At 43.9% G+C, this 288,358-nt stretch overlaps 5 protein-coding genes across 5 annotated transcripts; 2 read left to right on the forward strand and 3 right to left on the reverse strand.

Annotated features, from left to right (window-relative positions):
• Positions 1 to 13,584: 13,584 nt before the first annotated feature.
• LOC139326276 (vomeronasal type-2 receptor 26-like) lies at positions 13,585 to 167,751 on the reverse strand. Its single transcript, XM_070956432.1, has 6 exons — positions 167,603 to 167,751; positions 166,786 to 167,074; positions 97,336 to 97,788; positions 19,820 to 20,164; positions 15,528 to 15,654; positions 13,585 to 14,495 (listed from the first exon to the last, which is right to left on the reverse strand). The coding sequence occupies exons 1-6, from the start codon at positions 167,749 to 167,751 to the stop codon at positions 13,585 to 13,587; spliced, it is 2,274 nt and encodes a 757-aa protein (XP_070812533.1).
• Positions 68,318 to 71,311, forward strand: LOC139326278 (vomeronasal type-2 receptor 26-like). Its single transcript, XM_070956434.1, has 4 exons — positions 68,318 to 68,338; positions 69,599 to 69,725; positions 70,035 to 70,927; positions 71,210 to 71,311. The coding sequence occupies exons 1-4, from the start codon at positions 68,318 to 68,320 to the stop codon at positions 71,309 to 71,311; spliced, it is 1,143 nt and encodes a 380-aa protein (XP_070812535.1).
• LOC139326269 (vomeronasal type-2 receptor 26-like) lies at positions 88,820 to 97,000 on the reverse strand (the record flags this gene model as incomplete). Its single annotated transcript, XM_070956425.1, has 2 exons — positions 96,994 to 97,000; positions 88,820 to 89,685 (listed from the first exon to the last, which is right to left on the reverse strand). Coding segments are annotated over exons 1-2 (873 nt in total), but the record flags the coding sequence as incomplete, so codon positions are not given.
• A 32,019-nt stretch (positions 167,752 to 199,770) lies between the features above and the next one.
• LOC139326273 (vomeronasal type-2 receptor 26-like) lies at positions 199,771 to 215,560 on the forward strand. Its single transcript, XM_070956429.1, has 7 exons — positions 199,771 to 199,831; positions 201,185 to 201,365; positions 201,791 to 202,079; positions 205,831 to 206,625; positions 212,926 to 213,138; positions 213,722 to 213,848; positions 214,650 to 215,560. Exons 1-7 carry the CDS (start codon positions 199,771 to 199,773, stop codon positions 215,558 to 215,560), a joined length of 2,577 nt encoding a protein of 858 aa, XP_070812530.1.
• Positions 215,561 to 220,981: 5,421 nt separating this feature from the next.
• On the reverse strand, positions 220,982 to 226,676 carry LOC139326274 (vomeronasal type-2 receptor 26-like; the record flags this gene model as incomplete). Its single annotated transcript, XM_070956430.1, has 5 exons — positions 220,982 to 221,182; positions 222,610 to 222,666; positions 224,359 to 224,478; positions 224,627 to 225,525; positions 226,556 to 226,676. Coding segments are annotated over 5 exons (1,398 nt in total), but the record flags the coding sequence as incomplete, so codon positions are not given.
• Between the last annotated feature and the right edge of the window lie 61,682 nt (positions 226,677 to 288,358).

Raw genomic sequence — 288,358 nt, forward strand, 5'->3', positions numbered from 1 at the left:
ATAATTATAACCCTATGACAATAATTAAGTGTTGTGATATGGTAGAACCTAGAATTTTGAAGGTCTCTACTGTTGATTTTGTGTTGTCTAGTATTGTGAGAGGTGGAAGTATGGGAGGGTTTCTCCTAAAGTCCACCACCATTTCTACGGTTTTGAGTGTGTTCAGTTCCAGATTGTTCCGGTTGCACCACGAGGCTAGTTGTTCAACCTCCCGTCTGTATGCGGATTCATCATTGTCTCGAATGAGTCCTATCAATCACTCTTGTGTCATCTGCAAACTTCAGTAGTTTAACAGATGGATTGGTAGAGATGCAGTCATTGGTATACGGAGAGAAGTGGGGAGAACACACAGCCTTGGGGGGGGGGGCTGTGCTAATTGCAGATGCTTTGAAAAACTTTTGCTCCTTTAGGGTACCAGATTGCCTTCCTTGCTTTATTGATGCTTGTCAGGGCATTGATTAATCCCATGTTTGGCTCTGGGACAATCACCCTGATTTAATTAGAGGATGGGTCGTGGCTTCTCCAAGTTGCAATATTCTGAAAAGAAAAACCCGAAGAAAAGTTTTCTAATAAAACTCATTTATTTGTTATAAAGAAAATAAAACACCTCACTAACTAAGAAAGATAATTGCTACATTTTGAAATAGTTCGTGCCGGCTATTTCTCAGCCAGACCTTTCTGGCAAGAGAACAAAGGAAAGAATGTGTGAAGGGATGTGGGTGGATACGGAAACACGTAGCTTACTGATAAGAAGTTGGCAAGCTACGGAAAGTCAGACAGTTCAGAAATGATGAGCTCAGCTGGTAAATAAAAAAACGCAGTGGCATTCCCCTTCTTTGCCAGTTGAGCGAACATCAGGTACATCATCAAATAAGGCACATCTTCTTACGCAGATACTCGTGTTGAGCTGCTGGGAGTGGTTTGTTGAGCATATCAGCAATTTCATCATGTGTAGATACATATTGCATTTTGACAAAACCTTTTTTCACTAAATGCTTTATGTTTTGATAATGAATGTCAATGTGTCTGGACCTAGAACCTGTGAAATGAGATTCAGAAATATAAACCACCAATTCATTGTCTTCCATCACGGTGATCGGTCGGATCGGGTGTGTCCAGATATCTGTGACTAAAGCATCAAACCAAGTTAGAGAATTACATGCATCTGAAACACAAGCATATTCAGCTTCAGTAGATGAACAAGAAACAAAATTCTGTTTACGTACTTGCCAATAAACAGGACATCCATTTAAGAACATCATATAACCTGAAGTACTTTTACGTGATTTCTTATCACTTGCCCAATCAGAATCTGCATAACAACTTAATTCTGCATAATCAGTATGTGTTGGTTCTAACAATAACTTCATGTGTTTAGTGTATTTTAGGTATCTCAATAATTTCTTTTTTTTTAATTGAAAAAGTTTTCAAATACAAATTTTTCCCCCTTTTTCTCCCCCCCTCCTCCCTAACCCCCCCTCACCACCCATCCCCCCTGTGACTTCTTCAAAATAAAAACCTAATTCATAACAGATTATATAATATTTTACCATCCCCTTACTCCCTCCTCCAAATACTGACCCTTACTTTCTAATAATATTATTAATATTATTACTTCCCCCCTTTACCATACATTTCAAAATAACATTCTACTATAACATTGTATAATAACTTCTGATTTAGCACAGTAATATTTTTATGACTCCCAATTTAGTAATAATCTGCCCTTTTTCCTCCCTCATACATATATCTACATATTAATATAACATTTCAAAACAACCTTCCACTTTAAAACTATATAATAAATCCTAATTTAACATTTACTCTTTTGTAGCATTTACTCTTTTGTATATATTAATATAACATTCCAAAGCTGCCTTCCCCTATAAGACTATATAATAAATCCTAATTTAACATTTATTCAACTCTGTCCATTTCCTCCACTCCCGTAAATATATCTCTTAAACATCCCTGTTCTGTGGGAATGCAGTGGCCATAGTACATGTATAGACCAGTTTAACTGGTTGGACACTTGTATGGAGCTTAGCATCGAAATAATCAGACTATGAAAAGCGGGTTCATATGGATACTCTCTGAAGGGCCCTATTCATTCTCTCTTTGTTTATAACATAGGATGTGCCTGCAAAAGCAAAGATATCTCCTTGTATAAACATTCTTGAGGAACAAAGCAGACACATCTCTTATCTCTTTGTAAACACATTCCTGAGAATCAGATAACAGAGATGGGCCTCTCGCCTGGTAGTATCTGGTACCAAGCAGCCAGAGTTAGGTTTTGCTTTGTATCTTTACCATTGTTTTCCTATCTCTCGTATGTAATATGAGATGTGTAGCCATAATAACGCCTTCTGATGACGCTGTATTTGGGTAACTAATAAAAGAGATTGTAGCTCTTTGTTTGCTGCTCTCTCATCCCGAGAAAACGCTTGTCCTGTGTTTTCCTAATCTGGACTAATCATGAGAAGCCCGCCAGAATGAATTCAACATCTGGTGACCCCGACGTGATAACCCTGCTTGTAGCTATATGTCTCTTGGTAATTTCATACTCATTTGGCTGGAAGAAGCCTCTGCAAACCAGGGCCGGTCGTCTGCGGACGAAGCACCCTCCCATAAATCGTGAGTATGGAGGCAGAATTGCCAGGTACCCCGACATGATAGCCCTTGAGGCTATACGTCTCTTGGAACCCCTGTTCTCACCGCCTGGAAGAGGCTGTGCACCACGATTTAGCCTGAAACACGGCGACAATCTTTCGTGAGTATGGGGGGGAGGTCTTTCCAAGCAGCAGACGCAGTATCTGAGGAGCTTGGTGAGATATCCAAGACTAATATTATTGTTTTTAAAAAGATAATGGGAAAGTCCTGCCCATGAAAAGAATTTGATTTACCTTCTAAAAAACTTTTGGCAATAAAAGGGCTCTTTAAAAGTGAATATGTGGAAGCAGATGGGAACATGCCTCCACAAACCTCCCCAGCCCTGAAAAATTTTTTGCACTCTGGAGATTAGTTATAGAGTGTTAAATGATACAAAAAAAAAAAAAAAAGCCTTCAGGACACTGTTAATAGTTCCTTTTCAGACTTTGTTGAGAGATTGCTCTCACGTTAAATCACCCACACAGACGCACGGCATGAAATTAAACATCAGCTCATTCTGAAGGAGTCAGTTACACCCCCACTAAGCAGAATTTAAAGAAACAGTTAGACAAAAAAAGGGAGATGGATAGAATAAATTGCTGAAATGCTTTCAGTGTGTCTGCCGGCTGCAATTTTGCAAGCTTCTTCTGAATGTGCTTAACAAGCCTTCAGAAAAATGCTTGTTTCTGGCAAGCGTCAACAAGCCTTCTCTAACATAAAGAAAGAAAGCTAAAAAACAACACCACTTAAAAGCTATTGTTGGGCTGGGAAAAAATCTTAATTTGGCAGATATGATTAAAGTGTGTCAGGATCATCATATAGATGACATTTTAATTGGAGCACAAAAAATACAACCTAATTGGCTTTTTGAAAATACAAAATGATTTATGTGTAAATGAATTGCACATTGCCCCAGAGAAAATACAGCTCCTTATCTGTATGTGCAATCTCTTTCTGCTCCGGCTTTTAAAGTTACCCAAAGTTAAATTTGCAACAATTACTGGGTACTATTAATTGGGACTGCTCATATTTCTCTTTACCTATGCATTTACTTAGTCCATTATTTGAGTTATTGACTGAAAGAAAAAAGCCAAGAGATTTAATTCTGTTTTAGAACAGCAAAAAGTACATTGCTTTATTTATCTCATTACCATCTAAAAATGTTTTACCCTTTATTTAAGCTATTGCTGAAATTATAACCTTGGGACGTAATCCAGACTGTCGAAGAAATGGAACTGATCTAATAAATATTATTCTTTCTATCTCAAACTCTGACTTTTACTTTTGTCTTCGGAATGATTCATCTCTTCAGTGTGCTCTAACTGACTATGTAAGCTGTATTTCATATCATTTGCCTAAAGATCCTAGGTTTATTTGCTTAATGACTTTCTCCAGAGGAGCCACTGCTTACAAGGACATCTGGAAAGAATCTTACACTAATTGTCTGCGACTATCTTAGCTTTCACACTTTTTCTCAACAAGCTTTTAATCTGATCTATGACTCTCAGTATGTTTGACAAGCTGAAACAACTTGATTTCTGTTAAAAATATTTTGTTGATGTGCATCTATAATGATAGTGTGTGGAATTGATATGCTTGGCTGGCCAGCAAAAATTAACTGGGTTTGAACTTGAAACTGTGGAAAACCGGGCAATGGTTATGGGCCCATATCACTTTTTGTGATTATGACTGTTGCCTGAATTTTTTCACTGTTTTGGGAATAAACTAGTTCATTGAAATAATTTGAATGACTGATTCGCATGAAGGATGTATTATACAAAAGGTCTGATTGCAGTACAGATGTGAATGGGTGTGTATTGGATTGCATGAAATGTAATTTTGTGTATAAGCACTTTTTTTCTTTTCTCTCCCTGCCCTCCGAGGAGAAGGGAGGCTTGGTCTGTTTTAAAAATTTTTTCCTTTCCCTCACCCCCTCCTTTTTTTCCCTGGGAGATGAGAGGCACGAAAGAGGGGGGGGCTACTTTGTACTTTTAACCATTTTTTTTTCTCTCAGAGAACCAGCCAGAGAAAGGCGGGAGTGAAAGGGTGATATCTGATACCTGCCTTTGCAGAGCACTGAATGGCTCAGAATGCAATACCTTCTTTTTCCTTCTGGAAATTTTTGACGTTTCAAATACTTTCATACCCAATTCTATTTCAGAGTATTGACTCAAAATACTCCTTAATGTTTTTATGTCTACGTGCATTTTACATACTTAACAGATGGCATGTTTGTTCTTTGTTTGTCTGTTGTTTGTTTGTTTGTTTATTTGTTTCTTTATCAGCAGCATAAACTGCTGCCATTTTTAGGAATTATCACAGAGATGAGTTAGAAATTACAATATGTAGACAGAGAGATAAAATACTTAGGACATTTAATTAATGAAAGAAGTAACACCTGAAGAGTTGAGGAAATTTTTAGGATTGACTGGATATTGTAGGCTGTGAATAGATAATTGTGCTATTTTGAATAAAGACTGGTATGCAAAGAACCCAGTGTTACAGAGAATGTAAGAGAGAGTTAGTGAAGGAAAGCAGAAAGTTGACTTTTGGAAGTATGCTAGTTTACAAGGAGATTTAGAAGGACGATCAGATATTGGTGCAGAAAAGGAGTTGAATTGTTTAAGAGAAAGTTGGCTTGCACAGATTTGGGCTGACTTGGAAATCAGAATGGCAGTGGGAGAAGGACTTGAATGTTTAGTGTTATAAGGAGATTTGTTTATTGGAAGGTTATAGATGTTGTGGGTAGCGGAGACAGAGATTGGAAGAGGGAAATGACAAAGCTGCAACTGCGCTCATGGTTATATCTTCCATCACACCATGGGACAGTCATGCCTATTTTCATCAAAATAAAAAAGCATTAGCGAAACAATTTGGTCTCACGGCAGCTGAAGCGACTGCCATCATACAACAATGTCCTACCTGTAGTCAACAAGCTCATTCTATCCCTATGGGTGTAAAACCCTAGAGGACTTAAAGCTTGTGAAATCTGGCAAATGGATGTAACTCAGTATCCATCCTTTGCCCCATGGAAATATTTGCATGTTTCCTTGGATACTTATTCAGGACTTATTATTGGCATTCCCAAAAAGGGGAGAAGCAACCAAACATGTAATAAATCATTGTATTCGGATTTCTGCATCGATGGGACGCCCAATTGAACTTAAAACTGACAATGGATCTGCTACACCAGTACTGCCTTTGCAGACTTTTGTAACAAGTGGTCCATCACACACAAATTTGGCTTATAAAATTGAAAGAGGAAAAATGCCTCGGCCTCCCAGCCATGCAAAACAAACTCAATCTTTGCTTATGTACTTTGAACTTCCTTAACCTGACTGGACAGCCTCCCACATCGGCTGCGACCCGTCATTTTTCTGCTTATCCATCAGCTGCCCTAAAACCAAAGGTCTATTTCCACCAACAACCTGATCCTGCATGGAGAGGACCTGCTGACCTTATTACCTGGGGCCATGGATATGCTGCTGTCCAGGACAATGATCGCATCATTTGGATTCCCAAAAAGACACGTAAGACCATTTCATTTACAACAAAAAGAAGGAGAAACCCCTGGTGCTGACATTTAAGAGAAAAAACATCTTGCTGAGTCCTCCCGGCAACAGACTCTTAACGCAAGGTGGTGACCATCAGCTTTGCAGGACTACACCGGAAGTTGGTCCCCTGAGCACAGCGGAAGATTCATTCAGGAGGAAACTACCTTCACATTGTACATATACATTTTAACACTTTCTTACACATACTAATGTTAGTAGAATTGTTTTTCTAATTTTGCTAGTAATTTTGTTTCACACGTATAAGTGACTATGATTTGTTTATGGCCTTGGACATTGTTAGCTTTGGGACTCTCAAGTGACCATGTAAGAACGCTCCTGCCACAAACGCATTGTCTATGTACAAGGTCCTTACTTTCTACCTAAATCTACTCCACCACCTAAGGTTCCCATATTGACGTTTCCAATTAAAGGGGGAGTGGATAAGGACAATGGGCCTCTGTAACAATTGCATAAAGGAGACTATATATCATGGATTCTGGAATTAAGTCACGATCTTGCATCTATTGCCCCTACATCTCATGATCCTTCATGTCAGCAGCCTCTACATTCAATCATGATGGGACAGTAAAAGACATTCAAATAGCTGCTAATCGGACAAACTCCACTACTCCTATTTCCTAAATCACACCCATCACTGACACTGGGTGGCTCATTAAAAACTCAGATATCCAGAGGCATCTTGCCCAATCTTGGGTGGCAATGAACTATTGGGATCTTCATTTATTAAATAACTGGACAGTATATATGTTCAACGAGACTATCAAGGTGCTGAAGCTGATGAATAAAGAACTGGCTGAAATCAGAGAGGTAGTCTTACAAAACCGATATGCCTTAGCTAAAGGAGGCGATTGTGCCCTTATACATTCACATTGTTGTACCTATGTATCTGATTATCAGTATAACATCACACACCATAGAACATATGGAAAACTTGATCAAAAAAACAATCCCTTATCATCCAATGGATCTGGCGCCATTGACATCTGGGCTGCTCTTTGGTCATGGCTCCTGGATGGTTCTTGGTTGAAATCAATTATGCCAACTATTGTATCTATAATTGTACTGCTTGTTTTGCTTTGTTGCTGTATCCTATGTCTCCCCTCCCTTCTGCAAATGTGCAAAGGTTTTATTCCCTCCAATAGGAAGGACGTCCTGAAAAGTGAAACCAAAGCCCTTCTGGAACTGGAGGAAGAAATCAGGTGTGGTCAGAGGAGGTGCTCGGGACTTACAAGATAGGGCTTCCAAGATAACTCAGAGGTTACAAACTCCTGACATGTGGTTTTCTTGGGTGCCTTAAACCGGATGGATTTACAATCTGTGTGAGCGATTTGTGGAAATGTATAACTGGAATACACCTCAGAAACTTGATGGCCTACCTCGCTTGACATCTCCTGGCCACTTTTCCACTAACTTTGTTCACCGTAATAAAAGGATGGGTGAGCTAAAAACATTTGCAGAAAACAGATGGCTGAAGAACATATTGTCTACTGTACTCATGATTATTGCTTTGCTTATTTCTGTATGTTGTAGTATTCAATATATTCCTGCTTTGTTTGCTATGATGATAGACATGTTTCCCAGGCATAAAGAGAACATCATAATAACAACACAGCTGAACCCTGTTGCAAAAAACAAAAACAGAGGAAATGTGGGAATGCAGTGGCCATAGTACATGTATAGACCAGTTTAACTGGTTGGACACTTGTATGGACTTAGCATCGAAATAATTAAACTATGAAAAGCGGGTTCATATGGATACTCTCTGAAGGGCCCTATTCATTCTCTCTTTGTTTATAACATAGGCTGTGCCTGCAAAAGCAAAGATATCTCCTTGTATAAACATTCCTGAGAAGCAAAGCAGACATATCTCCTATCTCTTTGTAAACACATTCCTGAGAATCAGATAACGGAGATGGGCCTCTCGCCTGGTAGTATCTGGTACCAAGCAGCCAGAGTTAGGTTTTGCTTTGCATCTTTACCATTGCTTTCCTATCTCTTGAATGTAATATGAGATGTGTAGCCATAATAACGCCTTCTGATGACGCTGTATTTGGGTAACTAATAAAAGAGATTGTAGCCTTTTGTTTGCTGCTCTCTCATCCCGAGAAAACGCTTGTCCTGTGTTTTCCTAATCTGGACTAATCATGAGAAGCCCACCAGTATGAATTCAACACAAAATACTTTGAAGAGCTGAAGAAAATAACGTGGAAATATGTGTGGCAAGGAAAGAGAGCAAAAATTAACATAAAAATGCTACAAGATGCAAGAACTAGAGGTTGTTTGGCTTGGTGGGCGTGGCAGAGGAAGGTTACTGCAAAATCCCCATTTCCTCCCAATCAGCTGGGATTCTGGAGGGAGAGAATAGTTGGGGGTGGTGCCAGTCAGAGGTGCAATTTACCAGTTCCCCAAACTTCTCAAAATTTCCGCTATCGGTTCTCCAGAACTGGTCAAAACCTGCTGAAACCCACCTCTGTTCCAGTCCTGCCTTAGTCCTTTTTGATTGGGGGAGTGAAACTTGGAAAAATGTTCTGAGATTGATGTGGGATATCAGAATTGGGGATTCCTAGAGTGTGAGATGGTCCAATATTGTGTGGTTTGATGGAGGAAAGTGAAATTGTGGGAAAAGACAAGTTCCATGTTGGGCAAAGCCACAAGTCTTTCTGCCTTCTGCTTGTGGGAGAACCAGAGGAATTTGTGTGGTCACTGGAATCTTAGACTGATCTTGGTCGGATCCATCAGAGCTTTTCTTATCTCCTTAGAATGGAATTTGCAAAGGGATCCTGTTTGCAATTAGGAGCCATTATAAGACATAAACATTGATTCCCGATTGATCAACAAACTGTGTGGTTGGAGAGCAGAACAGCTTCCATGGGTGCCTCTTCCTAGAAACCTGAAAGTGCCCCCCCCCCTCTATTCACCCCCTTCTTGGACCTGGATGAATATTATGCAGCATTGAAGGTTTGTGACCTGGTCAGCGATGCGGCTGCCTTTAGACGGGATCCCCTCAACCTCCTCCTGGGGAGAGTCTCCAGGTCCCCTTTCTCTGGGCATCTTCTCCAGCCCTTCACAGATAAACCAGACATGGAAGAGGAGCAGAGAAAATGCTTTAGGCAGAAATCGTAGAGAGGAAAATTAAAGGGCCTGTAAACTGCTATTTTAATTCTCTGGTTGAGGAAAGAAAAAAACACAGTGGAAAATTCTTTACACTTTTCATTTTTTACTTTACTTTGTTTATTTATTTATTTTGGTGTGAAGTACACACCAAAAAAGAAACAATCCTAAACTGAAATCCCAGACAGCTGTTCTGCTGAATTCTTTCTGCAACTGAGGTTTTTATGAGGAAATCAACAAAGAATTATATAGGAGAGATGAAGATTAATGATCCTTTGGGATAATTGTTGAACAGCCGGGGCAAATTATGGTAAGCAAATAAATCATATTCCTGTCCTAAAGGAGCTAGAGGGACAGTCACAATAGTGAAAACTGTGATGGGTCAATTAAAATTCAAACAATAAAGCCTATTGCTAGTCCCAGCCTTTTTCCTGAAACTTTGATCAGAAGAGACATCCATGTAGAGCTGAGGTCTCCTTAGTCTTCTTCCTCCATCCTACCATTGATCTGCCTTTAAGAAGGGGATTGGGGACCAGAGATTGACATGCATCCATCAAGGTCTCTGCCAGCCGATTTGGATGTAAAAACTAAATACCGAAAGCAAAGATGCAGTCAAGAGTTTGGGTGCTGCAAAGCAGAGTGCCAGTCTTCATGAAAGGGGATTTCCATGAAGGTTTCTATGGCCTACAGAAGCTTTTTTAGAAAATCCGTGGTGGGTGAGGGCATCTCAGGGCTTTCTCTAGGCTTTCTGCTGCCCTCCGTCCTCTTCCCTCTCTCCATAAAAAAGGCAAAAGGCCAAAGGTGGAGGAGAAGACATTCTGGGCAAGGAAGGATGGACTGGGATCTCTCCTGATCTTAACTTTAATTTTAAAAGTGAGGTGTATGTAACTTGGTAGCGCAGCAGACTAAAGTGCTGTTAATTAGCACCAGCTCCCTGCAATTACTGCAAGTTCGAATCTCACCAGGCTCAAGGTTGACTCAGCCTCCCATCCTTTCGAGGTAGATAAAATGAGGACCCGGATTGTGGGGCAATAAGCTGACTTTGTATAAAAAAGAACACCGCTTGGGGGGGCTGAAAGCCCTACTAAGCAGGTATATACAAAAGTATGAAGGCTATTGCTTAACGCATTGTAAGTCACCCTGAGTCTCTGTAGAAGGGTGGCATATAAATTGAACCAATAAATAAACAATAAATAAATAAATAAATAAATAAGTATGTAGATGACTTGTGACCCTTCAGATCAGTTTCCTTACAGGGACCCTCCTCAGCTCCTCCAACAAGGAGGGGGCTCCCAATGCGAGGCCTTCCTTCCCTTGAAGGGCTGGGCAGACCCCCAGAGGGAGCCCCCTTGAAGCAGCACCAGACAAAGTCAGCCCAGGAAAGGTTTCCTGGCATTTTGTGATATGCTCTAATCATTGATCCAGCGGTGGGGAGATGCTGGGGGTGCCCCCTCAGAGACCCCTCAGCAACTGGGGACCTTTGAAGAGAAGCTAAAAGGGAGATTCTGAGAGGCCTCAGGCAAAGTCTCTGGTGCAAAAGAAGGGGGGAAATGGGGGTGGAAAATGGAGGGAAGGACCTCCAAGGTTCCCAGGAGAGATCAGCACACAGAAGGTCTTTAACCTGCTAACTGTCTTAAGGAGGGGGAAGGGAAGAGAGAGGGAGGGGGAGAGAGAGAGAAGGAGGAGGAGGGAGGGAGAGGAGGGAGAGGAGAGGTGAAAGAGAAAACGAAGGGAAGAGATGCTTTAGTGGCTTCCTATCCTTCAACTGTGAAGACTGCAGGAGTTTCTTGCAGGCACCTTTGAATCACTCTCTGTCCAAGGTTAATGGGATCAAGTGGATCACTCAGCTCCCCCTCAGTCCATCATCTCCCCTCCTGCTGCTTTCTGTCCTGGATCCTCTGGCCCACTCCTTTCATAACACTGACTGGCTTTCCTTCATTTCCTGGGAGATTTCTCTTGGGAGGTGGGACATGGGAGGCAGACGGGGCAGCTGGGAAGAAGAGAGGCTGTCCGGTACATGATGTGTGAAAAGATCGGATTCCAAAGGCAGAAAATCTCTTTCCCCCCAAATTGTCCAACTGATGGGGAGAAGGAAGGAAGGAAGGTGGAAAGAAGGCCAGGGGGGCCCCCCATTTCTTGGGGGGGGCTCTGTGGCCCCTGCAGAGTTCCCCATTCCCTCCAACAGACCCCAACACCCTCTGTGGCCCTTTGGAACTTCCTCCCCCCAGAATCCCGATTGGCCCCTGAAGTAACAATTGTGCAAGTCTCCGGGCAGAGCCTCCCCCCACCCACTTTCTCCGCTTCTCTCTCTCCGCAGCTTCTGGAGACGGAGCCCCGATGTGGCCCAGGAGGAAGAGGCGCAGGAAGCCCACCCCCTCCATCCCCACAGCCGAGCTGGGAGGAACCCATTGAGTCACTCGTGAGTCTGGTGAGGCTCCTGGCCAGCGTGGAGGAGGCTTCTGTGGAGACAAGGCGGCGGGAGGGGAGGGCTTCAGGCAGACCGCCTGCGGAGGGTGGCCCTGCCTGACCTGGGTGAGATGGAGTGGGGCAGGGTGCTTGAGTGACAGCTGTCTGTTCGAGTGAGGGGGGAAGGGAGAAGGGAGGCGCAGCTGCAGGAGAAGCCTTTGGTGTTGGTGGGGGGGGGCAAGGACTGCCTGGGGAGGGTGCGGGAACCAAAGCCAGTCGAGGGACTTTGCTCCACTCACTAAACTTTTAAAACCAGCTTTAAAATAAAAGCCAAATGGGTGACTTTGAGACAATCATTAGGAGATTGTGAGTTCTAGTCCTGCCTTAGGCATGAAAGCCAGCTGGGTGAGTTTGAGCCAAGGTCTAGGAGGCTCTGAGTTCTAATCCTCCCTTAGGCATGAAAACTTTCTGGGGAACTTTCAGTCAATCACCAGGAGACCTTTGAGTTCCAGTCCCACTTTAGTCCTTTTTGATTGGGTGTGTGAATCTTGGAAATATTTTCTCAGATACCAGAATTGGGGATTCCTAGAGTTTGAGATGGCCGAGTGTCCAATATTGTGTAGTGTGATGGAGGAAAGTGAAATTGTGGGAAAATGTCTGTTCCATGTTGGGCAAAGCCAGAAGTCTCTCTGCCTTCTGCTTGTGGGAGAACCAGAGGGATTTGTGTGGTCACTGTGAATCTTAGACTGATCTTGGTCTGATCCATCAGAGCTTTTCTGATTATCTTTAAAATGGAATTTTCAGAGGGATCCTATTTGCAATTAGGAGCCATTCTGAGACCTAAACATTGATTCCCAATTGATCAGCAATCTGTGTGGTTGGAGAGCAGAACAGCTTCCATGGGTGCCTCTTCCTAGAAACCAGGAAGTCCCCCCCCCTCTATTCACCCCCCTTCTTGGACATGGATGAATATTATGCAGCATTGAAGGTTTGTGACCTGGTCAGTGATGCGGCTGCCTTTAGACAGGATCCCCTCAACCTCCTCCTGGGGAGAGTCTCCAGGTCCTCTTTCTCTGGACGTCTTCTCCAGCCCTTCACAGACAAGACAAGCTTGGAAGAGGAGCAGAGAAAATGCTTTAGGTAGAAATTGTAGAGTGGAAAATTAAAGGCTCTGAAAACTGCTATTTTATTTATGTGGTTGATGAAAGAAAAAAAATACAGTGGAAATTTCTTTATACACTTTATTTTTTATTTACTTCATTTATTTATTATTATTTTGGTGTGAAATACATACCAAAATAAAAACAATCCCAAACTGAAATCCCAGACAGCTGTTCTGCTGATCACTTTCTGCAAAGGAGTTTTATCAGGAAATCAAGAAAGAACTATATAAGAGTGATGAAGATTTGCTTCCCCAGCTGAGAGCCAGTCAAACATGGCATTTCACGTCATTCCGGCATTTTCACGGAGGTGATCAGGCAACCAGGCTGGTGCTTGGTTCCCACAGCTTCTTCCTGATCTCTTTTCCTCTTCACTCTCTCTCACACACACTTTTAGCTGCTGTCAGTACGAACAAGTGCTCACATTTTTTGTAAGGTGTCATATTTAGTAGCTGTTGCTGAACAGCAAATTCCTTTGAATGACTTTCACAGAGTTCTCTTTAGTAAAATTTATTGAGCTGAGAAGAAAGGGAGCTACAAGAATTCCAATCGTTCAACAGTTTCCCATTTTGAAACAGATATTTTTTCTTTTCCTATATACTATCTAAATGGAAAGAATTAATATCTCCTTTCAAATAAAAGAAACCTTAACCATTTTTCCAATATCACAATGGTGTTATATCTCATGTTTTCACATTGATTCTGGCTGTGAGCTGCTCCTTTGTGTTGAGGTCTGGCCTCAGAAGGATAATGTAGCACTTGGGGATGAAGATGCAGCCCAGCAGACCAGCACTGGAGGCCAGGATGGAGAAGACCTGCACAGCCACCATGTATTTCCCTTTGGTGCTCAAGTAGGTGGGCACAAAAGTCACCCAGACACTGCAGAAGACCAGCATGCTGAAGGTGATCAGCTTGGCTTCGTTGAAGGCCCCAGGCAGGTTCCTGGCCAGGAAAGCCACCGTGAAGCAGATGGCAGCCAGGAAGCCCATGTAGCTGAGGGTGACGTAGAACATGACAACGGCCCCTTCGTTGCATTGCAGGATGATCTCTCCAGGCTGGGAGTGGAGGTCAGAGTCAGGGAAGGGGGGAGAAACTCCCAGCCAGATGGAGCAGATGAGAATTTGGAGAGCAGAAGAAGAAAGGATGATGGAGTTGGCCAAGCTCTTCCCCAACCATCTCTTCACTCGGTTTCCTGGTTTTGTGGCCAGGAAGGCCAGCACCACCGTGATGGTTTTGGCCAAGAGAGAAGAAACGGCAACTGAGAAGATGATGCTAAAAACTGTTTGTCGGAGAAGGCAGGTGGCTTTCCTTGGTTGACCAATGAAGAGAGAAGGAGACAAGAAGCAAAGCAGGAGGGAGACCAGGAGGATGTAGGAGAGGTCCCGGTTGTTGGCTTTGACAAGGGGAGTTTCTCGGTATTTCATGAAGATGATTAAAACAAGGCCTGTGGTTAGGAAGAAGAGTAGAGCAAAAGAGACCAGAATGATGCCCAGATGTTCTTCATAAGACAGGAAGATTATGACTTTGGGGATACATTGGATTCTGGATTCATTTGGGTATTTATCATCTGGACACTTGGTGCATTTTTCCGTATCTGAGATAGCATAAAAGCAATATTTCTTTAATATTCTGTCCTTTTCTCGTGCAAGAAAAACCTTCTTTGGATAACAGCTGATACCACATACATTTTCCAAGAAGAATTTCTTTACTATTTCATTAAAAAGAGCATAAAAAGGATTTTTTTTTTCTTTAAAAATGTAGCTAGTTATATGAAGTTGAGGGAAGTCCTAGGATGTTAATTATTTGTGTAATGTGTAGAATCTTCATAGGAACCTACATTATTAGAGGTAAATGATGAATCATATAATCTTTTTAGGCAAACATCCTGAGTCCTGCCACATGGCAGTTAATATCTTGGACTTGGTGGACATCTACAGCATATTGTAACATCTGGAAGCGACCTTGAATTAAAGAGAAACTTCCTATCAGTGAGAGCAATTAACCAGTGGAACAGCTGGCCTCCAGAAGTTGTGGGTGCTTCAACATTAAGAAGAGACTGGGCAGTCACTTGTCTGAAATGGTATAAGTTCTCCTGCTTGAACAGGAGGTAGGATTAAAAGACCTCCAAAGTTCCTTCTACTCTATTCTGATTGATTGATTGATTGATATACATGACTGGCAGACTATTTGTGTAATGAGTTCCCCCCATAACTATCCACAGCACCAGATTATGGACCAGTGACACCTTCTCAGTGATCCTCAAGGGGAGGATCCAATATACAGTGAATTGCAAGGTCTTTCAGAAGGTGGACCTAAAACAATTCATCAAATTTCAAAGATCTCAGATGTTCCTAGAAAGGTGAACTTAGCAGCACATATCCAAGCAGGAGAGATGTTTCCTCTGCTGTTAGTAAAGCTTGCCCAGTCTGCCACCCCCTCCTCCCATCTCTTCCCAGCCCCTCCTTCCAAGTCTTTTTGATTTACTTCCGTTTAGATAAGAAATTGTGCAGATTAAAAAAAACAATGAGAGGTGAGCTTCGATCTGTCTTTTAACTTGCACTTTCATAAAAAGGTTCTGGATGGATCCAGTTCCACAAAGCCTCCCATTTTCCTCACTGTGACCCACCTTCCTGAGTGGAGAAGGTCCCCTCTGGACAAGGAACGCAGTCGTAGCAGCAAACTGGCTCTCCTTCTCGAGCCCTCTTGACAAATCCAGGATGGCAACTTTCCACACATTTGGACTGAGGCAGGGACTGAGCAGAAGAAAAGGAATGCCAAAGAAAAGGTGTTAGGACACTCCGTCCATGGAAAATGGAGGCAGAAATGGATGGAGACAAGTAGCCTCTGGTCTTCCCTGAGGTAAATGTGAAATCTCTGACTACTTCTAAATAGATGCAGGAGATAAAATAACTGGCAGATTCTTCCTTTATTTCCTCCCTTTTTCTTTTGGAATTAAACATTACAATGAAGTACTTTTCTACTTAATAAAGTCTAGAGGGATGGAATTGAAAAAAGATTTAAATATGATATATTCTTATTAAAACTGAGAACAAAGTTTACTGTAAAAGATTGAGGAAACTTTTATTCCATTAGATTTTTTAATGTAGAATAAAACTATGATGAAGAAAGAAACCTCTGACCAGTAAGATCTTGAAAGGTTTCGATAAAACATGACAAAGCCATTTCATTTAAGTCCCGTCTGTTGAAGAACTTCCATTAGATGACATCACCTGGCATGGGAGGCCAACCACCCTGGAGACTCTGGGCTTTGCTCACTGGAAATGGGACCTCAGGCTTTGGAAAACAGAGAAGAGACACCAAAATTTCTCTCACCTTATTGAGCAACTTTAGTCGTGAAAGAGCACTTCCTCTGATAGTAAGTCTCTGTCTTTGAAAATATGCAAGAGTCTCTTCTATGGGATACCCCTTGGGGAGAACCAAGGAAGCCTGAATGGCCAGATCTGCTTTTATCTCTCCATTTTGGTCCAAGTACAGTTTAATGCTGGAAATATTCCAAAATTCATTCTTCTCCAGAAAGGGATGAAACTAGAATGGGAACATCCAGGAATTTGAAAAACAGAATTTGTTTCTTATCCCACATTGAATCTTTCTTCTACAATTGTGTAATCTCCAAATATGGTTAATTAGGATACAAATACTGCCATTATCTTCAAAAGTGAATGAAAAAGATTGAGAAAAATTTGTCAATGATATACTGACAAAATATAGAGAAAATATAATTGACACAATTGGTCAATTATAGGGAACATTCTAGAGCAGATGACAATTAAAATGAACAGAGAAAGAAAAAAGATGATTCATAAACTCTTTGAAAACAAGAGGTTGATTCCCAGAAACATGGGATTATCCAGAAGAAAGTTGTCAGGCTAATCTTCTCCCTGGTCATCCCAATGGAAAACACCTCCAGATGTGCTAATTCTACTTGATTGTAATGCGACATTAACAACATTTTGCAGATCTGAAAAAACAAGTCTCCCACCAACTCTTTTCTCAGCCTGAAAAGTTAGCCAGGATCCTTTCTGAGTTTCTTTCTCTCCCATTATGCAGCTGCAGGATTCTCCCCTCTTCTCTGATCCTTCCCTAGGCAGCCTCTCTTCCCCTCATCCCAAAAGTCATTCTCACACATCATTACACTTCCTAAATAGATTATGGGAAGACTGGTGACATAACTGGATTTTAGTAAAGGACTCTGTAAGGTCCGCCCTCTCCTCCTCATTCAGGAAAATACAGACTCTTGAAACTTGGCCTTTCAAAAGGAAGCTTTTATTGGGAAGGAGTGGTGGAAGGACGGAATCAAAGCAGGCTCTGAGGGCCCTCAGGCAATACAGTTAGAATAAAGGAAAGTAGGAACCCTCCCAACAGTCCAGTGGGGATTCAGCCAATCCGCAGGTGTGAAGATGTTATTGTACCAGATGCTCTGAGAAAGTGATAAGGGAACTTTCCCAGGGTCCTCTTCCGACACATGGCCCTCCCTCCCCTTATACTCCCCAAAAGGTGAGAAAATGCCAGGCCGCTTAGGCGCCAGGCTAAAGGTTATAAATCAATGGGCTGCAGGATACAAGATACATGGGGGGAGGAAAGGGGTAGAAAGTAAAGTATAAATGTAATCCGGGGTCCCCTCCTTCCCCCAAAGAAAGGCAGATTCACAGATCTGACAGACTCACAAACAATTGTGTGATGTGATTAGAAACCTGAGGGGCGGATAGTATAACTAAGTGGATAAAAACTGTCTTCAAAATGATACACAAATAATTTTTAGCCCTTTTAAATCTTTCCTATGAAACCTGAAGGTGATGGATAACAATTTGCCATTGCTCATCAATTTTTCTATGTTGTCCTTAATACAGTAATTAATACGATCTTAGAATAAGCTAATTTGATGTGATTTAAAGAATATAAAGTCTTTCAACTTACAAGCCTTATTTGAAACGTCATTTAAAAAGTTTGATGAAATAACAATGGTCTTAAATCAATTTAAAGATGATAATCAGAAGCAAGCAACAATTGTTGAATTGGATGGATTGGATGGATGGACTGGAACTTAATATCCTGCTGGCATCCCTGAAGGAGGAGTTTGGTTTGAAGGCAGGCTGCTTGGAGATGGCTGGAGAGGCCATGGAGGCTGAAGACTCAAAGTGGACAGAACAGATGACTGAAGAAATGGATTCTTTCAAGAAGATTGAGGGAGATTGGGGAATGGACTTGTCATACTTAACTGGAAAACAAGTCTTAAGAGTTGTTGTGTTTCAATTTACAGGAGGTCCTGTGACTTTGGGGAATGGAAAGCAGTTGTTGGGAAAGATTCTAATTAAAATTTTAAGGAAATGCATTATTATTAAGAAACAAACAAAGATGTTTAACCCTGGACAGATTCTGGATGGATCAGAGGTAATGATTGTGGTGATCTGTGGTAGATAAGAATCCCCTGCAAATTTTCTGTGAGTTAAATAAGAAAGCAGATAACAGATAATTTTAAAATTTTGAAATTTAACTTTATTGTTGGATTGCCTGTTAACTACATTTTTTATATACAGCAGATAGATGACAGGGCAAGTAGTTGCAAATAGATGTATAGTTTATAATTGTGGGCCTCTTTTGCAAGGGGGAGGAACTATTACTGCTGTATTGTATTTAACTGGGGGGATGATATGCATGTTTTTGTCTGTTTTTAATGCACAATTTTTTTAAAAAATGTTTTGTGTAGTTTTGTTTAGTCTTTGTAATTGCTTTATTTTCCAAAACTTGTATTTTACCTTTTTGAATAAAATAAAATTTAATGGGAGGAATATCAAGTTTCCAGAAAAAATATTTATGATTAGGACACAGAGAAGGGTACATGAGTAAAAAGCAATAGAAAAAACCTGATTTTTAGGAACTAGGACTTGACTAACAATAGTCTCTCCTATAAGAACACAAATGATGGACTGGAAGAAAGATGAGGGATACCAAACTTGATAGGCGTGTTTGTGGAAATGCTCACTATTATTCCAGAGTGTCAAACACGGAAAAATGAATTCAGTTACAAGAGAGGAGATTTTAGCTGAAGGAGAGAAAAAATATGATAAAAGGATGAGCTGTTTTAGAGCTGAGCCAGTGAAGCAGAGAAGTTCAGTCTCCTCTTTATGGATTATCTGAGTGCAAAGATTGAGCAGCCATCAGTCAGAGAAGCTTTAACTGGGATTCCTGCAGAGAGGAGGGGTTGGGCTAGATGGTCTCAGGGTCTCCTCCAAATTTATAAATTGTGTCATGCCACAACAGGTAACTATTGTGCTGTTGTTGCTCTAGCCCCACCTAGTGGCTGGGGGTAGATAAGCCTAACTGTATGGTCTGAAGCCAGACTCCCTTTTCTCTCAGCCTTTGGAGGAGACCGAAGCAGCCGGTTTGACCGCGACACATGGTCATCCGGAGGCCTCCGTCCCTCACACGGAGCATCGCTGGAGAGGTTCCAGCTGCTTCTTTGTTGGCTGATAGTTAATGCTGCCTATCTCCTATTTATATTTGATTCTCACTCTTTGCATTTCCTCAGTTTCTCCGTGCCCTTTTCTCCCAATGAAACACCCAGATCCACCCCAGGCTCCCTTTCACTGGAGGAGAAGAGGGGGGTTTAGCTGCCTGTTGAGCTGCACACAGACCCACCTGCAGTGGGGACGGAACAAAGGGGAAATTCCACCATCCTAATCACAAACCCACAAATACAGGAATTCATTTAAAAAAGAATACAGCATTTACAAATGAGCAGAGTTTAATATCAAAATTCCATGGTATCTACTGTTTGGAACCATTATTCTCTGAGTAATTGAATTTGCCAGATCTGTTGAGTTGGTTCCCCTCTTTCTCCTCTGGATTCCTCCTCCAAAGGATCTAAGATTAGATGAATCCATATTGGGACCCCCATACCTGCCATGGCTGCAGCCTTGGAGACCCCAAGATCTTTTCTCCCTCCTTCCTTCTCTTCCTCCTCAATCTGGAGGAATAAGCGGCATTCAAGGCCTGGGCCAGAGTCTTCATGATACTGTAACATTGATAGTCATTTGGAATCCAGATCCTGTTCCTTTTCTCCTGGGTCTCCAGTGGGGCTTCCTGGGTGCATCTTCTGCGGCCTTTGACAGAAAAGACGTTCTTTGAAAGAGAACAGCGGAAATAAAGATCTTGAAACTTTCTTTCCACAAAGAAATGGGGTTCAAAGGCAGAATCTTTTGGCCTTTTTTTTGCCAGATAACCAAAGTTCCAAGTACTATGGATGTATTTGAGAAGTCTGCGTTTGTTCATTGGATACCCTGCAAAATTTGTGAGGATCCAGATTTTCCCTTCAATGGGTCCTGGCAGACGTATAAATGTTAAATGGAAAGGAAGAATTCTCTCCAAAATGGAAATAAATTCTATGAAGTAAACAAAGACGTTGACTGGTCTCCACTTAGAGAGGGAATTTCTGAGAGCTGTTGTGTATCCAGTTGCTGAGAACAGTTGTGATATAACCACACAAATTCCACTCCTGACAAGCATAGGAGGAAAAATCCTCATGAAATTCTCTCCATTTTCTGTGTCTGAAGCAAAGAGGCCAATCAGGGTCCATCTGAAATGGAGGAGCAGCTGAACAATTGCTGGGTACTGGAATCCTTCTTTGGGGAGCATCCGGTAGAAAAAGGGGAATTTACTTTTATCACTCAGAGCCTCTGAAGCAGTTTCAACTTTGATCTGAAAAAGCAATGAAGAATGCTGTGTTACATTTAGGATTAGATCAAGTCCAAAATATTAGATTTTAATAAATCCACCTGGTTCTCCTGAATGTATTAGAATAGTTTCTTAATCAGATATTGTCTAAAATATTAAAGACAGACTATTAGCAAGATTGTATCATAATAATGGAAAATAATAAGCAAATTAAAAAACAATAAAATTGTAAATCATATTACTGTATCACCCCTACAATTTATCACAATTAGATTAACATGTGAAAATGCCAACTGGAGTATTCTATTCCAATAAAGGGCCTATTATAATTTTTGAGGATTGCTGCATCTTTTTTTGCTTCTCTATCCCAGATTCTTTCTGGAGGAAATTTTTTTAACTTCTTTCTCCAGTTATACAAGAAACAGGCAGACCTCAAAATCTAATAAGATTTGTCAGATGCATAATCCAAGTTTGGTCTTTAATTGAAGTTTTGTCTGTTCCAACAGCCACAATTTTCAGAGTCTGTCACTTTCCATAGATTAAATTTTATGCCAATGACCATATTTTCTGAATTCAGACAAAGCAGAAATGGTGTAAATTCCCAAATCAGCTCTGAGGGCAGCAGCTGGAGTCCTTTTACCCACCCCAAGATCCTCCTCAGAGGCTGAGGTTGGGTTGGTTCTGCTGGTGGTTTCTCTCTGAAGCCCCAAACATCAGATTGATGGAAGAACATGGGGGAAAACTGGGCCTCAGATACTTTAATAATTGGGGCTGAGGAAGCTGGAGAGCTGTGAGGTTTTCCTTTAAGCACCACTTTCACTCCTGCCCTTTCTCTAACTGAGCTCCTTGGATGATGAGGGAGCCAAGATTCAGGCTCAGAGAAAACAACCCCATGTAAGGAAAGGTGTTAATTGCTCTAATGGCTGACCATCTATGGCTATGATGTCATTTCCCAAAGACCATAACTTTTGAACTTGCTTTATAAATTATCACATAATTATTAAGACAAAACAATCCTAGTCTATACAATCCAATGTGTAAATAGGATAATATCACATTATCTGTATAAATCAGTCTATTCCAATAGGAATTTAGCAAGCTAAACATGTGTACCTATAACAGAACTTATAACAAAATAAAAGGGTTGGAAGGGACCTTGGAGGTCCTCTAGTCCACCCCCTGTTCAAGCAGTAAACCAGGCTTAATAGCAGTAACTGTGAGAGGGATCCTGGAGTCTTCGTGGACAACCAATTAAATATTAGTCAAGAGTGTGCAGCGGCAGTCAAAAAAGCCAATGCGATCCTAAATTGCATTAACAGAGGGATACAATCAAGATCAAGAGAGGTACTAATACCACCCTATAAAGCCTTAGTAAGACCACACCTAGATTCCGGCATCCAGTTTTGGTCACCACACTATAAAAAAGATGTTGAGACTCTAGAAAAAGTGCAGAGAAGAGCAACCAAGAGGATTAGGGGACTGGAGGCTAAAACATACAATGAACGGTTGCAGGAACTGGGCTTGGCTGGTCTAGTGGAGAGAAGGACCAGGGGAGACATGATAGCAGTCTTCCAATATTTGAGGGGCTGCCACAGAGAGGAGGGGGTCTAGCTATTTTCCAAAGCACCCAAACGCCGGACAAAGGCTGGACAAGGAATAATGGATGGAAACTGAACAAGGAGAGATTCAACCTGGAAATAAAGAGATAAAGTTGCCTTCAGAAGTTGTGGGAGCTTCATCACTGGAAGCTTTCAAGAAGAGACTGGACCGTCATCTGTCAGAAATGGTGTAGGGTCTGCTTGGACTAGATGACCTACAAGGTCCCTTCCAACTCTGTTAATCTGTATCTATCTATACTATTCCAGACAAGTGGCTGTCCAGTCTCTTCTTAAAAGCCTCCAGTGATGGACCACCCACAATTTCTGAAGGGGAGACGTTCCATTCCTCACAGTTAGGAAATTTCTCCTTAGTTCTAGGTTGTTTCTCTCCTTGATTAGCTTCCATCCATTGTTTCTTGTCTTGCCTTCTAGTACTTTGGAAAATAGGTGGACCTCCTCTTCTCTGTGGCAGCCCCCCAAATATTCGTACATTGCTATGATGTCACCCCTCGTCCTTTTCACTAGACTAGACATACTGAATTCCTGCAACTGTTCCTCATATGTTTTAGTCTCCAGACCCTTAATCATCTTTTCTGCACTCTTTCCAGAGTCTCTACATCTTTTTTATAATATGGAGACTAAAACTGGATGCACTATTCCAAGTGTTGTCTTGACAAGGCATCATAAAGTGGTACCAATACTTCATATGATCTTGATTTTATTCATCTGGTAATGCAGCCTAGGACTGAATTAGCTTTTTTGGGTGCTGCCACAGATTACTGACTCATATTTAAGTGATTGTCCACTAGGACTCCAAGATCCGTTTCATAGTTATTGCTATTGAGCCAGGTTTCACCACATCCGTAAATGGACATTTGGTTTTTCTAGCCTAAGTATAAAATCTTACTTTTCTCTACAATGAATTACAGTTTGTTAGATAGGCCCAGGGCTCAAATTTATCTAGATCCATCTGGATCTTCAGCCTCTCTTCTGGGGTGTTGGCTATTCCTGCCACTTTAGTGTTGTCTTCAAATTTGATGATTTCCCCATTTCTCCTCTCATCCAAATCATTCATGAAGATGTTGAAGAACTGGGCCTAAAATGGAACCTTGGGGTCCCCCACTGCTTGTTTCCCTCCATGCAGACGTAGTTCCATTGAGGACCACAGGCTGACTCCATCTGGGGGTGATGCTGTCTATCCCACATATTTTCAGCTTCCTGAGAAATAGGTTGTGGTTTACTTTGTAAAAGCCTTTCTGAAATGTACGTACCGTATACTACATGCACTGCATTTCATTAATCCACTAATTTAGTCATTGTTTTTCAAAAAATGAAATAACATTTATTAATGATCTGGGGTTTTGTTTTGTTTTTATCCTTCATTACTGCTAGTAAGTCATTCATATTTACACTGAATAAGAAGAAATATTTAGACAAGGATTCAAATATGCATCTTCCCTTCCCCCTTGGTAAGCATAGATCCTTCTTCTCATGGCTCCATTGAAACCAAACCTCCCTCTCAAACAAGGGCTTGGATCAGGGCCAATAGGCTGAGCTCCATTTTGAGGGCAACACATTTTCTCCATCATATTTCTCTGTTTATTGAGTCAAATGCTGCACTAACATCTAGAAAGCAGCAAACCTTGTTTTACCTCACTGATATAGTTTAGATATTTCAGGACAAATTTGTTGCCAATATTAGATTATTAATTTATGCCTTATTTCTTATAAAATATATATAGCTTTTAACTCTACCTAAAACCTTCTGGTTCTTCTGCAAAGAATGCATTTTTCTCAAGTTTAACTAAGAGGATCATGGCATAAATTTTAGCCACAATATCTGCTAGTCTAATTGACCTATAATTGCTAGTGGAATGTGTGGGAGTAGGAGTAGGAATCTGAGTGGATAGGGCAGGCATTATTTATCTGTGAAAATGAAGATGCCAATAGAGGCTCCAACAACCAGGGATATATTTTGATCAGTTAAATAGTTGTTAGAATATCTTCTCCAGGGAATTTATTGCTTGCATTTTAGGCCTTTTATGATTAATCTCAACATGAACATAATGGGGTAAAATATTGAGAATAGGGAGAAAAGTAACTCTTGAATTCCATGGAGAAGACATGATTGCATCTATTGCTCACCCACCACCACCCACCACTCACTTTACCAGAGGGAGAAAAACACATACAAACCTGTGGGACTTTGTAGGTGCCTCCTAATGTTGACATCTGGATGGAGATCTCCCTGTCAGCTGCATCAAGAAGAACCAGGAGGTTCTCCTTCCTTCCACAGCTGTAGTTGGGGACATTGGCTTCTCCAGTGGAGAGAATGTCCAGCAAGGCATCTGAAGTGTGGAAAGTGCTCAAATAGTTGTTATGGATGTTGTAGCCCAGTGTGAAATTGTGCAGGAGCTGGGAATTCTTGTTGAACGTTTGAATGTTGAAAATGAACCGTATGCCATATGGAAAACCATAAACATTCCTATTGTTAAAACATGTTATTATAATCAAAAGCAACAATAAATACTGTTTTTAATATATAATCCTGCAGAAGCCTACTGAGCCTTAAGCCAACATTGATCCAAAAGCAATGATCAGTTACACAAATATGGAAATGGGTGAGGTATAGCAACTACAGCTGATTCCACCATTACTTTAAATTCATTATTCAAATGATAAATTAAGGACTGAACTGAGAGAGGAAAATAATCTGCAGCCCTTTCAGCTTTTTTTCAGACCCTTTTTTGGATTTGAGTCTCTTTAACAAAATCAGAGAAAAGAGAGAAGCCATGGGAATCAAAATCATTCAGGAAATTAGACATATTCCTTAATATAGGAATAAATGAAAAATATAAAACAGAAAAGAAGGAGAGGGTTAAAATGGAGGGAGTGCAACTCCATCACCCTGAATGACTTACAGATCCTGGAAAACAAATTGAAGAGAAGGAGCCACGTTGAAAAGCAACTTTGTATGCAAGATTTCATTTCCAGTGATGACTATACCAATGAGATGGTCTCCTGGGCTGTAAAAGCTCTGTGGTTGTTTTCCATCCTGGTTCTCCAAACTCAGCGGGCATTTCATTCTCAGCTTCCCAGAGACTGAATGGGACAAAAGCAGCATCAGAGGCAGAAGCCGGAGGTTCATAATTCATGGCGTGAATCAATGATTCCCTTTCCTGTTTCTAAAGAAGAAGGTGAAGAATTCAGAAACTCCAGTTGCTTTCCTTCTTTAAACACAGAGAAACACTCAGCTTCACCTGGAAAGGAGAGAGACGTACATTAAAGAGCACAGATTCTGCCTGTCCCAAAACTCCATATTTCTCTGCCCAAAGTCTCCCCTGGAGCATTCAGCCAAAGAGCAGAGCTGAAACTTTTACCATAATTTTCCCTCTCAGGAGGGATCCCTGGATAATTCAAGTAGTTCTTGGACTTGGAGATTGTTGGGAAATTCTTTGGAGGGAAATGAAAGGGAAATAATCCTCATGTGATTCATAATAACAGGGGCAGAGATCGGTCATCTAGAATTGAGAGCTTTGGGAGCTCCATGCTTGAAAGTGGCCCCGGAGGGAATACACGGCACCTGTGGCTGAAGAAATAAATAAATCTGATGTTTTTTTGCATAGCGATGTGTGGGAATGCAGTGGCCATAGTACATGTATAGACCAGTTTAACTGGTTGGACACTTGTATGGAGCTTAGCATCGAAATAATCAAACTAAGAAAAGCGGGTTCATATGGATACTCTCTGAAGGGCCCTATTCATTCTCTCATTGTTTTTAACATAGGACGTGCCTGCAAAAGTAAAGATATCTCCTTGTATAAACATCCTGGGATACAAAGTAAAGATATCTCCTTGTATAAACATCCTGGGATACAAAGTAAAAATATCTCTTATCTCTTTGTAAACACATTCCTGAGAATCAGATAACAGAGATGGGCCTCTCGCCTGGTAGTATCTGATACCAAGCAGCCAGAGTTAGGTTTTGCTTTGTATCTTTACCATTGTTTCCCTATCTCTTGTGTGTAATATGAGATGTGTGGCCATAATAACGCCTTCTGATGACGCTGTATTTGGGTAACTAATAAAAGAGATTGTAGCTCTTTGTTTGCTGCTCTCTCATCCCGAGAAAACACTTGTCCTGTGTTTTTCCTAAACTGAAACTCACATGAGAAGCCCACCAGAATGAAATCAACATCTGGTGTCCCCGACGTGATTCATGGATCGAGCACGTCTCTTGGCACCCTCATACTCATTCGGCTGGAAGAGCCTCTGCAAACCAGGGCCGGTCGTCTGCGAACGAAGCACCCTCCCATAAATCGTGAGTATGGGGGCAGAATTCTCTAGTTCTCCCAGGTTACGTACCTCCACAAACTTAGAGAATTGGCCAAGTCCTCAATTATTGTTTTTAAAAAAGATAACGGGAAAGTCCTGCCCATGAAAAGAATTTGATTTACCTTCTAAAAAACTTTTGGCAATAAAAGGGCTCTTTAAAAGTGAATCTGTGGAAGCAGATGGGAACATGCCTCCACAAACCTCCCCAGCCCTGAAAAATTTTTTGCACTCTGGAGATTAGTTATAGAGTGTTTTATGATACATTAAAAAATAAATAAATAAAAGCCTTCAGGACACTGTTAATAGTTCCTTTTCAGACTTTGTTGAGAGATTGCTCTCACGTTAAATCACCCACGCAGACGCACGGCATGAAATTAAACATCAGCTCATTCTGAAGGAGTCAGTTACACCCCCACTAAGCAGAATTTAAAGAAACAGTTAGACAAAAAAAGGGGGATGGATAGAATAAATTGCTGAAATGCTTTCAGTGTGTCTGCCGGCTGCAATTTTGCAAGCTTCTTCTGAATGTGCTTAACAAGCCTTCAGAAAAATGCTTGTTTCTGGCAAGCGTCAACAAGCCTTCTCTAACATAAAGAAAGAAAGCTAAAAAACAACACCACTTAAAAGCTATTCTTGGGCTGGGAAAAAATCTTAATTTGGCAGATATGATTAAAGTGTGTCAGGATCATCGTATAGATGACATTTTAATTGGAGCACAAAAAATACAACCTAATTGGCTTTTTGAAAATACAAAATGATTTATGTGTAAATGAATTGCACATTGCCCCAGAAAAAATACAGCTGTACGCTTCTTATCTGTATAGGGCATAAACTATGTGCAATCTATTTCTGCTCCGGCTTTTAAAGTTACCCAAAGTTAAATTTGCAACAATTACTGGGTACTATTAATTGGGACTGCTCATATTTCTCTTTACCCATGCATTTACTTAGCCCATTATTTGAGTTATTGACTAAAAGAAAAAAGCCAGGAGATTTAATTCTGTTTTAGAACAGCAAAAGGTACATTGCTTTATTTGTCTCATTACCATCTAAAAATGTTTTACCCTTTATTTAAGCTATTGCTGAAATTATAACCTTGGGACGTGATCCAGACTGTCGAAGAAATGGAACTGATCTAATAAATATTATTCTTTCTATCTCAAAATCTGACTTTTACTTTTGTCTTCGGAATGGTTCATCTCTTCAGTGTGCTCTAACTGACTATGTAAGCTGTATTTCATATCATTTGCCTAAAGATCCTAGGTTTACTTGCTTAATGATTTTCTCCAGAGGAGCCATTGCTTACAAGGATACTCATGACGACGTCTGGAAAGAATCTTACACTAATTGTCTGCGACTATCTTAGCTTTCACACTTTTTCTCAACAAGCTTTTAATTTGATCTCTGACTCTCAGTATGTTTCTCAGGCTGAAAAAATAAATAAATAAATTGTTTATTGTTCTTCCCACCCGGGGTTTAGCAGGAAATAAAATTAGAGCCTGTCTAAATGGGAAGACTCAGATAATTTGAACTAATCAACTTGAAGTGATTTCTGTTTAAAAATATTTTGTTGATGTACATCTATAATGATAGTGTGTGGAATTGATATGCTTGGCTGGCCAGCAAAAAATTGACTGGGTTTGAACTTGAAACTGTGGAAAACCGGGCAATGGTTATGGGCCCATATCACCTTTTGTGATTATGACTGTTGCCTGAATTTTTTCACTGTTTTGGGAATAAACTAGTTCATTGAAATAATTTGAATGACTGATTCGCATGAAGGATGTATTATACAAAAGGTCTGATTGCAGTACAGATGTGAATGGGTGTGTATTGGATTGCATGAAATGTAATTTTGTGTATAAGCACTTTTTTTCTTTTCTCTCCCTGCCCTCCGAGGAGAAGGGAGGCTTGGTCTGTTTTAAAAAATTTTTCCTTTCCCTCACCCCCTCCTTTTTTTCCCTGGGAGATGAGAGGCACGAAAGAGGGGGGGGGGGCTACTTTGTACTTTTAACCATTTTTTTTTCTCTCAGAGAACCAGCCAGAGAAAGGCGGGAGTGAAAGGGTGATATCTGATACCTGCCTTTGCAGAGCACTGAACGGCTCAGAATGCAATTTTGATTTTTTCCTTCTGAATATTTTTGACGTTTTAAATACTTTCATACCCAATTCTATTTCAGAGTATTGACTCAAAATACTCCTTAATGTTTTTATGTCTACATGCATTTTGCATACTTAACAAATGGCATGTTTGTTCTTTGTTTGTCTGTTGTTTATTTGTTTTTTTTTTGTTTGTCAGCAGCAAAAACTGCTGCCATTTTTAGGAATTATCACAGAGATGAGTTAGAAATTACAATATGTAGACAGAGAGATAAAATACTTAGGACATTTAATTAATGAAAGAAGTAACACCTGAAGAGTTGAGGAAATTTTTAGGATTGACTGGATATTGTAGGCTGTGAATAGATAATTGTGCTATTTTGAATAAAGACTGGTATGCAAAGAATCCAGTGTTACAGGGAATGTAAGAGAGAGTTAGTGAAGGAAAGCAGAAAGTTGACTTTTGGAAGTATGCTAGTTTACAAGGAGATTTAGAAGGACAATCAGATATTGGTGCAGAAAAGGAGTTGAATTGTTTAAGAGAAAGTTGGTTTGCACAGACTTGGGCTGGCTTGGAAGTCAGAATGGCAGTGAGAGAAGGACTTGAATGTTTAGTGTTATAAGGAGATTTGTTTATTGGAAGGTTATAGATGTTGTGGGTAGCGGAGACAGAGATTGGAAGAGGGAAATGACAAAGCTGCAACTACGCTCATGGTTATATCTTCCATCACACCATGGGACAGTCATGCCTATTTTCATCAAAATAAAAAGCATTAGCGAAACAATTTGGTTTCATGGCAGCTGAAGTGACTGCCATCATACAACAATGTCCTACCTATAGTCAACAAGCTCATTCTATCCCTATGGGTGTAAAACCTAGAGGACTCAAAGCTTGTGAAAATTGGCAAATGTATGTGACTCAATACCTTTCCTTTGCCCCATGGAAATATTTGCATGTTTCCTTGGATACTTATTCAGGATTTATTATTGGCATTCCCAAAAAAGGGGGGAAGCAACCAAACATGTAATAAATCATTGTATTCGGATTTCTGCATCGATGGGACGCCCAATTGAACTTAAAACTGACAATGGATCTACTACACCAGTACTGCCTTTGCAGACTTTTGTAACAAGTGGTCCATCACACACAAATTTGGCTTATAAAATTGAAAGAGGAAAAATGCCTCGGCCTCCCAGCCATGCAAAACAAACTCAATCTTTGTTTATATACTTTGAACTTTCTTAACCTGACTGGACAGCCTCCCACATCGGCTGCGACCCGTCATTTTTCTGCTTATCCATCAGCTGCCCTAAAACCAAAGGTCTATTTCCACCAACAACCTGATCCTGCATGGAGAGGACCCGCTGACCTTATTACCTGGGGCCGTGGATACGCTGCTGTCCAGCATAACGATCGCATCATTTGGGTCCCCGGAAGACACGTAAGACCATTTCATTTACAACAAAAAGAAGGAGAAACCCCTGGTGCTGAGATTTAAGAGAAAAAACATCTTGCTAAGTCCTCCCGGCAACAGACTCTTAACGCAAGGTGGTGACCATCAGCTTTGCAGAACTACACCGGAAGTTGGTCCCCTGCGCACAGCAAATATTCATCAGGAGGAAACTACCTTCATATTGTACATATACATTTTAACACTTTCTTATACATATTAATATTAGTAGAATTGTTTTTCTAATTTTGCTAGTAATTTTGTTTCACACGTATAAGTGACTATGATTTGTTTATGGCCTTGGACATTGTTAGCTTTGGGACTCTCAAGTGACCATGTAAGAATGCTCCTGCCACAAACGCATTGTCTATGCACAAGGTCCTTACTTTCTACCTAAGTCTACTCCACCACCTAAGGTTCCCATATTGACATTTCCAGCTGAGGGGGGAGTGAATAAAGACAATGAGCCTCTGTAACAATTGCATAGAGGAGATTATATATCATGGATTCTGGAATTAAGTCACGATCTTGCATCTATTGCCCCTACATCTCATGATCCTTCATGTCAGCAGTCTCTACATTCAATCATGATGGGACAGTAATAAAAGACATTCAAATAGCTGCTAATTGGATAAACTCCACTACTCCTATTTCCTAAACCACACCCACCACTGACACCAGGTGGCTCATTAAAAACTCAGATATTAAGAAACATCTTGCCCAATCTCAGGTGGCAATGAACTATTGGGATCTTCATTTATTAAATAACTGGACAGTATATATGTTCAACAAGACTATCAAGGTGCTGAAGCTGATGAATAAAGAACTGGCTGAAATCAGAGAGGTAGTCCTACAAAACCGATATGCCTTAGCTAAAGGAGGCGATTGTGCCCTTATACATTCACGTTGTTGTACCTATGTATCTGATTATCAGTACAACATCACTCACACCATAGAACATATGGAAAACATGATCAAAAAACAATCCCTTATCATCCAATGGATCTGGCGCCATTGACATCTGGGCTGCTCTTTGGTCATGGCTCCCGGATGGTTCTTGGTTGAAATCAATTATGCCAAATATTGTATCTATAATTGTACTGCTTGTTTTGCTTTGTTGCTGTATCCTATGTCTCCCCTCCCTTCTGCAAATATGCAAAGGTTTTATTCCCTCCAATAGGAAGGACGTCCTGATAAGTGAAACCAAAGCCCTTCTGGAACTGGAGGAACAAATCAGGTGTGGTCAGAGAAGGTGCTCGGGACTTACAAGATAGGGCTTCCAAGATAACTCATAGGTTACAAACTCCTGACATGTGGTTTTCTTGGGTGTCTGGATTCGGATGGATTTACAATTTGTGTGAGTGATTTGTGGAAATGTACAACTCAGAAACTTGATGGCCTACCTCGCTTGACATCTCCTGGCCACTTTTCCACTAACTTTGTTCACCATAATAAAAGGATGGGTGAGCTAAAAACATTTGCAGAAACCAGATGGCTGAAGAACATATTGTCTACTGTACTCATGATCATTGCTTTGCTTATTTCTGTATGTTGTAGTATTCAATGTATTACTGCTTTGTTTACTATGATGATAGACATGTTTCCCAGGCATAAAGAGAACATCATAATAACAACACAGCTGAACCCTGTTGCAAAAAACAAAAACAGAGGAAATGTGGGAATGCAGTGGCCATAGTACATGTATAGACCAGTTTAACTGGTTGGACACTTGTATGGAGCTTAGCATCGAAATAATCAAACTAAGAAAAGCGGGTTCATATGGATACTCTCTGAAGGGCCCTATTCATTCTCTCATTGTTTTTAACATAGGACGTGCCTGCAAAAGTAAAGATATCTCCTTGTATAAACATCCTGGGATACAAAGTAAAGATATCTCCTTGTATAAACATCCTGGGATACAAAGTAAAAATATCTCTTATCTCTTTGTAAACACATTCCTGAGAATCAGATAACAGAGATGGGCCTCTCGCCTGGTAGTATCTGATACCAAGCAGCCAGAGTTAGGTTTTGCTTTGTATCTTTACCATTGTTTCCCTATCTCTTGTGTGTAATATGAGATGTGTGGCCATAATAACGCCTTCTGATGACGCTGTATTTGGGTAACTAATAAAAGAGATTGTAGCTCTTTGTTTGCTGCTCTCTCATCCCGAGAAAACACTTGTCCTGTGTTTTTCCTAAACTGAAACTCACATGAGAAGCCCACCAGAATGAAATCAACAGCGATGAAAGACAAAACTCCGGGGGCCAGTTAATGCTGGAGCATGTCACAGATATGAAATAACTGCCAGCTGAGTTGAAACCAAAATTTACTTTATTTTGAAAGCTAATGCTCAAGGGCATCGCACAAAAGGGCTGATGCAATAGTGTGACTAGACTCCTAGAACAAAATCAATTTTAATGAAAAAAAAAAACCCAACTAGAAAAAATAAATAAATGAAAAGAATGAAGAGATTAAACATTAATGAAAAAGTAGTTATCAGAATATTGAATAGTTGAAAAAACACACAGAGAGACAGAAACACAGAGAGGTTAGGAAAAAAACAAGTGAAAAGAGATGGAGAAATCAAGGCTGCCTCTCACCCCATGTGGGGAGGGGAAGGAGGGAAGAAAGGAGGGAAGGGGAGCTCAGGACCCTCATGTTGCAGATGGAAAGCTGATCTGCAAAATCCAACTTCCATCTTCTGAGTCCTGGGAAGGGGGGGAAACCATATCCCATGTTGCTCAGCCACCTCTTTACATGCATGGGGCACTCAGGGGGGAAAGGAAAGCCCAGACCCATAGAGAAAGCCCAGGATGGCCAGGGAGGAGGAGGGGATCTGGGGCATTCCTGGGAAGAGATTAACCTGGTTTATGGGTCCCCCAGGTTTATGTTGGGGGGACGCAGCCCCCGGGGTTTCTCCAGCCTCGCTTGGGCTCCATGTCTTTCCAGGAGATGCTCCTGTGGTGGAAAAGCCATGCAGGGCTGGGTCTTCTGAGGGGGATCCGGGGTTGCCCGGGAGGAAAAGGCAGCCGGCCTGACCCTGGACGGTACCCTCCGTGACTCTGAGGAAGGTGGGGGTCCTCTGTGGCCCCTCCAGACCCCCCAGCTGAGGAGACCCTCTTCATTGCAGCCTTTTCTGGGGAAGGGTCTTAAGCCCCCCTCCCTCTGCAATTCTGGGAGCTTTTGCCTCTTTCTCATCCCCCCCAAAGTTCTGAACTTTGCTCTTTATTTGACCCCCCCTCCCCCTTTGGCTTGGCTTCTTCAGCCTCTTCTCTATCTGGCTGAGGGCAGGGAAGTTCCCAGGCAATTGTCTCTTCCCTCTCTTTGATTGGCTACAGGGTTGTCATGACGAAGGGGGCAGGAATAGAAGCAGCCAATAGAGAGAAAGAGAGGTGGGACTTTTGTCTTTCCTAAGAACTGGAGGATTTGGATGCGAAATCTGCTTTCTTTTACAAAACCATTTATGGAAAAATAAAAAGTTGAGATTCGATTTTAAGGCTTTATTTTACTGCAACAGAGAGAGTCTGAAGTCAGCACTTATTTTGTGGAAGTCGCTGGAATCCAAAGATGGGATGTAATAAAAACCGTAACAACTCCAGATTTTTTTTCCTCTCTCCATCCAAACTTGAGTTCATCACTTGAATGCTAACTTTTGCTTAAAGTAGTGATTAAAACGGTTGTAATGGCCCCTGCCCAGCCCAGTCCCATATTTTTATAACTGCTGATTGATTCACAATTCCTGATCCTTATAGAAACAAATGAGGGGTTTTTTGAATTAGTAAATGTTTCTCACATTAAAAAAATCTTCTTCTTTTTATAATAGTTCTGTTTTAATGATTGAATTATTTTGAATCTCCTTTAGCGACCAGAGAAAAATTAGTCCTTCTACAAATAATGGTTTGTTTGTGACTCTTAACTCTGGTGGAGAACTATCTCCATCCCACCTTCTCAACACTCATTCAATGTCAAGGTGATGGGTAACTACCATTTGCCTCTGGTTTTGGATCAGGGTTGGCTTGAGACTCAGTCAGCTGGTGGAGACAAAGAGGATTAAATTGAAAAAAAAAAGGATGTTCTTGTTTCTATTCATGATGATATAATAATATAAGCATTTTTTGCAAAGGAGCTTCTCTATTAGTGATTTTAATATACTATGATGTATTTTTGCCATTCAATTGGTGGGTAAGGATTCCAGCTCCTGCACAATCTCACACTTGGCCACAACCTCCCTGACAACTAAGAGAATCCACTTGGCCCTTCAGAGGCCTTGCTGGACGTGCTCTCTACTGGAGGAGCCCCTGTTCCCAGTGACGGTTGTGGGAGGAAGGACCACTCCCTTTGGCTCCTCTGGATGCAGCTGACAGGATGGACATCTCCATCCAGATGTCCACATTAGTGGGACCCTACAAAGCCCCACAGGTCCCTGTGTGTGTTTCTTTCTTTGGCAGACGGAGTGGGGAGTGATAGATCCAACCGTATCTTCTCCATGGAATCCAAGAGCTGCTTTTCACTGGTGTAGATGTCCTGGCTGGGGAGGGGATCAAGAGTGGGGAGGGGGGAAGGGTCAAAACAGACCTGTCCTTCCATGACAACAATCCCATTGCTTTGGGGTCTTTCTTCTGCTGCAGACTTGTCAAGTGGTCAGACGAGAGTGCAGACAGGAACCACTGTTGGACAGTCTGGTCATTCAAGACTTTCCAGGACTAATGAAGGATCCTGAAGGAATCAGGTCCAAAGAGCCATTCAATTCAATTCAATTCAATTCAATTCAATTCAATTCAATTCAATTCAATTCAATTCAATTCAATTCAATTCAACTCAACATTTATTACGGTCACATGCCAAAAGCATTAAAGAGAACAAGAAAAATTAAAATACTGACAGTTTATGCCCCCAAGAATTAACAACTAAAAAACCCTCAAATCTCTTAGAATTAAAATCAACACCGAGGCACATTAAAAAGCAGGAACCAATAGCAGAATTGAAGGAATTAAAAAAAGATCTTGAGGGGTATTCCAAATCCAGATCTCTATTTACATTACAAAATAAATTTCAAAGGATCAAATTGACTTTACAAAAGCATTTCCTCTTCAGTCCTTCAGTTCTTTCTTCTTTGAACCTTCTTACAAGTTATCCAGCAGCAGAAAAATGAGGGAGGGTCTCTTAGGGCCTACAATTAAACCCTCTGGAAGTTGGGTCCATGATCCTGTACAGAACCTCCAAAAGTCATGGAAAAAAATGGGGTGCACTTTTTGCCTGGTTCTCAGAGGCTTTTCAGTGTTGCCAGGATGTGGTGGAGACAGAGAATGGGTCCCCTTTGCTGATGAGGAGGGGAGGAGGAGGGAAGTGAGGAGGAGGAGAAGGAAATGGGAGGAGGAGAAGGACGGAGGGGGAAGAGAGGGACAGGGAGGGGGAGGAGGAATGGAGGGAGGGGGAGGAAAGGAAGGGGGAGGAGGGGGAGGAAAGGAAGGGGAGGAGTGGGAGGACATGGGGATGGGGAGGAGGAAGGGAGGAAGGGGGAGGAGGAGGAGGGGAAGGGGAGGGGAAGGGAAGGGAGGGAGGACAGGGAGGGGAAAGGAGAGGATGAGGGAGGGAGAGGGGGAGGGGAGAGGGAAGAAAGGGAAGAGGGATAGGGAATAGGGGATGGGGAGAAGGGGAGAAGGGGGGATGGGGAGGGCAGGAGGGACAGGGGAGAGGGAAGGAGGAAGAAGAGGGGAGGGGGAGGAGAAGGAAGAAAAGGGGAAGGAGAGGGAAGGGAGGAGGGGCAGTAGAGGAGAGGAGGTAGGGGTGAAAAGGGAGAGAAAGGGGAGGGGAGATGAAAAAGAATAGAGGTAGGGGAAATGGAGGATTGGGAGTAGAAGGAGAGGGGGAGGGGAAGAAGACTGAGAGGAGAAAGGAGTGGAGGAGGGGGAAGAAAGACAGGAGGAGAGGAAGGGGGGAAGGGGGAAGAAGTGAGGCAAGAGAAGAGGGAGGAAAAGGGGGAAGAGGAGTGAAAGGAGAGGAGGGGAGGGGATAGAGGGGGAGGAGGGGGAGGAAGAAGGTTAGGGTTAGGGTATTTAAAGGAAGAGAAGGAGGGGATGAGGAAGGGGGAGAATAGGGAAGGGAAGAGAGAAAGAAGGAGGAGGGAGATGGAAAGAGAAGGAAGAGTAGGAGTTGAGAAGAAGGGGAAGAGGAAGAGGAGAAGGGGAAGAGGAAGAGAAGGGAAAGGAGGGAGGCAGATAAGGAGGAGTCAGATTGAGGGAGGGGGAGGATGGGAAGGAAGAGAAGAGGGAAGGAGAGGAGGAGGGAAAGGGGGAGAAGGAGGAGGGGTGGAGGGGAAGGAAGTGGGAGGGGAGGAGGACTGAGAGGAGAAAGGAGAGAAGGAGGGGGAAGAGGCAGGAGGGCAAGGAAGAGGAAGAGGGGGAAGAGTTGGGAGAAGAGGAAGGAAGTGGAGGGGAGGGAAAGGGAAGAGGGGTGAGGTGGAGGAAGAGGGGTATGAAGAGGGGGGAGGGGAAAGGGGGAGGACGGGGAGAGGGAGGAGGAAGGAACAGGAGGAGGGAAGGAGGAGGAAGGGGAGGAAGGGGGAGGAGGGGGAGGGGAGGGGAAAGGGAGAAGGAACGGGAGGAAGGAAGGAGGAGGAAGGGGAAAAAGAGAGGGGAGGGGAGGAGATGCCCATTTGGGGGGGCATAGGGGAAACCGGTGGGGGGGCTTTGCCAGAAAGCTTCTGCTGGGGCCAGGAGGGTCTCGCCCATCGCTGCAGCCCCAATCCCGCCATGGGAGACTGCTCCACAGGGAACGAGGGCCGGCGGAACTCCCTGCAGGGACCCGCAGAGCCAAGACTGAGGCTTCCCAAAGGGCCTGGGGCAAGTAGGATGTGAAGAGGATCCAGTGGATCTCCATCTTCCGTGGTGTCGGGCCCATGATTTTCAGCTGGAAGCTCTGTCTTGGCCTCCATACGCCTTGGATCTGTTCCCGAGTCCTCCAGAGACCCGGATTCTTGGGAGGATTCAAGAGGAACCGTCATCTGGAAAGTCCCAAACTTCTCTGTGGCCTCACTTTGTGCTTTAGGGGAAGTGGAGTAAATGCGTTTCTCTTTCGTTCCGGGGTTTTCTCCTGCAGAAGAACATTTGCCTTTTCCAAGAGCTTTTCCGCTTCGTCCTTTGGATTTTCAGATATCTTTCTCAAGTGGGTTTCTGATGGCTAATTTTTTTTTTTTTTAACTTTGGCTACCAAAAATGCTCCCAGCAGAGGTTCTGCTTTGTTGTTTAGGAGAGACCGGCCCATCTTTTTGCTCTCCAATTTGGGACCAGCTAGACTTGCTTTTAGATTTGTGCAATTTCCTTTCCACGTTTTTCTCTGCCCAACATCTGTTTTTTCTTTTGCTGAAACCTGCGAGTCACCTGGTCGCTGATCGTGAGGCAGGAGGTAAAAAGACCCCCCAAATGATGGATAAATATATTAAGAGATGGACCAAAGGCTACAGTCCTTGTGTGTTGCAAGCTTTAGGGAAAATACAGAAAACTTGCTGAATATAACCAAACGCTTAATAGCCTATGTATTACATTATTGTGTAACCAAAGGGTTGGGAAAAGGTGGGCATCGAAAGTAACAGATGGTGTAAGATATACCCTAAATGGAAAAGTAGGGCAAGATGACTTCTCCTGTTTACAAACTGATGCAGCTAGATCTATGTATGCTGTTTTATGCTGACATAGCGAGATAAGTGTAAGAAAGTGCAAGGCATAACTGTAGAAAGGACAGAGCCTGGGAGTAGCCTGGGGTTCAGAATTTGTCATGCGAATGCTCTGAACCTTTGCACAAATAAATCTCTGTTTTCCAACCTTCATGGTCTTGTCTCCTGAATCGGTAAGAAGAGTCTTCTACTACAATAGAGTAGTTCTACTTCATCCTCATAACTTCATCCGATGTGAAGGTCTTTGGAAAGTTCTCTTGGGTTACACAGAGTTTTATTTTCACTTTGTGTAGAAGCTTTTTCAACATTGGAATCTTCTCCCACCTCATGTTCATCCTCAACTCTTGATGGTCAATGACTTTGCTTTGACTGAAGCAACTTTTGCCTAAGGAGGGGAGGAGGGGAAGGAAGAGGAAGAGGGGAGGAGAAGGGAGGAGGAAAGGTAGGGGAGGAGGAGGGATAGGGGGAGGGGAGGAGGTGGGAGGAGAGGGAGGAATAGGGGCAGGGGGCAGGAGGGAGAGCAGGAGGGAGAGGGGGAGGGGAGAAGGGGTGGAGGGAAGAAGGAGGGGGAGAAGGGGAGGAAGAGGGGGAGGGAAGGAGGAGGGGGAGGAGGGGAAGGAAGGGGAGGAAGGGAGGGAGAGGGCAGGGGAGGAGGGAGAGGAGGTGAAGGAAGAGGGGGAGGGGAGGAGGAGCAGGAGGAGCTACTTGAAGGTCTTCGAGCTCCTTGGAGGCTGCCTCAGATCTCTTTTGATCCTGCGAGATCTCCTCCTGGGTCTTACTGGGATTCCCGCCGTTCTCTCTCTCCCAGGAAATGCTCCCTCCATTGTTTCTCTCTGGAAGAAGGAGACGTGGAGAGGTCAATGCGGAGAAGCAGCCAAAGATTCTTACTTACTAGCTTAGCCACAACAACAACTGCTTGCAGGGAAGGTTGTATTTTTGGGGAAACACGGTATTTCTTACCTCTCCAGTTGTTCCCGCAGCTCTTCGTTCTCCCTGAGGAGCTCCTGGCTCTTCCCAGCATCCTTCAGGACCCTGCAGTGGAAATGGAGGTTTCGGAGTTCCAACATCTGGATTCTGTAAAATAGGAAGACAAGAGGGAAATGAGCCCCCTCAGGTCTTCACCCGAATCATCAAACCCTTTTAAAATGAAAACTAATTAAAACGCCTGGCACTTCCTTTGTTTTACCCAGCCTTACTTTTTAATTACTTGAGTTTTGCCATAAAGGAATCTTCAGATCTTAAAACCTTTTTTTCCCCCTTTTTTGGCTTTCATACCAGAAAATTCAAAACAATTTCCAAACTTTCTAATGGGGACAGAAGGGGGAGAAGACTGAACTGGTGAGAACCGAGGGGGAGCCGAGAACTGAGGTCAGTGAGCAGCAGAGGAGGAGATCAAAGCAGGGACCTCCTAAATTCAGAGGATTTGGCCAGGAAAAGTCCCAGGCAAGAGATTCATGATGTCTCCTACCCATCCAGGCAGCGTAATTCAACGCAGAACGTTGTGTAATGTGTGTCCAGGGTAGGGAGCTAAGGAGAATTGAATAGGAAATCCTGGAAGAGAAAGTCAGGGTTTCTCACCTCCGCAGTTTCTCCTCCATCTCCCTGCAGAGTTCTGCGTTCTTCTCCGAAAGCTGGGCATTTTGACGCAGGAGCTCCTCATTCAGGGAGAACGACTTCTGTTTTCGGTTGCTGTAAATAGGAAAACCAGAGAGAAATTACACCCTTAAGTTTTTTACTTGACTCATCAAACATTTTCTTCCATTGAAAAATATTAAAAATACCTTTATGTTTGTGTTGCTGTATAAATTCAGTCTTGCTATTTCTACCAACAATCCTTTCACCATTTATTGGGTCTTTTAGAAAGGCTCCGTAAAAATGGCCAATGGGTACAGTTTGAGGGACTTTAGATACACCTCCAGGGTAGTCTTAAGGGATTTGATTAGTGACTTAAATATTAAGGTTTAATGTGTTGATAAGAGTTGTTTATAAGAATTGTATTATTTAAGTTTTTACTTCCGTATTTAGCAAAGAAAGTCTACACACCCCTATTAAAATGCCAGGTTTTGGAAATGTAAAAGAAAAAAATCAGACCAAGATAAATCCCTTCAGAGTACTTCCTCCTTTAACTTAACATATAAGATGTACAATTCAAGTCAAAAAACAAACTGAAGTTGTGAGAGAAAACTTCTCTCATGGTTTCCTGTGCCTATTGATTGGCTTTGATTTGTTTCTGGTTTGAAGGTTTGAATGAGCCAATCAGAGCGCAGCTGTTGACTGTGAGTTTCCCGGGCTTTGTAACTGACACTCACTCGGTCTATAAGGAGCTGCTCTGGCTGCTGAGAGCACACATTGCACATTGCACATTGCTTTCTTACTACTCTCCCGGGTCCCACACAAGAGCTGCAGTCACTTAGCCTCCTTCTCAGGAAGGAAGATCCTGGGCTCCAACCGCATGGAGCAACTGCAAAGAGAGCTGAATGGACATGGCTGAGAGGGAGATGGCTGCTGATGTTCTTTGTAGATTTTGTTTTCTTTGCTTTTATTAAACTAGTTTGTTTTAAACTCTTCTGGCTCGCCTGTTTGGTGCATTTGTAAGCGGATAAGTCTGCGGTCTATAAAACCTCCACAACAGAAATCTTTGAAGGGAAAAAACTGATGTTAAATAGTAGTCATTAAATATGTGAAAAATCCATTAAGGGGACTCTGCTCAAGCCCCCATGGAGTTCAGCTGTTGAGTAGGGGGTTTCTGACATTTCTTCAGTTGCCTCTTACAGCAACAGCCTTGGTCTCCACATCTTCTAAGCCACCAAAGTCACCAGGCTCACAGGGAAGCATTGGGGGAGGGGGGGGCAGCATCCTGCTCTGGGGCTGCTTTTCTTCCGCTGGAACTGGGGCTCCAGCCAAGGAGAGGGAATTATGAACAGTTCCAAGTATCAGTCAATTTCGGCACAAAACCTTCCGGCTTCTGCTAAAATGCTGAAGATGAAGAGGAATTTCCCCCTTTCGATGCCACAGGGACCCAAACCAGGCCTCCAAGTCAACACAACAATGGCTTCCCTACAAGGAGATCGAAGTTTCGGAATGGCCCTGGCAGAGCCCTGGACCCGAATCCAAGTGGAAACCTAGGGAGGGGACCGGAAGAGGGCTGGGCACAGGAGAATCTGACAATTTTGGAGCCCTTTTGCAAGGAAGAGTGGGCAAAGATTTCAAAGGCAAGATGTGCCATGCAGATCGGCTCTAAGGCCGAAAGACTGGATGATCTCGTAAAATCCAAAGGAGTTTCAACAAAGGATTCTTTTAAAGGAGGCCTCTTTGTGCAGCCACGTTCCTGTAAGTTTTGTATTCTCATTTTTCCTCCTAAAAGATTTCCATTTTTCAATTGAATTGTATAGCTTACGTGTTATATTAAAGGTGGGGAGAAAACGAAGAGATTTATCTTGGGGTGATTTGTTTTACTTGTCAAAATCTGGGCATTTTGTCAGAGGTGTGTAGACATTCCATATACGCTTGAGGGAAGTCAACCCTCCTAGAAGAATGAAATCTTTTGAGAAATATTTAAAAAGTCAGAATATTATATTTCTTTAAAGGAGAAACATGTTTCTAAAGACAGAAACTAGTTCCCTCTCCCCAGCAGATGTTTGGTGCCCATGAAGAAAGACTGGGCCATCCTATCTACAAGCCAAAAGACCTTCAGCTCCAGGGTGAGGGGATTAAGACGTGACCCTCCAGGACATAATAGGATTATCCAGTAGCAGACCTCCCTGCATTGGAAAATCTCCTACGGACATTGCATCACCCAGCAAACTTCAACCAAACTTATCTCAGACAAACATGACCCCACATGGCCCCACTGGAGTCTGGCAACAGCCAATAGAATACATGTTCCTGCACAGGAACAGGAAGCTCAAGTTCAAAGCCCAAGAGAAGGTATCAATATCCCTGACTCCCCACTCTACGTGGTCAGCTGCCCAGAATCACAAACCACCACATGGTTCTCCTTCATCAATAAATGGACCCTCTTTCTGATCAGCTTCCAGCCTCCATTTTGTCTCCAGGGCCTTCCTCCCGGCTTGGAACTGAGCCAGATGGATATTTCTTCCAACAATTTGGCTCCCCAAGACGGGATTCCAAGCTAACCTGACCAACGGACCTTCCCCGGGTAATCCTCCCTTGCTGGACGGACTCATTGAGTCTCTGGGTGGATTTTTCCTGGAGCTTGGCCCTTTGGAACAGGGTAGTAAAGGAAGGTTTGAGTTTTGAGCTGAGTACCTCTAAATTTTAACATTAGAGCCCAGAAAAGTGAGGGAAATGTGTATCTGTCCATGCCTGTGTGCAGTGGTGGGATTCAAAATTCTGTGGGCGTGGCTTGATTGGTGGGTGTGGCTGGTTGGGCACGTGACTGAGTGGGCGTGGCTAACCTGATGTCACTCACGTCAAGGGTTAGGGTTAGGCTGCCTGGCTTCTCTTCCCTGTCTATTTATTTCCTACTACTGAACATCCAAAATATACTACGTAATCCTATGTACCTATGCCATATGTGTACACACATATTACATAGTATAGAGTGTGTATAGGCACACAAAAAGATACATTATCTACTATATAGACTGTATGTATATGTACACACACAGACACACAGCTCTTCTAAAACGATACACATTCAGCCTCACTTACTGCATTTGGGGAAACACACCCAGAGTCCACTTTCTGCCACCCATTTAACTGTAACTTCTGTACATTAGAACATGACAGACGCCTTCAGATCTTCTTCCCTAGCCTGACTGTTAGAGCCAGGTGATGTCATGGAGGGAGTAAAATGGGGTGAAACTCACTTAAAAACGCTCTTGCTTAGCAACCAAATTTTGGGCTCAATTGTAGTCGTACATCAAGGACTATCTCTGCCTTCCTCTGCATGGCAGCCTTGTCCTAGTAAACTCCTTCTCCTTTCTGGCACTTTTCCTCTCTGTTAGAGGCACCCAAATAATCCAGACGATATAAGGTTTCCTGCTGCAGCAGGAGGTTGGACTAGATGGCCTCTAAGGTCCCTTCCAGCCCTAGATTGCTGTCCTGTTTCAATGCATCTTCTGAAGCCACTTCTAGTGCCACGGTTTGTGGTCTTTCCTTCCTCTTCTCTCTCTCTATCTCTCCCTTCCTTCCTCTTTCTTTCTCTTTTTCCTTTTTTTCTTTCTTTCACATTCTTTCTTTCTCTCTTTCTCTTTCTTTCTTTCTTTCTCTTTCTTTCTCTCTTTTTCTTTCTTTCTTTCTCTTTCTTTCTTCTCTCTCTCTCTCTTTCTTCTCTCTCTCTCTCTCTCTCTCTCTCTCTCTCTCTCTCTCTCCCCTCCCTCCCCTCCCTCCTTCCTCCTTCAAAGGCTAGGAAAGAGAGACCCACCCGAGACATGCGAGGTGGGAGGCCCGAGAGAAAGCGCCTGGTCTGGGCACACAACCCTCCATGATGAAGCCCTTCCCAGGGAGCAAAGCAAGAACTTACCGATCCTGATGGTGAGCTCCAGCCACGGCAGCGGTGGCGGAAGGAGAGCTCCAAAGCGGTGTCAGTGGTGCTCCGGGAGGGCAGCCCTCAGGGCCCCAGGAAAGCGCACAGCCAGGAGTTGCCCCTTTGGGTCCTCCCAGTCCAGAAAACGCTGCAGGCAGCAGAGCTCTCCTGTTGGGAGTGAAGTCGGACCCAAAGCTAAATTTCGCTGTGCTGCGAAAGACTCTTTCCCATCCCCAGCAAGAGCAGCAGGGGAAAGAAGCAGCCGCTGACCCAGAAAACACGCCCACAAAATAAGCCACGCCCACAGAACCCGTAGGGAAGATGTTTAGATTTTGCCCCTGTTCTCCTCCCTTTCAGCCCTGCACAGATAACTCTGCAACCTGTGGAAGCAGATCACACTGATCCAGAATTTTATATTTTATATTTTTGAGATGCAATGTAGACTTACGTGGCATTCTTCTCCCTCGCACTCCTCAGCGGTTCCCCCCCGGATGTTGTAGGAGCCTGGAAAAGTTAAAATAAATAACAGGTGTGGAATATACTTATAAATCAGCTCACTCATCCTCCGCTATCCCCAACCCTCACATCTTATTATGACAGGAACAATTTTTCAGGTATAACCTCTCCTGGTTAAAGAAAAATGGGGTTTTCACAAGGTTATTTGCTATGTGAGAGAATTGATCTCTCAGCCCAGGGGTGAAATCTAACAGGTTCTGGAGAACCGGTAGCAGAAATTTTGAGCAGTTCAGAGAACCAGCAAATATCATCTCTGGCTGGCCCCAGGAGTGAGGAGGGAATGGGGATTTTGCAGTATCCTTCCCCTGGAGTGTGGAGGGAATGGGGATTTTGCAGTATCCAACCCCTGCCACGCCCACCAAGCCATACCCACAGAACTTGTAGTAAAAAAAATTGGATTTCACCACTGTCTCAGCTTGATTCGTTCACATAATAAAATGATCATATGAAAATTTGCCATCCTTAGTAATGGACACTTAGACCATTCCCCAGAAGATTTACACTGCTTACCTGAGGGGGGCGGGGGGGGTGATGGACCGCTGAGGAGGAGGCCCTTGTTGGTTGGGGGGCAGCTGGCCGGCACCTGAAGCCTTCTGCTGAAAAGCCATGGAGGTCATGAGGACGTTGGGCCTGGACACGAGGGAGACCCTCAAGCCCAGTTAACACAGGCACCCTCGGTCCTATAGATGGGTTGGAACTATATATTACATACCTCCGTGTGCCTCCATAAACCCAAATCCAGTGTCTCTTCTGGTACCACTGGGGAAAAAAATAGACTTCTTTAAAAACACAAACTTATTGGCTGCGATTAAAGACATTCATTTTTTCAGCCACAGTTTGATCTGGGTTCTTTATTCCCCAATATTAGGTGCCAGCTGATACTTCTGGCATCTAAACTCTTCACCCTTCCTGCTCAAGTTAAGTAGAGAATGCTGTTTTTTAATTGTATTCTACCTCTATTTGTAGACTTTCCCTTCCTTTTCATTACAGGGTTGAGTAATTACTATTCTAACTGCTAAAGTCAAGTGTTATAATAAGTCTCTCTTTAATTTCATCCTACCTCTATTTGAGAACTTCCTCTTCATTCTCATCCGTTGTAGGAAATTGCCTGCCATTCTCATAAAGGAAATGCTCTTTCCTTCAGCATTCAACCCCTTGGGTGACCCAGAGCAGCCCAGGAGACCTTCTATGACACGGGCTACGATGTCACAATCTTTGGTCCAGCTGTGGAGAGAGGCCAGGGGTGCCCCTTGGGCAGCTCTGGGCCTTCCAGGAGGAAGGGGTTGCAAGCCCAGATAGAGATCCTGGGAGGTCTCAGGCAAAGTCTGTGGAATAAAAAAAGAAATTTTTTTCTTTCTAGAATATTCTATTCTTATTCTATTCTATTCTATTCTATTCTATTCTATTCTATTCTATTCTATTCTATTCTATTCTATTCTATTCTATTCTATTCTATTCTAATTCTATTCTATTTCTAAGGATCAGGAATTGTGTATCAATCAGCAGTTATAAAAATATGGGACTGGGCTGGGCAGGGGCCATTACAACTAATGTAATGAAGCGGGCTCTGATGGATGACCACTGGATAACTTTCTATTCACTCTATTCTAAAAAGCAATGCATCCGGTTGGAAAAAGTACAAACTCAGCCAAAATCCTTTTTGGTTCCTCTAGGAGGCCTCTAAGTTGTCAGAAGAAAGGAACGTTCTAATGACATACAGCTTAAAGGTTGGTTAGGTCAAGGGGATCCACATGAATTAAAAGTTGTCTATCGTCAAAAGATGATTTGAATCTATGCTTCAGTAATCTACAAAAAGAATTATAACTGTTTGGCAAAGAAACTCTGTAATTAGGAAATGTCAATTAAAAATGATAAATGTATATGACCATATGAATTGCTGAGTTAACAGAATCCTTTGTCTAGAAGGGTATAAAACCATTGTACCTAATTTCTGTCTTTGTTCAACGCTTCATGTACAGAGTCTTGAACCTATTGCGCAATATATAAATTTGTCTCTGATTAACCCAAAGGTTGTCTTTGTCTTATTAAATCCACAACATTTATGGCACCCTGCAGATGGGACTACAAGGCAGAGAACTTTTGTTCTACCAGACAGCCTGCCTCAGCGGGAATCGACGCCTCCCCAAGGAAAATCCACTGGCCGGCCATTAGGACTCCTTTGAAGTCCATGGAGATTCAGTGAGGAGGTGCCGTAAACCCGCTGACGAAGACAGGCCAGTCAAGAATCCTTGAAGGTTAATCAAACACAAAGACTCAACATAAATACATAAGAAAGAAAGAAAGAAAGAAAGAAAGAAAGAAAGAAAGAAAGAAAGAAAGAAAGAAAGAAAGAAAGAAAGAAAGAAAGAAAGAAAACAGGTAAGTATAAATCAGAGAGTTAAAGTCTCTCTGTTTAGAGGTGCCTACTCTTTAAAGGGGTGGAAGAGTGGGGTTTGATCAACCCCCTGGGGGACCAGGTGGCGTCCTGAAGTCTCTGGAATTAAGTATTTAAGTATTGGAATTAAGGAACTAAGTATTGTGTGTAATCTTATGTGTGGTAAGAGAAGAACTAATTGCAGTGTTATAAATTTTCTGATAAACTGACATTCTTAAACAGCCAGAGAACTGTTGTTTACTGTTCTTCCCTCCCGGGGTTTAGCAGGCAGTAAAAAGGTTAAAGCCTGTCTAAATGGGAAAACAGATAATATGATTTGATCAATTTGGTGTGATTTCTGTTAAATATATACGTATATATATAATGATAGTGTGTAAATTTGAATGGAATTGAATTGATTGTGGCTGCCAGCAAAGTTGATTTGTGCTTGAGGCTGTGGGAGATATTTGAGATGATTGTAATGGTGGGATTTTTTGTATGTGAAATTGGTTTAAACAAGGTCTGATTGCAGTACAAATATGAAAAGCCTGTGTATTGATAAAGTGAGAAATTAGAGAAATACTAATGTTAGTATAGTAATAATACTGTGTTGCTTTGTTGTAAGAATGATGAATGGAAGAGAGAAGCGAGGCTTGGTTGCGTGCTGTAAAACATTTTTTTTCCTCTTCCCCCCCCTTTTTTTCCTTTGTAGGAGAAAAACAGTTCCTTTTAACTTTTTTCCTTTCTCTCACCCCCTCCTTTTTTCCTGGGAGGTGAGAGGCACAAGAGGGGGGGCTATGAGTCTTTGTTCTTTTAACAATTTTTTTCTCTCTCAGAGAACCAGCTAGAGAAAGGAGGGGGAAGTGGGTGATCGGCTAATGCTGTTTGCTGCTGGTCTCTTTAATTTGCATATGAAAGCTTTTCTGCTCTGAATACAATTTTGATTTTATCTTTTCTGGAAATTTTTGGAGGTTTAAAAACACTTCATTAAACCTGTACTCAGAATCCTGTTGTTTCGCCAGGCTGGGTTAGCAACATAATTTTAAATCGGATGTTTTAAATTTCTGGGGTTTTAAATTGAGCCGAATCCATTTAATATTTTTAATTATTTTATATTTCAGAGCATTGATCTAAAGTACCTCATTTAGATTGTTTGTTTTATTTTAATGTCCTTATGTCTGTGCATTTTGAATGCTTAGGTGCTCCATCATATAGCATTGTTGTTTATTTGTTTGTTTGTCAGCAGCATAAGCTGCTGCCTTTTTGGGAATTGTCACAGAGATGAGTTGGAAATTGCAATGTGTGGTGGGAGAGATTCAGTGGCATTTTTGTCTAGGGTGTTGGATTCTGCCTCGAGAGTATGCTTGTTTTTGTTCACTTCAGTTTGCGGGGAGATTAGATAATTGGTGCTGAGGAGCTAATTTGTTTATAGAAGGATATATGGTAGTTGAAGGAAGAGAGGAAGTTTTAAGGGAAGTCAGAAAGTTGCCTTTAAGTTTGTCTACACAGACTTGTGCTGACAGCAGTAGGAGAATTGTATAAGAAGAAGTTAGAGAAAGTAGAATTGATGGAAAGGAGAAGGTATGTGATTTGTTTTTGGAAGGTTATGGATGTTGTATAACCTTTGGACGGGGAAGGAAGAAAGGAATGTGAGAGTGGAACCAAGTGATAATGGGAAGAAGTGGTGATATGGGCAGGGAAGACAGCGTTAAAGATTGCCCGATCCAAAGAAGAGAAGTGGTGTTTTTCGTTGACAGGGATCAGATTAAGTGAACAAAGCATTTGAATACACTTAATCAGTGAAGGGAGTGTTGGAAGATTTGAGAAGCTCAATATTAAAAGCACAAGAAAATTCCCCTAAAGAAAATAAGCAGAAACTCAGGCAGAGTTCAGCCCCCACCTTTACCAATGGGCCATTAAGAAACTGAGACGCCACCTTATTTTCCACAACAAAAGGAAGAATAAAAGATGTGTTTGTTTCTTGCTTGCCTTACTAGGAACAATAAAACTGATTCCAGGAATTTTGAATTCAGGAAGGGAAAGCTCTGCCTTTCAGCAATCTTTAAAGGGAAAGACCCCCCCCCCAGAAAATAAAATAAAATAAAATAAAATCACTCCTGATAGAAAGGAAGGGTGGCGTCTCCGCCTCCATCTATAAACAAGCAAGAATTAAGATAATTCTATGCAAAATTAATTGAATCTGGACCTTGGAGTTTGAAATGGGAGGGACATGAAAGAGGAAGCCTTGAAAATTTGAAACAGGTTTTAACCAGGGCTCCTGTATTGGGTTTGCCAAATTTGGAAAAGCCATTTGGTCTCTTTGTAGGCACACACACACACACACACACACACACAAATTGAATTGCACGAGGGGTGTTGGCTCAGAAAGTAGAAAATTGACCTTTGGGGAGCCCTCATTGTAAGCACCCCACATCAAGTCAGAACTATCCTTCAGTGGTGGTTATCTGATTCAAGATTCTAAACAAAAATGAAACAATTTTAATGCAGCAGACAGATTTGATTTTAAACTACAGATCTCAATTTGAATCAAGCACAGTTCTTAACCAACACCAGATCAATGGATCACCTTGGATGAGAACATTATGGTGTTGAAATAATTGGCTTACATACAAAAACAAGACCTGATTTGGAAGGACACCCCCTGGAGACAAATTGCCTCGAAATTGGTCTGCTCAAACCTTTGAATTGTATTCATTAAATTAAGCTCTATGGACAGGGAGCCTGGATAGCTCAGTGGATAAATGCATTGTAATTTAACACCAGCTGTCTGCAATTACTGTAAATTCGAATCTCACCAGGCTCAAGGTTGACTCAGCCTTCCATCCTTTCTAAGGTAGGTGAATTGAGGACCCAGTTTGTGGGGGGCAATAAGCTGACTTTATGACGGCTATTGCTTAATGCATTGTAACCCTTAGTCTCTGGATATTATTTGGCAAAATATGGGTGGAGTCATTGGGGACTTCAAGCTATTGTAGATGAACTTTTAAACTAAGCTTTGGTTGTATTGGGATATATCCTTTAGTAACATCAATTATAAACAAATGTTTGGTTTGTAAAAAGGTGAATGAACATGCTGTCAGTAAACAACAGATGGGTAAGAGCTTTTACCAGCTTTAAGACCATTTCAATGCATTCATGTGGATTTTACAGAATTACCAAAAGTGGGGAGTGTAAAATATTTATTAGTCATAGTGAACCACCTCATAGGGTGGGTTGCAGCTTTTATCTGCAGTAATGCTACAGCAACAGTGGTGTCAAGAGTTTTACCCAACCTAGACAGATTATCATCATATGAACTGTTGTTTGGAGTAGTTTTCACTACAGGAAGCATATGCATTACTTCCTTGGAAACCAGAGACAAAGTATTGAAACAATATGTGTATAACCTGTCCAGATATTTTGAAGTTTTTAGGAAACAAGGACTATTAGCCCAAACACCACCTTTGAAGTTTCCAGTCCACAAATTCCACCACGATGATTGGATGTTAATCCAAACTGGACGGAAGTTAGACCCCAAGTGAACGGGCCCAATCTCATCAAGAAGGTCCAGTGAAGTTGATGATCCAAAGGATCCAGCCACCAGTGGGAATAGCGTTCTTCATCATCTGGACTATTTTTGTATTTTTTCTTTCTTAGGATTCAGTGGTTGCCTATGCTGTGTTAAAAGCTGGACCTAGCCCAATAACTCAAAGACAGACTCCAATTCTTTTCTGTAGCTTTATTATTGATCTGTTGGTACTGGAGGTCACTGACCTTGTACCTTTCTCTTTCAGGTATACATCTGGAATCATCTGTGGACCATGTGGTCGGACCTTTTGTACCCAGGAGGAGGGGCTAAGAGGTAAGGAGTGGTTACAGGAATTATGGGATATGTGGTTAGTTAACCCTTGAAGGTCCGGGTGATCAGGGAGATATAGTAGTTAGGCATTTATCATGACAAAACCCCCTCTAAATGCCTAACTGGGTACTTGGGGCGGTGTTTACATACATACAGAGAATACACAGGTACAGGCATGAATTACAAGCAAACGCGCATTTTTGACATGAGGTAAGCATGTTGTTTATGTGGTAGGGGTTTAGTGAGAATATCTGCTGTTTGCTCCTCTGTGTCACAGTGTACTGCCCTAATGAAACCTATCTCTGAAAACTGCCTGACGTGTTTGTATTTAATGTCAATGTGCCTAGAACGCTGACCTATGGCATCGGCCCTAGAGATCTCTATCGCTGCCTTGTTGTCTTCATGGATAACTATTGGATATGAGGGTTCAGCCCAGATGTCGCAGAGCAGGTCATCGAACCATACTAAATTGTTTGCGGCCTTTGATAGGCAAACAAATTCTGCTTCCGTAGTTGATGTAGCCACCAGTTTTTGCTTTCCAGTGTACCAATGGATGGGGCAATTGTTGAGTAGTAGCACGTAGCCTGAGGTGCTTTTTCTGCATTCTATGTCCCCAGCCCAGTCAGCGTCAGCATAGCAGGTTAGCTTTGGTTTCTCGGATGTTTCTGGTTCTAGGCAGAGTAGGGCATCCGCACTGAATTTTAAGTATCTAAGTAGTCTTTTGATGGCGTTCCAGTGTGTTACCGTGGGTTTGCTTACATGCCTGGACAGCAGATTGACGGCTAAGGCGATGTCGGGCCTGGTCCAGTTGGATATGTACAGCAGTGACCCTATCGTTGATCTATACAATTTGTTGTCTGTGAAAGGTTCAGATTCCTCATACATGGTCTTCAGGAACTCAGGTTGCATGGGGGTCTCGCTGGGTTTTGCTTCGGACATGTTGCATTTGGACAGCAGCTCGATGATCTTTTCTCTCTGGGAGAGGCGGAAACCCTTGTTGGTTTTTATCACTTGGACCCCTAGGTATCTGTCAATCTTTCCAAGTGACTTTAAGGAGAAGTGGCTACCCAGGTCAGTGGTGAACTTGTCACATCTGTCCTTGTGTTTGCTGATGTACAAGATGTCGTCCACGTAAACGAGCACACCTTCGAATGTGTTGTTTTCTCTCCTCGTAAAGAAGCATTTGTCGGCTGAGGTGGCCTCGAAGCCCATGGATCTGAGGGCCTTGGCCAGGCAGTCATACCACCTTTTGCCTGACTGCTTGAGCCCGTACAGGCTTTTGTTCAGCAGCCAGGTTTGGTTCTCGCCTTTGTTGTACCCAGGCGGCGCTTTGACGTATATTTCTTTATCCAGCTCGGTGTGCAAGTACGCTGTTTGTACGTCGAATTGGAAGACCTCCAAGCCCAGGATGGTGGCCACCACCAGGGCGCTTTTGACGCTCTCCGCCCTGACGGTTGGCGAGTAGGTGTCTGTATAGTCTTCGGGGTATCTTTGGGCGAAACCCTGCGCGACTAGTCTTGCCTTGTATAGGACCTTGTTGTCCTCTAATGTCTTAACCCTGAACACCCATTTGGTTGCTATTGGTTTTTTGTCCTCTGGAACTTGGGCAGGTGAGTATACCTGGAGGTTCCTTAGGCTTTCCATCTCCTTCTCCATGGCAGACATCCATTTTTCTTTCTCTTCCTGGGGGAGCCCGAGGATGTCTTCATATGAGCTGGGCGTGAAATGGGTGTTATGGATGGTCATAACGTAGTCCTCTAACTTCTTTGGTAGCTTGTTTCTGGTTTCTCTGATTGGCCTGCTGGGGGTTGGCTCGGTTTCCTGCATGTTGTCTGCCTCTTTGTCCGTCAGGTCATCTATCTTCAGTGAAGGGTGCCCTTCTTTCCAACCTTTGACGCTCGCCTTGCGATGGTTGGCTTTGTGCCCTGTGACCTCTCTGACCTCCCTTTCCCCTTGGTCATGCTCGAACGTGACCCTATTGGTTGGGATGTCATTGGAGTGTACCCTCGACCAGTTTGCGTTTTCATGGAAACTGGCTGATCTGGAAACCACAAAACGGTTATTGTTGTCGACAAATCTGTAGCCCTTTGTGCCCGGTTTGTAACCCACGAACCTCAACCTTTTTGATAATTTCTCCCCTTTTCTTCTTAGCTGTCTGGGAATGTGGACATCAGCTGGGGCACCGAATATGTGTAAGTGTGCGATGTTGGGCTTTCTGTTGTATAGCATCTCGTATGGTGTCTTATTGATAGAGCTTGACCACAGTCTATTCAGGGTGTAATTAGCGTAGTGTAATGCCTCTGACCAGAAATGCTGCCCCATCCCAGCATCCTCCAGGGCGCATCTCATCATGGTTTGCAACACCCCGTTTTTTCTCTCTGAGACTCCATTTTGAAAGGGGGAGAAAGGTGAAGAGGTGTAATGCGCTATGCCCTGCTCCCTCAGCCACCTTGTGAATTCTTTGGCCATGAACTCTGAGCCCCTATCAGTCATTATCTGCCTTATTCTCATGTTGTGTTGCATATCTACTCTTCTGTGGAATTCCTTAAACCTTTGGAACACTTCGTTTTTGTGTCTGAGGGAGTAGACATACCCGTATCTGGTGTAGTCATCCACAATCGTGAGGAAGAATCGCTTCCTATGTCCTACAGAGGGTTTCATTGGCCCTACCAAGTCCATATGCACCAATTGGAAGGGGTATTCCGTGGTTCGTTTCGATCCCCTGGGGATGGCCTTAACCTTGATCTTAGAACGCTTACAAACTGAACACTCCAAGTAGTTTTCGCAGTTCTTTACTTTGAGACCCTCGGTACATTCCGTCATTTTCTTTACAATGGGGAAGCTTATGTGTCCCAGTCTCCTGTGGAGGAGGTGGGCGCAGTTATCATGCAATGGCTTGCCGATAGATACAGGCTTGTTTGTCTTCTCATGGCTACATCCTGCCTCCTGCTGCACCCCCTCTGTTTCTGGATACTTATCTACCTTGTGGTTTGTGCTGGTATCAATGCCTTCTTCCTCCCTTGCGTTGGGTGTGAAGTAGGGAAGTCCCTCGTGTATGGTTACCTTTCCTATCTCTTTCCCTTGCTTGATCAAGTGTGCCTTTCCATCTTTAAATTTTATTTCTATATTTGTGTCTCGTGTCAGCTTTGTGATGGCTAGCACGTTGTGGGGAATCTCTGGTACGTACAGTACTCCTTTTAAGTCCCCTACCTGTGTGATGTGTACGTTTCCTTTCCCCACTACTTTGACCTTGCTTTGGTTTGCCACCTTTATTTCTGAGTCTATTTCTGTGAGTGAGTCTAGCATCTCTGGGTTACAGGTAGTGTGACTTGTGGCCCCTGAATCTAGAAGCCATGAGTTTCTCTCTATCTTGTGTTTGTCATTTGGGTCATCGTGCCTGATCCCGTACATGGAGCCTGTTACTGTCCCTGGAGTGGTCTCTGCGCTCGTGGTGTTTCCTGGGGTTGGGTGACCACCCTCGCCCTCTTTCCTTTGGGAACCTGCGTTCAGGTGACCTTCCCCCTCTACTGTCGTGCTGTCCCCTATCCCTATGGTTCCTGGGGCAATCCTTCTTTAAGTGGTTCCTTGATCCACAAGAATAACATTCTGAGGTATCCCTGGCCCTATCCTGGAAATCCACCCTCTTTGTGGGTCTAGGGTCACCTTTGGCTAGTTGGCGTTCCCTCCTCAGAGTGTCCTCTGCAACGAGCTGACTGGTCAGTGCGCCTAGTGTGAGGTATTGCAAGCTGAGGCTATTTAGTTGGGTCATGAAGCTGTCCCAGCTGCTATCAAGAGAGTTTATGATTATGCTTATCATGCTCTCTTCAGTGATGATTTCCCCCCTCTGCATGAGTTCTGCCCTTGCAGCATTCATCTTTAAGATGTGCTCACTCATGGGACCCCTGCCTTATGCTTGGTGGAGTGGAACTCCCTAGATAGTCTAGTGGTAGTGGCTCTGCTTTGGCTATAAAACAGGTTACATAGTTTTTGCATAATATCATAAACAGTTAGATTGTCCTCAATAGATGGATACATAGCAGATGGAATGGAGGTTAACATGATGCAAAATGCCCTGTGATGAATGCAGTCAATTTCCAGTGACCAGGGCTTTTGGGGAGGTCTGTTAGCTAGGAACAGTGCATTCTCTCTCATGAGAGCAACTCTTAATTGTTGGCTCCATTCTATAATATTACCCCCATCTAACTGCAATTTTGGCAAATTGGTATAATTTGCCCCAGAAATATTAGTAAGGTTACTTACTGGGGGGAGCTGTCCATGGTCCAAAATGTGATTAAACTCACAATAAGGCTTTGGGATGTCTGTGGCCATTCTGTACTTGCTTGGATCTATGTAACTTGCTTCTCTTGTTACAGGCAGGTACTGGGCATGCGCGAAGCTCATTCCGCGCTGGAGTCCATCAGGTGAGGTTCCTGTTGCTGGAGCTCCCAGGCCTAGGCCTAGGCCTGTCGGTGGGAGGCTGGACCCGCCCCCAGTGGGTCCGAAGATTCCTCCTGAAGGTGGACACCACTGCTGGATGGCCGGATCCCCGACGAAGAAGGGCAGAAGGTGAGGAGGCGACGCGGTCGCAAGTCGAGGACTTTCGCGGGTCGGCGGCGCGGCAGCAGCGGAGGTCGTAGGTTGAGGATTCCCTGCACCCAGCGGCTCGGCGGTAATGGCGGCGGCGGCGGCAGATCCTCCCTCGTGGTCGCTGGTCCCTGGTCGCGTGGACTGGCCTGATGGATGTCGTGGCGTTGGTGAGTAGCCGGTTCTTCTCTTCTCCCTCGGGCCTCGCGTTGTCGGTGTAGCGGGTGGTGAGTTCGAGTTCTGCGGTTGATTCTTCCTGCAGGTGGGCGGTCTTTTGTGCCGGTTGTTGGTGTGTGCGGTGTTTTTAGTTGGCTGTGACTCGGTTGCCTGGTCTTTGTTGGTTGTCCTGGCCTTCTTGTGCTTTCCAGGATTTTTCTTTGATTTATTGAATGCCGCAGGAGGCTCGAAAGCAGAGCCTAGGGCAGCGGTGATGGTCTCGATTGCCTTTTGCAATTCGAGATCGGTAGGCGTTTTTCTTTTTGTTATTGTGATCTCTTCGTGGTCGCTTTCAGAGTCGGGCTCTTCGTAGTCGCTTTCTGAGTCCCCCTTGTCTGTTTCGGGGTTCGGGCATTTTTGCGCCAAGGGATTCAAATCCTGGCTTCCCATTGGCTGGTGCTCGTCCCAAGATGGCCGCCGGGAAGGGGGCGCGGAAATGGATTCTGCCGGCTCAGGATCATCGGGTTGGGGTGGCTTACCCTTTTTTGCTGGCTTTTCTTTTTCGGTGGTCTTTGGGGCCTCAATCGCTGCTTCTTGTTGCTCAAAGAGGCTTTGAAGGTCCGCGATGAGGTTTTCTTTGTCGCTGCTTCCCTCCATCAGTTTCAGGATGGAGAGTTTGAATTTATTCATTTTCTGTGCTGTTTCTTCTTCGGGGGCGGTGATTTCCTTGGATGGCCCCTCTTCATCTGATTGTGAGTCCAGGCTGGAGTCCTGCTCGCTTCCAGCTTCTGTCTCCTCCATGGCTGTGGCTTTGGTTGCAAGCTTCTCAGCCATCTTCTTGGTAAGAGCTCTGGTCTGTGCTCTGTTTGCTTCTTCAGGGTAGGTGTTGGGTTCAGTCATTGTCTGGAGTTATGGGCAACCGACCTCTGCTACCATTTTGTTAAAAGCTGGACCTAGCCCAATAACTCAAAGACAGACTCCAATTCTTTTCTGTAGCTTTATTATTGATCTGTTGGTACTGGAGGTTACTGACCTTGTACCTTTCTCTTTCAGGTATACATCTGGAATCATCTGTGGACCATGTGGTCGGACCTTTTGTACCCAGGAGGAGGGGCTAAGAGGTAAGGAGTGGTTACAGGGATTATGGGATATGTGGTTAGTTAACCCTTGAAGGTCCGGGTGATCAGGGAGATATAGTAGTTAGGCATTTATCATGACATGCTGTTTCCCAACTGAAAAGGACTACAACTGCTCAGATTCCTTTGCGCACTCCCCCAGATGTATTGGTTTTGTAATTGTGTTTTTAAGATCTTAGGAGGACGATCCTGGATCCACTGGATGAGACTGATACCAGGTAACAAAAAACTGACAGGCCATTGACGCGGAAGTTTAAGAAGAACACGCCCTGCTGAGTCCTACCGGCAACGGGCTCTCAACGCACGGTGGTGATCATCAGCCCTGCTGAATCACTCCGGAAGCTGATTCTCATTGCACGGCGGAAGATTTGTAAAGAGGACAACTGCCTTCACATTGTACATATACATATTATTAGCTTTAATATAACACTTTCTTACACATGCTAATGTCATTAGAAGTTTGGGAGTACGTTTTGTGGGTACTTGTTTTTCTAATCTTGCTAGTAATTTTGTTTTACATATATATAAGGAACGGTTTTGTGGTAGACCTAGGATTTTTATTGCTACTCCTGTTTCCCAAACCACATGCACCACTAACCCTTTCCCTGACGTAGTGAGCTTCACACCATAGTTGATTATGATTTGTTTATGGCTTTGGACATTATTCGCACTAGGACTCTCAAGTGAACATAAGATGAACATTGATTCCCCAAGTAGAGACACTTTAGGTCAAGTTCGCTACCGCCAAAAACGCATTGTCTATGCACGGGGTTCTTACTTTAGACCTAAGTCAACTCAACCACCTAAGGTTGCACTATTGACATTCCCAACTGAGGGGGGAATAGATAAGGAAAATGGGCCTATACAACAATTGCATAGAGGAGACTATATATCACGGATTTTGGAATAAAGTCAAGATCTTGTTAAACAGTATGACCCTACCCTAGGTCAGAAATGCTGCTTATGTTTTATCTGCTAGCCCTGCATCTTATCATGCTGTTCCTGTCAAACCACAACTCTGGGTTAGAACAAAGGCTACCAGAAATAAACTTTAAGAAGGGAAAGTGGGGTGGATGGAATCTGTCCAAGACCATTTCAACCTTCAGAATTTCCGCTCTGGTTCAACTTAAAGTCCAAATCAGATTTGTGTATCCTTTTTCCATCTGGAAATACTACCTCTCGATATGTTTTTTGAAGGACCAATTCTCAGAGATAAACAGAAGGACCCCTCACTGGAAGTCCCATTGCAACCACTGGCAGGAATGTTTGTGGCAGGGACTTAGGGGTCTGGACTAATGCAAGGAACTACTGAGTGCATGCCTTTTCCATAAATCTTCTTATGTGGAAAGGATGCATATTTGTGTTTACCAACACACTGGACAGGAACATGTAACAAATCAGGTGTGGTCAGAGAAATTGCCAAGGAATTGAAGGATAGGGCTTCCAAGATAGGTCAGAGGTTATAAACAACTGACATGTGGTTTTCTTGGTTGCCTGGATCCGGGTGAATTAATATGGCTGTGGCAGGCATAGCTTTTATTCCTTGTGCAATCCCTATGCTGAAACATCTATAAATAAGAACAGTAAAGGAGATTCAAGTTGAAAAGGAACTAGCTTTGATAGAACATTTTCTTAATCAACTTGGTCCATATCCTGTGGAAGAACATAAAGATTCTGAGGCAGACCCATATGAGGAAATGGAACCTGTAGAAAAAGGTAGAGAATCTCCCCAAGAATCAAGAGAGTAGAAAAACAATCAAGAACTACCTATCCTTTACTTTTATTAATTATCTTTTGTTAGACCCTATATATGGTAGATTTGTTTATTGGAATCTTGTATACTCAGAAGTTAAACTTATATGAGAATAGTGAAAGTTTCTGCATTGAAAAACTTTCAGAGGGGGGAATAATGTAATGAAGCGGGCTCTGATGGATGACCACTGGATAACTTTCTATTCACTCTATTCTAAAAAGCAATGCATCCGGCTGGAAAGAGTACAAACTCAGCCAAGGTCCTTTTGGTTCCTCTAGGAGGCCTCTAAGTTGTCAGAAGAAAGGAACATTCTAATGACATACATCTTAAAGGTTGGTTAGGTCAAGGGGATCCACATGAGTTAAAAGTTGTCCATCATTAAAAGATAAAAGAGATGCTTCAGTAATCTACAAAAAGAATTATGACTGTTTTGCAAAGAAACTCTGTAATGTCAATTAAAATTGATAAATGTATAGGACCATATGAACTGCTAACTTCAAAGAAATCCTTTGTCTAGAAGGGTATAAAACCATTGTACCTAATTCCTGTCTTTGTTCAACGCTTCATGTACAGAGCCTTGAACCTATTGCGCAATATATATATAAAATCTGTCTCTGATCAACCCAAAAGTTGTGTTTGTCTTATTAAATCCACAACAGATCGGCCCAGGAAGCTCTTTGGGGGCCCCGAAGCCTCTGGATCCAGGGGGGGAGGAAGGTGGGAGCCTGGATGGAGACCATGGGAGAGAAGCCGGAGAGGCTCTTCCTCCTGCGAGGCTCCTCTTCAGCCGAGACTCACCTCCGCCCAGTGTGGGGAAAGGTCCCCCCGGCCTCCCTGAGAGGAAAGCAGCCCCAGCCGCCCCTGCCCCCCTCCCCTGGGCCTCTCCTGGGCTCCCGTCTCTCTCTGGCCCCCTCCCCTCTGGGCCCCACCAGGCTCCAGGGAGACATGGCAGAGACCCTCCAGGAGGAGAGGAGCCCCTTCCCAGGCCTCCGCCTGGCCTTCTACCCAGAGCCTGAGAGGAGAACCTGGGATGGGGACCCTCCTCTCCCTTCAGATCAGCCCCCTCCCCAATTCTCCCTTCTGGGCAAAGGGGGACGTCTCCACCTTCCTCATCCAGAGAAGAGACACAATCCGTGAACAATGGATCCCAATGAACCAGGGACTCAGGTGCCCCAAGAGCAGCTTCAAAGCACTCAGAGGCTTTTTAGGGAAGGGGGCTTCACCCCACAGCCTCAGAGATGGGAACGTCATAGGGGTCCCACTTTTCAAAATCAGCTCCAATTTATGAAGTTCTGATATAAAAGAAAAGCCCAAACAGGCCCCACTCTTCACCTTAAGCAGAATCCAAGGGGACTGAATCCTTCCTTGGCATTAAGAAAAAAGGCAGCACAAGAGTTAAGGGTCATCAACCTAGAGTGGCACCAAACTCCAAACTTCTGGCTGACCTTCTCCAGCAGACTCTGGAGACAAGAGACCCGGTTGAAGGACAGCAGAGGCCAATTCCCTTGTTATTGGACTATCTTTCTCAAGCATCACTTTCCTAAAACATCCTGACAGGAAGGACCACAACCACGACAGGAATTGACCCCAGGAGTGTAGTTGTGGCTTTTCACAAACAACTTTTTCTCCATCCTCTCCTCTGCACATGGAGCCCAGAAGAAGCTCAGGATCCCAAGAGGAGAAGTTGCTTCTCCCTGTAATTAATAATGATTATCTGGGCCTTGGAGATCTCCATACCTGTGATAGAGAGAGCAGATTGAAGCCATATGCAAAGGATCTTGTATCAGAAAAGGATAAATTTGTCAAGCTCTGTGGGAACAAGTTTTGGGACAGGCAGGATCTGTGCTCTTGATTGTACCTTTTTCTCCTTTCCAGGTGAAGCTGAGTGTTTCTCTGTTTATGTCAGGAAAGTTGCTGGCATTTCCATTTTCTGAAAGTGCTTTGAATTCTCCCAACTGTTCCTGCTGTGGGTGTTAGAAACAAGAAGAGGATTAATAAAGCTCCATGAATTATGGACCTCCTGCTTCTGCTTCTGATGCTGCTTTTGTCCCATCCAGTCTCTGGGAAGCTAAGAAGGAAATGCCGTCTGAGTTTGGAGCACCAGGATGGAAAACAACCATGGAACTTTTACAGACCAGGAGACCATCTCATTGGTATGGTCTCAACTGAAACACTAACATCACCTATAATGTTGCCTTTCCACAGGGCTCCTTCTATACCTTCTCATGCGTAAGTCATTCAGGGTGATGGAGTTGCATCCCCTCCATTTGCATTCTAACACTCTCCTTCTTTTTTGTCTTATTTCACTTACTTTTATATTATAGGACTTGTCTAATTTCCTGAATGATTTTGATTTCTATAATTTGCCTCCTTTTTTAATTTGTAGAAAAGACTCAAATCCAAAGATGGGGTTAAAAAATCTGAAGGCAATCCAGATTATTTTCCTCTTCCTGTTCACTCCTGAGTTCATCACTTGAATTCATTTTGTTTAAAGGAGGGACTGAAACAGTTGTAGTTGCCTCTGCCCAGCCCATTCCCAGATTTCTATAACCAATTATTGGTTTTGATCAATATCGGCTTAGGAGTAGGCTTGTGGAGGCAAAAAGAAATAAATTCTTTTAAAAAGTTTGTTGTTACTGTTGATAATAACTTGAACATTTTTCTACAGTATGGCTTCTTACCGTTTTATATACACCCTACCGTTCATTTTCAACATTCAAGGGGTCAACAAGAACTCCCAGCTCCTGCACAACCTCACACTGGGCTACAACCTCCATGACAACTATTTGAACACTTTACGCACTTCAGATGCCTTGCTGGATATGCTCTCCACTGGAGAAGCCAATGTCCCCAACTACAGCTGTGGAAGGAAGGAGAACCTCCTGGCTCTTCTTGATGCAGCTAACAGGGAAATCTCCATCCAGGCATCCACATTAGCAGCACGTTACAAAGTCCCACAGGTTTGTGTGTGTTTTTTCTCTCTCTGGTAAAGTGAGTGGTGGGTGAGCAATAGATGCAACCATGTCTTCTCCATGGAATTCAAGAGCTGCTTTTCTTCATATTAGCAAACATGTCAGTTATGTTTTTTTCTCTTACGTTCTTGTTCAAATTTCTCATACAAAGCCTGAAAAGCAATAAGGTCATTGAAGAGGATTTTCTCCCAGCTATTCAAAAAATATCCTATTTGTGGATAAACTATTGGCATGCTTTTTCACATAGATATAACACCTGCCATATTCATTGTATTCAAGCTGGCAATAGTAGCATCTCTCTATCTATATTTAAAAATGGAATAAAAAGGAATCTAGCAATTACAAGCCAGTTAGACTAATAGATATTGTGGCTGAAATATATTGCTTGTTCCTCTTGAGTAAATTTGAGATTGGGTGGAACAAAAGTAAATTCCTTGCAGAAGAACAAAAAGGTTTAAGTAGAGTAAAGAGTTTCATAAAGTTGTATAATAATCAATCAATTAATAATCTAATATTGTCAACATTAGTTTTGAAGTATCTAATTACACAGTATGTCAGTCGGGTAAACCAGTTTTCTAGCTTTTATAGATGTTAGTGCAGCAATATTTTGGGTACAATAAATTATAGGTGGAAATGTGGAAATTTTTTTAAAGTGAATTATTTTGAAATGTTTTTAAGAGAGGAGTAAAATATTTTATGTTGGTTATTAGATGTGATTTAAAAGAAACATTGATTTGATTTGGGTCTTTGAGGTAAGGAAAATATATGAAATACTGATTGTTAAAATGATAAGTGAATATTATAAAGACCTGTTTAGATTTGGAGTTTTAGGGTGATTACATAGTAGAATGTCAAATGTTAGAATAAGATGCTAGATGGAATGATAAAAATTGGGTTTAGATTTGTTCTTTTTTTTCCCTTTTTTTTTCTTTAAGATGTTAATGGATGAAATATGGAATTTATACTTATGTTTTTTTAATTTTTTTTAATTTTATCAAGTTACATAATATTACAATTCTACTAGCATCGGTTAAGCAGTGTTTGTACATATATACAGGATATATACATGGTGTCTCTTAAATTACTTATTCCTTTTAGTGATCACACCATCCCTTAGTCCTTCCTTTATTTTATCATCCATCCATTTATACTACCCTTCCCATACCGTATAGTAATCCGAATTTTCATCCTCATTTATCTCATAAGTTAGTTTACTCATCTTTGTGCATTCAAATACTTTTCTAATTATATGCTCTTCTGGTGGTAATCCCTTTTCTTTCCAATATTGTGCATATATCAGTCTGGCAGCTGTAGTAATGTGTATTATTAGATACCTCTTTTTTTTGCCGTAGGCCCTTTTTAATATTCCCAGGAGAAATGTTTCCGGTGCCAAATCAATGTCTTCTCCAACTATTTCTTGTATCCATTTCCGAATCTTTTTCCAGTATTTCATCGCTTCGGGGCATGTCCACCACATATGGAAGAAGGTACCCTGTCGGTGGCCACACTTCCAACAATTTGAATTTGTATTTGGGTAAATTCTGGCTAATCTTGCAGGGGCTAAATCTCACCTGTATAGCATTTTATATTGATTCTCTTTATACGTTACTGCTCTAGTCAATTTAAAGTTCTTATTCCAGATAGTTTCCCAATCATTCAAATTTATACTATGCCCAATGTTCTTTGCCCATGCAGTCATTTGATTTTTAACCACCTCCTCCACCCTATCGTATTCTAATAAATAATTGTATAATTTGGCCAACATTTTTTTTCCCGTTCCCATCAAAACCTTATCAAATCCATTTGATCCTATTTCTATACCGAATTCCTCCTTATTTTTTTGATATCTAGACCACCAGTCACTTACTGGTGTAAGTATGGCCACCAGTCAATATGAATACCTTGTTCTCTCAAAGAATCCTTGGATTTGAGATTTCCTCCGCCATCCAGAATGTCCTTATATCTACACATTTTCTCCATTCCCAGCATATTGGGATGTAGCAAGGCCTCCATTATAGAGAGCCACTTCAGGACTTTCATATATTGCCGTTGCCTAATCTCAGTCCAAGTTTGTATTAGCGTGTCCCTAATTTTGTGCCTATGAAAGTATGTTTCCCCCCCCCCTATCTTTATCCCATAGGTAAGCGTGCCACCCTCTCTGCAAATTGTGGCCTTCCAGAGTTAGGATTCTTTTGTTTTCTAAGATGACCCATTCCCTTATCCACACTAAATTAGCTGCCTTATAATATATTTCCCAATCAGGGAGTCCGAAACCCCCCCTGCTCCTTTTTTCCTGTAAAATTCTAAGTGAGATTCTAGGTTTCCCCCCCACGCAGATGAATTTCCTAATATATTTATTCAATTCTGGAAAAAAAAAATGTCCAAATTTACCGGTATGGTTTGGAACATATAACTTATGTTATACCGGATCAAACCCTTGCTCTAAAAAGATGTGTTTTATGTTTTATGCTTAAAAATAAATAAAAGATTTTTTTTTAAAAAAAAGGTTTAAATAGAGTAAAGAGTTTCATAAAGTTGTATAGTAATCAGTCAATTAATAATCTAATATTGTCAACAGATTAGTTTTGAAGTATCTAATTACACAATAGGTCAGTCGGGTAAACCACAGTTTTCTAGCTTTTATAGATGTTAGTGCAGCATTTGACACAAAGAGCAGATCAATATTATGGAGGAAATTGATTGCCTGGAAAATGTAACTAGCCTGTTGGCCCTGATCCAAGCCCTTGTTTGAGAGGGAGGTTGGGGCTCAATGGAGCCACGAGAAAAAGGATCGATACTTACCAAGGGGTAACACAGAAGAATGAATATTTGAACCCTTGTTTTTCAGTCTGGATATTAATGACTTACCAGGACTAAGGAAGGATTCTCATGTATATGGCTAAATTGCTAAAATATTTACTTATTTAGCATAGGGTAAAAGTATAATTAGCCAGGAGTCTACAATGTTAGTATATAGTATTTGTTTCGCTGCCAAAGAGTGCGAGTCCATTCAGTTTGTGCCCATGAACTTCTCCAGGGTTCACCACAGGGGGTGAACCAGGCCAAGCCTGATTTTTGGGGTGGGCGTAAATATGCACCCTCCCCAAAAATAAGCCCTAGTGATAGGATGGGCATGGCCAGCACAGGAGACAGCCCTTCCCTTCCGCCGATCACCTCAGGGCTTCTCGGCGAGTTCGAAAAGTTTGATTGAACTCGCAAGGTTTTATTTTAACCCTACAAAATGTTTGCCTGCAGACAAGAGACACACGACAGAGCTGCAAGGCAGGTAAGACGCGCATCTTGTGTCTCCCCAGTCCCTGGTGAGGGGGGGAGAAGAGACAGAAAGAGGAGCAAGCCATGTCTCGCTCCACGTGTGTTGCTTCTCCCCCGCCCCAGCATTTAACATCCAGCTGCCTGCAATTACTGCGAATTCAATTCTCACCAGGCTCAAGGTCGACTCAGCCTTCCATCCTTTCTAAGGTGGGTAAAATGAGGACCCAGTTGTGGGGGCAATAAGCTGACTTTGTATAAATATACAAAAGGATGAAGGCTATTGCTGAGCACATTGTAAGCCGCCCTGAGTCTTCGGAGAAGGGCGGCATATAAATCAAATTTTAAAAAAAAGAAAACCCGGGGAGATTCCCACCTGGATTCCCACTCTTCAGAGCTGAAGAACCTGGACGACTGAGAATCTCCATAGACATGTGGGTCTGATGACAATAAGTTGTGATACAGAAATATGTCTTTTTATTCTTATTCTTTTTTATTTAATTTGTTTCTTGGGCTCCGTTTTTATATACAGTGTTGTTAACACTGTGCTTAATATTCTGTTTCTTGATATGGCATAATTGCTAATCAACAATAACATATTTAATTTGTTCATCAATACCAAGTTTAATTTATTAAAAAATGAAGTTTTGGACTTTATCTGACCCCCAGTATAACACAAATTTCTTCATTGCTTTTTCAGATCAGTCATACAATTGTTTCAGAGGCTCTGAGTGATAAAAGTCATTTCCCCTTTTTCCACCAAATGCTCCCCAAAGAAGGATTCCACTACCCAGCAATTGTCCCACTGCTCCTCCATTTCAGATGGACCCTGATTGGCCTCTTTGCTTCAGACACAGAGAAGGGAGAGAATTTCATGAGGATTTTTCCTCCTGTGCTTGTCAGGAATGGAATTTGTGTGGTTCTATCACAACTGTTCTCAACAACTGGATATACAGCATCCCTCAGGGATTCCCTCTCTAAGTGGAGACAAGTCGAGGTCTTTGTTCACTTCATAGAAAATGTTTCCATTTGGGAGAGAATTCTTCCTTTCCATTTAGCACTTATGCGTCTGCCAGGACCCATTGAAGGGAAAGTCTGGATCTATACAGTTGTGGGAAGATTAAGATTGGAAAAGCACAGACTTTTCAAATACGTCCATAGCATTTGGACCTTTTCTTTTGTGGTAAAAGAAAGGCCAAGAGATTCTGCCTTTGAACCCCATTTCTTTGTGGAAAGAAAGTTTCAAGATCTTTATTTTCTCTGTTCTCTTTCAAAGAACGTCTTTTCTGTCAAAGGCCGCAGACGATGCACCCAGAAAGCCCCACTGGAGATCCAGGACAAAAAGAACAGAAAAAGGATCGCAAATCGTTACCTTTTCTACAGTCTCATTCAGACTCTGGTCCAGGCCTTGAACGCTGCCTATTCCTCCAGATGGAGGAGGGGAAGGAAGGAGGGCGAAGGGAGGTTGGGGGCTCCAAGGCTGCAGCCGTGGCAGGTATGGGGGTCCTGATATTGTGGGATGTGAAGAGTTGCTTCTAAAATAATGTTTCATTACAGCTTCCGCTTCTGCGTAATACATAAAGAAAATAAGGAACTAGAATATTAAGGAATTTTTTGAAAAACTAGTTAAAATGGTATTGTTCTTAGAGTGAACAAAGTGGTTCAGAAAAGTCTAGAAAGAAAAGGGGGGGAGGGATTTCTGAGCAAGAGCTTAATGGACACATTTCAAAATATAACCAATTTATGCAAAAGAACAATGGAAAGTTACTGATGCAGAATCACACCAGGCCATGGAGACAGGGGGTTGCTGGGGAAAATAAGGCCAGGAGTTGAACAGGAGCTCCGGATAGGCCGAGAGCTTGCTAGTCCTTCAGCCAATAGAGAAGCAGGACAGGGTTGAGTGACGGGAGGAAGGGCATAAAACCTCTTGCATGCTTTGATCCGGGTCTACCTGGTGGATTTGAATTGAAAAGAATTTTTTATTGGCCAAGTGTGATTGGACACACAAGGAATTTGTCTTGGTGCATAGGCTCTCAGTGTACATAAAAGGAAAAGATACGTTCATCAAGAATCATAAGGTCGAACACTTAATGACTATGATTATAACCCTATGACTATCATTAAGTGTTGTGATATGGTAGAACCTAGAATTTTGAAGGTCTCTACTGTGGATACTGTGTTGTCTAGTATTGTGAGAGGTGGAAGTATGGGAGGGTTTCTCCTAAAGTCTACCACCATTTCTACGGTTTTGAGTGTGTTCAGTTCCAGATTGTTCCGGTCGCACCACGAGGCTAGTTGTTCAACCTCCCGTCTGTATGTGGATTCATCATTGTCTCGAATGAGGCCAATCACTGTTGTGTCACCTGCGAACTTCAGTAGTTTAACAGATGGATCCTTAGAGATGCAGTCATTGGTATACGGAGAGAAGAGAAGTGGGGAGAGCACACAGCCTTGGGGTGGTTGGGGGGCTGTGCTAATTGCAGATGCTTTGATAAACTTTTGCTCCTTTTGGGTACCAGATTGCCTCCCTTGCTTTATTGCTGGTTTCCTATTTCTAACAATATGGATCCATCAAACTTAGATCCTTCAGAGAAGGAACCCAAAGGAGAAGGAGGGGAACCTTCTCAACCACATTGGGCTTCAGAAAGTCAACAGTTGGGCCAATCTGATTGCTGGAGACATCATCTTCTTTTGGTTCTAAACACAGTTAATTTTAAAAGGATGCATGCATTTTTAAATACACTCATGTCTTTATGGGTTTGTGATTCGCATAGTTGAATTTTACCTTTATAACTTTGAAGGACACTTTGAGACCATCTAGCCCAACCCCTCCTCTCTGCAGGAGTCCCAGTCAAAGCTTCTCTGACTGACGGCTGCTCAGTCTTTGCCTCCTCAGTGAAGGGGAGGCTGAACTTCTCTGCTTTGAGGGCTCAGCTCTGAAATGGCTCCTCTTTTCAGGGTCTTTTTCCTCTCCTTCAGCCAGAATCTCCTCCCTTCTGCCTGAGCTCATTTCCCCATTTCCCCCACCTCCCTCTGGAACAACATGGAGGAGATCTGGAGTTTCTGGGCAACTTCTTCCAGTTATTGGAAGAGGCAGAATGGGATTTACGACCACAGTTGAGCTCACCATTTCTGTTGCTAAGCAAGATGATTGTTAAGTGGGTTTTGCTCTATTTTATGACTTTCTTGCCTTTTCTTCTTAAGTGAATCATCGCAGTTGTTAACATGGTTGTTAAGTGAATCTGGCTTCCCTGTTGATTTTGCTTGTCAGAAGTCGCAAAAGGAGATCAGGCGACCCTAAAACGCTGCAACCATCATAAGTGGATGCCAAGAATTCAGATGTTGATCACCTGGAGACCCTGGGGATGCTGCCATGATCCTGGGAAAATGATCAGTGCCGTTGTAACTTTGAAATGGTCACTAAATGAACCATTTTTCATAATCAACCTGATGTTTTCCAGGCGTTTATGAATAATCTTTTTTTGCTATGATTCATTTTATTTATCATCTTCTCTAGAATGTCCCCTATAATTTACCAATTGCATCAATTATATTTTGTTAATATATATTTTGCCAATATAATGGTTGAGCAATTTGCTGAACTTTTGTTTTATTTATGAAGGTAGTAACGCCTATTTTTCTAAATGTATATTTTGATGTTAGACAGCTGTAGAAAAAAGATTCAAATGTGTAAAGGCTAAATGGGATTTTTTAAAAAAGCTTTCAGATGTTAAACTTCCTGGATGTTCCCCTTCTAGTTCCATCCTTTCCTGCAGAAGAATCAGTTTTGCAATATTTCTGAGAGGGAACTCTACTTGGATCAAAATGGAGATGTAGCAGCAGATCTGGCAATTGTGAGCTGTTTGATTCTCCCCAAGAGGGATCCCATCAAACTTCGAATGGGGACTTTGAAAAGACAGAGACCTAATATCCACCAAGGAGCTCTTTCACAGCTAAAGTTGCTCAACAAGGTGGGAGAAATTTTGGGGTCTTTCCTCTTTTTTCTAAAGATTTGGGACCCATTTCATGTGGACTAAGCCCAGTTTCCAGGGTCCATGACCTTCACTGGGAATTGAACATGGGGCGTAGAAACCTTATAGTTTTCTTTCTATAGACCACTTGGGAGCCTTCAGTACTTTAGACCAAGCTGTTCTTCAGCTGCTGTAATACTGAAGACTCTTTGTAGCTGGTTCAACCATGTCCAACCTGGGATGAGAAACCCTCAAGTGCTGGAGGTTGTGTTGTTAAGAGCCTCAGGTTCGCTTGTTCCTTGTCCTGAACGAGCAAAGCAGAAGGGGATTCTGTTGAAGAGTCCCTGAATTGAGGTTTGGACTGAATGAGATGAAATTGGATCATGGCTGGATGGAGCTTCTGGGGATCGAATTGGGAGAGAAGCTTCCTCTTGTCCTGCTTAGGGAAAGGCCATTGGGAAATGGTTCCCTGAAAGGGAAGGTCCATGGTCTGTGATGTGTTTACTGTAAGTAGTCCAGACCTGGTCAAAGGTAGCCATATCTGTCTTTGGGGGGAGCAATTGGCCTTCTGCCCCTAGGAAGGAGGTCCAAGGCTTTCAGTTCACGTAAAATGACAGTGACCAGTGAGAGAATCCCTTGACCAGAAACCTGAAACACAACTTTAGTTCAAAGAAAAGGTCTTCCTGATATCAGAAGTAAGAAGACAGATTGTGACAGAAAATGCTACTTAGATTTGGCCTTTGCTAATTAAGAGGGTTCTTCATCTGAAAATGAATGGCCTTGTTTATCTTGAGTGTTAGCTATCTTCAGTCCCTCTGCATGAAAAGGAGTCTCCAAATTCAACTACTATTAAATGTGGGTCAGTCTTTCCATGCCAGCTGAAGTCTCCTAATTGGAGTTCTTCAACACAAAGGACTTTTTCTTGGATAACTGGATGGGCCTCAGAAATATCCCCGTCTGACCCAGGACTCACACTCATGTCCCCTCTGTTGCAGCCAAAGGTTTGCAATTTAATCTTTTTCAGGGACACCTTCTCATCATCTCCCCTCAATCTCACTACAGTTCTAGAAACTATGCAAAAACCTTCAGTCATAATAAAGGAGAATATTGGTAGCTCAGGACTGACATGAGGGCTCCTTGGTGCTCTCTGAGCTTGCTTGTTTTCTTCCAGGCGTTTCATTACCCAACTAGGTAATATCATCAGCTATAATTTATGAGGAATTTTTGCTTTGTCTCTTAACAGGGAGACTGTTTTGAAATAGTGAACTAGTCCAGAAGAAACCTTTCTAGACCCTACTGGTCAGAAGTTTCCTTTTTAATAACATTTTACTCTACTTAAATAAATCTTTATTAAATAAAATAATTTAATAAATCTTTGACAATGACTGTATTTAAAAATTTACTATGATCATCATCACCATGGATAGATAGATGAAGAGTGGAGGAATGCCTTTTAATACAGTCATGAGGGGGAACCTTTACGTTTGTCACAATGCTTAAATCTTTTCTCAATTCCATCCTTCCAGAATTTATTAAATAGAAAAGTCCTTTATTATTCCAACGTGTTGTGCCAGAAGCAAAAGGGAGGAACTAAAGGAAGAACCTGCCAGGGTCACCTCTCCTACACCTGTTTGGAAGGAGTCAGAAATTTCAAATTTACCTCAGTGAAGACCAGAGGCTACTTGGCTAATATCCATTTCTCCCCCCATTTTCCATGGATGGAGAATCCTCACATTTTCTTTGGCATTCCTTGTTTTTCTGCCTAGTCCCTGCCTCAGTCCAAATGTGTGGAAAGTTGTCATCCTGGATTTGTCAAGAGGGCTCGAGAAGGAGAGCCAGTTTGCTGCTATGACTGCATTCCTTGTCCGGAGGGAACCTTCTCCACTCAGGAAGGTGGGTGACATCAGAGGAAAGGAAGGCCTGGTGGAAATGGATTTATCCGCAGCATTTTGATGAAAGTGCAAATTAAACATGTATTGAAGCTCAACTCTTTTCTTCCTTTTTTAAAAATGCACTAGAAATCCTCGAATTTCATATAATTAGCTACAAATGTATTAGAAAATTATATTATCATTATTTTCTGTGGAATGGTTAAAGAACACATCTTGAAAAATATGGCTGGAATCAGTCCAAAAAAAAAGAGGACTTCTTGAAATGTAAAGGACAGAATATTGAGGAAATATTGCTTTTTCCTTTTCTCAGATACAGAAAAATGCACCAGGTGCCCAGATGATAAATACCCAAATGAGGCCAGAGTCCAATGTATCCCCAAAGTTGTAACCTTCCTGTCTTATGAAGAACTTCTGGGCATCATCCTGGTCTCTTCTGCCCTACTCTTCTTTCTAACAACAAGCCTTGTTTTAATCATCTTCATTAAATACCGAGAAACTCCCATTGTCAAAGCCAACAACCGGGCCCTCTCCTACATCCTCCTGGTCTCCCTCCTGCTTTGCTTCTTGTCTTCTCCTCTCTTCATTGGTCAACCAAGGAAAGCCACCTGCCTTCTCCGACAAATGGTTTTCAGCCTCATCTTCTCAGTTGCCGTTTCTTCTCTCTTGGCCAAAACCATCACGGTGGTGCTGGCCTTCCTGGCCACAAAACCAGGAAACCGAGTGAAGAGATGGTTAGGGAAGAGCTTGGCCAACTCCATCATCCTTTCTTCTTCTGCTGCCCAAATTATCATCTGCTCCATCTGGCTGGGAGTTTCTCCCCCCTTCCCTGACTCTGACCTCCACTCCCAGCCTGGAGAGATCATCCTGCAATGCAATGAAGGGGCCGTTGCCATGTTCTACGTCACCCTCAGCTACATGGGCTTCCTGGCTGCCATCTGCTTCACGGTGGCTTTCCTGGCCAGGAACCTGCCTGGGGCCTTCAACGAAGCCAAGCTGATCACCTTCAGCATGCTGGTCTTCTGCAGTGTCTGGGTGACTTTTGTGCCCACCTACCTGAGCACCAAAGGGAAATCCATGGTGGCTGTGCAGGTCTTCTCCATCCTGGCCTCCAGTGCTGGTCTGCTGGGCTGCATCTTCATCCCCAAGTGCTACATTATCCTTCTGAGGCCAGACCTCAACACAAAGGAGCAGCTCACAGCCAGAGTAAATATAAAAACCTGAGACATAACACCCTAATATTTAAAGGGATTGTAAAATGTTCTTTCATTTGAAAGTACACATTAATTATTTCCTCTTAAATAGTATTCAGGAGTCAAAAAAAAATCTACATGTTTCCAAATGAGAAATGACTGTAATACTTGTATCTTCTTAGCTCAATAAATTTTGCTAAAGAGAAGTAGAAGTCATTCAGAGAAATTTGCTCTTCAGCAACAGGTACTGAATGTGACACCTTATAAAAAATAATTTGGGCACTTTTTCCTACAGCTAAAAGTGTGCGTGAGAGAGAGTGAGGAGGAAAAGAGGCCAGGAGGAAGCTGTGGGAACCAGCCTGGTTGCCTGATCCTCTCCCCGAGAATGCCAGAATGATGTGAAATGCCATGTTTGACTGGCTCTCAGCTGAAGAGGGAAATCTTCATCTCTCTTATATAATTCTTTTTTGATTTCCTCATAAAAACCTCCTTTGCAGAAAGAATTCAGCAGAACAGCTGTCTGTGATTTCATTTTGGGGTTGTTTTTATTTGTTGTTTGGTATTTTACACCAAAATAAAAAAATAAAGTAAATAAAAAGCTAAAGTGTGTAAAGAAATTTCTGCTGTATATTTTTTCTTTCATCAACCAGAGAAATAAAATATCAGTTTTCAGGCTGTTTAATTTTCCACTTTACAATTTGTACGTAAAGCATTTCTTGTCTGGGAAGGGCTGGAGAAGATGCCCAGAGAAAGGGGACCTTGAGACTCTCCCCAGGAGAAGGTTGAGGGGATCCTGTCTAAAGGCAGCCGCATCACTGACCAGGTCACAAACCTTCAATGCTGCATAATATTCATCCAGGTCCGAGAAGGGGGTGAAGTGGGGGGGGGACTTCCTGGTTTCTAGGGAGAGGCACCCATGGAAGCTGTTCTGCTCTCCAACCACACAGATTGCTCTTCAATTGGGAATCAATGTTTAGCTTTCAGAATGGCTCCTAATTGTGAATAATTTGCAAATTCCATTTTAAGGAGCTAAGAAAAGCTCTGATGGATCAGACCAAGATCAGTCTAAGATTCACAGTGACCACACAGATCCCTCTGGTTCTCCCACAAGCAGAAGGCAGAGAGACTTATGGCTTTGCCCAACATGGGACTGGTCTTTTCCCACAATTTCACTTTTCTCCTCCAAACCACACAATATTGGACACTCGGCCATCTCACAGTCTAGGAATCCCCAATTCTGGCATCCCACATTAATCTGAGAAAATATTTTCCATGTTTCACACCTGCAATCAAAAAGCACTAAGGCGGGACTAAAATTCAAGAGTCTCCTGGGTCATGCAGAATGTTTTGAAGAAAAAAATTCAATTCTCTCCACAATTTTTCTTATTGGGTATAGTTAAGGGTTTTACATTGGGTGAAACAAAATTGATATTGTATATGATAACAGCAGCAAGATTGTTGATAGGTAAATATTGGAAAAACGAAGCTTTGCCCACTATTGAGGAATGGACTTTGAAGATGGCCAGTTTTGCAGAGATGGCGAAGATTTCAGCATACTTAAAAGATTGTTCACAAGAGACTTATGAATGGGAATGGAAAAGGTGGATAGAATATGTTCAGAACAAATATCAAACTAGGAAGTATCAAATAGCTTTTATTTGAAAATAATGTATTACAAATATTTTAATGTAATGAAGATAAAAAGAAAAATTATAAGGGGGAGGGAGGGGTTCAAGTTTTATACAAGTTTTATACTAAGGGGGGTTTTCTACCTGATACGAGTATGCTGTGTGGAAGTCTGGGGGGAGGGGAGGGTTAGGGAGGGTTAGGGAGGTTGGGATGTTTGGGGTGGGTGGTGGGGGGGAAAAATGGGGTGAAAATGTAACTGTAAAACTTTTGAAATAAAAAAAAAAAGAGTCTCCTGGGGATTGGCCCAAAGTCACTCGGGAAGATTTCATGCCTGTGGGAAGATTAGAACTCAGAGCCTCCTGGACCTTGGCCCAAACTCCCCCAACTGGCTTTCCTGCCTAAGGCAGAGCTAGAACTCCCAATCTCCCAGTGATTGTCTCAAAGGCGCCCATTTGGATTCTATTCTTGTTGCAATATTTTCAGGATCAGACTCAATAAGATTAGTGAGAGTTAGAGGTTTGAATATATTTTCTTTTATTTACAATAGGCATTCTATATTCACTGAATGTTCACAGATAGAAGCAAGGAAAAGGATGCAGACAGCTCCTTATATATACAATGGGAGGAGCTAGATGTGGGAGTGGTGAATTATGAATACATTAAGGAGTGAAGAATAAATTAACCCCTGATACCCCGTTCATATACTATTTACACATTAGAGAATAAGGCATTTACATCTGACAATTCTAAAGCTGCTTTGAAAACTGTAGTGAGGGGAGCAAAGTCCCTCGGCTGCCTTTGCTTCTCTGCACCCTCCCCGGGCGCTCCTGGCCCCCCTTCTCCCCCCCCCCAGCACCCACGGCTCCTCCTGCCCCTGCGCCTCCCTTCTCCCCTCCCCCCCTCCCCCCAACAGACAGCTGTCACTCAAGCGTCCTGTCCCGCTCCCTCGCGCCCAGGTCGGGCAGGGCCACCCCCAGCAGGGGGTCTGCCTGAGGCCCTCCCTCCCCTCCCCTCCCGCCGCCTCTTCCCCACGGGAGCCTCTTCGGGGCTGGCCGGGAGCCTCGCCAGGGAGCCGGTCGGAGAGCAGCGGGCGAGCGAACGCCTGGAGCGGCTTCTTCCCAACCGGGCTGCGGGGGTGGCTGGCGGGGCTCCCGGCGCCTCTTCCCTCCCGGGCCACGTCGGGGCTCCGGCTCCAGAGGCTGCGGCGGCCCCACCGAGGAGAGCGGCCGGAGGACCCTGGGGAGGCGAGCGTGGCTGGGAGCGGGAGAAGCGGGGGGGAGGGGCAGGCGGGCGGCCTCTGGGGCTCTGAGGGACCCCCGGGGGCTGCAGGGGGGGCCTCTCTCCCTCTCCCCACAGACGCTGCAGGGCGGGCGGGCGAGGCGGGCGCTGCGGAGGGGGCGGCGGCGGGGAAGCCGCGCTTGGGAGGAGCGGATCGGTCCCCACGGGGCTCCCTGGAAGGTTTCGCCCCCTCCGAGGTGGCGGCCGTCGGGCGGGGAGGGACGGAGGGCGCCCGGCTCCACGCAGAGGCCGGAGGGGCGAAGTCGGAGGCTCCTGGAAGGAGGAAGCGGCTCTTTGCGTGACTGTGTCAGAATCGCCCCTTTGATCTGCATCCAGATAAGGGGCTTCCCTTCTCCCTCCCGCCCCCCTCAGTCGCTCCTCCGCTCTTCCTCCGACCCGGCCCTCCTCCCGCCTGGCAGCTGCTGCCCAGAAGCCCCGGAGGTCCCTCCCCCCCCCAGGACTGAGAAGCCCCCTTCCTGCCTCCGCCAAGGCCCCTCCCAGACCCCCCCCCCAATGCCCGCATCCTCTGTTCTGGGGAAGCTGCGGGGGCGATGGGGAAGCTCAGCCCGTCTCCGCCCCCCAACCTCCAGGCGGCAACACCTGGGCCAGGCGAGGAGAGAGGAGAGGCGGGGCCCTCCAGGTGCAGAACCTCCCCCGTTACTCAGAGACGGAGGCGCTGAGCGGAGGAGGTGGGGGGGGATGAGGCCATTCAAGGGAAGCCTGGGGGGGGGAGAAAATGGGGGGGGGAGTCGGTTGATTGGCGGCTCAGTGTGATGCGTCCTCCGCGGGTGGGAGGCTGGAGGGGCGACCGCAGGCGACGGCTCCTCTCCAGAGAGCGGGGAGGGGGTCGGGGAGCGCGGCGCAAAGGCTTCAAAGGCAGCGGAGGGGCTGGGGGGCTGCTGGGCCTCAACCTACTCAACCTAGTAGACAGACGGATGGATGGATGGACAGCAAAGCGCCTCCTCACCCCCCCCCCCTCTTGCCTTGCCCAAAGACAGAGCCGTGGCGGCCGCCCCTTGCGTGTCCCCCTCCCTTTGCACCCGGGGAAAGTTGGGACAAGGACACCAGCCCCCCACATGAAAGTCCTCTCCTTGTAGGGTATGTATGGTTCCTTCTCTGCCGATGTCTTTAAACCTTTCTACCCCAAGCAGGCTGGGCAGGTCCTTATCCAGGATTGTTAGTGGCCCCTGAACGTCTTGAACTTCACAGGGGAAAATCCTCTTCCCAGGACTGGGATGCTCTTTCCTTGATCATGGGGCTGCCTTCTTTATAGTTGCCCAGGAGACTATGGAGATGTAGGATCCACCATCTATCTCCACACTACACGGCTCTTCCCCAATCTGTACTGTGATGTGCATTTTTTTTTCTCTCTAGGCATCAGAATGCCCTATTATTCTGTGCTCAAAGGCTCTCTTCGGGAGGAAATTTGTACAGGCCATTGAAACTATCTATTCTAAGCAAACGGCAAAAGTAATGATAAATGGAGGATTGACGGATGCGATTGAAATAGAAAAAGGCACGAAACAAGGATGTCCTTTATCCCCACTGTGGTTTATATTGACATTAGAAGTTTTAAATAGGCGTGTCAGAGGAGAAAAAGAGATAAAGGGCATGAAGATTCGAAAGGAAGAAGACAAGCTCCAAGCTTTTGCAGATGATTTGGTTTTTATTATTGAAGAACCATTAACAACAATAAGTAAATTAATAGAAATTATTGGAGATTTTGGAAAAGTAGCTGGTTTGACTTTAAACCAGAGATATTTTTATTAGGGATCTTACCAGAAATATATAACAAAGAACTGCAGTATTTAATTGTGAATCTCCTAACAGCAGCTAGAATTGTATTTGCTAAAAATTGGAAAGAAGAAATGATACCTTCGGATGAAGAAATTATTAGGAAAATGTTGGACTGTGCCGAAATGAGTAAACTGACATTTGAAATAAGAGAGCAGGAAGAAAAACAATATTATTTGATATGGGATTTATTTTACCACTGGGTAGATAATAAAAAATGGTGATATGTAAGCAAATGTCGAAATACTTAAATGATGATACAACTGATATATTTTATGTAAGATTAAATTTTGGATATGTAGCACTATTGTGAAGAGAGGAGGGGGCACTAGGGATGCAAACCGACCGATGTACTGTCTGTACTTGATTGAATGAATTATGTTTGTATGTTTTCTTTTTCTTTTTTTGTTTTAAAATAAAAAATGATTTGGGGAAAAAAAAAGGCTCTCTCTCTTGCGGTTCTGTCTCCTTCCCGCCTGTAGTTTGAGTTTGGTGCCCTCTGGAATCCCCTTTGTTGGGAGGCTGCCTGTGGTTGGGATATGCAGGCAGGCTCGCTCTGCACACTTCTGCAATGTGCCCCCTCTTTTCACACCATTGGCATATGGTATCCTTAAACCTACACGCCGACCTGGGGTGATTCCCTTTGCATCCTGCACACCACGGGGTTTTGTAAGTTACAAATAGCTGAAGAAGAATCAGCCTGACCTGCTCAAAACTTCCGAGATCAAAGCAATCCGAAGGCCGCCCTCTTCAGAAGGGACCCCGTGCAGCTGTTTAGGCTTCTGGCATTTGTAGATTTCTCTCCCTCCCTCCCCCACCCCTCCCCCACCCTCTCCCCCTCCCTCCCCCACCCTCTCCCCCTCCCTCCCGTCTTTTCAGTCCACGGACCTTTCCTCCCTCCTCACCTGCCACCAGGTGTCCGCAGCATATTTGTGACCTTCCCTTACGCAGCAGAGCAAACCCCACCCAGCCAGGCTACCTCAAAACCAGCCCAAAATACCCAGGAGCTGTCAATCATCCCCGGCCAGATCGATGTCCCTGCCGCAGTTGAAGAGGAAGGGATCCAGCAGGACGGCCAGTCTGAGAAGTTTGACCGAGGAAGGGAGGGTCTCCTGGGACTGAAGGGGCCTCTGCAGATCCCCAGAGCCAGAAGGTCTGGCGGGGAGGACCCTGGTCCGTATCAACTAGAGCAGAAGCTGGGTTTGCCCCCCTGAATCTGGGCCGCTGCATCTTTCCTCTCCTCCCCCAAGGCAGAGGAAGCCCCGCCTTCTCCAGATGTTGCTCTCTACAGTTGTGGGACTGAAGAAGGGCCCAGTTGTCCCAATCACCCCTCCCCCACCTGCAACTTCCCAATAAACCCCACCCCGAGATCGGGCTGGGGGGGGTTGGGAGCCCCCAGGAGTAAGCCCAGCTGCCGTTGACAAAGGCAGAGGGGGAATGGGGGGGAAAGGGCACAGTTCCCCTCACCCCTCCCTCCATTCGCTTCTCAGCCAGCAGCTGTGGGGCAGAAAGAGCACAGTGGGCGAGAGAAGGGGGGGTGCCCTCCCAGGCCGGCTGCAGGATGGGGGGTGGGAAGGGAGGTCCCCCAACCCAAAAACCCCTCAGCCTCAGTGGGCAGAGCAGAGCAAGGAAGAGGGTGGCGGGTCCGGAGGCTGAACCAGGGGATGACGGATGAAGGGACGGGGAAAGTCCGGTCTAAGGAAGAGAAGGGCTGCAGGGGATCAGAGAGCATCGCCCTATACTTGGGTGGCTCTCATGGAGAAGAGGGATCCATTCATCCTCCGGAGCCCCTGAAGGCAGGAAGAGAAGCAACGGGTGGAAGCCCAGCAAAGAGAAATGCAACCTAGAAGTCAGGAGAGATTTCCTGACAGGGAGAACTAATAATCGGGGGAAGAGTTTGCATCCCGGAAGTTGTGGCTGCTCCATTGAGGGAGGTTTTCAAGAAGAGATTGGACAAGCCTTTCTCTGGAATCCTTTGGCATCTCCGGCTTGAAAAGGAGGTTGAAACCTCCCACCTCAAAATCCATCTCAAAGGGAAATTGAGGGAAGCCGGTCGGTTCTATAAAAGAAAAGAAATGGGCTAGAACTAGAGGACCCAAGATAGAGAAGAGAGGGAGGGGAGATGGTGGGTTGTGAGGGAGCTGAGTGATCCACTTGATCCCTTTGACCTTGGACAGAGAGATCCAAAGATTATCTCCAGTGCCTGCAAGAAACTCCTGCAGTCTTCCCAGTTCAAGTACATAAAGGCAGTTAAGCCTCCCTTCCCTGTATTTTCTCTTCCCTCCTTCCTCCTCTCTCTCTCTTTCTCCCTCCCTCCCTCCCTCCCTCCCTCTCTTCCCCCCCTCCCCAAGTCATTCAGCTCCTTTTTCCAAGGTTTTTCACTCCCAGTTTTTCCTTTTCCCTCCACAGACTTTTCCTGGGACTCTCCGGATGTCTCTTCCAGCTTCTGACTCTCCATCTCGAAAGACCCACAGTTCCTGGGGGGTCTCTGAGGGGACACCCCCCCATCTCTCCACAGCTGGATGCAAGATTGTGACGTCACACAAAAGGTCCTGAAACCTCTCCTGGGCTGATTGTGGACTGGGCTACATGGGGTCATCCATCAGGGCTCCCTCTGAGGGTCTGCCCAGCGTTTGAGGGGAAGCAACACAGGAGGAGCCCCCCCCCAACCTCATTGAAGGAGCTGAGGGAGATCCTGGGAAGGAAGCAGATCTGAAAAGGGGATCCAGCAGGTCACTGGTCACCTACTAGACATTTAAAATTAAATTTAACAACCACAGAGATCCCAGTCCATCTTTCCTTGCCCACAATGACTTCTCCTCCACCTTTGGCCCTTTGCCTTTTTCAGCAGGAAGCCTCACTTCTGGAGAAAGCCCTGAGATGCCCTCACCCAGCCTGTGTTTTCTAAAAATTCTCCGGTAGCCCCAGAAGCCTTCGTGGAAATAAGCTTTGGCAGAGACTGGCACTCTGCTTTTAAGCACCCCAAGTCTGGGTTACATTTTGACTTTCCCTCTTTGCAACCACATCAGGTGGCAGAGACCTTGGGGGACGCCCGTCAAACTCTGGTTGCCCATCCCCATCTGAAAGGCAGAGGAATTGGAGGACGGAAGCAGGTAACACTAAGGAGACCTCAGCTGTTCCTTGACTCTCTTCTGACCAAACTTTGGGGGAAAAGCTGGGAATAGCTACACATTTTATTCTTTGGATTTTAATTGACCGATTGCATTTTCCATTATTGTCACTATTCCTCCATTCCTTTAAATTATAATTTGCCCTCCCTGTTCAACAATTGTCCTAAAGGATCACTGAGATTATAAGAACTGGAAGACAAACACATGTACAATATTATGTCCTGTTCTGGAATATACAGTAGATTCTCTCGAAACCTATATTCCTGCGTGCTGCATTGGAGGATGGAGGCAGAAAGCAGGTCAGGCTGGGAGAAATCCTCTCAATTCTGGAAACCTGCAGAGACCCGGCTGACTCCTTGCACACGGACTGGGCCGCCCCAAACCCCACGTCCTCAGGACGGTCTGGTAGACAGGAGAGAGGTGGGGTCCTCCCCCTCCCCCTCTGTTGAGAGGGGGCTGTTCCGTTTTAACGTAGATGGCCTCTTTGACCCTCTTTCCAACCAGGGATCTCCTCTGTCCAGAGGGTGGACTTTGCTCTCTCCGAAGACAGCAACACGGTCCTTTCCCCAGTTCCAAGGAGGTTCCCCCCCCATTTGTCCTCCGATTCAGGGGACCCTGAGGGTGCAGATAAACCCCCAGGTGGCCTCAAGGCCTCTCAGAGAGCTCATGGCTGACCTTCACAATGCTAACCACCAAACGGCTGCAAGGAGGAGAAATCCTTCCATTCCCCACCATTCAGTCAGAACCGAAGAAGCTTCTTGGATGAGAAGCAAAACGTTTTCAAGGGGAAAAAACCCAAGAAATTCCAGCTCTCTTTTGAAAAGCACCTTTGGGATGTGCGCTGAAGATGCCCCAAAGAGGGATGGTGCTTTTGGAGTCCGTTCCGTCGCTGAACAAGGAGAAGGGATGAGCCTTTCTTTTAGGCTGCACCTCAGGTCTTGTGCTTGAGGATCCCTTTGCAAAGAGCAGGTGAGCCTGTCAGGCCTGCTTGGGAGGAAGGAAGTTTCCACCATGGGTGAAGGGTGTTATTTGATGGCCGTGTCATTGGGCACAGGTGGGGTGGAACCAAGGTTTGGATGGTTGCTTCTCGGAAAGCCCCACAGAAAATAACAGTTGGAAGGGACCTTGAGGTCTTCTAGTCCAACCCCCTGCTTAGGCAGGAGCCCCTGGATTCCCCACTGCTGAGGGCCACTAAACTGTTCACCTTCCCTCCTAAGCTTAAAGGGGGGGGATTCCAAGGGAGGGAGGGGTCAAGGGTTGAGTAGAGGGAGAAGTGTTGTTTGACCTCTAGGTTACCTGGATACCTGGATTCTGTTGGGATTCTTTTCCGTTGATGGGTGGGGCCATGCAGGCTAAAGAAGATTCAGTGGATCAAAGACTCACTCGAAAGAGAGCCAGAGCCAGAGAGAGAGCAAGAGAGACAGAGAGAGTGATAGAAAGAGAGAGAGAGCAAGAAAGAAAGAGAAAGAGAAAGATAGAGACTGAGACTGAGACTGAGACTGAGACTGAGACTGAGACTGAGACTGAGACTGAGACCAAGAGGTGAGCAGGACTTGGTTTCTGGTCTGAGGTGGGGTTTTTTCCCTTGCTTGGGAGTTTGACCTTGGGATGGTTAGTCTTGGAGGGGAACCACCAACCCTTAAAACCAGAGATTGACTCTTCTTCCTCCATCCCTTTTCTCTTCCAGAAATGGACCCAAATGAGCTGCTGCGGCCATCCCTTGACAGGCCCCAGAACATCCTTGGAGGCCCCTGGAAAGTGACCTTGTTTGGTCCTTGGGGTCTATGCATTGGTTGGCCTCTGCGTTTTCTTCCACCAGTGCAGGTAAGTTGCTCCTGATCAGGGGAGTGGCCTCACCACAACCTGGGGAGCCCTGGGACACTGAAAGCCTCCCAAAATGTTGGTGGGACTAACAGGAGAAAGGATAGAGACCCTCCGGGCTGGAAGGGGCCTTGGAGGTCTTCTAGTCCAACCCCCAAGCTTTCCTTGAAAATCTCCACTAATGGGGCCCCATTAAGAATAGGTTTATTATCCTTGTTAAGAAGAGAATGTACCAGTCAGTTATATTTTATTCTTTTTTTCTTCTTCAATCTCCAGGAAAAGGTGTCTGCAAGTGTCACCAGAGGAACGAAGTGAAGATGTGGAGGCCGCCATCATCATGGTGGAACTGGACATACCGGAACCCATCAACCCCAACCTCACCATCATTGATGAACGGAGGATGTCAGATGTTCTACCTTGCTCAACAATGTGATGGTTGGTAAGTGTTTATTTTTTTATTTTATTATTATTATTCATATTTCTATGCTGCCCACTCTCCAAGGACTCTGGGCGGCTTACACCATAGACAGTATACCAAATAGCATATTGCCCCCAATAATCTGGGTCCTCATTTTACCCACCTCGGAAGGATGGAAGGCTGAGTCAACCTTGATTTGATCCGCTGATCTGCTGAACTAGCAGTCAGCTGAAGTAGCTGCAGTCCTGCACTCTAACCACTGCTCCACCTCGGCTCAATTAGTTTGAACTCATTTGGTTTTCAGTTTTTCTTTATTTTTCTATATGAAAGATATTCTGTTATTATTGTTGTTGTTATTTAATGCCTTTTGTTTTGCATTTCTTCCTTTGGGGTTTTGGGTGGGAGTTTTTGGACTATGGAAGCCAACAGGAAAGAAAACGAGGAGCCTTTAATCTTAATTTGGTGGCTCAGTTTTTTGAATTGTTTTGTTTCTTCCTTTCTATTTCATTATTATTAAAATATTCAGTCTGTGCTTCTTTTGCCCCAGGACAAGGAGCGGTCACGGCTGAGATGCCAACCATCCCATTGTTGACCAGGGCTGAACGTCTGGCATCATCTTTCATCAATGATGGTGATGTGGGAAGTGATGGATTCCGGTATGGAGGTTCCACAGTGATGGAGGCCGCCTCCTCATCTTCAGCTGCTGCTTCTGGTGACACTTGCAACCCCTTCAACGCAGAGGCCAAGCCAAGCATGGACCCCCAAGAGGAACAAGGTCACTTTCCAGGGTCTCCAAGGGACTTTGGGGGTTTCTGTCTGGATGGCCGCAGCAGTTCTGTATTTGTAAATATGTATTATACGTGTAATATATATAACTATGTAATATACCTTTTCTTCTGTTTGTGTATTTGAGGCTGCAATAAATTAATTTTAAGTTCAAGATTGCTCTCTAAATATTTCTTCTTTCAGATCTTCTTTCTTTCAGGTTTATTTTGGTCTGATTTTTATTTTATTTGCGCCTCAGAAACCTCAGAAACCTCTCAGTATTTTGATGGGGTCTGTAGACTTTCTGTGTCCACCGTGCAGGTGAGCCTTGACTTGCGACCACAATGGAGCCCAAATTCTCTTTTGCTAAGCGAGACAGTTGTTAAGTGAATTTTTTCTCACTGTACGACCTTTTTGGCACCGTTGTTAAGTGAATCACTGCGGTTGTTAAGTTAGTCACACGGGATGTGAAGTGAACCTGGTTTCCTCATTGACTTTACTGGATCACGTGATCCCCAGACACTGTGACCGTCATAAATGTGAGTCAGCCACAAAGCCTCTGTGTCAGCATTTCAATGCTGCCATAAAGAGGAGACAACGAGGCTTGACTTTTCACCTACTTATTTTCTCTGTAGATAATATCCCCTGGGAGATGGGATGGGAGGGGGACATTCCTGGGGTTGAAGGCAGGAGCTGGGGAGACTGACTTGGAAGATGGCAAATGAGAAGATGAGAATTGGGGAACAGAAAGGGAAGGGTTTGGGGGTCAGAGGGTTAGTATCGGCTACGATGAGTCGGGGCCAGATCTGTCGTACTCAATAAATGGAATATCTCAGCAAAGATTAATTGTTTGGGAGTGCAATTTATTTGAGATGACATTTAAATCTGACTGTTTGTTATCTGAATGTTAATCAGGTGACCCTGGGGATGCTGCAAGGGTCATAAGTGTGAAAAAACGGCCATAAATTGCTTTTTCGGTACTGTTGAAACTTCAAACAGTCTCTAAATGAACCATCATAAATTGAGGACTGTCTGTATTTATATCCCCAAGGCATCTCTAGATGGAAAGATCCTTTTCTCATATATCCCACAAAAGGCACCAACCCTTTCAAAACGGTTCCCAGAAGGGAAGGGGAGGGGAAGGGAAGGGAGGGGAGGAGAGGAGAGGAGAGGAGAGGAGGGGAGGGGAGAAGAGAGGGAAGGAAAGGAAAGGAAAGGAAAGGAAAGGAAAGGAAAGGAAAGGAAAGGAAAGGAAAGGAAAGGGAAAGGGAAAGGAAAGGAACGGAAAGGGAAAGGAAAGGAAAGGAAAGGAAAGGAAAAGAAAGGAAAGGAAAGGAAAGGAAAGGAAAGGAAAGGAAAGGAAAGGAAAGGAAAGGAAAGGAAAGGAAAGGAAAGGGAAAGGCAGATAGAAGAAGGACAGAAAGGAAAGGAAAGGAAAGGAAAGGAAAGGAAAGGAAAGGAAAGGAAAGGAAAGGAAAGGAAAGGAAAGGAAGAGAGAAAAAGGAAAGGAAAGGAAAGGAAAGGAAGAGAGAAAAAAAAAAGAGAAAAGGAAAGGAAAGGAAAGAAAGAAAGGAAAGGAAAGGAAAGGAAAGAAAGAAAGGAAAGGAAAGGAAAGGAAAGGAAAGAAAGGAACGGAAAAGGAAAGGAAAGGAAAGGAAAGGAAAGCGGAAAGGCAGATAGAAGGACAGAAAGGAAAGGAAAGGAAAGGAAAAGAGAAAAAGAGAGAAAGGAAAAAAGGAAAGGAAAGGAAAGGAAAGGAAAGGAAAGGAAAGGAAGAGAGAAGAAGGAAGAAAGGAAAAGGAAAGGAAAGGAAAGGAAGGAAAGGAAAGGAAAGGAAAGGAAAGGAAAGGAAGAGGAAGAGAGAAGAAGGAAAGAAAGGAAAAGGAAAGGAAAGGAAAGGAAGGAAAGAAAAGGAAGGAAAGGAAAGGAAAGGAAAGGAAAGGAAAGGAAGAGAGAAGAAGGAAAGAAAGGGAAAGGAAAGGAAAGGAAAGGAAAGGAAACGAAAGGAAAGGAAAGGAAAGGAAAGGAAAGGAAAGGAAGGGAAGGGAAGGGAAGGAAAGGAGATAGAAGAAGGAGCCCCACAGGCGGAATCGGAGGGAGGGGGTGAAGAAAGGGGGAGGGGTTCAGGTGAAGCCAGAAAGGACTCTGCTCGGAGACCGATGACGCTCAAGCAGGGAGAATTCTCATTGGTGCAGCCGCTGGTTCTGGCCCTTCCCACCTCCAAAGTCCGAGATCGACGCTTCCTCCCCCCCAGTTCAGACCCCCGATCCCTCCTCTGGGGCTGGAAGCATCTGGCCAGGACACGCACACACACACACATACACACGTACACGTTTCATTTCACAGATGAAGATTTCTGCCTAGGACGTGCCTAGAAAAGCGTAAGGACCAATGGGAATGCTCCCTTCTGCAGCGTCATCGGTCTCCGGGCAGAGTCTCCCTTGACTTCACCTGATGACAAAGAGTTGGGCGCAGAGAGAGGAGCGGAGAAAGGGGGGGAGGGGTGAAGAAAGGGGGGAGGGGAGGGGTGAAGAAAGGGGGGAGGGGTGAAGAAAGGGGGGGTTCATGACACACAAATTTCATCATTGGGAGTGCCCCTCCCCCAACCCCTGGGGGTCCCTGCCCTCCCTGCCCCTCCCGGAAGCTCCTGCCTTTTCCTCCCTTCCTGGGAAAGGCGCTGCCGGAGGGTCTGTGGGGGGTTTCGGACCCACCGCAAATAAGAGCTCGGTTTTGGGTTCAAGAACCGCTGTTGGGGATGTCAATGGGGGGGGGGAGATAAGAAGGGGGGAAGCGGGAATCCCTGGCTGAGACTCCTGAAGGGAGCAAAGAAAGTGGAGGGTCCCGTCTAGGGCTGCCATGAACCCCCTTAAGCTGCTTCCCCCCCCCCAAATACCGAACAGATCCCCCCCCATTTCTCCGCTTCTCTCTCTGCTATGAACTCCCTCCTCCTTCAGGTGAAGCCACAAAGGACTCTGCCCGGAGACCGATGACGCTCAAGCAGGGAGAATTCCCATTGGTTCTCCCTCTGATTCTTGTCCTTCCCACCTCCAAAGTCCGAAATCAAAGCTTCCTCCCCCAATTTAGAACCGCCGATTCCTCCTCTGGGGCCGGAAGCGCACACACATTCTGCCCTGGGAAGAGGTCGGGGTGAGGGTGGGGCTGGATGAGAAGAGGGGAGCCGCCCCCCATAGCCAGGGAAGACTTGGGGGTCCTTTTCTTGGGTTGTTGTATATTTTATTCTTCTGCACTGACCCACCCAGGGATGTTGTGCATGAGAGGGGAGTCCAGTCAGTCTCATCCATCAATGAAGAGAAGGTGTCACTTCTGGGTGGCCTCCTGTCCAGGCGATCCCAATGAAGGAGGAATTTGCATTCCATCTGGGTCGCTGCCTGGAAAGAGGAGGGGGAGAGGAGAGAAACCCCTTCCCCTTCCTTTCCCTTTGGGGGAGTCTGGAACTGCAAAGGACTGAAGAGGAATCAGCCTGACCTGCTCAAAGCTTCAGAGGTCAAACCAGGGAGAAGGTTTCCCTCTTCAGAAGGGACCCCAAGTCTTCTGGCCATTCCTTGGTCTCTCTCTCTCTGCCCCCCCCTTTCCCACTCCCTCCGGTCTTTTCCTTACCTGCCGTTTTCCTCCCCCATCACCTGCCACTAGCTGTCCTCAGCATATTTGTGAAGTTCCCTTACACAACTCTTACACAGCAGAGCAAACCCCACCCAGCCAGTGGACCTCAAAACCAATCCTAAATACCCTGGAGCTGTCAATCATCCCTGGCCAGATCAAGGTCCCTGCCACAGTTGAAGAGGAAGGGATCCAATGGGACGGCCAGTCTGAGAGGTTTGATGGAGGAAGGGAGGGTGAAGGGGCCTCTGCAAATCCCCAGAGCCGGAAGATCTGGAGCTGGGATGGTGGGAGAGGAACAGAAACCAGGCTTTGTGGATGGATGGAGGGATGGATGGATGGATGGATGGATGGATGGATGGATGGATGGAGGTCAGGGATTCCCCACAATCTCTGGACAAAACTTGATGGAGATTTTCAGAGATCTCTCCGTGTCTCTTCAGAGGATCCACCAGTGACTTTGATTCTCCTCGTCCCACTTGGAGCCCCAGAAATGGTTTTGGGTGCTGGTTTCCAGTATTCCCAGTGAGGCCATGGCTCAGGATACTGGGGCTGCTGTTTTATGTACTGGGAATACTGGGGGTATTATATACTGGGGGTCTCACTGCCTCTCAAAGAATTAATGATATTCTGGGGAGTCCCACAACCTGATTTCTCCTTTTAGAAGGACATAGTACAGGAAGTCCTTGACTTTCAACCACAGTTGGGACAGAGAAACTCGTCATAAAGTGAGACCTCCCCTGACCGTGGCTTGCAACGTTCCCCACTGGCTTCCCGTTGACTTTGCCTGTTGGAAGCCATGAGAAGATGGCAAATGGCCACCACGTAACCCTGGGACCCTGCAACTATCGTCCATGTGAGCCAGTTGCCAAACGCCTGGATTGTGATCACGTGACTGCAGGGACACTGTAACCATCTGCTTCTAAGTCGTGATTCTCAGCTTTGTCGTAACTTTCAACCATTGCTAAATGAATGGTCATAAGTATTGCAGACATTCAGAGAATCCCAGCATGGAAGCTGTGAGAGGAGACCTTCATGGCCATCTAGTCCAACCTTCTCCCCCGTGCAGGAACCCAATGCCACGAATACACAATCGACATAGACGGATCTCTCATTCTTGTATTTTAATGGGATTTTCTTTATTTTTATCAGGGAGTTGATGAGAATTATTCAGGGCCAGATCTGATGTCCTTGCAAGGAACTGGACATGGCCTGGAAGGAGAGTCGTATCCAGCTCCATTGGGGCCTCAAAGGCCTGAGGAGAAGCAGCCAAACAGCCAAGAGGAGGAGCTATTTCAGTGCTCGGTGGGTGGAAAACATGGCTAATTTTTCATAATTATTCAAAAATCCCTCCGTGTGTGTGTGTGTGTGTGTGTGTGTGTTTGTGAGCAGGGAGGGATGTGGGCTCTTAAGAAATGTGAAAAATAGAAAAAATCCCCTCCCCCCCCATTCTCCTCCACTCCCTCTGGAACCCCTCATCTGCTCCTTCACAGCCGAATGCGGCTCCTTCTCCAAAGGGGTCTTCGCCCGTCCTCCTTTTACGGCCAGAAGGCCTCTCACTGCCCCCTCCCCCACTCTCCTCTGGATCCCTCCAGGAGGCCCAAAGACTGGCCACCCCCATCTCCCTGGAAGCAGATCAAGGGGAGGATTGGAGGGCAGAGGGGATTTCTAACGTCTCCATTTGCACCCAGACTGACCCCACCAATCTCAAGCCGAAAGGAGCCCCCCGTGACCCCCACCCTGCTGTCTTTGTCCATTTCCCTGGGCACAGGATGACCGCTGAGTCTGACTCTGTCCACTGCTTCAGACATTCAGCCAGACACGGAGCTCCCCACCGGTGTCCCCAAAACCATCAGGAGCCCCTGTGGGTCCCACTGAGAGACCCCCAGAGTGGAGAAATCTCCCACTTCCTTTTCTCCCAGAGATTCTGACGTTTCCCCTTCAGATCATGATCTGTCTGATCTCGGTCCATGTCTGGAATTGGAGGCTGTTCCTGTCCAGCCTCCCCTTTTCCTTCCCTGCGCTGATTATTGGGGTCCTTGGATTCACATCTGGGGCTGTTTCTCTTCCCACCTGGGAGGAAAAGTTTTTTTTTATGATCCCTTCCAATTTCACAGCCTCCCTTTCGTCTGAGGCCTATGGAAACACCATTGGGGGCAGCGGACCCCCTCCCAGCCCTGGGACACAGCATGTTTCCCTGTTTCTTTGGGAAAGATTCCTTCCCCAATCAGAGTCTGCCTGAGCCCCATCATCCACTTCCCTCCCTGCCTAGGATCAGCTGAACTCCTCCATTCAGACAACAGGAAAAAGGGAGTTTGCACAGAACCTCTGGGTCAGTCTCCATTCTTCCACACAGAGGGTCCCACTCACTCTGCAAAGCCAAATTCCCCCTCAGTTCCTGGATACCTCCAGACATCACTCGGCTGAGCTCACAGCAGGGCCAGGGCGGCTGAGAAATTGGGACGGAAGGGACCACAAACCTTTCCAGCCACAAGAGACACTTGGACACAGACTGTGGTCTCACACACGCTCCTAAATGGTACCTTTATGTGGGAGTGGGAAGGGTTATGGGCTCAATCTCACAACACTCACCCTATAGGGCTGCCCCATCTGTTGTCCCTGGTGGCAGATGGAAGATTGTGACTCCCACTCCTGACACCAGTTTCTGTGGAATCAAACACGGGAGCCAAAAAACCCAATAATCCAGGCTCACTGCAGTTTTTATTTATTCAGTGTCCACTGGAGGAATTTGCCCCCATAAAATAGTGGGAGGAAATCTTACAGACCAAAGGATGCACTCATATTTATACATTCCAGGAAAGGAGGAGAAAATGATAATCGTACATATGCATATTTCATTTAATAGATGATGTGAGCATGAATATTCAGAATTAGCAAGACTCAAGTTACCTCCCAGCCTCGTATTGTTGCTACCCTCAAGAAAGAGTTATTGTGTAAACAAAAAGAAACGTCTCAGTTGCGTTGCCACAGCATTTTAGATGAAATGTACTGAGAAATGAGGGCATCAACGTTGCTCCATACATTCCTTCTATATTTCTGTCTTGCTAACATGCTCCCATTTCTCCAAGAAATTCGTCTCCTCACAATCTTCCACACACCCTTTATTTATTTCAAGAAAAATAGTTGGCCCACTCATGCATGGAGAAGAGCTTGGACCATTTTCTATGTGTGGAAAATGTTAAAAGTTGAAATTCCTCTGTCTCACATTTACACATTTTTTCTGGCTGTAAACTGCTCCTTTGTGAACAATTCAATAATTTCCAAATTTGAAAAATATACATATGATTTTCTTTGACTCCTGCATACCATCTAAATGGAAAGAATATCTCCTTTCAAATAAAAGAAACTTTTAACAATTCTTCCAATATCATAATGGTGTTATATCTCATGTTTTCACATTTGTTCTGGCTGTGAGCTGCTCCTTTGTGTTGAGGTCTGGCCTCAGAAGGATAATGTAGCACTTGGGGATGAAGATGCAGCCCAGCAGACCAGCACTGGAGGCCAGGATGGAGAAGACCTGCACAGCCACCATGGATTTCCCTTTGGTGCTCAGGTAGGTGGGCACAAAAGTCACCCAGACACTGCAGAAGACCAGCATGCTGAAGGTGATCAGCTTGGCTTCGTTGAAGGCCCCAGGCAGGTTCCTGGCCAGGAAAGCCACCGTGAAGCAGATGGCAGCCAGGAAGCCCATGTAGCTGAGGGTGACGTAGAACATGACAACGGCCCCTTCGTTGCATTGCAGGATGATCTCTCCAGGCTGGGAGTGGAGGTCAGAGTCAGGGAAGGGGGGAGAAACTCCCAGCCAGGTGGAGCAGATGATAATTTGGACAGCAGAAGAAGAAAGGATGATGGAGTTGGCCAAGCTCTTCCCCAACCATCTCTTCACTCGGTTTCCTGGTTTTGTGGCCAGGAAGGCCAGCACCACCGTGATGGTTTTGGCCAAGAGAGAAGAAACGGCAACTGAGAAGATGAGGCTGAAAACCGTTTGTCGGAGAAGGCAGGTGGCTTTCCTTGGTTGACCAATGAAGAGAGAAGGAGACAAGAAACAAAGCAGGAGGGAGACCAGGAGGATGTAGGAGAGGTCCTGGTTGTTGGCTTTGACAAGGGGAGTTTCTCGGTATTTAATAAAGATGATTAGAACAAGGCCTGTGGTTAGGAAGAAGAATAGAGCAAAAGAGACCAGGATGATGCCCAGAAGTTCTTCATAAGACAGGAAGGTTATGACTTTGGGGATACATTGGACTCTGTCCACATTTGGATATTTATCATCTGGACACTTGGTGCATTTTTGTGTATCTGAGAAAGCCAAAAAGCAATATTTCTTTAATATACTGGTTTTTTAACATGTCAAGTAATACCTTTTTTGGATGACAGCTGCTACCATGGGCATTTTCCAAGAAGTATTTCTTAGCTATTTCATTAAAAAGAGCATAAGAAGGATATTTTTTTAAAAATGTAGCTAGGTATATGAAGGTGAGCGAAGACGTATGATGTTAATTATTTCCTGTGTAATGCGTAGAACCTATATCATTAGAGGTTAATAATGAATCATATAATCTTTTTAGGCAAACATCCTGAGTCCTGCCACATGGCAGTTAATATCCTGGACTTGGAGGATACCTACAGTATCTTGTAACATCTGGAAGCATCCTGGAATTAAGGAGAAACTTCCTATCAGTGAGAACAATTAACCAGTGGAACAGCTGGCCTCCAGAAGTTGTGGGTGCTTCAAAATTGGAGGTTTTTGAGAAGAGACTTGTCTGAAATGGTATAGGGTCTCCTGCTTCAACAGGGGGCTGGACTAGAAGACCTCCAAAGTTCCTTCTACTCTATCCTGATTGATTGATTGATTGATCTACATGACTGGCAGACTATTTGTGTAATGAGTTCCCCCCATAACTATCCACAGCACCACATTATGGCCCAGTGACACCTTCTCAGTGATTCTCAAGGGAGGCCAATAAACTATGAATTGCAAGGTCTTTCAGAAGGTGGACTTAAAACAATTCATCTAGTTTCAAAGATCTCAGATGTTCCTAGAAAGGTGAACTTAGCAGCACATATCCAAATAAAAAGCAGAACAGATATTTCCTCTGCTGTTAGTAAAGCTTGCCCAGTCTGCCACCCCCTCCTCCCATCTCTTTCCCAGACCCTCCTTCCAAGTCTTTTTGATTTACTTCCTTTTAGATGAGAAATTGTGCAGGTTAAAAATAAAAAACCCAGGTGAGCTTCAATCCGTCTTTTAACTTGCACTTTCATGAAAATGTTCTGGATGGATCCAGTTCCACAAAGCCTCCCATTTTCCTCAGTGTAACCCACCTTCCTGAGTGGAGAAGGTCCCCTCCGGACAAGGAACGCAATCATAGCAGCAAACTGGCTCTCCTTCTCGAGCCCTCTTGACAAATCCAGGATGACAACTTTTCACACATTTGGACTGAGGTAGGGACTGAGCAGAAAAACAAGGAATGCCAAAGAAAATATGTTAGGACTCTCTGTCTATGGAAAACGGAGGTAGAGGACTTCCGGTTGGCTCCGCGAGCTTCGCTGACGCTCCTTTGTGGGCACCCGATCCCCGGCACCGTAAAAGCCACCAGAACAGCCGAAAAACAGCTGTCTGGCGGCGTGAAAACCCTCTCCCCGGACAAAGGGGAGAGAGAAGAGCCGACAGGCAGAGGTAGAGCCCCCGAAGTGCCCTAGGAGAAATCCTGGGGCGCGAAGGGCGAGAGCTCCCTAGAAGCCTGTCAATCTGCTCTGGACCTGGGACGACTCCGCTAATTAGCGGAGCTAGAAGCCGTGACCAATTCTGCTGATAACAAGTGAGGGGATTTTTAACTTCTTTACTTTGGCTGCAGGCAGAGCAAATCAGGAGAACAAAGAAAAAAAATGCAAGTAATACTTTAACTCCGTTTTAAAATGCAGAAAATGGCGCCTGAGGGCATGAAGAGGAAGCTATTAGTGAAAGTGCTTGTTAACGCTTGTAACATTGATACAGCTACTGGATTACACCTTAAGAAAAAGATTTAAAGTGGAAGCGGCATGGAAAAGAATTTGGTATTGACCTCAATTAATTTACACCTTTATACTGTGTGGAAAATAGTTGGATCTGTTGACCTGATAGCTGGATAAATATAAAGTGACTGAAACATGGCTGACATCAGGGCTGGAGGATCACTGTTTGTTGAATCAGCAAATTTTCAAGCTGTGACTGTAAAGAACTTTCAAGAACTTTTAGACTCTTTTAACTTTGCTCTTTTGGAAACAATTGAAAGAGCTTTTCAAAAATATAGCTTGGAAAATCATAATAATTTGTTGGTTGGAAAACAGGAGGAAATTATTCAGAGGATTTTGTCTTTGGAGGACAGGATTGAAATGGAGGTTGGCACAAATGAAACAGAGGTCCCGGCAGACGCTTCCACTCAATTGATAGAAAAGCAACAAATAGACTCTTTATTGCAAGCTGACAAACTTTATGGCAACAATTCTTGGTTTTATAGACAAAGGAATGAACTGACTGATTATACAAGCAAGAAGAGTCAAAATGGGGATTTTAAACTAGAAAAAGTGATTCCAAGAAGAGAGCGAGCTTTCCAGATACATCAACCTCAAATCAACATTCAAAAATTTTCGAAAATAAAATTAGGGGGAGGAGCAATGCTGAAAGAATTAATGAAGAAGAAGGACTGGAAAAATACAGAAAGAAGGGAAGAATAGAAGATTAATTTTTTGGGGGGGGAGGAAGATTTTAGTAATAAATTGAAAATCTTAATTAAATTGGTATTGTTAAAGGTTACTCTAAGACAAAATGATATAATATAATTAGTTTTGGATATTAAAACGGCTGCTTTTTAAAAGTTATGGAGGTATTAAAATGGTTAATTAAAAATTTGAAAGATATCTTCCTGTAGATTTTGAAATTTATATTTTGTGAAATATACTAAGAATGTTTTACTGGTATTAAGAGATTTTTAAAATGTTTAACATAAGATTATAGTATTTTAAAAGGTATACGAGATAAAATGTTTAAGGTTTCAAAATGCCCAATTTTATGAAGGAAAGAGGATTAATGTTAAATTTAGAACCCTATTAGGGAGTAATGCTGAAAAAGAATGATGTTTGAGGGTGTGGAAATGAAACTTATCCATGATTTTTAATGTTTGTAATATTGTTAAGATTTTTGAAAAAGATTTTTATACTTAGGAAGAATGAATTTAACTCAATTGGATTTGAGAATTTATAAAAGGGAGGTTGATGAATTGGAGTAAGGGGAGTTAAAGAATGTGTGGGAGTTTTGAACTTTGTAGTTAGTTAGTGTATTTTAGCTTATGTTTGTTAAATGCTATAGCCTGTTTTTGCTCTGGGAAGTCGGGGGGGTGGGGAGGGTGGGACAAAGGTTGGGGTGGGATAAAAGTGTTGAATAGAGAAATGTTTTAACAGAAAAGTAAATGTGGGGAAATGTAATAATAAATGAAATGATAATATTAAGATATGATAGTTATTGGAGGAGCAAGATGGAAAAAATATGTATTCAGATGATATATTGACTGATTGATTATATATTGTATGTTTGTTTGTTTATAAAATAAAAACTTGAAAACGGAGGTAGAAATGGATGGAGACAAGTAGCCTCTGAGCTTCACTGTGGTAAATATGAAGTCTCTGACTCCTTCCAAAGATGTGTAGGAGATGTGACCCTGGTAGGTTTTTTTTTTAGTTCCTTCCTTTTGCTTCTGGCATTTAACACTGCAATAAAGGACTTTTCTATTTAATGTAGTCTAGAGGGATGGGATTGAAAAAAGATTTAAATATGATGACATATTCTTATTAAAACTGATAATAAAGTTGACTGTAAATGATTTAGGAAATTTTATTCTATTAGTTTTTTCAATATGAAATTAAACTGTGATGTAGAAAGAAACCTCTGACCAGTAAGATCTTCAAAGATTTTCCTAAAACATGGCAAAGCCACTCCACTTAGGTCCCGTCTGTTGAAGAACTTCAATTAGATGACACCATCTGGCATGGGAGGCCAACCACCCTAGAGACTCTAGGTTTTGCCCACTGGAAATGGGACCTCAGGCTTTGGAAAACAAAGAAAAGACACCAAAATTTCTCTCACCTTATTGAGCAATTTTAGCTGTGAAAGAGCATCTTGTTTGATAGAAAGTCTCTGTCTTTCAAAATACGCCAGTCTGTCTTCCATGACATTCCCCTTGGGGAGAACCAAGAAGTTGTCAATTCTCAGATCTGCTGTTATCTCTCCATTTTGGTCCAAGTACAGTTTTCTTCGAGAAATATTCCAAAACTCATTCTTCTCCAGAAAGGGATGAAACTAGAATGGGAACGTCCAGGAATTTGAAAAACAGAGAACTTTGTTCCTTATCCCACATTGAATCTTTCTTCTACAGTTGTCTGATCTACAAATATGCTTAATTAGGATACAAATACTGCTATCATTTTCATAAGTGAACAAGAACGTTTGAGAAAAATTTGTCCATCATATACTGACAAAATATAGAAAAAGTATAATTGATACAATTAGTCAAATATAGGGAACATTCTAGAGCAGATGAAAATAAAATTAACAGAGAAAAAAAAGATGATTCATAAATTCTTTGAAAACAAGAGGTTGATTCCCAGAAAGCATGGGTTGATCAAGAAGAAAGTTGTCAGGCTAATCTTCTCCCTGGTCATCCTGATGGAAAATACATCCAGATGTGCTAATTCTAATTAATTGTAAAGCAACATTAACAAAATGTTGCAGATCTGAAAGAACAAATCTCCCACCAACTCTTTTCTCAGCCTGAAAAGTTAGCCAGGATCCTTTCTGAGTTTCTTTCTCTCCCATTATGCAGCTGCAGGATTCTCCCCTCTTCTCTGATCCTTCCCTAGGCAGCCTCTCTTTCCCTCATCCCAAAAGTCATTCTCACCCTTCATTGCACTTCCTAAATAGATTATGGGAACTCTGGTGATATCACTGGATTTCAGTAAAGGACTCACAAACAATTGTGTGATGTGATTAGAAACCTGAGGGGCAGATGGTATGATAACTAAGTGGATAAAAACTGTCTTCAAAATGATACACAAATAATTTTTAACCCTTTTTAATCTTTCCTAGGAAACCTGAAGGTGATGGATAACAATTTGCCATTGCTCATCAATTTTTTAATGTTGTCATTAATACAGTAATTAACATGATCTTAGAGTATGCTAATTTGATGTGATTTAAAGAATATAAAGTCTTTCAACTTCCAAGCCTTATTTGAAACTTCATTTTAAAAAATTGATAAAATAACAATGGGTTTAAATCAACTTAAAGGCGATAATCAGAAGCAAGCAACAATTGTTGAATCGGATGGATTGAATGGATGGATGGACTGGAGCTGAATCTGCTGCTGGCATCCCTGAAGGAGGAGTCTGGTTTGAAGGCAGGCTGCTTGGAGATGGCTGGAGAGGCCATGGACCCTGAAGACTCCAAGTGGGCAGAACGGATGATTGAAGAAATGGATTCTTTCAAGAAGATTGAGGGAATGGACTTGTCATACTTAACTGGAAAACAAGTCTTAAGAGTCATTGAGTTTCAATTTACAGGAGGTCCTGTGACTTTGGGGAATGGAAAGCAGTTCTTGGAAAAGATCCTAATTAAATTTTTTAAGGAAATGTATTATTATTAAGAATCAAACAAAGGTGTTTAACCCTGGACAGATTCTGGATGGATCAGAGGTAATAATTATGGTCTGTGGTAGATAAGAAGCTCCTGTAAGTTTTCTGTGAGTTAAATACAATAGCAGATAACAGATAATTTTGAAGTTTTGAAATTTAACTTTATTGTTGGATTGCCTGTTAACTATGTTTTTTATATACAGCAGATAGATGACAAGTCAAGTAGTTGCAAATTGATGTGTAGTTTATAATTTTGGGCCTATTTAACAAGGGGGGGAAACTATTATTGCTGTATTGTATTCAACTGGGGGGACAATATGCAAGTTTTTGTCTGTTTTTAATGCACAATTTTAAAAACATATTTTGTCTAGTTTTGTTTTGTCTTTGTAATAGTTTTATTTTTTGAAGCTTATATTTTACCTTTTTGAATAAAATAAAATTTAATAAGAGGAATATCAAGTTTTCAGAAACAATATTTATCATTAGCACACAGAGAAGGGTGTATGAATAAAAAACAGGAGAAAAAAACCTGATTTTCAGCAACTAGGACTTGACTAACAATAGAGTCTCATATAAGAACATTAATGGCGGATTGGAAGAAAGATGTGAGATACCAAACTTGATATGCATGTTTGTGAAAATGATCTCAAAATTGTAGTTAACTGGAAACAGTCTATGAGTCAGCAGGGAGATGTTCATGGAAAGAAGGCAAATGGAGCCATAGGAATCTCAGGAAGTGAATGTTCTGGTTTGGGGAGACCCCAACTCAAGGACCAGGTCCCCTTGCAGGCACCAAACTTGGAGGAGAATTTGCACAAAATCTACGTGTGAACTTCAGGGAAGGAGAAATAAGCCACGGAAGAGATCAAAGGAGCTGCTCTTAGCCTTGAGGAAAGAGAACAAGGAGAAGAACTGAAGATCAGGAGGAGTCTGGGAGCCCCTTTTCCAACTGACACAATCTCTCGGTTGGAGAAAGGAGGATGCAGCCCTCATCCAATCACTGACACACGTTACACACGAGTGTAAGATCTGCTCACTATTATTCCAGAGTGTCAGATGTGGAAAAATGAATTCAGTTACAAGAGAGGAGATTCTAGCTGAAGGAGAGAAAAAAATATGATAAAAGGATGAGCTGTTTTAGAGCTCTGTCTGTAAAGCAGAGAAGTTCAGTCTCCTCTTCATGGATTGTCTGAATGCAAAGACTGAGCAGCCATCAGTCAGAGAAGCTTTAACTGGGATTCCTGCAGAGAGGAGGGGTTGGGCTAGATGGTCTCAGGGTCTCCTCCAAATTTATAAAGGTTGTCATGCCACAACATGTATCTATTGTGCTGTAGTTGCTCTAGCCCCACCTAGTGGCCGGGGGCAGATAAGCCTAACTATATGGTCTGAAGCCAGACTCCCTTTTCTCTCAGCCTTTGGAGAAGACGGAAGCAGCCGGTTTGACCGAGACACATGGTCATCCAGAGGCCTCCGTCCCTCACACGGAGCATCCCTGGAGAGGTTCCAGCTGCTTCTTTGTTGGCTGTTAGTTAATGCTGCCTATCTCCTATTTATATTTGATTCTCACTCTTTGCACTTCCTCAGTTTCTCCATGCCCTTTTCTCCCAATGAAACACCCAGATCCACCCCAGGCTCCCTTTCACTGGAGGAGAAGAGGTGGGTTTAGCTGCCTGCTGAGCTGCACACAGACCCACCTGCAGTGGGGACAGAACAAAGGGGAAATTCCACCATGCTCATCACAAACCCACAAATACAGGAATTCATGTAAAAAAAGAATAAAGCATTTTCAAATGAGCAGAGTTTAATATTAAAATGCCATGGTATCTACTCTTTGCAACCATTATTCCCTGAGTAATCGAATTGTTGAGATGGTTCCCCTCCTTCTCCTCTGGATTCCTCCTAAAAATATCTAAGATCAATGGATCCATATCGGGACCCCCATACCTGCCATGGCTGCAGCCTTGGAGACCCCAAACTATTTTCTCCCTCCTTCCTTCTCCTCCTCGATTTGGAGGAATAAGCGGCATTCAAGGCCTGGGCCAGAGTCTTCATGATAGTGTAATCTTGGTAGTAATTTGTGGCTGGGATCCTGTTCGATTTCCATTGGGTCTCCAGTGGGGCTTTCTGAGTGCATCTTCTGCGGCCTTTGACAGAAAAGACGTTCTTTGAAAGAGAACAGCGGAAATAAAAATCTCGAAACATTCCTTCCAGAAATAAATAGGGTTCAAAGGCAGAATCCCTTGGCCTTTTTTTTAGCATATAACCAAAGTTCAAAATACTATGGATGTATTTGAGAAGTCTACGCTTGTTCAGTGTATACCCTATAAAATTTGTGAGGATCCAGACTTTCCCTTCAATGGTTCCTGGCAGACGCATAAACGTTAAATGGAAAGGAAGAATTCTCTCCCAAATGAAATCAATTTCCATGAAGTGAACAAAGACGTTGACTTGTCTCCACTTAGAGAGGGAATCCCTGAGGGCTGTTGTGTATCCAGTTGTTGAGAACAGTTGTGATATAACCACACAAATTCCACTCCTGACAAGCATAGGAGTAAAAATCTTCATGAAATTCTCTCCCTTCTCTGTGTCTGAAGCAAAGAGGCCAATCAGGGTCCATCTGAAATGGAGGAGCAGGTGGACAATTGCTGGGTACTGGATCCCTTCTTTGGGGACTATCTGGTGGAAAAAGGGGAATTTCCTTTTATCACTCAGAGCCTCTGAAGCAGTTTTATGACTGATCTAAAAAAGCCATGAAGAAAGCTGTGTTACATTTGGGATCCGATCAAGTCCAAAATATTAGATTTTAATAAATCCAACCTGGTTCTCCTGAATATATTAGAATATTTTCTTAATCAGACATAAAGACAGAATATTAGCAAGATTGTATCATAATAATGGAAAATAATAAGCAAATTGAAAAACAATAAAAATGTCAATCATATTACTGTATCACCCCTACAATTGATCACAATTAGATTAACACGTGCAAATGCCAACTGGAGTATTCTATTCCAATAAAGGGCCTATTATAATTTTCGAGGATTGCTGCATCTTTTTTTGCTTCTGTATCCCAGATTCTTTCTGGAGGAAATTTTTTAACTTCTTTCTCCAGTTATACAAGAAACAGGCAGACCTCAAAGCCTAATAAGATTTGTCAGTTGCATAATCCAAGTTTGGTCTTTCATTGAAGTTTTGTCTGTTCCAACAGCCACAATTTTCAGAGTCTCTCAGTTTCCATAGATTAAATTTTATGCCAATGCCCATATTTTCTGAATTTAGACAAAGCAGAAATTGGGTAAATTCCCAAATCAGCTCTGAGGGCAGCAGCTGGAGTCCTTTTACCCACCCCAAGATCCTCCTCAGAGGCTGAGATTGGGTTGGTTCTGCTGGTGGTTTCTCTCTGAAGCCCCAAACATCAGATTGATGTAAGAACATGGGGGAAAACTGGGGTGGGGGGTAAGGAAGGGAGGGGGGAGGGGGAAATACTTGTAAAATATTTTTTCTTTTTTTTTCTTTTTGTAAAACTTTTTAATAATTAAAAAAAAGTAAAAAAAAAAGCCTCTGATGATTGTGCGGCTCAGCTGGGCATGGGGGGGGCAGGGATTTTTGCTACCAGTTCTCCAAACCACCCGCCTCCATCACTACCGGATCGGGCAATCCGGTCCGAACCGGGAGCATTTCACCTCTAGTTGGAAGGGACCTTGGAGATCCTCCAGTCCAACTCCCTGTTCAAGCAGTAAACCAGGCATAATAGCAGTAACTGTGAGAGGGATCCTGGAGTCTTAGTGGACAACCAATTAAATATGAGTGAAGAGTGTGCAGCGGCAGCCAAAAAAGCCAATGCAATCCTAAATTGCATTAACAGAGGGATACAATCAAGATCAAGGGAGGTACTAATACCACCCTATAAAGCCTTAGTAAGACCACACCTAGAATCCTGCATCCAGTTTTGGTCACCACACTATAAAAAAGATGTTGAGACTCTAGAAAAAGTGCAGAGAAGAGCAACCAGGATGATGAGGGGACTGGAGGCTAAAACATACAATGAACGGTTGCAGGAACTGGGCATGGCTGGTCTAGTGAAGAGAAGGACCAGGGGAGACATGATAGCAGTCTTCCAATATTTGAGGGGCTGCCACAGAGAGGAGGGGGTCAAGCTATTTTCCAAAGCACCCAAAGGCCGGACAAGGAATAATGGATGGAAACTGAAGAAGGAGAGATTCAACCTGGAAATAAAGAGATAAAGTTGCCTTCAGAAGTTGTGGGAGCTTCATCACTGGAAGCTTTCAAGAAGAGACTGGACCGTCATCTGTCAGAAATGGTGTAGGGTCTGCTTGGACTAGATGACCTACAAGGTCCCTTCCAACTCTGTTAATCTGTATCTATCTATACTATTCCAGACAAGTGGCTCTCCAGTCTCTTCTTAAAAGCCTCCAGTGATGGACCACCCAGAATTTCTGAAGGGGAGACGTTCCATTCCTCACCATTAAGAAATTTCTCCTTAGTTCTAGGTTGTTTCTCTCCTTGATTAGTTTCCATCCATTGTTTCTTGTCTTGCCTTCTAGTACTTTGGAAAATAGGTGGACCTCCTCTTCTCTGTGACAGCCCCCCCCCCCCAATATTGGTACATTGCTATAATGTCACCCTTAGTCCTTTTCACTAGACTAGACATACAGAATTCCTGCAACTGTTCCTCATATATTTTAGTCTCCAGGCCCTTAATCATCTTTTCTGCACTTTTTCCAGAGTCTCTGCATCTTTTTTATAATATGGAGACTAAAACTGGATGCACTATTCCAAGTATGGTCTTGCGAAGACATTATAAAGTGGTATCAATACTTCATGTGATCTTGATTTTATCTCTCTGTTAATGTAACCTAGGACTGAATTAGCTTTTTTAGCTGCTTCTGGCTCATATTTAAGTAATTGTCCACTCGGACTCCAAGATCTCTCTCATAGTTAAACTTATTGAGCCAGGTTTCACCTCATCTGTAAGTGGACATTTGGTTTTTCTAGCCTAAGTATAAAACCTTACTTTTCTCTACATTAAATTTCATTTTGTTAGATAGGCCCAGTGTTCATGTCTACCTAGATCCATTTGGATCTTGAGCCTATCTTCTGGGGTGTTGGCTATTCCTGCCACTTTATTGTTGTCTTCAAATTTGATGATTTCTCCATTTCTCCCCTCATCCAAATCATTCATGAAGATGTTGAAGAGAACTGGGCCTAAAATGGAACCTTGGGGTCCCCCACTGCTTGTTTCCCTCCATGCAGACGTAGTTCCATTGAGGACCACAGGCTGACTCCATCTGGGGGTGATGCTGTCTATCCCACATATTTTCAGCTTCCCGAGAAATAGGTTGTGGTTTACTTTGTTAAAGCCTTTCTGAAATCCAAGTACTGTATACTACGTGCACTGCATTTCATTGGTCCACTAATTTAGTCATTTTTGTCAACGAATAAAATAACATTTATTTATGATCTGTTTTTTGACCCTGAATTAGTCCTAGTAAGTCATTAATATCTAGACTGAAGAACAAGGGTTCAAATATGCATCTTTCCCTTCCCCCTTGGTAAGCATAGATCCTTCTTCTTATGGCTCCATTGAGCCCAAACCTCCCTCTCAAACAAGGGCTTGGATCAGGGCCAATAGTCTGAGCTCCATTTTGAGGGCAAAACATTTTCTCCATCATATTTCTCTGTTTATTGAGTCAAATGCTGCACTAACATCTAGAAAGCAGCAAACCTTGTTTTACCTCACTGATATAGATTAGATATTTCAAGACAAACTTGTTGCCAATATTAGAATATTAACTCATCCATTATTTCTTATAAAATCTATATGACTTTTCACTCTACCTAAAACCTTCTGCAAGGAATGCATTTTTCTCACATTTAACTAAGAGGATCATGGCATAAATTTTAGCCACAATATCTGTTAGTCTAATTGGCCTATAATTGCTGGAGTAATTTTTATTCCACATTTTAGATGGATAAAATGCTACTATTGCCAACTTCAATTTGACTGGATAGGGCAGGCCTTATTTATCTGTGAAAATGAAGATGCCAATAGAGGCCCCAACAACCAGGGATATTTTCTGATCAGTTAAATAGTTGGTAGAATGTCTTCTCCAGGGAATGTATTGCTTGCATTTCAGGCCTTTTATGATTAATCTCAACATGAACATAATGGGGTAAAATATTGAGAATATGAAGAAAAGCAGCTCTTGAATTCAATGGAGAAGACATGATTGCATCTATTGCTCACCCACCACCACCCACCACTCACTTTACCAGAGAGAGAAAAACATACACAAACCTGTGGGACTTTGTAGGTACCTCCTAATGTTGACATCTGGATGGAGATGGCTCTGTCAGCTGCATCAAGAAGAACCAGGAGGTTCTCCTTCCTTCCACAGCTATAGTTGGGGACATTGGCTTCTCCAGTGGAGAGAATGTCCAGCAAGGCATCTGAAGTGTGGAAAGTGTTCGAATAGCTGTTATGGATGTTGTAGCCCAGTGTGAGATTGTGCAGGAGCTGGGAATTCTTGTTGACCAGTTGAATGTTGAAAATGAATAGTAAGCAATAAGAAAAATCATAAAAAGTCCTATTGAAAAAAAAGTTATTTATTTATTTATTTATTTATTTATTTATTTATTAAATTTTTATACCGCCCTTCTCCTGAAGGACTAAGGGCAGTGTACAGCCATATTAAAACAACATATACCCACAAAATTTAAAAACAGTTTAAAATATATTAAAAATTTGGCCCTTATATTAAAAACTACAAACACCCGAATTAAAATTCATTTTCTAAGCCAGCCTGGCCTGTTGGAACAAAAGAGTCAACAGCCACAACAAATATTTTTGTTATATATAATATATATAATCCTCCAGAAGCCTACTGAGCCTTAAACCAACATTGATCCAGAAGCAATGATCAGTCACACAAATATGGAAATGGACTGAGGTACGGCAACTACAACTGATTCCACACTACTTTAAATAAAATTAAGAGACAGCGCCAAAACTATTAGAACAAATAGAGGAATATGGGAAAGTATCAGGTCTGAAAATCAATAAAGATAAGACAAAAATATTAGTCAAAAATATGAGAGAAAAGCAAAAGAAGGAGATGATGGAGAAACTGGACATTCAAATTGTGAAGAAAGCGAAATATTTGGGCATCTATCTGACATCAAGACGTGCAATGCTCAAGGAAGACAATTATCACAAACTGAAAAAACAAATTGAAATAGACCTGGAGAAATGGAGAAACTTGCAGTTATCACTAATGGGAAGAATAGCATTAATAAAAATGAATGTATTACCAAAAATATTATTTTTATTTCAAACTATACCAATAAAACTGGACTTCCGGTTTGTCTGTTTCCGACGAAAGACGGTCCTTGCCTTGGACCGCCAGCCCCGCCGCCTGTAGAGCCGCTTCAATTTGAAGAAGCGGCTTGAAAACTTCCAAATCCTTAGGATCTGAGAAGGAGAGTGGGCAAGGAGCAGGTTGAGCCCCTGCGAGCCCCCAGAAACTTGCTACTGGGGGGGAAACAGGTGTGGCTCCCTTTCAACTTGCTGAGACTCCGGACGGCGTGGGACGACTCTGCCTAGCACAGAGCAAGTCGGCTGCAGCAACCTTGAATTCAAATGAAATTAACTTCAATAATCATCGGAAGATAATAACTTGAACTTCTAAACTGCAAGTATTATTATTTCTGTGACTTTCTGACTCAAAGTGCAAGTGTGATTGAGCGGAAGCGGCTTCAAAAATGGCGCTCAGCTTCAGCGTTACAGGCAGAAACTGAGAGTGAATTCCTAATGTTATTTTAACCAGCTACAAAGTTGCGCTGTCTGTAACAAGGAGGAAAAAGAAAAGAGAAATTTTTTTTTAAAAGTAAGCCTGAGATTGCTTCAATTTAAGTTCTATTTCCCTGATTAATCCTGAGGGATTTTTTTAGAGGACTTTGTGGTGGTGGAAAAGGAAAAAGGATATCCTTTTTCAGAAAAACTAGTCTACGTGGCAGGATGGCTTCCAAGCCTAAACAGGAAGGAAAGGCAGCAGGGGGGGGATCCCCCATGCGTAAACCTGAGCAGCAGCCTCCGCCCAGTCAGCAGAGTCAAAAAAAAGATTTTGACGTTGAAAGTTTAAAAGATTTTATTACTCAGGCTTTGGATGATAAATTTCAAAAATCACAACAGGAAATTAAGCAGGAAATTAATGAAATTAAAAAGGTGGTGCAAGAGAAATATGACAAGGTGACTAATAAATTAGTGAATGTGGTCTCTGGCCTGTCAGAACTTATTATTAGAACGGGTTCTAAGTTGGAAGAATTCAAATCAGAAGTGAATGTTAAAATAAAGGATACTGATTACAAAATCTCTGATGTTGATAACAAAATGCAGAGAGTTGAAAACGAAATTACGATGATGCAATTCAGGTCCATGGAATTCGCCATAAGGCTTAGAGGTATTAAAGAGAATGATCGACAAGACCTGAGACAGATTTGTGCTGATGCTTTGGCTGTGTTGTTAAAAATTAATCCTGAAGAGATTTTTTACAAAATAGACAAAATTTACAGAGTGAATTCATGGGTGGCCAGACAAAGACAATTTCCTAGAGATGTGGTGATATATTTTACAGACAGAAGAATGAGAAATGACATTCTGCAAAAGTCTTTTCTCTCTGCTGTGCAAGTGGAGGGAGCTCAAATTGGAATTTATAAAGAACTACCACCTAAGATGTTAAAAGATAGAAAAGATTTTGGCCTTTTTGTGAATGAATTAAAAAAAAAAACAAATACCATTTCGGTGGGATGCCCTAACTGGCATAATTTTGAAGTACAATGGAGAAAGATATCGATTAAATGCTGTTGAGAAGGCGGAACATTTCTACTCTACTGTTTTTAAAGAGAGATCACCATCCCCATGTACATCCACTGTGTTGGAGATAAAGGAGAGTGATAAGGAGAAGCAACCTCAGCAAGAGATGGAAGAGCAGCTTAAGCAGTTGGAATCAGAGGCGGAGATACAGGGTGCTATAGGAGGTTTTCTGGAGGAGCCCCTGATAGAGCCTTCTCCCATTCTGACTACAAGAGATGTGGCTCTGGACTTAGCCCGGATGGCTGAAGCCAAAGACCAACGTGTAACACGAGCAATTTCTAAGCAACTCAAAGAAAAGCAACAACAGGAAAGATCTAAGGCACAACAATACAAAAAGGGAGTCAAGAGTACTACACAAGAAAGTGAAGCCATGGGGGGAGCAAAGCTGAAGACTTCGGAAGATATTCGGCAATTCTGCTCGTCGCTTCAAAAAAGTCTACATGTCGATTAAGTTTCTATCCTGGAATGTGAATAGATTGAATTCACCACAGAAAAGGAAGAAGTTATTCACATATTTGAGACAATTTAATAATGATATAATTTGCTTACAAGAAACTCATGTTAGAACACAAGATCAAAAATACCTGATAAATTCAAAATTAGGAACACATTTCATAGCTTCAAATTTGGAAAAAAGAATGGTGTGGTCATTTATATAAATAAAAGACTGTCAGCTAAAATTATAGAAGCAGATGAAGGCGGCAGGTTTATTGCAATTGAATTGTATACCATAAATGGCCAAATTCTTGTGATTGGAATTTATGCTCCTAACCAACAACAGGATCATTTTTACAAAACCTTGCACACCAAAATATTGCAATGGGATTATAGATCTATTTTAATCATGGGAGATTGGAATGGAGTAATTGATCCCAAATTAGATAAAAAGAGCTTGGCGAAGTCAAGGATTAGATTACCACAGACTTTTTTTGACATGAAAGAAGATTTGGAATTAAAAGATATTTGGAGAATACATAATCCAAAGGAATTGGACTTTACTTTTTTTTCTGATAGACATAGATCTTTTTCCAGGATTGATTTTATTTTATTATCAGATGATTTACTTGTCAAGACAAAAAGAACAAAGATTTTTCCAAGAACTTTAACAGACCATAGCCCAGTATGGATAGAAATTGAGACTGGAAAGATTGAGAGAAGATCATGGAGATTAAATGAAAATTTGTTTAGATATGAAAAAAATATAATAGAACTTAAAAAGCAGCTGAAAGAATTTTTTGAAATAAACTTGAATAAGGGTACCCCAATTGAAATTGTGTGGGATGCGAGTAAAGCGTACATGAGAGGGGTACTCATTCATATGAATTCTAAACACAAACTGAATCGACAAAAGAAAAGATCTGAAATGGAAGCAGAAATAAAGAATAAAGAACAGTTACTTATTAAAAACCCAACAGATGAAAGAATACGTGGTGTTATAAAACTTTTGAAAGATCAATTTCAAATGCTTATGGTGGAACAAGCTGCAACAAATTTACAATATGTGAAGCATAATACATTTTGTAATGCTAATAAACCGGGCAGATGGCTGGCTTACACACTAACAAAGAAGCAGAGTATACGGACTATTGATAGCATTGATATTGGAGGGAAGGAAATCTTTCAACAAAAATTAATTAAAGAAGTCTTTGTAGATTATTACACTAAATTATATGCTAAAGATGATACGCAGAATGGACTTATAGAAAAATATTTAGAAAATAAAAGAGTCACAAAAATTACCAACCAACAAAAGGAAAGAATGAATCATCCTATAACAGTTGAGGAGATAATTGCAGCAATTAAACAACTGAAAACAGCTAAAGCTCCTGGAACGGACGGCTTGACTGCAGTGTATTATAAAACTTTGCAAGCAGAAATGGTGGAACAACTTAGAGACTTATTTTGTAACATACAACAAGGGGGTAAAACACCCCCATCATGGAAAACAGCTTACATTTCTTTGATACCAAAAGAGCAAGCAGGTCCTAAAAAACCTGAGAATTACAGACCAATATCTCTTCTGAATAATGATTATAAAATTTACGCAAAAGTACTAGCCAACAGGTTGATGCCAGTTATTCAAGAGGTGATTCATGATGACCAAGCGGGATTTATAGAGGGCAGATACATGAAGGACAATGTAAGGCAAGTTATAGACTTATTGGAATATCTTGAGAAGAATAAACAGATCCCTGCAGTGCTGGTTTTCTTGGATGCGGAAAAGGCCTTTGATAGAGTGGATTGGAATTTTCTACTAAAGACTTTAAAAAAGATGGACTTTGGGGATCAATTTATACAGGCGGTTTCAGCAATTTATCAAGAGCAAAAGGCACAGATTATCATTAATGGAAGTTTGACAACAGACTTTAATATTGAAAAAGGAACAAGACAAGGTTGTCCGTTATCCCCATTGTTATTTATTCTAACACTAGAAGTCTTGTTGAATACAATACGGGACTCGAATATCTTGAAAGATATAGTGATAAGGCAAGAGGATTACAGAATAAGGGCATTTGCAGATGATCTGGTTGTTACCCTAACACAGCCGGTGGAATCAATAATCCAGATGAAAGACATTATAAAAAACTATGGCATAGTATCAGGATTTAGGCTGAACCAGAAAAAAACTAAGATGATAGTTAAAAATATGACACAAGATCGAAAATACGAACTTGAAAGGAGGGCAGGTTTTGAGATTGTATCAAAGGTTAAATATCTAGGAGTTCAGGTTGCAGAATCAAATATGAAATTGTTTCAAAACAATTATGAGGTGTTGTGGCGAGATATACAGAAAGATATGGAGACCTGGAAAAAACTGCAGCTGTCTTTACTTGGAAGAATAGCAGCAGTTAAGATGAACATTTTGCCAAGATTTCTCTTCTTGTTTCAAATGATTCCGGTGCTTAAAAGTGATAAACAATTGAAAGAATGGCAAAGTGGACTGAATAAGTTTGTCTGGAACGAGAAAAAACCGAGAGTGAAATTGAAAATTATGCAAGATGTTCCAGAAAGGGGAGGCCTTAAACTTCCAAACCTACAGTTATATTATGAAGCAGCAGCTTTGACTCAAGCAAGTGATTGGTTTGGAAGGAAAAAGACTGGAATATTGAATATAGAAAGCTTTGATCTTGAATTTGGTTGGCATGCTTACTTATTTTATGAAAACAAAGTGGATAAAGTATTTAAAAGCCATATACTTAGAGACTCTTTGATGAGAGTTTGGAAGAAGCACCGATTCAAATGGGATTACAAAATACCGCTATGGCTGGATCTTGGTCATATTATGTGGAATACAAATATAATGTCACTCGGGGGGGGGGTTATATAAAGAAGTTCTTTTTGCAGATGCGGGCAGATGGCAACTCAAGACACTAGAGACACTGTTGGATGAAGGGATTGATCTAACTTGGTTACAGCATAATCAATTGCAACTGAGATGGAGAGAGGACCAAAAAACTGGTATTATGTTGCATGAGGAAGAATTGGTCAGACATATAAAAGAGAAAGGTCCAATGCATATTAAAAGGCTTTACAATGTTTTGTTAGAAAGAGATTCAGAAACTGAATTGGTTAAAGATTGTATGATTAAGTGGGCACAAAATTTTGCAGAGCCAGTGATGCTGGAAACATGGGAAAAAATCTGGGTTCAGAATGTTAAATTTACATAGTCGCAGAGTTTGAGGGAAAATTTTTATAAAATGTTTTATAGATGGCATTTAGATCCTAAGAAATTGTCGTGTATGTACCCTAATGTTCAGCCAAAATGTTGGAGATGTGACTGTTTAGATGCTACATATTATCATGTTTGGTGGACTTGTAAGAAAGTTAAGGCTTTTTGGATAAAAATTTGGTGGGTCATGCAGAATGTTTTGAAGAAAAAAATTCAATTTTCTCCACAATTGTTTTTATTGGGTATAGTTAAGGGTTTTACATTGGGTGAAACTAAGTTGATATTGTATATGATAACAGCAGCGAGATTATTGATAGGTAAATACTGGAAAAATGAAGCTTTGCCCACTATCGAGGAATGGACTTTGAAGATGGCCAGTTTTACAGAGATGGCGAAGATTTCAGCATATTCAAAAGATCGCTCACAAGAGACTTATGAATGGGAGTGGAAAAAGTGGATAGATTATATGCAGAACAAATATCAAACGAGGAAGTATCAAATAGCTTTTCACTGAAAGTATTATATAAAGATAGAAATATTTGAACTTTGTGAAGATGAAAAATTATATGGGGGATGGAAGGGTTCAAGTTTTATAAAAAGGGGGTTTTGATTGGATTATATTCTGTGGAAGTCCGGGGGGGAGGGGTGGTTTAGAGGGGGTTGGGGAGAGCTAGGGTGGGTTGGGGAGGGTTAGGGTGGTTGGGGAGGTAGGGGAGGGTTGGGGGGGGGAAATGGGGTGAAAATGTAATTGTAAAACTTTTGCAATAAAAAAAAACTGGAGAAAAAATATTTTGAAGAATTGAAGAAAATAACGTGGAAATATGTGTGGCAAGGAAAGAGAGCAAGGATCAACATAAAAATGCTACAAGATGCAAGAACTAGAGGTGGGTTTGGCCTTCCGAATTGGGAATTGTATTATCAAGCGGTAGCGTTAACATGGATTAAAGAATGGATTTTATTAAGGAATACAAGACTATTGACATTGGAGGATCATGATTTACAACTGGGTTGGCATGCCTTTTTATGGTACGGGAAACAAAGGATACATGGATATTTCCAAAAACATTATGTAAGAAATGGTTTGCTATCAGTGTGGGAGAGAGTGAAAGAAAAATATTATTTGAATATTCCAATGTGGCTTTCTACAATAGAAGCAGTGACATACCCAAATATTGTGAACATGGGGAATATTGTTAGATATAAAGACATTTTGACAGATCGGGGAGAGCTGAAACAAAAACAAGAACTAAAGAGTCAAGGGATTGAGATAGAGTGGTATACAAGACTGCAAATACAATCAAGATATGAAGCAGATCGTAGGCAATATGGCTTTAACTTGGGGAAATCAGAACTGGATGAAATATTGACAGGAACAGATGAGGAAATGATTAAGAAATTATATAATTATTTATTGCGTATTGACTAGAAGATGAAGAAGTAAAAGAAACAATAATAGCATGGACAAAGAATTTTGCATACACCATAGAATTGGACAAATGGACAACTTTGGGAAAGAAATTATAAATTAACAATGGCAGCAGCCTATAAAGAAAACCTGTATAAGATGTTTTATAGATGGCCTATGCCACCAGAAATATTAGCTAAGATGTTTAAAGATAAATCAGCTAAGTGTTGGAAATGTCATCAGTTGCCGGGATCATACTATCATATGTGGTGGTTGTGTAAAGAAGCAAAACAATATTGGGTGAAAATACAAACATGGTTAGAGGGAATGTTGCAGCAACATATAGAGTTAAAACCAGATATATTGTTATTGGGAATTTTACCAGAGAATTATAGCAAAGAAGATACATGTTTGGTTATTCATATAATAACAGCGGCTAGAATTGTATTTGCACAAAACTGGAAAGCAGATAAAATTCCGTTGGAAGGAGAAATTATAAAGAAAATTTTAGAATGTGCAGAAATGAATAGATTAACACTGAGAATAAAAGATAAAGAGGAATCGATGTATTTCAAGACAAGGGATAAATTTTATGAATGGTTAAAAAAGAAACCAGAATAAGGACATAGAGATAAAATAGATAGAGAATAGATGGGTGAAAATAATTAGTAAAATAGATACTGAGATGATGCCAAGTAAAAGGAGAAAGGGGGGCGGGTAAAAGGGAAAAAAGTGAGATATTATAAAAATGTACGCAAATGATGAAATAAAAATAAATAATAATTGAATAAGAAATTGAAATGAGAATAAAGATAATTAGGAAATCAGAACTGCTCGAATACCACTTTAGATTGAACTGAAAAGGGAAACAACAGGAGAGAGGGGAAGGAGTAGAAAGAGAGGAAGGGAAAAGAGAGGAGAGGAGAGGAGAGGAGAGGAGAGGAGAGGAGAGGAGAGGAGAGGAGAGGAGAGGAGAGGAGAAAGAAGAAAGGGAAAAGAGGGAGGGGAAAGAGGAGTAAAGGAGAAGGTTAGAAGGGGGAAGAAGAGAGGAGTGGGGGAAGAGAAGGGGAAGTAAGAAAGAGAAGGAGAGGAAGAACAAAGGAAGTAGGGGGAGAAACAGGAAGGAAGAGAAGGGAAGGAGAAGATCAAAGTAAAGGTAAAGGGTAAAAGAGCAGCCCCAAAAAAGTAAAAATGAAAAATGAAAGTTAAAAGAAAAGATGAATGAAAAATGATGGAAATGATTGTACATGTAAATGTGTTTATGAAAAATAAAAATAAAAACTTTATAAAAAAATAAAAATAATAATTATTCAAGTGATAAATTAAGGATTGAACTGAGGGAGGAAAATAATCTTCAGGCCTTTTCAGCTTTTTTTCAGACCCCTTTTTGAGTCTCTTTCACAAAATCAGACCAAAGAGAGAAGCCATGGAAATCAAAATCATTCAGGAAATTAGACATATTCCCCAATATAGGAATAAATGAAAAATAAAAAACAGAAAAGAAGGAGAGTGTTAGAATGGAGGGAGTGCAACTCCATCACCCTGAATGACTTACGAATCATGGAAATCAAACTGAAGAGAAGGAGCCACGTTGAAAAGCAACTTTGTATGCAATCTTTCCATTCCACTGGTGACTATACTGATTAGATGGTCTCCTGGTCTATAGTAGCTCCATGGTTTCCCATCCTGGTTCTCCAAACTCAGCGGGCATTTCATTCTCAGCTTCCCAGAGACTGGATGGGACAAAAGCAGCATCAGAAGCAGAAGCAGGAGGTCCATAATTCATGGCGTGAATCAGTGAATCCCTTACCTGTTTCTAAAGAAGAATTAGAAGAATCAAAGGACTCTCACAAGGTGGAATATCCAGATGCTTTCCTGATTCAAACACAAAGAGACACTCAGCTTCACCTGGAAAGGAGAGAAACGTAGATTCAAGAACACAGACTTTGCCTGTCCCAAAACTCCATATTTCTCTGCCCAAAGTCTCCCCTGGAGGGTTCAACCAAACAGCAGAACTGAAACTTTTATCATAATTCTCCCTCTCAGGAGGGATCCCTGGATAATTCAACTAGTTCTTGGACTTGGAGATTGTTGGGAAATTCTCTGGAGGGAAATGAAAGGGAAATAATGCCCATGTGATTCATAATAACAGGGGCAGAGATGGAATTAAATTGTTCATCTAGAATTGAGAGGTTTGGGAGCTCCATGTTTCAAACTGGCCCCGGAGGGAATACACGGCACCTGTGGCTGAAGAAACAAATAAATCTGATATTTGTTTGCATAGTGATGAAAGACAAAACTCGGGGGGCCAGTTAATGCCGGAGAATGTCACAGATCTGAAATAGCTGCCAGCTGAGTTGGAACCAAAATGTCAGATGTAAATGCCTTATTCCCTAATGTGTAAATAGTATATGAATGGGATATCAGGGGTTAACTTATTCTTCAATTTTTAATGTATTCATAATTCACCACTCCCACTCATGGCTCCACCCATTGTATATATAAGGAGCCACCTTATCCATTTTCCTTGCTTCTATCTGTGAATATTCAGTGAATATAGAATGCCTATTATAAATAAAAGGAAGTATATTTAAACCTTTAACTCTTACTATTATTATTGAGTCTGATCCTGAAAATATTGCAACAAGCTGGTAGCAGAGGATGATTAATTGACTCAATAAATACTTAAAAATGTCTAAGAAAGATAGGCCCAACACCAGGGCCTACAGCAAAGAAATAGAAACTGAACAAGAAATAATCAACGAATCCACAAACGCGATTTCGAGAGAATCCGAAGAATACACCACTGAAGACGAAGAATTAATAGATGAAAATGATGACCAGGAGGAAATCGAAATAGAGAATAACGAACTCAGGTCAGAGATATTAAAACTATTAAAAAGCCAGAAGAATGATGAAAGCCTCATCGCGAACCTCCAAGAAATGCTGAAGAACAGCGGAGCAGCGAGAGAGAAAAACATCACTAACGAGAAACCTAAAGACCAAAAAATTGTGAGTGATATGACTACAGAGAAAGTCATTATGAAAAAGAAAAAATGTGATCCCGCGCGAAATTTTGAATGGCAGCCATCTTGGTTTCAACAGGCCTCCAAGGTGAGCGAAGCAGAGCCAATCAAAATGCTCAGTTCAAAATTTCTGGCGCGAAAAACGTTATCAGACAACGAAAATGAAAAGGAGGATTCGAACTCCTCGGAAGAGCCAGATTCAGAAAGTGAAGATGACTCAACGAAATCCCAAGTAAAGTCAGCAATGAAGACGCTTTTTGCTGCATTTGGGCCAAAATTAAAAATTACCAAAGCGCCAACGAAGAAGCAAGCGAACAAGCCGATATCTCAAGACCTGCGCGCTCCCATCCTGACTTCGAGAGCGACGACGCCAGAACTCAGAGAGCCATGTCGATTCCGCCCTACACCACAGACCGAAGCAAGTGCCAACGCACCCAAAAGAAAAAGAAGAGCAGTCGCCGTCATCAGAACTCCCAAGACCGAACCAGAGACCGACTCGTCTGAAGAAGAGCAGAGCGAGCGAGCTGCAATGGAGAGAACCTTCCACGACGACGCCAAGGAAGAAATGAACAACGCGCATGTGCGAAACTACGTAGATGGTCCGGAAAGACATGAACTGGCCAGAGAACCACGCAGACTCGTTGCGAGCATCCCCATGCCGTTTTGCAATTTCCTACACTTGCGAGACCACGGACTACCTCAGGTTGTAAGTAATGGACAAAATAATGTGGGAAACTTACCCAGTGACTTCCCAAAACTAAGGGTTGATGGCATTAATTTGCAAGAATGGTATCAACAGCTCCAGGTTGTCTTTATGAAGGAAAATTTACTATTTTTTATCACTAGTCCCCCAAGAAGACCTTGGACTTTAAAAATAGATTGTTTACACCATAGAGCATTTTTCCTAATAATATCTAGTGTGTCTCCTGCAATGTATCATAGCATCAAACCAAATCTGACTGTTTCAGAAATAATTCAATGCATGTTTAATTTGTTTCACAGCGACAGTGTAGCTACCACCACAAGAATGTCTAAGGATTTCTTTTCTTCTAGAGTAAAACCAGGGGTTTCCATAAGTGAGCATTTAATATCTTTAAACAAAATAAGAGCTGAACTGCATTTGAGGGGGGAAGTGATTTCAGACCAAACAATGAAAAGTGTTATTATCAATTCACTTGATTCATCATGGGATAGTTTTATGTCACATTTAGACACTATCAATCTAGGATATTTATCCATAGAAAGTCTATCTAACAAATTGATAGCAGAAGACAATTCAAGAAAAAATCGTTCTAGCAATCACACAGAACACAAACATTTTAGGAAAGTAGCTTTCCAAGAAAAATATAATGAAACGTTTAAATGCCACAATTGTGGGTCCAGGGAACACAATAGAAGAGATTGTCCCAGAATTTCAAAGGAAAGACATAGGTCAGAATATAGGAATAAATACAATTATAGACAGTCTTCCATAGATAGACATAGATATAGAAGCCCACCAAATTACAGAGAAAATAGAGGGGGCAGAGAAAATTCAAAAGAGAGAAAATCTGGTTCACTGAATGGACTAAATAAACAAGACAGCACTAAAACACAACAAAATGAGAACAATAATTGGCTTATTGATTCTGGAGCAACTAATCACACCACTAATAACAAAAATATATTGTCTTCATTTACAGAAGATAAATTTGTAATAAAGGTAGCTAACCAAGAAAAGGTTCAAGTATTAGGCAGAGGGAATGTGACCTTGCCTGGTCTAGGAAAAATAGAGGGGGTATTGTTAATACCAGAAATACCTCATAACATACTAAGTGCCATAAAACTAAGTAGAGATTCTGACATTAATATAGTTTTCTCAAAGGGAAAAGCAACTTTAGAGAAGAATAAAATAAATGTAGGCACTGTGATGATTAAAGGAGGCCTACCCTATCTGATAACAAAAGAAAAATGGTTGCATAACATTGATTCAAATATGGAAGATTGTATTGAAGCAGATGATGAAAATATTAGTAACAGTGACAATGATGAATGTAAAATATCTCATGATCACGCAGATACACACAATGAAAAGAAACCAAAAATAGGTAAACCAATTCATGATGAGTGTGCCCACATCTTACATAGGAAGTTAGGACATGCAAGTTTTCCTGTAGTACAAAAAATGACTGAACACGCAGAAGGTGTCAAAATAAAAAATTGTGAAAACTATTTGGAATGTTCAGTATGTAAATCTACAAAGCTAAAAACTAGTCCCAGGCCAAGAAAATCCACCAGATCAACTAACAAAATTTTTGACTTAGTACACATGGACCTAGTTGGCCCATTAACTCCATCAATCACTTATAGAAAACGTTACTTCCTGACAATAGTAGACGATTACAGTCGCTATGGGTTTGTTTACACATTAAAACACAAGGATGAAACCTTTCAAAAATTTAAGGAATTTTACAAACGCATAGAAACACAACACAATATCAGAATAAAACAAATTATGACAGATAGGGGATGTGAATTCATGTCTAAAGAATTCTCCCAATGGTTAAAGGATAGAGGAATGCTACATTACACGTCTAGTCCATTTTCTGCGTTCCAGAACGGGATTGTAGAGAGGAAAAATTCCACATTACAAACCATGATTAGGTGCACATTAGAGGATGCTGGCTTAAGCAAACAATTTTGGTCAGAAGCCTTACATTATTCAAATTACACACAAAATAGAACCTGGTCCAGTATTGTAAATAAGACACCATATGAAGTAATGTATAATAGGAAACCAAAATTAGCACACATGCACATATTTGGAGTCACTGCAGACGTACACATACCTAAACAGTTGAGAAGAAAGGGAGAAAATGTATCCAGAAGACTCAGATTTATGGGATATGAAACTGGCACCAAAGGGTACAGATTCATTGATAATAGTAACAAATTTATAGTTTCCAGAACAGCTGTGTTCCATGAACAGGCCAACTGGTCTAAATTACATCTTAATGAAATATTTCCAAATAAATGCAAAGATACAAAATCTCGTGAGGAAGGGACCATAGAAAAACAAAATATCAACAAATATAAAAGCAAAACCAAAACTTGGACAAATAGTCAACACAAAATAAAGACAGACACACTAACAAAAAAGGAAGCAAGATATTTGCATGACAACAATAGCAAACCTGAAAGAGCCGTTAGGAACAACAGAAATCAAATACCAAATAAATACAGAGATTACATAATGCATATGGATGGTGAACAAATAACGCCTAATACATATGAGGAAGTATTAAAACTCCCTCGTGAAGAAAAAGAAAAATGGGAACTAGCTATGAAAAAAGAGATGGAAAGTTTGCAAGGATTAAATGTATTTACACCTGCAATTGCACCTAAAGATAAAACAATTATTGGTACCAGGTGGATATATAAAATTAAGAATCTAGAAGGAGGCAATACTCTATACAAAGCTAGATTAGTTGCACAAGGTTATGCACAAAAATATCCGGAGGACTATACTGACACGTACTCCCCCACAGTAAGAACAGAGAGTGTCAAAACAGCTCTAGTAGTAGCATCTGCACTCAATCTTGATGTATTTCAATATGACATACAGACTGCGTATCTACACGCAAAACTAGATAAGGAAATATATGTAAGAGCACCTCACAGTCAATACACTAACAAAAATGAAATTTGGCTATTGAACAAGAGTTTATACGGATTAAAGCAATCTGGTAAAAGATGGTACGATTGCTTGGTAAAAGTACTTAAGACCATGGATTTCAACGCTACCACTGCTGATAACTGTTTCTTTGTCAAAAAGGGTGATGATTACATTGAATTTGTATTGATTTATGTAGATGATATTTTATATATAGGAAAACACAAAGAGAGAAGAGAAACTTTTGTAAATAAGCTAAATGAACATTTCTCGTTGAAATCTCTAGGTAAAGTAAACAAATATCTTGGTGTCCAAATTAATAAGACTAGAAAGGGATTCAAACTTACTCAGAGAGATAAGATTATTGAACTTCTAAACAAATGCAATTTAAACAATGCCAAACCCTGTGACACTCCTATGCAAACTGATTTTCTTAGAAATACTGATGAATCTTCTCCTGAATTCAAGGATAACACATTTTATAGATCAATCATAGGTTCACTTCTTTATATATCTAATTGGACTAGGCCAGATATCGCATTACCACTCAATTTATTATCCAGGCACGTCAGCAAACCAACAATGTATCACTGGGAAGCTGTCAAAAGAATTTTAAGATATCTGAAAAGTACATTAGATTTCTGCTTAGTATTAGAACCTAGTGATAATAAAGAACCAAAGCTTACATGTTACGCAGATGCGGATTGGGCTGGAGACATATCATGCAGAAAAAGTACTTCTGGTTATATCTTTCTCTTAAATGACTGTCCAGTTTACTGGTACACTGGTAAACAAGAACTAGTAGCCACTTCAACCACAGAAGCGGAATATGTTTGTTTATCCAAAGCTGCAAATAACCTTGTATGGTTTAATGATTTAATTTCAGATGTTTGGAAAAAACCTACTTTGCCTTTTGTTATGCATGAAGACAATAAAGCAGCCATTGAAATATCTAGATCCGATACCATTGGGCAAAGGTCCAGGCATATAGATATAAAATTTAAACATGTGAGACAATTGTCTCAAGATGGATTTATCAAAGCAGTGCATTGTGATACTTCGGAACAATTAGCTGACATATTGACGAAGACTTTACCTTCTAAACAGCACAAATATTTAACTTCTAAATTGTATGTCTTGTATTGTCCTGAATCTGAATGTAATTGGTGTTGTATAGCGAATCGGCATTTAGAGGGGGATTTGTCAGATGTAAATGCCTTATTCCCTAATGTGTAAATAGTATATGAATGGGATATCAGGGGTTAACTTATTCTTCAATTTTTAATGTATTCATAATTCACCACTCCCACTCATGGCTCCACCCATTGTATATATAAGGAGCCACCTTATCCATTTTCCTTGCTTCTATCTGTGAATATTCAGTGAATATAGAATGCCTATTATAAATAAAAGGAAGTATATTTAAACCTTTAACTCTTACTATTATTATTGAGTCTGATCCTGAAAATATTGCAACACAAAATTTACTTTATTTTGAAAGCTAATGCTCAAGGGCATCACACAAAAGGGCTGATGCAATAGTGTGGCCAGTCTCTAAGAACAAAATCAACTTTAATGAATAATTACTTTTTAGAACTTTGCAGTTAAAAAAATAACATCCACAGAGAGAGAAAGAGAGATGGAGAAGTTAGAAAAAATGAGTGAAAAGAGATGGAGAAATCAAGGCTGCCTCTCATCCCAAGGAACGAAGGAAGGAAGGGAGGAAGGAAGGAGGGAGGGAGGGAGGGAGGGGGGGAGGGAAGGGAGGGAGGGAAGGGGAGCTCAGGACCCTCGTGTTGCAGGTGGAAAGCTGATCTTCAAAATCCAACTTCCATCTTCAGAGACCTGGGAATGCAGAATCCCATATCCCATGTTCCCCTGCCATCCTTTCCCATGGAGAGGCCAGGCAAGGGGGCTCTTGCAGGGATGCCAGACAGGACTCTGCCCAGTTGAATGAGAAGCCCCTCTTGGGAGAAGGAAGATGGGGAGCCTCGTGTTGGGGAAGGAAAGCAGAGCAAAATCTCCCTCCAGGTTCCATCTTCTGAGTCCTGGGAAGGGGGGAGACCATATCCCATGCTGCTCAGCCACATCTTTCCATGCATGGGAAAGCAAAGCCCAGACCCATGGAGAAAGCCCAGGATGGCCAGGGAGGAGGAGGGGATCTGGGGCATTCCTGGGAAGAGACTCACATGGTTTATGGGTCCCAGGGTTGAATGTTGGGGGGTGGACTCAGCCCCCAGGGTTTCTCCAGCCTCGCTTGGGCTCTGTGTCTTTCCAGGAGAGGCTCCTGTGGGGAGAAGCCATGCAGGGGTGGGTCTTCCAAGGGGGATCCGGGGCTGCCCTGGAGGAAAAGGTGGCCGGCTTCACTCTGGAGGGGACCCTCCATGACTCTGAGGAAGATGGGGGTCCCCTGTGGCCCCTCCAGAGCCCCCAAGTGAGGAGACCCTCTTCATTGCAGTCTTTTCTGGGGAAGGGGCTTAAGCCCCCCTCCCTCTGCAATTCTGGGAGGTTTTGCCTCTTTTCTCATCCTTCCCCCCCAAAGCTCTGAATTTTGCTCTTTATTTGACACCCTCCCCACCTTTGGCTTGGTTTCTCCAGCCTCTTCTCCATCAGGCTGAGGGCAGGGAAGCTCCCAGGCAACAGTCTCTTTCCCCTCTTTGATTGGCTACAGGGTTGTCATGACGAAGGGGGCAGGAATAGAGGCAGCCACTAAGGAGAGAGGGGAGGTGGGACTTTTTGAAAGAAATTTTTTTATTTGAAACAAAAACAAAACATAAAACCATCATCATTCAGTACAATCACAGCCAGTGTGTCAATCGGTTAAAATTTATTTCTGCATAATTCCATTTCCAAAATTACCAATTATTTAGTTTCTTATTTATCTCTTATCTATCTATCTAGACCCGTGCCAGTCGGGCTTCAGGCAGGGGCACAGCACAGAAACGGCATTGGTCGCGTTGGTGGATGATCTCTGGAGGGCTCGGGACAGGGGTTGCTCCTCTGTCCTAGTCCTATTAGTTCTCTCAGCGGCTTTTGATACCATCGACCATGGTATCATGCTGCGGCGGTTGAGAGGGTTAGGAATAGGGGGCACCATTCTGCGGTGGTTCTCCTCCTTCCTCTCCGACCGCTCACAGTTCGTGTTGGCAGGGGGGCAGAGGTCGACCTCGAGGCATCTCGCATGGGGAGTGCCACAAGGGTTGGTCCTCTCACCCCTTCTGTTCAACATTTATGTGAAGCCGCTGGGTGAGATCATCCGTGGTTTTGGGGTGAAGTGTCATCTGTACGCTGATGATACTCAGCTGTACATCTCCACCCCAGACCACCCCAACGATGCCCTTGATGTGATGTCTCGCTGCCTGGAGGCCATGCGGGTCTGGATGGGGAGGAACAGGCTCAGACTCAACCCATCCAAGACCGAGTGGCTGTGGCTGCCGGCGTCCCGATATAGTCAGCAGGTGCCATCGCTGACTATTGGGGGTGAATCTTCGCCCCCCACAGAGAGGGCTCGCAATCTGGGCGTCCTCCTGGACGCACGGCTGTCTTTAGAAGAGCATATGACGGCCGTGGCCAGGGGGGCCTTTTATCAGGTTCGCCTGATCCGCCAGTTGCAGCCCTTTCTGGACTGGGACGCCTTGCACACGGTCACTCATGCCCTTGTCACCTCCCGGCTGGACTATTGTAATGCTCTCTACATGGGGCTCCCCTTGAAGAGCACTCGGAGGCTCCAACTGGTCCAGAATGCGGCCGCGTGGGTGGTTATGGGTGCAACTCGTTGTGCCCGCGTGACACCCCTCCTGCGCGAGCTGCACTGGCTCCCAGTGGTCTTCCGGGTGCGATTCAAGGTGTTGGTTACCACCTTTAAAGCGCTCCATTGCATAGGACCCGGGTACCTTCGAGACCGTCTTCTGCCACCAATAGCCTCCCACCGACCAGTCCGCTCCCACAGAGAGGGTCTCCTCAGGGTGCCATCGGCCAAGTTATGTCGGCTGGCGACACCCAGGGGGAGAGCCTTCTCTGTGGGAGCCCCAGCCCTGTGGAATGAACTGCCCCCGGAAATACGTAAGATCTCCGACCTCCGGGTGTTTCGCTGCGCATTGAAGACCCTGTTGTTCCGCCAGGCCGGGCTATCAACATAATAATTTTAAATTGGGGTATTTTAAATTTTTGGGGTTTTAAATTGGCCAAATCTATTTAATTATTTTAATTTTTAATCATTGTTGTGTCTTGTGTTTTTAAATTGGCTGTACACCGCCCTGAGTCCTTCGGGAGAAGGGCGGTATAGAAATAAAATTATTATTATTATTATTATTATTATTATTATTATTATTATTATTATTATTATTATTATTATTATTATTTAACAGTTTTACATATCCCTTTGTATTATTATTTCCATTTAAAAATTTATAACAAAGGCTTAATTCCCATGAGAAAAAACTTCACATATTTTATCTTTACATCAACCTTCTCTTTCATACTTCATCTCCATGCTTTATTATCTAGCCATTGATAAAACAAATCCCGTATCAAATAATATTTTTTTATCTTCCTGTTCTCTAATTTCAAATGTCAATTTACTCATTTAAGCACATTCCATAATTTTCTTAATGATTTCTTCATCAGTAGGCATCTTCTCTCCTTTCCAATTTTTAGCAAATACAATTCTAGCCGCTGTTAAAACATTCACAATTAGATATTGCAATTCTCTATTGTATGTTTCTGGTAAAATCCCTAATAAAAATATCTCTGGTTTAAAGTCAATGTGTTTCTTTGTCATTTTTTCCAACCACGTGTGAATCTTAGTCCAATATCTTTTAGCTTCTACGCATGTCCACCACATATGGTAGTATGATCCTGGAGTCTGGTGACATTTCCAGCATTTCTCCAATTTATTCTTGAACATTCTGTCTATCCTCGTCGGGGGTAGATGCCACCTGTAAAACATCTTATACAAATTCTCCTTATATGCTGTAGACATTGTCATTTTATAACTATGTGACCACAATTTTTGCCATTTCTCTAAATCAATTCCATGACCAAAAATTTTTCCCCAGGCTATCATCGATTCTTTAACTTGTTCTTCTTCCAATTTTACCTCTAACAAATATTCATATAATTTTTTAATTACATAGTCATCAGAACCCATTAAAAACTTATCTAAATTAGTCTTATCATTATAAAAACCTTCTTGTTTAATATCTTCTTCATACCTAGAATGTATTTGCCAATAAGAAAACCAATCCATCTTAAAACCTTGTTCTTCCAATTCTTGCTTCGATTTAAGTTCACCCTTTTCATCCATTAATTCACTATATCTAACAATTTGTTCCCTTCTGAATACTACTGAATATGAAAATGCTTCAATTGTTGATACCCAGACTGGAATTTTCAAATAATGTTGTTTTTTAATCTTCTCCCAATTTAATAACAAAGCCTCATGTATCTGATGTCTTCTAAAATATCCCTGTATTTTTATTCCTTTATAACATAAGAAATCATGCCACCCCATCAACAAGTCATGCCCTTCTAAGTTCAATAATCTTATATTTCTTAAAGTTATCCATTCTTTAATGGATATTTTTTAAGGCTTGTTGCTTGATAATAAAGTTCTCAGTTAGGTAAACCAAAGCGTCCTCTCATTCTAGCATCTTGTAACAACTTTAGTTTTATCCTTGCCTTCTTTCCCTGCCAGATTTTAACACCATTTTATTCAGTTCTTCAAAAAAATCTTTCCCCAATCTAATTGGAATTGTCTGGAATAAATATAAAATTCTAGGCAAAATGTTCATCTTAATAGTTGATATCCTTCCAATCAGAGAAAGCTGCAAATTTCCCCATTTCGCCAGATCTGTCCCTATCTGTTGCTTAAGTTTATTATAATTATTTTCTTTAAGCGTACAACACCTTGCTGTCAAATATATCCCCAAGTATTTAACTTTATTTGTGACCTGCCTCTTTGATATCTCCATCAATTCTTCTTTTTGCTTTGTCAACATACTTTTAGTCAAAATCTTCGTTTTATCTTTATTAATTTTCAGACCAGCTACTTTCCCAAACTCTCCAGTTCTCTCTATCAATATATTTATCGATGTTAATGGTTCTTCAAGAATAAAGACCAGGTCATCAGCAAATGCTTGCAATTTGTATTTTTCTTTTCGAATTTTCATTCCTTTTATGTCTTTTTCTTCTCTGATATATCTATTTAAGACTTCTAATGTCAATATAAACAACAGAGGGGACAGTGGACATCCTTGTCTGGTACCTATTTCTATCTCAATAGAATCTGTCAATTCTCCATTTATCATTACTTTTGCCGTTTCTTTGTGATATATAGCTTCTATTGCCTGAATAAATTTTCTACCAAAGCCCATCTGTTTCCATTTGAAGCAACATAAATCGCCAGTTTACATTATCAAAAGCTTTTTGTGCATCTAAAAATATCAAAGTCATCTGCTTTTCAGGATGAGCTTCATAGTATTCCAAAGTATCCAGAATTATTCTGTTATTATCTCTAATTTGTCTTTTTGGGAGAAATCCATTTTGATCTGAATGTATAAAATTATTTAAATATCTTTTGAGTCTTTCTGCCAATATTGAAGCAAAAATTTTATAATCTGAATTTAGTAGAGATATAGGCCTATAATTTTTGATTTGTTGTGGATGTGTATCCTCTTTGTGAATCAATGTGATATATTCCTCAGACCATGACTTGGGTATTTCCTTCTTCATCATCACTTCATTCATATCTTCTAATAATGGGAGACTTAAAGATTCTTGTAATGTCCTATAGTATTCTGTGGGCAAATCATCTGGCCTGGGTGCCTTTCCGTTTTTTTTGTTTCTTAATTGCTTCTGTTAATTCCATCATCGTTATATTTCCCTCTAACATCTCCTCAATGTCTTTAGGAATCCGAGGTAAATTTGCATTTTTCAGATATCTTATCTTTATTTTATTGATTAGCCCTTGGGCCATATCAAAGTGCAGAGTTCCAGAAACAATTATTACAAAAGTTTGGTAGAAACAATTTAAAATGAAATTGGAATAAAACAGGATTTAAAATGAATAAAATATGATCTAGAATGAAATCAGAATAGAATACAATAATTTGAAATACAAATTAAATATGATTAAAATTATATTACAATATCACCCCTGCATCTACCCAATCAGTCTTAAAACTACTATTAAAATTACATTATTAAATCAAATGATCTTTCCTATAATCTACCACATTCTGCTGCACCAACTTTGTCCTTTTTTCCATCAACTTTACCGCAAATTTGGCAATCCATTTCACCAGCTGCAAGTTAGAACCTAACAGACAATGTTGCAAGAAGCGCTCTTTAGACTTAGGGGTGCTGGTATAAAAGATCCTGCCCAGCTGATGTTCCCTCAAATCTGAGTACAGAAGGCAGTCAAAAATTACATGGGACGTTGTTTCAACTTCCCCCGTCCCACATAAACCGACTCTTTCTCTTACAGGGATACCCTTATACCTCCCCCAAAGCATGTTTGTTTGAAGTTGGTCTAATCTCAATTTGGTAAAAAAAAATCTCCTTATGTCAGGAAACAAAGGCACAGTTAAATATTTTTCTATTTTAAAAATTTGTTTATTGGCCAATAACCAGGGGCAAACTTTTACTGCTGTCACCTGTGCAATATCCGATTGTGCACTTATGTCCTTAAAACTCTGTGCAATCCAAATTCGGATCTGCCTATGATCGTACTGCTGCCAATTTAAAGGAATACCAGAGCTAGATACCTGCTTCAGAACTCTTGATAACCCGTTATTTTTATTACTTGAGATAATCTGCTCTATTAGCACTAGCTTTGGTAACCTCCCTTCCTCCATCTCGATTATTCTTAACCAGTGGTGGGATTCAATTTTTTTTCTGTGGGCGTGGCTTATTGGGGGGGCGTGGCTTGGTGGTCATGTGACCAGGTGGGTGTAGCTAGCTGGTCATGTGACTGGGTGGGCATAGGCACTATTCAGAGGGCTGAAAAAAGTGATTTCTGACTGGTCCTCACAGTATTGACCGGTCCTCGTACTTACGAATGTCCACACATTTATGCCCGTTGCAGCATTCTTAACAACTGTGCCACTCATTTCACAATTGCGGTGCTTCCCTTCACCATGGTGACAAGATAGGGCGCAAAATGTAAAATGTGGGGACAGTTGCAAGTGTCAATTTCTCAGCTGCCCTGGCCCTGCTGTGAGCTCAGCCGAGCGATGCCTGGAGGTATCCAGGAACTGAGGGGGAATTTGGCTTTGTGGAGTGAGTGGGACCCTCTGTTGAAGAATGGAGACTGATCCTGAGGCTCTGTTCAAACTCCCCTTTTCCTGTTGTTTGAATGGAGGAATTCAGCTGATCCTAGGCAGGGAGGGAAGTGGATGATGGGGCTCCAGCAGACTCTGATTGGGGAAGGAATCTTTCCCAAAGAAACAGGGAAACCTGCTGTGTCCCAGGACTGGGAGGGGGTCCGGTGCCCCCACTGGTGCCCCCAAAGGCTGGAAAAGAAGGGAGTGGGTGAAATTGGAAGCGATGATTTAAAAAAAAAACTTTTCCTCCTTGTGAGAAGAGAAATTTCTGTATCTGCACAAGGCTAAGACAGATTCCATGCAAACAGAAGCAGGAAAGTCAGTTTTTATTTTTGTTAGATTTTTTCCAGTGTTTTATTATTTTTTCAAAGAACTAAAGGAGGTGAACATGTCCAACTCTTCTTCTTCCTCCTCTTTTCCCCACAACAATCACCCTGTGAGGTGGGCTTGTCTGAAAGAGAGTGTCTGTCCCGAGGTCAGCAAACAGGCTTTCAGGGCTAAGGCAGGACTTGAACTCAGGATCTCTTGCTTCCTAGCCTGATGCCTTAACCTTTGTCACTGTTAAGGCTGGGCGGATTTTGGGCAAAGGCCCTGCTGGTCACCACTGCTGCCTCGTCTTCCAGCAGAACACCAAGTCCCCCCGCCCCCCCGGGTCTTTCTGGGGTAGAGCAGCCCCATCCGAGAGCAAAGGAGAGAAACTCCTGGACACAGAGAGCCCCTCCCCCCATCACAGCCCCTCCCTCTTGCCAGAGCTCAGTTAAGACTCACTGCCTGTAGGGGCAGCATAGAGTCTGGCCCTGAAGTCCTAGCTGGGCCCTGGGAATTGCAATCGGGGCCTCCTGGTGATTGGCTCAAAGCCCCCAGCTGCCTTTGACATAAGTCATAAGTGCGAGGATCCATCATAGATGGCTTTTTTTTAATGGCCGTGGAACTTGGAACTGTCGCAAAATGAATGGCTATAAATCGAGGACTTCCTGTAGGGACCGTTTGGGACTGTACAAAATTGGATCCGTTGTTTCTTTAGGCACCTTCTCACAAGGCCTTTTCAAATGAATCACATCTGATCTTTTAGGCCTATTTCCGTTTCACCTCCCCTTCATCATCTGGGCATGAAGAGGAAAACCTGTATCCCCTGGATCCCTAATACCAGATTCCAGATCCAAGGGACAAGATTCCCAATCTGGACTCCACCCCCACAGAAGGGGCAGAATCTGGTGCTCCCCGACCTCCCCAGGCGACCGACAGTTCCCCCTTCGGAAGGAGCCGCTCTGGCTGAAGCGAATTGGGGGCTCCAAGCCCCTTCAGGATTGGCTCATCCATGAATAAGCCACGCCCCCAGGGGAAGGCAGCTGGCTGGTGGCTATTCAGAGCCTTGGCTTGTGACGTCAGAGGCTCCTCCTGAGCTCATTGGCTGGAGCTCACCATGGCAACCTCCAGCATCCTTGGGGAGTCTGGACCACATCATGGAGGCTCTGCTCAACATCCCTGGAAAGTGGCTGGATTGGATGGCAGCACTGGGGGCATCGCAGGGCCTCCCTCGCCTGGACTCCTCAGGAGGGAGAGACCCTCCCCTTTAAGGCAGAATTAAGGGGGGGGAGATGAGTGAAATGGGGTTCAACCAAACACGAGAGACGTGCTGATACCTGCCGTGTCTGCAGCCTCCATACCTGTCACCAAACTCCTCATCCACCATGTCGAAGGTCCTTGTCTCGGGAAAGGGGCTGGGGCCGGGCGGCTGGGGGGGCAGCGATGTGAACTAGGGAAAAAATTGGCTTCGGGATGTCCCAGTTGGAGAGGCATTGAGGCCCCAAAGCTGGAAACTGATCTGGGGAAATTAACCTAAAAAGGGATTCCGTTGGCCAGATGTAGTTATTCCCCAAACAGACTCAGCCTGGTGATTGACTTATTGATATATTTTTATTTTTTATTGCTTAGATTTTTATCCACCTTTATTGCTTCTCTAAATAGCTCAAGGCATGAACATACTGAAGACGCCTTCGCCCTCACAACAACCTTGTGAGGTAGGCTACGGCTGAGAGGGAGGGGCTGGCCCAAGGTGACCCTCCAGGCTTTCGTGCCTTGGATGGGACTGGTAAGTCCTTGGAGGGGGGGCTCTTTCCTAATCCGAATGGTCACCTCCTCCTTTCCCTGTGATCAGAAGCCCCCTAGCAGTGCCAGAGATGGCCGAATTGATCGATCGCTGATTCTGACTCCTTTGGAGGGTTTTGATAGATGAGATGCCTCGAATTGGAGCCAGAATCAAATGGGAAGTAAGGACAGTTTGAAGGGAGACCAGTTGTGATGGATTGTTTCAGTGTTTCTCAAACTGGGCCCCTTGAAGGCATCTGTGGACTTAAGGCCGGTTAGCAAAATGTCCCCTGAACTGAGAGAGGAAGTGACCGTGTCTCTCCATTTTTCAAACAGGTCAGCACCAGGGAAGAAAAGGTTCTTGAAGGAAGATCCTTGGGGAATCTCTCAGCGAGCAGTGATGGCCTCCATCTCCAGATTAACCAGCTGAGAGATTCCTTTGACTTTCATATCCAGGAATTCAAGAAAGACAAACAACGGATGGAAGAGCAGCACAGTTGTCTTAAACAGACTGTGGATCAACTTCAGACCACAACTGAAGACCTGCAGAAAACTCTGCTGGAGAACAAAGGAAGGTTGGACCATGCCAACACGATGATCCACCAGTTAGGAGAACAAATCTTTGGTGAAACACACTGAAGAACTCCAGAAAGAAATGTCTGAGATTACTAATCAAGTGGCCTTCCTCAGACTTGAGAAGGCTGCCTTAGAACCTCTGAGAAACTCCTCAAAGAGGTCTGGAAACTTCTTAAGAACTTAAGAAGCACCTCTAGAGTCTTCAGCATGAACTGGCTGAGATGCACCAAGGTTACTTTATGGAGAAAAGCCACTCCATCCAACTGAGGCAGAAAGTCCCCCCTCTTCAGAATGTGAGGGGAAATGAGAAGAAGCACCTCAACAATCGGCATCAGCAGCAGAGCTGTGTTTACCAGGCCACAATGGAAGACCAGCAGAAAACTCTGGAGGACAACAGAGAAGGAGTCAACCAGGTCAGAATGGCCATCCAAGAATAAGAGCTGCAGAACAGGCGTTTGAAGAAAGTCAGAGAAGATCTCCACAGAGAGGTCACCAGCCAAGGGGGCTTCTTCAGAAGTGATGTTGGCACTCCTGAGTGACCAGCACATGGCAGAACTTTGCTGACACTCTCTCCCCATAGCTGGAATGGAGGAATGGGGGCCTTTTACCCATTTGAGAAAGAAAAGAGACTCTTCCCCTCCCTTCCCTTGACTTGCCACCCAGTGTGCCAGGGGAGTCATGGGAGCCCCACCCTTACCAGGGGAAGCCCCTCCCTTAACCCCACCTTACCAGTCACTGCAGGACTGTCAGCTGAGCTGAAAGCCTCCCAGCCACCCAGCATCAGGGCCTGAGAGCACTGAGGAATCCCAGGGCTCCGAGCCAAGAAGGAGGGTGGGGGTGATGGCCGTGGCAGTGGTGAGGTGAGGTTGGTAACGGTGAGTCCCCAGGCTCAGCTCCAACCTTCGGAGTGCCAGCTGAGGCCGAGGGGCAGCAGTGATGAGGGTGAGGGCTCTGCTGTGGGGAGAGCAGAGAGTCTGGCCAGAGCTGGATCTGGGAGCCAGAACTGAGCATCCGAATGAGCCGAGCTGCTGGAAGCAGAGCAGCCGCAGGAGAGGAGGAGAGAGGAGAACAGCTAGAAGCTGAACTGGGAGCTGAGGGGTCTGCAGGAGGTGCCTCGAGGCAGCAGAGACCCCCGGAGGCCGCAAGGCTGATGGAGCTGGTGGCAGAGCTGGAAGACAGGGCTGGGTTGAGGGTCTCGGGGGCAGGCAGAAACTCCTGCTGCTCCAGAGGCTGCAAGAGAGGAGCAACAGGAGGGGGAAGCCAGGGGCCACCAAGGCCAACTAGAGCTGGTCAGTGGCTGGTGGGTGGTGAAGTCGTCTTAGGGATGGTAGAACATAGGAGAGAGATTGATAGGGCCGGAAGGGACTTTGGAGGTCTTCTAGTCCAACCCTCTGCTCAAGGCAGGAACTTTATACCCTCCGGTTCTCTTCTCCACTTTGGAAACTTCCAGAGATGGAGCACTCACTCCTTTGGGAGGCAACCTATTCCATTGCTCGATTCTTCCTACTGACTGAAAATTTCTCCTGACTTCTAGATTGGGTCTCTCTTTAACAAACTCCCCCCCCCATTTCCTCTTGTCCTTCCCCCCAGTGCTCTGGAGATGGAGCCCCTCCCCTCTTCTCTGTCAGAGCCCTAAAAGTGCCGGAAGATTCTATCATGGCTGCCCAATCCTTCCCACCTTGTCTCAGCTAGACATAGCAAAATCCCTCAACCGTCCATCAAGTGATTTAGACTCTAGACCTTAAATCATCTTTGTTCCTCTTCTCTTCACACTGTCCAGAATCTCCACAACTTTTTCTTTTTCTAGAGTCTCAACATCTTTTTTATAGTGTGGTGACCAAAACTGGATGCGGTATTCTAGGTGCGGGTGGGGGAGGGGCAGCACTCCCTGCCCAAAAGGTTCCCCATCAACTGTCCTAAAACATCAACTGTCATTTTATGTAAATCTTCATCCATTCGAATTGATAGTATATGTACGAATATGGGTAATTTTGTGCCTAAAAACAGCAACAGTAATAATATACATACTAAGAGTTTTTTCTTCTTCTTTTGGAGTTTTATTTTACAAAATTAGGGATTTTATTGCAGTACAATAAATTTTAGTAGTAAGCTTTCTAATCTTCTAATTTTCAGCTCTTCTTCCATCCCTTAAGGGCAGATTCTTCATCCTGGAATCGTGTTTTGGTTCTAATGTTATTTTATTTTGCTCGATGAAAGAAATAAAGTTTTGAATGTAAGTAGAGATCAGGAAATCTCTACTTTCTCCGTCTCTGCCATGTATGGTCTGAGAAAGTCCGTCTCTCACCTCCTCAGTCGCTCCGTGAAGTCCTTTCTCATATTCTCCTTTTCTTCGATCAAAGCCCTTTTCTCACTTACGAGGGTCTCAATTTTACGCTGGAGTTCCAGGCTCTCATTCCCCATCACACTTATGATTGTTTCTTTTCTGTACATTTAGAAGACCGGAGAGAAATTAGCCTTCTAAGTTTTTTGCTTCCATCACCAAGAATCATTAAGTTCTTAATTATTTTTACCCTGCATTTGCTTCTATCTTATATACATAAACATATACACACACAGATATACACTTATTTCCTTTTGACCCCCCAAAGAACAGCTAGGGTTTCTTTTCTGGGAGGAGGGGGTCTTATTTCCCCCCCGCAGTACCGGGAGGCAGGGATGAGTTGCCCCTCACACCTCCTTGCCTAACTGTCTTACCAGCAGCTTACTCTGTGAAACAGCTGATCGGCGGGTGGGCTCCTGCCGGCCGGCTCCAAGGAGCACGGCCACTTTTGCAGCCTCAATCTACAGGCTCCAGACATACAGCTACGCTGAGCCTGGCGGTCTTTGGGCCCAGCAGCCTCCACAACCTTCCACTGGAGCTACTCCACACAGAGATGAGAAGAGAGCTACAGCACCCGTCAGGGCCCGAAGTGAGCCAGGCTCAGCATGGCTGTAAGCCCGATGCCTGCAGCACCAAATAGGCAGGCAGGACAGCATTCAGCAGCCCAAAGGCAGCAGTGGGCGAGGCAACAGAGGCAGCACAGCTCCACCAGTGGCTGCTCGAAAAGGGGCCCTGGCAGACTGGCAGCCCAGCGGGGCTGCTGAGAGCAGGGCTGCCAGGAGGGCGAAGAGGCCCCGTGACACCAGCAGCAACAGGGGCAGCTGCTTGGCGGCCAGTACGGGGCATGCCACAGCCGAGACGTGCCCAGCAGTAGCTTTTTTTTTCTTTCTTTCTTTCTTTCTTTCTTTCTTTCTTTCTTTCTTTCTTTCTTTCTTTCTTTCTTTCTTTCTTTCTTTCTTTCTCTCTTTCTCTTTCTTTCTCTTTCTTTCTCTCTTTCTCTTTCTTTCTTTCTCTTTCTTTCTTGTCTCTCTCTCTCTTTCTTGTCTCTCTCTCTCTCCCCCCTCCCTTCCCTCCCTCCTTCCTCCTTCAAAGGCTAGGAAAGAGAGACCCACCCGAGACATGCGAGGTGGGAGGCCCGAGAGAAAGCGCCTGGTCTGGGCACACAGCCCTCCATGATGAAGCCCTTCCCAGGGAGCAAAGCAAGAACTTACCGATCCTGATCCTGATGGTGAGCTCCAGCCACGGCAGCGGTGGCGGAAGGAGAGCTCCAGAGCGGTGGCAGTGGTGCTCCGGGAGGGCAGCCCTCAGGGCCCCAGGAAAGCGCACAGCCAGGAGTTGCCGCTTTGGGTCCTCCCAGTCCAGAAAACGCTGCAGGCAGCAGAGCTTCCCTGTTGGGAGTGAAGTCGGACCCAAAGCTAAATTTCGCTGTGCTGTGAAAGACTCTTTCCCATTCCCAGCAAGAGCAGCAGGGGAAAGAAGCAGCCGCTGACCCAGAAAACACGCCCACAAAATAAGCCACGCCCACAGAACCAGTAGGGAAGATGTTTAGATTTCGCCCCTGTTCTCCTGCCTTTCAGCCCTGCACAGATAACTCTGCAACCTGTGGAAGCAGATCACACTGATCCAGAATTTTATATTTTATATTTTTGAGATGCAATGTAGACTTACCTGGCATTCTTCTCCCTCGCATTCCTCAGCGGTTCCACCCCGGATGTTGTAGGAGCCTGGAAAAGTTAAAATAAATAACAGGTGTGGAATATACTTATAAATCAGCTCACTCACCCTCCGCTATCCCCAACCCTCACATCTTATTAATGCAGGAAAAATTTTTCAGGTATAACCTCTCCTGGTTAAAGAAAAATGGGGTTTTCACAAGGTTATTTGTTACGTGAGAGAATTGATCTCTCAGCCCAGGGGTGAAATCTAACAGGTTCTGGAGAACCGGTAGCGGAAATTTTGAGCAGTTCGGAGAACCAGCAAATATCATCTCTGGCTGGCCCCAGGAGTGAGGAGGGAATGGGGATTTTGCAGTATCCTTCCCCTGCCACGCCCACCGAGCCACACCATGCCCACCAAAGCCACGCCCACAGAACTGGTAGTAAAAAAAATTTGGATTTCACCACTGTCTCAGCCTGATTCGTTCACATAATAAAATGATCATATGAAAATTTGCCATCCTTAGTAATGGACACTTAGACCATTCCCCAGAAGATTTAGACTGCTTACCTGAGGGGGGCAGGGGGGTGATGGACCGCTGAGGAGGAGGCCCTTGTTGGATGGGGGGCAGCTGGCCGGCACCTGAAGCCTTCTGCTGAAAAGCCATGGAGATCATGAGGACGTTGGGCCTGGACACGAGGGAGACCCCCAAGCCCAGTTAACACAGGCACCCTGGGTCCTATAGATGGGTTGGAACTATATATTACATACCTCTGTGTGCCTCCATAAGCCCAAGTCCAGTGTCTCTTCTGGTACCACTGGGGAAAAAAATAGATTTCTTTAAAAACACAAACTTATTGACTGTGATTAAAGACATTCATTTTTTCAGCCACAGTTTGATCTGGGTTCTTTATTCCCCGATATTAGGAGCCAGCTGATACTTCTGGCATCTAAACTCTTCACTCTTCCTGCTCAAGTTAAGGAGAGAGTGTTGTTTTTTAATTGTATTCTACCTCTATTTGTAGACTTTCCCTTCCTTTTCATTACAGGGTTGGGTAATTACTATTCTAACTGCTAAAGTCAAGTGTTATAATAAGTCTCTCTTTAATTTCATCCTACCTCTATTTGAGAACTTCCTCTTCATTCTCATCCGTTGTAGGAAATTGCCTGCCATTGTCACAGAGGAAATGCTCAAGTGCCCCATGTGTGGAAAGAGGTGGCTGAGCAACATGGGATATGGTCTCCCCCCTTCCCAGGATTCAGAAGATGGAAGTTGGATTTTGCAGATCCACTTTCCATCTACAACACGAAGGTCCTGAGCTCCCCTTCCCTCCTTTCTTCCCTCCCTCCCCTCCCTACATGTAGAGAGAGGCAGCCTTAATTTCTCCATCTCTTCTCACTTGGCTTTCTCTAACTTCTCTCTCTCCCTCTCCCTCCCTCTCTCTCTTTCTCTCCCCCTTTCCCTCTCTCTCCCTCTCCCTCTCCATCTCTCTCCCTCTCTCTCTCCCTCTTCCTCTCCCTGTGATTTTTTTTTAACTTCACAAAGTTTGAAAAACTAGTTTTTCACTAAAGTTGATTTTGTTCTTAGAGACTGGCTGAACTATTGCATCAGCCCTTTTGTGCGATGCCCTTGAGCATTAGCTTTCAAAGTAAAGTAAATTTTGGCTCCAACTTAGCTGGCAGCTATTTCAGATCTGTGGAAGGCTCTGGCATTAACTGGTCCCCGGAGTTTTGTCTTTCATCACTATGCAAACAAATATCAGATTTATTTGTTATTTCAGCCATAGGTGCCATGTATTCATGGCATGGAGCTCCCAAAACTCTCAATTTTAGATGATGGATTTAATTCCATCTCTGCTCCTGTTATTTTGAATCACATGGGGATTATTTCCCTTTCATTTCCCTCCAGAGAATTCCCCAACAATCTTTGACTGCAAGAACTAGCTGAATTATCCAGGGATCCCTCCTGAGAGGGAGAATTATGATAAAAGTTTCAGCTCTGCTGTTTGGCCGAATCCTCCAGGGGAGACTTTGGGCAGAGAAATATGGAGTTTTGGGACAGGCAGAGTCTGTGCTCTTGAATGTACATCTCTCTCCTTTCCAGATGAAGCTGAGTGTTTCTCTGTGTTGAGAAAAAGCAACTGGATGTTCCACCTTGTGAGAGTCCTTTGAATTCTTCTAATTCTTTTTTAGAAACAGGAAAGGGATTCATTGATTCATGCCATGAATTATGGACCTCCTGCTTCTGCTTCTGATGCTGCTTTTGTCCCATCCAGTCTCTGGGAAGCTGAGAATGAAATGCCCACTGAGTTTGGAGAGCCAGGATGGAAAACCATGGAGCTACTACAGACCAGGAGACCATCTAATCAGTATAGTCACCAGTGGAAATGAAATATTGCATATAAAGTTGCTTTTCAACGTGGCTCCTTCTCTTCAGTTTGTTTTCCATGATCCGTAAGTCATTCAGGGTGATGGAGTTGCAGTCCCTCCATTCTAACACTCTCCTTCTTTTCTGTTTTTTATTTTTCATTTATTCCTATATTGGGGAATATGTCTAATTTCCTGAATGATTTTGATTTCCATGGCTTCTCTCTTTTCTCTGATTTTGTGGATGAGACTCAAATCCAAAAATGGGTCTGAAAAAAAGCTGAAAGGGCTGCAGATTATTTTCGTCTCTCAGTTCAAATCTTAATTTATCACTTGTGTTATAGCGCGGGAATAACGAGAGGCACAAGCAAGCTAGTGACAACAGCTCTTTAATTCAGGGTGAGACTTCAGCAAAGAAACACAGGCAACTGTCCTCTTTATATACTTTTCAGAGGCAACCATGAATCAATCAGAATTCACTGAACATTTGAATTTCCCCCACAAAATAGATACATACATAACACCCCTCCACTCCCAGAAGGCACTTATCCTATCTATTTACATATTTACATACAAAATCACGCAAGTGACCAGGGCGTGTCTTAGTCCTGGTTGACCTGCGCAGTTCAGTTGTTGGCGAGGCATCGAGCCGGTCGGAGGGACCTCCCGTCTCTCCCAGCTCCGCCAATGGAACCTCCTGGATTTCTCTGGAGGTGTGGCTATCCCCGGCTGGGAGTGTCGACTCGCTGGGGCGGCGCTGGACCCCTGGGCTGCCAGATAAGTATTCCGGCTTACTCGGGCTTGAGGTAGCTGTGTCAGGAAGACTTTGATAGTTAGGACTTACAATAAATGAGATTTCGTGTTGTAAACGTTTATGCCATTGATCTATATGTCTCCTCCAAATTTTACCATGCCCTATATCAACTGTGTATGACTTTGGACTGGTAATTCCTACGATGGTTCCCTCTACCCACAAGGGCCCGTTGGTGTAGTTTCTGGGAAATACTGGTGTTCCCACTTGGAATTGCCTTAGTCCTCCCCCTTCCCCCTTGAAGTTATCGGAGGAGTAATTGGGATGCAGTCGATTGAGAATGCACCTTAGCTTTCGGCCCATTAAGAGCTCGGCTGGGCTGCAGCCCGAGGTGGGGCACGGGGTGGCATGCTGTACAGCTAAGAACTCATCTATTCTAGCCTGCCAGTCCCCTGCATCGAGCCGGGACAGAGCTTCTTTGGCTGTTCTTACAAATCTTTCTGCAAGGCCATTCGAAGCCAGATGAAAAGGAGCGGATAATGCGTGTCTTATGCCTTATTCGGCTAGGTAGCCCTCAAATTGAGTTGCCGTGAATTGGGGCCCATTGTCGGATACCAGGGTGTCCGGCAACCCGTGTGTTGTGAACAGTTTTCTGAGTACTTTGATTACGGCCTCAGAAGTGGTAGATGGCATTAAGGTAATCTCGAGCCACTTAGAATATGCATCTACAATGATCAGAAAGTTCTGGCCGTGGAACGGGCCAGCGAAATCGATGTGAATCCTCCCCCATGGTCCCTTTGGTTTTTCCCATTCCCGAACGGGAGCTATAGGAGGATCTGGGTGGGATTCCTGGCAAGGCCTGCACTTCCCCACCCACTCAGTGACGTCTTGGTCGAGATGTGGCCACCAAACATAGCTACGAGCTAGGCCTTTCATGCGAACAATACCAGGGTGTCCCTCATTTCTAGAACCCTGTGCCTTAACCGCAAAGGAATGACCACCCTGTCTCCCCACAATAAGCAACCCCCCAACATTGACAGTTCATTTTTTTTTGTTAAAGTACAATTGAAAGTCACCACTGTCCACCTTGGTAGGCCAACCCCACATAACCCAGCCCATTACAGTGAGCAAAACAGAGTCTCTGGCAGAAGCCTTTGCCACCTCGCTTGAAGAAATGGGGCCCGGGGACACAACGTCTATGAGTAGCACTGGGGCTTCCGGAGTCGGGTTGTCCAATAGTTCGGGCAAGGGGCATCGGCTGAGGGCGTCAGCATGTCCCAGAGTTCTGCCCGGCCGGTGGAGCAGTCTTTTCCGGTTCGCTGAGAGCCCTTGCATTTTGCTCGCTTCCAAGGAGCACTCGAACCTGGTCAGATACAATCCCCACTTCTCTCGGGTTGGATCGAAAGGCTTGGGCGGGACATAGGCAGACATCGCAGTATGTTTCCGTAGTCCACTCGTCACCCTGGCTGGAAGTCCGAGCTCTTTTTAGTTTGCTTCTTGTGGCCTCAATCCCACGTTCATCACCAATGTTGTAGCGCAGGAATAACAAGAGGCACAAGCAAGCTAGTGACAACAGCTCTTTAATTCAGGGTGAGACTTCAGCAAAGAAACACAGGCAACAGTCCTCTTTATATACTTTTCAGAGGCAACCATGAACCAATCAGAATTCACTGTACATTTGAATTTCCCGCACAAAATAAATACATACATAACAACTTGAATAATGGATTTTATTTAAAGTAGTGGTGGAATCAGTTGTAGTTGCCCATTTCCATACTTGTGTAACTCATGATTGCTTTTAGATCAATGTTGGTTTAAGGCTCAGTAGGCTTGTGAAGGATTATATATATTATATATAACTAAAGTATTTGTTGTGGCTGTTGATTATAATAACTTTTTTTTCAATAGGATTTCTTACGAATTTTTGTATTGCTTACTATATATTTTCAACATTCAACTGGTCAACAAGAATTCCCAGTTCCTGCACAACCTCACACTGGGCTACAACATCCATGACAACTATTCAAACACTTTCCGCACTTCAGATGCCTTGCTGGACATTCTCTCCACTGGAGAAGCCAATGTCCCCAACTACGGCTGTGGAAGGAAGGAGAACCTCCTGGCTCTTCTTGATGGAGCTAAAAGTGACATCTCCAACCAGATATCAACATTAGGAGGCACCTACAAAGTCCCACAGGTTTGTGTGTGTTTTTCTCCATCTGGTAAAGTGAGGGGTGGGTGGTGGTGGGTGAGCAATAGATTCAATCATGTCTTCTCCATGGAATTCAAGAGCTGCTTTTCGCCATATTAGCAAACATGTCAATATTTTACCCCGTTACGTTCATGTTGAGATTAATCATAAAAGGCCTGAAATGCAAGCAATACATTCCCTGGAGAAGATATTCTGACAACTATTTGACTGATCAAAAAATATCCCTGGTTGTTGGGGCCTCTATTGGCATCTTCATTTTCACAGATAAATAATGCCTGCCCTATCTAGTCGGATTGAAGGTGGCAATAGTAGCATTTTATCTATCTAAAATGTGGAATAAAGATTACTTTAGCAATTATAGGCCAAATAGACTAGCAGATATTGTGGTTAAAATTTATTTCATGATCCTCTTAGTTAAACTTGAGAAAAATTCATTCCTTGCAGAAGGTTTTAGATAGAATGAAATGCTATATAGATTTTGTAAGAAATAATCCATAAATTAATAATCTAATATTGGCAACAAATTTGTCCTGAAATATCTAATCTATATCAGTGAGGTAAAAAAAGGTTTGCTGCTTTCTGGATGTTAGTGCAGCATTTGACTCAATAAACAGAGAAATATGATGGAGAAAATGTTTTGCCCTCAAAATGGAGCTCAGCCTGTTGGCCCTGATCCAAGCCTTTGTTTGAGAGGGAGGTTTGGGATCAATGGAGCCATGAGAAGAAGGATCTATGCTTACCAAGGAGGAAGGGAAAGATGCATATTTGAACCCTTGTTCTTCAGTCTAGATATGAATGACTTACTAGGACTAATGCAGGATCAAAAAACAGATCATAAATAAATGTTATTTCATTTTTTGACAAAAATGACTAATTTAGTCGACCAGTGAAATGCAGTGCATGTAGTATACAGTGCTTGGATTTCAGAAAGGCTTTGACAAAGTAAACCACAAACTATTTCTCGGGAAGCTAAAAGTATGTGGGAGAGACAGCATCACTCCCAGATGGGCTCAGCTTGTGGTCCTCAATGGAACTACGTCTGCACGGAGGGAAACAAGCAGTGGGGGACCCCAAGGTTCCATTTTAGGCCCAGTTCTCTTCAACATCTTCATGAATGATTTGGATGAGGGAGAAATGGGGAAATCATCAGATTTGAAGACAACACTAAAGTGGCAGGAATAGCCAACACCCCAGAAGGGGAAGGTCAGGCCTGGCCACTATATGCGGCGGGGGGGGGGTGGGAGTTCCGGAGGAAATGGGGGGGGTCGAGCTTGTCCAGATTGTGTTTTTACCATCGGTACTGTGAGGGGGAGGGGTAGATATGGCGGGAGCAGGGGGCCATATCATGTTAAGACAGCGCGCACCCGCTGTCTCCATGCGGTAGCGTGCTCCGGCCCCCAAGGCTCCACTCGTTCTCCAGGTTGCACAGACCCTCAGGGCCCGGGCCTTCGGCTGATGTTGTGCAATGCCAGGTCCGCAGTAAATAAAGCCCCCCTCATTTGTGATCTTGTTCTGGAGGGGGGAGTGGACCTGGCAGGGCTTACGGAGACCTGGTTGGGCCTGGAGGGAGGGGTCCCTCTGGTAGAAATGTGCCCACCATGCTTCCACGCATTCCATCAGTCGAGGTCTCAGGGGAGGGGCGGGGGAGTAGCGGTTATTATTAGAGAAGGTTTTAGGCTGAGGGAGGCCACTGTTCCTCAGACGGCCGGTTGTGAGACCCTCCTTGTGAAGTGGGGTCATGGGGTTCAGATGGGTTTGCTGATCACGTACCTGGCTCCCTGCCACGTGGCAGCAGCCCTGCCCGAGCTACTCAACGTTATCGCCGCGGTGGCGGTTGATACCCCCAGACTTATGGTCATGGGGGATTTTAACCTGCCGTCCGTGGGTGAGACGTCTGAGGTGGCTCGGGAGTTCATGGCTTCCATGACGGCTATGGATCTGACCCAGCTAATTCATGGCCCTACGCACATGGGGGGAAACACACTGGACTTGATTTTTGTCTCTGGACAGTGGCTGAGTGATCTCGAGATAGGGGACATAGCCATCGAGCCCTTGTCATGGTCGGATCACTCTCTCCTTCGCCTTGATCTTCGAACCGCTGCTCCCCGCCGCAGGGAGGCGGAACCGATAAGATGGTACCGCCCCAGGCGCCTGATGGAACCTGATAGGTTCCAGACGGAGCTTGGGCCAATGCCTGAGGTCCTGGCTCACGCCTCGACTGGAGACTTAGTGGCCGCCTGGGATAGGGCGGCCGCTGGAGCTCTGGATCGAGTCGTGCCTTTGCGGCCTCTGACCCGGCGCCGATCTCACCTGGCTCCTTGGTTTACCGAGGAGCTGAGGGAGATGAAGCGCCGGAAAAGACGCCTAGAGAGTAGTTGGAGGGCCAGTCGCACTGAATCTGACCGGACACTGGTAAGATCTCATATTAAGAATTACCTAGTGGCGATAAAAGCAGCGAAACGTACTCATCTTGCTGCTCTTATTGCGTCATCAGATAACCGCCCGGCCACCCTGTTTAGGGTGACCCGCTCCCTGCTCCACCAGGAAGCGAGGGAGGACCCCTTGGAGGGAAGAGCCGAGGACTTTGTTCAGTATCTGTATGACAAAATCACTCAGATTCGGGAAGATCTGGACTCCGACTGGGTAGATCCAGTGGGGGTGACGGAGGCAGGTCCTGAGAATGTTATCTGGGATGAGTTTGACTCTGTGACCCCTGAGGACGTGGACAGGATTCTGGGTAGACTGAATGCGACCACATGTTTGTTGGACCCGTGCCCCTCCTGGTTAGTGCTGGCTTCCCGGGAGGTGACGCGAGGCTGGCTCCAGGGGATTATAAATGCTTCATTGAGTGAGGGTGTCTTTCCTGCCACCTTGAAAGAGGCGGTGGTGAGACCTCTCCTCAAGAAGCCTTCCCTGGATCCGGCAATATTGGCTAATTATCGTCCAGTCTCCAACCTTCGCTTTGTTGCGAAGGTTGTCGAGAGTGTGGTGGCACGACAGTTTCCCCGGTACCTGGATGAAACGACGTATCTAGATCCGTTCCAGTCGGGCTTCAGGCCTGGGTACAGCACGGAAACAGCATTGGTCGCGTTGGTAGATGATCTCTGGAGGGCTCGGGACAGAGGTTGTTCCTCTGTCCTGGTCCTATTAGATCTCTCAGCGGCTTTTGATACCATCGACCATGGTATCATGCTGCACCGGTTGGAAGGGTTGGGGGTGGGAGGCACCGTACTACGGTGGTTCTCCTCCTTTCTCTCTGACCGGTCGCAGTCTGTGTTGACAGGGGGGCAGAGGTCGACCCCGAGGCCCCTTATATGTGGGGTGCCACAAGGATCGGTCCTCTCGCCCCTTTTGTTCAACATTTATGTGAAGCCGCTGGGCGAGATCATCCGTGGTTTCGGGGTGGAGTACCATCAGTACGCTGACGACACCCAGCTGTACATCTCCACCCCAGACCACCCCAATGATGCCCTTGAAGTGATGTCCCGGTGCCTGGAGGCCGTACGGATCTGGATGGGGAGAAACAGGCTCAGACTCAACCCATCCAAGACCGAGTGGCTGTGGTTTCCGACGTCCCGATATAGTCAGCTGGTGCCATCGCTGACTATTGGGGGCGAAGCATTGGCCCCCACGGAGAGGGCTCGCAACTTGGGTGTCCTCCTGGATTCACGGCTGTCTTTAGAAGAGCACTTGACGGCCGTGACCGGGAGGATTTTTCATCAGGTTCGCCTGATCCGCCAGTTGCGTCCCTTTCTGGATCGGGACTCGTTACGCACGGTCACTCATGCCCTCGTCACCTCCCGTCTGGACTACTGTAACGCTCTCTACTTGGGGCTCCCCTTGAGGAGCACTCGGAGGCTCCAACTGGCGCAGAGTGCAGCTGCGCGGGTGGTGATGGGAGCGACGTGGCGCTCCCATGTAACGCCCCTCCTGCGCAAGCTGCACTGGCTCCCGGTGGTCTTCCGAGTGCGCTTCAAGGTTTTGGTTATCACCTTTAGAGCGCTCCATGGCTTAGGACCTGGTTATCTACGGGACCGCCTGCTACCACCAATAGCCTCCCACCGACCAGTACGCTCCCATAGAGAGGGGCTCCTCCGGGTGCCGTCGGCCAAACAATGTCGACTGGCGGCCCCCAGGGGGAGAGCCTTCTCTGTGGGGGCACCTACTATCTGGAACGAGCTCCCCCCCGAGATACGGAGGATTCCGGATCTGCGTACCTTCCGTCGCACGCTTAAGACGTTCCTATTCCAGCAAGCCGGCCTGACCTAAACTTCTCCGCTTTTAAATGGGAATTTTAAATTTGGTTTTAAATTATTGGGGTTTTAAATATGGTTCAGCCAAATTTATTTAATTTGTTTTATCTCTATTTTAAATTTTGTATTTCCATGTTTTATTTTTATGGCTGTTCACCGCCCTGAGTCCTTCGGGAGTAGGGCGGTATACAAATTCAATAAATACAAATACAAATAAGATAGGCTGAAGATCCAGATGGATCTAGGTAGACTTGAACCCTGGGCCTATCTAACAAACTGTAATTCATTGTAGAGAAAAGTAAGGTTTTATACTTAGGCTAGAAAATCCAAATGGACACTTAGAGATTAGGTGAAACCTGGCTCCATAGCAGTAACTGTGAGAGGATCTTGTAGTCCGAGTGGACAATCACTTAAATATGAGCCAGCAATGTGTGGCCACAGCCAAAAAAGCCATTGCAATTCTAGGTTGCATTAACAGAGTGATAAAATCGAGATCACATGAATTATTGGTACTGCTTTATAATGCCTTGGCGAGACCACACTTGGAATAGTGCATCCAGTTTTAGTCTCCATATTATAAAAAAGATGTAGAGACTCTGGAAAGAGTGCAGAAAAGATGATTAAAGGCCTGGAGACTAAAACATAGGAGGAACAGTTGCAGGAGTTCAGTATGTCTACTCTAGTGAAAAGGACTAAGGGTGACATCATAGCAATGTACCAATATTTGGGGGGCTGCCACAGAGAAGAGGAGGTCCACCTATTTTCCAAAGTACTAGAAGGCAAGAAAAGAAACAATGGATGGAAATTAATCAAGGAGAGAAACAACCTAGCACTAAGGAGAAATTTCCTAATGGTGAGGAATGGAACGTCTCCCCTTCAGAAATGGTGGGTGGTCCATCACTGGAGGCTTTTAAGAAGAGACTGGACAGCCACTTGTCTGGAATAGTATAGATAGATACAGATTAACAGAGTTGGAAGGGACCTTGTAGGTCATCTAGTCCAAGCAGACCCTACACCATTTCTGACAGATGACGGTCCAGTCTCTTCTTCTTCTTTTTTTTTTTATTGAAAAGTTTTACAAAAAAATTTTCCCCCAATATTTCCCCCACCCTTTTTTCCTCCCCCCGCACCCCCATACCCCCTCCCCCCATCCCACCCTCCCCCCCAGACTTCCCAGAACAAAATACAGGGTATTTCAATTAACGATCATAAACTAACTTAACCTAACTATCCTTAAACTACCAAATCCCCCCCTGAAACCTTAACTCCACTATAGATAACATAATACTTCTAAAATTTAACTTTCATTCGTAAGCTATTTGATATTTTCTTGTCTGATACTTATTTTGAATATAATCAATCCATCTTCTCCATTCCGATACGTATCTTTCTTGTGTATAGTCCTTCAGATACGCTGAGATTTTCGCCATTTCTGCTAAGTTCATTACTTTCAATATCCACTCTTCAATAGTAGGCAAAAAGTCCTGGTTTCCATGCATGGGGCACTCAGGGGAAAGCAAAGGGCAGACCCATGGAGAAAGCCCAGGAAGGAGGATGGGATATGGGGCATTTCTGGGAAGAGACTAACCTGGTTTATGTGTCCCAGGGTTGAATATCGGGGGGACGCAGCCCCCAGGGTTTCTCCAGCCTCGCCTGGGCTCCGTGTCTTTCCAGGAGAGGCTCCTATGGGAGAGAAGCCATGCAGGGTTGGGTCTTCCAAGAGGGATCCCACATTGCCTGGGAGGAAAAGACAGCCAGCCTCACCTTGAAGGGGACCCTCCGTGACTCTGAGGAAGATGGGGTCCCTTGTGGCCCCTCCAGAGCCCCCAGCTGAGCAGACCCTCTTCATTGAGCCTTTTCTGGAGAAGGGGCTTAAGCGCTCCTCCCTCTGCAATTCTGGGAGGTTTTGCCTCTTTCTCATCCCCCACAAAGCTCTGAATTTTGCTCTTTATTTGACAACCCCCCCCCCTTTTGGCTTGGCTTCTTCAGCCTCTTCTCCATCTGTAATGATTGCCTCTCCTTCCAACTTAAGAAAGTAAAGACTCGTCATAGCTCAAAAGGATCCTTTTATTAAGCAGAAGTGATAGCAACCCTGTTAAAGAAAGAGCTGAATACCCTTAGGCAAGACAAGTAGGATTAAAGCAGTAGAGACCCCTCCCTTTAAGTCAGAATGCAGATTTTAGCCAATACACAAGTGTGAAGATGTTTTCTTTACTAGTTTCCCTGAGAGGGACTCTTGGCGGGTGCTGCTAAAAGGGCCTGGGTGCCCCTTCCCATGGGAAAGGAGCAGTGGATTATCCCATGGGGGGAGGGGGGAGAAATCTAGTATTAAGAGGGAATTATGGCTTTTTGGTCCAGGATATCTGTTGGACGGTGGAGTTCTGGGGTTGTTCTAGTGTTTCTTTCTTTTCCCCCTCCCCCCCTCTCACACAGACACAAACTATCACAAATGACAGAGTAGAATTATTGATAACTACCCAGCCCAGCAAAGTGATGTCTCTCTTCCACATCTGGAGGAGCCCCAAAGGTCCCATTCCCAGCCAACTCCCCAGTGGAAGAAGGGGGAAGTTTTTACCCCACCACATCTGGAGGGCCCAGGATCCCCAACCCTTCTACATGATAAAGAGGGGCTTGCAGGGGGGGCGTTGAAGGGGGACAATACAAGGGGCTCAACAAGAAACTTGCACCTGTTGGAAGAAAGCAGAGCTCTCTTTTGGGAAGATGGAAAAGGGGGATCTTTTGTGGGGGTGATCCTGGCAGGCAGAAAGAGGGCTCCCTTTGCCCTCAGCTCTTCTTTTCTCGAGAGTAGCCCCCTTTGATGGGAAGGGATCCAGGCAGCCCTGATCTTCAGTGGAGAGGGAAGTCCAGAGTCTCAAATTGTTCAGTGAAACTTTTTGCCTGAAGCCAAGTTCTCTGGCAGGAAAAGTTTCCATTCGGGGCCTTTGGGGCCAGGGGGGAGAAGAGAGAAGCTGCCCCCGACTCCCTGAGTCTCTGCCCAAAGACTCCCAGGAGGATTCAGCCAAACAGCAGAACAGAAACTTGGAGGGAAAAAATTATCCCTCTCAGGAGGGATCCCTGGTTAATTCAACAAGTTCTTGACCTCTGAGATTGTTGGGCGTTTCTCTGGAGGGAAGTGAGAGGGAAATAATTCCCATGTGGTTCATAATGGTAGAGCAGAGATGGAATTAAATCTGTCATCTAGAATTGAGAGCTTTGGGATCTACAGCCTTGAAATTGGCCCCAGAGGGAATTCATGGCACCTGTGGCTGAAAATTAAAAGAAATGTGACATTTGTTGGCATAGCAGTTAGAGAGAAAACCTCAGGGGACAGTTAATGCCCGAGCATGTCACAAATCTCAAATGGCTGCTTGTTGAGTTGGAGCCAAACTTTACTTTACTTTGAAAGCTGATGCTCAATGACAAAAGGGCTGATGTAATAGTGTGGCCTGACTCCAAGAACTAAATGAAAAAATAGTGAAAAACTACTTATCAGAACTTTGCATAGTTGGGAAAAAAACCCCACATGCACAGACAAACAGAGAGAGGGAGAAGTGAGAGAAAACCAAGTGAAAAGAGCTGGAGAAATAAAGGAAGCAACTCAACCCTGGAAGGGAGGGAGGGAGGGATATGGAAAGCTGTTATGCAAAATCCCCTTCAAACTTCCATTCTCTGAGACCAGGGAATGAGGAAGCCCATATCCCATGTTCCCCTGCCTCCTTTTCCCATGCCCAGACAAGGCAAGGGGGCTCTTGCAGGGATGCCAGACAGGACTCTGCCTGGATGAGTGGGGAGCCCCTCTTGGGAGAAGGAAGCTGGGGAGCCTCTTGTTGGGGAAGGAAAGCAGAGCAAAATCTCCCTCCAGGTTCCATCTTCTGAGTCCTGGAAACAGGGGAGACTATATCCCATGTTCCACTGCCACTTCTTTCCATATATGAGGCACTCAAGAAAGCAAAGCCCAGACCCATAGAGGAGGCCCAGGATGGCCAGGAAGGAGGAGGGGATCTGGGGCAGCTCCCCACCCTCCACCCCCCATTCCTGGTGTTGGAAGAAAATCCATCTAGTTCAGTTCCAATCCGGAGAAAGACGCTGGAAATAAAATGGAGGCTCCTTGGGAAGAAGGTCCATTGATTGATGAAGCAGAACCACCAGGGCTCTGGACCAGCTGAACAACTAGCTGGACGAATGCCAGGATTTTATGCAGGTCCTGAAATGCTGCTGGGGGTGGGGAGGGGGTTGTTCAATGCCTGAAATGCCCTTAGGAAATTGTGCCATGTAGTGAGCTCTGTGCCTTCTGCTAAATGGTGGTGGGTTAATTCTAAAGACCGAGTCTGCTTTCTGTCTTTAAAAGCCTCTTTCTCCATTTCTCCTTCAGGGAAATATAATATTCTGCCTTTTTCATATTTCCCAAAATATTTCATTCTTTGGGGGAGGGGGAGCGTCCCACACTGGGAAGAGACGAAACTGGTTTATGGGTCCCAGGGTTGAATGTTGGGGGGACGCAGCCCCCGGGGTTTCCCCAGTCTCACTTGGGCTCCGTGTGTTTCCAGGAGAGGCTCCTGTGGGGGAGAAGCCATGCAGGGCTGGGTTTTCCAAGTGGGATCCAGACTTGTCCGGAAGAGAGAGGTAGAGAGAGGGAGGGAAAAAATTGTGTCTGGCTTATTGAGCAACGTGTGAGTTAGCCAATTCTTGGTGCAGGGCTTTAACTCCTTATAGAAGGGAGGAATGTAGAGCTGCATTTTTTAAACTTGGAATTTTAAGATGAATGGACTTTTAATTCCCAGAATCTCCTGGCCAGCATGATAAAGTCCCTGCATTGTTGGGTGGGGAATTCTGGGGATTGAAGTCCATTCATCTTAAAGTTTGAAAAACATGGATGCAGGCCAAGAACTCTCCACATGTTGCCTCCATTTTGGAAAACAACAAGGACACCTGAAGAGACCACCAGTGATTGCATAATGCAGAAACCGTGATTTGTTATGGCCATCAGAAGGGCCACAATTAATTGGACTGACTTATAACTCTAAGACCCTGATCCTGGTTTGGAAGCCATCCTGGTTGGTTCTTAGAACTCTCTAAGCCAACATTGAGCAAAGGACTTGGAAAAAGCCTCGTGAAAGCAGCAGCCTCCATTCTTCCTCCCAAAGCCTGGCAGGAGAGAGACAGAGAGAAGGGAACCCAGGGAGGGTCACAGCCACATTCTCCCTTCTTCAGTTTGATGGGATTCACGCCCAGCCTTTCTGCTCTGGGGAGCAGCCCCAGTATCCTGAGCCATGGCCTCACTGGGAATACTGGAAACCAGCATCCAAAGCCATCTCTGAGGCTCCAAGTGGGAGGAGGAGAATCAAAGTATCAGGCCTGCCTCCGTTCAAAACCCGAGAAAGAAGCCCCCCCACCCGACTCCATTGAGGTAGAGAAGAGGTCCTTTTACTGAGTTTGAAATGGTAGCGGCAAAAGCAAGGCAAGATCTGATTCAAAAGGCGTGAAAGTTACAGGTTGAAAGTGAAGGGAAACAATAATAAGGATATAATAAATAATGCTAGGATATGATATACTGGTATACTAGATTCTGTAACCATTAGGTTCTTGTAATACACATATGCCTTTGTATTTGTATCACATATATTATGCCTTTATATTTGTATCTCCTGTAACAAACACATTCTGTTATTAGGCCTGTAATGTATCTGGTATTTGTCAGACATATGTCCCTGCCATTTGACCTGAACCCATATTAATCTTCTCCCTGTTTCTTTCTTGTGCCATCTAAGAGCATGGTACTATCTCAGTCTTAATTTATGTTGATCTGGATAGACTCCTACTTTCCAGGGCCAGGGGGCCTAAGTGGCCAATTGAGTAAACAAAGAAATGCTCAAGATGACTAATTGGGAAGTTTCTATTCCCCCTTGCAGGGCAACAAGGAATGCATGGGCCTGGATTGGGAGGCCAGAGTTGGGTACTAAACTGACGTCTCTGAGGGTATAAAAGGACGCCATACCTTCCCCAAGGTGTGGCTATCTCCTCGCATGCATTGTATCTGTATGTTCTGGATATAGTTCCACCCAGTATTTTGTTTTTGGCCATAAATAAAATCTGTTTTTTTTTGCAAGCCTCGTCTTGAGTCTCTCTCTCTTTGGCATTCTGGTGACTCAAGTGTATTTTGGGACCTTACATTTCTGGCGCCCGAACAGGGACTTGAAGGCAAAGTTTCTTCAAGGTGGCTGCATTCAGCTTCCCACAAACTGAACCGCTTTGAGGCTTGGTGGCCTTCATTAAAGGCAGACGGAAGAAACCAGCTTGGACCAGTACTGAAGTCAAGAGCGCTCCTGGAAAAATTTATCCAGTGACTTTGATCTGGTCATTTGCTGGCAGGCTCCGATCCTGCCTATCCTGAACGCCTAACAAAGAGGCTTGCACTGTGGGGGGGGTATGGAACTGAGCTCTTCTGGGTGAGTATATATATTTTTTTCTCTTGGGAAGGGGAGTGTTGCTTTGTGAGTGTGTGAATGAGACGAGGGAAATTCCTCAGAGGTTTGCCCTCGAAGCGATGTGCGGAGATCCAATCTGCGTTTCTGATTATCCGAGAGGAGATCAGCCAGAGACAATCGCTTTGAAAGGAGTGTGACTGTTGGAATAAGAATCTGTAGTGCAGGAGAGGGCTCTGACCAAACTTCGGACCCGCAGGGGAGGTCTGGGAAATCTCTTAGGGAAAAAGAGAGGGTTTGGTTAGGCTTCGCACCGACGGAAAGGTGTGGGAAATCTCCTCAGGAAGAAAGAGAGTCTAGTCAGGCTTCGAGCTGACAGAAAGGAATCCCCTGAGAAAAATGGGCAACCATGCTGGTAGCCTGTTTGGAACAAATAACTAGTAACAAGAATTGGGCCGTGTTCTCCATTTGGCTATGTTAGCCCACTGGAACACGTTACAAACAAGTTGTGAAAAAACAAAACAAAACAAAAAAGAGTATAAAAAAATGAATGAAAAATGTTGTGGCAGTAAAAGTTGTCTGTAAAAAGAAAAGTGGAGTTCAAACTTGCTCATGAGAGCCATGGCTAAATGCAAACGATGTGTATACCTCTTATACATCTTGATCTTTAAAATGGGCCAGCGATTGCTGAGAGGTCCAAGTTAGAATGAGAACACACAGAACACCCCCAGGGCAGAGGCACGTAGTAACAATCTAGTGTCTAAAGAGAGATCTATGGGTGGCAAAGAAATATTGCAATGTTATAAAGATCTTGATAATTTACCATTCTCAAAAGAGCCAGAGAAGTCTGAAAGAACTAAGATGTAGAATTGATTGTGATATGTCTGGCCAGCCTGCAAATTAAGTAAACATCTCGGCTTGGAGCTGTGGGAAACGGAAAGTAGTTAAGGCCCACAATCATATTTATGATTTAAACTGCTCTCTGAGTTTTCCCACTGCTTTAAGAATAAGCTATAGGTTGCCCAAGGAAATAAAATTAAAACAAAAAACAAAAAATAACCTCCACAGGTCTGGAAATGTTTGATGGTATGTGTGTGTATGTGTATGTATGTAATCATTTCCAAACCTGCAGGAGACCCTCTAACAACAGTACACAAAAAGCTATTTAGAAAATGGAGCGCATTGGCTTGTGAAAAGCTCCCTGAAATAATTTGGTTTGCATAGAGGAAGCATTAAATGAATTTTTTGTATGTGAAATTGATGTATACAAAAAGTCTGATTGCAGTACAAATGTGAATGTGTGTGTGTGAGATGTCCCGAAGCTCATAAAGTAAAGTGATCCTGAGACCTGTGAATGCCTGTGTGTTGAGGTTACAGAGAAATGCAGAGGGTTGTTTTGTTGAAAGGATGCTGAGAGATGAAAGGAGGAGAGAAGCAGGAAAAAGGGGGGCTGCGGGCTGGTTCTCTGCTGAACCAGCCTGAAAAAGGCAGGATAAAGGGTGATATCTGATACCTGCCTTTGCAGTTTCACTGTTTTTGGCTCGGAATGCAATTTTGACAAGGTGCTCTATCCCAGTGGTCCCCAACCTTTTTATCGCCGCGGACCAATCAGCCTTTGATAATTTTACCGTGGCCCGCTGAGCGCGCGCAGGGGTGGGGGCTTTGGGCCACACGTGCGTACCTGCCCGGGGCTCTCTTCCCTGGAGCCTTTGCGCACGGCCCAGGAGCCTTTGCGCTGCAGCGTTCATGTCCCCCGGCCGCTGCGCGGCCCGGTGCCAGGTACTCCACGGCCCGGCACCGGTCCACGGACCGGGGGTTGGGGACCACTGCTCTATCCTATCCGTTTGTTTGTTTGTTTGCTTGCTTGTTTGCTTGCTTGTTTGTTAGCAGCACAATTCCTTTTTAGGAATTGTTACAGAGATGAGTTAGAAATTACAATATGTAGTAAGAGAGAGTCAGTGGCATTTTTGTCTAAAATGTTAGATCCTGCCTGTTAAGGATTTCCAGTTTGTGTTCAAGCAGTGGCAGCTATGGCAGTGTTAATGAAGGAAAGCAGAAAGTTGACTTTTGGAGGAGTCCTAGTGCTCCTAGTTAATTTGTTTATAGATGGGAAGAGAAAGTGGTAGCAGGTAAGAGAAGACATTTAGGTAAGTTGGTTTGCAGAGGCTTGTGAAATCAAGCTTTGAATTTCTTTGAAGCTTGGAAGCCAGGAGGGCAGCGGCAGAAAGAACTGAATGTTTAGTGTTAGGTGAGAAGTACTAGTTAAAGAAAATGTGAGCAGTAGAAAGAGAAGGTAGGGCTACTTTAGTGTGAGACCATTTCAATGCATTTGAGTTGATTTCATTAGACTAACTTAAGTGGGGAGACTTAGATATTTATTGGTGATAGTGGGTCACTTGACTGGATGGGTTGAGGCTTATCCAGCCATGAGAGCCACTCAGCAGTAGTCACCAAAATTAACAGATAATACCTATATTATACCTATACCTATATATACCTATATAGTAGAAGTAGAAGCTATAGACAGCAACCAAGAGACTCATTTTATTGCAAAAGTGCTTCAATTAATAATGGAGGCAGTGGGAATGTCATGTTCCATGGAATGCAAAATCATCTCTGCTGTGAACCAAATCTTTACCCTTGCCTTGCCAAATGATGTTTGGATTACCACGCTTGGACAGAATGGGGGAAATTCCACACCATGAAACTAAAGAAATGTTTGTAAAGAACTGTATACTTGGCCTCTATTCTTCTTTATCTTACCTCAGAATCAAAGGACTCCTAGCTCAAACCCTACCTCTCGATTTTGCTGTTCATAAGTTCCAGCCTGGTGATTGGGTCCTGATAAAACCTGATGTGAGGACAAACTTAGCCAAGCCTGGGACAGGTCCTACCAAGTCCTGCTGACTACTGAAACAGCAGTCCAACCTAAAGACAAAGGGTGGACCGTGTAAAAGGACCAGTGGAAGAACTTAAAGAGTGGCAAGTGATTCCTGAAGAAGACCTGCTGAGAATAAACTTTTCCAAAAACTGCTGTGGTCATTGTGGTATGAATGGGTTTTGTTTGTGATTTTTCTTGTTGCAGGAGTAGCAACTTTTTGGACTTTCCAGCCTGAGTGGTGGCCTCTCTTATGCCGTCTGAAGATCCCAACAGCAGCTGTGCAACTTCACACTCTCCAGATTGTGTTGGTCCCGTGATTGTAACTGTATCACTGAATGTTATTGTTACTCTTGTTGTAATTGTGAACTTATACGCACCTGTGGGGAATAATGGGACACTGTGCTTGTGTAAATGTGCAAGGGATGGCTCCCCATAGAAACTCTATTCCTATGTATATATCTATCCTACACTGGAGAATTGAGACATTGAATCAGGTCAATCTGACTTGAACACAGTAGTCCTAGGAGATAGTGATATCATGATCCCTGAAGATATAGATATCAATTCTATATTTGATTTAATGCAATGGTTCAATATTTGGGACTAATTTTCTTATGCATAGGACTAATATGAGGAGAATATAATGCAATGATCAGTGTGAAAAATCATTTTACATGTAAGGGTGTTTTCTTTGCTTATTGTTACTTTTCAGTCTGGAATTAACCTGACACAACCTAGTAACCCATTTGAAAATATACCTAGACTGAGTGGGTTATGGACGGATCTGGTAACTCTTAATTGGCATGCTCCAGATGGCTTATATTGGATAAATGGAAAATTTGCCTATGTGCAATTGCCTAGCCGATGGTATGAAGCATGTGTATTAGGAACTGTGAAATCTATTTTTCTTCCTTTTTCTACTGACAATACAACAAGGTGAAAAACTGGGTATACCTATTTATGTGGATGTAGGCCATAGAAAGATGAGTGGCCTCCAGAAATAATAGTTCAGGTATACGGACCAGCCACCTGGGCAGAAGATGGTACAGAACTCCCTTTATATGCTGAATAGAATTGTAAGGTTACAGCCAATGATTGCAATGATACCTAATACAACTGCTAGTGCTCTAAATTTCTTAGTTAAACAGCACTCTCTGTTGAAAACAGCAATATCCCAGAATAGACTTGCTGTACACTATTTCTTAGCAAAAGTAGGTGTGTGTGGAAAAATTAATCTCACAAATTTTGTTTGCAAAATTGATGATTGTTAACCCTTGGAGGTCTCCTTCTTCTCCCTTGTCTCATTCCTTTGATCCAAAGAATAGTCACATGATTCCCGCGATGGAAAGCATTCCATCATTTAAATAAAAAGTGTGGAATGAAGGGAAACAATAATAAGGATATAATAAATAATGCTAGGATATGATATACTGGTATACTAGATTCTGTAACCATTAGGTTCTTGTAATACACATATGCCTTTGTATTTGTATCACATATATTATGCCTTTATATTTGTATCTCCTGTAACAAACACATTCTGTTATTAGGCCTGTAATGTATCTGGTATTTGTCAGACATATGTCCCTGCCATTTGACCTGAACCCATATTAATCTTCTCCCTGTTTCTTTCTTGTGCCATCTAAGAGCATGGTACTATCTCAGTCTTAATTTATGTTGATCTGGATAGACTCCTACTTTCCAGGGCCAGGGGGCCTAAGTGGCCAATTGAGTAAACCAAGAAATGCTCAAGATGACTAATTGGGAAGTTTCTATTCCCCCTTGCAGGGCAACAAGGAATGCACGGGCCTGGATTGGGAGGCCAGAGTTGGGTACTAAACTGACGTCTCTGAGGGTATAAAAGGACGTCATACCTTCCCCAAGGTGTGGCTATCTCCTCGCATGCATTGTATCTGTATGTTCTAGATATAGTTCCACCCAGTATTTTGTTTTTGGCCATAAATAAAATCTGTTTTTTTTGCAAGCCTCGTCTTGAGTCTCTCTCTCTTTGGCATTCTGGTGACTCAAGTGTATTTTGGGACCTTACAAAAGTTTCCCCAAATCCCTTCCTCCCCCCAGGGATCCAGGCTGAAAGTCCAATCCCCGTCCCATATAGTGTCATGTGGGGCCCATCTTTAGGTATTTTCGTCCACCTGGAGTCCTAGGACGGTTGGCCTTGACTGGGTGTAAACAACTCCTCTCAGCAGCGCAGTCATTCATGAGAGCAAACCTCCCTTTTAGTTCAGATGGGTCTCCACCTCACCAGCTCAGCCCCCCAACCCAAATGCTGTGCCCCCCCTCCCCATTACTATGGCAGCCGATAGCAAGCATGCATCCCAGGAGAATCCCAGGCTGGAGATCTGGCTGATACAAAGTCACCAATTCCATCCTCTGAACACACAACCACAAAGCTCTGCAAGTCTCTTATCAAGGTTTGTCCAGAAATTGTGGAAAATCACTGAACACCCCCCCCCCCCGGTCTCTAAAGATGCCTCTCTGTCCCTCTGTCCCTCTGCCACTCTCCCACCTCTTTTCCCTGAATGCCAAACTCTGATCCGATTCACACATCCCGCCAACCCCACTTTGTTTATTTATTTATTTATTTATTTATTATTTTATTTATTTATTTAATTTGTCATCAAGTACAAGGAAACAAGCATCAGTGTAAACATAGACATGGACCAAATAAATGGATATAAATTAGCAAACCACAGCCATAAATATATGAAATGAGTACGAATAGGATAGGATAGGATAGGATAGGATAGGATAGGATAGGATAGGATAGGATAGGATAGGATAGGATAGGACAGGACAGGACAGGACAGGACAGGACAGGACAGGACAGGACAGGACAGAATTAGAATTAGAATTAGAATTAGAATTAGAATTAGAATTAGAATTAGAATTAGAATTAGAATTAGAATAGAATAAGAAATAGGATAGGAATAGGAATAGGAATAGAATAGGATAGGATAGGATAGGATAGGATAGAATAGAATAGAATAGAATAGAATAGAATAGAATAGAATAGAATAGAATAGAATAGAATAGAATAGAATTCTTTATTGGTCAAGTGTGATTGGAGACAAAGGAATTTGTCTTTGGTGCAAAAGCTCTCAGGGCATAAAAGAAAAGTGGGGACGGTCAGAGGGGGATTCGCAATCTCACAACACTCACCCTATAGGGCTGCCCCATCTGTTGTCCCTGGTGGCAGATGGAAGATTTTATTTTTATTTTTATTTTATTTTGAATTTGTATACCGCCCTTCTCCCTGAGGACTCAGGGCGGTGAACAGCCAAGTAAAAACATCAAGTACAAATATTAAAATACAGTTAAAATATGCATATATAAATTTGGCCCCATTAATTAAAAACAATAAACAAAACACTTAAAAACACTTAAAAAATTAGGCCAGCCCGGCTTGCTGGAAAAGGAAGGTTTTAAGGGCACGGCGGAAGGCACCGAGGTCTTGGATTCTCCTTATCTCTGGAGGCAATTGATTCCAGAGGGTAGGTGCCCCCACAGAGAAGGCCCTCCCCCTGGGGGTCACCAGCCTGCACTGTTTGGCTGATGGCACCCCGAGGAGGCCCTCTCTGTGGGAGCGCACGGGTCGATGGGAGATCGTCGGTGGCAGCAGGCGGTCTCGAAGATAGCTAGGCCCTATGCCATGGAGCGCTTTAAAGGTGATAACCAACACCTTGAAGCGCACCCGGAAGACCACCGGGAGCCAGTGCAGCTCGCGCAGGAGCGGTGTTACATGGGAGCGCCAGGCTGCTCCTGTCACTACCCGCGCTGCTGCATTCTGGACCAGTTGGAGCCTCCGGGTGCTCCTCAAGGGGAGCCCCATGTAGAGAGCGTGATTGTGAATCCCACTCCTGACACCAGTTTCTGTGGAATCAAACACAGGAGCCAAAAAACCAATAATCCAGACTCACTGCAGTTGTTATTTATTCAGTGTCCACTGGAGGAATTTCTCCCCAGAAAATAGTGGGAAGAAATCTTACAGACAAAAGGATGCACTCATATTTATGCATTCCAGGAAAGGAGGAGAAAAGGACAATCATACATATGCATATTTCATTTAATAGATGATGTAAGCATGAATATTCAGAATTAACAAAACTTGTATTGTTGCTACCCTCAAGAAAGAGTTATTGTGTAAACAAAAAGAAACATCTCAGTTGCGTTGCCACAGCAGTTTTTGGTGAAATGTACTGAGCAATGAGGGCATCAATGTTGCTCCATACATTCCTTCTATATTTCTGTCTTGCTAACATGCTCCCATTTCTCCAAGAAATTTGTCTCCTCACAAACTTCCACACACCCTTTATTTATTTCAAGAAAAATAGTTGTCCCACTCATGCATGGAGAAGAGTTTAGATCATTTTCTATGTTTGGACTGTGGAAAATGTTAAAAGTTGAAATTCATCAGTCTCACATTTACACATTTTTTCTGGCTGTCAGCTGCTCCTTTGTGAAGAATTCAATAATTCTTCATATACATGATTTTCTTTGACTCCTGCATACAATCTAAATGGAAAGAATATCTCCTTTCAAATAAAAGAAACTTTTAATAATTCTTCCAATATCACAATGGTGTTATATCTCATATTTTCACATTTGTTCTGGCTGCAAGATGCTCCTTTGTGTTGAGGTCTGGCCTCAGAAGGATAATGTAGCACTTGGGGATGAAGATGCAGCCCAGCAGACCAGCACTGGAGGCCAGGATGGAGAAGACCTGCACAGCCACCATGGATTTCCCTTTGGTGCTCAGGTAGGTGGGCACAAAAGTCACCCAGACACTGCAGAAGACCAGCATGCTGAAGGTGATCAGCTTGGCTTCGTTGAAGGCCCCAGGCAGATTCCTGGCCAGGAAAGCCACCGTGAAGCAGATGGCAGCCAGGAAGCCCATGTAGCTGAGGGTGATGTAGAACATGACAACGGCCCCTTCGTTGCATTGCAGGATGATCTCTCCAGGCTGGGAGTGGAAGTCAGAGTCAGGGAAGGGGGGAGAAACTCCCAGCCAGGTGGAGGAGATGATAATTTGGACTGCAGAACAAGAGAAGATGATGGAGTTGGCCAAGCTCTTCCCCAACCATCTCTTCACTCGGTTTCCTGGTTTTGTGGCCAGGAAAGCCAGCACCACCATGATGGTTTTGGCCAAGAGAGAAGAAACGGCAACTGAGAAGATGATGCTGAAAACCGTTTGTCGGAGAAAGCAGGTGGCTTTCCTTGGTTGACCAATGAAGAGAGAAGGAGATAAGAAGCAAAGCTGGAGGGAGACGAGGAGGATGTAGGAGAGGTCCCGGTTGTTGGCTTTGACAAGGGGAGTTTCTCGGTATTGAATGAAGAGGATCAAAACAAGGCCTGTGCTTAGGAAGAAGAGTAGGGCAAAAGAGACCAGGATGATGCCCAGATATTCTTCATAAGACAGGAAGGTTATAACTTTGGAGATACATTTGACTCTGTCCACATTTGGATATTTATCATCTGGACACTTGGTGCATTTTTCTGTATCTGAGAAAGCCAAAAAGCAATATTTCTTTAATATATTGTTTTTTTTACATGTCAAGAAATACCTTTTTTGGATGACACCTGTTACCATGGGCATTTTCCAAGAAGTATTTCTTAGCTATTTCATTAAAAAGAGCATAAGAAGGATATTTTTTAAAAAATGTAGCTAGGTATATGAAGGTGAGAGAAGACTTAGGATGTTAATTATTTCCTGTGTAATGTGTAGAATCTTCATAGGAACCTATATTATTAGAGGTTAATAATGAATCATATAATTTTATTAGGCAAACATCCTGAGTCCTGCCACATGGCAGTTAATATCCTGGACTTGGAGGATACCTACAGTATCTTGTAACATCTGGAAGCAACCTGGAATTAAGGAGAAACTTCCTATCAGTGAGAGCAATTAGCCAGTGGAACAGCTGGCCTCCAGAAGTTGTGGATGTTTCAAGATTGGATGTTTTTAAGAAGAGACTGGACAGTCACTTGTCTGAAATGGTATAGGGTCTCCTGCTTGAACAGGGGGCTGGACTAGAAGACCTCCAAAGTTCCTTCTACTCTATTATGATTGATTGATTGATGTACAGTGCTCAAAAAAATAAAGGGAACACAAGCAGAAGACATCCGAGATCTGAATGAATGAAATAGCCTCATTAAATACTTTGTTCGTTACAGTAGTTTTGTGTTCCCTTTAGTTGTTTGAGCAGTGTATAAACTACTGTATGTAAAGAACAAAGTATTTAATGAGGCTATTTCATTCATTCAGATCTCGGATGTCTTCTGCTTGTGTTCCCTTTATTTTTTTGAGCAGTATATATGGCAGACTATTTGTGTAATGAGTTCCCCCCATAACTATCCACAGCACCAGATTATGGCCCAGTGACACCTTCTCAGTGATCCTCAAGGGGAGGATCCAATATACAGTGGATTGAAAAGTCTTTCAGAAGGTGGACCTAAAACAATTCATCAAGTTTCAAAGAACTGAGATGTTCCTAGAAAGGTAAATTTAGCAGCACATAATCAAACTAAAAAGCAGGAGAGATGTTTCCTCTGCTGTTAGTAAAGCTTGCCCAGTCTGCCACCCCCTCCTCCCATCTCTTTCCCAGCCTCCCCTTCCAAGTCTTTTTGATTTACTTCCATTTAGATAAGAAATTGTGCAGGTTAAAAATAAAAAACCAGGTGAGCTTCAATCTGTTTTTTAATTTGGACCCAGTTTGGACAAAGCCTCCCATTTTCCTCAGTGTGACCCACCTTCCTTAGTGGAGAAAGTCCCTTCCGGACAAGGAAGGCAGTCGTAGCAGCAAACTAGCTCTCCTTCTCGAGCCCGCTTGACAAATCCAGGATGACAACTTTCCACACATTTGGACTGAGGCAGGGACTGAGCAGAAAAACAAGGAATGCCAAAGGAAATATGGACTCTCCGTCCATGGAAAATGGAGGGAAAAATGGATGGAGACAAGTAGCCTCTGATCTTCGCTGAGGTAAATATGAAACCTCTGACTATTTCTAAACAGATGCAGGAGGTAAAACAACTGGCAGATTCTTCCTTTAGTTCCTCCCTTTTGCTTCTGGCATTTAACACTGCAATAAAGGACTTTTCTATTTAATGTAGTCTAGAGAGATGGAATTTTAAAAAGATTTAAATATGATGATATATTCTTAATAAAACTGATAATAAAGTTTACTGTAAAAGACTTAGGAAATTTTATTCTATTAGGTTTTTTAATATGAAATTAAACAGTGATAAAGAAAGAAACCTCTGACCAGTAAGATCTTGAAAGGTTTCCATAAAGCATGGCAAAGTCACTCCACTTAGGTCCCGTCTCCTGAAGAACTTCCATTAGATGACACCAACTGGCATGGGAGGCCAACCATCCTGGAGACTATAGACTTTGCCCATTGGAAATGGGACCTCAGGCTTTGGAAAACAGAGAAAAGACACCAACATTTCTCCCACCTTATTGAAGAACTTTAGCCATGAAAGAGCATCTTGGTTGATAGTAAGTCTCTGTCTTTCAAAATACGCCAGAATCTCTTCCATGATATTCTCCTTGGGGAGAACCAAGAAGCTGCCAATGGTCAGATCTGCTGTCATCTCTCCATTTTGGTCCAAATATAGATTTCTGTCAGAAATATTGCAAAACTCGTTCTTCTCCAGAAAGGGATGAAACTAGAATGGGAACATCCAGGAATTTGAAAAACAGAAAACTTTGTTTCTTATCCCATATTGAATCTTTCTTCTACAATTGTCTAAACTCCAAATATGCTTAATTGGGATACAAATACTGTCATTATCTTCAGAAGTGAATGAAAAAGTTTGAGAAAAAATTGTCAATCATTTACTGACAAAATATAGAAAAAGTATATAATTGATACAATTGGTCAAATATAGGGAACATTCTAGAGCAGATGACAAATAAAATGAAGAGAGAAAAAAAAAGATGATTCATAAACACTTTGAAAACAGCACATTGATTCCCAGAAAGCATGGGTTGATCAAGAAGAAAGTTGTCAGGCTAATCTTCTCCCTGGTCATCCTGATGGAAAACAAATCCATATGTGCTAATTCTACTTGATTGTAATGCGACATTAACAAAATTTTGCAAATTTGAAAGAACAAATCTCCCACCAACTCTTTTCTCAGTCTGAAAGGTTACCCAGGATCCTCTCTGAGTTTCTTTCTCTCCCAATATGCAGCTGCAGGATTCTCCCCTCTTCTCTGATCCTTCCCTAGGCAGCCTCTCTTCCCCTCATCCCAAAAGTCATTCTCACACATCATTACACTTCCTAAATAGATTATGGGAACTCTGGTGATATCACTGGATTTCAGTAAAGGACTCACAAACAATTTTGTGATGTGATTAGAAACCTGACCTGGATAATAAGTGGATAAAAACTGTCTTCAAAATGATACTCAAATAGTTTTTAGGAGCAGGAGAAGAGGGAAAGAAAGTAAGAAGGAAGAAAGAGAGGGAGAGGGAAGAGACTGAGAAGAAAGATTGCTGTATAACAAAAAAGAGGAAATGGAAGAAAGGCAACGCCGAACACAAATATGAATATATGAAGATAAAGAAGAAATTGTTAAAAAATAAAAGAGAATAAATGTGAACAAACAGGAAAATTAGAATTTGAGAGCGAATGAAGATGTTTATATAAATAAATATAGAAATATTGAGATATGAATTAAAGAAAAAATAGGGGGAAAAGGAAGATTTTGGCAAAAATTGTAATTAAGTAAAATGTATTTGAACTTGAAAAATTGTATAAAATAAGATATTGGCCAATACTCTGTTCAAAAAAAGATGCGGGTGAATGTGGGGGGAAAAAATCAATAAAACTTGATTCAAAAAAAAAATGATACTCAAATAGTTTTTAACCGTTTTTAATCTTTCCTAGGAAACCTGAAGGTGATGGATAACAATTTGCCATTGGTCATCAATTTTTCTAGGTTGTCATTAATACAGTAATTATTACGATCTTAGAATAAGCTAATTTGATGTGATTTAAAGAATATAAAGTCTTTCAACTTACAAGCCTTATTTGAAACTTCATTTAAAAAGTTTGATAAAATAACAATTGTTTTAAATCAATTTAAAGGCGATAATCAGAAACAAGCAACAATTGTTGAATCGGATGAATTGGATGGATGGACTGGAACTGAATTTGCTGCTGGCATCCCTGAAGGAGGAGTCTGGTTTGAAGGGAGGCTGCTTGGAGATGGCTGGAGAGGCCATGGACCCTGAAGACTCAAAGTGGACAGAACGGATGACTGATGAAATGGATTCTTTCAAGAAGATTGAGGGAATGGACCTGTCATATTTAACTGGAAAACAAATCTTAAGAGTCATTGTGTTTCAATTTACAGGCAGTCCTATGACTTTGGGGAATGGAAAACAGTTGTTGGGAAAGATCCTAATTAAAATTTTAAGGAAATGCATTATTATTAAGAATCAAACAAAGATGTTTAACCATGGACAGATTCTGGATGGATCAGAGATAATGATTGTAGTGGTCTGTGGTAGATAAGAAGCTCCTGTAAATTTTCTGTGAGTTAAATAGAATAGCGGATAACAGACCATTTTGAAGTTTTGAAATTTAACTTTATTGTTGGATTGCCTGTTAAATACATTTTTAATAAAGAGCAGAGAGATGACAAGTCAAGTATTTGAAAATAGATGTGTAGTTTATAATTGTGGGCCTATTTTGCAAGGGGGAGAAACTATTATTATTGTATTTTATTCAACTGGGGGGACAATATGCATGTTTTTGTCTGTTTTTAATACACAATTAAAAAAAATATTTTGTCTAGTTTTGTTTTGTCTTTGTAATAGTTTTATTTCCCAAAACTTCTATTTTACCTTTTTGAATAAAATAAACTTTAATAAGAGGAATATCAAGTTTTCAGAAACAATATTTACGATTTCCACACAGAAAAAGGTGCATGAATAAAAAGCAGTAGAAAAATATCTGATTTTCAGCAACTAGGACTTGACTAACAATTGAGTCTCATAGAAGAACATGAATGATGTACTGGAAGAAGGATGTGGGATACCAAACTTTATATTTATGTTTGTGAAAATGATCTCAAAATCGTAGTTAACTGGAAACAGAATCTGAGTCAGCAGGGAGATGTTCATGGAAAGAAGGCAAATGCAGCCATAAGAATGGCTCAGGAAGTGAATATTGTGGTTTGGGGAGACCACAACTCAAGGACCAGGTCCCCTTGCAAGCATCACGCTTGGAGGAGAATTTGCAAAAAATCTACGTGAACTTCAGGGAAGGACAATGAAGCCAAGGAAGAGATCAAAGGAGCTGCTCTTAGCCTTGAGGAAAGAGAACAAGGAGAAGAGCTGAAGATCAGGAGGAGTCTGGGAGCCCCTTTTCCAACTGACACAATCTCTCGGTTGGAGCAGGGAGGATGCAGCCCTCTTCCAATCACTGACACAGTGAGTGTAAGATTTGCTCAATATTATTCCAGAGTGTCAGACACGGAAAAATGAATTCAGTTACAAGAGAAATTTTAGCTGAACAAGAGAAAAAAATATGATAAAAGGATGAGCTGTTTGAGAGCTGAGCCAGTGAAGCAGAGAAGTTCAGTCTCCTCTTCATGGATTGTCTGAATGCAAAGACGGAGCAGCCATCAGTCAGAGAAGCTTTAACTGGGATTCCTGCAGAGAGAAGGGGTTGGGCTAGATGGTCTCAGGGTCTCCTCCAAATTTATGAAGGTTGTCATGCCACAACATGTATCTATTGTGCTGTTGTTGCTCTAGCCCCACCTAGTGGCCGGGGGCAGATAAGCCTAACTGTATGGTCTGAAGCCAGACTCCCTTTTCTCTCAGCCTTTGGAGGAGACGGAAGCAGCCGGTTTGACCGAGACACATGGTCATCCACAGGCCTCCGTCCCTCACACGGAGCATCGCTGGAGAGGTTCCAGCTGCTTCTTCGTTGGCTGTTAGCTAATGCTGCCTATCTCCTATTTATCTTTGATTCTCACTCTTTGCATTTCCTCAGTTTCTCCGTGCCCTTTTCTCCCAATGAAACACCCAGATCCACCCCAGGCTCCCTTTCACTGGAGGAGAAGAGGGGGGTTTAGCTGCCTGTTGAGCTGCACACAGACCCACCTGCAGTGGGGACGGAAGAAAGGGGAAATTCCACCATGCTCATCACAAACCCACAAATACAGGAATTTTATTTAAAAAAGAATACAGCATTTTCAAAGGAGCAGAGTTTAACATTAAAATGCCATGGTATCTACTCTTTGGAATCATTATTCCCTGAGTAATTGAATTGGACAGATCTGTTGAGTTGCTTCCCCTCCTTCTCCTCTGGATTCCTCCTCCAAAGGATCTAAGATTAATGGATCCATATCCGGACCCCCATACCTGCCACGGCTGCAGCCTTGGAGACCCCAACCTCTTTTCTCCCTCCTTCCTTCTCCTCCTATTAGATCTGGAGGAATAAGCGGCATTCAAGGCCTGGGCCAGAGTCTGAATGATACTGTAAGATTGATAGTCATTTGGGGCCCAGATCCTGTTCCTTTTCTCCTGGGTCTCCAGTGGGGTTTTCTGGGTGCATCTTCTGCGGCCTTTGACAGAAAAGACGTTCTTTGAAAGAGAACAGCGGAAATAAAGATCTTGAAACTTTTCTTCCACAAAGAAATTGGGTTCAAAGGCAGAATCCCTTGGCCTTTTTTTAAACAGATAAGCAAAATTCAAAATACTATGGATGTATTTGAGAAGTCTGTGTTTGTTTATTTTATACCCTGCAAAATTTGTGAGGATCCAGACTTTCCCTTCAATGGGTCCTGGCAGACGCATAAATGTTTCGTGGAAAGGAAGAATTCTGTCCCAAATGGAATCATATTCCATGAAGTGAACAAAGACGTTGACTTGTCTCCACTTAGAGAGGGAATCCCTGAGGGCTGCTGTTGTGTGTCCAGTTGTTGAGAATAGTTGTGATATAACCACACAAATTCCACTCCTGACAAGCACAGGAGGAAAAATCCTCATGAAATTCTCTCCCTTCTCTGTGTCTGAAGCAAAGAGGCCAATCAGGGTCCATCTGAAATGGAGGAGCAGTTGGACAATTGCTGGGTACTGGAATCCTTCTTTGGGGAGCATCCGGTGGAAAAAGGGGAATTTCCTTTTATCACTCAGAGCCTCTGAAGCAATTGTATAACTGATCTGAAAAAGCAATGAAGAATGCTGTGTTACATTTGGGCTCAGATCAAGTCCAAAATATTAGATTTTAATAAATCCAACCTGGTTCTCCTGAATGTATTAGAATAGTTTGTTAATCAGACATTGTTTAAAATATTAAAGACAGAATATTAGCAAGATTGTATCATAATAATGGAAAATAATAAGCAAATTAAAAAACAATAAAAATGTAAATCGTATTACTGTATCACCCCTACAATTGATCACAATTAGATTAACACGTGCAAATGCCAACTGGAGTATTCTATTCCAATAAAGGGCCTATTATAATTTTCGAGGATTGCTGCATGTTTTTTTGCTTCTCTATCCCAGATTCTTTCTGGAGGAAATTTTTTAACTTCTTTTCCAGTTATACAAGAAACAGGAAGACCTCAAAGCCTAATAAGATTTGTCAGTTGCATAATTGAAGTTTGGTCTTTAATTGAAGTTTTGTCTGTTCCAACAGCCACAATTTTCAGAGTCTTGTCAATTTCCATAGATTAAATTTTATGCCAATAATACCCATATTTTCTGAATTTACACAAAGCAGAAATTGTGTAAATTCCCAAATCAGCTCTGAGGGCAGCAGCTGGAGTCCTTTTACCCACCCAAGATCCTCCTCAGAGGCTGAGATTGGGTTGGTTCTGCTGGTGGTTTCTCTCTGGAGCCCCAAACATCAGATTGATGGAAGAACATGGGGGAAAACTGGGCCTCAGATACTTTAATAACTGGGTCTGAGGAAGCTGGAGAGCTGTGAGGTTTTCATTTAAGCACCACTTTCACTCCTGCCCTTTCTCTAACTGAGCTCCTTGGATGGTGAGGGAGCCAAGATTCAGGCTCAGAGAAAACAACCCCAGGTAAGGAAAGGTGTTACTTGCTCTAATGGCTGATCATCTATGGCTATGATGTCATTTCACAAAGACCATAACTTTTGAACTTGATTTATTAATTATCAGATAATTATTAAGACAAAACAATCCAAGTCTATACAATCCAATGTGTAAGTATGATAAAATCACATTATCTGTATAAATCAGTGTATTCCAATAGGAATTTGGCAGGCTAAACATGTGTACCTATAACAGAACTTATAACAAAATAAAAGGGTTAGAAGGGACCTTGGAGGTCTTCTAGTCCAACCTCCTGTTCAAGCAGTAAACCAGGCTTAATAGCAGTAACTGTGAGAGGGTTCTGGAGTCTTCGTGGACAACCAATTAAATAGGAGTCAAGAGTGTGCAGCGGCAGCCAAAAAAGCCAATGTAATCCTAAATTGCATTAACAGAGAGATACAATCAAGATCAATGTGATGAATTATCAAGTTACAGACAAGTGCGTAAATCAACCAGTTGATATGCAAGTGATGGAAAAGAAATATGAGATAATAAAACAAAACCAACAAGATCAACTTATAAAGCAGAATGAAAATCGATCAGCTGATACACAATTTGTAGGAAGGAAACCAGGATGGAAATTCAACCCGCAAAAGAAAAAGAAAAGAAACAGATCTCATAGAAATAGCAGTTTCTAAACTAAGCAACAGTGAAGCCAGGGACTTTAAAAAAATGAACGAATATGTGAAAATAGTGGAGGCGAAGTATTGTTTAATACTATCTTGAGGATAGTGGCAGACATCTGCAATGCCGTGATTTTGGGATGTGAAAAGAGCCTTACATTGTTGGATTTGAATTATCTATTTTGGATTTCTTTTACCGATAAATATATTATAACTATTTCGAGTTACAAGGCAAGAGAGTCATGCTGGGGCATGCAGAAGATCTGGCTGTTACCCACTAGGATGATGGGAATTAATAATCCTGATGAAAACCAATTACAACTATATGGAATATAACTATAATGTCACTCGGGTGGTTGTTTTTACTTTTATATATACATGAGGATATTCATTACTGATGGGGGCAGAAGATGAATGAAGATCTTGAATAAACTGTTGCACCAGGATGTTATGTTACCCTATTATGGATGATGGATTTAACAATCCAGTGGAAAGACATCAAAGAAGATATTATATGAATTATAAATTTAAAGTCATTGTCTTTTTTCTTTTTATAAAATGGAATGTATACATAGATATATGTATATTTTAGCAGAGTGGGCAGTGGTTCATATTTAGAATTGTAGTAATTTTGCGGGAAACTGGGTTGAAATAGGTTAGTTTACTGATTGATTAGTTTAAGAAAAAGGATTTTTAAGTTATATATTTAGGGGAGTGGAGGAATTGGATAGAACTGAATAAATGTTAAATTTGGATGTGGGGAGAAGGCTGCTTTGAAATGTTATATTAATATATATAAAAGATTAAATGTTATGTTGTTGTAATAATATACTATAAGTTTGGGGGAGGAGAAAAAGGGCAGATTATTGCGAAAATGGGAGTTATAAGAATATTATGCTAAGGGTCAGTATTTTGAGGAGGGAGTAAGGGAATGGTAAAATATTATGTAATTAGTTATGAATTAGCTTAATGTTGTGAAAAAGTCACAGGGGGGGATGGGTGGTGAGGGGGGGTTAGGGAAGAGGGGGGGGGGAAAGGGGGAAAAACTTGTATTTGAAAACTTTTTCAATAAAAAAAAAAAAGATCAAGAGAGGTACTAATACCACCCTATAAAGCCTTAGTAAGACCACACCTAGAATCCTGCATCCAGTTTTGATCACCACACTATAAAAAAGATGTTGAGAGTCTAGAAAAAGTGCAGAGAAGAGCAACCAAGAGGATTAGGGGACTGGAGGCTAAAACATACAATGAAGGTTGCAGGAACTGGGCATGGCTGGTCTAGTGAAGAGAAGGACCAGGGGAGACAGGATAGCAGTCTTCCAAAATTTGAGTGGCTGCCACAGAGCGGAGGGGGTCAAGTTATTTTCCAAAGCACCCAAAGGCCTGACAAGGAATAATGGATGGAAACTGAACATGGAGAGATTCAACTTGGAAATAAAGAAATAAAGTTTCCTTCAGAAGTTGTGGGAGCTTCATCACTGGAAGCTTTCAAGAAGAGACTGGACCGTCATCTGTCAGAAATGGTGTAGGGTCTGCTTGGACTAGATGACCTACAAGGTCCCTTCCAACTCTGTTAATCTGTATCTATCTATACTATTCCAGACAAGTGGCTGTCCAGTCTCTTCTTAAAAGCCTCCAGTGATGGACCACCCACCATTTCTGAAGGGGAGACGTTCCATTCCTCACCATTAGGAAATTTCTCCTTAGTTCTAGGTTGTTTCTCTCCTTGATTAGTTTCCATCCATTGTTTCTTATCTTGCCTTCTAGTACTTTCGAAAATAGGTGGACCTCCTCTTCTCTGTGGCAGCCCCACAAGGAAAGACTAAGACAAAGACTAGACATACTGAATTCCTGCAACTGTTCCTCATATGTTTTAGTCCACAGACCCATAATCATCTTAGTTCCTCTTTTTTGCACTCTTTCCAGAGTCTCTACATCTTTTTTATAATATGGTGACAAAAACTGGATGCACTATTCCAAGTGTGGTCTTGCCAAGGCATTATAAAGCGGTACTAATACTTCATGTGATCTTGATTTTATCCCTCTGTTAATGCAACCTAGGACTGAATTAGCTTCTTTTAGCAGCTGCTGGCTCATATTTAAGTGATTTTCCACTAGGACTCCAAGATCCCTCTCACAATTACACTTATTGAGTCAGTTTTCATCTCTTCTGTAAGTGGACATTTGGTTTTTCTAGCTTAAGTATAAAAACTTACTTTTCTCTACATTAAATTTCATTTTGTTAGATAGGCCCAGGGTTCAAGTCTACCTAGATCCATCTGGATCTTCAGCCTATCTTCTGGGGTGTTGGCTATTCCTGCCACTTTAGTGTTGTCTTCAAATTTGATGATTTCTCCCATCATCCAAATCATTCATGAAGACGTTGAAGAGAACTGGGCCTAAAATGGAACCTTGGGGTCCCCCACTGCTTGTTTCCCTCCATGCAGACGTAGTTCCATTAAGGACCACAGGCTGACTCCATCTGGACGTGATGCTGTCTCTCCCACATATTTTTAGCTTCCCGAGAAATAGGTTGTGGTTTACTTTGTCAAAGCCTTTCTGAAATTTACGTACTGTATGCTAAATGCACTGCAATTCATTGGTCCACCAATTTAGTCAGTTTTGTCAAAGAATAAAATAACGTTTATTTATGATCTTTTTTTTGACCGTGCATTAGTCCTAGTAAGTCATTCAAATCTACACTGAATAATAAGGGTTCAAATATGCACCTTTCCCTTCCCCCTTGGTAAACATAGATCCTTCTTCTCATGGCTCCATTGAGCCCAAACTTCCCTCTCAAACAAGGACTTGGATCAGGGCCAACAGGCTGAGCTCCATTTTGAGGGCAATCCATTTTCTCCATCATATTTCTCTGTTTATTGCTGCAGTAACATCTAGAAAGCAGCAAACCTTGTTTTACCTCACTGACATAGATGAGATATTTCAAGACAAATTTGTTGCCAATATTAGATTATTAATATGTATTATTTCTTACAAAATCTATATAGCATTTAACTCTACCTAAAACCTTCTGCAAGGAATGAATTTTTCTCAAGTTTAACTAAGAAGATCATGGCATAAATTTTAGCCACAATATCTGCTAGTCTATTTGGCCTATAATTGCTAGAGTCCTTTTTATTCCACATTTTAGACAGATAAAATGCTACTATTGGCAACTTCAATACCTGTGGATAAGGCAGGCATTATTTATCTGTGAAAATGAAGATGTCAATAGAGGTCTCAACAACCAGGGATATTTTTTGATCAGTTAAATAGTTGTTAGAATGTCTTCTCCAGGGAATGTATTGCTTGCATTTCAGGCCTTTTATGATTAATCTCAATATGAACATAATGGGGTAAAATATTGAGATTTTTGCTAATATGGAGAAAAGCAGCTCTTGAATTCCATGGAGAAGACATGATTGCATCTATTGCTCACCCACCACCACCGTCTGCCACTCTTTACCAGAAGGAGAAACACACACACAAACCTGCGGTAATTTGTAGGTGCCTCCTAATGTTGACATCTGGATGGAGATCTCCCTCTTGGCTCCATCAAGAAGAGACAGGAGGTTCTCCTTCCTTCCACAGCTGTAGTTGGGGACATTGGCTTCTCCAGTGGAGAGCATGTCCAGCAAGGCATCTGAAGTGTGGAAAGTGCTCAAATAGTTGTTATGGATGTTGTAGCCAAGTGTGAGATTGTGGAAGAGTTGGGAATTCTTGTTGGCCAGTTGAATGTTGAAAATGAATAGTAAGCAATAATAAAAATCATAAAGAGTCCTATTGAAAAAAAGTTATTATAATCAACAGCCACAACAAATACTTTTGTTATATATAATATATATAATCCTCCACAAGCCTACTGAGCCTTAAACCAACATTGATCCAAAAACAAAGATCAGTTACACAAATATGGAAATGGGCTGAGGTATGGCAACTACAAGTGATTCCACCACTACATTAAATAAAATTCATTATTCAAGTGATAAATTAAGGATTGAACTGAGGGAGGAAAATAATCTGCAGCCTTTTCAGCTTTTTTTCAGATCCCTTTTTGAGTCACTTTCACAAAACCAGAGAAAAGAGAGAAGCCATGGAAATCAAAATCATTCAGGAAATTAGACATATTCCCCAATATAGGAAGAAATGAAAAATAAAAAAAAAACAGAAAAGGAGAGTGTTAGAATGGAGGGACTGCAACTCCATCACCCTGAATGACTTACGGATCATGGAAAACAAACTGAAGAGAAGGAGCCACGTTGAAAAGCAACTGTCTATGCAGTATTTTCTTTCCATTGGCGACTATACTGATTAGATGGTCTCCTGGCATGTAAAAGCTCTGTGGTTGTTTTCCATCCTGGTTCTCCAAACTCAGCGGGCATTTCATTCCCAGCTTCCCAGAGACTGGATGGGACAAAAGCAGCATCAGAGGCAGAAGCAGGAGGTCCATAATTCATCGTGTGAATCAATGAATCCCTTTCCTGTTTCTAAAGAAGATTTAGAAGAATCAAAGGACTCTTACAAAGTGGAATGTCCAGATGCTTTTTCTCAACACAGAGAAACACTCAGCTTCATCTGGAAAGGAGAGAGACGTACATTCAAGAGCACAGACTCTGCCTGTCCCAAAACTCCATATTTCTCTGCCCAAAGTCTCCCCTGAAGGACTGGGCCAAACAGCAGAGCTGAAACTTTTATCATAATTCTCCCTTTCTGGAGGGATCCCTGGATAATTCAACTAGTTCTTGGACTTGGAGATTGGTGGGAAATTCTCTGGAGGGAAATGAAAGGGAAATAATCTCCATGTGATTCATAATAACAGGAGCATCTAGAATTGAGAGGTTTGGGAGCTCCATGCAGGGAATACATGGCACCTGTGGCTGAAATAACAAATAAATCTGAAATTTGTTTGCATAGTGATGAAAGACAAAACTCGGGGGGGGGGGACAGTTAATGCAGGAGCCTTCCACAGATCTGAAATAGCTGCCAGCTGAGTTTGAATCAAAATTTACCTTATTTTGAGGGTAATCAAAGGGCATCACACAAAAGGGCTGATGCAGTAATGCAGCCAGTCTCTAAGAACAAAATCAACTTTAGTGAAAAACTGGTTTTTAGAACTTTGCGTTTTTAACTTTGAGTTAAAAAGAAATTAGAGCGAGAGAGGGGGGGAGAGAGAGAGAGATGGAGAGAGGGAGGGAGGGAGGGAGGAACGTTAGAAAAAAAATCAAGTGAAAAGAGACGGAGAAATCAAGGCTGCCTCTCAGCCCATGTGGGGAGGGGAGGGAGGGAGGGAGGGAGGGAAGGGGAGCTCAGGACCCTCGTGTCGCAGATAGAAAGCTGATCTTCAAAATCCAACTTCCATCTTCAGAGACCTGGAAATGCAGAAGCCCATGTCCCATGTTCCCCTGTTTCCCTTTCCCATGCACAGGCCAGGCAAGGGAGCTCTTGCAGGAATGCCAGACAGGACTTTGCCTGGCTGAGTGAGGAGCCCCTCTTGAAAGAAGGAAGCTGGGGAGCCTCGTGGTGGGGAAGGGAAGCAGATCTGCCAAAAAACCCACCAGGTTCCATCTTCTGTATTCTGGAAACGGGGGAGACCATATCCCATGTTGCTCAGCCACCTCTTTCCATGCATGGGACACTCAGGGGGGAAAGCAAAGCTCAGGGGGGAGAGATAACCTGGTTTATGGGTCGAAGGGGGCAGGAATAGAGGCAGCCACTAAGGAGAGAGGGGAGGCAGGATTTTTTGTCTTCCCTGAGAACTGGAGGATTTGAATGCGAAATCTGCTTTCTTTTAGGGAACCCTTTATTTTCTTATGGAAAAGTAAAGATAAGGTGACCAGACGTCCCGCTTTTGGCGGGACAGTCCCGCTTTTGAGCAATTTGTCCCGCGTCCCGCGGCGTTTCAAAAAAGTCCCGATTTTTCTTGAGCCCCAGCTGATGGCTAGAAGAAAAAAAAACTGTTTAAACTCTTGCCCGGGGCTTCAAAGGGCCGCCCTACAGGCAATCAGTGTAAAGCAGTTTTTTTTTCCCCTAGCTAAGCTTCAGAAACGAAACCGAAACCAGGGTCTTTGGTGCAGCGTGACAAAATGAGGCAGAGAGAGATTTATTTTTATTTTTATTTTTCCTCCCCAAAAAAGGTAGGTGAAAAACTGCAAACAATGGGAAATTTAGGGAAAAAGAGGAGAGTTCAAGATTTTAAAACACAAAAGAAAAAAAGCTCTATTTAACTAGGGAATTGTAATAATTGAGATACTATTAATTGTATATTGTGTTGAAAGCAGAAATGGTTAAGTTGTGGTTTGGAGGAATATATGGGGGAAATTATTTGGTTTATTATTATTGGTAAATATAATTAATTGATTTGTAAGAAATTGGATTGCATGGAAATAATTGGAATATTCATGTTCATATTGATTAATATACAAAAAAGATAGTTTTATAACTAATTGATTTATATTAAAATGTTGAATTTGTATTAAACAACTGTATTACATAATTACATAATTAAACAATGTGAGGATGGATATAAAAATAGATGACAATGGGAAGGGGTATAATATAGAATAGAAGGGAAAAATTGAATTTGATTAAGATTAGAGATGAGGATGAAGGGTAATATTGGTTTTTTTAAAAAATAGATGAGGAATAAATATGGCAAAAAGGAAATATAGAAATTGTAAATTTAATTGAAATGACTAAACGCTGTTTAAATTTGTGAACCAGCCAAATATTCTGTTCAAAGAAAATACATTGTATGTTTGTATGTGTGTTTCTAATTATTGCTATTTATTCATATTTGTTCTCTTTTATTCTTTAAAGTTTAACAATTCATTCTTTATCTTAATATCTTTATATTTGCTTGGGGTTGGCTTTCTTCCCTTTCATCTTTTTTATTGTACAGCAATCTTTCTCCTCAAACCTACCACCTCTCTCTTTTCTTTCCTTCTTACTTTCTCTTCCCCCCACCCTCTTTTTCTCCTCCCTACTTCCTCTTTCTTTCTCCTTCTCCTCCTCTCTTCCTCCCTCTCTTACCCTCACTCCTACTCTAATTTCCATTCCTTCATCCCTCTCTATTGCTGTAATCCTTTAATGCATATGGACTACTCAGAGGGCTGAAAAAGTTATTTTTGACTGGTCCTCACACTTTTGACCAGTCCTCGAACTTATGACTGTCCTCACATTTTACATTTTTGCCCTATCTTGTCATCATGGTGAAGAGAAGCAGTTGTGAAATGAGTGACATGGTTGTTAAGAATGCTGCATGGGCATAAATGTGAGGATGGTCATAAGTGTGAGGACCAGTCAAAAGTGCGAGGACCTGTCAGAAATGACTTTTTTCAGCTCTCTGGTTAGTCCTTTTGTGCATATGGACTACTCAGAGGGCTGAAAAAGTTATTTTTGACTGGTCCTCACACTTTTGACCAGTCCTCGAACTTACGACTGTCCTCACATTTTACATTTTTGCCCTATCTTGTCACCATGTTGAAGAGAAGCAGTTGTGAAATGAGTGACATGGTTGTTAAGAATGCTGCACGGGCATAAATGTGAGGATGGTCATAAGTGTGAGGACCAGTCAAAAGTGCGAGGACCTGTCAGAAATGACTTTTTTCAGCCCTCTGGTTAGTCCTTTTGTGCATATGGACTACTCAGAGGGCTGAAAAAGTTATTTTTGACTGGTCCTCACACTTTTGACCAGTCCTCGAACTTACGACTGTCCTCACATTTTACATTTTTGCCCTATCTTGTCACCTTGTTGAAGAGAAGCAGTTGTGAAATGAGTGACATGGTTGTTAAGAATGCTGCACGGGCATAAATGTGAGGATGGTCATAAGTGTGAGGACCAGTCAAAAGTGTGAGGACCTGTCAGAAATGACTTTTCAGCCCTCTGAGTAGTCCCTATACACATAGCCATGGCCACCCGGTCACATGACCAGGTAGCCACGCCCACCCAGTCACATGGCCTCCAAGCCACGCCCACACAATAAGCCACGCCCACAAGGGTGTCCTTCTTACCAATGTTAAAATCTGTTCACCTTACCCTATAGACATAGCCATGGCCACCCGGTCACATGACCAGCTAGCCACGCCCACCCAGTCACATGACCAGCTAGCCACGCCCACAAAATAAGCCACGCCCACAATGTCCCTCTTTACCAATGTTAAAATCTGGTCACCTTTAGTAAAGAGGTTCGATTTTAATGCTTTATTTTACTGCAACAGAGGAAGTCTGAAGTCAGCACTTTTTGTTCTTTTCTCTCTCTCCCCCCCCATTTCCCTTTCCCCTTCTCCCTCCTTCTGTTTCTCCCTATTTGATTTTGTATTTTTGTATTTAATTCTATAAATAATAAAATGTTTAAAGAGAAAAAGAAAGAACTGGAGGATTTGAATGTGAAATCTGCTTTCTTTTAGGAAATTCTGTTCAGATGCAGCCCAGAATCAGAAGGAATGAAGGGTCACAGAAAATGAAAGAATATTTAAAAATATATTTAAAAAAACAACAAAGGAAAACTTAGACTTTGACAGAAGAAAAATCAAAAGCGAACACCAAAAAAAGAGAAATTATCAAGCTCTCTAGAAAAACTTGTTTAGCTCTCCAGGGTGTGATCCATGAGATATATAGCAATTAAAGGAAAGAATGGTAAAAGTCAGCCTTCAGCAAATCTATTGGAGACGCAGAGCAGAGAGATCGGAAGATGAAGTGAAATTGGACGTTAAACAAAATAGTGTCATCAAAGAGCTTATAGAGAACCGGTAGTAAAAAATGCTTTAAAAAATGTTTTTAAAAAGGTTCCCAAGCTTGCATGCCAGAGCTGATTCCCTCCCCCACCCCCCAATGGTGTTCTCCTTGCCTTCCCAAGCCTCCTTTTGGAGCCCAGCCAGGGAACCAGTAGCCAACCGGTCCAGGTTTCCCACTGCCCTGAGGAGGATCTTGGGGTGGGCAAAAGGACTCCAGCTGCTGCCCTCAGAGCTGATTTGGGAACTTCCACAATTTCTGCTTTCTCCAAATTCAGAAAAAATGGGTGTTATTGGCATAAAATTTAAAGCTAAAAAGAATCCTCCCCAAAGAATCTGGGATATAGTAGCAAAAAGAGATGCAACAATCCTCAAAAATTATAACGGGTCCTTTATTAGAATAGAATTCTTCCGTTGGCATTTCCACGTGTTAATCTAACTGGGGTAAATTGTAGGGTGATATAGTAATATGATTTATATTTTTATAGTTTTTTAATTTGTTTGCTATTTTCCGTTATTATGATACAATCTTGCTAATATTCTGCCTTTAATAGTTTAAACAATATCTAATTAACAGACTATTCTAATCCATTCATGAGAACCAGGTTGGATTTATTAAAAGCTCATATTTTGCTTTCTTCATTGCTTGTTCAGATCAGTTATGAACCTTCTTCAGAGGCTCTGAGAGAGAAAAGCAAATTCCCCTTTTCCACCAGATGCTCCCCAAACAAGGGTTGCAGACGAGGGTCTCCTGCTGGAGTAAGGGGTTGGACTAGAAGACCTCCAGGGCCCCTTCCAGCTCTCTTCTGATTCAAAATAGACTCATAAAACCTTCCCTCTGCAGAGAGCTTTGAATATCTCACCCCAAACTATGGCATATCAAGGACATTTTAGATTCCTTGAAACCCATTAAATGGATTAGATGGAATTACATTCCTGGGGGAAAAAATCCAGAGGCTTCAGATTTTCTATTCCACTTTTACTCTGAGGTTTCCCATTGTGCTCAGGTCCAGTCTTAGTAAAACCCTGCAACATTTGGGGAGGAAGGTGCAGCCCAGCAGCCCTGCCCTGGAGGCCCAGAGGGAGAAGACCTTCCCCAGATTTATTTATTTATTTATTTATTATTCGAATTTCTATACCGCCCTTCTCCTTTCGGACTCAGGGCGGTGAACAGCCAAAATAAAAACATTTATACATAAATACGATTAAAAATAGATTTAAAATAATTAAATTTGGCCCATAGTTTAAAATTTATCAATTTAAAATCCATATCAAAATTTAAAACCAACCATAAAATCATAAAATCAAGAGAGACCGGCTAACTGAAAGAAATGAGTTTTTAGGGCCCGACGAAAGGTCCGGAGGTCGGAGATCACTCGTATCTCTGGGGGTAGATTGTTCCAAAGGGTAGGTGCCACCACAGAGAAGGCTCTCCTCCTGGGGGTCGCCAGCCGGCATTGTCTAGCCGACGGCACCCTGAGGAGGCCCTCTCTGTGGGAGCGAACTGGCCGGTGGGAGGCTATTGGTGGCAGAAGGCGGTCCTGTAAGTACCCTGGCCCTAAGCCATGGAGCGCTTTAAAGGTGATCACCAACACCTTGAAGCGCACCCGGAAGTCCACCGGAAGCCAATGCAGCTCGCGCAGGAGAGGAGTCACATGGGAGCGCCCAGTCGCTCCCATAATCCCCCGCGCGGCCGCATTCTGCACCAGTTGGAGCCTCCGGGTGTACCCCAAGGGGAGCCCCATGTAGAGAGCGTTACAATAGTCCAGACGAGAAGTGACGAGTGCTTGAGTGACTGTGCGTAGGGAGTCCCGATCCAGAAAGGGACCTGCATTGGGCAACCGAAGGGCCCAAAAGCCCCTGGGCCCCTTATTGCTTGGTTCAAAATTCAGGCCAATCCCCCCCCTCCATTCCATTCACAGGCAGTCCTTGACTTACGACCACTGGAATTTCTGCCCTCAGTCGTGGCAGTCATGGAGTCGAAGCAGAGCCAATTTTATTCTATAATGGGCTTCAGTAGGCAAGAAACAGACCAGCATTTATAATACAACTAGCATCTGTTTATTTAAAACTGGAACTGAGGAACTGCAGGCAAATCCCTGTAATTGATACTCTGGGCCCACACAGGGCCTCAACCAATCACAAGCCTTGAAAAAGCCCAAAATACGAATGGTCAAAGTTTCCCCCCAAAAGACTTGGAGTTAAGAGGGAGGCTCCTCTAGATTCCCTTTAGCAGCCCTTAAGACAGCTACAGGGACCCCATCCATAACAGACCGTCTACCTGGGAAGATCCAGGCCTCTTGGGTAAAAAGGCAAAATGGGATCTTTGGGCTCTCTGGATACAACTGGATCCTCCCCCACTGGATCCCGTCTAAAAGAGGGTCCTGTGATTTGGGGCTCAGCTCCATTGGGCTATTAGAAATGGTGTCTGCATTTAAAAACCCAGGCAGAGAATTTCTCCCCTTTCTCTGCCCTTAAAAACCATCAAACGAGACTTTGGCCCCCAGAAAAAAAGGTCTGGACCTGAGCAGCAGAAACACAGGGAGCTGACAGAGGGATGTCGCCACAACAACAGCAACACACACACACACACACACACACACACACACACACACACACACACACACCAGCACCTCAACACAAAGGGAATCGAACTGGAGGCTGAGCAAGAGCTGCATCCGTGAGTCTTGCTCAGTCCTCTAGCTGAGTTGAGCTTCCATAGGAAGAGGCAGTCTACCACAAAAGAGCCAGGCCTTCTGGGCCAAAAGGGGAGAAATTAGGGGCCTTGGGGGTCTTGGGCTGGCCTTGGGCTGGGTAGAAAAGGTGGAGGAGGGGAGCTTTGATAGGATCCCAAGGGAGGCCTCTCATCTCCTTGGGGTTCTACTGGCTGGATGATGTCACCCCTCCAGCTCAACTGTCAGTCAACTGTCAATCATCTGAGAGAAGATGGCTTTCATAGTCTTCGGGGCTCTTCCCAATTGTGTAGCCAACTTCTCAGAGGGCTGGGAAATTTCAGGGGTGGGAACAGCCGTTTCTTGTCTTCTTAGGAAAGGGAAACTGTCCACAACGGTTTTTTCGGGAGTGTCAGCCTCCGCTTTTTCATTGCTTGCTTGCTCGGCTGCCATTGTAACGGGGGGAGGGGGGAGCTGTTTGAATGCCTGGGGGGGGGGGAAGTGAGCTGGTGGAGAAGAGAAGAGGAAGTTTTCTTCAGCGTTTTCTTTGAAGCTGATAACTACTCAAGGTCGACCGTCGTGGCATAGCAGGAGGATGGCACCATCGGGCGCTGCACCCCACATGACCCCTGGGGGGGAATGTGGATTGGATAATCCTGGCTGGACAGTTGGGGGAAGGGTTTTAGGGATGTTTTCTATATGTATTTTTCACGCCTTTTGCCTCAGACCTTGCTTTCCTTTGGTTGCATTCAGTTCATACTCAGTAAAAGTCTCCTTTCTCTGTGAAAACGGAGTCGGGGTTTTTCTTTCTTGAGTATTGAAAGGAGGCACACCTGACAAGGACAGTTTTATCTTTAATCCTTTATTGGCACTAAGAGCCTCGTTTGATTACTTTCCATATGATGAGGATCACACAGCATCTTTAAGCAGTGGTGGGATTCAAATTTTTTAACAACCGGTTCTGTGGGCGTGGCTTATTTGTGGGCGTGGCTTGGTGGTGATGTGACCGGGTGGGTGTAGCTAGTTGGTCATGTGACTGGGTGGGCATGTGCATAGGGGCTTCTCAGAGGGCTGAAAAAAGTAATTTCTGACCGGTCCTTGCACTACTGACCGGTCCTCGTACTTACGACTGTCCACACATTTATGCCCGTTGCAGCATTCTTAACAACTGTGCCACTCATTTCACAATTGCGGTGCTTCCCTTCACCACTGTGACAAGATAGGGCGCAAAATGTAAAATGTGAGGACAGTTGCAAGTGTCAATTTCTCAGCCTCCCTGGCCCTGCTGTGGGCTCAGCCGAGCGATGTCTGGAGGTGTCCAGGAACTGAGGGAGAATTTGGCTTTGCGGAGCGAGTGGGACCCTCTGTGTGGAAGAATGGAGGCTGACCCAGAGGCTCTGTGCAAACTCCCTTTTTCCTATTGTCTGAATGGAGGAATTCAGCTGATCCCAGGCAGGGAGGGAAGTGGATGATGGGGCTCAAGCAGACTCTGAGTGGGGAAGGAATCTTTCCCAAAGAAACAGGGAAACCCGCTGTGTCCCAGGGCTGGGAGGGGGTCCGATGCCCCCACTGGTGCCCCCAAAGGCTGCAAAAGAAGGGAGTGAGTGAAATTGGAAGGGATGATTTAAAAAAAACCTCTTCCTCCTTGTGAGAAGAGAAATTCCTGTATCTGCAGAAGGCTAGGGGAGATTCCATGCAAACAGAAGCAGGAAAGCCAGTTTTTATTTTTGTTAGATTTTATTTTCATTGTTTTATTATTTTTTCAAATAACTAAAGGAGGTGAACATGTCCAACTCTTCTTCTTCCTCCTCTTTTCCCCACAACAATCGCCCTGTGAGGTGGGCTTGTCTGAAAGAGAGTGTCTGTCCAGAGGTCAGCAAACAGGCTTTCAGGGCTAAGGCAGGACTTGAACTCAGGATCTCTTGCTTCCTAGCCTGCTGCCTTAACCATTGTCAATGTTAAGGCAGGGCGGATTTTGGGCAAAGGCCCTGCTGGTCACCACTGCCGCCTCGTCGTCCAGCAGGAGCCCTGAGTCCAGCAGGACCCTCCAACCCCTCCCACCCCCGGGTCTTTCTGGGGTAGAGCAGCCCCATCCGAGAGCAAAAGAGAGAAACTCCTGGACACAGAGAGCCCCTCCCCCATCACAGCCCCTCCCTCTTCCCAAGGTTCAGCTAAGACTCACTGCCTGTAGGGGGCAGCATAGAGTCTGGCCCTGAAGACCTAGCTGGGCCCTGGGAATTGAAATCAGAGCCTCCAGGTGATTGGCTCAAAGCCCCCAGCCACCTTTGATGCCTAAGGCGGGACTAGAACTCAGAGTCACTTACTGATTGGCTCAAAGTCATTAAAGCCCCACCTTTCCTTGATAGATTGCAAGATAGGTTGGCCACTGCCTTCTCCTCAACCTACCTCTGGCATTTCCTGGTGGTCTCCCAACCCTGCTTAAATCCAGTCTTCCTTAAGCTTTTCCAAATCAGCCTGCTCCTGCGTCCTACAGGTAGTCCTCGACGTACGACCAGAATTGGGACCAGAAATGCCATTGCTAATCTAGGTGGTCGCTAAGTGAAGTTTTTCTGAATTTTACAATGTTTATTACCACCGTTGTTAAGCGAATCACTGGGGTTGTTGAGTGAATCCTGCAGTCATGAAACAAACCCCGTTTCACCGACTTTACTGCAGGGGTGAAATGCTCCCGGTTCGGACCGGCTCGGGCGAGTAGGTAGCAATGGCGGCGGGCAGTTTGGAGAACCGGTAGCAAAAATCCCTGCCCCCGCCCCCCATGCCCAGCTGAGCCGCGCAATCCTCAGAGCCTTTTTTTTCTTTTAAATGGCTCTGATGAGCCAAGCTCTGACAATCCAAGCTCTGACGGTCCCAGCTGAATTGCCTGCCGATCAGACAACTCAGCTGGGATTGTCAGAGCCTTTTGAAAGCATTTTTTTAACATGGTTTTACATGTAAAAAATGGTTTTAAAAGTAAAAAAAAATTGGCCACACCCACCCAATCACATTAACCCCCACCCCCACCCCCACCAAGCCACGCTCACAGAACCGGTAGTAACAAATTTTAGATTTCACCCCTGCTTTAACACGCGTGTGGGTCCCTCGTTGGAACCTTTTATTGAAAATGGTACAATTCCAGATGGATATTTACATAACCAACAATCATGGGTCTCCCAAGATAGGAAAAAGAACAAAGATGGGGGGAAATTTCTAACAATGGTATACAGCTGTAACCTTCAAATTGTAGGCCAGTATTCGGAGGTTAGAAGGTACCCCATAACCTTTTTTTGGCCCTAAGGCATGTCGCTCTAGTGATTATTTTTGTGTTTCTCACAGCTTAGGATCAGGGACAACTTCGGTCTTGACGCTACCAAGGCCAGAAAGTGGTCATCTTCCGATTGAGACGTCCCTGGCAATCCCTTCCGACTTAAGGAAAAGGAATCAAACAATCCAACAAATAGGCCTCAACTTAGAAATAGCCCATGAGAGAAGACTGACATGGAAGAGGGTTGATAGCAAAGCAGTGACTGAATTCATGAATTCACCACGTATGGAAGCTCAAACAGTACGGGTGAACAAGAACTTATAGTATATTTTGTGGAAATATGCCATAAAATGAAGCATTTTTCCATGACTACCAAGCCAATGGGCCCGTCTGATTCTAGTTACTCAACATGGTTTGATAACGATTGTAAGGAAAAGAAAAAACAGCTTAGGAAATCACTTAGGAGATACTTAACCAGCCCAAACATGGAATTACAGAAGGAGTATATTACCATAAGGCAGAAATATAAGCAGCTATTGAAGAGGAAAAAGGCCTCCTATGTTGACAATTTATGGGCTGGCCTAGAACAGGCAGCAAAGCTGGCCTCACCCACACTATTCTGGTTGGAGGTCTCAAAAATTATTAGAGATAGAAAACCAATAAGTGACCCAAATATTAGTGCAGAAAGTTGGGAGAAGCATTTGGCCACTCCAGCAGCAGCGGGAAGCTCTGATGAGCTTATATCCTCTCTGAGCTTGATACCGGAATATGAAGCCTTACCCCAGTGGGAAGAAGTGTCAATCACGGAGGTGAGGTGTTTAATCTCCTCCCTGAAGACAAACAAAGCTCCAGGACAGGATGCGCTCCCGGCATCCTTATTTAAAGACAACACAGCCTGGTGGGCGCCTGTCCTGGAGGGTCTCTTTACTTTTATCAATAGAACAGGGCAAATTCCTGCCAGTTGGCATTTATCAATAATTATCCCCTTACATTAAAAAGGCTCTAGAGATAATCCGGATAATTTCCGATTAATTAGTCTAATCGATATTTCAGCAAAAATTTATGCTAAGCATTTGCTTCATAAATTAGAGGACTGGATAATGAGAAATAACATTCTAGCTGAAGAACAGTCAGGTTTCACGAGCGGAAGATCTACTATGGATAATTGTTTTGTGCTGGACCATCTAATAACAAAGTTTAAATTTTGGAAAAAACCTCTGTACGTGGCATTCATAGACTTGAAGGCAGCCTTCGACACAATTGATAGACAAATTTTATGGGATCAATTAGAGGCCATGGGAATTGAAAAAGAAATTGTTATATCTAATTAGATTGTTATACACGGAAACCCAGGTAAGAGTTCGAGTGAATAGGACAGGATCGGTAACAAATGCAATCCCAATAAAGAAGGGCGTCAGACAAGGTTGCATCTTAGCCCCAACACTTTTCAACTTATATTTAAACGACCTCCAAAATGTCTGGAAGATGTATCACTCCATGGGCCTCGTATAGGAACAAGACAGGTCAATTGCTTGTTATATGCCGATGATACAATTTTGCTGTGGGCCTCACAGGTGGGGCTACGAAGGTCACTCGGGAGGTTGGCAGCATATTGTATAAAAAAATCGCTTGACAATTAACGTAGAGAAATCAAAGGTAATGATATTTAGCAGGCAACAAAATATGAGGAGATGGGTTTTAAATGAGAGAAGAATAGAACAAGTTCAGTCATTTACCTATTTAGGGCTAGTAGTTCAGACAAATGGCAAATGGAATAAGCAGGTAAAAGCCGGAGCTCGGAAGGCCATGGCTCGGATGGCTCAATTAAACAAACTTGTTTTAGAGAAAACTCCATCTTCATTAATCCCAGTGCTAAAGGTCTTCCAGGCGAAAATCGAACCAGTACTTACCTATGGGGCGGAAATATGGGGGTCGGTTAAGCTGCATGGGCTGGAAACCCCTCAAAATAAGTTCCTGAGGAGAATTCTGGCAGTGTCCCCCGGAACCCCAGCATGTGTAGTAAGGGCAGAAACAGGAGTCCATGCGACTGGCACTAGGGCCTTGTTGAAGACTGTTTATTATTGGTTGAGAATAATCGAGATGGAGGAAGGGAGGTTACCAAAATTAGCACTAATGGATCAGATTATCTCAAGTAATAAAAATAATTTTTAGATAAGCAGGTATCTAGCTCTGGTATTCCTTTAAATTGGCAGCAGTACGATCATAAGCAGATCCGAAATTGGATTGCACAGAGTTTTAAGGACATAAGTGCCCAATCGGATATTGCACAGGTGACAGCAGTAAAAGTTTGCCCCTGGTTATCAGCCAATAAACAAATTTTTAAAATAGAAAAATATTTAACTGTGCCTTTGTTTCCCGTCATAAGGAGATTTTTTACCAAATTGAGATTAGACCAACTTCAAACAAACATGCTTTGGGGGAGGTATAAGGGTATCCCTGTAAGAGAAAGAATCGGTTTATGTGGGACGGGGGAAGTTGAAACAATGTCCCATGTAATTTTTGACTGCCCCCTATACTCAGATTGGAGGGAACATCAGCTGGGCAGGATCTTTTATACCTGTTATAATATTTTGAGGATCAGACTCAATGATGAATTCAGAAGCAATTTCTTCAGTTAAAGGAGAGTTTATTCATAATAGGCATTCTACTTATTCTGTCAGATTTACAGTGAGAAGCAAACGTGAGGTGAATGCACTCTCTATTTATATCAAAGGGGAGGAGTCAAGGAAGGGGGTGATTACACATGAATACATTAAAGGAGGAGGAATAAATTAACTCTTAATATCCTGTACATATATACATATCTCTTGTTATAGAATAAGGCATTTACTTATGACAAATCCCCCTCTAAATGCCGATTCGACATATGACAATGATTGCATTCGGATTCAGAACTATATAGTACTTGTAATTTTGATGTCAAATATTTGTGTTGTTTAGAAGGTAAAGGTTTAGTTAATATATCAGCTATTTGTTCTGAGGTTTCGCAGTGGATTGCTTTAATGAATCCATCCTGAGATAATTGTCTCACGTGTTTAAATTTATTTATTTTATTTATTTATTAAATTTTTATACCGCCCCCTCTCCCGAAGGACTCGGGGCGGTGAACAGCCAAAATTAAAAACACACAATACAAATATTAAAATACATTAAAACAGAATTAAATTATCTTAGGCTTCTCCAATTTAAAACCCCATTACCCATAAAATTCACCAATTAAAAATTTTTTAACCCAGCCCGGCTTGCTGAAATAAAAACGTCTTCAGGGCCCGGCGGAAGGTCCGGAGATCCGGGATTAGTCGTATCCCTGGGGGCAGCTCATTCCAGAGGGCGGGTGCCCCCACAGAGAAGGCTCTTCCCCGGGGGGTCGCCAGCCGACATTGCCTGACAGACGGCACCCTGAGGAGACCCTCTCTGTGGGAGCGTGTTGGCCGGTGGGAGGTTATCGGAGGCAGAAGGTGGTCTCGTAAATAACTGGGTCCTAAGCCATGGAGCGCTTTGAAGATGAGAACCAACACCTTGAAGCGCACTCGGAAGACCACCGGAAGCCAATGCAGCTCGCGCAGGAGAGGTGTCACGTGGGAGCGCCATGCCGCCCCCATAAGTACCCGCGCGGCCGCATTCTGCACCAGTTGGAGCCTCCGAGTGCTCCTCAAGGGGAGCCCCATGTAGAGAGCATTACAGTAGTCAAGGCGGGAAGTAACGAGGGCATGAGTGACCGTGCATAGGGAGTCCCGATCCAGAAAGGGGCGCAACTGGCGTATCAGGCGGACCTGATAGAAAGCCCCCCTGGCCACGGCCGTCAAATGCTCTTCTAAGGACAGCCGTGCGTCCAGGAGGACACCCAAGTTACGCACCCTCTCCGTGGGGGCCAATGTCTCGCCCCCAATAGTCAGCGATGGCACCAGCTGACTATATCGGGACGCCGGCAGCCACAGCCACTCAGTCTTGGAGGGATTGAGTCGGAGCCTGTTCCGCCCCATCCAGACCCGCACCGCCTCCAGGCACCGGGACATCACTTCAAGGGCATCGTTGGGGTGGTCTGGGGTGGAGATGTACAGCTGGGTGTCATCAGCGTACAGATGGCACTGCACCCCAAAACCACGGATGATCTCGCCCAGCGGCTTCACATAAATGTTGAACAGGAGAGGCGAGAGGACCGACCCTTGTGGCACCCCACAAACCAAGTGCCTTGAGGTCGACCTCTGCCCTCCAGCCAACACAGACTGCGACCTGTCGGAGAGATAGGAGGAGAACCACCGTAAAACAGTGCCTCCCACTCCCAACCCCTCCAACCGGCGCAGCATGATACCATGGTCGATGGTATCAAAAGCCGCTGAGAGGTCTAATAGGACCAGAACAGAGGAGCAACCTCTGTCCCGAGCCCTCCAGAGATCATCAACCAACGCGACCAATGCCGTTTCCGTGCTGTACCCGGGCCTGAAGCCGGACTGGAACGGATCTAGATAGACGGTTTCCTCCAGGTACTGGGGGAGCTGTCGCGCAACCACACTCTCAACAACCTTCGCCAGAAAGCGAAGGTTGGAAACTGGACGATAGTTTGCTAAAACAGCTGGGTCCAGAGAGGGCTTCTTGAGGAGGGGCCTCACCACCGCCTCTTTCAAGGCGGGAGGCAAGAACCCCTCACTCAAGGAAGCGTTTATAATCCTCTGGAGCCAGCCTCGTGTAACCTCCCGGGTAGCCAGCACCAACCAGGAGGGACACGGGTCCAATAAACATGTGGTTGCGTTCAACCTCCCCAGCATCCTGTCCACGTCCTCGGGAGTCACAGGGTCAAACTCATCCCAGATAACCGTCTCAAGACAGACCTCGGACAACCCGCCCGTACCTACCCAGTCGGAGTCCAAGCCTTCCCGAATCTGAGCGACTTTATCGTGCAGATAATGCGCAAAATCCTCAGCACGACCTTGCAAGGGGTCTTCCCGCGCTCCCAGATGGAGAAGGGAGCGAGTCACCCTAAACAAGGCAGCTGGGCGATTTTCTGCCGACGCGATAAGAGCGGAAAAGTAATTACACTTCGCCGCCTTTATCGCCACTAAGTAGGTCTTGATATAAGACCTCACTAGTGTACGGTCAGATTCGGAGCGACTGGCCCTCCAACTACTCTCTAGGCATCTTTTCCGGCGTTTGATATCTATATGTCTGGACCTTTGACCAATGGCATCAGATCTTGATATTTCTATAGCTGCCTTATTATCTTCATATATGACAAATGGTAGTATTGGATTTTTCCAAATATCAGATAATAAATCATTAAACCACACTAAATTATTTGAGGCTTTAGATAAACAGACGTATTCTGCCTCTGTTGTGGAAGTCGCTACTAAATCTTGCTTCCCAGTGTACCAGAATATTGGGCAATCATTTAAAAATAATACATAACCTGAGGTGCTCTTTCTACATTTGATATCACCTGCCCAGTCTGCATCAGCGTAACTGGTGATAATAGGTTCTTTAATATTATTGGGTTCTAAGAGTAGGCAGAAATCTATGCTGTGTTTTAGATATCTTAGTATTCGTTTAACTGCTTCCCAATGATACATAAGTGGCTTACTTACATGTCTAGATAATAAATTAAGTGGTAGAGCTATATCAGGCCTGGTCCAATTAGATATATACAAGAGAGAACCAATAATTGATCTATACAATGTATTGTTCTCGAACTCAGGTGAAGATTCATCCATATTCCTTAAAAAATCAATCTGCATAGGAGTATCGCAAGGCTTGGCATCTCTTAAATTGCATTTTTCCAGAAGTTCTATAATTTTATCTCTCTGGGATAGTTTGAATCCCTTTCTTGTCTTATTGATTTGAACTCCAAGGTATTTGTTTACCCTTCCTAGCGACTTTAAAGAGAAATGTTCACTTAGCTTGGATACAAATAAGTCTTTCTTTTCTTTATGTTTGCCTATATACAAAATATCATCCACATAGATTAACACAAATTCTAATGATTCACCTTCCTTTCTAACAAAAAAGCAATTGTCTGCAGTTGTGGCTTTGAAATTCATATTTTTAAGCACGCTGACTAGACATTCATACCAACGCTTGCCAGATTGTTTTAATCCGTACAAGCTTTTGTTAAGTAACCAGGTCTCATTTCTATTTGTACATTGGCTATGAGGTGCCTTTACATATATCTCTTTGTCGAGCTTTGCATGTAAGTATGCAGTCTGCACATCATATTGAAAGACATCAAGATTGAGTATAGCCGCTATGACTAAAGCTGTCTTAACACTTTCAGTTCTTACAGTGGGAGAGTATGTGTCAGTGTAATCCTCAGGATATTTTTGAGCATAACCTTGTGCGACTAATCTAGCTTTATATAGTTTATTACCCTCTTCTAAATCTTTGATTTTGAATATCCACCTGGTGCCTATAATTGTCTTGTTCTTAGGGGCAGGGACTGGTGTAAATACACCTAATTCATGCAAGCTGTTCATTTCTTTTGTTATGGCTAATTCCCATTTTTCTCTTTCATCCATGGAAAGTTTTAACACTTCCTCGTATGTGTTGGGTGTTGGTGTTTCGTCATTCACACACATTATATAATCCTTATACTTATTAGGTAATTGTTTTCTGTTACACCTTATTGTTCTTATTGGAATGCTCTCATTATCGTGTAGATACCTTGCTTCCTTTTTGGTTAATGAATCTGTTTTTATCCTGGTATGGTTACCTGTCCATGTTTTGTTTTTGTCATCATGTGAGTTATGTTCATGTTTCTCTCTTTCTATTCTGTCTTGTTGTTTAATGTTGGGTTTTGTATTTTGGATTATCTCGTTAAGATGTATCTTAGACCAGTTGGCCTGTTCATGAAACACTGCTGTTCTTGAGACTATGAATTTGTTATTACTGTCAATGAATCTATATCCTTTTGTGCCTGTTTCGTATCCCATGAATCTGAGCCTTCTGGATACATTATCTCCCTTACGTCTTAATTGTTTTGGTATGTGTACGTCTGCTGTAACTCCAAATATGTGCATGTGTGATATTTTTGGTTTCCTATTGTACATTACTTCGTATGGTGTTTTATTTAGGATGCTAGACCAGGTCCTATTTTGGGTATAGTTTGAATATAGTAATGCTTCTGACCAGAATTGTTTTCCTAAACCAGCATCTTTTAATGTACATCTAATCATGGTTTGCAGTGTCGAGTTCTTTCGTTCTGCTGTACCATTCTGAAAAGGAGAAAATGGGCTAGTTGTGAAGTGTAGCATTCCTTTGTCTTTTAACCATTGTGAGAATTCTTTTGACATGAATTCGGATCCCCTATCTGTCATGATTTGTTTTATTTTGATATTGTGTTGTGTTTCTACACGTTTGTAAAATTCTTTGAATTTTTGGAAAGTTTCATCTTTGTGTTTTAAAGTATAAACAAATCCATAACGGCTATAGTCGTCTACAATAGTTAGGAAATATCTTTTTTTGTAAGTGATGGATGGTGTTAATGGACCAACCAGATCCATATGTACCAGATCAAAAATTTGGTTAGAGGTCCTTGTTGCCCTCTTTGGTTTTGGGTTAGTTCTGAGTTTTGAGGATTTACATACTGAGCATTCCAAATAGTTTTTACAATCCTTTATTTTGACGCCATCAGCATGTTCAATCATTTTTTGTATTACAGGGAAACTTGCATGTCCCAATTTTCTATGCAACATGTGTGCGCATTCATCATGAATTGGTTTGCCTATATTGGGCCTTTTGTTATTGTGTGTATCACTAGTGGGTGTGTCTTTGTGGTTACAGTGTGTATTGGGTCCTTCATTGTCATTGTTGTTACTATGTTCACTGTCTATGTTAATGTCATCATCAGTGTTTGTATTGATGTTATGCAACCATTTATCTTCTGTTACAAGGAAGGGTAGGCCCCCTTCGATAATTACACTATTCAATTTAGTCCCATCCTTTTCTAGTATTGCTTTTCCCCCAGAGAAGATTATATTTATGTTGAAATCTTGGCTTAATTTCATTGCACTAAGTATGTTATGTGATATTTCTGGTATCAACAATACCCCCTCTACTTTACCTAAACCAGGTATATTTACATCTCCTTTCCCTATGACTTGAACATTTTCTTGATTGGCTACTCTTATCATAAATTTATCATTTGTGAATGAAGACAGTATTTTCTTGTTATTTGTTGTGTGATTAGTCGCCCCTGAATCTATGAGCCAAGTATTGTTTTTTGATTTTTGTGTGATGACATCGTTATTTATTTATTTATTTATTTATTTATTTATTTATTAAATTTTTATACCGCCCCCTCTCCCGAAGGACTCGGGGCGGTGAACAGCCAAAATTAAAAACACACAATACAAATATTAAAATACATTAAAACAGAATTAAATTATCTTAGGCTTCTCCAATTTAAAACCCCATTACCCATAAAATTCACCAATTAAAAATTTTTAACCCAGCCCGGCTTGCTGAAATAAAAACGTCTTCAGGGCCCGGCGGAAGGTCCGGAGATCCGGGATTAGTCGTATCCCTGGGGGCAGCTCATTCCAGAGGGCGGGTGCCCCCACAGAGAAGGCTCTTCCCCGGGGGGTCGCCAGCCGACATTGCCTGACAGACGGCACCCTGAGGAGACCCTCTCTGTGGGAGCGTGTTGGCCGGTGGGAGGTTATCGGAGGCAGAAGGTGGTCTCGTAAATAACTGGGTCCTAAGCCATGGAGCGCTTTGAAGATGAGAACCAACACCTTGAAGCGCACTCGGAAGACCACTGGAAGCCAATGCAGCTCGCGCAGGAGAGGTGTCACGTGGGAGCGCCAAGCCGCCCCCATAAGTACCCGCGCGGCCGCATTCTGCACCAGTTGGAGCCTCCGAGTGCTCCTCAAGGGGAGCCCCATGTAGAGAGCATTACAGTAGTCAAGGCGGGAAGTAACGAGGGCATGAGTGACCGTGCATAGGGAGTCCCGATCCAGAAAGGGGCGCAACTGGCGTATCAGGCGGACCTGATAGAAAGCCCCCCTGGCCACGGCCGTCAAATGCTCTTCTAAGGACAGCCGTGCGTCCAGGAGGACACCCAAGTTACGCACCCTCTCCGTGGGGGCCAATGTTTATCTAATCCATTTAATGATCCTGATTTTCTGTCCCTTGAATTATCCCTATCCTTTCTGCGTTCTCTGTAGTTTGGGGAGTCTCTATATCTGTATCTATCAATAGATGATTGCCTGTCTTGATATCTACCCCTATAATCACGGTTTTGTCTTTCCCTATGAAACATGGGGCAATCTCCCTTAGAGTGTTTTCTGGATCCACAATTGTAACATTCAATTGTTTTTTGGTGATTCTCCTGGAAGGCTACTCCTTTTGCCTGTCTGTGTTCTGTGTATGCATTGTATCTACTTTTCCTCAAATTATCTTCAGCTATTAACTTATTTGACAGACTTTCTATGGATAAGTATCCTAGATTGATTGAGTCTAAATGTGATATGTAGTTATCCCATGATGAATCTAATGAGTTAAGGATAACGCTTTTCATTGTCTGTTCTGATATTATTTCTCCTCTTAGATGTAATTCTGCTCTGGTTTTGTTTAAGGATATTAAATGTTCACTTATGGTGGTTCCAGATCTTAATTTGGCTGAAAAGAAATCTTTAGACATTCTAGTGGTTGTTGCTACACTTTCACTATGAAATAATTTAAACATGCATTGAATTATTTCAGAAACAGTAAGATTATGCTTAATACTGTAGTACATGGCAGGTGATATGCTAGAAATTATTAAATAGAATGCTCTGTGATGCAGGCAGTCCATTTTTAGAGTCCAAGGTCTTTTGGGAGGATTGGTTATAAAAAATAATAAATTTTCTTTCATAAAGACAATCTGAATTTGTTGACACCATTCCTGTAAATTGATGCCATCAATTCTAAGTTTTGGGAAATCACTAGGTAGATTCCCTATATTACTATTTCCACTACTTACAACTGTGGGTAGTCCATGGTCCTGTAGATGTTGAAAATTGCAGAATGGTGTGGGTATTCTGCTGATGAGCTTGAAAGGTTCTTCTTTTTCATAAAGTTCATTGTAGTTCTCTGTGTTCATCTGCGCATGCGCGTTGGTCATTTCTCTGCTGAAGCCGCTGGGAGAGGTTCTCTTTGCTGTAGCTCCCTCGTAGTGCTCTCCTTCTGATGATTCGGTCTCCGGCTCGATCTTGGGTGTTCTGCTGGCAGCTGTGGTTCGTCTCTTTTCTTTGGAGCTTTCTTGCTTGGGGTATTTTGTTCTTTGGATCGTTTGTGGTGTGGGGGAAATTTCGATTTCTTGTTCGGTGGATGATTCTTCTGTATCTGTTTCTGACTCTTCAGAAGAATAAATATAATTTTTGCTATTTTTTGTGTTTTTTCGCGCCAGAGTTTTTGAATGGTGCATTCTGATTGGTTCAGCTGTGTTCATTTCTGTGGCCGGTTGAAGAGAAGATGGCTGCCTTTCAAAATTTTGAGCGGGACCTCTGGTCTTGCTTCTGGTTATTTTTTCTTTCGTTGTAGGTTCGCTCACCATTTTTGTATTTTCGGGTTTGGCTTTTTCAATTTCTTTTTCTCTCGCTGCTCCGTTTTCTTCCAAGAAGTCTCGGAGTTCCGCGATGAGTTTGTGGTCATCTTTTTTACTTTTTATTAGCCTCAGTATCTCCGATCTGAGGTCTTTGTCTTTTATTTCGTTTTCTTTCTTAGGCATGTTGGATTTTATTGAGTCAGTTCAACCATCGACTGCTACCAGTTTGTTATAATATTTTGAGGATCAGACTCAATGATGAATTCAGAAGCAATTTCTTCAGTTAAAGGAGAGTTTATTCATAATAGGCATTCTACTTATTCTGTCAGATTTACAGTGAGAAGCAAACGTGAGGTGAATGCACTCTCTATTTATATCAAAGGGGAGGAGTCAAGGAAGGGGGTGATTACACATGAATACATTAAAGGAGGAGGAATAAATTAACTCTTAATATCCTGTACATATATACATATCTCTTGTTATAGAATAAGGCATTTACTTATGACAATACCAGCACCCCTAAGTCTAAAGAGCGCTTCTTGCAACATTGTCTGTTAGGTTCTAACTTGCAGCTGGTGAAATGGATTGCCAAATTTGCAGTAAAGTTGATGGAAAAAAGGACAAAGTTGGTGCAGCAGAATGTGGTAGATTGTAGGAAAGATCATTTGATCTAATAATGTAATTTTAATAGTAGTTTTAAGACTGATTGGGTAGATGCAAGGGTGACATTATAATATAATTTTAATCATATTTAATTTGTATCTCAAATGATTGTATTTTATTCCAATTTCATTTTAGATCGTATTTTATTCTAATTTCATTTTAAATCATGTGTTATTCCAATTTCATTTAAACTGTTTTACCAAACTTTTGTAATGACTTGTTTCTGGAACTCTGCACTTTGATATGGCCCAAGGGCTAATCAATCAATCAATCAATAAAAATATTGCAACCCTTGTTATTCAGTCTGGATATTAATGCCTTACCAGGACTAAGAAAGGATTCTAATGCACATGTCTAAAGTGCTAAATTATTTATTTATTTAGCAGATGGGAAAGGTATAATTAGCCAGGAGACTACAGTGTTAGTACATACTATTTGTTTCAGCACCGAGGAGTGCTAGTCCATTTAGTTTGTGCTCGTGAGCTTCTCCAGGGTGCACCAGAAGGATGAACTAGCTCTGCACCAGAAAGACGAGAGGCGTCCTGTGGCATCATCCAGGCTATCAGCCCCGGATCCATTTTGAATCTTCAGGGCTGCCACAGCGGAGAGGCCTGCGATGGGAATCAGGGGAGGGAGAAAGGGGGTGAAGCCAGAGAATAGTCACCACAACGTTCCTTTCCCGTGGGACCAAGGACACTTGCTGACACCTGGGCAAGCGTTCCTGAACTCTGGGTGACTTGGGGATCAGGACCCTGATTGGTACAGGTGAGGGCTTGACAGTGGACAGGGGCAGGGATTGAGTTTAGTGTAGGGGTTGGGCAAACGCAGGAATTCAGATTCGGGTTTTCCCAGATGTGCCAATATGACTTCTCTAATAAAGGAACTTGTTAAGTATTGACTAGACGAGCGCAGGAACCCATCAGGAGTGAGTAGCTGGAGCAGGAAAATTAAAAGCACGTCAGTGGCTGAAGCCGCGGACAGCTCCGTTTAAAAGGTGCTGCCGCGGCTCGCATTGCTATTGCTGTACTGGAGCCGAATAAAACTATTTAAACTGCCGAACGTGTCCTGCCTCCTCTGTCTGCAACCATTACTCAACACTGGCGACGAAGGTGGGATCTCAGAAGGACAATAGGACACTAGGCTGCTGAAACCTCCACGTGGCAATCAATGGCCATCGAAAATACAACAGCCAGCGCAAGATGTCTTCAATAATTCCACCCACACTGTTCAACCCGGCGGGAGAAGACTGAGAATCGTACATGGAGCGATTCCACATGTTCCTGGAAGCAAACGACTTGCTGAGCCTGTCGGAACAGAGGAAAAGGGCGCTATTCCTCTCGCACTGTGGAGCCGCTGTTTTTAAAATGGCGAAAGCTTTAGCCTGTCCGGCAGAACTGAGAACTATGACCTGGCCGACACTCCAGGGCATCCTGAAAGCACACTACGCACCCCAAGCCTCATCCCTTGTGAGACGGCACGAGTTCTACAGGAGAGACCAAAGGGAGGGAGAATCAATAAGCGAAGTTGTGGCAACTTTACGCGAAATAGCCACCGCTTGTGAATTCTCCAACCTGGACAAGGCAATGAGAGATCGGTTGGTATTGGGACTGAGGGATCTCACCCTGCAAAGCCAACTACTTGCTAAACCCAGGATAACTTTCCAAGAGGCTGTGGAAGAAGCGACTGCAACCGAAGCATCCCGAAAGTCTGCAGCCGCAATGAAAAAAATGAATAAAGGGCCGCAAGGGAAGGAAGAATCCTCAATCCACTATGAGGATGTAGAAAGTGATGCTGGGGAAGATAGTTCAATAGAGGAGACAATTGACTTCTGCTGTCCTTCAACATGGCCTCTTGTCTCCAGAGATTGCTGGGAAGCTCACCCAGAGTTATGGAGTTTGGGGCCACTTGAAGTCAATGCCGTTGAACTCTCCTGTTGCCTGTCTTCTAATGCCAAGGAGGCCATCAGTGCCCTTGAACTCTGCCCAAGGTTAAGAGTGGGGCCTGTTTGGGATTCTGTTTTATATCAGAATCCCATATATCGATCCTCATTGCAGCTGACTTTAAAATTGCTCATTTCCCATCTTTTTCTAGCAATATTAAATTTTGGATAACAGCTCATTAAGAAGCAGGAAAGTGACAACTTGTGGAGTATATTGTTGAGCAAATAGGCAGAAAATTATAAAGTGGATGGAAGTTTTTAATTTTTTTTCTTGTCATTTTCAGGTTCATATAATGCACTAAGATTCTTTATATTTGACCTTTCTTAGTTTATTAAATAAAGAATGGACTGTAAGGTCTGCAGCTGAGATCTATTATCTATCTATCTATCTATCTATCTATCTATCTATCTATCTATCTATCTATCTATCTATCTATCTATCTAATTATTCAATTTATTGGCCACCCATCTTATCATCTACAAAGATGGTGGTGAGGCCCACAGTGTGGTGGTTGGTGCAACCTGATTTCTAGCAACATGATTTTTGGAGATCTGGTGGGGCTTCCTCTGTTGTGGGGATGTACTTGGTGGGGGGAGGGACCCCTTTGACCTTCCCATCTCTGAGGCTGAGACTTTCTATACCCAAAATCCTCCAAGGGTTTGAAGGGGCTGTTGGAACTCCTTCCTTCCTGCTTTCTTTGGATCGATTGTTCAGGGATCGGGTGTCTTCACTGGGGGTGAGAGGACATTAATGTGGACTTCCTGGCCTAGAAGGGGGAACTGGGGGGCTGAGTGAGGAGGGGGAACTGAAGGGACAGGCAGGTCCATCCTGACAGGGAAGAACAGAGGAGGGCCCATATCCCACGTCCACCACTTGGAAGTTCTCCCACTCAACTCAGATTCTGCTCTCAGGGCCTGGAGGCCAGATCCTGGGTGGCTCCAGGTTCAAGCTGTGGCTTTTCAATGCCAGGTTGATGTGCCATTAGACTCTGTTCTCCTCCAGGATGTTCCCAGCCATGTCTTACCGAAGCCGGGTTCTGCCCAGAGGGGAGGAAGCCCCTTCTCGGTCAGGAATGAGCCCACCCCAATGCCTGACTTTGTCCCAGGGGAGGCCCCAGAGGAGGGGAGGAGGGGGGGCTGTTGTCGTCCAGAGTTTCTTATGGGCTTTGAGGAGGCTCCACATGGACCTCTGGTTTGTCTCAGGGGGGCTGCGAGGACCCCGGCCTGGTCAAGTGTGTGGTGTGAATGTGGTCCTTGCGAGAAGAAAAGTGTCCCCAATACAGATAGTCCTCTATTTACGACCACAATTGAGCCCAAAATTTCTACTGTTAAGTGAGACAATTGTTAGTTTTCCCCCATTTTATGACCTTTCTTGCCACAGTCGTTAAGTGGATCACTGCAGTTCTTAAATTAGTAGCCCGGTTGTTAAGTGAATCTGGTTTCCCCATTGACTTTGCTCGTGAGACGGTCGCAAAAGGGGTCACGTGACCCTGGGACACAGCCATAACGGTCATAAACATGAATCAGTGGCCAAACATCTGGATTCTGATCACGTGACCCTGGGGATGCTGCAAAGGTTGTAACTGTGGAAAACGGTCATAACTCACATTTTTCAGGGCTGTTGTAACTTTGGTCGCTAAATGAACTGTCATAAGTCGAGGACTCCCTGTGTATCCTCTTGTTCAGCTTCTCTCCAATGAATTAAGATCCTTTGGAGTTCCCATAATCCACCGACTCCTCGGCCAACAGGTTCAGCCTCAGGAAACAAACCATGGTTAAAAGTTGCAAATGTGAATGTGGCCATAGGGGAAGGGACCGGGTTAAGTGGGCTGCCTGGATCTCACCAGAGTCAGTTGGGTGTGGTGGTTGTTAAATCCCAGGGGACCCTGAGTTCTAGTCCTGCCTCGGGCACCAAGCCAGCTAAGAGACTCTGGGCCAGCCACTCTCTCAGAGCCCTGGGAAAGAGGCAATGGCAACCACTTCTGAGCAACCTTGCGGAGATCTGGGAGGCTCTCTGACCACCTCCACACCCAGCTGGCTGAGGCTGAGGGGCCTCCCTGCGCCTGGCTTCCTCCTTGCCAGTCGAGCGGCCTCCAACGGGGTGAATGTGGACAGAGTTTTGCAGGTGGCTGTGCTGTGAGGAGGGGGCACACAGGCGTCCTGCAGGGCCAAGGGGTCTGTTATGTACTGGGCATACTCCAATGTTTAGGCCCCCTGTTGGAACGAATATATATGGGAACGTGTTGTGATTGGTTGACCTAGCTGACAGGGGAGTATATAAGAGCTGTCAAGAAGGGCTCGGGTGTTCGTTCGCATGTATATGTTAATTGGTTAGGTTGTCAGTTCTAGTTAATAAAAGAGTTACCTCAGCTGTTCATGAGTTGTCAAATATAAATGAATACAGTATTTATTACTGGCGACGAGGATGGGATAGCGGACCCAGCGGAAGAGACGCAATCGAGGACAGCAGCCTGAGGTAACCTCTGAGGTAACAGTGAAACGAAGCAGATATAAGACCATGGCGGCACAACAGATGTTTCCCCCATTTGACCAAGGCAAAGAGACATGGGATGCTTATATTGCCAGATTTGAATGTTTTTTAATTGCCAATGACTATACTAATCTCTCGGCTGAGAGGAAGAGGGCATATTTCCTCAGTTTTTGTGGCCCTGAAATGTTCAACACAGCTATGACCCTTATGGCCCCTCAATCAATTCATGCCGGTACGTGGGAGGATTTTCTGGCCAAACTTAAAAGACACTATGCACCTGCACCCTCCCGAATCGCCCGCAGACAACATTTCTATCACCGTGACCAAGCCCCAGGTGAATCGATTAATCAATATGTCGCGGCGTTGCGAAGGGCTGCCCGTCACTGCCAATTTGACAACCTAGATGACTACTTGTTAGACCGCCTTGTGAGTGGCGTGCGCGATAGGAACTTGAAGCAGCGTTTGATCGCCAATGCTGACCTCACATTTCAAGAGGCTTTACGGGAGGCATGTGCCGCGGAATTAGCTACCCTATCCATTGCCGAACTACCCCGTGGCCAGACCGCTCCCAGTTCTGAGACTGGCGCGAACTCAGCTAATGAAATTGTGACTGAAAGGTATTCTGACTCAGAAGAAGAGGAAGGCGAGGTTTGCCAAGTTAAAGGGACTAAGGCTAGGCAAGTGAGGGAGAGGAACAAAACTGATGGATTCCCCGGGTGTTACAGTTGCGGGGGACAGCACGTTCGTGCGTCATGCCGTTGGAGAGACGCTGTCTGTAGGCTCTGTGGGCGGCGAGGACATATTGCCAGGGTGTGTCGCTCGGCGCAGCCGCAGAACAACTCGCGTTCACCTGCTGAAAACAACGCGCCACGCCGTTCCAGCTCGAGACCCGCGCATGCGCGCCAACGACAAGGATTTTCCGCCATCAATCGAGTGACGTCACGCCAGCGAGCGGTAAATCCAAAGATTACTCTGACAGTTCAGATAGAAGGGCGCCCGTGCAACATGGAAGTGGACACGGGATCCTCCACAACCATCGTATCGTGGAGCACGATCAAACGTCTAGTGCCGAAGCTGGCCAAGCGACACCTCAAACCTTGTTCTCTGCTGCTGAAGGACTACCAGGGCACCCTGATTCCGGTTGTGGGAACCGGTACCTTCAGAGTTACTTTTCGTGAATTTCAGGGTCGTCTCTCTTTAATAGTCGTTGATGGCCCATTACCTAGCTTACTCGGCCTGAATTGGTTCGCCGCCCTAGGCCTTACTATACAGGGCATTCACTCTATCCAATCATCTGAATTAGACCTCTTGGCGCGTGAATTCTCGTCTGTTTTTTCCGATTCGTTGGGCAAATACACTGGCACTCCCGTATCATTCAGCCTTGATCCTGCGGTTCCTCCAAAACGCCTTAAACCACGCCGGGTGCCTCTTGCATTACGACCGCGCGTAGACGAAGAACTGGACAAGCTTATTCATCAAGGCGTTTTAGAACCTGTAGATTACGCCCGTTGGGAAACCCCCACTGTCATCGCAATTAAAGCCAACGGCTCCATCCGCATCTGCGCTGACTACCGGGCAACGATTAATCACGCCCTGCAGGATCATGCCTATCCTGTCCCGGTAGTCCAGCATTTGCTGCATTCCCTGGGCCAGGGGTCAGTTTTCGCAAAGCTTGATCTATCCCAGGCATACCAGCAACTGCCTGTGGATGATCTCACCGCCGACGCACAGACCATCATCACACATCGTGGGGCTTTTCGTTGTCGCCGCCTACAGTTCGGTGTTTCGGTTGCTCCTGGGATTTTTCAAAGTCTTATGGAGCGGTTACTCTATGGAATCCCAGGGGTCGCCCCTTACTTTGATGACATCATCGTTTCAGCTGCCTCTGTCCCTCAACTACTGTCTCGTCTCCGACGCGTCCTCACAGTTTTTAAGCAGGCGGGGCTCACCATTAAGAAGGACAAGTGTCTTGTTGCTGTGTCACAAGTGGAATTCCTCGGATTCCTTATCGACCGCCACGGCATCCACCCAACCCCCGCGAAGACTAAGGCCATCCTGGATGCTCCACCTCCAACTTCCAAAGCTGAACTTCAAGCCTTCCTCGGCTTATTAAACTTCTATGCCGTTTTTCTGCCACATAAGGCTTCTGTGGCTGAGCCCCTACACCGGTTGCTGGACCGTGGGGCTAAGTGGGTGTGGGATACCCGGGCTGAAACTGCTTTTGCCGCTGTTAAGCGTTTACTTGTGTCTAATGCTGTTCTTGTTCAATATTCTGCTACCCTCCCCTTGGTTCTTGCATGCGACGCCTCTCCCTATGGGGTGGGCGCAGTGTTAAGTCATACCTTCCCTGATGGCCGTGAAGCTCCTATTGCCTTCTATTCCCGCACCTTAGCCCCTGCAGAGAGGAACTATTCGCAATTAGACAAGGAGGCATTAGCCATTATCGCAGGGGTTAAGAGGTTTCACGATTACTTATATGGCCGGCATTTCTCCATTCTGACGGACCATAAACCCCTGTTAGGGTTGTTGGCCGGGGATCGTCAATCTCCACAGTTCCTATCGCCTAGGCTTACCCGTTGGTCTGTTTTCCTATCTGCTTATTCCTATTCCCTTACATACGTGCCTGGAAAACATCTGGCACATGCAGACGCTCTGAGTCGCTGCCCCCTTAAATTGCTCCTCTGTGACCCAGCCCCAGTGTCATCCGTCCTCTTGATTGATGACTCCCCCCTGCCTGTCACTGCAGCGGACATTGCTTCGGCGTCCGCTAGGGATAAAGAGTTGTCCACGGTTCTGAAATGGGTTCTCAGGGGGTGGCCTAGTGGTGAGTTGGGCCCCGAATGGAGACCGTATACTCTCAGGAAGTCTGAGCTTTCTACTCAAGAGGGCTGTCTACTCTGGGGACACAGGGTAATAGTCCCCGCCTCCCTGCGGGACTCAGTTCTGTCAACGTTACATATGGGCCATCCGGGGATTGTCCGGATGAAGGCCCTTGCACGCGCGTATCTCTGGTGGCCAAAATTGGATGACTGCATTTCAACGTGGGTTTCTACGTGCCGGGTGTGTCAAGAGTCCCGGCCAATGCCACCTAGAGGGGTGCCCAGGGAGTGGGAAGAACCGAGAGGACCCTGGTCCCGTGTGCACGTGGATTTTGCGGGGCCCATCCGCGGTCAGATGTTCTTGGTCCTGGTCGATGCTTTCTCCAAATGGGTCGAGGTGGTGGCCATGGCCACCACCTCCACAGAGGCACTCTGCCGTGTTTTGCGCACTCTGTTCGCAACCCACGGATTGCCGGATGAACTCGTGTCCGACAATGGCCCTCAATTGACCTCCACGGGGTTTGAAGTGTTCCTTGCAGGGTATGGGATTCGCCATTGCCTTATTTCTCCTTACCATCCGGCCAGTAATGGCCGGGCTGAAAGGGCAGTGAGGTCAACGAAAGAGGCGTTGGGGCGCATGGGAGCTAGCAACTGGCAATCAAAATTATCTGAGTATCTCCTTACGCAGCACTCCACTCCGTGTCCCCTGACCAATCGCAGCCCTGCGGAGCTTCTCATGGGCCGCCGTTTGCGTACGGTGCTGGACAGATTACATCCTGAATACACGCACCGTACTCCGTTACTCTCCAGCCGGGCCACTGGCAGGCTGGAGGAAGGGGACTTGGTTTATGCCCGTAACTATACGGGCCAGCCCTTATGGCTTCCTGGGGTTATAGCAGAGGTTACCGGCCCATGTTCGTATAAGATAGACATGGGGGATAATCGGATGTGGAGGCGGCATCTAGACCAGATACGGGTTAGGCACGACCCTAGAGCCAGGGGGACGGGGCCACGCGAGGTAGACACGGACATTAATCAGGATGATGAGGCCCCTACGACACAAGCCAATGCCCGCCTAAACCAAGCTCACCTGCCCTTGCTCCAAGAGTTGTCGGGGGACCGGCTGCCACAAGACCAGCAAATGGTAAGCAGCCAGAAGGATACAGCCTCGTTAAACGAAAGGCCATCTGCGGAGAGACAGACCCCTAGCTATGCCACCGAGACAAATAACGGGCAAACTCCTAGCTATGTCTCTGAACCAGATAACAACTTACCTGACTTGAGGAGTAACTGTCGCGGTACGGCACAGGAAATAAGCGAAGGTCAGGGTCAGCAAGCAGAACCAGTAGTCCCACGCCGCTCCAGTCGAGTCCGCCGTTGGCCGGGGCACCTGCGGGATTACGCATGTGCATTCTAGGGATAAAGGGGTGTTATGTACTGGGCATACTCCAATGTTTAGGCCCCCTGTTGGAACGAATATATATGGGAACGTGTTGTGATTGGTTGACCTAGCTGACAGGGGAGTATATAAGAGCTGTCAAGAAGGGCTCGGGTGTTCGTTCGCATGTATATGTTAATTGGTTAGGTTGTCAGTTCTAGTTAATAAAAGAGTTACCTCAGCTGTTCATGAGTTGTCAAATATAAATGAATACAGTATTTATTAGGGTCTTTAGGAGGTCCTCCCCCCTCCTTAGTGAGGGAGGGGTGCTGGGGAAGAGGGAGGCAGGGGGAGCCCCCCACCCCATTTGGTCTGGGCAGCTCAGGTGCTGTCAGAAAGCTCTCCTCTGAGGGAGGGGCCCTCCTTGGGGCTGTCTGGGAGGGAGAGGGGCTCTGACATCACAGGTGGGGACAGGTGGCCCTCCTAGGTGAGCCCTGGGCACCTGCAGGCCAGGTGAGGCTGGTGGAGTCTAGTAGGGAAATGCAGTCAGCTGCCAGTTTCCCCCTGGGGCAGCCAGGTGCTTCTTCCTCCTGCTCTGGGAAGTGGGGCACCCCATAGGGAGGGGGTCCCTCTGGCCTTGCAGGGAAGGGCTGAGGTGGGGGAAGTGAGGTGGGGGGGTCGAAGTCTGGTTTGCTAGCTTTGGATCTGGCAGGTGGGTGTTGTTCCCCCAGGGGTCAGAGGTTGTGTGAAGAGGAACCAGCTTGGTCCTGGCCAGAATATTTATTTATTTATTTATTTATTTATTTATTTATTTATTTATTTATTTATTTATTTATTTATTTATTTATTTATTTAATTTCTATACCGCCCTTCTCCAGAATATTTATTTATTTATTTATTTATTTTATTTCTATACCGCCCTTCTCCCAAAGGACTCAGGGCAGTGTACAACCTGATTAAAAGCACAAAGACAGACAAAATTTAAAAATAATTAAAATTATTAAATAATTGGCTCAATTATAAAACCCCCAAATTTAAAATCCGGCTGAGGCAGGAGCAGAGCTTCTTGGGAGATTAAACTGGGCTTTCGAGGCCTCTTGGGGGATCAGGATTGGATCTGGACCTCCTCAGCCAAGCCCAGCACTGCCCTGACCCCTTCCGTCCCCTTTGCAGGACCCCACAGCGGAGCCCTTTCAGGAGTGATGTCTGAATGTCTCACCAGGTGGTTGATTAACTGAGCTGAGTGACCAAATTCCTTTAACCATCATGGAAGGGTGGATTGGGAAGGAACCCTCTTTCCTGGGCTGACTTGAGTGGGCCACAGCTGATGTTAAGGGCATCCAGATGTTTCCAGGCTTTCCAGGACAGCTGGGTGCATCTGAGCTGGGCATTGCCCACAGTCAGTCCTGAATCTTGTCTGGGAGCGCAAAGGAGTTGGGTTCTAGAGGGAACCAATCTCAAAGCGGCCTCCTTCTCCCTTCCATCCCCAAAGGAGCCTCTGAGGACCAGGGGTCTCGTCCTTGGTCGCCCATGAAGCCCCTGAAAATATGGACTGAGAGTTTGAAATAAGTGGACTCCATTTCACACATTTGGGTGCCTGGGAACTTTCCCCCATCCTGTGTCCATGTGTGAAGCAGGTCATCACGCTAACCTGGCATCTGATTGATGCATTTTGCTATGGCCCCTTATGCCAATGTAGCAGTTCTCCTTCATGAACCTGGATTAAGGATGTTGTATGAACTCCCCTAGATTCACCAGCAACAAGCTATGGGATGATGGCCAATGCAGTCTGTTTGCACACAGGATGGAAAACGTTTTATAGGATCTGCTTTTGGCTTTGGGGTTTTCCACAACCCACTGCAATACATTGTTTAGCCCATTGTGTGAACCAATTCCAGGTTTGGCATTCAGGCAATAGAGTTGGGCTAATGGGAGAGAGAAAGAAATGAATCCTTGTGGCTGGAGGGGGTCCGTGATTTGCCACAATGTCTGGACAAAGCTTGGCAGAGGCTTGCAGAGATCTCTCCATGGGTGTTCAGAGCACGGGTGAAATCTACTTACCTTCCCTACCAGTTCGGAAGCGAGCGCTCTGAGCACTCATGCATCACGTGTCTGCTTGGTCCCTCTGCACATGCGCAAAGCCTTCTGTGCATGCACAGAGGGTCAAAAACAGGTTACTTCCTGGTTAAAACCAGGAAGTAACGACATTCAGGTGGGTGGGCAAAGCCTCGTGCTGCCACCATTACCATATCTCCGAACCACACGCCGCCACCGCTACCATTTCAGCCGAACCGGTCCGAACCAGTAGCATTTCACCCCTGGTTCAGAAGATTAACTGGTGACTTTGATGCTCTTTCTCCTGCTTGGAACCTCACAGATGCTTTTGGATGCTGGTTTCCAGTATTCCCAGTTAGGCCAGGCCTAAGAATACTGGAGTTGCTGGGTGTTTATGAAGCCAAATTTAAAAGGGGAATGTGGTTATTGCCCTCACTGGGTTGGCTTCAGCTCTCTCTCCTGCCAAGCGTTGGGAGAAATAATGGGCGCTGCTTGCTTTAAAGAATCTTTTTCCAAGTCCAAGTTCCAGGTTTCCCATAATCCTCAGCCACAGCTATGCCGTTAGCAGAGACAGTTAGATTTTTTTAACTCTGCAAAGTTCGAAAAACTAGTTTTTCATTAAAGTTGATTTTGTTCTTGGAGTCTGGCCACACTATTGCATCAGCCTTTTTGGGCGATGCCCTTGAGCATTAGCTTTCAAAATAAAGTAAATTTTGGTTCCAACTCAGCTGGCAGCTATTTCAGATCTATGATATACTCCGGCATTAACTGGCCCCTGGAGTTTTGTCTTTCATCACTATTCAAACAAATATCAGATTTATTTATTTCTTCAGCCACAGGTGCCAGGTATTCCCTCTGGGGCCACTTTCAAGCATGGAAACCTCAAACCTCTCAATTCTAGATGACAGGGTTAATTCCATTTCTGCCCCTGTTATTATGAATCACATGGGGATTATTTCCCTTTCATTTCCCTCCAGAGAATTTCCCAACAATCTCTGACAGCAAGAACTAGCTGATTTGTCCAGGGATCCCTCCTGAGAGGGAGAATTATGGTAAAAGTTTCAGCTCTGCTCTTTGGCCGAATCCTCCAGGGGAGACTTTGGGCAGAGAAATATGGAGTTTTGTGACAGGCAGAGTCTGTGCTCTTGAATGTATATCTCTCTCCTTTCCAGGTGAAGCTGAGTGTTTCTTTGTGTTGAGAAAAAGCAACTGGAGATTCCACCTTGTGAGAGTCCTTTGAATTCTTCTAAATCTTCTTTAGAAACGGGAAAGAGATTGATTGATTCACCCCATGAATTATGGACCTCCTACTTCTGCTTCTGATGCTGCTTTTGTCCCATCCAGTCTCTGGGAAGCTGAGAATGAAGTGCCTGCTGAGTTTGGAGAATCACGATGGAAAACAACCACAGAGCTTTTATAGGCCAGGAGACTATCTCATTGGTATAGTCACCACTGAAGAGGAAATATTGCTTAAAAAGTTGCTTTTCAATGTGGCTCCTTCTCTTCAGTTTGTTTTCCATGATCCGTAAGTCATTCAGGCTGATGGAGTTGCAGTCCCTCTATTCTAACACTCTTCTTCTTTTCTGTTTTTTATTTTTCATTTATTCCTATATTGGGGGATGTGTCTAATTTCCTGAATGATTTTGATTTCCATGGCTTCTCTCTTTTGTCTGATTTTGTCTCAAAAAGGGGTCTGAAAAAAAGCTGAAAGAGCTGCAGATTATTTTCCTCTCTCTGTTCAATCCTTAATTTATCACTTGAATAATGAATTTCATTCAAAGTCGTGGTGGAACCAGTTTTAGTTGCTGTATCTCAGCCCGTTTCCATATTTGTGTAACTGATCATTGGTTTTGGATCAATGTTGGCCTAAGGCTCAGTAGGCTTGTGAATGATTCTATATTAAAAGAAGTATTTGTTGTTGCTTTTGATTATAATATTTTTTTACAATAGGAATTCTTATGATTTTTTATATGGCTTACAATACATTTTCACTATTCAATTGGTCAACAAGAATTCCCAGCTCCTGCACAACCTCACACTTGGCTACAACATCCACGACAACCATTTGAGCTCTTTCCGCACTTCAGATGCCTTGCTGGACATGATCTCCACTGGAGAAGCCAATGTCCCCAACTACAGCTGTGGGAGGAAAGACAACCTTTTGACCCTTATTGATGGAGCTAGAAGGGGCATCTCCATCCAGATGTCAACATTAGGAGGCACCTACAAAGTCCCACAGGTTTGTGTGTGTGTTTCTCCTTCTGGTAAAGTGAGGGGTGGGTGGTGGTGGGTGATCAATAGATGCAATCATGTCTTCTCCATGGAATGCAAGAGTTGCTTTTCTCCATATTAGCAAAAACGTCAATATTTTACCCCATTATGTTCATGTTGAGATTAATCATAAAAGGCCTGAAATGCAAGCAATACATTCCCTGGAGAAGACATTCTACCAACTATTTAACTGATCAAAAAATATCCCTGGTTGTTGGGGCCTCTATTGGCATCTTCATTTTCATAGATAAATAATGCCTGCCGTATCCACTGCGATTGAAGCATTTTATTCATCTAAAAAGTGGAATAAAAAGGACTCTAGCAATTATAGGCCAAATAGACTAGCAGATATTGTGGCTAACATTTATGCCATGATCCTCTTAGTTAAACTTGAGAAAAATGCACTCTTTGCAGAAGAAGCAGAAGGTTTTAGGTAGAGTGAAAAGCAATATAGATTTTATAAGAAATAATGGATAAATTAATAATCTTATATTGGCAACAAAATTGTCCTGAAATATCTAATCTATATCAGTGAGGTAAAACAAGGTTTGCTGCTTTCTAGATGTTAGTGCAGCATTTGACTCAATAAACAGAGAAATATGATGGAGAAAATGTTTGCCCACAAAAGGGAGCTCAGCCTGTTGGCCCTGATCCAAGCCCTTGTTTGAGAGGGAGGTTTGGGCTCAATGGAGCCATGAGAAGAAGGATCTATGCTTACCAAGGGGGAAGGGAAAGGTGCATATTTGAACCCTTGTTCTTCAGTCTAGATATGAATGACTTACTAGGACTAATGCAGGATCAAAAAACAGATCATAAATAAATGTTATTTCATTTGTTGACAAAACTGACTAAATTAGTGGACCAGTGAAATGCAGTGCATGTAGTATACAGTGCTTGGATTTCAGAAAGGCTTTGACAAAGTAAACCACAACCTATTTCTCGGAAAGCTGAAAATATGTGGGAGAGACAGCATCACCCCCAGATGGAGTCAGCCTGTGGTCCTCAATGGAACTACGTCTGCATGGAGGGAAACAAGCAGTGGGGGACCCCAAGGTTACATTTTAGGCCCAGTTCTCTTCAACATCTTCATGAATGATTTGGATGAGAGGAGAAATGGGGAAATCATCAAATTTGAAGACAACACTAAAGTGGCAGGAATAGCCAACACCCCAGAAGATAGGCTGAAGATCCAGATGGATCTAGGTAGACTTGAACCCTGGGCCTATCTAACAAACTGTAATTCATTGTAGAGAAAGTAAGGTTTTATACCTAGGCTAGAAAAACCAAATGTCCACTTACAGATGAGGTGAAACCTGGCTCCATAGCAGTTACTGTGAGAGGATATTGGAGTGAAAGTGGACAATCACATAAATATGAGCCAGCAATCTGTGGCAGCAGCCAAAAAAGCCATTGCAATTCTAGGTTGCATTAACAGAGGGATAAAATCAAGATCACATGAATTATTGGTACTGCTTCATAATGCCTTGGCAAGACCACACTTGGAATAGTGCATCCAGTTTTAGTCTCCATATTATAAAGAAGATGTAGAGACTCTGGAAAGAGTGCAGAAAAGATGATTAAGGGCCTGGAGACTAAAACATATGAGGAACAGTTGGAGGAATTCAGGATGTCTAGTCTAGTGAAAAGGACTAAGGGTGACATCATAGCAATGTACCAATATTTGGGGGGCTGCCACAGAGAAGAGGAGGTCCACCTATTTTCCAAAGTACTAGAAGGCAAGACAAGAAACAATGGATGGAAACTAATCAAGGAGAGAAACAACCTAGAACTAAGGAGAAATTTCCTAACGGTGAGGAATGGAACGTCTCCCCTTCAGAAATTGTGGGTGGTCCATCACTGGAGGCTTTTAAGAAGAGACTGGACAGCCACTTGTCTGGAATAGTATAGATAGATACAGATTAACAGAGTTGGAAGGGACCTTGTAGGTCATCTAGTCCAAGCAGACCCTACACCATTTCTGACAGATGACGGTCCAGCCTCTTCTTGAAAGCTTCCAGTGATGAAGCTCCCACAACTTCTGAAGGCAACTTTATCTCTTTATTTCCAGGTTGAATCTCTCCTTGTTCAGTTTCCATCCATTATTCCTTCTCCGGCCTTTGTCCGACCTTTGGGTGCTTTGGAAAACAGCTTGACCCCCTCCTCTCTGTGGCAGCCCCTCAAATATTGGAAGACTGCTATCATGTCTCCCCTGGTCCTTCTCTTCACTAGACCAGCCATGCCCAGTTCCTGCAACCGTTCATTGTATGCTTTAGCCTCCAGTCCCCTAATCCTCTTGGTTGCTCTTCTCTGCACTTTTTCTAGACTCTCAACATCTTTTTTATAGTGTGGTGACCAAAACTGGATGCAGGATTCTAGGTGTGGTCTTACTAAGGCTTTATAGGGTGGTATTAGTACCTCTCTTGATTTTGATTGCATCCCTCTGTTAATGCAATTTAGGATTGCATTGGCTTTTTTGGCTGCCGCTGCACATTCTTGACTCATATTTAATTGGTTGTCCACTAAGACTCCAGAATCCCTCTCACCTTTACTGCTATTAAGCCTGGTTTACTGCTTGAACAGGGGGTGGACTAGAGGACCTCCAAGGTCCCTTCCAACCCTTTTATTTTGTTATAAGTTCTGTTATAGGTACACATGTTTAGCCTGCTAAATTCCTATTGGAATATATTGATTTACACAGATAATGTGATATTATCATACTTAGACATTGGATTGTATAGACTTGGATTGTTTTGTCTTAATAATTATCTGATAATTTATAAAGAAGTTCAAAAGTTATGGTCTTTGTGAAATGACATCATAGCCATTAGAGCAAGTAACACCTTTCCTTACCTGGGGTTGTTTTCTCTGAGCCTGAATCTTGGCTCCCTCATCATCCAAGGAGCTCAGTTAGAGAAAGGGCAGGAGTGAAAGTGGTGCTTAGATGAAAACCTCATAGCTCTCCAGCTTCCTCAGCCCCAATTCTTAAAGTATACGAGGCCCAGTTTCCCCCATGTTCTTACATCAATCTGATGTTTGGGGCTTCAGAGAGAAACCACCAGCAGAACCAACCCAATCTCAGCCTCTGAGGAGGATCTTGGGGTGGGTAAAAGGACTCCAGCTGCTGCCCTCAGAGCTGATTTGGGAATTTCCACAACTTCTGCTTTGTCTAAATTCAGAAAATATGGGCATTGACATAAAATTTAATCTATGGAAACTGACAGACTCTGAAAATTGTGGCTGTTGGAACAGAGAAAACTTCAATGAAAGACCAATCTTGGATTATGCAACTGACAAATCTTATTAGGCTTTGAGGTCTGCCTGTTTCTTGTATAACTGGAGAAAGAAGTTAAAAAATTTCCTCCAGAAAGAATCTGGGATAGAGAAGCAAAAAAAGATGCAGCAATCCTCGAAAATTATAATAGGCCCTTTACTGGAATAGAATACTCCAATTGGCATTTGCACGTGTTAATCTAATTGTGATCAATTGTAGGGGTGATACAGTAATATGATTGACATTTTTATTGTTATTTAATTTGCTTATTATTTTCCATTATTATGATACAATCTTGCTAATATTCTGTCTTTAATATTTTAAACAATGTCTGATTAACAAACTATTCTAAAATATTCATGAGAATCAGGTTGGATTTATTAAAATCTAATATTTTGGACTTGATCTGATCCCAAATATAACACAGCATTCTTCATTTGTTTTTCAGATCAGTCGTACAATTGTTTCAAAGGCTCTGAGTGATAAAAGGAAATTCCCCTTTTTCCACCAAATTCTCCCCAAAGAAGGGATCCAGTACCCAGCAATTGTCCACCTGCTCCTCCATTTCAGATGGACCCTGATTGGCCTCTTTGCTTCAGACACAGAAAATGGAGAGAATTTCATGAGGATTTTTCCTCCTTTGCTTGTCAGGAGTGGAATTTGTGTTGTTATATCACAACTGTTCTCAACAACTGGATATACAGCATACCTCAGGGATTCCCTCTCTAAGTGGAGACAAGTCAACGTCTTTGTTCACTTCATAGAAAATGTTTCCATTTGGGGCAGAAATCTTCCTTTCCATTTAACGTTTATGCGTCTGCCAGGACCCATTGAAGGGAAAGTCTGGATCCTCACAAATTTTGCAGGGTATAGGATGAAGAAACGTAGACTTCTCAAATACATCCATAGTATTTGGAACTTTGCTTATCTTTTAAAAAAAAAGCCAAAAGATTCTGCCTTTGAACCCAATTTCTTTGTGGAAGAAAAGTTTCAAGATCCTTATTTCCGCTGTTCTCTTTCAAAGAACGTCTTTTCTGTCAAAGGCCGCAGAAGATGCACCCAGAAAGCCGCACTGGAGACCCAGAAAAAAGAGAACAGAAGATGGCTCACAAACAATTATCAATGTTACAGTATCATGAAGACTCTGACCCAGGCCTTGAATGCCGCTTATTCCTCCAGATGGAGGAGGAGAAGGAAGGAGGGAGAAAAGACTTTGGGGTCTCCAAGGCTGCAGCCGTGGCAGGTATGGGGTCCCAATATGGATCCATTAATCTTAGATCCTTTGGAGGAGGAATCCAGAGGAGAAGGAGGGGAACCATCTCAACAGATCTGTCCAATTCAATTACTCAGGGAATAATGGTTCCAAAGAGTAGATACCATGGCATTTTTATATTAAACTCTGCTAATTTGAAAATGCTGTATTCTTTATTAAAATGAATTCCTGTATTTGTGGGTTTGTGATGAGCATGGTGGAATTTCCCCTTTGTTCCGTCCCCACTGCAGGTGGGTCTGTGTGCAGCTCAACAGGCAGCTAAACCCCCCTCTTCTCCTCCAGTGAAAGGGAGCCTGGGGTGGATCTGGGTGTTTCATTGGGAGAAAAGTGCACGGAGAAACTGAGGAAATGCAAAGAGTGAGAGTCAAATATAAATAGGAGATAGGCAGCATTAACTAACAGCCAACAAAGAAGCAGCTGGAACCTCTCCAGCGATGCTCCGTGTGAGAGAAGGAGGCCTCCGGATGACCATGTGTCTCGGTCAAACCGGCTGCTTCCGTCTCCTCCAAAGGCTGAGAGAAAAGGGAGTCTGGCTTCAGACCATACAGTTAGGCTTATCTGCCCCCGGCCACCAGGTGGGGCTAGAGTAACAACTGCACAATAGTTACATGTTGTGGCATGACAACCTTTATAAATTTGGAGGAGACCCTGAGACCATCTAGCCCAACCCTTCCTCTCTGCAGGAATCCCAGTTAAAGCTTCTCTGACTGATGGCTGCTCAGTCTTTGCATTCAGATAATCCATGAGGAGGAGACTGAACTTCTCTGCTTCACTGGCTCAACTCTAAAACAGCTCATCCTTTTATCATATTTTTTTCTCTCCTTCAGCTAAAATCTCCTCTCTTGTAACTGAATTCATTTTTCCGTGTCTGACACTCTGGAATAATAGTGAGCAGATCTTACACTCGTGTGTAACCTGTGTCAGTGATTGGAAGAGGGCTGCATCCTCCCTTCTCCAACCGAGAGATTGTGTCAGTTGGAAAAGGGGCTCCCAGACTCCTCCTGATCTTCAGCTCTTCTCCTTGTTCTCTTTCCTCAAGGCTAAGAGCAGCTCCTTTGATCTCTTCCTTGGCTTATTTCTCCTTCCCTGAAGTTCACACGTAGACTTTGTGCAAATTCTCCTCCAAGCGTGGTGCCTGCAAGGGGACCTGGTCCTTGAGTTGGGGTCTCCCCAAACCAGAACTTTCACTTCCTGAGATTCTTATGGCTGCATTTGCCTTCTTTCCATGAACATCTCCCTGCTGACTCAGATTCTGTTTACCTTATTTTTCGGAGTATAAGACACACCTTTTTCCCCCCTAAAAGGGGGTGAAAATTTAGGTGTGTCTTATACCAGCGGTCACCAACTGGTGGTCCATGGACCACTGGTGGTCCGCGAAAAAAATTTGGTGGTCCACAGAAAAATTATTTGCATTTTTTAATATTGCACTAAATCAGGGGTCCTCAAAGTACGGCCCCTGGGACGGATACGTTCAATAAACGTTTGTGTTGTTGCCGAGAGTCTTCCCTTTCAGGGTCTTTTTGTGTGGGTCGGAGGGGGGCAGAAATTCCGACTTGGGGTCTGCTTCAGCCTCCTGGTTCAGGGCTTTGGGCAAAGGCTGGAGGGAAGTGCTGCTGGTGGAACTGCATCATGGCCTGGAACTGGCTGACCATCTCAGCCCGCTGAGCCTCCAGGTGCTGGTACCTGGCCTTGCACTCCCGCTTGGAAAGCCTGTGCTCGTAGTCCTCAGTGAGGTGCTTCTGCTGAGCCTCTTTCGCGGTCAGATCCAATTTCAACGGATCTCTTTTGCCAACTCTTTCTCGTGGTGGCTGCTTAACTCCAACAATTACTTCCTGTTGGGGCCCTAAGGAGCCTGGGCGGGCAGGAGAGGAGTGGCTGGCAAGGGAGGGGTGAGTAGAGGCCAGCGAGGTGCCCCTTGATGTGAGTGACACCGAGTTGGCCAAGCCCACCCAGTCACATGACCACCTAGCCACACCCACCCAGCCGCTCTTTAGGCAGATCATATCAGTGGTCCGTGGGATTTAAAATTGTGAATTTAGTGGTCCCTGAGGTCCGAAAGGTTGGGGACCCCTGTCTTATACACCAAATGTAACCCTGCCCACCCACTGGCCCCCACCCTTTGGCCTCTGCCTCCTTGCAAGCAAACAGCAAGAAGAAACAGCTCCTTTCAGCTTCAGCACAGCCTCATTAGCACAAGTTGATTGGAGCGGCCTCCCGACTCTCCGCTGATTTACTCTCAGCTGTTTTGTACAGGGCTCTGCTGCTTGCTGCAAAGAGGTAAATTGGTGGAGCAGATTTTTTTTTCTTATATGAGACTCTATTTAGTTAGTCAAGTCCTAGTTGCTAAAAATCAGATATTTTTCTACTGCTTTTTACATATGCACCCTTCTGTGTGTGCTGATGATAAATATTGTTTCTGGAAACTTGATATTCCTCTCATTAAATTTTATTTTATTCAAAAAGGTAAAATAGAAACTTGAAAAAATAAAACTATTACAAAGACAAAACAATATTAGATGAAAGATTTTTTTAAAAAATTGTGCACTAAAAACCACATATGCATATATTGTTCCCCAGTTGAATACTGACAGATGTACATTCCTCCCCCTTGCAAAATAGGTCCACAATTATAAACTTCTACTGATATATTTGCAACCACTTGACTTGTCATCTGTCTGCTGTATATAAAAAATGTAGTTAACAGGCAATTTAAAAAAAATTAAATTTCAAAACTTCAAAACTGTCTGTTATTTGCTATTATATTTAACTCTCAGGCAATTTGCAGGGGCTTATTATGTACCACAGACCACCACAATCATTATCTCTGATCCATCCTGAATCTGTTCACGATTCAGTATCTTTGTTTGATTCTTAATAATAATTCATTTCCTTAAAACTTTAATTAGGATCTTTCCCAGCAACTGCTTTCCATTCCCCAAAGTCATAGGATCTCCTGTAAATTGAAACATGACAACTCTTAAGACTTGTTTTCCAGTTAAGTATGACAAGTCCATTCCCCAATCTCCCTCAATCTTCTTGAAAGAATCCATTTCTTCAGTCATCCGTTCTGCCCACTTTGAGTCTTCGGGGTCCATGGCCTCTCCAGCCATCTCCAACAGCCTGCCTTCAAACCAGACTCCTCCTTCAGGGATGCCAGCAGCAAATTCAGTTCCTGTCCATCCATCCAATCCATCCGATTCAACAATTGTTGCTTGCTTCTGATTATCGCCTTTAAGTTGATTTAAAACCATTGTTATTTTATCAAACTTTTAAAATGATGCTTCAAATAAGATTTCTAAGTAGAAAAACTTTATGTTCTTTAAATTAAATCTCATCAAATTAGCTTACTCTAGAATCTACATGTTAGATCATCTCTTGCGTGAAGGGGATTTATCAACTTGACCATATTAATGTTAACATAGAAAAATTGATGTCCAATAGCAAAAAGTTATCCCTAACCTTCAATCCCTGGCCCATTAATTGAAGTATATAAAGGTTACCCCTATGCTCTTGTATGGAGCAGAAGTTTGGGATTTCTACTCAACCACAGTACTAGAACAAACACAGTCCCAGCACCTGAGCTGTATTGTGGGTGTAGATCTAAGGACATCTGCTGCAGCAGTTAGAGCTGAATTGGGAATGTATATAATTCATCCACTATCCAAAATCAAAGCATATAACCACTGGCACAAAGTCAATGAAATGGAGACTGATAGACTCCCCAAGTTATGCTTACTAGAGCAGATAAACTCACAATCACAAACCTCTTGGATCACTAAACTGATTAATTTTGGAAGTAGCTGTGGCCTTCCTGTCTCTTGCGTAACAGGAGAACAATTCAAAAAAACAGCTGCCCAAAGAATTAAGGATGTAGAAGCACAAAATGACATGGCTATTCTTAGTAAGGTGAGTAAGTTGAAATGGCTGAGCAAATACAAACCTACTTTTCAACTAGACAACTATTTAAAGTTACAACTGCCAAAACATCTTAGGGAGAGATTTACGTGAGGGAGATTCAAACAGCTGGACACAATGGTCAGATATGGGAGATTCCACTCTAGACCTGATAATGGACGTCTCTGCATTTGCAGAGTGGCAGAGGCAGAAGACCTGGCTCACATCCTGTTTGATTGCTGCCTGCATAAGAGGGTGAGAGGCAGGTACCTTGGTCCATATACCAAATGAAGGACCCATTGGGAATCCCATATCAAAACGACTCACCTTAACTGCAGCCAGAATTTGAAAACAACATTTAATACAGCTCAGTACTTGAGCAAAATGGCTCAGTTGAGATCGGCATTTGTGGGACTGATTGGGGTAGACTGAAGGGGTGATATTGAAATATGATTTTATCCTATTTTATTTATCCATATATTATTGTATTCTATTCCAATCTCATTTTAAATTGTTTTTATCGGATTTTAGTAATAATTTGTGTTTGGAACTCTGCACTTTGATTTGGCCCATGGACTAATCAATCAAGTAAACAAATATAATCTTCAGGTGTCGTAGGAAAAATTTAAAAAGATAAAAAATTATTTGAGTATCACTTTGAAGACAGTTTTTATCCACTTAGTTATCATACCATCCGCCCCTCAGTTTTCTAATCACATCACACAATTGTTTCTGAGTCTGTTACTGAAATCCAGTGATATCACCAGTCTTCCCATCATCTATTTAGGAAGTGCAATGAAGTGTGAGAATGACTTTTGGGATGAGGAGAAGAGAGGCTGCCTAGGGAAGGATCAGAGAAGAGGGGAGAATCCAGGGGTGAAATTCACTTACCTTCCCTACCGGTTTGCAAATGTGTGCGCACTACCACAGAGCCCTCATCAGAGCCTCCCCCAGACTCCAGGACTGGCCCATGTCCCTCCCCAACCTCCTCACTGCCGGAATCTGCTGCCAGCTCCACTGGCCACTGGTGGGCCACAACAGCTACACGGATTCTTGCTTCGGCTTCTGTCAATCCTGTCTCCAGGCGCAGAAGTGCATTTGAGACACAATGTGGCATCTGGAGAATTTGGATTGAACTACTTCTAATGATGTAAAACATGAAGCTGACGGTCCGAGCAACGTCCCATAAAGGAGCTGTGCTAGCGACTTGGGCACAAAAAGCTGAATAGCAGCAGGGACATAGTAGCCTCCCTTTGTGCGGAAACAATGAAGAATGGTGCTGGCTGATTTTTGGCCCAGGGCAGCTGCATCTCTCTTGAACCCTTGGCCTGAATGGCCACCCCCAGGGATTTGAAGGGGCTTCCCTGCTCTATTTTGTGGCCATTTAGATAACATGAATCAAGTTTTGGCCTTTTTGATCTTTGTTTTCTCATCATTGATGCCCAGTTGATTGTAATTACAGTGCTGGAGAAGGGCTCGCAAGGCTCTTTTCAGGCCTACTGGTGTCCTGGAGAGGATCACAGGGGCATCTGCATAGAGCAGGAGGGCGATGCTTCGGTCACCTATTTTTTTGGGGGGGGGGTGATTTGGTTTGTTTAGCCATTTTACCATGCCAGTTATGTAAAAGTTGAAAAGCAGGGGGGCCAAAATGCCCCCGTTTAACCCCCTTTTGAGTTTTAACTGACTTCGAGAGGGACCCCTGCATATCACACCTCACTTTGAGGGATGTTTTAGTATGTAGGGCAGGTAAGAGATGAAGAAGCCTGTGGTCAATTGAGGCAGCTTCCAGCTTCTCCCATAGCTTAGTCCTGGGAACCGTATCAAAGGCTGCCTTGAGATCTATAAAGCAGGCGTAGAATGATGCAGGTCTATTTGATATGTATTTTTCCATCAGTTGATGAAGAACTAAGCACTGATCGGTAGTGCCTCTCCCCTCTCTAAACCCAGCTGGCTCTTCAGCGATCAAATTCTCCAGAGCCAGCCACTCTCCATCTGGAGGTGTTTTCCATCAGGATGACCAGGGAGAAGATTAGCCTGACAACTTTCTTCTTGATCAACCCATGCTTTCTGGGAATCAACCTCCTGTTTTCAAAGAGTTTGTGAATCATGTTTTTTTCCCTCTCTTCATTTTATTTGTCATCTGCTCTAGAAGGTTTCCTATAATTGACCAATTGATCAATTATGTTTTCTCTATGCTTTGTCAGTATATGATGGACAAATCTTTCTCAAACCTTTTCATTCACTTATGAACATAATGGCAGTATTTGTATCCTATTTAACCTTATTTGGAGATTAGACAATTGTGGAAGAAAGATTCAATGTGGCATAAGAAACAAAATTTTCAACTTTTCAAATTCCTGGATGCTCCCATTCTAGTTTCATCCCTTTCTGGAGAAGAATGAATTTTGGAATATTTCTGAGAGAAAACTGTATTTGGACCAAAATGGAGAAATAACGGCAGATCTAGGCATCAAAATCTTCTTGGTTCTCCCCAAGGAGGATGTCAGGAGAAAGTTTCTGGCATATTTTGAAAGGCAAAGACTTACTATCGACCAAGATGCTCTTTCACTGCTAAAGTTGCTCAATAAGGTGGGAGAAATTTTGGTGTCTTTTCTCTGTTTTCCAAAGCCTGAGGTCCCATTTCAAGTGGGCAAAGCCTGGAGTCTCCAGGGTGGTTGGCCTCCCATGCCAGGTGGTGTCATCTCATGGAAGCTCTTCAACAGACGGGACCTAAGTGGAGTGGCTTTGCCATGTTTTATGGAAACCTTTCAAGATCTTACTGGTCAGAGGTTTCTTTCTTCATCACTGTTTAATTTCATATTATAAAATCTATTGGAAAGAAGTTTCCTAAATCTTTTACGGTAAACTTTCTTCTCAGTTTTAAAATGAATATATCATCAAAGTTAAATCTTTTTTCAATTCCATCCCTCTAGATTTTATTAAATGGAAAAGTGCTTTATTGTAATGTTGAATTCTGAAAGCAAAAGGAAGGAACTAAAGGAAGAATCTGCCAGTTATTATACCTCCTGCATCTGTTTAGAAGTAGTCAGAGGTTTCCTATTTACCTCAGTGAAGACCAGAGGCTACTTGTCTCCATCCATTTCTGCCTCCATTTTCCATGGACGGAGAGTCCTAACACCTTTTCTTTGGCATTCCTTGTTTTTCTGCTCAGTCCCTGCCTCAGTCCAAATGTGTGGAAAGTTGTCATCCTGGATTTGTCAAGAGGGCTCGAGAAGGAGAGCCAGTTTGCTGCTACGACTGCGTTCCTTGTCCGGAGGGGACCTTCTCCACTCAGGAAGGTGGGTCACACTGAGGAAAATGGGAGGCTTTGTGGAACTGGATCCATCCAGAACCTTTTAATGAAAGTACAAGTTGAAAGACAGATGGAAGCTCACCTAGGTTTTTATTTTTAACCTGCGCAATTTCTTATCTAAAAGGAAGTAAATCAAAAAGACTTTGAAGGAGGGGTTGGGAAGAGATGGGAGCTGAGAGATAGTGGCTGGCCCAAACCTATCTATTCAGATTTCATGTTTAAAGTGAAAATTTCTCTTTAGTGTGGATGTTTCCTGCCACATTTACCTCTCTGGGACCATCCGAGTTCTTTGAAACTTGAGGAACTGTCTTAGGTCCATCACCTGGAAGGATTAGTATGATACCTTCTACATGCGCCTCCCCTTGAGGATCTCCGAGTTGCTGGTCCACAGGGAGGTAGTGTCGACAGTTATGGGGGAACCTCATTACACGAATATTCTGAAAGCCAATTAGATATCCCAGGATAGGAACCCTCTGAGTCAATATATTAAGAAGTGCCATGGGTCAGGTGTCGGGATGTTTGCTTAGAAAGATTAGCTGATTCATTATTAACCTCTGATAACATAGGTTCCTATGAAGATTCTGCACATTAACCTGGAGATAATTAACATCCTAGGACTTCCTCCAGTTTCATAGACTTTGCTCTACATTTGTTTGAAAATACATATTCTTTTGGTGAAATTGTTAAGGAACACATCTTGGAAATTGATCTTGCTATTAGTTTAAGATCTTTGTTGAAAGATAGAAGGATAGAATATTAAGGAAATATTATTTTTTGGCTTTCTCAGATACAGAAAAATGCACCAAGTGTCCAGATGATAAATATCCAAATGTGGACAGAGTCCAATGTATCCCCAAAGTTATAACCTTCCTGTATTATGAAGAACATCTGGGCATCATCCTGGTCTCTTTTGCCCTCCTCTTCTTCCTAACCACAGGACTTGTTTTAATCATCTTTATGAAATACCAAGAAACTCCCCTTGTCAAAGCCAACAACCGGGACCTCTCCTACATCCTCCTGGTCTCCCTCCTGCTTTGTTTCTTGTCTCCTTCTCTCTTCATTGGTCAACCAAGGAAAGCCACCTGCCTTCTCCGACAAACGGTTTTCAGCCTCATCTTCTCAGTTGCTGTTTCTTCTCTCTTGGCCAAAACTATCATGGTGGTGCTGGCTTTCCTGGCCACAAAACCAGGAAATCGAGTGAAGAGATGGTTGGGGAAGAGCTTGGCCAACTCCATCATCTTCTCTTGTTCTGCAGTCCAAATTATCATCTGCTCCATCTGGCTGGGAGTTTCTCCCCCATTCCCTGACTCTGACCTCCACTCTCAGCCTGGAGAGATCATCCTGCAATGCAACGAAGGGGCCGTTGTCATGTTCTACGTCACCCTCAGCTACATGGGCTTCCTGGCTGCCATCTGCTTCACGGTGGCTTTCCTGGCCAGGAACCTGCCTGGGGCCTTCAACGAAGCCAAGCTGATCACCTTCAGCATGCTGGTCTTCTGCAGTGTCTGGGTGACTTTTGTGCCCACCTACCTGAGCACCAAAGGGAAATCCATGGTGGCTGTGCAGGTCTTCTCCATCCTGGCCTCCAGTGCTGGTCTGCTGGGCTGCATCTTCATCCCCAAGTGCTACATTATCTTTCTGAGGCCAGACCTCAACACAAAGGAGCAGCTCACAGCCAGAACAAATGTAAAAACATGAGATATAACACCATTGTGATATTGGAGAATTGTTAAAGTTTCTTTTAACTGAAGGGAGATATTAAGTCCTTATATAGTATGCAGAAGTCAAAGAAAATCATATCTATATGTTCCACAATGGAAATTTTTGAATGACTGGAATTCTTGTTGTTTCCTCCCCTTTCAATAAATCTTGCTAAAGAGAACTGTGAAAGTTATTCAGAGGAATTTGCCAGCTACTTTATGTGACACTTATAGAAAATAATGTGGGCACTTGTTCCTACTGACAGCAGCTAAAAGTGTGTGTGAGAGAGAGAGAGAGCAGGAAAAGAGGCCAGGAGGAAGCTGTGGGAACCAAGCATCAGCCTGGTTGCCTGATCCTCTCCATGAGAATGTCGGAATGATGTGAAATATGACATGTTTGATCGGCTGTCAGATGGGGAGGGAAATCTTATACAATTCTTTCTTGATTTCCTGATAAAAGCTCCTTTGCAGAAAGAATTTGGCAGAACAGCTGTCTGGGATTTCAGTTTGGGATTGTTTTTATTTTGGTACATTAAATAATTTAATTACACTAAAATAATAAAAAAGTAAATAAAAAAATAAAATGTGTAAAGAAATTTCAACTTTACACTTTGTATATTTTTTTCTTTCCTCAACCAGAGAAAGAAAATAGCAGTTTTCAGGCCCTTTAATTTTAAACTCTACAATTTCTACCTAAAGCATTTTCTCTGCTCCTCTTCCCAGCTTGTCTTGTCTGTGAAGGGCTGGAGAAGATGCCCAGAGAAAGGGGAGCCTGAGACTCTCCCCAGGAGGAGGTCGAAGGCAGTGGTGAAATTCAAAAATTTTCCCTAACGGTTCCGTGGGCGTGGCTTGGTGGGTGTGGCTTGGTGGTCATGTGACTGGGTGGCCGTGGCTTCGTGGTCATGTGACCAGGAAAACCCACTATCACATTTTACACAAAAATAACACAAAAGCTACACAACTGACTCAGACACAATGCAAAAGCAAGTGGACTTCACACAAAATGTCTGTCACAGAGAGCTCAAAAACAAAATATCACAGAAATTGTGTTTTGTGATGAGTCCCCCCCCCCCCCCGAAATGTGCATATTCCAGCTGTGGAACAAGAAGCGCTCCTAAAACAAAATGTTCCTTTTTATTATTATTTTTTTATTAAAATTATCTTGGCATAAAATAGAAAATAAAGGTAGGAAAGAAATGGGAAAGGGAAAGGAAAAGAAAGGAGAAGGAGAAGAGTGGAATAAAGGAGGAAAGAAAAGAAAGGGGAAGGAAAGGAAAGGAAAGGAAAGGAAAGGAAAGGAGTGGAGTGGAATAGCTGAAAAGTCCAAAGTCCAAGAAAAAGGCTTCTTCCCCCCAATTCAGAACCTCCGATTCCTCCTCTGGGGTTGGAAGCATCTGGCCAGGACACCCCCCTCCTCCCTCCTCCCTTTCTCCCCCCCCCCCATTCATTGAAGGCGAAGATTCTGAGTTGCTGCCTGGATGAGGAGGGGGGAGAGGCAGAGGGGGGAGAGACTTGGGGGGTGACAGACAGACACCCCCCAATCTGAAGGGAAGACAGGAAAGCCCTCAGCTAAACCAGGAGCAGGCGGAGAGGATCTGCAGGGATCCCTCCTAATCCAGAAGGATCCTCCTTCCCTCCAGCCCCCCTCCCAATAACCCCCCTTCGCCATCTGACAGCTGCTGTTTTCTTCTTTTGCCTCGCCTCGCCAGCCTTTTTTTCTCTGCATCTCCCCCCCCACCCCCACCCCCCATGTCTACATAGGAATCATAGGGGTGAGTTCAAATAATTTTACTAATTTTTAATTGATTTTAATTTAATTTTAAACTGATTTTAATTGTTTATGTAATTCTTTGTTTTGTTTTTGTAAGCTGCCCTGAGTCCTACGGGAGAAGGGCGGCATATAAATTACATAAATCAATCAATAAATAAAATAAATAGAGGCGGGGGGGGGGCAGAAGCAGCCCCTTCCTTCAGCGAAGCCCCCTCCAGGTTTCCAAGGCCCAGGAGCCGCTGCGATGTCCCTGGACTTCTCCGCGCAACCCACCTTCCGACAGAAGCCAATTCGGAGATCCAGTAGATTCCGCTCCCACCCCGCCCGCCCGCCCGGCCATTGGCTAGCCATTCCTGCAGGATTCGCAGCCTCTGCCCTCGGAGGTTGGGAATCCTCCTCCCTTCTAACCTGGCTGCCTTCGAGTTCGATCCCGGACTCAACCCCACTCGCAGGCTTTCTCCCACCCACCCCCGCCCCTTATTTTCGGGGGGGGGGGGAAAGAAAGAAAAGACGGGAATGAGAAGTGTGAAGAGGGATTTCTCTGTCCCCACCAAAAAGACAATCGCAAAGCAGGAGGGGGGAGCTGGCACAGAATGGAAGGAAAGTCCCCCCCCTTAATACAGGACCCTCAGGAAGAGAGAAGCGAAAGGAAAGGAGGGAGAGAGAGAGAGAGAGAGAAGAGAGAGAGAATACCAATGCAGACCCCCCACCCCCCAGGCCAAGCGTCCCGCTGCTGCCCCGCCTGCCCCCGCCCAGCGCCTCCAGGGCTCGGCAGAGAGAGAGCCCTCCTCGGAGCCCCGGTTGGCCACGGAGCCCCTCCAGCGGAGCCTGAGCGCCGGGGGCTGTGCAGGGGCTGGAGGGCCAAGGCTAGGCAAGCCCCCCGCCCAACTTCTCCGGAGGGGCGGCGGAGTTCCCGGCCAGGCTCCTCCGGGGCAGGGAAAGGTCTCGGGGCCGCACCTGGCGCTCTGCACATGCTCGGGTGCCCCGAGTCGCTCTCGCAATCAGCCCGCTCAGGACCCAGCGGGGCAGAAAGGCCCCCCCCACCCGCTACAATGGAGAAGACCCAGGGGGAGGGGAGGGGAAGCCGCCGCCCGCCTTCCTCTCGGCCCCCGCCCGGACGAGGCAGCCCTGCCCTCCCCCTCCTGCCACAGCCCCTTCCCCGCCTCCGCCGCCGTCCCTGCTGCCAGCCCCTCGCAACTGGAAGGCCGGCCGGTGCCCAAAGAGCCCCCCTCCCGCCCTCTCTTTCCCGGGCTTTCCAGGGGTCGCAGAGGAAGGCGGATTTCCCCTCCTGGGCAGGTTGCTTAGAGGGGGGAGACCCAGCCCAGGACGCGGCTGCCCCTCCCTCCAGGTGGCAGGTCCTCCTAGCTGCCCCCCCCCCAGGGAGGCCCCCAGCCCCCAGGAGCAAGAGGGGCGCCCGCGGCAGCCCCCTCGCCCTCCAGCCCCCTGGGCTTCCCCACCCGCAACCGAAACCCCCCAGGAAGCCTCCGGACCCGCCCAGCCACGGTCGGTCTCCACTGCAGAGACTGGCGTTGAGTTGCAGCGTGGAAGAAGAAGAGCCGGAGGGGCTGATGGGCTCTCGAGTCTCTCCAGCAATGGGGTCACTCAGTGGGCAACGGCTGCTTTAGAATGTCGCGTTCTTCGCCTTTGGGCTAAAGCAATTTGACTGGTTTCCTACGTCTTTCCCCCCATATTCCATTGTATGGAGCTTTATTTGGCTTCCCTGACTCAACAAGGGAACTTTTCCTGGAAACTCCCCATGCGGAAGGCTGCAGCTGCCCAGCAGAGGAGGAAATCCCGGTCAGTGAAGCCCTTTGAACTTCCTCTGGGCATCCAAGGACGGATAAGACCATCCGGGTCCTTGAAAGCCACCTGGGATTCCGAGTCCTGGCTTCCACCGAGGATCTACTCCGTTTGTGGATTTCTGATTCTTCCTTTCATCTCCGACTGCAATGCCTCCCCTGGGGGTCGAGGGATCAACAGGTTCGGCCAATCAGGATGTTTCCTGTACAATCCTACGGGCTCCTCTTTCCTCTCCAGGAATTGGTTTTGTAGTCCTAGGGGTGGCTCTGAAGTATTTCTCCACTCAAGCAATGCAGGGAAGGGAGTAGGATTTGCGCAGTGCAGGTAAAGCAGATCACGCCCCCTTGTATTTTGTACTACAAATCCCATCAACTCCAGCCAATGCGAGCAACGTCGTGGATTCTGAGGATTGTAATCCAAAGCAAGGCTCCAGCTCCTGTTCGCCTACTCCTTTCCCTTCGAGGCTGCGCTGCATCCGGCTGGGGCCAAACGGAGGCCGGCTCTGCGCTCGGCTGTCGGTGGTTGGGGAAGGTCCGGAGCAGATGCGGCGCCAGGAAATGAGGTGGAGGGCAGGAGGGAAGCGGATCTTCTCTTGGCCCCGGAGAGGGTCCCAGCCCCCCTTTTTTACCTGTGTCCAGGTGAGGTTCCAAGAGCGCCGGCATCACTGCAGAGCTCTTAATGCAGCTGCAGAGTTGAGCTCTCTCCATTCTTCCCTCCCCCAATGACCTGAAAGGAGGCCCCGGATTTCATTGCCCTCCGTTAGTCTCCCCCCCCCTCCAGTCTTTGTCCCAAGCAGCACCCGAGGATGGCGGTCCTTCTACCTGGCAGGGGCTTCCTAAGAAGCCAGTGGAGGGGCAGGAGAGGGGCCTCACCTTCTCCAAGACCAGAAGTAAAAACCCTCCTGCCTCCTCCTTTGTCAAGGGCAGCTGGGTGGGGGCCGAAGGGCTCCCAGAGACCCCCAAGCTGGATCATCTGCTTAGTTGAAAGTCCCGGGGGGAGGAGGGAGAAAGCTCCACGCTTCTTCGCTACCCCAACTGTAGAAAAGAGCATCTGGAGAAGGTGAAGGTTGGTCTCCCTTTGGGGGGGGGGAGACATAAAAGTGGATCCCTCTGAGATCAAGGTGGGCCCAAACGTGCCTTTTTTGTGTGGGGGATGGAGGTGGAGCCTCCTTTGGGCGAGGCGAGGGGGGAGCCGGGAGGTGCAACTACAGAAAAGGAGCGTTTGGGGAGGGGTGCGTGGGGAGGGGGCTGGCGTTGGTTTGCGAAGGGCAGAGTCTTTGGGGGGTGATCTTGGCGGGAGAGTGGCTGGTTGGTTGGTTGGCTGTGGATGGGAGGTCGGGGGTGGGGGGTGTTTTTGTGGGTGCGTGTTGTGGGTGGGGGAAGGGGAGCGGTTGAGGAGGAGGGGGGGCTTAAAGCCAGGGAGGGAAGGAGAGGGAAAGGGGGAGCAGCGGGTGAGGAGCGATCAGAGCACCCGAGAAAGGCGGCGGCGGAGCTGCGAGAGGAGCGAGTGAAAGAGGCCAAAGAATCGCGGAGATTCTCCCCGAGCGGCTTCAACGGCTCGGCCGGCAGCGCGCCTGGAGCGTCTCCGGTGCTAAGCAGGGGTGCTGAGGGTCTCACCTGGATGGGCGACCAGGGCGAGCGCTGCGGAAAAGCCAGATTCTCCTCTCTCTTTCCCCCGCCCTTCTCAGAAGCCCCGCCCCCCTTTCCCTTCCCTCTGCCCGGCGGTCCCCAAAGTCTGCCAGCTCCTCTCTGCCTCCTTCCCACAGGGGGCGCTTTCCTCCCCATTAGCCCAGTGATTCAGCCCACTCGGCAGCCGCGGAGACGCTCCGGGTCCAGCGCCCTCCGGACTTCAGCCGAGCAGCCGGGCGGAGCAGAAGCTGCAGGGGGCCCTTCGGGAGGGCCATTCAGACAGCTCCGCCGCCCTAGGAAGCGCCTCCTTCCTCCGGTCCAACGTCTCCAAGCGGCCCCTCTGGGTCCCTTTCTCGGCCACTGGGACCTCCAGCCTCCCGGGGAGTTTGGGCTGGGTGGGCTTTGCTCCGCTGTGGAAGGGCTGCGGAATAAGAGGGCGTCACAAATAGCTCCAGAGACTTTGGGGCAGCTGATCAGGGAGGGAAACTCCGTGGAAGGAAAAGACGGGAGAGAGGGAGAGGGAGAGGGAGGGAGAGAAAGAGGGAGGGAAAGAGGGAGGGAAAGAGAGAGAGAAAGAGGGAGAGAAAGAGGGAGAGAAAGAAAGAGGGAGAGGGAGAGAAAGAGGGAGAGAAAGAAAGAGAGAGAGAGGGAGAGAGGGAGGGAGAGAAAGAAAGAAAGAGGGAGGGGAGATGAAGGAATGGCCGGAATGGAAGACTCGGGATCTCTTCTGAAGAGGGAAACGTTCCCACTGACGGGATCTCTGAGCAGGTCAGGCTGACATTCAGTTATTTGTGGTTACAAAAGAATTGCAACCGAAGGGCAGGTGAAGGGATGATTGGCATTCCTTTTTCCCTTCTTTTTCCCAGCCCCTCCGGCTCCCTCCTTCCCTTCCTGCCTCCGTTTCCTTCCCCTCCAGACGCCGCAGAGGTCGTGCCAAGGCCCCGGTCGTTGGGCTCAGCCTGGAGGCGGGGAGGATCGCGCAAAAACGGCGCCTCCTTCTCCTGCCCCTCCCGCCTCCCCCCCCGTAGACGCAGCCCCCGCGCCCGCCCCGCTCCCTTGCGCCGGTGGGAGGGGGGGCAGCAGGAAGAAGCCGCACCAGCCCCCCCGAGGTCCTTGCCCCGCACTCCCCACCCCCTCGCCTCCTCTCCCAGGCGCCCCTCCAGCCCCCCCCCGCTTTTCCTCCCCCCTCGCCCAGAGAAAGAGGCCCCATCAAAGCACAAACGCCTCCGAGCAGGGCGGGGGTCGCTCAATAACGGGGGGGGAGGGCAGGGGGGCGGCTGAATCCCGCGGTGGGAAGCTGGGTCTCCACTCAGTCTCACCGGAGAGAATATTGGAAGGGAGGGGAGGGGAAGTGCGCAGCCCCCCTGGCTTGGGGAGAAGGACGGAGCTTAACGGGCCTCAGCGCAACAGCCGCCCTGAAAGGCAGAGACAGGAAGGAAGGAAGGAAGGAAGGAAAAGGAAGTTAGGAAAGGAAGGAAGGAAGGAGGGAAGGAAGGAAGATGGAAGGAAGGAAGAAAGAAAAAGGAAGGAAGAAAGGAAAGAAGGAAGGAAGAAAGAAAGAAAGAAAGAAAAAGGAAGGAAGGAAGGAGTAAAGAAAGAAAAAGGAAGGAAGGAAAGTAAAGGAAGGAAGAAAGAAAGAAAGAAAAAGGAAGGAAGAAAAAGATTTTCTGTCCTGGGGGTGAGGGGGGAGGTCGGCTGACCCTCCAAAGGCTTCTGGGCAGGAGCTGCCAGGGGGGGGAAGGACCGCCGTCCTAGGAGCGCTGGGTCGGACCAAGACCGGGGAAGGGATTAAGGGGGGGGAGGGGAGGCGGTGCGCCCTTTCAGGTGGGAGGGGCAGAATTGAGAGACCTCGAATCTGCAGCGGATGAGAAGCTCCAGGTGATGCTGGTCCTCTCGGAAGCTCACCTGGACGCAGGTAACAAAAAGGGGGGGGGGGACGTTGAGACCTTTACCCCTCCTCTCCCCGAGCCCCCCCCCCTTCCAAGGGCTTCCCGCTCTGCCTTGCTGCCGCCGCCCTTCGCCTCGCCTTCCTCCGGGGTGAAGGGAGCTGCCGTTTCTCCCCACCCAGCAGCCCGACGGCTGCAACCTCGCAGGGAGAGGAATCCCCCCCTCCAGCCCTGCGGCAAAGCTCCTCGCTCAGCCCCGGGGGAGGAAGGCGGGAGCGGGGCTGTCGGAGGGGGCGCTGGGCGAGCGGGGGGGGGCGAGGGAGCGGGGCAGGCGAGGGGCGCCAGGCGGGAGGGGAGCCAGGGGGCGGCAGCGTCTGTGGGAAGCCATCAGTTGTGCCCGGACACCATAGGGGGAGTCAAAGGCCGCTGAGGGACTTTGGGCCAATCCCTGGAGTTTTAATCCCACCTTCCAACCAAAGCCAAATGGGGGACTTTGAGTCCCGGTCCTAGTTTAGGCATGAAAGCCAGCTGGCTCTGAGTTCTAATCCTCCCTTAGGCATGGAAACTCCCTGGGAGGCTTTGGGCCAATCACCAGGAGGCTCCTGCGTTCCAGTCCCGCCTTAGTACTTTTTGATTGGGGGAGTGAAACTTGGAAATATTTTCTCATATGAATCTTCTCATATTAATGTTCTCATATTAAGTCATAATATGCTTTGCCCAACACTCAATGGGTGCTTCCCCACAACTGAACCTTCCTCCATCACCCCAGACAGTGTTGGGCACTGAGACTTCCCTCCATCTGGGACTCCCCAGTTCTGATACCCCAGATATTCTGATCCCAGAACTGGGGAGTCCTAGATGGGGAGATGGCCGAGTGTCTAGCACTGTCTGGTGTGATGGAGGAAAGTTCAGTTGTGGGGAAACACCCGTTGCCTGTTGGGCAAAGTCTCTGCCTTCTGCTTGTGGGAGAACCAGAGGCCTCTCTCTGCTCATCGTGAATCTTGGACTGACCTTCTGACCCATCAGAGCTTTTCTTATCCCCTGAAAATGGAATTTGCAAAGGATTCAATTGGCAATTAGGAGCCATTCTGAAAGATAAAAATTGGTCTCTAATTAATCAGCAAACTCTGTGGTTGGAGAGCAGAGCAGCTTCCTAGAAACCCAGCTCTTCCCATCCTTGCTCACCCCCTTCCGGGACCTGGATGAAGATGCAGCGTTGAAACCTCATGCCACAGTCTGTGATGCCTTTAGACAGGATCCCCTCAACCTCCTCCTGGGGAGAGTCTCTGGGTCCCCTTTCTCTGGGCATCTTCTCCAGCCCTTCACAGACAAGAGAAGCTTGGAAGAGGAGCAGAGAAAAGGCTTTAGGTAGAAATTGTAGAGTGGACCATTAAAGGACCTGAACACTGTTAGATATTTCTCTTTTATTTCTTGAATAAGGAAAGAAAAAATAGGGAGCCAGACAAAGTGAGCCCCAGTGAAATCCCAGACGGCTCTTGTGATCCACTCTTTCTCTAGAGTAGGTCTCATCAGGACATCAAGAAGGAGCCATTTAAGAGTTGTGCAGATCTGCCTCCCCAGCGGAGAGCAGGTGAAACCTTCACATCATTTGGGTATTTCATGGCTTCTCTCAGAGATTGTCACACATAACTGGAGCTTCTTTCCCACAGCTTCCATCTTGCCATTTTTCCTCCTCAGGCTTTTCTCTCACACAGAGACACTTTTCGGCTCTGTCAAACCTGCTCAAATTATTTTTATAAGGCATCAGGTTCATTGGCTGTTCCTGAACATGAAATTCCTCTGAATGACCTTCTGAGTTCTCTTTATTGAGCTGAAAGGGAAGGAGATTAAAGAAACACAGACATATTCTTCTTGGATTCCTGCATACTATCTTAAATGGAAAGAATATCTCCTTTCAAATAAAATAAACTTTAATAACTCTTCCATTATCATAATGGTGTTATAGCTCATGTTTTCACATTTGTTCTGGCTGTGAGCTGCTCCTTTGCGTTGAGGTCTGGCCTCAGAAGAATAATGTAGCACTTGGGGATGAAGATGCAGCCCAGAAGACCAGCACTGGAGGCCAGGATGGAGAAGACCTGCACAACCACCATGGATTTCCCTTTGGTGCTCAGGTAGGTGGGCACAAAAGTCACCCAGACACTGCAGAAGACCAGCATGCTGAAGGTGATCAGCTTGGCTTCGTTGAAGGCCCCAGGCAGGTTCCTGGCCAGGAAAGCCACCGTGAAGCAGATGGCAGCCAGGAAGCCCATGTAGCTGAGGGTGACGTAGAACATGACAACGGCCCCTTCGTTGCATTGCAGGATGATCTCTCCAGGCTGGGAGTGGAGGTCAGAGTCAGGGAAGGGGGCAGAAACTCCCAGCCAGATGGAGCAGATGATAATTTGGATAGCGGAACAAGAGAGGATGATGGAGTTGGCCAAGCTCTTCCCCAACCATCTCTTCACTCGGTTTCCTGGTTTTGTGGCCAGGAAGGCCAGCACCACCGTGATGGTTTTGGCCAAGAGAGAAGAAATGGCAACTGAGATGATGAGGCTGAAAACCGTTTGTCGGAGAAGGCAGGTGGCTTTCCTTGGTTGACCAATGAAGAGAGAAGGAGACAAGAAGCAGAGCAGGAGGGAGACCAGGAGGATGTAGGAGAGGTCCCGGTTGTTGGCTTTGACAAGGGGAGTTTCTCGGTATTTAGTGAAGATGATTAAAACAAGGCCTGTGATTAGGAAGAAAAGTAGAGCAAAAGAGACCAGGATGATTCCCAAATATTCTTCATAAGACAGGAAGGTTATAATTTTGGGGATACATTGGACTCTGTCCACATTTGGATATTCATCATCTGGACACTTGGTGCATTTTTGTGTATCTGAGAAAGCCAAAAAGCAATATTTCTTTAATATACTGGGTTTTTTACGCGTCAAGAAATACCTTTTTTGGATGACAGCTGTTACCATGGGCATTTTCTAAGAAGTATTTCTTAGCTATTTCATTAAAAAGAGCATAAGAAGGATATTTTTTTTATTGAAAAATGTAGCTAGGTTAATGAAGGTGAGGGAGGTTCTAGGATGTTAATTATTTCCTGTGTAATGTGTAGAATCTTCATAGGAACCTACATTATTAGAGATTAATAATGAATCATATAATCTTTTTAGGCAAACATCCAGAGTTCTGCCACATGGCAGTTAATGTCTGGACTTGGAGGATACCTCCAGCATCTTGTAACATCTGGAAGCAACCTGGAATTAAGAAGAAACTTCCTATCAGTGAGAACAATTAAACAGTGGAACAGCTGGCCTCCAGAGGTTGTGGGTTCTTCAACATTGGAGGTTTTTGAGAAGAGACTGGATAGTCACTTGTCTGAAATGCTTGAGCAGGAGGTAGGATTAAAAGACCTCCAATGTCCTTTCCTGTTCTGATTATTGATTGATTGATTGATTGATCTACATGACTGACAGAATATTTGTGTAATGAGTTCCCCTCATAACTATCCACAGCACCAGATTATGGACCAGTGACACCTCAGTGATCCTCAGGGGAGGCCAATAAACAATGAATTGAAAGGTCTTTCAGAAGGTGGATCTAAAACAAGTTTCAAAGAACTTAGATATTCCTAAAAAGGTAAAGTTAGCAGCACATATCCAAACTAAAAAGCAGAAGAGATATTTCCTCTGCCGTCAATAAAGTTTGCCAAGTCTGCCACCCCCTCTTCCCATCTCTTTCCTAGCCCCTCCTTCCAAGTCTTTTTGATTTAATTCTGTTTAGATAAGTAATTGTGCAGGTTAAAAATAAAAAAATTACAGGTGAGCTTAAATGTGTCTTTTCACTTGCACTTTCATGAAAAGGTTCTGGATGGATCCAGTTCCACAAAGCCTCCCATTTTCCTCTGTGTGACCCACCTTCCTGAGTGGAGAAGGTCCCCTCCGGACAAGGAACGCAATCGTAGCAGCAAACTGGCTCTCCTTCTCGAGCCCTCTTGACAAATCCAGGATGGCAACTTTCCACACATTTGGACTGAGGCAGGGACTGAGCAGAAGAAAAGGAATGCCAAAAAAAAAAAATGTTAGGACTCACCATCCATGGAAAATGGAGGTAGAAATGGATGGAGACAAGTAGCCTCTGCTCTTCACTGAGGTCAATATGAAACCTCTGACTACTTCTAAACAGATGCAGGAGGTAAAACAACTGGCAGATTCTTCATTTAGTTCTTCCCTTTTCCTTTTGGAATTTAACATTGCAATAAAGTACTTTTCTATTTAATAAAGTCTTGAGGGATGGAATTGGAGAAAAAATTAAGTATGATGATATATTCATCTTAAAACTGAGAACAAAGTTGCCCAGTAAGATCTTGAAAGGTTTCCATAAAACATGGCAAAGCCACTCCACTTAGGTCCCGTCTGTTGAAGAGCTTCCATTAGATGACACCATCTGGCATGGGAGGCCAACCACCCTGGAGACTCCAGGCTTTGCCCACTTGAAATGGGACCTCAGGCTTTGGAAAACAGAGAAAAGACACCAAAATTTCTCCCACCTTATTGAGCGACTTTAGCCATGAAAGAGCACCTCCTCTGATAGTAAATCTCTGTCTTTTAAAATATGCTAGAGCCTCTGTCCTGGGATATTCCTTGGGGAGAACCAAGGAGGCCTGAATGCCCAGATCTGCTGTTATCTCTCCATTTTGGTCCAAGTACAGTTTCCTCTCAGAAATATTGAAAAATTCATTCTTCTCCAGAAAGGGATGAAACTAGAATGGGAACATCCAAGAATTTGAAAAACAGAAAACTTTGTTTCTTATCCCACATTGAATCTTTGTTCTACAATTGTCTCATCTCCAAATATGGTTAACTAGGATACAAATACTGTCATCATCTTCATAAGTGAACGAGAAAGTTTGAGAAAAATTTGTCAATCATTTACTGACAAAATATAAAAAAAAGTATATAATTGATACAATTGGTCAAATATAGGGAACATTCTAGAGCAGATGACAAATAAAATGAACAGAGAAAGAAAAAAGATGATTCACAACTTTGAAAATAAGAGGCTGATTCCCAGAAAGCATGGGTTGATCAAGAAGAAAGTTGTCAGGCTAATCTTCTCCCTGGTCATCCTGATGGAAAACACCTCCAGATGTGCTAATTCTACTTGATTGTAATGCAACATTAACAAAATGTTGCAGATCTGAAAGAACAAATCTCCCACCAACTCTTTTCTCAGCCTGAAAAGTTAGCCAGGATCCTTTCTGAGTTTCTTTCTCTCCCATTATGCAGCTGCAGGATTCTCCCCTCTTCTCTGATCCTTCCCTAGGCAGTCTCTCTTCCCCTCGTCCCAAAAGTCATTCTCACACATCATTACACTTCCTAAATAGATTATGGGAAGACTGGTAATATCACTGGATTTCAGTAAAGGACTCACAAACAATTTTTGTGATACGATTAGAAACCTGAGGGTTTGGTATGATAACAAGTGGATAAAAACTGTCTTCAAAATGATACTGAAATAATTTTTAACTTAAGTCTTTCAACTTACAAGCCTTATTTGAAACTTAATTTAAAATTTTGATAAAATAACAATGGTTTTAAATCAACTTAAAAGCGATAATCATCTTAATCGTTGATATTCTCCCTATCAATGATAGTTGTAAATTTTCCCATTTTGCCAAATCTGCCATTATCTGTTGTTTGAGTTTATTATAATTGTTCTCTTTGAGTGTGCTACATCTTGCTGTCAGGTATATCCCCAAGTACTTAACCTTATTTGTGACCTGCATCTTCAATATTTCCGCCAGTTCTTCTTTTTGTTTTATTAACATATTTTTTATCAAAATCTTCATTTTTTCTTTGTTTATTTTCAAACCTGCTACGTTCCCATATTCTCCTATCTTATCTATCAATTTAGTTGTTGATTCTAATGGCTCTTCAAAAATAAAAACCAGGTCATCTGCAAATGCTTGCAATTTGTATTCTTCCTTTTGGATTTTCATTCTTTTTATATCTTTATCTTCTCTAATATTTCTGTTTAGCAATTCTAATGTTAACACAAACAACAGAGGTGACAGTGGACAACCTTGTCTCGTTCCTTTTTTTATTTCAATGGATTCAATTCTCCATTTATCATTACTTTTGCTGTTTGTAGTATATGGCTTCTATGGCTTGAATAAATTTTCTACCAAAGCCCATCTGTTCCAGCTGTAATAGCATAAATCTCCAATTCACATTATCGAAGGCTTTCTGTGCATCTACAAATATCAAAGTCATTTGCTTTTCAGGATGTGCCTCATAATATTCCAAAGTGTTCAAAATTATCCTCATATTGTCTCTAATCTGTCTTTTTGGCAGAAACCCATTTTGATCGGAGTGTATACAATTATTTAGATATCGTTTAAGTCTTTCTGCCAATATTGAAGCCAATATTTTGTAATGTGAATTTAGCAGGGATATAGGCCTATAATTCTTAATTTGTTGTGGGTCAATATCCTCCTTTGGAACAAGTGTAATGTATGTTTCTGACCATGACTTGGGTATTTTCATCTTTAACATGACTTCATTCATGACTTCTAACAATGGGAGGCTCAACAATTCCTGTAATGTCTTGTAATATTCCGCTGGCAGTCCATCCGGGCCTGGTGCCTTCCCATTCTTTTGTTTTTTAAGAGCTTCAGTTAATTCTACCATCGTTATATTTCCTTCTAACATTATTTCGGTGTCTTTTGCAATCTGGGGTAAATTCACCTTCTCCAGGTATCGTTTAACACTTTCCTCTTCTATATTCTCTTGCTCATACAGTTTCCTATAATAATCTTGTATAATTTTTTCTTTTCTTTATTCCCATATCTAATTTGTCTTTGATCGTCCACTAGTTGTGTTATTCTTGATTTTCTCTCTTTTTTCAGTTTGTATGCTAATCATCTATCTGGCTTGTTTGGGTCTTCAAGTAGTTCTGTTTAGCACTTCTAATCTTTTGTGCTAAATCCTCTTTTTCTGTTAACCCCATTTTATGTTTAGTTGTGTCCATTTTTATTTTAATGTCCTTTTTTTGTGTGGAAATTTCTGTAGTTCTTTTTCAAGTTCCTTATAGTCATCCTCTAGTGTTTTATAAGCTTGTCTTTTCTTAATATTGCTTTTCCTTGTATAGTCTATTATCAGACCTCTAGCATAAGCTTTCATTGTATCCCAAAGGTTTTGTATTGATGTGTCCTCTTTTCTATTTTCTTTTTTTAAAAAGCCAATTCTTTCTCCATTTTCTGTACAAAATCCTTTTCTTTTAATACTGTATTATTTAGAGTCCATCTAGATCTTCTCCTTTGTCCTTTCCATTTCATTGTCATTGGGTTGTGATCTGCCCAGGTATTAGCTTCTAAGTCAATTCCATTGTCATCCATATCATATCTATTCTAGACCATGATGAATGTCTATCAGAATAAAAAGTATATTGTCTATTTTTTGCGTTTCTTTCTCTCCATGCATCTTTTAAATTTGTTTCCTCTATCATTTTAAAGAAAGATTTCGGAAGAGTCTTTCTACTTTGCTTTGTTGTCTTCTGTGTGTTGTAATTTAATTTCTCATCTACTATCCCATTGAAATCTCCCATCATACAAATGTTATCATAGTCCAATTCAATTATTTTCATATGTAGTTTTCTATAAAAATCTTCTTGGTTGTCATTTGGAGCATATATTGCTATTAAAAGTATTTTCATATTGTTATCTGTTATTTCAACCATCAAAATTCTTCCATCATCATTTGTATAAATTTGCTCCACTGGAATTGTATCTCTAATATATATAAAAAACTCCTCTTTTCTTACATTGTGCCTATGAAGTAAATATTTTCCCTAATTTTGGCTGTACCGATATTTGTTCATGTTGCTTTTTGATATGCACTTCTTGTAGACAAATTATAATCAAACTTTAGTTTCTCTAATTTGTGAAATATCTTTCTTCTTTTGATAGCTAAATTAAGTCCATTTATATTTATTGTAATCAATTTTTTTTCTTCCATACTTATATTTTATAAGAAGGGTTTATTGCTCTAGTGGATCTCAGTTCACGTTGTTTTCTATATTCCACGTTACCACCTACTGCGCCTTCTTCTTTTTCAGTCATTACTAAGCATTCTTCTTGTAGTTCAATCAGTGAATCTTCTCTTCTTGTCTCTACTTCTTTCTCTCTGAGGTATTCTGCACAAAATGCTTTTGCTTTATCAATTGAGTCTATTCTATATTTTTGTTGTTGCCATGTCAACACCAGGCCTTCTGGTATCAGCCATCTATAATTCACGCCTTTCTGAAGTAATATTTTGGTCAAAAAATGATACTCTCCTCATCTCCCTCACTCTTCTCAGTATTTGCTTCAGAATCACAATTTCCTTATTCTTATATTTCAATGTTTTCTCTCTTGTAACTCCAATTAAGCCAGGGAAAGATTATTTTGAGGATTTGAATAAAACAGTGTTGAAATACATTTGGCAGGGTAAAAAGGTAAGGATATAGGTGCTGGTTATCACCTATAAAGCCCTTCATGGCCTAGGCCCGGGATATCTGTCGGACCCCCTGCAGCCAGCGACAATCCCCAATCGCCCGGTGCGTTCCTATAGACAGGGCCTCCTCAGGGTGCCGTCGGCCAGACAGTGTCGGCTGGCGATCCCCAGGGGGAGAGCTTTCTCTGTGGGCACACCCACCCTCTGGAACCAACTTCCGTTGGAGCTCCGGATGGCCCCTGACCTTCGCTCGTTCTGCCGCGAGTTGAAGACCTGGTTGTTCCATAGCCTGGACTGATGGGGGGGGGGTTAATGAATTTTAAACTGTTTTAAATTGGGTTTTAACTCTATATCGTTTTAATAGGAACTATGCATTTTACTGTTGTGAGCTGCCCTGAGTCCTCAGAGATAGGGCGGCATATAAATTGCATAAAATAAATAAAAAATTAAAATTAAAATTAAAATTGTTGCAAGATGCCAGAATACAAGGAGGTTTTGGTTTGTCCAATTGGGAATTATATTACCAAGCGATAACTTTGATGTGGATTAAAGAATGGATAATGTTAAGAAATACTAGATTATTGACTTTAGAAGGACATGATTTGTTGTTGGGATGGCACACTTTTTTATGGTACAAGGGAACAAAAACACAGGGGTATTTTAGAAGACATTTCATACGAGAGGCCTTGCTATTGAATTGGGAGAAGATTAAAAGACAGCATTATTTAAAAATTCCAGTCTGGTTATCAACTATTGAAGCATTCTCATATTCAATAAATTTAGAAAGGAACAAATGGTTAGATATAGTGAATTATTGAATGAAAAGGGTGAACTTAAATCTTTTCAAGAATTAGAAGAACAAGGTATAAAGATGAATTGGTTTTCCTATTTGCAAATACATTCTAGATACGATAAAGATTGTAAGTCAGAAGGTTTTTATAATAATTTGACTAATTTAGATAAAATCTTAACAGGTACCGATGATAATGCAATTAAAAAATTGTATGGATATTTATTAGAAGTTAAACTGGAAGAAGAACAAGTTAAAGAAACAATGATTGCTTGGGGGAAAAATTTTGTCATGGAATTGATTTAGAGAAGTGGCAAAAATTGTGGTTGCAAAATTATAAAATGACAATGCCAACTGCATATAAAAAAATTTGTATAAGATGTTTTACAGGTGGCATCTACCCCCGACGAGGATAGCCAGGATGTTCAACAACAAATCAGAGAAATGTTGGAAGTGTCAGCAGATACCGGGTTCATGTTATCATATGTGGTGAACATGTGCAGAAGCTAAAAGATACTGAAATAAAATCCACACATGATTGGAAAAACATGGTTCCGGTAGGCCTGGGGCCGTTGATCTCGCTGCGGCGATCTGCGAGACCCGGCCATGAAATGGAGTGTATGGGTTTTTAATGTTTTTTTTTAAAAAAAAATTATGGGACACTGTTCGCATTGTTTTTCTTTGCTGTAAGCCGCCCAGAGTTCCTAGGGAATTGGGCGGCATAGAAATGTGACAAATAATAAATAAATAAATGAATGAATGAATGAATGAATGAATGAATGAATGAATGAATGAGTAAGTAAGTAAGTAAGTAAGTAAGTAAGTAAGTAAGTAAGTAAGTAAGTAAGACAAAAAAACACATAGATTTTAAACCAGAGATCTTTTTATTGGGGATTGTACCTGAAATATATAACAGAGAATTGAGATACTTGATCGTGAATGTATTAACAGCAGCTAGAATTTTTAGCATTGCTAAAAATTGGAAAAATGAGGAAATACCTACACAAGATGAAGTTATTAAGAAAATAATGGAATGTGCTGAAATGAGCAAATTGACATTTGAAATTAGAGAACAAGAAGATAAACAATATTACAAGATATGGGATTTATTTTATCAATAGTTAGATAAAAAAATATGGAAATGAAGTATGGTAGAGATTTTTATAATACAAGAACTGTAGAATTATACAAAATATAATATAAAGATGTATTATTACTGGATTGATTTAAGATGATGAAATGAATGTCACAATACAATACAAATTAACTTAATTTTTAGAATAAATTGTACGAAATGAGGGAAGAAAGAGCCATAGCTAAATAATTTTTAACGAGGATAATAATACATGGATATATAATAGATTGACAATATGAGATCTTAGATAAATTGTAAGCTATGAATGTGGTGAAGATGCACAAAAGACTTGTAACCAACCGACACACTGTTTGCAAAGACTGAGCAGCCATCAGTCAGAGAAGCTTTAACTGGGGTTCCTGCAGAGAGGAGGGGTTGGGCTAGATGGTCTCCGGGTCTCCTCCAAATTTATAAAGGTTGTCATGCTACAACATGTAACTATTGTGCTGTTGTTGCTGTAGCCCCACCTAGTGGCCGGGGGCAGATAAGCCTAACTGTATGGCCTGAAGCCAGACTCCCTTTTCTCTCAGCCTTTGGAGACGGAAGCCGCCGGTTTGACCGAGACACATGGTCATCCGGAGGCCTCCGTCCCTCACACGGAGCATCGCTGGAGAGGTTCCAGCTGCTTCTTTGTTGGCTGTTAGTTAATGCTGCCTATCTCCTATTTATATTTGATTCTCACTCTTTGCATTTCCTCAGTTTCTCCTTTTCTCCCAATGAAACACCCAGATCCACCCCAGGCTCCCTTTCACTGGAGGAGAAGAGGGGGGTTTAGCTGCCTGTTGAGCTGCACACAGACCCACCTGCAGTGGGGACGGAACCAGAGTTGGTATTCAGCAGGTTCACACTGGTTTGCACAAACCGTTGGCGGAAAGTTGGCCAAGGTTGCCGAACCGGTAGCAATGGCTACCTGGCCATGCCCATAAACCGGTCCCCCGGTTGCTGCTCACTCGCCCTGGCCGCCATGTTCTTCGCGCACACATATCCCATTGCCTTGTAAGTCTAATGGGATGCGCATCAGCGAAGAACATGGCGGTGGAGGTGGCAGCTTTTTCCACTGGTTCTTTTCGGCAGCCCACAGCCAGCCGCCACAAAGTGGCTCTCAAAGAGTCTTCTTTGCCAGCCACTTTCCAGCAGTGGTGGCTGCCTGGGGGCCGCCGAAAACCTCGGTCAGCTTGCCTTCTGGACTCTGGACCAGCCGCCACGGAAGATAAGCAGCCCGAGCAAAGAGGCGGTGGTGGGGGAGGAAGGTGGCCAGGGCCAGGGCCAGGGCCACTAAAGGAGGGGAAACGGGGATGACTGGCAAAGGAAGGGCGGGGTTAGATAGGTGGAAATTCCAAAAAAATTCTTACCTTTTCCTGTGGGCGTGGCTAGTGGGGGGGTCATGTGACTGAGTGGGCGTGAGTGACAAAGTTGGCCATGCCCACTCAGTCACATGACCCCCTCCCCCACCTAGCCACCGAACCGGTAGTGAAAATTTTTGAAACCCACCCCTGGACGGAACAAAGGTGAAATTCCACAATGCTAATAACAAACTCATCCATACAGGAATTTATTTAAAAAAGAATATACACCATTTTCAAATTAGCAGTGCAAAATATAAAAATGCCATGCTATCTACTCTTTGGAACCATTATTCCCTGAGCAATTGAACTGGCCAGATCTGTTGAGAAGGTTCGCCTCCTTCTCCTCTGGATTCCTCCTCCAAAGGATCTAAGATTAATGGATCCCATATTGGGATCCCATACCTGCCACGGATGCAGCCTTGGAGACTCCAACATCTTTTCTCCCTCCTTCCTTCTCCTCATTCTGGAGGAATAAGCGGCATTCAAGGCCTGGGCCAGAGTCTGAATGAAACTGTAATATTGATAGTCATTTGGGATCCAGATCCTGTTCCTTTTCTCCTGGGTCTCCAGTGGGGCTTTCTGGGTGCATCTTCTGCGGCCTTTGACAGAAAAGACTTTCTTTGAAAGGGAACAGTGGAAATAATGATCTTGAAACTTTTCTTCCTCAAAGAAATGGGGTTCAAATGCAGAATCTTTTGGCCTTATTTTTCCCAGATAACTAAACTTCCAAATACTATGGATGTATTTGAGAAGTCTGCGCCTGTTCATTGCATACCCTTCCAAACTTGTGAGGATCCAGACTTTCCCTTCAATGGGTCCTGGCAAACGCATAAATGCTAAATGGAAAGGAAGAATTCTCTCCCAAATGGAAATACGTTCTATGAAGTGAACAAAGACATTGACTTGTCTCCATGTAGAGAGGGCCTCCCTGAGGGATGCTGTATATCCAGTTGTTGACAATCGTTGTGATATAACAGTACAAATTCCCTTCCTGACAAGCATAGGAGGAAAAATCCTCATGAAATTCTCTCCCTTCTCTGTGTCTGAAGCAAAGAGGCCAATCAGGGTCCATCTGAAATGGAGGAGCAGGTGGACAATTGCTGGGTACAGGATCTCTTGTTTGGGATTCATCCGGTAGAAAAAGGGGAATTGACTTTTATCACTCAGAGTGTTTGAAGCAGTTTCCAGACTGATCTAAAAAAGCAATGAAGAATGCTGTGTTATATTTTTATATTAAGTCTGACTAGGTGGCTCAGTGGCTAAGATACTGAGCTTGTCGATCAGAAATGGTGACAGTTTGGAGTTTGAATCCCTAGTATAGGTCTCCTGCATGAGCAAGGGTTGGACTAGATGACCTCCAAGGACCCTTCCAACTCAGTTACTGTTACTGTTAGAATGAGTAAACAGCTACTTTACAGATATTTGGAGTCAAATCAAGTCCAAAATATTAGATTTTAATAAATCCAATCTGGTTCTCATGAATGTATTAGAATATTTTGTTAATCAGACATTGTTTAAAATATTAAAGACTGACTATTAGCAAGATTGTATAATAATCTTGATACCATCGACTATGGTATCATGCTGTGCCGGTTGGAGGGGTTGGGAGTGGGAGGCACTGTTTTACGGTGGTTCTCCTCCTATCTCTCCGACCAGTCGCAGTCTGTGTTGGCTGGAGGGCAGAGGTCGACCTCAAGGCACTTGGTTTGTGGGGTGCCACAAGGGTCGTTCCTCTCGCCTCTCCTGTTCAACATTTATGTGAAGCCGCTGGGCGAGATCATCCGTGGTTTTGGGGTGCAGTGCCATCTGTACGCTGATGACACCCAGCTGTACATCTCCACCCCAGACCACCCCAACGATGCCCTTGAAGTGATGTCCCGGTGCCTGGAGGCCGTGCGGGTCTGGTTGGGGAGGAACAGGCTCCGACTCAACCCCTCCAAGACTGAGTGGCTGTGGCTGCCGGCGTCCCAATATAGTCAGCTGGTGCCATCACTGACTATTGGGGGCGAGACATTGGCCCCCACGGAGAGGGCGCGTAACTTGGGTGTCCTCCTGGATGCACGGCTGTCTTTAGAAGAGCATATGACGGCCGTGGCCAGGGGGGCTTTCTATCAGGTTCGCCTGATACGCCAGTTGCACCCCTTTCTGGATCGGGACTCCTTATGCACGGTCACTCATGCCCTCGTTACTTCCCGCCTGGACTACTGCAATGCTCTCTACATGGGGCTCCCCTTGAGGAGCACTCGGAGGCTCCAACTGGTGCAGAATGCGGCCGCGTGGGTACTTATGGGGGCGACATGGCGCTCCCACATGACACCTCTCCAGCGCGAGCTGCATTGGCTTCCAGTGGTCTTCCGAGTGCGCTTCAAGGTGTTGGTTCTCATCTTTAAAGCGCTCCATGGCTTAGGACCCGGTTACTTACGAGACCACCTTCTGCCTCCGATAATCTCCCACCGGCCAACACGCTCCCACAGAGAGGGCCTCCTCAGGGTGCCGTCTGTCAGGCAATGTCGGCTGGCGGCCCCCCGAGGAAGAGCCTTCCCTGTGGGGACACCTGCCCTCTGGAATGAGCTACCCCCAGGGATATGACTGATCCCGGATCTCCGTACCTTCCGCCGGGCCCTGAAGACTTTTTTATTTCAGCAAGCCGGGCTGGGTTAAAAATCTTTTAATTGGAGAATTTTATGGGCAAGGGATTTTAAACTGGAGAAGCCAAAGATAATTTAATTTCTTTTTAATGTATTTTAATATTTGTATTGTGTGTTTTTAATTTTGGCTGTTCACCGCCCCGAGTCCTTCGGGAGAGGGGGGCGGTATAAAAATTTAATAAATAAATAAATAAATAAAAGTGGAAAATAATAAGTAAATTAAAAAACAATAAAAATGTAAATCATAATACTGTATTCCACCCCTACAATTTACCACAATTAAATTAACGTGTGCAAATACCAACTGGAGTATTCTATTCCAATAAAGGGCCTATTATACTTTTTGAGGATTGCTGCATCTTTTTTTGCTTCTCTATCCCAGATTCATTCTGGAGGAATCTTTTTAGCTTTTTCTCCAGTTGTACAAGAAACAGGAGACCTCAGTTCCTAATACAATTTGTCAATTGTATAATCCAAGATTGGTCTTCAATTGAAATTTTGTCTGTTCCAACAGGCATCACTTTTGAACTTGATTTATTAATTATCAGATAATTATTATGACAAAAGAATCCAAGTCTATACAATCCAATGTGTAAGTATGATACTATCACATTATCAGTGTAAATCAGCGTGTTTCAATAGGAATTTAGCATGCTAAACATGCGTACCCATAACAGAACTTATAACAAAATAAAAGGGTTGGAAGGGATCTTGGAGGTCTTCTAGTCCAACCCCCTCAAGCAGGAGACCCTATACACATATAGACTGGGTGAAACCAGGCATAATAGCAGTAACTGTGAGAGGATCCTGGAGTCTTAGTGGACAACCAATTAAATATGAGTCTAGAGTGTGCAGCGGCAACCAAAAAAGCCAATGCAATCCTAAACTGCATTAACGGAGGGATAGAATCAAGATCAAGAGAGGTACTATTACCACCCTGTAAAGCCTTAGTAAGACCACACCTAGAATCCTGCATCCAGTTTTGGTCACCACACTATAAAAAAGATGTTGAGACTCTAGAAAAAGTGCAGAGAAGAGCAACCAAGAGGATTAGGGGACTGGAGACTAAAACATACAATGAACGGTTGCAGGAACTGGGCATGGCTAGTTTAGTGAAGAGAAGGACCAGGGAAGGCATGATAGCAGTCTTCCAGTATTTGAGGGGCTGCCACAGAGAGGATGGGGTCACCCAAAGGCCAGACAAGGAATAATGGGTGGAAATTGAACAAGGAGAGATTCAACCTGGAAATAAAGAGATTTATTTATTTTATTTATTTATTGCGATTTATATGCCGCCTTTCTCCCTAGGGACTCAAGGCGGCTTACAAAATGACAACTTCAATACAAATCACAATACAATACCAAATTAAAATCAGTAACCCAATTAAAAAACGATTTAAAATTATACCAGTGTACCCCCAAACGGATCAGTTTAATTGGCGGAAGAGCCACGTCTTCAGCTCGCGACAGAAGGAAAGAAGGTCGGGGGCTGTCCTGAGCTCAGTGGGCAATCCATTCCAGAGGGTCGGGGCTCCCACAGAGAATGCCCTCCCCCTGGGGGTCGTCAGCCAACATTGTTTGGCCGACGGCACCCTGAGGAGGCCGACTCTGTGAGAGCGCACAGGACAATGGGAGAACGGCTGGAGATGGTCCTGCAAGTACCCCGGGCCTAAGCCATGAAGGGCTTTATAGGTGAGCACCAGCACCTTCAAATGTATCCAGAGTGCCACCGGTAGCCAGTGCAGCTCATGCAGGAGAGGTGTTATACGGGAGTATCTAGACGCCCCCGTAACTACCCGCGCGGCTGCATTTTGGACTAGCTGAAGCCTCCAGACACATCCCAAGGGCAGCCCCATGTAGAGGGTGTTACAGTAGTCCAACCTAGATGTAACAAGGGCGTGAGTGACCGTGGCGAAGGCATCCCGGTCTAGGAACGGGCGCAACTGGCCCACAAGACGGACCTGTGCGAAGGCCCCCCTGGTTACAGCCGTCAGATGGTCATCTAAAGACAGCCGAGAATCCAGGAGGACACCCAAGTTGCGGACCCTATCGGAGGGAGCAAGGGTTTCACCTCCGATCATTAAGGATGGAACCTCCAGATCCCGGGATGCTGGCATCCACAGCCACTCAGTCTTGGAAGGGTTGAGTCTAAGCCTGTTCCTCCCCATCCAAACCCGCACCGCTTCCAGGCAGTGGGACATCACGGAAAGGGCATCCCTAGGGTGGTCAGGGGTGGAAATGTAAAGCTGGGTATCATCAGCGTATTGATGATACCTCACCCCAAAACCATGGATGATCTCACCCAGCGGTTTCATATAGATATTAAAGAGCAGAGGAGAGAGAACCGAGCCCTGAGGCACCCCACAAGTGAGAGGCCTCTGGGAGGATCCCTGACCCCCCGCCCAAACAGACTGCAGACGGCCCGAGAGATAGGAGGAGAACCACTGTAAAACAGTGCCTCCTAACCCTATCCCCCTGAGCCGCTGCAGCAGGATACCATGGTCGATGGTATCGAACGCCGCTGAGAGGTCAAGAAGGACCAGGATGGAGGAGCAACCCCCATCCCTGGCCCGCCAGAGATCATTTACTAGGGCGACCAATGCCGTTTCCGTGCTGTGGCCACAGAAAAGTTGCCTTCAGAAGTTGTGGGAGCTTCATCCCTGGAAGCTTTCAAGAAGAGACTGGACCATCATCTGTCAGAAATGGTGTAGGGTCTGCTTGGACTAGATGACCTACAAGGTCCCTTCCAACTCTGTTAATCTGTATCTATCTATACTATTCCAGACAAGTGGATGTCCAGTCTCTTCTTAAAAGCCTCCAGTGATCAATTTCTGAAGGGGAGACGTTCCATTCCTCACCATTAGGAAATTTCTCCTTAATTCTAGGTTGTTTCTCTCCTTGATTAGTTTCCATCCATTGTTTCTTGTCTAGACATACTGAATTCCTGCAACTGTTCCTCATATGTTTTAGTCTCCAGGCCTTTAATCATCTTTTCTGCACTCTTTCCAGAGTCTCTACATCATTTTATAATATGGAGACTAAAACTGGATGCACTATTCCAAGTGTGGTCTCGCCAAGGCATTATAAAGCGGCACTAATATTCATGTGATCTTGATTTTATCCCTCTGTTAATACAACCTAGGACTGAATTGAGCTGCTGCTGCTGGCTCATATTTAAGTGTTTGTCCACTAAGACTCCAAGATCCCTCTCACAGTCACTACTATGGAGCCAGGTTGCACCTCTTCTGTAAGTGTACATTTGGTTTTTCTAGCCTAAGTATAAAACCTTACTTTTCTCTACAATGAATTTCATTTTGTTAGATAGGCCCAGGTTTCAAGTCTACCTAGATCCATCGGGATCTTGAGCCTATCTTCTGGGGTGTTGGCTATTCCTGCCACTTTAGTGTTGTCTTCAAATTTGATGATTTTCCCATTTCTCCCCTCATCCAAATCATTCATGAAGATGTTGAAGAGTACTGGGCTTAAAATGGAACCTTGGGGTCCCTCACTGCTTGTTTCCCTCCATGCAGACGTAGTTCCATTGAGGACCACAGGCTGACTCCATCTGGGGGTGATGCTGTCTATCCCACATATATATCAGCTTCCCGAGAAATAGGTTGTGGTTTACTTTGTCAAAGCCTTTCTGAAATCCAAGTACTGTATACTACATGCACTGCATTTCACTGGTCCCCTAATTTAGTCATTTTTGTCAAAGAATAAAATAATATTTATTTATGATCTGTTTTTTGATCCTGCATTAGTCCTACTAAGTCATTTCATATCTATACTGAATAACAAGGGTTCAAATACGCACCATTCCCTTCCCCCTTGGGAAGCATCTTCTCCCTTCTTCTCATGGCTCCATTGAGCCCAAACCTCCCTCTCAAACAAGGGCTTGGATCAGGGCCAACAGGCTGAGCTCCATTTTGAGGGCAAAACATTTTCTCCATCCTATTTCTCTGTTTATTGAGTCAAATGCTGCACTAACATCTATAAAGCAGCAAACCTTGTTTTACCTCACTGATATGGATTAGATATTTCAAGACAAATTTGTTGCCAATATTAGATTGTTAACTTGTGCGTTATTCCTTATAAAAATCTATAAAGCTTTTAACTCTACCTAAAACCTTCTGCTTCTTCTGCAAGGAATGCATTTTTCTCAAGTTTAACTTGAGAAAATTAAAACATTTCTATTCCAGCAGGCCGGCCTGGCCTAACCTCTCTTTTAAATTGATTTTAAAATTTTTAAAATTTTTAAAATTTAAATTTGTCTTATGAATTTGGGGTGTTTTAAATTAGTTTTCCGGGCCAATTATTTAATTGTATTTTAATGGTTTTTTAACATTTGTACTATATGTATTTTATTTGGCTGTTCACCGCCCTGAGTCCTTTGGGAGTAGGGCGGTATACAAATTCAATTAATAATAATAATAATAATAACAACTACTACTACTACTACTACTACTACTACTACTACTACTACTACTACTAAGAGAATCATGGCATAAATTTTAACCACAATATCTGCTAGTCTATTTGGCCTATAATTGCTAGAGTCCTTTTTATTCCACTTTTTAGATGGATAAAATGCTATGATTGCCAACTTCAATCCCAGTGGATATGGCAGGCATTATTTATCTGTGAAAATGAAGATGCCAATAGAGGCCCCAACAACCAGGGATATTTTCTGATCAGTTAAATAGTTGGTAGAATGTCTTCTCCAGGGAATGTATTGCTTGCATTTCAGGCCTTTCCTGATTAATCTCAACATGAAGATAATGGGGTAAAATAGTGACATTTTTGCTAATATGGAGAAAAGCAGCTCTTGAATTCCATGCAGAAGACATAATTGCATCTATTGCTCACCCACCACCACCCACCCCTCACTTTATCAGAGGGAGAAAAACAAACCTGTGGGATTTTGTAGGTGCCTCCTAATGTTGACATCTGGATGGAGATCTCCCTCTCAGCTCCATCAAGAAGAGCCAGGAGGTTCTCCTTCTTTCCACAGCTATAGTTGGGGACATTGGCTTCTCCAGTGGAGAGAATGTCCAGCAAGGCATCTGAAGTGCATAAAGTGCTCAAATAGTTGTCATGGATGTTGTAACCAAGTGTGAGATTGTGCAAGAGATGGGAATTCTTATTGACCAGTTGAATGTTGAAAATGAATAGTAAGCCGTATGAAAAACCATCAGCATCCCTATTGTAAAAAAATGTTATTATAATCAACAGCAACAATAAATACTGTTCTTAATATATAATCCTCCAGAAGCCTACTGAGCCTTAAAACAACGTTAATCCAAAAGCAATGATCAGTTACACGAATATGGAAATGGGCTGAGGTATGGCAAGTACAACTGATTCCACCACTACTTTTTATCCAAGTGATAAATTAAGGATTGAACAGAGAGAGGAAAATAAGGCCTTTCAGCTTTTTTTCAGGCCCCTTTTTGAGTCGCTTTCCCAAAATCAGACAAAAGCCATGGAAATCAAAATCATTCAGGAAATTAGACATATTCCCCAATATAGGAATAAATGAAGAAATAAAAAACTGAAAAGGAGGAGAGTGTTAGAATGGAGGGAGTACAACTCCATCACCCTGAATGACTTACGGATCATGGAAAACAAACTGAAGAGAAGGAGCCACGTTGAAAAGCAACTTTGTATGCAATCTTTTCTTTCCATTGGTGACTATACTGATTAGATGGTCTCCTGGTCTGTAGTAGCTCCAAGGTTTTCCATCCTGGTTCTCCAAACTCAGCGGGCATTTCATTCTCAGCTTCCCAGAGACTGGATGGGACAAAAGCAGCATCAGAGGCAGAAGCAGGAGATCCATCATTCATGGGGTGAATCAATCAATCTCTTTCCCGTTTCTAAAGAAGATTTAGAAGAATTCAAAGGACTCTCACAAGGTGGAATCTCCAGTTGCTTTTTCTCAACACAAAGAAACACTCAGCTTCACCTGGAAAGGAGAGAGATATACATTCAAGAGCACAGACTCTGCCTGTCACAAAACTCCATATTTCTCTGCCCAAAGTCTCCCCTGGAGGATTCAGCCAAACAGCAGAGCTGAAACTTTTACCATAATTCTCCCTCTCAGGAGGGATCCCTGGATAATTCAAGTAGTTCTTGCAGTCAAAGATTGTTGGGAAATTCTCTGGAGGGAAATGAAAGGGAAATAATCCTCATGTGACTCATAATAACAGAGGCAGAGATGGATTTAAATCCATCATCTAGAATTGAGAGGTTTGGGAGCTTCATGCTTGAAACTGACTGCAGAGGGAATACACAGCACCTGTGGCTGAAGAAATAAATAAATCTGATATCTGTTTGCATAGTGATGAAAGACAAAACTACAGGGGCCAGTTAATGCCAGAGCCTTCCACAAATCTGAAATAGCTACCAGCTGAGTTGGAACCAAAATTTACTTTATTTTCAAAGCTAATGCTCAAAGGCATTGCACAAAAGGGCTAATACAATAGTGTGGCCAGTTTCTAACAACAAAATCAACTTTAGTGAAAAACTAGTTTTTCGAATGTTGCAGAGTTAAAAAGATTCACATTCACAGAGAGAGAAAGAGAGAGAAAGAAGTTAGAAAAAACGAGTGAAAAGAGATGGAGAAATCAAGGCTGCCTCTCACCCCATGTGGGGAGGGAGGGAGGGAAGGTGAGCTCAGGACCTTCGTGTTGCAGATGGAAAGCTGATCTGCAAAATCCAACTTCCATCTTCAGAGTGCTGGGAAGGGGGGAGACCATATTCCATGTTGCTCAACCACCTCTTTCCACACATGGGGCACTCAGGGGGGAAAGCAAAGCCCAGACTCACAGAGAACGCTCAGGATGGCCCATGAGGAGGAGGGGATCTGGGGCATTCCTGGGAAGAGACCAGTGGTGAAATGCTTCCGGTTTGGACCGGATCATCTGATCTGGTAGCGATGGAGGTGGGTAGTTCGGAGAAGTGGTAGCAAAAATCCCGCCCCCATGCCCAGCTGAGCCGCACAATCATCAGAGGCTTTTTTTTTTTACTTTTAAAAGCATTTTTTCTACAACTTTGGCTGAAAAACTGCTTTTAAAAGTAAAAAAAAAAAGCCTCTTGATGATCGCGCGGCTCGTCAAAGGCATTTAAAAGAAAAAAAACCCTTCTTTTCTTTTAAATGCTCTGAGGATCCAAGCTGAGTTCCCTTTTAAAAAAGCCCCTGCCGGTCAGGGAATTCAGCTTGGATCCTCTGAGCCTTTTGAAAACATTTTTTACAACCTCTTAGCCGAAGAGGTTGTAGAAAAAATGGTTTTAAAATTAAAAAAAAAAAAATGGCCACGCCCACCCAGTCACATTACCCCTTCCCCCCACACACACACATACTCACACTAAGCCACATAACCGGTAGTAACAAATTTTAGATTTCACCCCTGGAAGAGACTAACCTGGTTTATGGGTCCCAAGGTTGAATGTTGGGGGGATGCAGCCCCCCGGGTTTCTCCAGCCTTTCCAGGAGAGGCTCCTGTGGGGGAGAAGCCATGCAGGGCTGGGTCTCCCAAGAGGAATCCGGGGTGCTCTGGAGGAAAAGGCAGCTGGACTCACCCTGGAGGGGACCCTCCGTGACTCTGAGGAAGATGAGGAAGTGGCCCCTCAAGACCCTCCAGAGTGGTCTGAAGATGTTACCTCCATTTTGCAAGCAAGAGATCACTAGTTATTCACCGACTTTGTGTAATGCAGAAACCATGAAATGTTTTGGCCATCAGAAGTGAAACATGGCACAGTTAATTGGACTGACTAATAACTCTTAAGACCCTGATCCTGGTTTGGAAGCCATCCTGGTTGGTTCTTAGAAATCTCTAAGCCAACCTTGAGCAAAGCCTGGGATGCCCTGTGAATTCAGCCCCTTCCTGGCCCTTCAGACTCTGGCAGAGTCACAAAACCTTCCCAGATATTCCATGTGAGGCTCTCAGACCCAAAACCTCCCTGGACCAGGAATGGCTGGCAGGACCTTCCAGGAGAGCCTCCTTGGCTCTTTCTCTCTGTGGCTGTAACCACTGAGCCCACCGGCTCCTCCTTGGGGGACAGAACAGCCTCCTCCGAACCTCCATCTTTAGCATCTGCTGACCGCATAGCTGTGGCTGAGGATGATGGGAGCTGAAGTCCATTCATTTGGAAGGGGAGGATGGGAATTCACTCCATTCAGGCAGGACAGAGATCCATAAAGAGGACTTGGAAAAAGCCTAAGGCAGGACGTAAAGTGAAATTTGGTTATAAGAGTGAAATAATACGGGGTCAGCCTAGAGGATCTCTGAAGGACCCCTGTGACTTGAGAAAGTTGCAGAGTTCAAAAAGTTAAACCACAGAATGAACACACTTTCTACAGTTGGAGAGTTCAAGAAGTCAAACCGCAGAGGTATTATGTCAAAATGCAGAACTAACCCACATGGAGCTTCCTGCCTAAAGCAAGAGGGGAGGGGGGCTAGGTAAAGAGGCAGATCTAAGACACTTCCTGTTTTTTGTTCTATAAAGATACGTGTCTTAAAGAAGGACTTTTGTTCAGGATGTAAATAGAATGCATGTCTGAACCTTTTGGCCAAAATAAAAAAGCTATTTCTGATCTCGAAATTCATCTCCGTTGTTTTTCTGCAACATTTATGGCGACTCCACCGGGACTGAAGCAAGATTTTGCTGCAGGCGGAAAAGACCAGCCAGTGCCCGGGTGAGGCCATCCTGCCCAACCTTCAAGGCGCCTCTGAGAGTTTTTCTCTGGAAGGAAGCAGATGGCCCCTCTGGGTACTCGATGGCTCTGACTGACCCAAGAACAAAAACGAGATCAAAAATAAACTAACAGATAAACGCAGGATAAAGAAAAAGGAAGACACCTGCAGGCAAGTATTGTGGGAATTATAAGACCTACTCCTTGAGAGTAGAAGAGGGAGCTTGATCGCCTCCCTGGGTCCGGGAACGTCCCTTCCTAACGGAATTGACGTATCCTTATGAGACTCTAGAACTGTGTGGGTGGTTAAGCCATTGCAGATCCTGTTGGTGACTGTTGGAAAAGTCCAGCACCGCAGGTCAATGGCAGTGTCTCAGTAAATGGGTGGCAAATAGTAGTGAAACAGAACCCTGACTGACTTCACAAATGGCAAGTAGAAGTCATGCAAGTCTGTGTGGCTCGAGTGAGAGGAAATCCCAAATGTCAGTCAGAAAGAGTCACCTGAAAAGAAACCTATCTCAAAGACTGCAATCTATGAAGAAGAGAGACCACCCTGAAATGCCAGCTTGTGCAGCATTGCAAATGCCAAGGGGACTGAGCCCCAGATACTCTAAAGCAGAAGCACTTCAGTGCATAGCTTACATCAATAGCCTCCACGCACTATGTACCCATGCAAGGGAAAAAAGAAAAGAAAATTTGTTGTTCCTTTTTCCTGTGAAAATCCCAAAAGCAAACCCCAGGACTTTTAGGAAATTGTGAAGCTGTGAAGTGTAGAAGGTGTCCGTAGTCTGTTGAGGGCAGCAGGTCCTCCCAGATTTCTGTTTATAAGAGGGGTCTGAGAATCAGTGGCAGAACTGATGTTGTGTAGCCCGGCTGAACCAAAGTGTAAAAACCCCACACAGAAAGGGGAAACATAGGAAGTTGCAGCTCATGGGTGGTAGATACCCCTTCAGGAAATTGGTTTGAGCCAGGGACAAGAGGCAGATGCCTGTCCTGGCCAGCCTAAAGAAGAGGTAGGAAAGGGGCCTTGCTGAGGGATAACACAGGAAAACCAATTTGGCAAAATAAAGGTCCTTAAAAGAAAAGTGGGGTTCAAACTTGCTCATGAGAGCCCTGGCTAAGTGCAATGATGTGTGAACAAAGATCTCCATACATTTTGGAACTTTAAAATTAAGCCAACACCTGCTGGGAGATCCAAGCTAGAAAGAGCTAGATAGAACATCCCAGGGCAGAGAAAAAGTGAGAAGTTCACTAAAACAATTAGAAAGAATCCCCACTGCAAATAGACCTGACTAGTCCTTAAAGGAGAAATACTGCAGTATTATAAAGATTCTGATGATTTACCATTCTTAAAAGAACCAGAGAACTCTGAAAGAACTAAGAATAGAGAAGAAAATTGTTATTGTTCTTCCCACCCGGGGTTTAGCAGGTAATAAAAAGAAAAGCCTGTCTAAATGGGAAGACTCAGATAATTGAATTGATTAAATTTGATATGATTTCTGTAAAAAAAAATTAAGTGTTAAGATCTGTGCATTCCCTAATTCAACAAAAATTTAAGGCGGGAATGACTAGTGTGTATGCCTAAAGTTTTGTGTACCTTCAAGGTAACTGCAACTGCCTGATCTCTAGAGATATGAATTTTAAATTGTTAGAAAAGAATTGGAGGTATTGAGAGGAAAGAAAATATCTCATCCAGTTTGGTCTGGCCGCCCAGACAGGATGAAGAACAGAAATTAACTTTTCTTCCTTCTCTATGCTTCAAGATAAACTCGAGTTTATAAGTAAAAGTTTATAAGTAAAAGTTTATAAGTGAAAGTTTGAAGTTCACTAGCTACAATACTGATGTGTAGTTGGTGTCCTTCAAACTCCCTTTTTTCTACTTCTGCAATGCTTTCTTCACCCACAAAGGGGGGAGGGGACCTCGTTCTCATGTCTTTAGCCCTGCACGGAAGACTCTGATCTGTAAAAGCAGAACTAGAGAGATTGAGAAATCAACTTTTATTCAGTTATGAAGAATTATCAAAAGTGAAAAATGATTTACAAAAAGGAGACAAAATAAACATTGAAAATCTTAAAGATAATATGACTATGTAAGCTAAACAGCAATTAGATGATTTGCAAATAAAATGAACAAGAAAAATTAGAAGCCATGCAATTCGAAAATGACAGCTTAAATAATAATAATAATAATAATAATAATAATAATAATAATAATAATAATAATATCAGAATCAACCTACATTAGAAATAGCAAGACTAAAAGATTTACCTACAGTAATTATTATCTCTGAAGAAATGATGCTTCTGGTAAATAACTTCAAGGAAGAGATAGAAGTTCTTAGACAAATTAATAGGTGAAAATGAAAAACTTGTACAACAAGACATCAAACAAAAAGAAGAGAAAACAAAAAGTCCTTTTCACTTGCTGAAATAAAATGTTAATCATAATTACCAAGAACTCCAAGAAAATTATACTTCTCTTTTAAAAGTAAAAATTGGATTAGAAGAAAACAAGGGCAAGAATAAAACTGAACTCCAGGCTAGCCTCGGAACGGTGTGCTTTGGTATTTGTTTCCTGCCTGCCTTCCTATAAACAATAAACTAATTTTGCTCTCAAGCAAGGAAAAAAGGGAAGATCTGCCTTCCAACAATCCTTAAAGGGAAAGGCTCCTTTTTTCCTTCCAACAAGTCATTATAAAGACCCACAATCCTACCTGGCAGAACTTGGAACAATTGATGACCACTCTCCTTAATGATGAAGAGAGAGAGAGAGATTAAGTAGTGCCATTGGTAAGATTTTAAAAAACCCACTGACAAGGGAAACCTCCAGGCTATAATAGACCAACAGTTTCCAAGAAGGAACCCTCTCTTTCGTTCTCTTGGAGTGTTGTGGAAATAGGGAATTAAAGAAACATCCCTTTAGGGCAGACAGAATCAGTTTATTTATTTATTGCAATAAAGGATCAAACCTTGGTATCGCTATCAAGAGTTTGAACGACGTATGATTTTTAGCTCTAAGCATTTATAGAGTTTCAAACAAAGGATTCTATGAAGTCAGCAATTCATATGGTCATATACATTTGTCTTTTTTAATTGACATTTCCTAATTACTGAGTTTGCAAAACAGTTATAATAATTCTTCTAAAAAGTTACTGAAGCATATTTTTCAAATTATCTCTTGTTGAAACAACAATATGGACATCTCTGTTTCTCTGACCTTCAAAGTGTAAATCACCTAGACTGTCCTTATCTGTGACAACTGAGAGGCCTTGAAGTAGGAGTCCTACTAGAAAGGAATGTGCCTGCCTTCATGCTGGATATAATTGCAAGCATTTTCTCTCTTACAATATTAAGAACAAAGAGGGCCCTTCAGTGACCATCTAGTTGGACCCGTGTTTACTTTATTTATTACTTTATTTGTTACATTCCCACCTTAGGAGCATTGCTGGACATTCTGTTTGAGTGAAAATGCATCTCTTCTTTGCGCACAATTTATAAAAAAAGACTTTGTTTGCATCTAATTGAGACCTTTGCTTAGCCACAGAAAGTGACAAAGCTTGCTTTCCTTCTCTTTGCATCCCAAATTCCATTGGATTTAATTGAGTGAAAGTATTCTGCTCAGCAGTAGAGGGACAGAAAGAGGAAAGACAGTTCTTGTGTTGGCTAAGAAGGTTGCCCTGTAATAAAAGCTCCCAGGGCAGCATGTTTGAATCTTCTTTGCAAGGTTTGTGCATATGTTGTTTTAGACAAGTTGCTTCTCAGCCTAGTGAGCTCAATCTCCATTTGAAGAAAAGTTGCAAATGCATTCTGTGAAGAAAGGAAGCCATAGGCCCGGCTGCAATAGATGAGAGGCCTGAAGACTGAAGGGGACCAGGGTTCAGTCAAGCCCCCCCTGAATCCTTGGTCCCAATGAAAATAGGGGGAATAATGTAACCTTCTTAGTAGACACAGGGGCATCTAAACAAAGCTGCTAGCTCCCTTTTCTAAAATATCCAAGGGATTAATGGCTTCATAAATCGTTGCTCTGTGCTGAAAACCCTGAAATGTTCCTTAGAACATCAGGGTTGGAAGATCAAGCAGGAGGATTATTCCGGCTTCTCATTTTAAGTGGAAAGTGCAGAAAAGATGAACAGCAGTCCTGTAATTCTTCCATTAGCCACCTGCCCTGGTCTCCCCTCCCCCAACCTCCCTCCCCCCCTTTGGGGAACCTTCCCGACTCCGAAAATCTCCCCACAGCCTTTTTCTCCCCTCAAAATGGAGGGAGGGAGAATCGCCTCAGGAAAAAAGAGGCCACAAAATGGAGGAGGCTGCGGGGTCTTTGCCTGCTTTAGCTGTCCTGCTCGCTGCCTGTGAGGGCCATCTGGGGCTGAAAGGCCAGACTGCAGGCTGCCCCCTACAGGCAGCGTGAGGGACAGCTAAAGCATGGAAAGAGGACGGAGGACCCCAAGTGCTGGACAGGGGATTCTGGGAGTTGAAGTCCAGAGGCCTTTGCTGAGGTTGAGCCACCTGCCCTGGGAGGCCCTGCACTGGGCACTCGGACAGATGACCTCTAAGGTCCCTTCCAACTCCGTTTCCCCATCATTCTAACCACTTGGGACAGAGTCCGAATGAAAACAACCTGAATTTCAAGAAATTGAAAGGGAAGAAATATATTGTTGGTGGTAAAAGAAGAGACACACAGTAGATAGAGGGATCTCTCCTTCTTGTATTTTAATGGGATTTTCTTTATTTCGGTCCAGGAGTTGGTGAGAATTATTCAGAGCCAAATCTGAAGTCATCAGAAGGAACTGCGGGTGACCCAGGAGGAGAGTCCCCTCCAACTCCATGAGGACCTCAAAAGGCCGGAGGAAAAGCAGCCAGAGAGCCAAGAAGAGAAGCCATTTCGATGCTCGATGGGTGGAAAGAGACTCAGGAAGAGGAGATCCCTCCCTTCCCCTCAGAGGATCCCATCAGAGGAAGAAACCAGATGGACGCATGGAGTCTTCAGAAGGAGCCTCCTCTCCTCTCCCAGAAGAGGCTGCCGGAGGGAGGAACCGTCGGAATGGGAGGACTGGGAAGGAGCTCCAGGGAGAGGCTCCCATGGCTTCCCAGAGGGAGAAACCCTGAACACGAGAGAGGCAGGAAGGGCGGAAAGAGCTTCAGAGATGGGATCTGTTTGTCACCATATAAAAATCCACACTGGGCAAAAAGCCGATCAATGCCTGGAGAAGCAGAAAATTTCACTCAGGGCAGAAAAATTCTTTCCCACAGAAGGTAGAAAATCTGGCAAAGGTGGAAAACTGAATATAGCTAGAATTGTGTTAGTTTTTTTGTTTGGTTTTTCATTGATTTTTAACTGTGTCCTGTGGGTGAAACCTTCTCTCTTCTTTTTGACGCCTTTAATCAAAGTGATCTTGGCTTAAACCCTGGAGTTTCCCCCTGGCCTTCTGGCACCCGCCTCAGGCTGGCTGAGCTCCTGACTGCCAAAGCCAGACCTGGATGGGGGAGGGTCTCCCCTCTGATCCTCTCCTGGGTCCCCAGAGGGCTAGGGTCTCCTCCTGCTTGAGCAAGGGGTTGGACTAGAAGACCTCCATGGTCCCTTCCAGCTCTCTTCTGATTCAGAAGAGACTCATAAAACCTTCCCTCTGCAGAGAGCTTTCTATATCTCACCCAAAACTATGGACTGTCAAGGACACTTTAGATTCCTTCAAACCCATTAAATGAATTACATGAAATTACATTCCTGAATAAAAATCCAGAGGCTTTAGGTTTTCTATTTCACTTTTATTATTATTATTAGATTGTCCGCTATGTCCAGGGGAGAGAACTAAAAAGAATTCAATATGAAAATCTGGAAGAGAAAGTCAGTATTGCTGCTCATTTCTCACCTGCTCAGTCTTTCCTTGAAAACTTTGCTGAGGGCCTCTTTCACTTCAGTTAGTTACTCCTAGATTCCATATGTAGGAATAAAAGTGAATAAGATGTAGTTCATTAATTTCTTTCCCCTTTGAGTTTTTTTTTAATGGAAGGGGGATAATACTTTCAGTATTTGGTAAGAGCTGAGATGGCACAGTGGTTAGAGTGAAGTACTGCAGCTACTTCAGATGACTGCTAGTTCAGCAGATCAGCGGATCAAATCTCACCGGCTCAAGGTTGACTCAGCCTTCCATCCTTCCGAGGTGGGTAAAATGAGGACCCAGATTGTTGGGGGCAATATGCTGGGTATACTGTCTTTGGTGTAAGCCGCCCAGAGTCCTCGGAGAGTGGGCAGCATAGAAATATGAATAATAAAAATAATAAATAAAAAAATAAAGTAATTGCTGAAGAGTGCTACATGTAATTGTGGCTTTTCACAAACAAGCTTTTCTCCATCCTCTCCTCTGCACATGGAGCCCAGAAGAAGCTCAGGATCCCAAGAGGAGAAGTTGTTTCTCATTGTAATTAATAATGATTATCTGAGCCTTTGAGATCTCCATACCTGTGATTGAGACATCAGATTGAAGCCATAAGCAAAGAATCTTGTATCAGAAAAGGATAAATTTGTCAAGCTCTGTTGGAACAAGTTTTGGGGCAGGCAGGATCTGTGCTCTTGATTGTTCATTTTTCTCCTTTCCAGGTGAAGTTGAGTGTTTCTCTGTTTATGTCAGGAAAGTCGCTGGCATTTCCATCATCTGAGAATGCTTTGAATTCTCCCAACTGTTCCTGCTGTGGGTGTTAGAAACAGGAAGAGGATTAATAAAGCTCCATGAATTATGGACCTCCTTCTTCTGCTTCTGATGCTGTTTGTGTCCCATCCAGTCTCTGGGAAGCTTAGAATGAAATGCCCTCTGAATTTGGAGCACCAGGATGGAAAACAACAATGGAGCTTTTACAGGCCAGGAGACTATCTCATTGGTATAGTGACAACTGAAACACTAATATCGCCTATAATGTTGCCTTTTGACAGTCCTCCTTCTATATCTTCTCATGTGTAAGTCATTCAGGGTGATGGAATTGCACCCCCTCCATTTGCAGTTCTAAATCTGAAGAGCCTGTAGTACAATAGACTAAAGCACTGTTATTAACATCTGCTGCTTGCAATTACTGCAAGTTCAAATCTCAGCAGACTCAAGGTTGACTCAGTCTTCCATCCTTCAAAGGTAGGTGAAATGAGGACCCAGATTGTGGGAGCAATAAACTGACTTTGTATAAATATACAAAAGGATGAAGGCTATTGCTTAACGCATTGTAAGCCACCCTGAGTCTCCGGAGAAGGGCGGCATATAAATTAAAGCAAAAAAAACCCACCTCTCCTTTTCTTCTCATTTCACTTACTTCTATATTATAGAACTTGTCTAATTTCCTGAATGATTTTGATTTCCATAACTTCCCCCCTTTTTTTTATTGTGTAGAAGAGACTCAAATCCAAAGATGGGATTAAAAAACCTGAAGGCAATCCAGATTATTTTCCGTTCTCCCCGTTCACTCCTCAATTCATCCCTTGAATTCATTTTGTGTAAAGGAGGGATTGAAACAGTTGTAGTTGCCTCTGCCCAGCCCATTCCCAGATTTCTATAACCAATTATTGGTTTTGGATCAATATTGGCTTAAGACTCAGTAGGCATGTGGAGTCAAAAAGGAATAAATTCTTTTAAAAAGTTTGTTGTTACTGTTAATAATAACTTGAACATTTTTCTACAGTACGTTTTCTTATGGTTTTTTATACACCCTACCATTCATTTTCACCATTCAAGTGATCAACAAGAACTCCCAGCTCCTACACAACCTCACACTGGGCTACAACATTCATGACAACTATTCGAACACTTTCCGCACTTCAGATGCCTTGCTGGACATGCTCTCCACTGGAGAAGCCAATGTCCCCAACTACGGCTGTGGAAGGAAGGAGAACCTTCTGGCTCTTCTTGAGGCAGTTGACAGGGACATCTCCATCCAGGCATCAACATTAGCAGGAACCTACAAAGTCTCACAGGTTTGTGTGTGTTTTTCTCTATCTAAGTGAGGGGTGGGTGGTGGAGGATGAGCAACAGGTGCAACCATGTCTTCTCCATGGAATTCAAGTTGATTTTCTCCATTTTAGGGAACAGGTGAATTATGTTTTTTCTATTATATTCCTGTTCAAATTCCTCATAACCCCCACCATGTTTGGTGATTGTTATGGCATGTTTGTGCTGATAGGCTGTGTGTGGTTTTCACCAAACGTGGCTCTGTGCATTATGGCCAAACTTCTCCACTCTGGTCTCGTTTGTCCAAAGGAGAATGTTCTAGAAGTCTTGTGGTTTGTTCAGGTGCAACTTGGGAAACCTCAGCCATGCTGCCATGTTCCTTTTAGAGAGAAGTTTTCTCCTGGCAACCCTTCCAAACCAACAACCTTACTTGTTCAGTCGTTTTCTAATTTTACTGTCATGAACTGGAACATTTAACAGGCTCACTTCTTTTCTTGGAAGTCTCAAGTGATGAAGCTCCCACAACTTCCGAAGACAACTTCTTTTCCATTGGTTTATTGTTCTCACTGTCTGAAAATTCCTCCTCATTTCTAGGTTGAATCTCTCCTTGGTCACTTTCCATCCATTATTCCTTGTCTGGCCTTCAGGTGCTTTGACCCCCTTCCTCTCTGTGGCAGCCCCTGAAATATTGGAAGACTGCTATCATGTCTCCCCTGGTCCTTCTCTTCACTAGAACAGCCATGCCCAGTTCCTGCAACCGTTCATTGTATGTTTTAGTCTCCAGTCCCCTAATCCTCTTGGTTGCTCTTCTCTGCACTTTTTCTAGAGTCTCAACATCTTTTTTATATTGTGATGACCAAAACTGGATGCAATATTCTAGGTGTGGTCTTACTAAGGCTTTATAGGGTGGTATTAGTACCTCTCTTGATCTTGATTATATCCCTCTGTTAATGCGATTTAGGATTGCATTGCCTTTTTTGGCTGCCACTGCACACTGCTGGCTCATATTTAGCTGATTGTCCACTAAGACTCCAAGATCCCTCTCACAGACACAGCTATTAAGCCTGGTTTCCCCAGTTTATATGTGTGCTTTTGGTTTTTCTTACCTAAGTGTAAGACTTTACTTTTCTCTACATTGAATTTCATTTTGTTAGATAGGGCCCAGTGTTCAAGTCTGTCAAGATCCATCTGGATCTTGAGCCTATCATTTAGGGTGCTAGCTATTCCTGCCAGCTTAGTATCATCTGCAAATTTGGTGAGTTCCCCTTCTATTCCCTCATCTAAGTCATTTATGAAGGTATTGAAGAGTACTGGCCTAAGACAGAACCTTATGGCACCCCACTGCTTACTTCTCTCCATGTAGACTTAGACCCATTAAGGACTACTCGTTGAGTACGGTTTGTCAGTCAGTTGCGAATCCATCTGGTGGTAAAGCTATCTATCCGACATTTTTCTAGCTTACGAAGGAGTAGGTTGTGGTCTACTTTGTCGAATGCCTTGCTGAAGTCTATTATATTGACCATATTTTGCTGGTTTACTAATTTAATCATTATGTTGAAGAATGAAATAAGATTGGTTTGGCATGATCTGTTTTTAACAAACCTGTGCTGACTGCTAGTTATTACTTTACTCGTTTCTAGGTGTTGGCAGTTCTGGTTTTTTTTATTATCTTTTCCAGTATCTTCCAGGGTATTGAAGTTAGGCTGATTGGTCTGTAGTTTCCTGGGTCTGGTTTTTTTCCTTCTTTGAAGATGGGAACCACATCAGCTCTTTTCCAGTCCTCTGGTAGTTCCCCAGTGTTCCAGGATTTTTGAAAGATGTGGTTCAATGGTTCAGAGATGACATCTGCCAGCTCCTTTAGAACTCTGGGATGTAATCCATCAGGTCCTGGTGATTTGTATTCATCAACATCAGACAGGTGTTCTCTTATTATTTTTTCTGCTTATTTTAATTTTCATTTCCAGCCTCTTTTTTACAGTTATGTTTCTGGTTGGTTGGGCTATAGTTTCTTTTTGCGTGAAGACCAATGCAAAGAATGAGTTAAGCAGCTCTGCTTTCTGTCTATTGCCTGTTACTTCCCTGCCATCTTCTCTCTTTAGTGGACCGACTGTTTCCTTGATTTTGTTTCTTGCTATTTATGTGTTGGAAGAAACTTTTTTTGTTATCTTTGACTTTTATTGCAAGTCTTTGTTCATTCTGAGCCTTTGCTTTCCTGACTTTGTCTTTGCAGATTCCATTTTTTGTACTTGTCCTTTTTGTCTTTTAATTTGTCAGAAAGATCTTTGTATAGCCATGCTGGTTTCTTCTTGGATTTCTTGTTTTTCTTTCTCAGTGGTATTGTGCTGGTCTGGGCTTTTATGATCGTATTTTTCAGAGTTTCCCAAGATTCTTGAGTTGTTTTCCCCCTTAGGATTTCATCCAAGGAATCTTTCCCAAGTTCTCTCTGAGTTTATTAAAATCAGCTCTTTTAAAATCTAAGACTCTGGTATCATTTTGTTCTACTTCTTGTGTTTGCGTTATGTTGAATTCTAATATGACATGGTCACTCTCACCCAAGGTTCCTGCAGTTTCAACTCCCTCTATCACTTCTTCTCTGTTTGTAAGTATTAAGTCCAGTATGGCTGTCCCTCTAGTTCCCTCCTCTACCTTTTGGGTAACAAAGTTGTCAGCTAGGTAAAATTAAATTTTACCTATTTAATTTAAATAGGTAAAAAGTAAAACCTATTTAATTTTTCACTTGGTGCAGAATTAGTTTTCCGATTGTGATCAGGGTAATTGAAGTCCCCCGTTACTATTGTAGTGTGGTTCCTACATATGTTTCTTAGTTGGTTGGCAAAAAGGATATCTATTTTTTTTCTGCTTGATTGGGTGGCCTCTAGTATACACCTATGGCCATGTCATTCTTTTTGTCTTTTATGTTGACCCATCTGCATTCTGGGAGGTTTTCATCTTTGGTTTCACGCAATTCTGTAGCAATATAGTGGTCCTTTACATACAGTGCAACTCCACCTCCTTTTTTATGGTGTCTGGTTTTTTTGAAGAGTTTGTATCCTTCTATCAGTATGTTCCAGTCGTGGGTTTCGTCCCACCAAGTTTCTGTTATTCCTACTAAGTCATATCTACCTTCGTGTGTTAATAGTTCAAGGTCACCCTGTTTGTTCCCCAGACTTTGTGAGGTCTTTATGCCTGACTCCGGGTATGCTTCCTATGCTTCCTATGTCTCCTATTTGGTATTTGAGTTTGTCTTCCTTCCCATCCCTCCTTACTTCGTTATTTGCCTTGCTTTCTAGGGGTTTTTGCTTGGAATTAGGTCCCGGAGATCCTACGGACTGGTGACCCTCCCCCCTCAATTTTAGTTTAAAGCCCTCCTGATAAGTTGAGCCAGTCGTTCTTCCCAGCCTTTGTGAGGTGCAACCCATCCCTTACCAAAAGCCCATCTTGGAGGTAGTACAGACCATGGTCCAGGAATCCAAAGTTTTTCTGGTGACACCAACCCTTTAATCAGTGGTTCACTTCTAGAATTCTTTGTTCTCTTGCTGAATGTTGTCCTTTCGTTGGCAGTACAGATGAAAAAACTACTTGTACACCTAAGTCCTTGACTTTCTTGCCTAGCTGCTCATAATCATTCAATATTGTTTTCAAGTCCTTTTTTGTGTCATTCGTCCCTACATGTAGAAGTAGAAAGGGGTAATATAGTCTGTTGGTTTTATTATTTTGGTTAGGTTCTCAGCCACATCCTTAATTTTAGCTCCAGGGAGACAACCTACCTCTCTGGATTGACTGTCTGGTCTACAGACGGCAGGTTCTGTTCCCTTGAGAATTGACTCTCCTATCACCGACACTCACCTTTTTTTTTCCTTAGGGAAGTTTGTGGTATTTTTCTATCTATCACATTTGGTGGTGCTACTTTTTTAGGGACATTTGATGGTGCTCCTTCTCTATGGGTCTGCATGTTTTCTTCTAGGGAGAGTCCATGATATTGATTGCCTAGCACCAGTGGGGCTGCTTCAGAATGGGTTGGTTTGGACAGGGGTTTTGTGGTAGGTTTGTGGGTTTTTTTCTATGGGTGACCTGTTTCCATCTGTCTTTTTCCTCTAAGGGATCAACTCTTCTAGAAGTTGTTTGGTCATTATTATGTTGAGTTTGGGCATATTCTTTTTGCAAGGTTTGGGGTTTCTCATTTTGTAGGCCGAGTTTCAGAGTGGTTAGAGTTTCCTCTAGACCCTTTATTTTTTCTTCTCTTAACTTGATTAATTTACATTTGGTACATGTGTAGTTTGGGTATTCTATGGGCATACGTATATACATGGAACATGTTCTGCAGATCACAATAGTATCAGTTTCTTCTTCCATGAGGGGGTTTACGAAAAATTGAGAGTGAAAGTGTAGAGGGTTTTACCACAGATTTTTAAAAGGGAAAAATGTCCAAATTTGGGATACAGATGTTCTAACAGATCGTTTAAAATTTAAAATTTGGGGGACTCAAGTCTAGCTAAAGTTTAAGGTTCTAACATTTAAAGAATGCCTATTTTAAGGATTTAAAGTTCTACAGTTCAAATTGTCTAATTTAAAATTTAAATGGTCTAGCAGATCATTTAGATTGTCCAATTTAATTCCTCCCCCCCCCCCCTTGGGTCTCTTGGGTTTTTTGCCATGTCTCTGAGCATTGCACGGTCTGACCTTGGGTGAACTTGCTGGGATGATTCCTCCTGGGAAGATTGGCAGCTGCCTCAAATGTTTTCCGCTTCTGAATAATCTTCTTTGCTATAGAATGATGGACGTTAAATTGTTTGGAAATGGCCTTGTAACCCTTCCCAGATTGATAGGCAGCAACAATGGCTTCTCTCAGATCACTGCTGGAGTCTTTGCCCTTTGGCATTCTGTTAACACAGACCTCAATGCTGGAGACCAGAAAACTCCTGAAACTTTGGTTTTTATAGAGGAAATCACACTTGTGATGATCGATTAATCCAGGTCCCTTGATCAGCAGCACCAGGCTTCCTCTCAGCCTCAGCCTCTTCACACCTATGGAAGCAGTCAGGGTGTCCTTAGCCTTTCACACCTCGCTTCTCCATTTCGGCTCTCTTTCTGTAAAATAAAGGAGGACAGGGTGTTATATCTCCTGTGTTGCTGTTCACCTGAGGTTGCATTTACCTCCTTTTAAGAACTGCTGAAGACCAGATGTTTTTTATTATGTCCTGATATGCGAAACCACAGAACTCACAGAGGGTCTCCTTCCTTTTCCACAGGGCTGAATTTCTTAGTGTACAATTAAACCTCTGGAACCTGACAGAGTCCCCAAGTTCTCTGGGTTAGAAGATGCAGAATTTCAAATAAAGCTCTCTAGGATTATGCATCTGTGTAACTAGAGAACAAGCCCCAAAATAATCAAAGTGGTAGATAAATAAATAAATAAATATTGCTTCACCAAGAATCTGGAATATTGAATGTCAACTGCATAAGAAAGAGAGAGATCAGAGTCTTGGGTTGCACATTAGACAAACAACCTATTGGGAAACTTGGGTTAAAGCAACACATTTATTTATTTATTTATTTATTTATTTATTTATTTATTTATTTATTTATTTATTTATTTATTTATTTATTTATTTATTTATTTATTTATTTATAAAATTTATATTCCGCCCTATCTCCGAGGACTCAGGGCAGCTCACAACAATAAAACAAGCAGTTAAAATTATAAAATACATAATGTACGTATATAATTTATATTAAAACCCCCAAAATCTAAAAAAACCCTCAGTCCAGGCTGGGCGATGTGAACAACCATGTTTTTAATTCACGGTGGAAGGTGCGAAGGTCAGGAGCCAACTGGACCCCAGGGGGAGTTGATTCCAAAGGTGGGCGCGCCCACAGAGAAAGCTCTACCCCTAGGGGTCGCCAGCCGACACTGTCTAGCTGACGGCACCCGGAGCAGGCCCTCCCTGTGAGAACGCACGGGGCGATGGGCAGCTGTTACTGGCAGCAGATGGTCTGCCAAATATCCTGGGCCTAAGCCATGTAGGGCTTTATTGGTCATCACCAGCACCTTGAATCTCACCCGGAGGGCAACCGGCAACCAATGCAAGTCGGGCAGGAGGGATGTAACATGAGAGTATCGGGATTCTCCCATCACAAGCCGCACGGCCACATTCTGTACCAGTTGAAGCCTCCGAGTGGTCGTCAAGGGCAGTCCCATGTAGAGAGCATTACAGTAGTCAACGCGGGAGGTAACTACCACATGAGTAACTGTGCGTAGGGCATCTCGGTCCAAATAGGGGTGCAACTGGCGGACCAGACGAATCTGGGCATATGCCCCCCTGGTCACAGTTGTTATATGATCTTCTAAACTCAACCGTGAATCCAGGAGGACACCCAAGTTGCGCGCCCTGTCTACAGGGGGCAAAATTTCACCCCCTATAGTCAGCGATGGAATCTCACCTTTGAACCGAGATGCCGGTATCCACAGCCACTCAGTCTTGGCAGGGTTGAGCCGAAGCCTGTTCCTCCCCATCCAGATCCGTACCACTTCCAGGCACCAGGACATCATGTCGAGGGCATCACTGGGCTGGTTTGGGATGGATATAAAAAGCTGGGTATCATCAGCATACTGATGATACCCCACCCCGAAATCACGGATGATCTCCCCCAGCGGTTTCATATAAATGTTGAACAGGAGGGGTGAGAGAACTGACCCCTGAGGCACCCCACACTTGAGGGGCCTCATGGTCGATCTCTGCCCTCCTGCCAACACACCTTGCGTCCGACCCAAGAGGTAAGAGGAGAACCACTGTAAAACGGTGCCTCCCACTCCCAACCCCTCGAAGCGCCGCAGCAGGATACCTTGGTCGATGGTATCGAAAGCCGCCAAAAGATCTAATAGGACCAGAACAGAGGAATGGCCTCTGTCCCGAGCCCTCCAGAGATCATCCACCAGTGCGACCAATGCCATCTCCGTGCTGTATCCAGGCCTGAAACTTGATTGGTATGGATCGAGGTACTCCACTTCATCCAGGGCCACCGGGAGCTGACGTGCCACCACAGTCTCGACAACCTTCGCAAGAAAGCGAAGGTTGGAGACCGGACGAAAGTTGCTCAAAACAGCTGGATCCAGGGCAGGCTTCTTGAGGAGGGGCCTCACCCCCGCCTCCTTCAAGGCGGCAGGAAAGCTTCCCTCCTCTAAAGAAGCAGCTATCACCGCCTGGATCCAGCCACATGTCACCTCCCGAGCTGAATAAACCAGCCAGGAGGGGCATGGATCCAGTACACATGTGGCCACACTCAACTTCCCCATGATCCTGTCCACCTCCTCTAGGGTAACAGGATCTAACTCTTCCCAAAACACAAGATTCGCCGCTTCCTCACTGTCTGACCCTGTCCAGTCAGAGTCTAAGCCGTCCCAAATCTGAGCGATCTTGTCCTGCAGATACTGGCCAAACTCCTCAGCTTGCCCTCACATCAGGTCTTCCCCCACCCTCTCATTCAAGAGGGAGCGGGATACCTGAAACAGGGCGGTTGGGTGATTCTCTGCAGACGCAATGATATCGGAGAAATAGCGACGTTTCACCGTCGCCAATTCCACCAAATAGGCCCGTGTAAATGATCTCAATTGTGACCGGTCAGATTCGGAACGACTGGCCCTCCAACTGCTCTCTAGGCCTCTCCTATGTGTGGGTCTGATTGCAATAAGTTGTGATACAGAAATATGTTTTTTTATTCTTATTCTTATTTAATTTTTTTTTTAATTTGATTTATATGCCGCCCTTCTCCGGAGACTCAGGGCGGCTTACAATGTGCTAAGCAATAGCCTTCGTTCTTTTGTATATTTATACAAAGTCAGCTTATTGCCCCCACAACTGGGTCCTCAATTTACCTACCTTAGAAAGGATGGAAGGCTGAGTCAGCCTTGAGCCTTGGCGAGATTCGAACCCTGCAGTAATTGCAGGCAGCTGGTCTTAATAACCAGCTTAATAACAGGGTGCCTTAAACCCCTGTAATACCAAGGCTACCAATTTGTTTCTTGTGCTCCATTTTTACATACAGTGTTGTTAACACTGTGCTTAATATTCTGTTTATTGATATGGCATAATTGCTAATCAACAATATTTAATTTGTTCATCAATTCCAAGTTGAATTTATTAAAAAATAAAGTTTTGGACTTTATCTGTCCCCCAATATAACACAGCTTTCTTCGTTGCTTTCTCAGATCAGTCATAACATTGTTTCGGAGGCTCTGAGTGATAAAAGGAAATTCCCCTTTTTCCACCGGATGAATCCCAAAGAAGGATTCCAGTACCCAGCAATTGTCCAGCTGCTCCTCCATTTCAGATGGACCCTGATTGGCCTCTTTGCTTCAGACACAGAGAAGGGAGAGTATTTCATGAGGATTTTTCCTCCTGTGCTTGTCAGGAATGGAATTTTTGTGGTTATATCACAACTGTTCTCAACAACTGGATACACAACAGCCCTCAGGGATTCCCTCTCTAAGTGGAGACAAGTCAACGTCTTTGTTCACTTCCTAGAAAATGTTCCCATTACAACGAGAATTCTTCCTTTCCATTTAACACTTATGCGTTTGCCAGGACCCATTGAAGGGAAAGTTTGGATCCTCACAAATTTTATAGGGTATAAAATAAACAGGTTTGGGAAGATTAGTTTTGAGAAAGCACAGACTTCTCAAATATATCCATAGTATTTGGAACTTTGGTTATCTGGCAAAAAAAAAAGTCCAAATGATTCTGCCTTTGAACCCCATTCCTGTTTTTCCCAAAGATTTCGGACCCATTTCAAGTGGACTAAGCCTAGTTTCCAGGGTCCATGACCTTCACTGGGAATTGAACATGGGGAGTTCAATACAATTGAACCTTATAGTTTTCTTTCTATAGACCACTTGGGAGCCTTCAGCACTATTGACCAAGCTGTTCTTCAGCTGCTGTAATACTGAAGACTCTTTGTAGCTGGTTCAGCCATGTCCAACCTGGGATGAGAAACCCTCAAGTGCTGGAGGTTGTGTTGTTAAGAGCCTCAGGTTCATTTGTTCCTTGTCCTGAAAGAGCAAAGCTGAAGGGGATTCTGTTGAAGAGTCCCTGAATTGAGGTTTGGACTGAATGAGATGAAATTGGATCTTGGCTGGATGGAGCTCCTGGGGGTCCCATTGGGAGATAAGCTTCCTCTTGTCCTGCTTAGGGAAAGGCCGTTGGGAAATGGTTCCCTGAAAGGGCAGGTCCATGGTCTGTGATGTTTTTAAGTAGTCCAGACACCAGAGGAAAGGAAGGCCTGGTGGAAATGGATTTATCCAGAGCATTTTGATGAAAGTGCAAATTAAAACATGCCTTGAAGCTCAACTCTTTTTTGTGTTTATTCAAAATGCACTAGAAATTCTCCAATTTCATATAGTTAGCTATAACTTTTATTTTGTTCCTGCACCAGCTAGTTTCAATTTTAATAGTTCCGTTGTATTTCTTCTTTCTTTCCACCAATAAAACCACCCATAGACAGATTGGGAATCCCCAAAGTCAAATACTCTTGGTTATTTTCAAAGTAATCCAATTTAAGTAGCAAGACACATTGTTTCTCTTCCAAGTCGAAAGCAATCTACAATTCACACTTTCACTTAGTCACGGCAATTCTCCATTTTGTCAATTATGTGGTCATCCGCTTGTCTCTGTTCTTTTGGCTTTTAAAATTATCAGGTTCCTATTTATCACTTTTTTCTTTTTTCTTTCTCCAAGAGTAATCTAGTTTCTCAATTTTCTAACTTGTTTCAATAGACAATTATTCCAAATCGGTCAGTAATAAAATAAGTTCCTTAATGGGTCTTTTCCTCCTGCAAATTATTTTACTAAATCTTCTTGCCCCACAGATCCATAGCTGCTATTTAAGGCCAGGGGCTTACTTGTAAAAATCCATGTTCTAACGTTGTTCTCACCTGGGTTGGTGTCATTCACCCGGCTTCCAAACGCTTCGCTCTTTTCTTCTTTCTTCCTCCTGCACAGTGCTTCTCCGGTTTGCCCCTGCTTCGAGGCAACCGCCATGGCTGCCACACCCCCGCTGTCAACTCAGAGGGTTTCCTCCAGCCTCCGAGGAACTTGCCTGCTCCTCTCGGCCGTCCAAAGTGTCCCTCTCTTTCCCCTGTCCCTACAGGACAGGTTCAGTCTGCAGACCTGTCGGCAGCGGTTCAACAGTCAGGGTTTTCGCGGGGCTCATCAGACTGAATCGCCGCGGAGCCAAACCGGAAATCCTGGTCTTTGATGTTTTTAAGTAGTCCAGACCTTGTCAAAGTTAGCCATATCTGTCTTTCTCCCAACTGGGGGGAGCAATTGACCTTCTGCCCCTAGGAAGGAAGTCCAAGGCTTTCAGGTCACATGACCGTGACCAGTAAGATAATCCCTTGACCCAGAAACCTGAAACACTGAAACACAATTTTGATTCAAAGAAAAGGTTTTCCTGATATCAGAAGGAACAAGAGAGATTTTGACAGGAAATGCTACTTAGATTTGGCCTTTGATTTTAAGAGGGTTCTTCGTCTGAAAATCCCTTGAATAACCTTCTTTATCTTGAGTGTTAGCCACCTTCAGTCTCTCTGGGTAAAAAGGAGTCTCCAAATTTAACTAATATGAAATGTAGGTTTGTCTTTCTATGTCAGTTGGAGTCTCTTAATCGCAGTTCAACACAAAGAACTTTTTCTTGGCTAACTGGATGGGCCTTAGAAATATCTTCTTCTGACCCAGGACTCACACTCATGTCCCATCTGTTGCAGCCAAAGGTTTGCAACTTAATCTTTTTCAGGGAACCTTCTCATGATCTCCCCTCAATCTCACTACAGTTCTAGAAACTGTGCAGAAACCTTCAGTCTTAATAAAGGAGAATATTTGTAGCTCAGGGTTGACATGAGGGCTCCTTGGTGCTCTTTGAGCTTGCTTGTTTTCCTGCAAACGTTTGATTACCCAACTAGGTTACATCATCAGCTATAATTTATGAGGAATTTTTCCTTTATCTCTTAACGGGGAGACTGTTTGGAACTAGTGTCAAAGGGGAGCAGCTTTGCAAGGCTTTCTGTAGTCCAGAAAAATCCTTTCCAGATCCTATTGCTCAGAAGTTTCCTTTGTAATAACATTTTATTCTACTTAAATAAATCTAATAACAATTTAATAAATCTTTGACAATGAATATATTCAAAAATTTAATATGAGTAATCATCCTAACCATGGATAGATACTTAGGAAGATACTTAGGGATGATTCACACCCTGGACAGGGTCTTTTTTCATTTTTACAATTGCGCAGAAGACACTGAAGCAGAGCTAGCCGGACAAACAGGTTTAAAAACAGCTTCTACCCCTTGGCTGTCAGACTCCTAAACACAATCACAATCCCTCCACGTACATATGGAAATGTATGACTAGTTTATTCCCAATTACTTGTATAAGGATTATTCTCTATACTATTTATGTTGTATACGAACGCAGTGGCTAAGACACTGAACTTGTCAATCAGAAGGTTGGCAGTTCAGCGGTCGGAATCCCTAGTGTCGCATAACAGAGAGAGCTCCTGTTACTTGTCCCAGCTTCTGCCAACCTAGCAGTTTGAAAGCATGTAAAAAATGCAAGTAGAAAAATAGGGATCACCTTTGGTGGGAAGGGAACAGCGTTCTGTGTGCCTTTCGCATTTAGTCATGCCGGCCACATGACCAAAGAGATGTCTTCAGACAGCGCTGGCTCTTTGGCTTTGTTGTGACCCCAGCCCCGGAGGCTGATTTATCTTTGTATGCTGAGTCGGAGGATGATATGGAGGAGGAGGAAGCTGTCATGAGCTATGTGTCAGAGGGGCCGTCTTTACTGGTGAGTCAGCAAGAACTGACAGTTGCTGACGTGCTTCTGGACCCCAGCCAAATTGAGGAGGAAACAGAGGCCGGTAACGACGAGGGGGAGCCCCTATTGGATGCAAGAGAGAGACATAGGAGACGTCGTAGAGAACAGCTATTGCCACGTCCCAAGAGGTGTGGTCAAGAGATGTAGGGCCACACCCTACAAAATATAAAAGGGGTGTGACTGGGCTGGAAAGGTGTGGTGAACAATTTGTTGGCGTTTTGGATGATGATTTACAACTGTTAGTTTGGAGTTTTTTTGACAAGAGTCTGCATTCCTGCATTAGTCTGCTGGCCGTCTGCCAAGACCTTTGGAACATTGCCCGGTAACTATTGGACTGATATACTCTTTGGAAGAGAACTATTTATTAAAGGGCCAGCTTCAGCCTCTCTAGCCTGCGTTTGTTACTGCCGGGCTATTTGAGCCTCTGCAAGGCCACTCGTGGGAGGGGACAGAACAGGCTTATTTATTTATGTTGTCTTGTATTTTTTTTATGGATTGCACCAGTAAAGGCTAGACCAATTTCATAGTATACATGATGTACAATGGCATAAAGGATGTTATTACTATAGATGATGAGCATTTTAATTCAGCCATAAGGAACTGATCGTTTGTCACTTAATGCTTGAATCTTTTCTCAATTCCATCCCTCCAGACTTTATTAAGTAGGAAAGTCCTTTATTGCAATGTTAAATGCCAGAAGCAAAAGGGAGGAACTAAGGAAAAAACCTGCCAGGGTCTCATCTCCTACACCTGTTTGGAAGGAGTCAGAGATTTCATTGTTACCTCAATGAAGCCCAGAATCTACTTGTCTAATGTCCATTTCTCCTCCCATTTTCCATGGATGGAGATCCTAACACCCTTTCTTTGGCATTCCTTGTTTTTCTGCTTAGTCCCTGCCTCACTCCAAATGTGTGGAAAATTGTCATCCTGGATTTGTCAAGAGGGCTCGAGAAGGAGAGCCAGTTTGCTGCTATGACTGCATTCCTTGTCCAGAGGGGACCTTCTCCATTCAGGAAGGTGGGTGACACCAGAGGAAAGGAAGGCCTGATAGAAAAGGATTTATCCAGAGCATTTTGATGAAAGTGCAAATTAAAACATGCATTAAAACGCAACTCTTGTTTGTGTTTATTTAAAATGCACTAGAAATCCTCCAATTTCATGTAGCTAGCTATAACTGTATTAGAAAATAATATTATCAGAATATTGAGGAAATATTGCTTTTTCCTTTTCTCAGATACAGAAAAATGCACCAAGTGTCCAGATGATAAATATCAAAATGAGGACAGAGTCCAATGTATCCCCAAAGTTATAACCTTTCTGTCTTATGAAGAACATCTGGGCATCATCCTGGTCTCTTTTGCCCTACTCTTCTTCCTAATCTCAGGCCTTGTTTTAATCATCTTCATTAAATACCGAGAAACTCCCCTTGTCAAAGCCAACAACCGGGACCTCTCCTACATCCTCCTGGTCTCCCTCCTGCTTTGCTTCTTGTCTCCTTCTCTCTTCATTGGTCAACCAAGGAAAGCCACCTGCCTTCTCCGACAAACAGTCTTCAGCATCACCTTCTCAGTGGCCGTTTCTTCTCTCTTGGCCAAAACCATCACGGTGGTGCTGGCCTTCCTGGCCACAAAACCGGGAAACCGAGTGAAGAGATGGTTGGGGAAGAGCTTGGCCAACTCCATCATCCTTTCTTCTTCTGCTGTCCAAATTCTCATCTGCTCCATCTGGCTGGGAGTTTCTGCCCCCTTCCCTGACTCTGACCTCCACTCCCAGCCTGGAGAGATCATCCTGCAATGCAACGAAGGGGCCGTTGTCATGTTCTACGTCACCCTCAGCTACATGGGCTTCCTGGCTGCCATCTGCTTCACGGTGGCTTTCCTGGCCAGGAATCTGCCTGGGGCCTTCAACGAAGCCAAGCTGATCACCTTCAGCATGCTGGTCTTCTGCAGTGTCTGGGTGACTTTTGTGCCCACCTACCTGAGCACCAAAGGGAAATCCATGGTGGCTGTGCAGGTCTTCTCCATCCTGGCCTCCAGTGCTGGTCTGCTGGGCTGCATCTTCATCCCCAAGTGCTACATTATCCTTGTGAGGCCAGACCTCAACACAAAGGAGCAGCTCATAGACAGAACAAATGTAAAAACATGAGATATAACACAAATGTGATATTGAAAGGATTGTTAAAAGTTTCTTTTATTTGAAAGGAGATATTCTTTCCATTTAGATAGTAAGCAGGAAAAGAAAATCATATATCTATGTTTCAAAATGGGAAATTGTTGAATGACTGGAATTCTTCTAGCTTTCTTCCCTTTCAGCTCAATAAAGAGAACTCTGTAAGAGTCATTCAGAGAAATTTGCTGTTCAGCAACAGCTACTGAATGTGACACCTTATAAAAAATAATTCCAGCACTTGTTCCTACAGCTAAAAGTGTGTATGAGAGAGAGAGAGTGAGGAGGAAAAGAGGCCAGGAGGAAGCTGTGGGAACCAGCCTGGTTGCCTGATCCTCTCCGTGAAAATGCCAGAATGATGTGAAATGCCATGTTTGACTGGCTCTCAGCTGAGGAGGGAAATCTTCATCTCTCTTATATAATTCTTTTTTGATTTCCTCATAAAAACCTCCTTTGCAGAAAGAATTCAGCAGAACAGCTGTCTGTGATTTCAGTTTGGGGTTGTTTTTATTTGTTGTTTGGTACTTTACACCAAAATAAAAAAATAAAGTAAATAAAAAAAAACTAAAGTGTGTAAAGAAATTTCCACTGTATATTTTTTCTTTCATCAACTGGAGAAATAAAATAGCAGTTTTCAGGCTGTTTAATTTTCCACTTTACAATTTGTACGTAAAGGATTTCTTGTCTGTGAGGGCTGGAGAAGATGCCCAGAGAAAGGGGACCTTGAGAGTCTCCCCAGGAGGAGATTGAGGGGATCCTGTCTAAAGGCAGCCGCATCACTGACCAGGTCACAAACCTTCAATGCTGCATAATATTCATCCAGGTCCAAGAAGGGGGTGAATAGAGGGGGGGGGGGGACTTCCAGGTTTCTAGGGAGAGGCACCCATGGAAGCTGTTCTGCTCTCCAACCACACAGATTGCTGATCAATTGGGAATCAATATTTAGTTCTCAGAATGGCTCCTAATTGTGAATTATTTGCAAATTCCATTTTAAGGAGATAAGAAAAGCTCTGATGGATCAGACCAAGATCAGTCTAAGATTCACACAGATCCCTCTGGTTCTCCCACAAGCAGAAGGCAGAGAGACTTCTGGCTTTGCCCAACATGGAACTGGTCTTTTCCCACAATTTCACTTTCCTCCATCACACCACACAATATTGGACACTCGGCCATCTCACAGTCAAAAATCCCCAATTCTGGCATCCCACATTAATCTGAGAAAATATTTTCCATGTCTCACAGCCCCAATCCAAAAGTACTAAGGTGGGATTAGAACTCAGGAGTCTCCTAGGGATCAGCCCAAAGTCACCCAGGAAACTTTCTCGCCTAAGGGAGGATTAGAACTCAGAGCCTCCGAGATCTTGGCTCAAACTCCCCCAGCTGGCTTTCATGCCTGAGGCAGGACTAGAACTCACAATATTCTAACAATTGTCTCAAAGTCAAGAAGAGCCTTGATAGTACAAGGGTTTAGTGCACCCTGTTATTAACACAGCTGCCTGCAATTTCTGCTGGTTCGAATCTCTCCAAGGCTCAAGGTTGACTCAGCCTTCCATCCTTTCTAAGGTAGGTGAAATGAGGACCCAGTTTGTGGGGGCAATAAGCTGACTTTGTATAAAATATACAAAAGAATGAAGGCTATTGCTTAAAGCATTGTAAGCCGCCCTGAGTCTCCGGAGAAGGCGGCATATAAATCAAAAAAAAAAAAAAAAAAAAAAAGTCGCCCATGTGGCTTTTATTTGAAAGTCTGGATCTCTGCCCCTCCCAGGGCGCTCCTGGCCCCCCTTATTCCCCCCCCAGAACAAAAGGTTCTTTCTACGCTGCTTCCCTTCTCCCCTCCCCCGTCGCCCGAACAGACAGCTGTCACTCAAGCCCCCGTCCCGCCGCCTCCCCTCCCGCCGCCTCGTCCCCGCAGGAGCCTCCTCGGGGCTGGCCGGGAGCCTCGCCAGGGAGCCGGTGGGGGCGGCTGGACAGGCTTCTTCCCAGCCGGGCTGCGGGCTCTCCCTGCGCCTCTTCCCTCCCGGGCCACGTCGGGGCTGCGGATCTGAGGGCGGGAGGGGCCCCGGGGGAGAGGGGCAGGCGGGAGGCGGGACCCCGAGGGGGCTGCAGGGGGAGCCTCTCTCCGTCTCCCCGCAGACTCTGCACGGCAGGCAGCGAGGCTTTGGATCCGCCTCCAGGGAAAGGGGCTTCCTTCGGCCCCCGCCCACCGCGGCGCTCCTCCTGCCTGGCAGCTGCTGCCCAGAAGCCCTGGAGGACCCTTCAACCCCCCAGGACCCCAAAGCCCCCCTTCTGCCTCTGCCAAGGGCTGCGCTGAGGCCCCTCCCAGACCCCCCCCCCCAAGACCCGCATCCTCTGTGTGATGGGGAAGCTCAGCCCGTCTTCGCCCCCCCCCAACTACCGACGGCAACATCTGGGCCAGGTGAGGCTTCGTCCCCCTTGCGGGAGATACGAGAGACGGCAGCCCTCCAGACGCCTCCCGCCACTCTCCGGAGACCGACGCCCTGATCGGAGGAGGTTGGGGGTTGAGGAGGCGCTTAAGAGAAAGGCTGCTTTTCTAGACCTGAAGGGGGAGAAATGGGGGGGGCAATGGATTGGCTGCCCTGACCCTCACCGTAACCCTCCGCGGGTGGGAGGTTGAAGGGGCGACCTCAGGGGAAGGCTGAGCGCTCCGGCTCCTTTCCAAAAAGCCACGAGGGATTTTGGCAGCGCCGGATGAGGACTTCAAAGTCAGGGGAGGTTGTGTGGCTGGTCTGCCTTGTTCCCACGTTCCCCAGATCCAAAGGGAGTGGGACAGGGAAGGGGCAGTCTGTAAGTTTGGGCAAGGTGAGAGGAGGGCGGGGAGGCGCCTTACTATCCATCTGTCCATCCATCCATCCATGCATCCATCCATCCATGCATCCATCCATCCACCCATGCATCCGTCCATCCATCCTCCATCCATCCATCCATTTATCCATCCATCTATCCATCCATCCATCCATCCTCCATCCATCCATCCATCCGTCCGTCCGTCCGTCCATCCATCCATCCATCCATCCGTGCCTGAGACTAGGTTGAGTGTCCATCTCTCTCTGTTAAATAAACCCATAAAGAGAAGGTGACATTTCTCTCTAATCTCCTGTCAACGGCCTCATCCAGGACCCCCTGGAGAATTGGGGATTTGCATGAAGTCTGCCTGAGTTGGGGGGAAATGGGGAGGGAAAGAGGGATTGAAAGAGGAGGGGGAGGGAAGGAGAAGGGAAGGGGAAGAAACCCCCATCATCTTTCCTTGTCTTTGGGTGGTTTTGTAAGTTACAAATAGCTGAAGAAGAATCAGCCTGACCTGCTCAAAACTTCTGAGATCAAAGCAATCCGAAGGCCGCCCTCTTCAGAAGGGACCCCCTGCGGCTGTTTAGGCTTCTGGGCATTTGTAGATTTCTCTCCCTCCCTCCCCCACCCCTCCCCCACCCTCTCCCCCTCCCTCCCCCACCCTCTCCCCCTCCCTCCCGTCTTTTCAGTCCACAGACCTTTCCTCCCTCCTCACCTGCCACCAGGTGTCCGCAGCATATTTGTGACCTTCCCTTACGCAGCAGAGCAAACCCCACCCAGCCAGGCTACCTCAAAACCAGCCCAAAATACCCAGGAGCTGTCAATCATCCCCGGCCAGATCGAGGTCCCTGCTGCAGTTGAAGAGGAAGGGATCCAGCGGGATGGCCAGTCTTAGAAGTTTGACCGAGGAAGGGAGGGTCTCCTGGGACTGAAGGGGCCTCTGCAGATCCCCAGAGCCAGAAGGTCTGGCGGGGAGGACCCGGGTCCGCATCAACTCGAGCAGAAGGCGGGTTTGCCCACCTAAATCTGGGCAGCTGCATCTTTTCTCTCCTCCCCCAAGGCAGAGGAAGCCCCTCCTTCTCCAGATGTTGCTCTCTACAGTTGTGGGACTGAAGAAGGGCCCAGTTGTCCCAATCACAACTTCCCACTAAACCCGACCCCAAGATCGGGCTGGGGGGGAAGGTTCAGGAGCCTGCAGGCCTCAGCCCAGCTGCCGTTGACAAAGGCAGAGGGGGAAGGGGGGAAAGTGGGGGGTCTGGCCTTGGACACAGCTCCTCTCGTTCCTCCCTCCATTCGCTTCTCAGCCAGCAGCTGTGGGGCAGAAAGAGCACAGTGGGTGAGTTGGGGGGGGTGTTGGACGGGCTTCCTCCCAGGCCAGCTGCAGGATCGGGGGGGGGGGGGGAAGGGCAGCCTGCGCCTCTTCCCCCAACCCAAAAACCCCTCAGCCTCAGTGGGCAGAGCAGAGAGAGAAAGAGGGTGGGGGGTCTGGAGGCTGAACCAGGGGATGGCGGATGAAGGGATAGGGAATGTCCTAAGGAATCTCCTTAGCGTGGAGAAGAAATCACAATCTGTCTCTTAGAAGTTTAGAGCTCTTTCTGAGCTCACCTGCTTGCCTTTCCCTTCCACTTGAAGTTGGGCTAGGAGGGGGAGAAGAGAGAACCCTGAGAGCCTGGACAGAAGCATCTACTCCTCTCCATTGTCTCCCAGGCATTTGGGAGGGGGCCTCAACCAGGGTCTCCATGCAGCCAGGCTGGGCTGCCCCAGTCGAGGTGCCCTGGAAACAGGCAGGAGGTCCTGAGTCCAGACTGGGATGGAAGCCCCGAAGTTGCCTTTGACCTGGGAGCCTCTGGATGGAGCTTGGCGCTGGGTCCTCTGGAAATTGGCCGCCCTTCAGGTCTCTTGGTTGTCGTCCTTAAGCAGATCCTGGCATTTTAGAGGAGATTGGGGGTCATCTTGCTTGAGATGGATGCTTTTTAGGCTGTGCCTTTATGGTTTTGTTTAATTCTCTTGAATTAATAATAAAACTTAAAATCTCTTTTTTCACTGGGGAGAGTAGAGTAGAGTAGAGTAGAGTAGAGTAGAGTAGAGTAGAGTAGAATAGAATAGAATAGAATAGAATAGAATAGAATAGAATAGAATAGAATAGCTGTGCCTAAGTCCAGACCCTCCCCCATTTCCCCCTTTGCCTTTGTGGAGAGCGGCTGGGCTAAGTCCTAGGGACTCCAGAACCTTGCCTCCCTCCCCCCCCGCCACATCTCGGGGTCAGGTTTATTGGGAAGTTGCAGGTGGGAGGAGGGGTGATTGAGACAACTCAGCCCTTTTTCACTCCCACAACTGTAGGCAGCAACATCTGGAGAAGGAGGGGCTTCCTCTGTCTTGGGAGAGGATAGAAAAGATGGCAGGTGCTCAGATTCGGGGGGGGCATGAAATCCTCCTTTTGTTGGAGTTCAAGTGGACCCAGATCCTCCCCGTCAGACCTTCCGGCTCTGGAGATCTGAAGAGGCCCCTCCACCTCCCTTCCTTGGCCAAACCTCTCAGACTGGCCGTCCCGCTGGATCCCTTCCTCTTCAACTGGTCCCATCGCCTGGCTCTGCAAAGCGCAGAGTTCGCCCGAAGCCCGGAGCAGCGGCAAGGAAAATAGGGAGCCACATCCTGCTTCCTCCCCAGAGGTAAAAAAGAACTCTGGGGACTTCGCAGAGGGCTCTACCTGCCCTCGCCGGCTCTGTCTCACGTTTCCTTACGGAAACGGAGTTTTTCGAGCCGCCTTTCAGGTGTAAAGGCGGCTCTTTATGGGCGACGGGGCTGGCGGTCTCAAAGGACCATCTGGCAGCGACGGAAGCCAGACCGGAAGCCCACTCACCACAGTTTTCAAACCAGCTTTAGAATAAAAGCCAAATGGGAGACTTTGAGACAATCATCGGGAGATTGTGAGTTCTAGCTCTGCCTCAGGCATGAAAGCCAGTTGGAAGAGTTTGGGCCAAGGTCCAGGAGGCTCTGAGTTCTAATCTTCCCACAGGCATGAAAATTTCCTGGGGGACTTTGGGCCAATCCCCAGGAGACTCTTGAGTTCCAGTCCCGCCTTAGTGCTTTTTGATTGCGGGTGTGAAAGTTGGAAATATTTTCTCAGGTTAATGTGGGAGACCAGAATTGGGGATTCCTAGAGTGTGAGATGGCCGAGTGTCCAATATTGTGTGGTTTGATGGAGGAAAGTGAAATTGTGGGGAAAACACCACTTCCATGTTGGGCAAAGCCATAAGTCTCTCTGCCTTCTGCTTGTGGGAGAACCAGAGGGATTTGTGTGGTCACTGTGAATCTTAGACTGACCTTGGTCTTATCTCCTTAAAATAGAATTTGCAAATAATTCACAATTAGGAGCCATTCTGAAAGCTAAACATTGATTCCCAATTCATCATCAATCTGTGTGGTTGGAGAGCAGAACAGCTTCCATGGGTGCCTCTCCCTAGAAACCAGGAAGTCCCCCCTCCCCTCTATTCACCCCCTTCTTGGACCTGGATGAATATTATGCAGCATTGAAGGTTTGTGACCTGGTCAGTGATGCGGTTGCCTTTAGACAGGATCCCCTCAACATCCTCCTGGGGAGAGTCTCAAGGTCCCCTTTCTCTGGGCATCTTCTCCAGCCCTTCACAGACAAGACAAGCTTGGAAGGGGAGCAGAGAAAATGCTTTAGGTAAAAATTATAGAGTGGAAAATTAAAGGACCTGAAATCTACTATTTTAATTCTATGGTTGATGAAAGAAAAAAAAATACAGTGGCAATTTCTTAAAACACTTTAATATTTATTTATTATTTTGGTGTGAAGCACATACAAAAAAAAACCCCAAACCAATCCCAAACTGAAATCCCAGAAGCTCTTCTGCTGAACACTTTCTGCAAAGGAGGTTTTTATGAGGAAATCAACAAAGAATTATATAAGAGGGATGAAGATTTCCCTCCCCAGCTGAGAGCCAATCAAACATGGCATTTCACATTATTCCGGCATTTTCACGGAGAGGATCAGGCAACTAGGCTGCTTCCCACAGCTTCCTCCCGGCCTCTTTTCCTCCTCACTCTCTCTCTCTCACACTTTTAGCTGTAGGAACAAGTGCCCAAATTATTTTTTATAAGGTGTCACATTCAATAGTCGTTGCTGAACAGAAAATTTCTCTGAATGACTCTTACAGAGTTCTCTTTATTTTGCTGAAAGGGAAGAGAGCTAGAAGAATTCCAGTCATTCATTTGAAACATATAGAAATGATTTTCTTTTCCTGCATACTATCAAAATGGAAAGAATTCATATCTCCTTTCAAATAAAAGAACCGTTAACAATTCTTCCAATATCATAATGGTGTTATATCTCATGTTTTTACATTTGTTCTGGCTGTGAGCTGCTCCTTTGTGTTGAGCTCTGGCCTCAGAAGGATAATGTAGCACTTGGGGATGAAGATGCAGCCCAGCAGACCAGCACTGGAGGCCAGGATGGAGAAGACCTGCACAGCCACCATGTATTTCCCTTTGGTGCTCAGGTAGGTGGGCACAAAAGTCACCCAGACACTGCAGAAGACCAGCATGCTGAAGGTGATCAGCTTGGCTTCGTTGAAGGCCCCCGGCAGGTTCCTGGCCAGGAAAGCCACCGTGAAGCAGATGGCAGCCAGGAAGCCCATGTAGCTGAGGGTGACGTAGAACATGACAACGGCCCCTTCGTTGCATTGCAGGATGATCTCTCCAGGCTGGGAGTGGAGGTCAGAGTCAGGGAAGGGGGGAGAAACTCCCAGCCAGGTGGAGCAGATGATAATTTGGACAGCAGAACAAGAAAGGATGATGGAGTTGGCCAAGCTCTTCCCCAACCATCTCTTCACTCGGTTTCCTGGTTTTGTGGCCAGGAAAGCCAGCACCACCGTGATGGTTTTGGCCAAGAGAGAAGAAACGGCAACTGAGAAGATGATGCTAAAAACCGTTTGTCGGAGAAGGCAGGTGGCTTTCCTTGGTTGACCAATGAAGAGAAAAGGAGACAAGAAGCAAAGCTGGAAGGAGACCAGGAGGATGTAGGAGAGGTCCCGGTTGTTGGCTTTGACAAGGGGAGTTTCTCGGTATTTAATGAAGATGATTAAAACAAGGCCAGTGGTTAGGAAGAAGAGTAGGGCAAAGGAGACCAGGATGATGCCCAGATGTTCCTCATAAGACAGGAAAGTTATAACTTTGGGGATACATTGGACTCTGGCTTCATTTGGATATTTATCATCTGGACACTTGGTGCATTTTTCCATATCTGACAAAATCAAAAAGCAATATCTTTAATATTTTTTTTTTTTTGGCGGGAGGGTTTGCATTTCAAGAAATACCATTTTTGAAGAACGCCTGATTCCTGGAATATTTTCCAAGATGTGGAAAATGTTGTTTAATCATTCCATAGGAAAAAATGACAATATAATTTTCTAATACTTATATACTCAAGGTATATGAAATTGGAGGATTTCTAGTGCATTTTGAATAAAGAAAAAGGAGTTTAATTTCAATGGATACTTTAATTTACACTTTCATCAAAATGCAGTGGATAAATCCATTTCCACCAGGCCTTCCTTTCCTCCGGTGTCACCCACCTTCCTGAGTGGAGAAGGTCCCCTCCGGACAAGGAACGCAGTCGTAGCAGCAAACTGGCTCTCCTTCTCGAGCCCTCTTGACAAATCCAGGATGACAACTTTCCACACATTTGGACTGAGGCAGAGACTGAGCAGAAGAAAAGGAATGCCAAAGAAAAGAGGTTAGGACTCTCCGTCCATGGAAAATGGAGGTAGACATGGACATTAGACAAGTAAATTCTTCACGGAGGTAAATATGAAATCTCTGACTCCTTCCAAACAGATGTAGGAGATATGACCCTGGCAGGTTCTTTCTTTAGTTCCTCCCTTTTGTTTCTGGCATTTAACATTGCAATGAAGGACGTTTCTCCTTAATAAAGTGCGGAGGGATGGAATTGAGAAAAGATTGAAGGATTAAGGGGGAAAAATCGGTTTCTCCTCATGGCTATATTAAAATGCATCCCTGCACTCTTCATCTATCCATGGTTATGATGATCTACTCATATTAAATTTGTGAATACATTTGTGGTCAAAGATTTAATAAATTGTTATTTTATTAGATTTGTTTAAGTAGAATAAGATGTTATTAAAAGGGAAACTTCTAACCCATAGAATCTGCACTACAGAAAGCCTTGCAAAGCTGCTCCCCTTTGACACTAGTTCCAAACAGTCTCCCAGTTAAAAAGGAAAAATTCCTCATAAATTATAGCTGATGATGCTACCTAGTTGGTTAATGAAATGCCTGGAAGAAAACAAGCAAGCTCAGAGAATATCAAGGAGCCCTCATGTCAGCCCTGAGCTACCAATATTCTCCTTTATTAAGACTGAAGTTTTCTGCATAGTTTCTAGAACTGTAGTGAGATTGAGGGGAGATCATGAGAAGGTGTCCCTGAAAAAGATTAAGTCGCAAACCTTTGGCTGCAACAGAGGGGACATGAGTGTGAGTCTTGGGTCAGAAGGAGATATTTCTGAGGCCCATCCAGTTATCCAAGAAAAAGTCCTTTGTGTTGAAGAACTCCTATTAAGAGACTCCAACTGGCATGGAAAGACAGACCCACATTTAATAGTAGTTGAATGTGGAGACTCCTTTTCAAGCAGAGGGACTAAAGATAGCTAACACTCAAGATAAACAAGGCCATTCATTTTCAGATGAAGAGCCCTCTTAATTATCAAAGGCCAAATCTAAGTAGCATTTCCTGTCACAATCTGTCTCCTTACTTCTGATATCAGGAAGACCTTTTGTTTGAACTAAAGTTGTGTTTCAGGTTTCTGGTCAAGGGATTCTCTCACTGGTCACTGTCATTTTACGTGAACTGAAAGCCTTGGACCTCCTTCCTAGGGGCAGAAGGTCAATTGCTCCCCCCAAAGACAGATATGGCTACCTTTGACCAGGTCTGGACTACTTAAACACATCACAGACCATGGACCTGCCCTTTGAGGGAACCATTTCCCAACCTCCTTTCCCTAAGCAGGACAAGAGGAAGCTTCTCTCCCAATGGGACCCGCGGGAGCTCCATCCAGCCATGATCCAATTTCATCCCATTCAGTCCAAACCTCAATTCAGGGACTCTTCAACAGAATCCCCTTCAGCTTTGCTCTTTCAGGACAAGGAACAAACGAACCTGAGGCTCTTAACAACACAACCTCCAGCACTTGAGGGTTTCTCATCCCAGGTTGGACATGGTTGAACCAGCTACAAAGAGTCTTCAGTATTACAGCAGCTGAAGAACAGCTTGGTCAATAGTACTGAAGGCTCCCAAGTGGTCTATAGAAAGGAAACTATAAGGTTTCTACGCCCCATGTTCAATTCCCAGTGAAGGTCATGGACCCGGGAAACTAGGCTTAGTCCACATGAAATGGGTCCCAAATCTTTGGAAAAAACAGGAATCACACCAAAATTTCTCCCACCTTGTTGAGGAACTTTAGCTGTGAAAGAGCATCTTGGTAGATATTAAGTCTCTGTCTTTCCAAAGCCCCCATTCGAAGTTTGATGGGATTCTCCTTGGGGAGAATCAAATGGCTCATAATAGCCAGATCTGCTGCTACATCTCCATTTTGATCCAAGTAGAGTTTCATCATGGAAATATTGCAATACTCATTCTTCTGCAGGAAAGGATGGAACTAGAAGGGGAACATCCAGGAAATTTAACATCTGAAAGCTTTTTTTAAAAAAAATCCCATTTAGCGTTTACACATTTGAATCTGTTTTCTACAGCTGCCTAACATCAAAATATACATTTAGAAAAATAGGCGTTACTACCTTCATAAATAAAACAAATGTTCAGTAAATTGCTCAACCCTATATTGGCAAAATATATATTAACAAAATATAATTGATGCAATTGGTAAATTATAGGGGACATTCTAGAGCAGATGATAAATGAAATGAATCATAGGGAAAAAAAATATTTATAAACGCCTGGAAAACATCAGGTTGATTGTGAAAAATGGTTCATTTAGTGACCATTTCAAAGTTACAACGGCACTGATCATTTTCCCAGGATCATGGCAGCATCCCCAGGGTCTCCAGGTGATCAACATCTGAATTCTTGGCATCCACTTATGATGGTTGCAGTGTTTTAGGGTCTCCTGATCTCCTTTTGCGGCTTCTGACAAGCAAAATCAACAGGGAAGCCAGATTTACTTAACAACCATGTTAACAACTGTGATGATTCACTTAAGAAGAAAAGGCAAGAAAGTCATAAAATAGGGCAAAATTTACTTAACAACCATCTTGCTTAGCAACAGAAATGCTGAGCTCAATTGTGGTCGTAAATCCCAGTCTGCCTCTTCCAATAACTGGAAGAAGTTGCCCAGAAGCTCCAGATCTCCTCCATGTTGCTCCAGAGGGAGGGGGGGGGGGTGGATGGGGAAATGAGCTCAGTCAGAAGGGAGGAGATTCTGGCTGAAGGAGAGGAAAAAGACCCTGAAAAGAGGAGCCATTTCAGAGCTGAGCCCTCAAAGCAGAGAAGTTCAGCCTCCCCTTCACTGAGGAGGCAAAGACTGAACAGCCGTCAGTCAGAGAAGCTTTGACTGGGACTCCTGCAGAGAGGAGAATCAACACAGAATCAACAGTAGAGACCTTCAGAATTCTAGGTTCTACCATATCACAACACTTAATGATAGTCACAGGGTTATAATTATAGTCATTCAGTGTTGTACCTTATGATTCTTGATGAACGTATCTTTTCCTTTTATGTACACTGAGAGTCTATGCACCAAAGACAAATTCCTTGTGTGTCCAATCACACTTGGCCAATCAAAAATTCTATTCTATTCAAATCCACCAGGTGGACCCGGATCAAAGCATGCAAGAGGTTTTATGCCCTTCCTCCTGTCACTCAACACTGTCTTGCTTCCCCATTGGCTGAAGGACTAGCAAGTTCTCGGCCTATCTGTTCAACTCGGCTCCTGTTCAACTCCTGTTCAACTCCTGGCCTTATTTTCCCCAGCAACCCCCTGTCTCCATGGCCTGGTGTGATTCTGCATCAGTAACTTTCCATTGCTCTTTTGCGTAAATCGGTTATATTTTTAAATGTGTCCATTAAGCTCTTGCTCAGAAAGCCCCCCCTTTCTTTCTAGACTTTTCTGAATCACATTGTTCACTGTAAGAAGTTTTTCAAAAAATTCCTTAATATTCTAGTTCCTTATTTTCTTTATTACGCAGAAGTGGAAGCTGTAATGAAACATTATTTTAGAAGCAATTCTTCATATCCCACAATATCAGGACCCCCATACCTGCCACGGCTGCAACCTTGGAGCCCCCAACCTCCCTTCGCTCTGCTTCCTTCCCCTCCTCCGTCTGGAGGAATAGGCAGCGTTCAAGGCCTGGGCCAGAGTCTGAATGAGACTGTAGACAAGAGGATAATTTGTGAACCTTTCTCTGTTCCTTTTCTCCTGGGTCTCCAGAGGGGCTTTCTGGGTGCATCTTCTGCGGCCTTTGACAGAAAAGACGTTCTTTGAAAGAGAACAGCGGAAATAAGGATCTGGAAACTTTTCTTCCACAAAGAAAAGGGGTTCAAAGGCAGAATCCTTTGGCCTTTTTTCCCTCAGAAAACTAAAGATCCAAATACTATGGATGTATTTGTAAAGTCTGTGCTTTGTCAAAATTAATGTTCCCAAAGCTGTAATGATCCAGACTTTCCCTTCAATGGGTCCTGGCAAACGCATAAATGTTAAATGGAAAGGAAGAATTCTCCCCAAAATGGGAACAGATTCCATGAAGTGAACAAAGACGTTGACTTGTCTCCACTTAGAGAGGGAATCCCTGAGGGCTGTTGTGTATCCAGTTGTTGAAAACAGTTGTGATATAACCACACAAATTCCACTCCTGACAAGCATAGGAGAAAAAATCCTCATGAAATTCTCTCCCTTCTCTGTGTCTGAAGCAAAGAGGCCAATCAGGGTCCATCTGAAGTGGAGGAGCAGTGGGACAATTCTTGGGTACTGGATCCCTTCTTTTGGGAGCATCCGGTGGAAAAAAGGGAATTTCCTTTTATCACTCAGAGCCTCTGAAACAATTTTATGACTGATCTGAAAAAGCAATGAAAAAAGCTGTGTTATATTGGGGGTCAGATAAAGTCCAAAACATTATTTTTTAATAAATTCAACTTGGTATTGATGAACAAATTAAATAGATTATTGTTGATTAGCAATTATGCCATATCAAGAAACAAAATATTAAGCACAGAGTGTTAACGACACTGTATATAAAAACGGAGCACAAGAAGCAAATTAAATAAAAAAGAATAAGAATAAAAAAACATATTTCTGTATCACAACTTATTGCAATCTGACCCACATGTCTATGGAGATTCTCAGTCGTCCAGTTCTTAAAAGGAGGTCAATGCAACCTCAGGTGAACAGCAACACAGGAGATATAACACCCTGTCCTCCTTTATTTTACAGAAAGAGAGCCGAAATGGAGGAGCCAGGTGTGAAAGGCTAAGGACACCCTGACTGCTTCCATAGGTGTGAAGAGGCTGAGAGGAAGCCTGGTGCTGCTGATCAAGGGACCTGGATTAATCGATCATCACAAGTGTGACGGCCTCTATAAAAGCCAAAGTTTCAGGAGTTTTCTGGTCTCCAGCATTGAGGTCTGTGTTAACAGAATGCCAAAGGGCAAAGAACCCAGCAGTCATCTTAGAGGAGCCATTGTTGCTTCCCATCAATCTAGGAAGAGGCCATTTCCAAACAATTTAACGTCCATCATTCTCTAGCAAAGAAGATTGTTCAGAAGGGGAAAACATTCGAGGCAGCTGCCAATCTTCCCAGGAGGGACCATCCCAGCAAGTTCATACAAGGTCAGACTGTGCAATGCTCAGAGACATGGCAAAAAAAATAAAAATAAAAAGACCAAGAGTTCCACCTGAGATTCTACAGGCCTCAATGAGCCTGTTAAATGTTCCAGTTCCTGACAGCAGAATCAGAAAAAAACTGATTTAATTTAATTTAATTTAATTTAATTTAATTTAATTTAATTTAATTTAATTTAATTTAATTTAATTTAATTTAATTTAATTTAATTTAATTTAATTTAATTTAAATTAAATTAAATTTAAATTTAATTAATTCAATTTATATGCCGCCTCTCTCCGAAGACTCAGGGCGGCTCAAGAAGTTGGGTTGTTTGGGAGGGTTGCCAGGAGGAAATTTCTCTCTAAAAAGAACATGGCAGCACAGCTGAGGTTTCCCAAGTTGCACCTGAAGAGACCACAAGACTTCTGGAACATTCTCCTTTGGACAGACGAGACCAGAGTGGAGAAGTTTGGCCATCATGCACAGAGCCACGTTTGGTGGAAACCACACACAGCCTATCAGCACCATGACACACCAACCGCCAAGCACGGAGATGGAGGGGTGAGGATTTGGGCTTCTTTTGCAGCCACAGGACCTGGGCACCCTGCGATCATTGACTCGGCCATGGACTCCTCTGTCTACCAAAACATTCCAGAGTCCAATGTGAGACCATCTGTCTGACAGCTGAAGCTTGGTGGACTTTGGGTCATGCAAAAGGCTGATGACCCCAAGCAGACCAGCAAGTGGCTGAAAAAGGAAAGGATCCAGGCGTTGCAATGGCCCAGTCAGAGTCCAGAGCCCACCCTGATTGAAATGAGGTGGTGGGGTCTCCAGAGAGCTGTGCAGAAAGAAACCCCCACAAACCTCACTGAACTGTTGTAAAGAAGAAGGGCCAAAATTCCTCCCACAAGGATGTGAGAGGCTGATAAAGTCACACAGAAAATGATTACTTCAAGTTGTTGCTGCTAAAGGTGATTCTACAAGCTATTGTATCATAAGGTGCATTTAGTTTTTCAAACATGGCTTCTCCATTTTGGCTTTCTTTTTGTGAAAGAAATGATCACATGGTGTAATATGTCCTATTTTGTTGTTCATCTGAGGATGTATTTACCTCCTTTTAAGAAGTGCTAAAGAGCAGGTGGTTTTTATCAGATGTCCTGATACATAAAATCGTAAGAACTCAAAGAGGGCGAACTTTCCTTTTCACATGACTGTATTTCCTCTGATTTTAGAGAAAGGAGAAATTGTGGAAATTCCCAACTCAGCTCTGAATCAGCACCTGAAGTCCTTTTATCCACCCCCAAAATACTCCTCAGGTGCTCTGATTGGGTTTGTTCAGTAGAGGTAGATATTAAGCCCCAAACTTCAGTTCAATTGAAGGGCTTGGGGGTAACTTTGGCATTATATTCTCGTCTAATAATTGGGGAGAAAGCTGGATAGCTATGATTTCCTTTTCCAGGTTCACCATTTAAACTTTAAATTCAATCCTGCCATTGCTTTAGGTGAGCTCCTTTGATGATGGCAGATCCAAGATTCCGTCTCAGAGAAAAGTGACACTGAGTAAAGAAAGGTGTTACTTGCTGCATTGGCCACATTTGTTTTCCAAAGACCAAAACTTTTGACTTTGATTGATCAATAATCAGAATGATTATCTCAGTAGGAGCCACCTTTTCTCCAGAGTCCATGCCAGGGGTCGGCAACCTTAAACACTCCAAGAGCCACTTGGACCTGTTTCCTACAGAAAAAAACCACACCGGGAGCCACAAAACCTGGGTGGGCATGGCCAACTCAGTCACTCACTCCCACCCAGTCACTCCCACCCAGTCCCATCCAGACACACAACCATTTGCTATGTCTCTTCCCCTCTCTTCCCTCCTTTCTGTATCCCTGTGTTTGTCCCTCTCCCTCTCTTCCACTCTCACCACTGGTGGGTTGCTCCCAGTTCGCACCAGTTTGTGCGAACCATTGGCAGAAATTTGGCCAAGATCACAGAACCGGTAATGGTGGCCAGCTGGCCATGCCCCCAAACCGGTTCCCCTGGTCGCTTGCCCCGGCCGCCATGTTCATTGCCGCCATGTTCTTCACGCATGTTCATCCCATTGCCTTGCAAGTCCCATGGGATGCACATGTGCAAGGAACATGGCAGCAACAGCAGCAGCTTTTTCTGTTGGTATGTTTTGGCGGCCTGCAGAGAAAGCAGCTGCCAAAGAAGCCTTTTCGGGGGCTTTTTGGTCAGCTCTTTCCAGCAGTTGCGGCTGGCTGGGGGCTGCCGAAAGCTACAGTCAGCTTGCCTTCCGGACTGTGGACCAGCCGTGGAAGGTAAGCACCGTAAACAAGGAGGCGGTGGTGGGGGAGGAAGGCGGGCAAGCGGGCCTGGCCATGGGGATTTACGGGATGCCCCTCCGCTGCTCCCGCGCCACTGATGCCTGCAGCGGCAAAAGCCACCCAGGAAAAGTCCCGGGGAGTTCCGGGACTCCCTGCCGATGCCGCCATCGCAGTGGCAAAAGCCGTGCAGGAAAAGTTTTGGGGCACTGAAGCTCCCGTTTCGACCCCTGCCCTGCCTCCGCCTGCTGCTGCTGCTGCTGCCGCTGTCGCGACCAGCATTTTCTCTCGGGCCACGCAGTCTCACTCTCCTAGACTTTGCCCCCCCCCCCAAGCTGAAGATGTCAGCTTGGATTGTCAGAGCCATTTAAAAGAAAAAAGTTTAAAAGAAAAAAAGGCTTCAGAAGTCACTTCTGAATCTAGGGCTGGAAGGGACCTTAGAGGCCATCTAGTCCAACCCCCTGCTCCAGCAGGAAACCTTACTGGATTATTTGGGTGACTCTAACAGAGAGAAAAATTGCCAGAAAGGAGAAGGAGTTTACTAGGACAAGGCTGCCATGCAGAGGAAGGCAAAGATAGTCCTTGATTTATGACCAGAATTGAGCCCCACATTTTGGTTGCTAAGGAAGAGTGTTGTTAAGTGAGTTTCACCACATTTTACTCCTTCCATGATCTCTCCTGGCTCTAACAGTCATGTGCAGGCTACGGAAGTAAATCTGAAGGCGTCTGTAATGTTCCAAATGTATAGAAGTATAGTTAAATGGGTGGCAGAAAGTGGACTCTGAGTGTGTTTTTCCAAATGCAGTAAGTGAGGTTAAATACTGTATGTATAGTTTTAGAAGAGGTGTGTGTGCATGTGTGTGTATACACACATACAGTATGTATAGTAGATAATGTATCTTTTTGTGTGCCTATACACTATACTATGTAATATGTATGTACACATATGGCATATGTACATAGGATTAAATAGTATATTTTGGATGTTCCGTAGTAGTAAATAAATAGACAGGGAAATTGTATCTCGTTGAGGCCTTTGTGGTGAGGAGAGGCCAGGCACCCTAACCATAACCCTTGACGTCAAGCTGGCCACGCCCACCCAGTCACATGCCCACCCAGCTATGCCCACCCAGTCACATGACCACCAAGCTATGCCCAGACACGTGACCACCAAGCCACGCCCAGTCACGTGACCACCAAGCCATGCCCACACGGTCACGTGACCACCAAGCCTTGGTGGCGCAGTGGACTAAGTAGCTGTTATATAGCACTTAGCTGACAGCTGCCTGCAATTAGTGCGAGTTCAAATCTCACCAGGCTCAAGGTTGACTCAGCCTTCCATCCTTCCGAGGTAGGTAAAATGAGGACCCAGATTGTGGGGGTAATAAGCTGACTTTCTATAAATAAGAACACCGTTTGTGGGGGCCGAAAGCCCGAATAAGCAGCTATATACAAAAGTATGAAGGCTATTGCTATAATGCATTGTAAGCTGTCCTGAGTCTCCGGAGAAGGGTGGCATATAAATTGAACTAATAAATAAATAAATAAAGCCACGCCCACCAAATAAGCCATGCCCACAGAACCGGTAGTAAAAGTTTTTAGAACCCACCCCTGCCTCTCACCTGCTCTCTATGTATCATTCTGATTGTCTCTCTCTCTCTCTCTGTATGTGTGTGTGTCTCCCCCCCTCCCTTCGGGCAATCATCCTCCTCCTCCCCCTCTCCTCTCATGACTCCCTGGCCGAGAGCAAAGCACAGCAAAAGGGGGTGTGGGGTGGGCGGCCGCTCGCTTAAGGAGGGTCTTAACAGGACACGGCTTCTCTCCTGCACTAATGCTCCAGTCATCGCCCGGCCATGTCATCGCCCACCCCTGGCAGCTCTTCGGCCGTGCGCGGAGGGAGCGTCTTTCCTGAGGGAGGAACTTGAACTCTGTTGAGGCCATTGAAAAGTTCTTGTGGATGTGTCATAGTTGCATATTAGGAAGTCATGGGAATTGCCAAAGCAATGTGTCACTCTCTGTCTTGTTCAACATAGATAGGAATTACCTTGGGGATTTGTGTTGCCATTTCAAAGTGAGGAGTTTCCATTCCTCTCCCATCCCTGGTTGGCCCCACCCCTCTTATTTCGTTTTTTGGACTCCATCCTGAAGCGGCAGGAAGCGAAGGCTGCCTTAGATGCAAATGTGGCATGAAGGCAGGTCCAGGGCAGCTTCGCTCCTGCACTCTCCAGGGACCCTCCTCCCCCTCCTCCTCTTGTAACCCCCTGGCCAGCTGTGGCTGAGCTGGGAGCATGCGCACGCATGGGGAGGCCCTCTTTAAGCAAGCCACTGCCCGCCCCATGCCCACCTTTCCTGAGCTTTGGCACTCGCTTGAGGAGGGTCTCCCCAAGCCTGCACATGCTCCCAGCTCTGACACAGCCAGCCAGGGGGCCACAAGAGGAGAAGGAGGGGAGGAAAGTGCAGGAGCGAAGCTGCCCTGTACCTGCCTTCACGCCACATTTGCGCATAAGGCAGCCTTCGCTTCCTGCCGCTTTGTGCTGCAGTCCAAAAAAGAAATGAGGGACGGGGCAACCAGTGATGGGACAGGGAGCTGGGGCAGAGGGCCCAAAGAGCCGCTTGTGGCTCTGGAGCCACAGGTTGCCAACCCCTGGTCTACGCAATCTAACCTACAGGATAATTGTCCTGTACTATCAGTTTAAACTGATGTGTATTTAGCAAGTAGGAGCCTCAGTGGTTTAAAGACACTGGATCTGTTCCGGCAGTTCGAGTTCTACCACTGCATGGCGGGGTGAGCTCCCATCACTTGTCAAACATTTTGTAGGGTTAAATTAAAACCTTGCGAGTTCAATCAAACTTCTCGAACTCGCCAAGAAGCCCTGAGGTGACTGGCGGAAGGGAAGGGCTGTCTCCTGTGCTGGCCATACCTACCCCATCACTAGGGCTTATTTGGGGGGGAGGGCGTATATTTACGCCCACCCCAAAAATCAGGCTTGGCCTTATTTTCGGGACATGTCCTATTTTCGGGAAAACAGTATTTGCTCCTAGAAGCATGAAGCCGAAAACACCAGTTGGGCTTTTTACAGCAAACTCTGTGCTGCTTTTTGGGAGACTCAGATAGATCCATTTCTGCCTTATAAGGCTTTGTCAGTGAGCCACACCCTCTTCTCATTTTTCCTCCCTGTAAAGGTACAATGTTTCTTTTTCTTTCTTTTTCGTAGGTTTTATGTGCATTTCTTTCTAGCCAGGTTCTACCTACGTAAGCTAAGATGTTATGCAGCCCTGGTTCTGTGAAAATATATATATATATATATATATATATATGCAAAAAAATTAAATCTCGGGTGTTTTCCCACGTCATGTTAAATAAGTTAGTTAAAATGTTTAAAATTCTGGTTAAAATCCTAGCTTAAAATCTTCCAAAAATCCTTACAGAACACTCTGCAAGGTCCTTTTAAAACCTTAGCTAAAATCCTACCAGTACCTTAAAAGTTTTTTCTTTCTAGCAATGTTTCGACAGGCTCACAACCCTGTCATCTTCAGGCTCTTGTTTAGTTTAGAAGCTATGGGTCTTTTGCGAGGTGGAGCTGTCGCTTTTCAATGTTTGCTTGCTGCTGACGTATGCTGGTTAGCCTGTAACTCTGTGTCCTGATTGGAGGACAGCAGTTTTTCTTCCTGCTTCCTCATCCTGGCTGTTTGGCTACGTGTTACAGGCCCAACTTTCTCAGGCTCTCTATTATTATCTGTCTGCTGTAGAGGGGAAAGGATTCTGGTAGGCATCACAGCACCCTTGATTGTTATTGTTTTTCAGGCCTTGTATGAGAAACTTGAACAAGAACGTAAGAGAAAAAAACATAACTGACATGTTTGCTAATATGGAGAAAAGCAACTCTTGAATTCCATGGAGAAGACATGATTGCATCTGTTGCTCACCCACCACTCACTTTACCAGAGAGAGAAAAAACACACACAAACCTGTGGGACTTTGTAACATGCTGCTAATGCTGATGCCTGGATGGAGATTTCCCTTCTAGCTGCATCAAGAAGAGCCAGAAGGTTCTCCTTCCTTCCACAGCCGTAGTTGGGGACATTGGCTTCTCCAGTGGAGAGAATGTTCAGCAAGGCATCTGAAGTGCGAAAACTGTTCAAATGGTTGTCATGGATGTTGTAGCCCAGTGTGAGGTTCTGCAGGAGCTGGGAGTTCTTGTTGACCACTTGAATGTTGAAAATGAATGGTAAGGCTAATATAAATCTAGAAGAAACCACACTGTAGAAAAATATTCAAGTTATTAACAACAGTAACAGCAAACTTTTTAAAAGAATTTATTCCTTTTTGTCTCCACAAGCCTACTGAGTCTTAAGCCATCATTGATCCAAAACCAACAATCGATTATAGAAATCTGGGAATGGGCTGGGCAGAGGTAACTACAACTGTTTCAGTCCCTCCTTTAAACAAAATGAATTCAAGTGATGAATTCTGTGAATTATTTTGCAAGGATCTTGCCCAATAACCACAGACATGATTAGTCTCTATTTCAAACGTATTTATTTACACCATTTCCTTTTCTCTCAGGTGCACATCTGGAACTGCATGGTGGATCCCTGTGCACGGCCTTATGTATGGCGAAGGCGGAGTCAAGGTAAGGAGGGGTCATGGGA

This window comes from Pituophis catenifer, unplaced genomic scaffold (assembly GCF_029215685.1).
Source record: "Pituophis catenifer annectens isolate HBS135680 unplaced genomic scaffold, rPitCat1.0.hap2 SCAF_25, whole genome shotgun sequence".
In the NCBI taxonomy this organism is placed as follows: domain Eukaryota; kingdom Metazoa; phylum Chordata; class Lepidosauria; order Squamata; family Colubridae; genus Pituophis; species Pituophis catenifer.

What these genes read in the sequence shown, in the direction of transcription:
- LOC139326273 (XM_070956429.1), top strand. Translation starts at nt 199,771, where the DNA reads ATGTCTGGACAAAGCTTGGCAGAGGCTTGCAGAGATCTCTCCATGGGT. An exon ending in CATGGGTGTTCAGAGCACGG is followed by an intron (nt 199,832 to 201,184) that starts GTGAAATCTACT and finishes TGTCCCATCCAG; the next exon opens with TCTCTGGGAAGCTGAGAATG. An exon ending in CAAGGCTGCAGCCGTGGCAG is followed by an intron (nt 206,626 to 212,925) that starts GTATGGGGTCCC and finishes CTCCCATTCTAG; the next exon opens with TTTCATCCCTTTCTGGAGAA.
- LOC139326278 (XM_070956434.1), top strand. Translation starts at nt 68,318, where the DNA reads ATGGTCTGTGATGTGTTTACT. An exon ending in TGGTCTGTGATGTGTTTACT is followed by an intron (nt 68,339 to 69,598) that starts GTAAGTAGTCCA and finishes TTTTCTGCCTAG; the next exon opens with TCCCTGCCTCAGTCCAAATG. An exon ending in AGGAGCAGCTCACAGCCAGA is followed by an intron (nt 70,928 to 71,209) that starts GTAAATATAAAA and finishes TTTTTCCTACAG; the next exon opens with CTAAAAGTGTGCGTGAGAGA.
- LOC139326276 (XM_070956432.1), bottom strand. Translation starts at nt 167,751, where the DNA reads ATGAATTATGGACCTCCTGCTTCTGCCTCTGATGCTGCTTTTGTCCCA. An exon ending in GCACCTACAAATTACCGCAG is followed by an intron (nt 97,789 to 166,785) that starts GTTTGTGTGTGT and finishes TGGCTTTTTTAG; the next exon opens with ATCAGTCATAAAACTGCTTC. An exon ending in CAAGGCTGCAGCCATGGCAG is followed by an intron (nt 15,655 to 19,819) that starts GTATGGGGGTCC and finishes TCTTCTGCTCAG; the next exon opens with TCCCTGCCTCAGTCCAAATG.